At 41.5% G+C, this 288358-nt stretch overlaps 1 protein-coding gene across 1 annotated transcript; it reads left to right on the top strand.

Annotated features, from left to right (window-relative positions):
• The first annotated feature begins 73462 nt into the window (after positions 1-73462).
• pdzrn4 (PDZ domain containing ring finger 4) lies at positions 73463-193854 on the top strand. The gene is made up of 8 exons (XM_060914629.1): positions 73463-73758; positions 131778-132031; positions 135713-135815; positions 160652-160750; positions 178450-178512; positions 185199-185300; positions 186153-186278; positions 192280-193854. The coding sequence occupies exons 1-8, from the start codon at positions 73690-73692 to the stop codon at positions 193687-193689; spliced, it is 2226 nt and encodes a 741-aa protein (XP_060770612.1). The 5' UTR covers positions 73463-73689; the 3' UTR covers positions 193690-193854.
• The last annotated feature ends 94504 nt before the right edge of the window (positions 193855-288358 follow it).

The following is a 288358-nucleotide window of genomic DNA, read 5'->3' on the forward strand; positions in this document are numbered from 1 at the left end:
AAACAAAATATGTTTCATATTTTAGATTCTTCAAAGCAGCCAGTGTTTCCCTTGATGACGCTTTGCACACTATTGGCATTATCTTAACCAGCTTCATGAGATAGTCACCTGGAATGCTTTTCAATTAACAGGTGCCTCATCAAAAGTTAATTAGTGCAATTTCTTACTTTCTTAATGTGTTTGAGATCAAAGAGTAAATAGTAAATAATAAAAATACAGTAAATAGCCCTATTCCACAACTGTAGTAATCCATATGATGTCAAGAACCACTCAAATAAGTAAAGAGAAATGGCATCCATCATTACTTTAAGACATGATGTGTATTTTAAAGGTCCCATGGCATGGTGGTTTGTTGATGCTTTAAATGGGCTCGTGGAGGCTTCCGGATGTTATATCCGCAGCCTTTCTCAAAATGAACCCTCGGCACGTAAATATAGCCTCCTGGGAGAAAGCCCCATTTCAGCGCTTTTCCCAGTGCATCGTTTTGCTAATGAGAAGCAGGAGGCGGGGAAGGGTAGAGGGTGGGGGCGGGCCATGGGGGGAGGGGGAGGGGCTTGACCAAGCTGCGGCCATGCTAGCGGTGTGTGAACAGTAGCAATGGCAGGTCAAGCAACAGTCCAAGCTTTCGCTTTTGACCTGGAGTCCGACCCCTTTTGTCCCTCAGACAGTCAACTGTCCGCAATTTAACGCCCCATCATGTAATGCAGAGCAAGCAGACTCAGGCCCTGTCCACACGGCAACGGATTCAGGTGAATCCGATAAAATTGTTTATCGTTTCGGCCTGGCGTCCACACGGCACTGGCGTTTTGGGTGCCCCAAAACGAAATCTTTTGAGAACGGGTTCCAGAGTGGAAAGCTCTGGCAACGTTGCCGTTGTGAAGTCGTCTGGATGAGTAGAACGGATTTGTTTACGATGACGTCACAACCACATGTGCTTCACGCCGGGTAGAAGTGTAACGAACTCGATGCGAGTTGTCAACAAATCCTATAACTTGGTTCATGAAACGCGCTTACAAAATATTTTCACTGTGAATATTTATTGTGTAATGGTGCAAAGTGAGAGAGAGAGAGAGAGAGAGAGAGAGTTAGGGCAGAGTCAAACCCGCCAGCAAAAATAGGGAAAAAAAAAGGAGCGATCTCACCTCTTCAGATGTTGGTTTAAGTCCTACAATACATTCCTCAAAAAGGGTGTAGAAGAACAAATTAATCCATCAACGTGTAGCATTCAATTTATTCCGGACCATTAAAGACGCCGCCTTCCGCGTAGAATCATACGTCATCCTCGCCGCCATATTGGATGGGTCAAAGCGGAGAATAAAGATGCCTCATTCATGTGCTGCGTTTAACTGTACCAACAGGTTTGCTGTCCAAACGAGATCACATGGGATTACCTTTCACAGGTGAGACTGGAAAAATACTTTTCATTGTATTTGGTCATTATAATGTAATTTTACGAACAGATTTTTCTGACTTTGTGGCTAATATGAAGTCTAGCGCATAATAGTTTATGTGCATGCGTCCTTACTTCTTCTATTGTTCTGGTGTCTCCGAAGGGACCGTCTTACAGCGCCCCTAGAGGTGTGGCATGTGTATTGCATCGTTTTCAGCAAGCGTTGCGTTGCCATATGTACCTGATATTTTACTGATCCGTTGCCCATGTGGACGCGATATTTTTTTTAATAACATCTCATTGCCGTTGTCGTGTGGATGTAGCCTCACTCTTTTGTCCCTCACAAACAGTCAAACGCCCCAATCACACCTATCACATTCAGGCTGAGCTATAGACAATACTGATACTGATCTACATACTGACAGAAAATTATGGACACACAAAAATAAATATGAGAAATACATAACATAAGAAGAAATGACCACTAATCAGGTTCCTTCACAAGTCTAAATAAGGGAGTGGGAAAATGTGTGTACAACACTAGTAGTATAGTATAGTAGTATAGTGTTTGTGTGCACACACATACTCGCTGCTATCAGCGCCTGTAGCCACGCTGCTAAGACAAAACCCCATTCTCCCTCGGACTCCTTTCGTAAACTCAACGTGACACAGAGAACAGAGAGTGAGAGTGTTCGGAGTGGTAGTTTACGAACGTATAATACCCTAGGCTTGAACACGCACTCCATAACCAAAGAGGATAGAAGCAGCAACTACAGAAACATATCGCTTATCCAACAGAAGACATGCATTGTGGAGCAATAGTCAAACATAAGCTCATAAGTTACAGTCAATTTCCAGACTAAACTCAGTTTAACAGAGCATGCTGCATGCTCTTTAGTTTTGTAGCGCAGATTACCTGGCTAACTGCAGGAAGCGGTTAGCTGCACAGCTAATGTAGCTATTGCTAGGCTAATGCACCGATTTTAAAACACGGCAAAACGACCAGTTATACACTTACTTGTTCGGTATTTGTGGCTGATGCGGCAGGGATGCTTGGTACGGACCCAGGCTTCAGTGACAGTTGATGTGCAAAACCTGCCCTGTACTGTCCCAAGTTGTGGAAACATTCCTCAGGAAAATGCTTCCGACAAACATACACTGTCTTAGGTAGACTCGACGGCGTATTATTGAAGTAAATAAAATTAAGCCACTGCATCTTCGGGGCTCTCCCGTCGGCAGTAAAAACAGACTCCTTTCTGTGTTGTCACATCCATGTACAGCGCAATTTCCATGTTTCACTCGCTTAGGTGATGCCATGTTGTTGTGTCCTCTATGGTCTCCTCACTACAACTGGGCGGGGCAATCCATACAGTGGGTGGGAATCCAGAGGGGGGGGCGTGGGGATCATCTCCCTTGCTGACATAGTAAAGGGAAGAGCTTATCAACGCGCCGTTTTGACGCGCCATTCTCAAATGTTGGGCATAGTTTGGTTTACACATTATGAAATTTCTAGCCACTGGGGTGACTTAAGAAGGTCAGAGGAACTCATTTTAACATTAAAAAACCTCAGAAAGTGAAAATTTCATGCCATGGGACCTTTAATGAATAAAAGTAAAGAAAAAAAACTACTGAATTAGAAGGCATGTCCAAACTTTTGACTGGTCCTGGAAATGGTGTCTAAGGGAAGGAAGATCTCTCAGTAATGTATCTGTTGTATTGATTCAGTGGGATCTTTTTGAGCATTACATTTATGTACTAATCTTTTTGCACACACTTTCAGTGGATTTAGCTCAAGCTACAGCAGACCAAATCTATGGCAAATTAGGGCTTTTGAAAAAGTGACCATAGTCTATCAAATAACACAGCGCAATACTCCAGATCATATACTGTATATGAGCCTGATTAGGCAGGCCAAATTAGTATAGAGGGTTCACTATCTAATATTGCAGACTAGATTGGATTTCAGAGATGATTTTAAGCAGTGCAGTTGTCATGTGGTTTTTGTCAGGACAAGGATGTTTGTTGGATTATTGAGGGAAATATAGAATGCTGTGAAAATAAATACTTTAAAACCTCATTTGGCAAGTCAAACAAGTGGGGTCGTGGATGTTAAATCAGATTGTATATTCAACAAAAATTGTGTGGAGCGAATAAACATCTTATCCACTCAATCAGTTTGGTCTCTCTCTCTTTTTTAAAAAAAAAATCATTTTCCTTATTTTATTACTTACACAAATGATAATGCATCTTCATTTACCTGCTTCCACACTGGAAAAAAAAGCACGACAGTAGTGCTTTAATTGTTAATGTATCTTTGGTATCGGTTAATGTAATTTGAAAAACTAATAATTATTGAACATGTTGTAAACGGTGTCTAAGTGAAGGAGGGTCAGGTGATTGTCTCTTTCTGTGGTCTGTCCTGCCAAGTATTGACTTAAATTTTATGATCCTGGGTACACGCCTGTTATACTCGAGGTAATTTAGAGAAATAAATCCTGCTTTTAGAGCTGTTAACAGGCTAATGGTCACAGCCAGGACTCATAGGTTCGCTAGGAAGGGCATTAAATAGCATTTCTATTCAGGGTATAGAAAGTCATACACAGTGTACAATGCTGCGCTCTAATGGAAGCTGTCCATTGGCTATTGACAGAACAATCCATCTTTATAAAGGACAGTGAAAAATTCCAATCTAGTTTCTGAAATCACATTATCAGATGTAATATACAGCTGCATCTAAATATAAACTGAGGATGCAGCAGGATGACTTTGGTATAGAAGCAATATGGGGGTTGTGTATTTCTTTGTGTGGATTTGGGAGGTGGGTCCAGTTGTGCTTTTTAGCAGAGTATTTGAGAAGTTATTCTTGCACAAGGAGCTTTTTCTAATACTGTATAGTTGTATTATAATGTATTATGGGTTTTTCCCCCCTTCACACCCAGGAATTCTTTGAGCCTGCAGAATGTATATAAAAAATAAAATAGTGGTGAGACATTAGGCATGGCAGACATTAGAATTAATTAATAAGTGAATAAAGACAGCAAATAGGTAAATGAATAAAGTCAAGACATTAATTACTCACTTATCAATATGCACTTCATATTCCTGTTGTTTCACTGTAATTATGGAATAATTCATAACAGTTCCTGAATAATATGTTTTAAGATGAATAACTAAAAATGAACTTTGGATTTAAGAGGTGACTTTTCTAAACTGCTGCGAAACCCCAGCTTTTGATTGCTTTTTGCTTGATGGACGTCCCTTGAACAACTCCTACTGAAATAAGATCCATAACGTAATATTGTCTGGCTCCTGAGCAGAAGCTATATTAAGCCACTCAATCCCGAGCATATATAGGGTGAAAGTTAATGATCATTTCATTCTCTACACTACAGCATGATCAGTATCCAGAGGACGTGTGCGCTGGCCTTCATGATCATCTGCTCGTCTATTTATAGGATGGAGTATACACATAGGAGCTGAGATCATCCCAGTAAAGACTGATATGAAGATTGGAGGGTGTGCATATGCTGTATGCTCTTCTTACACAGGCTGGTGTACACAGGCACATTGCTTTTCAGGTTCCTGTTGATGGGCTTGTGCTGTTCATTTAAACATGACAAACTGCTTTATCTCTAAAATAGTTCCTTGGGGCTCTTGGCAGTCAGGCAACACAGCTTGAATAATTTCTCAAGAATTCGGGAAACTGTTGAACAATGGTTTAGAAACCGCAAATACCCTTTAGTTTGTTTGAGTCTAAACTGTCACTTGGCTCATTTCCGCCAATTTTGGTCGACTCTGTGCTTTTTCCCCCTCAATCTCTGCCATATGTAAATAAACTCAGACCCTGAAAAAGGAATTGAGGCAGTAAGAGTACAGTTCGTTTCATGTCCACTTTGTGGTGCTGTGCATTGAGGCATTGTGAATGCAAAATGCACTTCTCAAAGTAATTGCTTTCTTCAACAAAAGTTTTATGATACATTGCTAAAGGGAGCTCAGAAATGTACAACATGGCAGTCTGAGGAGTAGTGTAGTGTAGGAACAGGAGGATACAGTGTCCCTCCAAATGTTGACCTTTGGATTATATAAGGATTATATATCAGGAAACAGTTAGTGACAACAAAAATATTTGAACAGTTAAAAAATGAATAAATGTGAAAGGGTTCAACAATGGCAGAAGAAGGTAAAAGAAATGAGACAAATGTATCTTGCCTTTGTACCTTTCTTTATTATTGTGTAATACTCACATGGCAAGTATGAGTGCAGCCATCCTGTTCTCAAAAAAAAAAAAATGCAGTTACTGTTGGTCTTAGTCCAAAAGGAATGAGTGTGAATGGGAAATGGACTGTGTGGACAAGTGGACAATGTGAATGCAATGAGAAATAAGTTCTCTTTCTTTCTGCCCAGTATTTGGGCCACTTAAGATGAATTTAATTCAAATAATATGTGAAAACCCACTAAAGCTGTTTCAATCAAACCCTTGTGAATCAAACCCTTGGTGCAGTTTGTTTAAGCAGGTGTGAACATAGCAATCCCAATCGGGTGCAGACCCAAACAACTGGTCCAAGACTGTGTGAGCGAGGTGGTCTTGATCTGGTTCAAGTGAGCTTTAGCACATTTTAATTGTAGTACGAAAGTGATTTGACCCTGAAACAACTCAACTGCAGGAAGTGAACCAAACATGCCGTGTATTTTGGGTTGTGGGCAGCATTTTTTGTTCATAGAAGCTGCTAAATTGATTCATAGGGCATAAACTGAGCCAGAGAACTGAGCTACTGTATAGTGATACAGAAAAGCCATGCTGAGATTTGTACCAAGAAAGAAAATGAGAAAAAAATTATTAGGTACACATATTTTAAACCAATTACAGTATTTATATAGCCATATACAACCCCGATTCCAAAAAAGTTGTCATCTCATCTCATCTCATTATCTCTAGCCGCTTTATCCTGTTCTACAGGGTCGCAGGCAAGCTGGAGCCTCTCCCAGCTGACTACGGGCGAAAGGCAGGGTACACCCTGGACAAGTCACCAGGTCATCACAGGGCTGACACATAGACACAGACAACCATTCACGCTCACATTCACACCTACAGTCAATTTAGAGTCACCAGTTAACCTAACCTGCATGTCTTTGGACTGTGGGGGAAACCGGAGCACCCGGAGGAAACCCACGTGGACACGGGGAGAACATGCAAACTCCACACAGAAAGGCCCTCGCCGGCCACGGGGCTCGAACCGGGACCTTCTTGCTGTGAGGCGACAGCGCTAACCACTACACCACCGTGCCGCCCTTAGAACATAGATGACATGTCAAATGTTTAAACTGAGAAAATGTATCATTTAAAGAGAAAAATTAGGTGATTTTAAATTTCATGACAACAACACATCTCAAAAAAGTTGGGACAAGGCCATGTTTCCCACTGTGAGACATCCCCTTTTCTCTTTACAACAGTCTGTAAACATCTGGGGACTGAGGAGACAAGTTGCTCAAGTTTAGGGATAGGAATGTCAACCCATTCTTGTCTAATGTAGGATTCTAGTTGCTCAACTGTCTTAGCTCTTTTTTGTCGTATCTTCCGTTTTATGATGTGCCAAATGTTTTCTATGGGTGAAAGATCTGGACTGCAGGCTGGCCAGTTCAGTACCCAGACCCTTCTTCTACGCAGCCATGATGCTGTGATTGATGCAGTATGTGGTTTGGCATTGTCATGTTGCAAAATGCAAGGTCTTCCCTGAAAGAGACGTCGTCTGGATGGGAGCATACGTTGCTCTAGAACCTGGATATACCTTTCAGCATTGATGGTGTCTTTCCAGATGTGTAAGCTGCCCATGCCACATGCACTAATGCAACCCCATACCATCAGAGATGCAGGCTTCTGAACTGAGCGCTGATAACAACTTGGGTCGTCCTTCTCCTCTTTAATCCGAATGACCCGGCATCCCTGATTTCCATAAAGAACTTCAAATTTTGATTCGTCTGATCACAGAACAGTTTTCCACTTTGCCACAGTCCATTTTAAATGAGCCTTGGCCCAGAGAAGACGTCTGCGCTTCTGGATCATGTTTAGATACGGCTTCTTCTTTGAACTACAGAGTTTTAGCTGGCAATGGCGGATGGCACGGTGAATTGTGTTCACAGATAATGTTCTCTGGAAATATTCCTGAGCCCATTTTGTGATTTCCAATACAGAAGCATGCCTGTATGTGATGCAGTGCCGTCTAAGGGCCTGAAGATCATGGGCACCCAGTATGGTTTTCCGGCCTTGACCCTTACGCACAGAGATTCTTCCAGACTCTCTGAATCTTTTGATGATATTATGCACTGTAGATGATGATATGTTCAAACTCTTTGCAATTTTACACTGTCAAACTCCTTTCTGATATTGCTCCACTATTTGTCGGTGCAGAATTAGGGGGATTGGTGATCCTCTTCCCATCTTTACTTCTGAGAGCCGCTGCCACTCCTAGATGCTCTTTTTATACCCAGTCATGTTAATGACCTATTGCCAATTGACCTAATGAGTTGCAATTTGGTCCTCCAGCTGTTCCTTTTTTGTACCTTTAACTTTTCCAGCCTCTTATTGCCCCTGTCACAACTTTTTTGAGATGTGTTGCTGTCATGAAATTTCAAATGAGCCAATATTTGGCATGACATTTCAAAATGTCTCACTTTCGACATTTGATATGTTGTCTATGTTCTATTGTGAATACAATATCAGTTTTTGAGATTTGTAAATTATTGCATTCTGTTTTTATTTACAATTTGTACTTTGTCCCAACTTTTTTGGAATCGGGGTTGTAATTTAAAACATAATTAGTACTGGGTCCACGTTCTACATATTCGGGTGATTTCTATCATGTGCTTGACAAAGGTTTGTTTTTCTTCCTTTATTTTCTGAACAATTAATAAGTTTCACTGGTAAGTTTCTTACAAGGTTCTCAGCCAACATTATTGTTGTTGTTACCACGTCTGCTAACTTTGTTGGAGGAGGTTATGTTTTCGCCTTCATTTGTATGTTTGTTTACTTATTTGTCTGTTCCCAATATAACTCAAAAAGTAGTGAACGGATATTGAAATTTTGAGGAAACGTGAGCCATGGGCCAAGGAACAACTGATTAGATTTTGATGCAAATCCAAATATGTGGCTTGGCGGTGGTATGCATTCTACTGAATGCCCTTTTAGTTGTTGTTGTTGTTGTTGTGCCATTTTTTTGGTTAAATTATGCACAGTGGAAAACTAACCAAATGTTTGTTTTACATGTAGCAAAATGTATCAAACACGGCAAATGGACTAACAGGTGTAAAAGCGCTCTGGAAGTGATTCACTATAAGATCTTTTTGGAGAAGTCCTATTTTTTCTGTCAGAATATTTGCCTTTTCAAAAGCATATCAAAATTGTATTGGTTCATTTGGGAAAAAATTTGGAAAAATTAGCATGGTTACAATCATCACCTAGCTATACATTAGCTAAATAAAAAGCCTTACTAACTAGCTAAGATAAGACTGCTTATTCAGCTAGCTGTGAATGTTTATCCCATGAACAAAGCTCACTGAAGTTATAGATGTGTATTACTATTCGATGTGATTCCTGTGAATTATTTATTTATGGTTAAGTGCTTGTTGGACAACAGCAGTTCCTCTTTACATTAGCTTATCATATTTTGCTGTGTTCAAACATTAGTGCCCTTTGTGTATTGATATTGTCGCACACAGGTTATCATCCTTTATCTTGAACATGTACAACGTTGTGCATTTCAGACATGGTTCTAAATCACTCAGTCAGTCACTGACTGTAGTCTTTACTAAGGTCACTTAGTGATCCAGCCCAAAGAAAATGTCTTTCTCCTTCACAGAGCACATATTCTTCTTATACTGCTAATATAATTCCACTGTGGTTTTCTTTAATGTGATTGAACTAAGTGCTCCTGACAACAGGGCTGGAAATGACTGATCATCTCCAAGAAGTTGGTTTATGTTAATGCTCTTTTTTTTCCACAGTCAGAGGGATTTGGCAAAGGAAGGTGGTTTCAGAGCAACATCAATGGTCCACATATACACACAGTCATTATTGCTGCAGTGATTGGCAGAGGAAATGGAGCCTGGGATTAGTAGAAAGAAGAGGCCAGCTGTTGGAAGAGTTCTGCTCCATTTGTTAGACAGTGACTGAGAAATGACCAAGGCAACCCTTGTGTGACCCCATAAACACATTTACACCAACAGGGGTTCACCGTTATATGGATGCTCATGACTAGCAGAGTGTGGGTCTTCTATTACCACCCACCTTATCAGTTACCTTCTTTTCCTATTGCATGAGCCCCAAACCTAATGGGATTTCACCAGGGAAAGATACTGTATGGGTGTTAACATGTAAGCACACAGTTCTGTGTATCAGGGTATGAGTTATAGCGAAGTGTTTTCCCACTATAGCACCTCAATATATGCCTCTGAATTGAAATTGAAAGGTGTGTGTGTGTGTGTGTATATATATATATATATATATATATATATATATATATATATATATATGTATGTGTGTGTGTGTGTGTGTGTGTGTGTGTGTGTGTGTGTGTTTTTTCAAGCTTAGGTCATGCAGTTGTCTTGTCATATACAGTCTGAAAGAATATACAGTATTTCTTTTATTTCTAATGTCTAATTCTACTTTATATTATTATCTGATTAAAAGAAGACAACAGAGAGCAGATAATCATCACAAAATACAACCACATTATCTTCTTTGTTCTGATAATCTGAGTTATGCAATTCATAACTGAAAACATAAGGGAGTTCAAGGCAAAAAAATACTGGTAGAAATGACCAGTTTGGTCAGTTGTTCCTATTTTTGGATAAATGCTTCTATAACATGTCCTTTCTTAGAGTGTAATTATAAAAATGTTATATCTAAACAGAAAAATTGTTGTTTCACTGATTTACAGTGGTGCTTGAAAGTTTGCGAACCCTTTAGAATTTTCTGTATTTCTGCATAAATATGACTTAAAACATCATCAGATTTTCACACAAGTCCTAAAAGTAGATAAAGAGAACCCACTTAAACAAATGAGACAAAAATATTCTACTTGGTCATTTATTTATTGAGGAAAATGATCCAATATTACATATCTGTGAGAGGCAAAAGTATGTGAACCTCTAGGATTAGTAGTTAATTTGAAGGTGAAATTAGAGTCAGGTGTTTTCAATCAATGGGATGACAATCAGGTGTGAGTGGACACCCTGTTTTATTTAAAGAACAGGGATCTATCAAAGTCTGAGCTTCACAACACATGTTTGTGGAACTGTATCATGGCACAAACAAAGGAGATTTCTGAGGACCTCAGAAAAATCGTTGTTGATGCTCATCAGGCTGGAAAAGGTTACAAAACCGTCTCTAAAGAGTTTGGACTCCACCAATCCACAGTCAGACAGATTGTGTACAAATGGAGGAAATTCAAGACCACTGTTACCCTGCCCAGGAGTGGTTGACCAACAAAGATCACTCCAAGAGCAAGGCGTGTAATAGTCGGCAAGGCCACAAAGGACCCCAGGGTAACTTCTAAGCAACTGAAGGCCTCTCTCACATTGGCTAATGTTAATGTTCATGAGTCCACCATCAGGAGAACACTGAACAACAATGGTGTGCATGGCAGGGTTGCAAGGAGAAAGCCACTGCTCTCCAAAAAGAACATTGCTGCTCATTTGCAGTTTGCTAAAGATCACATGGACAAGCCAGAAGGCTATTGGAAAAATATTTTTTGGATGGATGAGACCAAAATTGAACTTTTTGGTTTAAATGAGAAGCGTTATTTGGAGAAAGGAAAACACTGCATTCCAGCATAAGAATCTTATCCCATCTTTGAAACATGGTGGTGGTAGTATCATGATTTGGGCCTGTTTTGCTGCATCTGGGCCAGGATGGCTTGCCATCATTGATGGAACAATGAATTCTGAATTATACCAGTGAATTCTAAAGGAAAATGTCAGGACATCTGTCCATGAACTGAATCTCAAGAGAAGGTGGGTCATGCAGCAAGACAACGACCCTAAGCACACAAGTCATTCTACCAAAGAATGGTTAAAAAATAAAGTTAATGTTTTGGAATGGCCAAGTCAAAGTCCTGACCTTAATCCAATTGAAATGTTGTTGAAGGACCTGAAGTGAGCAGCTCATGTGACCACCAGCATCCCAGAGTTGAAGCTGTTCTGTGCAGAGGAATGGGCTAAAATTCCTCCAAGCCAGTGTGCAGGACTGATCAACAGTTACTGGAAACGTTTAGTTGCAGTTATTGCTGCACAAGGGGGTCACACCAGATACTGAAAGCAAAGGTTCACATACTTTTGCCACCCACAGATATGTAATATTGGATCATTTTCCTCAATAAATAAATGACCAAGTATAATATTTTTGTCTCATTTGTTTAACTGGGTTCTCTTTATCTACTTTTAGGACTTGTGTGAAAATCTGATGATGTTTTAGGTCATATTTATGTAGAAATATAGAAAATTCTAAAGGGTTCACAAAATTTCAAGCACCACTGTATCTGCTCATGGCCATTGCATTATCCAATATTCTCACATGCTCTTTCGCTTGTTTCCTGACCTATATATCAATTTATGTGTCATTACATGTAAATTTATTTTATGAACTTTATAAACCACACTACCTAGAATGGAAGCACAGATAACCACATCCTATTTTTGAAACCATTTTGTTTTCTCAAAATCAAAAACCGTCTCTGTTTCTAGAGGACAAGCATTTAGGAAATTTTGTATGTTCATTCCTGTTCGTATTTAGGAGGATATTATAAAGGAATTTTTTTTTTTATTATTGTTGGAATTATATTAGATTCCAACAATACAATGAAGAAATCATATTTTCACAAATTTTCTGAAAATTATTTCATCTTGAGCACGGATTCATGATTATAACATCACAAAAATGATTTTTGTTTTGATGAAGTGTGCAGATGTATGCTTATTTAATTAGAAAGAAAACTCATTTGCATGAATACATTGAAGTTCAAGTGCAAAAAAAAAAAAATCTGCAGTCTTTTAAAAATTAAAAAAAGCCATAAACTGGAAAAGACTGGTTGTGATTTAAAAAACAAACAAACAAACAAACAAACAAACAAACAAACAAACAAACAAACAAAAAAAAACAACAAAAAAAACAATGCTATTCACCTATAGTGTCTTGCCTTAAGAAAACAGGTAACTTATAAAAAATAATTGCTAGACAACACAAGAAATGCTGAAATATATTTCTGAAGCTCTACAAATCTGTGGACCTTAGTTCCCCTACAGATGACTCTAATATTCAGATGCCACTGAATAATACCAAATATGTTTCATTTTATTTACACCTCAAAATATAAGTATAACACTAAAATATAATATAACCAAGAAAAAAAATGATATCAATAAACTAAGTTAAAACCAGAACTATGAATTTTGTAGAAAAAAAAAGTATATGTAAATGTAATTTGGAAAGAGGTGCAGGAAGCCCTAGAATAATTTGAAAGCTAATCTAGCTAGGGCTTCCTAGACCAAACAGATGCATTTGTCAACATTTACAAGAGCATACTTAGGGATAAAACCAGTGATCCTGGAGGAAACCCACACAGACTTGAACCAGGGTTGAAGCAGAGACGCTGCAGCTGTAAGGAGGCTATGCGAGCTGTTGGACCACCATGCCGCCCAGATTAATATAATCTTACACAATATAAATAAGATAAAACTCATATAATTCTAAACAATCCTATTTTGCTTCGTACATATTTAAACAAAATTTTTCGACAATCATTTTAAAAAATCTCCAGATTTCAACTCGTAATTCAGGCCTTCTGTCAGGCCTGAACTGCTGTTTTCAGTTGCTTGTTGTTTTGGGTTTTGTTTAACTTTAGTCTTGTCCTCAGTAAAATTCATGCTCAGTAGGGAGCAGGTGATTGATTTGGTCAGTCATGGTTGAAATCCACTACTGTAGTATTCCATGCTCTGCTAGGTTTTTATATTGTGTTGTTCATCAGTTCATTCTTGCGTTTCAACAAAGTGGCAAACAATTGTTGACAGATAAAATCTAAGATGGATTTATTTTTATTTCTCGCTTTCATGGTTTGCTTTTATAGGAACTGACACATATTTATGATTTTCTGATCTTTATGTTCAGAAAATTCTTCTTGTGCATGAAAGCTAGCAAAGAAAAGTGAGCTGTTAACTGTCCAATTACTTAACATGAGGAGATTATGTGTATGCTTGTGATTCCTATGTGACTATGTGAGTCACCCTTCGCAGTTTAACCTAATGGTCAGTGTTTCATTTCCAATCTGATGTCATGGAATGAAATCCAGAAGATTCAAAGCCCCTTATTTCCATGATTAGCTTCTTATCCCCTTTGGACATAATGTGTACAGTTGTACACATGAAGTTCTATAGCATGAAGTTCCATAGCATTTTTCCTTGTGTCCGAAGGGGTTACTGGATACAGGATTGTATGATTTTAGGATAACTAGGACAGTGAGGACAAGCGGGGGAATTTAACAAATGCATGAAGGGATGCATGAAACAGCCAACAACTATGTTTAATTGACGTATTGATGGATTTTATGTACATTCCATGCTATTTTTATGAAATGTTTTAAGAGGCATGGGAATAAAACGGGACATATACAGTAGAATATTACTTAAGCCTACTTCTGAGAATGCAGACATTTTAACTTAGTGTACTGTGTTCATATCACTTTAGAGATTGATGTCAATGGTTATTTTTTAAATAGTGTGTTAAGTTAGGACTGCGAGAAATAAATTACAAGTTGTTATCTTTTAGTGGTGGTTTTTACTGAATCTGTTCTCACTGGATTTTAGAAAAGACTGGTTATGAATTTGGAAAATATTCAAGATTTTCTATAACCCTGTTATTCTTATTATTGCTGTAAAGATGATGTATACAGTGTTATTCAGGCCAACACTTTAATATGTAGTACTTTTTTTCTTAGCCTACTGTAATTATACAATATTAAATATGGTTTGATGAATTTGGAGGAGATTTTTCTCAAAACCGGGCGGCACGGTGGTGTAGTGGTTAGCGCTGTCGCCTCACAGCAAGAAGGTCCTGGATTCGAGCCCCGTGGCCAGCGAGGGCCTTTCTGTGCTGAGTTTGCATGTTCTCCCCGTGTCCGGGTGCTCCGGTTTCCCCCACAGTCCAAAGACATGCAGGTTAGGTTAACTGGTGACTCTAAATTGACCGTAGGTGTGAATGGTTGTGTCTATGTATCAGTCCTGTGATGACCTGGCAACTTGTCCAGGGTGTACCCCGCCTTTCACCTGTAGTCAGCTGGGATAGGCTCCAGCTTGCTTGCAGCCCTGTAGAACAGGATAAAGCGGCTAGAGATAATGAGATGAGATGAGATTTTTCTCAAAACCTGTTCTTGAAATTTGATTTATTGATTCCATAAATAAGTATGCTACAAATAATGCTTTAAACATGTTATTGAAGATGAGCTTTATGTACTAATTATGGCCTAGCTAATGAAATTTTGTGTCACAGATTACCAAACATGTCACTTAAAATGGTCTTCAGTCTATGTACGTAGATGGATGGATAAGCCATGCTTCTTTAGGATATGATCAAAAACAGTTTTCCTTCACATGTCAGCTAGTCAATACTTTGAGGATTTCAGAAATGTATCATGTTTTGTGTATTTTGTTTTATTAATTTACATTTGTGGCATGTGGCAGACACTATTATACAGATTGATTTACATTTACCTCATTTTATACAACTTGGCAGTTGAGGGTTAAGGGCCTTGTCCAAGGGTCCAGCAGTGGCAGCTTGGCAGTGCTGGGATTTGAACTCATGACCTTTTGATCAGTAGTCTAATATTTTAATGACTGCGCTACCATTGCAAACTTTCTAACAATTTGGAAATTCAGAAACTGTCCCAATATGTTTGACTTCATCTGACATTGTGTTGTTTAAGTGCATTGTTTATATATGTTAATTGTGAGTACCACATTTTTAAAAAAATATTATTTTTGTTTAAATCTTTGATAATGTTCATTACCTGGGCACATTGAAAATCCAACTCTACAGTTCCTGGGAATGTTTGTCTTGATTGCATGATAAAATCAAACACAAAGCAGAGTTTTGTAGTTTTTACAATATAAAGCCTTATGATAGATTGATGACCTGCCCAGGATGCCCATGGTGTACCCTGCTTCTCATCCAAAGTAAGCTGGGATTGGTTCCAGCTTCCTCCATGACTCTAAGGGATCAGGATTTTATTTATTTATTTATTTTTTACATGTGACATGTTGCCAGGGTCTTTAAATTTGGCTTACTGTACAGTCAGACTTCACTGTATATATCCACAGAAACAGTAGCTGCACTGTGGGGAAAAAAAAAAGAATGATGTCAAATTGGTTTCTAAATCTGCAGGGATCTATGGTATTCTCCTTATCTAAGTGCAATACATTTCTCATAAAGATGCAGCTGATACTGTGCAATAAACACGATAAAGTGTGCCTTGGAAACCTGGCTTCTGAATGCACTCTATCCAGGAGGTGACCTTAGTATCTCTCTTGTGCTCTGGATCTGGATGTTGACACATTTTATGAGTGATAAGAATCGCCTTTCCAGGACCTCGTTGTTCCTTGCTCTTGCTCATGACCTCTGGGATATTACTGCTGCAATTAGGTGACAAAATGAACATCAGTAAATCTTGTCCAGAGCAAAGGTTGGCAGGGAAAACTGAAGGACAAAAGAAGGAACTGATGAACTTACTGCAACTTCATGATATTACTGAATGTGCTGAAGGTGGAGGGCAGACCTCCTGGTGTGATATGTGGATATAAAAATGTGTGTGCTTGAGAGGCTTTACATAAATAGTCCAAGCTGTGCTTAAAATGATTCAGAGAATTTTAGGAATGCAGTGATCCCACTTTTTCCATTTTAATACAATACAATACATTTAATGTGGGGGAAGCCAGGGCTTTGGGACCAAAAGGTCGCTGGTTCAATTCCCTGGACCAGCAGGAATGACTGAAGTGCCCTTGAGCAAGGCATCTAACCCCCAACTGCTCCCCAGGCTGCTCTAGGTTTGTTGTACATCACTCTGGATAAGCACGTCTGCTACATAATGTAATGTAATGGATTAGATTGGAAAATATGTCAAATACTATACATAGAGGAATAGAATTCAGGTATGATACAATAAAACAATTGGATCTTCTTCCAGTTGCTCCCATTCGGGGTCGCCATAGCATATTTGATTTAGCATAGGTTTTACACCGGATGCCTTCCTGACGTAACCCTCCCCAATCTATCCGGGCTTGAGACCGGCACTAAGTATGCACTGGCTTGTGCAATCCCAGTGGCTGGGTATTTTACCTAATCTTCATGTCTTTGAATTGTGGGGGAAACTGGAGCACCTGGAGGAAACCCACACAGACACAGGAAAAACATGCAAGCTCCACACAGAAAGACCCCCGTCGGCCGTGAGGCAACAGCGCTAACCACTGCACCACCATTTGGATCTGTACAAACTTAACCATTTTGTTACATCAAGTTATTATCAGATATATTATTAGTGAGGGTGGCACGGTGGTGTAGTGGTTAGCGCTGTCACCTCACAGCAAGAAGGTCCAGGTTCGAGCCCCGTGGCCGGCGAGGGCCTTTCTGTGTGGAGTTTGCATGTTCTCCCCGTGTCCACATGGGTTTCCTCCGGGTGCTCCGGTTTCCCCCACAGTCCAAAGACATGCAGGTTAGGTTAACTGGTGACTCTAAATTGACCGTAGGTGTGAATGTGAGTGTGAATGGTTGTCTGTGTCTATGTGTCAGCCCTGTGATGACCTGGCGACTTGTCCAGGGTGTACCCCGCCTTTCACCCATAGTCAGCTGGGATAGGCTCCAGCTTGTCTGCGACTCTGTAGAACAGGATAAAGCGGCTAGAGATAATGAGATGAGATGAGATATTATTAGTGAGTATGCACAGTGCTACACCACATGCACAGTGCATCAATATATAATAGTGAATGAGATACTTGTTTTCCTTCTAGGCATTTTCCTGACTTCAAAGTTGTCATGACTTACTATTTTGAATAAAATAAGGCTCAACCTTAGCTGTGCCGATGACATTGCTGCTGTAAATAGCGCCAGCAAAAATTTACAAAAGTTCCTTGATTCACTAGCTGCCCATGCTGCCGAAGCCAGGCTATATGTAAACATCTCCAAAATGAAATGCATGTCAACAGCAAAAAACAATCAGCCTCTACACCTCACAATTTATGGCAAAGCTATAGAACAAGTCACCGAGTTTGTTTACCTTGGCCATAATTTATCATGCACTAATGCTGATTCTATTGCTGTTAACCACAGAATAAGTTTAGGCTGGGCTGCCTTTAACGAAAACAAAGATCTCTTAACTTCTTAAAGGATTCCTCTTTATATCAAAAGCAAAATCTACAACACATAAGTTTTGCCAGTCGTTTTTTATGGACTAGTGTGTAAACTGGATGACAAACCTATTCAGAGAAACAGAGACCTTTCAAAACCATATTTTGAGGTTCATGACAAACCACAGGTTAACAGATCACATCAAAATCGAGCATCTTCTTGAAGCTACTAAAATTACTCCCATAATGAATGTAATCAAGAGCAAAACCTTCAAACTCTTTGGCCATGTAAAACGGGCAGAAAGAAGACTTGCTAAGATCTGTGTCGAAGGCATGATGGAAGTCAAACGGAACAGAGGAAGATTGAGAAAGCATTGGTGAGACAATATATACCAATGGTCCGGTCTCAATATCAATAACCTTAACAAAGCTACGCATAACGGAGACAGTGTTAAACGATGAAGGCTCACTGTATGTTATACAACTTCAGTAAGCCTGAAAACAATGCTTGAACTGTTCAATCTCTGATCAGCAAATTTTTTTGCCCTTGTAATGCTTGATCAGCCTTGGTGTTAACAAGCACCAGTTCGGCAACACCAATTTAACTTAAACATCAACAACAGTTCATCCAGTGAGTTCACAAGCACTGAAGTAATCCGATAACTCCAGGTCTACATGTGGTCTAAGTACATGATGTGTACCAACAACAAGATTTGCTTTATAACCAGCCAATAAACTTGGTGAAGGAGAAAAGTTGTGATGAAAAGTGCAACAGTATTTTTTGTCACTACTGTGAAATGTACAGGGTGTTTAAAAAAAAACTGACATCATTTCACAATCTAATAACTTTGTCAATTCTCATTCAATTGACCTCAAATTTTAACAGCGTGTTTGGAAACAGGTCAAAATTTTATGTTTAATGTTTTTTGTTTTTATCTTTTTAGGTATAGAAATGCCATTCACTGGAAAAGAAAAGGCGTTTTGTGTGTTAGAGTACAACAAGACTGTGCAGCATGCAGTTATGAGAGAATTCTCTCAAAATGCACCAACTGCAATGCAGATTTGGCCATGGCACAAAAAGTTCCAAGAGGAGGCTGTCTGTGCAGGGCAAAAGGATCTGGATGACCACCAGCGCTGGAACAGACGGTCGAGCGGGTTCTCCAATATTGAAAATTTGTGTATGGAATCCACATACAGTGGGGCAAAAAAGTATTTAGTCAGTCACCAATTGTGCAAGTTCTCCCACTTAAAAAGATGAGAGAGGCCTGTAATTTTCATCATAGGTATACCTCAACTATGAGAGACAAAATAAGAAAAAAAATCCAGAAAATCACATTGCCTGATTTTTAAAGAATTTATTTGCAAATTATGGTGGAAAATAAGTATTTGGTCAATAACAAAAGTTCATCTCAATACTTTGTTATATACCCTTTGTTGGCAATGACAGGGGTCAAGCGTTTTCTGTAAGTCTTCACAAGGTTTTCACACACTGTTGCTGGTATTTTGGCCCATTCCTCCATGCAGGTCTCCTCTAGAGCAGTGATGTTTTGGGGCTGTTGCTGGGCAACACGGACTTTCAACTTCCTCCAAAGATTTTCTATGGGATTGAGATCTGGAGACTGGCTAGGCCACTCCAGGACCTTGAAATGCTTCTTATGAAGCCACTCCTTTGTTGCCCGGGCGGTGTGTTTGGGATCATTGTCATGCTGAAAGACCCAGCCACGTTTCATCTTCAATGCCCTTGCTGATGGAAGGAGGTTTTCACTCAAAATCTCACGATACATGACCCCATTCATTCTTTCCTTTACACGGATCAGTCGTCCTGGTCCCTTTGCAGAAAAACAGCCCCAAAGCATGATGTTTCCACCCCCATGCTTCACAGTAGGTATGGTGTTCTTTGGATGCAACTCAGCATTCTTTCTCCTCCAAACACGACAAGTTGAGTTTTTACCAAAAAGTTCTATTTTGGTTTCATCTGACCATATGACATTCTCCCAATCCTCTTCTGGATCATCCAAATGCTCTCAAGCAAACTTCAGACGGGCCTGGACATGTACTGGCTTAAGCAGGGGGACACATCTGGCACTGCAGGATTTGAGTCCCTGGCAGCGTAGTGTGTTACTGATGGTAGCCTTTGTTACTTTGGTCCCAGCTCTCTGCAGGTCATTCACTAGGTCCCCCCATGTGGTTCTGGGATTTTTGCTCACTGTTCTTGTGATCATTTTGACCCCATGGGGTGAGATCTTGCATGAGCCCCAGATTGAGGGAGATTATCAGTGGTCTTGTATGTCTTCCATTTTCTAATAATTGCTCCCACAGTTGATTTCTTCACACCAAGCTGCTTACCTATTGCAGATTCAGTCTTCCCAGCCTGGTGCAGGTCTACAATTTTGTTTCTGGTGTCCTTTGACAGCTCTTTGGTCTTGGCCATAGTGGAGTTTGGAGTGTGACTGTTTGAGGTTGTGGACAGGTGTCTTTTATACTGATAACGAGTTCAAACAGGTGCCATTAATACAGGTAATGAGTGGAGGACAGAGGAGCCTCTTAAAGAAGTTACAGGTCTGTGAGAGCCAGAAATCTTGCTTGTTTGTAGGTGACCAAATACTTATTTTACTGAGGAATTTACCAATTAATTCATTAAAAATCCTACAATGTGATTTCCTGGATTCTTTCCCCCCATTCTGTCTCTCATAGTTGAAGTGTGCCTATGATGAAAATTACAGGCCTCTCTCATCTTTTTAAGTGGGAGAACTTGCACAATTGGTGGCTGACTAAATACTTTTTTGCCCCACTGTACCTTTGAATTTCTCATTCAAATGTTGAGGAATAAATCTTATATTGCTCAACATTAAGCCAGTTCAGTTTCATTTGCCTAGACTATGTAGTTTCTGGGATATTTACATCTCAAATAAGATCAAATTTTTTGAAACACCCTGTATTTTTGTACATTTGTGATTTTTAAAGCCAGTTGTTTCTACTCCGTTTTGAGGCAGCCCTTCATTTTCTGGTTATATTTGCAATAAAATTGACATGCTGACTAATCTGATTACTAAAATGACATTCAGGTTTTTTGAATGGAGAAAAAAAAGATGTCCTTGCTTGCTTTTTACGTGACCATTTTCATAACTGCCAAAATCATCCATCCATTATCCATAACCACTTATCCTGTGCAGGGTCATGGGCAAGCTGGAGCTGATCAACTGCCAAAATCAGATCATGATATTTTGTGTTCATGTAAAAAACACTGTGCTTATGTTGCTATAGGACTTGTGAGGGATTGCCAAAGGTCTTGGATTGTAATTTGTGAGTATTTGTCCTTCGACTGTCTTGTTCTGTTGACTGAAAACCATTCCGAGAAGGCCTTTCTTCAAGAACACCAATTTATATACACTGTATTAACTCTATGGAACACAATAGCTAAAGTGAGAAAGACCATAACAGCTAAATGGTGAAGAATACAGAGAATACTGACCTCAGTCCTGAAAATGGGTTGCCTTTGAAAAAATATGTTTTTCAAGGTCTTTCCCCATCTTGGGAGTGATCTCAGGCTGTTGTTCAGGAATGACAGTAATCACAACTCATAACTCTTTTAGTATATCATGTAGGAAAATGCTTCCTAACATTTTTAACAACACAGACTGGACTGCAGCCCACAAAATTTTTAATGATAAAAATAATGGTCCACTTTATATCTAGTTGATTATTTTTGGATTGGTGGAAAGGTGGAATAGGGCTACATTTACAGTGGTGCTTGAAAGTTTGTGGACCCTTTAGAATTTTCTATATTTCTGCATAAATATGACCTAAAACATGATCAGATTTTCAAACAAGTCCTAAAAGTAGATAAAGAGAACCCAGTTAAACAAATGAGGCAAAAATATTATACTTGGTCATTTATTTATTGAGGAAAATGATCCAATATTACATATCTATGAGTGGCAAAAGGATGTGAACCTCTAGGATTAGCAGTTCATTTGAAGGTGAAATTAGAGTCAGGTGTTTTCAATCAATGGGATGACAATCAGGTGTGAGTGGGCACCCTGTTTTATTTAAAGAACAGGGATCTATCAAAGTCTGATCTTCACAACACATGTTTGGGGAAGTGTATCATGGCACGAACAAAGGAGATTTCTCAGGACCTCAGAAAAAGCTTTCTTGATGCTCATCAGGCTGGAAAAGGTTACAAAACCATCTCTAAAGAGTTTGGACTCCACCAATCCACAGTCAGACAGATTGTGTACAAATGGAGGAAATTCAAGACCATTGTTACCCTCCCCAGGAGTGGTCGACCAACAAAGATCACTCCAAGAGCAAGGCGTGTAATAGTCGGCGAGGTCACAAAGGACCCCAGGGTAACTTCTAAGCAACTGAAGGCCTCTCTCACATTGGCTAATGTTAATGTTCATGAGTCCACTATCAGGAGAACACTGAACAACAATGGTGTGCATGGCAGGGTTGCAAAGAGAAAGCCACTGCTCTCCAAAAAGAATATTGCTGCTCATCTGCAGTTTGTTAAAGATCACGTGGACAAGCCAGAAGGATGTTGGAAAAATGTTTTGTGGACAGGTGAGACCAAAATAGAACTTTTTGGTTTAAATGAGAAGCATTATGTTTGGAGAAAGGAAAACACTGCGTTCCAGCATAAGAACCTTATCCCATCTGTGAAACGTGGTGGTGGTAGTATCATGGTTTGGGCCTGTTTTGCTGCATCTGGGCCAGGATGGCTTGCCATTATTGATGGAACAATGAATTCTGAATTATACCAGCAAATTCTAAAGGAAAATGTCAGGACATCTGTCCATGAACTGAATCTCAAGAGAAGGTGGGTCATGCAGCAAGACAATGATCCTAAGCACACAAGTTGTTCTACCAAAGAATGGTTAAAGAAGAATAAAGTTAATGTTTTGGAATGGCCAAGTCAAAGTCCTGACCTTAATCGAATTGAAATGTTGTGGATGGACCTGAAGTAAGCAGTTCATGTGAGGAAACCCATCAACATCCCAAAGTTGAAGCTGCTCTGTACGGAAGAATGGGTTAAAATTCCTCCAAGCCGGTGTGCAGGACTGATCAACAGTTACCGGAAACGTTTAGTTGCAGTTATTGCTGCACAAGGGGGTCACACCAGATACTGAAAGCAAAGGTCCACATACTTTTGCCACTCACAGATATGCAATATTGAATCATTTTCCTCAATAAATAAATGACCAAGTATAATATTTTTATCCCATTGGTTTAACTGGGTTCTCTTTATCTACTTTTAGGACTTGTGTGAAAATCTGATGTTTTAGGTCATATTTATGCAGAAATATAGAAAGTTCTAAAGGGTTCACAAACTTTCAAGCACCACTGTATGTATGTGCCCAACATTGACTTTGCTGCCGCTACATCACTGAGAAGTGATTAACATTTTGGTATCTGCCAGTCTAGGAATAGTTCCAAGTTTTTTTTTCAAGGTTTTATCATTCTAATGCCGTTCCTTTGAAAGAGAGTGAAGAAGTCCATGAGCAAAAGAACAAAAGTTTCAGTATCACTTCTTTCAGTATAGTATTCTTTGTACTCACGTGCGTAAATTGATGAAAATCACTCATAAATGACCAAGAACATTCATCTTTTGGGTTTCAAGTTTATTTTTTGACCAGCAGTACACACTCAGGTCCTTGACCTGTTTTTCAGGTTACTCTGGTGTAACATTTAAAAACATTTAAACATAAGGCAGACAGAAATAAAACCAGCAACATTACAATCCATCCATCCATTATCTGTAGCCGCTTATCCTGTCCTACAGGGTCGCAGGCAAGCTGGAGCCTATCCCAGCTGACTACGGGCGAAAGGCGGGGTACACCCTGGACAAGTCGCCAGGTCATCACAGGGCTGACACATAGACACAGACAACCATTCACACTCACACTCACACCTACGGTCAATTTAGAGTCACCAGTTAACCTAACCTGCATGTCTTTGGGGGAAACCGGAGCACCCGGAGGAAACCCACGTGGACATGGGGAGAGCATGCAAACTACACACAGAAAGGCCCTTGTCGGCCGCTGGGCTCGAACCTTCTTGCTGTGAGGCGACAGCGCTAACCACTACACCACCGTGCCACCCCTGATGATGATGATAGACTAATACTGTAAAATACCATTTTCATCAGTTCAATAGCACTGGAGGCATATATATCACAGCAACAACTAAATCTATACTCAAATATCAAATGCTATGTACTGCTACTTTAAAGACCATTTTTAAATCATGTAAATGGATAATGCAGCTCACACACATTGCAAAATGGTGGCTACCTATTTCTTTTGTCCTAATGAAATAGCTAGCCCCGTTTGTCTCAATTTATGGCTTTCTTTCAGCTTGCCAAGTCAATATAAACAACTGAGTTTCACAAAATGTCCATTACAAATTGCAGTTTAGACTATCATTTTAAAGTTTGGATTAGTACATCTCCTCACACACAGCACTTAAAAAATTCAGCTATTTTTTTTTTCTGAACTAACTGGATTTTTATGAATGGCCAGGCATGCTCTTGCCACACTTAAGTGGGTATCTCTGGAGAAAAGACGGTTCCAGAGAAGATGTGTGTATGTGTATAAGTGTCTAAATGGACTTGCAGAACACAATTTGAATTTGATTAGGCATCAATATCGACATAGCTATAACACAAAAAATAAGGATTAAGGAATAAGGATAAACTCAGAGGAACTGGGGAAAGCAAAGGACTGAATTTCATGCAGTCAAAGATTACAAGACACTTAACCAGGAAATTAGAGAATCAGGGAATGTTCATACTTTTCAGCGTAACTTAACATTGTTTTTATGTACTAGATATTCATAATTATCATAATTATTAGTTTTTTAATGTATTTATAGCTCTAAACACAATTTGTATGTACTAGAAGTTTTAATTTACGAGGTCCTTTTTGAAAATCATGTATCATGAAAAAGTTTCCTCAATAATAATAAAATAATAATTATTATTATTAATGCCACATTTCTTGAGTAAAATGCTCCAGCAAACAATTTCTGAATATGTTTGTTCATATCCAGTTTAATAAAGGCTTAATATGTGTCAAAGTACAAACTTGTTTCTAACTCATAACAGGTTTAATTTATTCAGTAATCCTCTGTAACCGCTTTATCCCAGGGATGGTGTTGCTGTGGTTCAGGAGCCTGTTTCAGGAATAAGTGGGAATATACACTGGATGGGACACCAGTTCACACAGATGTTGGGAGAACATGTGAAACTCTACACAGACAGTAACCCAAGCTGTGAGCTGGTCATGCTCCCTGCTGCACCAATTTTAATTCACTCTCTGACTTCTTAACTTTGCCCCCAAGTCCTGGTACTGGATTATAGTCTGGTGCTAAGATGCCCATGATCTAGAACATCACATTTAAGCAGTTACATAAACATCCATCCATCCATCCATCCAGCCATCCAGCCAGACATATATATCCAGGATACATACATATATACATATTCTGTCTAATGGTGTTTTCCTTAATAAACCATGTAATGAAGCCTACATTCTTTTTTCTTTCTTTTAAAAAGCTTCCCAATTTGTGCATGTTATCATTATTAGAACCGCATATCATAACTGTATTATGTTTTTGTGCAACTGTCTCAATGTTTTATCTAGCACTGCTAAATAATAGAACATCCAATTTCCTGTTCTATTTTTCATAAGGACACACAAAACTGACCCTATTATATCATGCAGCCATGAGCACCATAACTTCCCTCTGAGTTTTTGTTGAAGACAAGTTCTCAATTTCTGTCTAGCTAGCAGATTTTTCTGAAGTGCCATTAACCAGAGGTAGACGAGACACAATTAAGTTTTTCTTTTAATTTTACCTTGCAGATGACAGTCTGAGTAAGTGCCTTCTTTGTCATGCCTTTTGACAAACGGAGCCCAGCAAGCCCATTTGGGAGAAGTACTCGACTCCCACACATCGTCATCTGATGCTCAATAGTTTGGTGTCTCTAATAACTGGGAAATCAATGGCACTCCTTGGGGATGGTGTAGAAGCAGATAGATAGACTGTATGGCCAGAGGACATAAGCACTGGATTTATCTGTTTCTGTGGGGTTTTTTTTGGTGGACAGGGCTTTTTCATACTTTACCTAATATGACTGAAGGATACATATCGTGAGATATCAGAGTTTGCAATTGGCCTTTGTCTGTAGAAGAGTATTTTTATATGTATATGAACACCATGCATTATGGGAAAAATGTAGCATTGAAATAATTTACAGTAAAGGAAAGCACACTGCATTCTGGGACTTTTAGCTGCAAGGATGCCATCTGCTAAATTGGGTTAGTTTGGAAAATGGTTGTGTGTGAAAAATGCAAGTTGGCAGGTGATGTATTTGGACTAGTTTAAAATAGTCTGTGGACAAAGATCTTACTCTTCATCAAATAGTTTAATTGTTATCGAAAGGAGTTGAAATTTAATTGATTCATTTTACATAAACAAAGGGCAAGTGCAGACAGTGTATCTATAATTTAAAGAACCATTCCTTTTGGAAGAAATATTGCAAACATTGGGATAACATTCTGGAACAAGTAAAAGTCGTACCAGGTGATGATAAAAAGGTCTATTACATAGAAATGAGTGTTTTACTGGGAAATGAGCCACTCATATTTTTCATACATCTAGGACATGGAGAACGGCAACCGTGACATATTTAAATAATACTGGCTGGCGTTGAGTGGTCTATCAGATATATTCCATTCATCTAGCATGATACTGAATGAGTCGAAGATGAGTTCAATATCATTCTCTCAGGGTGCAGGTACTAATGGACACAAATGCAGGGGACAGCGAGTGCATCGCAAACTGGTAAACAAATCCAAATCTTGAGATACAAATCAGTCAAGTTCAGGCTAGGGGTCAGTCGATCAACAAACAGGATGTCAGAGGTAAATAACAGTCTCAGGGTCAAGTGAATAATGTAGTGGGGTTCAGAAACACTAACCCTGTGTCCGAAATTACTCTCTACTCACTATATACGGTAGGGCACTATATAGTGGGGACGGCATTTTGTAGTGCTGTCCGAAACCTTAGTGAGGATTATTTACACCCTATATAGTGCACTCAAAGTATCCCACAATGCATCACGAAAAGTAGTGTACAACGATGGTCACTAACCAAAGCAATATATCCCATCATGCATCGCAGTCGTGCTAAAAGAAATCAAATTAAAAGTCTCAAATTTGATTTAATAAAAGGCAGCGGCAAAGAAGAAAGTATTCAGCCTTGATTAAAAAAAATGAAAGATGCAGGTATTTTGTATTTATTAATGTGGGAAATACGCTCAGTATAATACGGATTTATCACAAAAATACATGCATGTATTTATTATTTTGAAAACCCACCAGCCAACTGATCTGGCACATTTTAATTGTGTGACAGTAATGATGTAAATACCAGCGTGATGGACTAGTGTCCAAAAGCGTTTTTTCATTTTACCAATGAGCTCAGTATATAGTCCTCTATATAGTAATTCCCTATATAGGGAGTTGTGAACGGGTGAATGATTTCGGACACAGGGTGAGATTCAGGCCAAAACAACAACAGCTTGGTATGATCAGGTACACAGACACAGAACGATACTTTGCAATGAGCTGGAGTATTTGGCGTGCTTATATAGGGTGTTGGAATAAGGAACAGGTGTAACCCCAGTCAGTACTTGGGAGAGGGAGGGTGCCGTGGCACTTGGGAGTTGTAGTCCGGGGCAGCCATGCTTGAAGGCTGCCATGAACTTGTGCAGTCACTGACACATACTAGCTGAATGAAATATATTTGACATACCACAAAAAAGCCAGCCAATATTATTATCTCATTTCATTATCTCTAGCCGCTTTATCCTGTTCTACAGGGTCACAGGCAAGCTGGAGCCTATCCCAGCTGACTACGGGCGAGAGGCAGGGTACACCCTGGACAAGTTGCCAGGTCATCACAGGGCTGACACATAGACAGTCAACCATTCACACTCACATTCACACCTACGGTCAATTTAGAGTCACCAGTTAACCTAACCTGCATGTCTTTGGACTGTGGGGGAAACCGGAGCACCCAGAGGAAACCCACGCAGACACGGGGAGAACATGCAAACTCCACACAGAAAGGCCCTTGCTGGCCACGGGGCTTGAACCCAGGACCTTCTTGCTGTGAGGCGACAGCGCTAACCACTACACCATCATGCTGCCCTGTGAATGTGTCAATATAATAAAAAGAAAATTACACATTGGCTTGAAGATATTAAGTTTATTTTCTTGTGTTGAAAAACTCGTTTTTCATATGAAATACATCGCAGATCTGAGTGACACATTTCAATAATATTGGCTGGCTTTTTTCGTGGTATATCAGATATATTCCATTCAGTTAGCATGAAACTGAACAAGTCGAAGACGAGTTCAATATCATGCTAGCTGAATGGAATATAGCTTATATACCATGAAAAAGCCATTATTATTATTATTATTATTATACACATTCCTTTCTGGTGTTCAACAGGTCTTTCTCTTTCAAAATTCTCTTAAAATCTTCCATATTTAATGAAGCAAACCTGGTGGCTATGTTTGTTTACAAAGTGTCACAGTCGTTCGCTAGCGTGTTACTTTTACATCTCCAGTGTGTGACGTCATGTTGTCTTGACAACCATGCAATATTGTAAACCATATTCAAGGCTCTTTCTCCACTGGGTAGAGTGACGTAATACACGTAGGATAAGCAATATACTAACAATATTACATGCTATCAAACCAAATGAATGAAACCTGCTTAGAAGGGAATAGAACACATGTTTTTATTCCATCGAAAAAGTGTTCTTTCTGCATAATCATTTCCGATATTTCACTCTGATGACATCACTCCCAGTGTTTTCCCGCTAACATGTGTTGTCAGAATGGCAAACTGGTTCAAAATTAATATTCTTTTGGTTAACTTGCATATTTTTTGTGGATGTGGCCAGATAATATAAAGAACATTACACAGTGGCAGGAAGATATGAAGTTTATCTTCTGTTTTGAAAAATATAATCACTTGTTCACTGCGCTCACTCATGAAATATATTCACCACTCGAAGATAAACTTCATATCTTCGCTTGGCCATGTAATACCCTCTCTATGTATTGCAGATACTGCAAATGATAAATATGTGTTCAAAACACGATTGTTTCTCATACAAAGACTGCAAAAAAGAAGAAAAATGCCTCTCTCTTTTTCAATGTTCAGTGTACTCCAAAGCTTTTGTGGAGCATATTTATGTTCCCAGGGTCCTATGTTTGAACCCTAACCCCATAACCTGTAACCCAAACCTAACCCTAACCCTACCCCCACCATCCCCACAACAGTACATGTCATATTCAGCAAATACAGAGCAGGGGAAAATCTTTTTCAGGTTCCCATTATGTGTTATATAGAGCTGGGGAGCATAGAACATAAGAACGTAGGATGCTGGTAATGAATGGAATGACCCCCTTTTTGTGGGTTTTGAGATGTAGTTGGGCTGGAAATTGGGCATAGAGCTATTTTCAATGGATAGAGCCCTGTCCATTTCATTCATTTCAGTAAGAAACAGTAGATCAATGATGTCAGGACTTTCACTGAAGTCTCATAGTATGTTAGTTGTTGAAACAAATTAGCTAAATATTGGCTAAAATGTCTTCTTTTTAAAGTGCTGATACCGTAAGTTCAGAAGTGAATTTCAGGCTCATTTTGAGAAGTTAACTGGCACATGTCAATGGCTAAGATTGCTAGCCAGTTTCATTTGCTAAGTTATTTCGCCAGTTTCACTGACTATTCAACATTTTTTTTGTGTCATCCAACTATGTTTTACAGTAGCTAATATTTTAGCTATCTAGCTTGCTATTCTACTTTGATTTACTGTTAGCTAGCTAGTCCTATCCTGGTACTGTGCATCTTTTATATTAATGGTGGGTCTCAATACCACTCACTTGCTTGAATAGCGAGTTTCAGGTTCTAGTTCTAAAAAGCCTTGGGTTTAGCTTTAGCCTTCAAGTGTCAGTAAAGCTCATCCAGAAATGGTGATCATGATTTATTCAGATAAAAGGCGATGAACATTTTTTGTTGGGCCACATTTGTTTTTGTTTTTTTATTCTGTGTTGTTAATTTAATTTTAAAAAAATGCTTGAACAAGCTAGTACAAATACAAAGCAATTATTGGACAAGGTTGAACAAAATACCATGATTGGTTAGTGGTGATCAAGCAGCAATTATTTGCCGAAGCTGAAGGCAGAGGCAAATAATTGCTTGCGAGACACAAACAAATCATGATATTTTGTGAAACCTGAGTTCAGTAATTGTTTATCATTTAATTTTTTTTGAAATACTGATTATAAAGTTCATGCTACAAGTCAAATGACAAAGATATCAGATGCAATCACTGTTTTATTTACATCTCATAGAATTCAAAATACAAAAGTGCAAAGTAACTGCTCATGAGCAGACCATTATTTGTAGGCAGCTATTTGCAGTTTGCTCAGCCGCTCAATCAAAATGGCGTAAAAAATAATTTGAATAATAATATCATTTCAAAGCACATGTATAGAAGATTAGAATAATCACTGTAAATTAAATAAAAAAACATCATTTCCAACGTAAAGAAAGATTTAGACTAAATTACAGCTACACTACCGTTCAAAAGTTTGGGGTCACTTTGAAATGTCCTTATTTTTGAAAGAAAAGCACTGTTCTTTTCAATGAAGATCACTTTAAACTAATCAGAAATACACTCTATACATTGCTAATGTGGTAAATGACTATTCTAGCTGCAAATGTCTGGTTTTTGGTGCAATATCTCCATAGGTGTATAGAGGCCCATTTCCAGCAACTCTCACTCCAGTGTTCTAATGGTACAATGTGTTTGCTCATTGCCTCAGAAGGCTAATGGATGATTAGAAAACCCTTGTACAATCATGTTAGCACAGCTGAAAACAGTTGAGCTCTTTAGAGAAGCTATAAAACTGACCTTCCTTTGAGCAGATTGAGTTTCTGGAGCATCACATTTGTGGGGTCGATTTAAATGCTCAAAATGGCCAGAAAAATGTCTTGACTATATTTTCTATTCATTTTACAACTTATGGTGGTAAATAAAAGAATGACTTTTCATGGAAAACACAAGTCTGGGTGACTCCAAACTTTTGAACGGTAGTGTAAGTTTTAGCAGAAACATCTTTATTTACAAGGTTACACTATTTAATAATTACAGAAAATCGGACAGCACTAATAATCTAATCATCAGCAAACATACATAGTTTTTTTTCACCACAAATTTGTCGGTGTTTAAAATATCACTGCATGTTTCCACCAGTTGCAGTGAAGATTACAACATGATGTGCTTACTGCAAGAGTGTTGAACAAAAAAATGAATAATAAATGTTTCTACCTTAACAGGAAAACAGATAAGCCTGCTGGGCTGCTCGTACTACATTAATATTCTGTTCTGAAAAAATATCCACAAAAGAGTGTGGTGGTGTTATTAGGAATGTATCCAACTGTTCGGCTTTCTGATCAGGATTTTGTGCTCATGCTATTAAGCTTAACTTTGTGCTTTGCTTTGTTTGTTATGTCTGGGTGTTTTTCGGCTAAGGAATATTTGTGTGTGAAGTAGCTTTTGTTTTATGATAAAATGAGCTTTTTGTGATAACCAAAATTAAAAGTTGGTGTAGCCTCTTGTTCTTCTGCCTTTAGACTCGCCTTTGTTTGGAAGAGCTAAATGTAAGTGCATCGTTTGAGAAACAAATGTATCTGTCAAACTTTTATGGAATTGCCTCCACGAACATATAACTTTTATTAGTCAGCTGTGCCTGGCTGGCTTGCACATATAACTTTTATAAGTCAGTCCTTGCCTGCTGATTTTAGTCTTGCAGAATTGTTTCACCCTGGAGGTCATGAGAAATGCACTTGGTGGTAAAATTGCAGCACTGTTCAGCTGATGGTCATACTTTCTGCTTTCTGGATTTTTTTTAAATCCTGAAAATAAAACCAGGGATCCCTCTCTGGGCAAAAATTGGTTAGATTGTGGACAAAAATGTATATGCATTTTTATGGCTCAGTCATTAGAGTTGCTTGTTAAATTTATTTAATGACATTGCTGAAGGCGTTCATGATTATATTCACTGCACACAACCCTTTTATAGATATATTTAAAACCATGAACAATTTCATCGTTATCATCTATGAGTTGCCTTCTGTCTGCTGCAGGCTATGCTTTATTTCTTTGCCCTTGTATAAAGGATTTGGTATCAAAATGGCGATTTGGACAGTCAACAGACGATTGATTACATGGTTGCTCCATGGACTAAACTGAAAAAGTAAGCAGTACATAGACGCATAAGCAGCCATTTAAACGGAAATGTGGCTGTGAGTGGGCTTCATGTTATTGGAAAGATTGCAGAGGAATATCTTGCTTCCAGCAGTTTGATTCAATAACACTGAACATTGTGATACATTAAGCGAATGCGTCAGGGTCATTGCTTAAAAAGCATCCTACCCTTCTCACCCTGCACAAATAAATGACATTGGCTAAAAGGCCTTGTCTAGGACAGGGAAGGTTTATGAGTCTATTAGTGTATTGCTACGATCAGCATAACTCTCAATAGAATGCCATATACTGTATGCGTTATCCTTTCAAACCCTCTCTGCAGATTGTCCTATGGATCTGTTATCTCTGCTTAGAAGAGACCCAACACTTTTACTGTATGAGCTTTATTGACTCTATTGACTGGCACTCGAGCTGCACAAGGTTTAAGCACATAAAATCAATGATGTATCTTTTCTACGCAAACATTGTATGTCATTTGGATGTGCTGTGTGCAATTTTTATGTCATTCTGAAGCTCACCTGAACCCTTCTGCAGGGCCCATGTTTCAGCACTGAACTCTAATGATCGCACTGTGCACCAAAGCTCTGTTTCATTTCGAGATGCATTGATATGGGAATTCTGGATGGCAACAGATGTATAATTGGCACTGCCTGCTTATAATCACCTACACCTGCATCTGCTTCATTTGGTTTCTTTGAGATGTTTTGCACAAGTATCACTGCATCACTTGTTTCTCTCATGTAATGTTCTAATTTTTTGCAGTTTTCACCTTATATTATTAAATTACCCCCAATATATTCACCCCTTGATTATAAAAGTCTCCAATGCCCCATCTTTATTGCTTCAAGTCATTGGCTACTCACTTATTCACATCACATCTTTAACTCCTGGGGTGACAGTTGCTTTGGATGCAGTATGTAATCAAAGCTTGGTCTAGACTTACATTCATCACTATCATACAGTAATTAAATAACAACTTTCCGATTTCCTTCACTGATGTTACTGAATAATGAATATTAATTAAAATAGAAACAAAAAATATAAAATAAACATAAGCTGGTACTTTTAAGTGGTAACAGCCTCAACTTAGAGTCTGTAATTTTTGATACAATGGTATCAGGTAGGATTCATAAGAAAATAGACTATATAGTCAAATATACAGTACCTGTCCATGGATATGACCATCAGATATTTGGAGACACCTAATTCAGTAGATTTTCTTTATTTTTATTAAATAAAAAAACACATCATGTCTTAAAGTAATGATGGATGTCGTTTCTCTTTACTTAGTTGAGCGGTTTTTGACATAATATGGATTACTACAGTTGTGGAATAGGGCTATTTACTGTATTTTTATTATTTACTATTTACTGTTTGATCTCACCGCGAGCTGGCCTAGTGGTTAGTGTGTCTGCCTCTCGATCGGGAGATCACAAGTTCTACTTGCGGTCGGGTCAGATCAAACACCATCATAAAAATGGTACCTACTACTATCTGGCAAGGCATGCTGCAATACAGATGTGAGTGGGGAGTCAAACTCTTGCAGTTACGAGAGGGATAGCCCCCCACTGTAACCCGAGCTGTATAGATGAGAGACCAAGGGCTATAGAAGCGGAGATTGGCATCGCCCAATGCTCTTTAAGGGCCTAGTTAGTACTGGGACGGGAGACTGCCTGGGAAGACCAGGTCCTGGCACGGGAAGGATTTTGACTGTTTGATCTCAAATGGATTAATAAGGCAAGAAATTACACTAATTAACTTTTGACGAGGCACACCTCTTAATTGAAAAGCATTCCAGGTGACTCCCTCATGAAGCTGGTGAAAATAATGTGACTAATGTGCAAAGCGTCATCAAGGTAAATGGTGGCTACTTTGAAGAATCTAAAATATGAAACATATTTTGCTTTTTTAACACTTTTGTGCTTACTGCATAATTCTATATCTGTTTCATATGAGGGCAGTATTGTGGTGTAGTGTTTAGCACTGTCACCTGACAGCAAGAAGGTTCTGGGTTTGAGCTCAGTAGCTGATGGGGGCCTTCTGTGTGGAGTTCGCATGTTCTCCCCCATTGTCTGTGTGGGTTTCCTCCGGGTGCTCCGGTTTCTCCCACAGTCCAAAGACATGCAAGTTAGGCTAACTGGTGGCTCTAAATTCTAAATCCATCAGGTTTCAGGCCTCCCCTGCATGTCTTGTACAACCCCGATTCCAAAAAAGTTGGGACAAAGTACAAATTGTAAATAAAAACGGAATGCAATAATTTACAAATCTCAAAAACTGATATTGTATTCACAGTAGAACATAGACAACATATCAAATGTCGAAAGTGAGACATTTTGAAATTTCATGCCAAATATTGGCTCATTTGAAATTTCATGACAGCAACACATCTCAAAAAAGTTGGGACAGGGGCAATAAGAGGCTGGAAAAGTTAAAGGTACAAAAAAGGAACAGCTGGAGGACCAAATTGCAACTCATTAGGTCAATTGGCAATAGGTCATTAACATGACTGGGTATAAAAAGAGCATCTTGAAGTGGCAGTGGCTCTCAGAAGTAAAGATGGGAAGAGGATCACCAATCCCCCTAATTCTGCGCTGACAAATAGTGGAGCAATATCAGAAAGGGGTTCGACAGTGTAAAATTGCAAAGAGTTTGACCATATCATCATCTACAGTGCATAATATCATCAAAAGATTCAGAGAATCTGGAAGAATCTCTGTGCGTAAGGGTCAAGGCCGGAAAACCATACTGGGTGCCCGTGATCTTCGGGCCCTTAGGCCAATTTATGCTGACAACCCAGTCCTCGCAGATAGCGTCGCAGACAGTGTCTGCGTAGCCCCCCCACCTTTGCAGACGCTCTGCACGCACCTCCCAAAAATTGTGACCACCGCAGAAGCCTCGCAGACAGCGTCGCAGACAAGAGGGCTCTGATTGGTCCACTCTACATCCGCTGTACACGCACTTCCACTTCCCTACTTTCCCGGTTTGGTTTGTTTTCACGACCGCCATTTTTAAAAACACGAGCGAAGATGGAGCAGCAGGAAGAGCGGTTGATCGAGGAAGTGAGGAAGTACGGACATCTATACGACTCCAGTTCTAGTCATTATAAGTAACCGGAGGATAAACACTCCACTAACCACACCCACCAACTACTCCTAGCGATTTCGCGACTTCGCGCCCCCTTGCGTTGTGGCAGTGAATAACATCGTGCACGCCTATTCACTCCCCGCTCAACAATAAATTACAACTGTCTGCGAAAAGCTATCTGCGAAAGCCTTGTCGCAAGAGCATGCAGACGCCTTTAGACGGCACTGCATCACATACAGGCATGCTTCTGTATTGGAAATCACAAAATGGGCTCAGGAATATTTCCAGAGAACATTATCTGTGAACACAATTCACCGTGCCATCAGCCATTGCCAGCTAAAACTCTATAGTTTAAAGAAGAAGTCGTATCTAAACATGATCCAGAAGCGCAGACGTCTTCTCTGAGCCAAGGCTCACTTAGAATGGACTGTGGCAAAGTGGAAAACTGTTCTGTGGTCAGACGAATCAAAATTTGAAGCTCTTTATGGAAATCAGGGACGCCGTGTCATTCGGACTAAAGAGGAGAAGGATGACCCAAGTTGTTATCAGCGCTCAGTTCAGAAGCCTGCATCTCTGATGGTATGGGGTTGCATTAGTGTGTGTAGCATGGGCAGCTTACACATCTGGAAAGACACCATTAATGCTGAAAGGTATATCCAGGTTCTAGAGCAACATATGCTCCCATCCAGACAACGTCTCTTTCAGGGAAGACCTTGCATTTTCCAACATGACAATGCCAAACCACATACTGCATCAATTACAGCATCATGGCTGCGTAGAAGAAGGGTCCGGGTACTGAACTGGCCAGCCTGCAGTCCAGATCTTTCACCCACAGAAAACATTTGGCGCATCATAAAACGGAAGATATGACAAAAAAGACCTAAGACAGTTGAGCAACTAGAATCCTACATTAGACAAGAATGGGTTAACATTCCTATCCCTAAACTTGAGCAACTTGTCTCCTCAGTCCCCAGACGTTTACAGACTGTTGTAAAGAGAAAAGGGGATGTCTCACAGTGGTAAACATGGCCTTGTCCCAACTTTTTTGAGATGTGTTGTTGTCATGAAATTTAAAATCACCTAATTTTTCTCTTTAAATGATACATTTTCTCAGTTTAAACATGTGATATGTCATCTATGTTCTATTCTGAATAAAATTGTGATGAGTCATGGAATCCACAGACACATGTCGGCCGAAACGAATCTGAGAAAATCGCAAAAGAAGCATTAATTAAATAATTAATTAATGCTTCTTTTGCGATTTTCTCGGATTCGTTTCGGCCAATATGTGTCCGTGGATTCCATGACTCGTCACAAATATGGAATTTTGAAACTTCCACATCATTGCATTCTGTTTTTATTTACAATTTGTACTTTGTCCCAACTTTTTTGGAATCGAGGTTGTATTTGTTATATTTAGTTAAGCCAATTTTGTTCTTGTATGTGCAATAAACAATAAAACAAATAAATTTAAAAACACGTAAATTGACCATAGTTGTGAATGAGTGTGAATGGTTGTTTGTCTCTGTGTGTCAGCCGTGCAATGACCTGGCTACTTGTCCAGGGTGTACCCTGCCTCTTGCCCATAGTCAGCTGGGATAGGATCCAGCTTGCCTGCAACCCTGTACAGGATAAAGCGGCTACAGATAATGGATGGATGGATGGATGGATGGATGATGTGAATGGTTATGTGTCTCTATGTCTCAGCCTTGCGATGATCTGGCGACTTGTCCAGGGTGTACCCCGCCTCTCGCCCATAGTCAGCTGGGATAGGCTCCAGCTTCCCTGCGAACCTGCACAGGATAAGCGGCTACAGATAATGGATGGAATGGGTGGATGGTACATATGCTATTTCAAAGTTTTGATGTCTTCAGTATTGTTCTACAATCTAGAAAATAGTCATAATACAGAAAAACCTATGAATGAATAGGTGTGTCTAAACTTTTGACTGGTACTGTAGATCTTCTGCATGTTATTACCACAAGGTTGAAAGAATTCCTTTCACTGGAACTAATGGCCCTTTTCCACTACCCTTTTTCAGCTCACTTCAGCCCGACATGGCTCGCGTTTCGACTACCTTAGAGCAGCACGACTCAGCTCGCTTCAGCCCTGCTTAGCACCCAAAACTCGCACGGTTTTGGAGTAGGGCTGAAGCGAGCCAAACCGAGCCGAGTGGTGCTGGGGCGTGAGGAGACACTCCCCTGTGCACTGATTAGTGAGGAGGAGTGTCCTCACATGCTCACACACGCCCCGCGAGCACGCTGGGATCTGTAAACACCGTAAACCCGGAAGAAGAATAATTATGAATTACGAGAATTTCTGAAGCCTTATGCGCCTCGCCTCATCTATACGCTCTTGCCAGTATCTGTTGGCGTTGTCGGTGACAACAAGCCACAGCACCAAGACCAGCAACACTAACGACTCCATGTTTATTGTTTACTATCCGGGTCGTGAGACTACCGCTTAAAAGATCACTGATGTCACTGTTTCCGCCGCCTAACAACATCACGTGACATCCACCCACTTTCGCTAACTCCACCCAATGTGTCCACCCACTTCCAGCCAGCACGGTTCAGCGCGGTTGTAGTCGAAATGCAACTCCAACAGCCCTGCTCAGCTCGACTCAGCACGGCACGGCTCAGCCCAACTCAGACGCATTGGTAGTGGAAAAGCGGCATAAGAGGCCCAAACCTGTTTCAGCATGACAAGGCCCCTGTGCACAAAGTGAGATCCATGACCACATGATTTGCCAAGGTTGGAGTGGAAGATCTCAAGTGTCCTGCACAGAGCCCTTACCTCAAACTCCACTGAACACCTTTGGGATGAGCTGGAATGACTATTGCACACCAGACCTCCTCACCAAACATCACTAATGCTCTCATCCAATATCACTAGTGCCTGACCTCACTAATGCTCTTGTGGTTGAATGAACAAAGCCCCACAGACATGCTCCAATATCTAGTGGAAAGCATTCCCAGAAAAGTGGATGTTATTATAATAGCATAGAAGGGATGGTTGCCCATGGTTTTGGAATGGGATATTCAAAAAGCAGATATGGGTGTGATGATCAACCACATCAGGTCGATAATGATAGTTTTCCTTCATTTTAAATTAAAAACTATCATAAAACATGTAAACTTAAATAAGGAATAAATCACAACAGTTGTTGAAGTTGATTCTTTAACAATAACAGAAGGTCCAGAAGTGTTTTATTCCCCTTATACCACAGCAATTTGCCAGTGCAAACAATTTGTGCAGTTAAACACTGACAGGTCATATACTTTTCACAACATAGACACTGCTATGCTAGAATGTCCACAAAACAAGTTAGTTCCTGTTATCACTTACATTTTTATAGTTATAGAACACTTGTCCCTGCACCAGCCTATCTTTGTTTTCTCTCATAAAGTTAGTAAGACAAAAAATACAGCATGTTGTATAAAAGAAAGAAAGAAAGAAAGAAAGAAAGAAAGAAAGAAAGAAAGAAAGAAAGAAAGAAAGAAAATCAGTAAAGCACAAAGCCTTTGTCCTGAAGGCTGATGTCAGGAAAGCATTGACACTGGAGGTTCATTCCAAAAATGCTAATCTAGTCATAGAAAAATACAACAAATCAGCAATGACATACAATTCCCTATCGGGACGATAATGTATCAGAAACAGAATATCAATATAAATCTGAACTTAAATTCAGTAGCAATGTGGTATAAAACAGAGATAAATATTGCTTAAATGGTCTGCTCTTTCAGGATCCAGTAAATGTGTCATCCGATGTAAGTTTGAATTATCATTTAAATTCTCTGCATAAGTCATACACCAATTGTTTTATATATTTGTCTATACTGATAAGATTTTGAGTTCATAATCAATTTCTAATTCAATCGATGTAAAACTATTTTGATTAGGAAGACCAATGTGTTTCTGAACATGCTCATGCCAGCGTTTAAAGGTGCATTAAATAACTATTAGTGTGTGGTTTTGCCATGGCAGTATGACAGGATTCCACTACAAAGAATGCATTGAGGTGTCTTTTGCTGCACCACTCCACATTTCTGACATTTGTCTTGTCTATTGAAGCCAGTGTGGGTACTCATGCTCAGATGTCAGCATAATAGAAGGTGACACAAATCCCACTCTGATGAGCTGAGTTCAGCTCAGGAACTCTGGGATTTCGAGTGTGACACGTGAGAGGACGTCTATAAAGATTTATGAAACATAAAATCACTTTTAGCGTAGTTTTAATTAACAAAACAGATTTAACATGAAGGTGTTGCTGATTAACATGTCAACCTCGTGTCTCACCTGTGGTACAGTCTTCTAGCGTTGTAGTGTTATCCCTTGCCATTTATCCCTCAAGTGCCATGCGATCACATTTCTCTGAGGTACACAATTGTCCGTAATTGTAGTGAACTTTCAAACATAATGCAACCATTCAGTACTGTGCGGTCACCGCCTGCTTATGATCACCTACACCGGTATGCGCTTTACTGTGTGATTTATTCCTGTATGTGCGTTCTTTAGTTGTTTTGAGATGTTTTGCACATGCGTAAACAGCATCACTTTTTTTTTTTAAACTCAGGTTTATTGCCTGCCCTGGTTTCTTGTTTCTCTGGTGTAACGTTCTTATATATTGCAGTTTTGGCCCTATCTTCTTAAATCAGACCTAGTATGTGTACTCTCATATATATATATATATATATATATATATATATATATATATATATATATATATATATAAACTCTCAGCTGCCTCAGCTTTATTGCTTCGATTCATTGGCTATTCACATAGTCACATCACATGTTTAACCCCTGAGGCAGTGGCACACCAGTGACTTTAGATGTAATCAAAGGGGAGTCCTGAGTTGCCTTCTTTACTCTCATACACACTGTATTTAGAGAATATATCATAATAGTAAATTTCAAACTGAAATAAATAAGCTGGGCCTATAAGATAGAGGTGGCTTTTTTTTATGACAGATATGAAGCTTAGGACAAAGCCTTTCATTAACAAGAGAATGTAATGTACTGTATATTGTGCTTATATTAAGCTATGTAAATTGAATACTTTTTCATTCATTCATATTCAGTAACTGATTTATTCTCATCAGAGTCGCAGTTTTTGAAATGAATGTTTTATTTTGATGTCGAACCAACAAAGTTTGTCAAAAAGTATTGTATGCAGGTGCAAATGATACTGTAACTGTGGGAACAGGTGGGGTTGGTCAAAATTCCTTTGGAAATAGAAAGAAATGGGATTAAAACAGGATTTTTTTCTTTTTTGTATCCATGGCATACATAGGAATGTTCACAAACTGCCCAGGTCTTAGGACCAGCAACTGTTTTGAAGCATGATCTTTCTTACTACTTGTGGAAATAGTGTTTCCATTATTTTGTCAGTTGACGATAAGTGCAAACCCAAGCTGTTACATTGTGTCATTGTCCTGTAAAGCAAATGTCCTGTAAAGCAAACATTAGCATGAGTGATGCACCAAAATTAAAATTCCTGTCTAAAACAGAAAAAAGTTATTGTTTTTGAGTCGTAAAACTGAGGGCTGAAATGTCACGAATGTGAACTACAAAGAAAATGTACAAAAATAGTACCATATCTCGCTGTAGCTGACAATGTGTAAAGAGGATCAATATACTATATTAGCCTGTGAATTATTAAGGACAACAAGGATTGGTCATCCAAGGTGATGAGTCCCATTATATTTTAGTTATAGATTAGATTAGATTAGATTAGATTAGATTAGATTAGATTAGATTAGATTAGATTAGATTAGATAGAACTTTATTGATCCCTTTGGGAGGGTTCCCTCAGGGAAATTAAAAAATTATATATTATATTATTAGATAGTAATTAATATATATTATAATTTGCACTTATATATAAGTGCAAATTATGCTTTGCACTTTGGCACTGCTGTTTGTGAAATTTTAACAATCTTTTTGAAATCTATGAATAGCTATCGATGTGTGTTGGCAACTTGTGATCTTTCCTTTTGTTATTCTGCTTTATGGATGGGTCACATGACAAAAAGTTCATACCATAATACAATACACACCTAGGTTTGTCAGCAAAATAGCAATGCATAAAAAAACAAACAAAACTTGAGATTGATAATTTTATTTTAATGTCTACAAAAATAAATTACAGAAGTATTACTGGTTTACCATGTTTGGAAAGTGCTGTTTTTGACCCATTTTGGCTGAAAAATTATGGTTGCTAGAAAAACTTTGTGGTACTTCCTGCTTTAGCATTAGCCACTTTACATCTCTAATATCACATCCATCCATTATCTGTAGCTGCTTATCCTGTTCTACAGGGTCGCAGGCAAGCTGGAGCCTATCCCAGCTGATTATGGGCGAGAGGCGGGGTACACCCTGGACAAGTTGCCAGGTTATCGCAGGGCTGACACATACAGACAAACAACCATTCACACTCACATTCACACCTACAGTCTATTTAGAGTCACCAATTAGCCTAACCTGCATGTCTTTGGACTGTGGGGGAAACCGGAGCACCCAGAGGAAACCCATGCAGACACAGGGAGAACATGCAAACTCCACACAGAAAGACCCTTGTTAGCCGCTGGGCTCGGACCCAGGACCTTCCTGCCGTGAGGCGACAGTGCTAACCACTACACCACCATGCCACCCTCTAATATTACATTATTTTACAAATAGTAATTAATGATGTGCTTTGAGCTGTGAACCCACACTGCAACTTCTGTTGAATGTTTGGCAGACTTTAGAGGAATCCCACTTTTTTCAGAGATGTCCACTGGGCTTTCGATGTTGTCTGTTTGTTTGTTCATGGTCAGCAGTAGTGGATGTCCAAAAGATGAATGATGAGAGGAACTAGCCAGGAAATGTCATCTGAGGTTGAATGCAGAATAGCTGGAGTGCTGAAGAACAAGGACAAATTGCACTTCTTGAGAAGCTTGTTCCATACTTGCATGCTTTGTCTCATCATTTATATAGCATGGGGAATGCTCTTTTTTTTTTACTTCCATTACTCATTTCATTTTCCCATATAGTACTGCACTTATAGTTCTGCTTCACAAATAGAACTAGTGGTGCACTTATAATAACTTATAACAGTCACTAGCCTCTGGCATTTGTTTTTCTGTTCAAGAACTAGTCAAGTTCAACTATACACATAGTAAATGTAACAACTGTTCAGCACAGAACATCTTTACAATCAGTTTAGCTGTGTATTTGAACTACGGGAATGAATAAACTGGCATACACAGCCCCAGTATATGATTTTAGTTAAAGCTTAATGGTAGAAAGAAGTAGAAATACACTGTACTTGTCTCTAAGTAAATAGAGTATGACTTCATTATGTCAACTTGTATAACCTGAATTCCAAAAAAGTTGAGATGCAGTGTAAAACAAATAAAAACAGAATGCAGTGATTTACAAATAATTTTTAACCTATATTCAATTGAATACAATACAAAGACAAGATATGTAATGTACAACCTGATAAACGGGCGGCACGGTGGTGTAGTGGTTAGCGCTGTTGCCTCACAGCAAGAAGGTCCGGGTTTGAGCCCCGTGGCCGGCAAGGGCCTTTCTGTGTGGAGTTTGCATGTTCTCCCCATGTCCGCGTGGGTTTCCTCCGGGTGCTCTGGTTTCCCCCACAGTCCAAAGACATGCAGGTTAGGTTAACTGGTGACTCTAAGGCCCTGTCCACACGGCAACGGATTCAGGTGACTCCGATACAATTGCTTATCGTTTAGGCCTGGCGTCCGCATGGCACCGGCATTTTGGGTGCCCAAAACGCAATCTTTTTGAGAACGGGTTCCAGAGTGGAAAGATCTGGCAATGTTGCTGTTGTGAAGTCGTCTGGATGAGTAGAACGGATTTGTTTACGATGACGTCACAACCACATGTGCTTCACGCCGGGTAGAAGTGTAACGAACTCGATGTGAGTTGTCAACAAATCCTATAACTTGGTTCATGAAACGCGCTTACAAAATATTTTCACTGTGAATATTTATTGTGTAATGGTGCAAAGTGAGAGAGAGAGAGAGAGACTCTGCCCTTAGGGCAGAGTCAATCCCGCCAGCAAAAATAGGGAAAAAAAGGAGCGATCTCCTCCTCACCTCCTCAGATGTTGGTTTAAGTCCGACAATACATTCCTCAAAAAGGGCATAGAGGAGCAAATTAATCCATCAACGTGTAGCATTCAATTTATTCCGGACCATTAAAGACGCCGCCTTCCACGTAGAATCATACGTCATCCTCGCCGCCATATTGGATAGGTCAAAGCGGAGAATAAAGATTCATGTGCTGCGTTTAACTGTACCAACAGGTTTACCGTCCAAACGAGATCACATGGGATTACCTTTCACAGGTGAGACTGGAAAAATACTTTTCATTGTATTTGGTCATTATAATGTAATTTTACAAACAGATTTTCCTGACTTTGTGGCTAATATGAAGTCTCGCGCATAATAGTTTATGCGCATGCGTCCTTACTTCTTCTATTGTTCTGGTGTCTCCGAAGGGACCATCTTACAGCGCCCCTAGAGGTGTGGCATGTGTATTGCATCATTTTCAGCAAGCGTTGCGTTGCCATATGGACCTGATATTTTACTGATCGTTGCCCATTTGGATGCGATATATTTTTAAATAACATCTCGTTGCCGTTGTCGTGTGGCTGTAGCCTAAATTGACCATAGGTGTGAATGTGAGTGTGAATGGTTGTCTGTGTCTATGTGTCAGCCCTGTGATGACCTGGCGACTTGTCCAGGGTGTACCCCGCCTTTCGCCCATAGTCAGCTGGGATAGGCTCCAGCTTGCCTGTGACCCTGTAGAACAGGATAAAGCGGCTACAGATAATGAGATGAGATGAGACAAACTGATAAACTTTACTGCCCATCCATTATCTGTAACAGCTTATTCTGTGCAGGGTCGCGGGCAAGCTGGAGCCTATCCCAGCTGACTATGGGCGAGAGGCGGGGAACACCTTGGACAAGTCGCCAGATCATCGCAGAGCTGATACAGACACACAACCATTCACACCTATGGTCAATTTAGAGCCACCAGTTAGCCTAACCTGCATGCCTTTGGACTGTGGGGGATACCGGAGCACCCGGAGGAAACCCATACAGACACGGGGAGAACATGCAAACTCCACACAGAAAGGCCTCCATCGGCCATTGGGCTTAAACCCAGAACCTTCTTGCTCTGAGGCGACAGTGCTAACCACTACACCACCCTGCTGCCTATTAAACTTTATTATTATTATTATTATTAGTATTAGTATTAGTATTAGTCGTAGTAGTAGTAAATATACACTCATTCTGAATTTGATGCTGGCAACACATTCCAAAAAAGTTGAGACATGAAAAGTAGAGACTGACACGATTGTATAAAGGACATTACTATACTGACTTGGGAACACTTTGGAAAACCATTATTGGTAAACACAGTGAGTCACAGCATCAACCATGCAAAGTGAAAGCCATGTATCAACAATATACAGAAACGCTGCTGAATTCTCTGGACCTGAGCTCATCTGAGATGGACTGATGCAAAGTGGAAAAGTGTGCTGTGGTTTGACAAGTCCACATTTGTGAAGGCACCACTGATGCTGAAAGGTACATATAGGTTTTGGAACAACATGTGCTACCATCCAGCCAATGCCTTTTTCAAGAACATTCCTGCTTATTCCAGCAAGACAATGCCAAGCTACATTTTACACATGTTACAGCAGCATGGCTTTGTAGTAAAAGACTGCAAGTGCTAAACTGGCCTGCCTCCCATTGAAAATGTGTGCATTATGAAGTGATAGGACAACAGAGATCCTGGACTGTGTGAGCAACTGAACTCATATATCAAGCAAGAATTGAAATGAATTTCACTATCAAAACTTCAACAATTTGTGCCCTCAGTTCCCAAATACTTACTGAGTGTTAGATTAGATTAGATAAAACTTTATTGATCCCTTTGGGAGGGTTCCCTCAGGGAAATTAAGATCCCAGCAGCATCATTACAGATAAACAGAGAAAAGAAATAGAGAAAACTTCTAGATAAATTAAAATAAATTAAGTATTTACATATACAAATATAAAAGAATAAGATATGAGGAAGGGGGAGGGGGAAAGGGGGGGAGAAGTGGGGTTAGGGTAAGTGTGTGTGTGGGGGGGGGGGGCAGGAAAGATATTGCACTTTATACTGCACATTATATTGCACATTGTCCGGTATTGCTTATTGTTAGGCTAGGCTACTGCTCCTTCCCATCCTCTGTCCTCCTGTTACCTCTCCTCCCCCCCAGAGAGGAGTTGTACAGTCTGATGGCGTGAGGGACAAAGGAGTTTTTGAGTCTGTTCGTCTTGCACTTGGGAAGGAGCATTCTGTCACTGAACAGACTCCTCTGGTTGCTGATGACGGTGTGCAGAGGGTGACTGGCATCGTCCATGATGTTCAATAGATTGTCCATAGACCTCTTCTCTGCCACCGTCACCAGAGAGTCCAGCTTCATGCTGACCACAGAGCCGGCCCGCCTGATCAGTTTGTCCAGCCTGGATGTGTCCTTCTTGGATGTGCTGCCCCCCCCAGCACACCACGGTGTAAAACAGGACACTGGCGACCACAGACTGATAGAACATCCACAGGAGTTTCCTGCAGATGTTAAAGGACCGCAGCTTCCTAAGGAAATATAGCCTGCTCTGTCCCTTCCTGTATAAGTGTTTGGTGTTGCAAGTCCAGTCCAGCTTGCTGTCCAGCCACAGCCCAAGGTACTTGTAGGAATCCACAGCCTCCACCTCGACTCCCTCGATCAGAACTGGTCATGACCTTGGTCTGGACCTCCCAAAGTCAATGACCAGCTCCTTGGTCTTTGAGGTGTTGAGCTGCAGATGGTTCCTGTTGCACCACATAGCAAAGTCCCTCACCAGGCTCCTATACTCCTCCTCTCTGTCGTCACTGATACACCCAACGATGGCTGGGTCATCGGCAAACTTCTGAATGTGACACAGCTCCGAGTTGTAGCAGAAGTCCGCGGTGTACAGGGTGAAGAGAAGAGGGGCCAGCACCGTGCCCTGGGGTGCTCCAGTGCTGCTAATAACAGTGTCAGCCGTGATGTCTTTCAGCCTGACGTACTGCGGCCTGTCAGTGAGGTAGCTGGAGATCCAGGTGACCAGGCAGGGGTCCACTCACATCCTGTTATTAAAAGAAAAGAGTATTTCACCCAGTAGTAAACATGCTTCTGTCCCAACTTTTTTGGAATGTGTTGCAGGCATCAAATCGTGAATGAGTGTATATTTAAAAAACAACAACAACAATAAAGTTTATCAGTTTGAACACTAAATAGCTTGTCTTTGTATTGTATTCAACTGAATATAGATCGACTCATTGTACGTCACTCTGGATAAGAGCTTCTGCTAAATGCCATGTAATGTAATGTAATGAAAAGGATTTGCAAATCATTGCATTTTGTTATCGGTTACATTTTATAGTGTCCCAAATGTTTTAGAATCAGGGTTGTATAAAAACACTATAATTAAAGCAATAGACGACTTTAAACAGCCTATATTTTGAATACAGTCATACAGTATGTCTTGTTTTTTTTTTGTTCTTATGGTGAGACAGTTTCATCAAATGGTTATTTACTGTTGGCTTTTTAAACAATACAGATTAAAAGTGCATTTCTATGTATTACCATCAACCGATTATCTCATCTCATCTCATTATCTCTAGCCGCTTTATCCTTCTACAGGGTCGCAGGCAAGCTGGAGCCTATCCCAGCTGACTACGGGCGAAAGGCGGGGTACACCCTGGACAAGTCGCCAGGTCATCACAGGGTTGACACATAGACACAGACAACCATTCACACCTACGGTCAATTTAGAGTCACCAGTTAACCTAACCTGCATGTCTTTGGACTGTGGGGGAAACCGGAGCACCCGGAGGAAACCCACGCGGACAACATGCAAACTCCACACAGAAAGGCCCTCGCCGGCCCCGGGGCTCGAACCCAGAACCTTCTTGCTGTAAGGCGCCAGTGCTAACCACTACACCACCGTGCCGCCCCTATATATATATATATATATATATTGCAATGTTTTCTTAAAATGTTTCCCCCTCCAGCTTGTGTATTTTTCAAATTGTCAATTAATATTATGAAAGCATGAAAGTGTGATATTTTCACTCTGGGGTGTCATACTGTGAAAATAAATCAAGTTGGTGCTTTCTATTTGCTGATGTGAAGTCAATACTTGGTGCAAAAACAAATGTTTCCTCATTTTCTCTCCTTTCTTTTATACACTGTTCAAAACCAGTCTTTATCACCATCATGTGTTAATGGTTATCGATCCATAAAAGCAAACACGTATACTGTAAAGAACTACCCACACACAGCATGATTGTCACTTTCTTACTAAAAAACAAAAAAACAAAAAATGAAACTGTCTAATTAGTCTGAGGAATAACATGAACTCAAAATGACAAGTTAAAAAAGCGATTCCTGCTCCAAAGTGGTAAATACAAATCCCTTCATTTGTTCTCCAAACACAAAACTCCATAATCAGTGAGGAATGTTTGTTTCTGCTATTCCTCCACTTGTGATACTCTGCTTTCTCAGCTACTACTTTGCTAAAACAGGTGTGTGTGTCAAAATGTAATTTGAAGAATATTCTGAAATTAATAAGCGTTCCCTGGAACCCTTTGAATATATTGAAGTAGTATGCAAACTGAATTATTCACTTAATTGAAAAGTACTGCTTTTGTAGTTTGATCACTGTTATGGATTTAAATTCATTCTTCACCTAAAAAAAGTAATTAACTCACAATTAAACTTACATGTTGATTGTCCAAATAAGAAATATGGGCATACAGATGACACTGATTATTATGCACCAGAAGTGGAGTCATTTGTCCTAATGATTTGGTGTGATCAAAAATAAACCCACTAGACCGCCTCAGTGGTGGTGAGCAGTGCTGTGCTTATTGTGAGCTTATTAGCCTTTGAATATTTGATCTATTCCTTGGTGCACAATAAATGGGCACACAAAAACATCTGTAATACCATCACAGTTTCTCATATGTCCACATTTATTATACTGTTGTCTGGCCCAATGCCTAAAATATGACAGTGGTGACTTAAAGCAGCTTGCCTTAGATATGATCCAGGAATTGTACAGGAGTAATAGATTAATAGATTAGATGATTAGATATCAAGGGCTATGGAGGCAATTGAGGTGGCAGGGTTCATTTCAAGGGTGACAGCTGTCACCCAGAGCCACCTATGCCACTAATGACATGTTAATAGAGACCACACAGTAATCCAGGAGAGAAATAATGATCCTAATTGGTCATGTACAGGAGAAACCTGCAGAAAATATTCCCTGACAGTGCAAGTTCCTTGATACAGTACTGCTGTGCAATGTACACAGCTACATCATCTTTTCAACAGGAAATTGGGATTTCTTGCATTAAAAGTTTTTATGCCACTGGAAACATGACTTGTTATGACTCGTACCTATACACAACTCTAAAAACTCCAATCTAGAATTGGCATAGAAAAGTTTCACCAATTACTGTGCACGCATAACTAGAAAAGTAAGAAAGAAAGTAATTAAGCGAGATTTATTTATAATTTGCATTTTAAAACAATTTCCCTTGACCAGGACATATAATATATGAGAAGTAATAAAGACACTTTACTCTCGGAGCTTAATTTTGGCCCACTGCAGTCTGCCAGGGAGTTCAGAATAGAGATTTAGAAGTGGTTCCTTCGTCAGAGATCCTGGATTTCCTATCCATGCCTATTTACTACTATCAGTCATTCAAAGCCCAAAGCTGAAGCTAGGATTATGAGATAATGAAAGAAATGAAAGAGCAGGACACTGCACTTCCTGACCAGGGGGAATGGTTGCTCCTTGTTATAGATTTATTTTATTTGAAACACCTGTACACGGGGCGGCGCGGTGGTGTAGTGGTTAGCGCTGTCGCCTCACAGCAAGAAGGTCCTGGGTTCGAGCCCCGGGGCCGGCGAGGGCCTTTCTGTGTGGAGTTTGCATGTTCTCCCCGTGTCCGCGTGGGTTTCCTCCGGGTGCTCCGGTTTCCCCCACAGTCCAAAGACATGCAGGTTAGGTTAACTGGTGACTCTAAAATTGACCGTAGGTGTGAATGTGAGTGTGAATGGTTGTCTGTGTCTATGTGTCAGCCCTGTGATGACCTGGCGACTTGTCCAGGGTGTACCCCGCCTTTCGCCCATAGTCAGCTGGGATAGGCTCCAGCTTGCCTGCGACCCTGTAGAAGGATAAAGCGGCTAGAGATAATGAGATGAGATGAGATGAGACACCTGTACACCTGCACAGTCATGCAGTTATCCAGTCAGCTAATCAGGTAAAACAATGCATAAAATCATGCAGATACAGCTCAAGAGCTTCAGTTAATATTTACATCAAATATTTTGTGACATATTAGCATACAACAGTATTTGGTGCGGAAAACAAAACAAGCAAACAACAAAAACCCCATCCAACTCGATGTGGTTCTGCAGGCAGAAGCACTTTGTTGATGAAAGATGCCAAAAGAGAAGGGCCAGAATTTTTTGAGCTAACAGGAAGGCTGCAGTAAAACATTGTTTATCCATTTTTCAACTGTCCAGTTTCAGTGAGTCTGTGCCCACTGTCGCTTCAGACACCTGTCAGGAGTGGAATATAATGTGATCTTCTACTGTTGTTGTTGTCTGTTCTCATCAAGGTTCTACAGTGGTGCTTGAAAGTTTGTGAACTCTTTAGAATTTTCTATATTTCTGCATAAATATGACCTAAAACATCATCAGATTTTCACACAAGTCCTAAAAGTAGATAAAGAGAACCCAGTTACACAAATGAGACAAAAATATTATACTCGGTCATTTATTTATTGAGGAAAATGATCCAATATTACTTATCTGTGAGTGGCAGAAGTATGTGAAGCTCTAGGATTAGCAGTTAGTTTGAAGGTGAAATTAGAGTCAGGTGTTTTCAATCAATGGGATAACAATCAGGTGTGAGTGGGCACCCTGTCTTATTTAAAGAACAGGGATCTATCAAAGTCTGATCTTCACAACACATGTTTGTGGAAGTGTATCATAGCACGAACAAAGGAGATTTCTGAGGACCTCAGAAAGTGTTGTTGATGCTCATCAGGCTGGAAAAGGTTTAAAAAACATCTCTAAAGAGTTTGGACTCCACCAATCCATAGTCAGACAGATTGTGTACAAATGGAGGAAATTCAAGACCATTGTTACCCTCCCCAGGAGTGGTTGACCAACAAAGATCACTCCAAGAGCAGGGTGTGTAATAGTCAGCGAGGTCACAAAGGACCCCAGGGTAACTTCTAAGCAACTGAAGGCCTCTCTCACATTGGCTAATGTTAATGTTCATGAGTCCACCATCAGGAGAACACTGAACAACAATGGTGTGCATGGCAGGGTTGCAAGGAGAAAGCCACTGCTTTCCAAAAAGAACATTGCTGCTCATTTGCAGTTTGCTAAAGATCACGTGGACAAGCCAGAAGGCTATTGGAAATATGTTTTGTGGACGGATGAGACCAAAATAGAACTTTTTGTTTAAATGAGAAGCGTTATGGGGCGGCATGGTGGTGTAGTGGTTAGCGCTGTCGCCTCACAGCAAGAAGGTCCAGGTTCGAGCACCGTGGCCGGCGAGGGCCTTTCTGTGTGGAGTTTGCATGTTCTCCCCGTGTACGCGTGGGTTTCCTCCGGGTGCTCCGGTTTCCCCCACAGTCCAAAGACATGCAGGTTAGGTTAACTGGTGACTCTAAATTGACCGTAGGTGTGAATGTGAGTGTGAATGGTTGTCTGTGTCTATGTGTCAGCCCTGTGATGACCTGGCGACTTGTCCAGGGTGTACCCCGCCTTTCACCCGTAGTCAGCTGGGATAGGCTCCAGCTTGCCTGCGACCCTGTAGAAGGATAAAGCGGCTAGAGATAATGAAATGAGATGAGACTTTGACTTGTATTTCATTGCAGACATCATGAACCCAAGATATTTCATGTTTTGTCTGGTCAACTTCATTTCATTTGTTAATATACATCCATTCCTGCATTTCAGGCCTGCAACACATTCCAAAAAAAGTTGGGACGGGACAAGTTAGGGCTAGTAATGAAGTTAAACAATTCAATCATGAAATGATTTGAAACAGATGATTGTAATCATGATTTGGTACACAATCATTATCCAAGAAAGGCCTAGTCTTTGAGGAGCAAAGATGGGCCAAGGATCTCCAATTTGTCAACAAATGCATGAGAAAATCATTGAAATATTTAAAAACAGTGTTCCTCAAAGAAAAATAGGAAGGGATTTGGATATTTCACCCTCTAAGGTGTATAATATCTGTAAACGATTCCAGGAATCTGGAGGAATTTCAGCGTGTAAAGGCCAAGGGCACAAGCCTAAACTGAACACCTGTGCTTTCCAATCCCTCAGACGGCACTGCATCAAGAACCGTCATTCATCTATAGCTGATATAACCACATGGGCTTGGGATTACTTTGGGAAACCTTTGTCAAGCACTGCAAGACAGAGTTACATCCACAAATGTGAGTTAAAACTTTACTGTGCAAAATGGAAGCCTAACAGTGTCTTACAGAAGTATTCATCCCCCTTGGTGCTTGTCCTGTTTTGTCACATTACAAGCTGAAATTAAAATGGATTTTTGGGGGGTTTGCACCATTTGATTTACACAACATGCCTACCACTTTAAAGGTGCAATTTTTTTTTTGTATTGTGACAATTTTTAGGATTGAATTGTCAATTAGTTGTTGCTGTCACTTCAATAGAATACACCCACAGAATGCACATTTTCCTCAACTTAGAGGAAAGTTGAGGAGAAAAGGTTGTTTTCTGGTATTCACATGAAGGTTAAAGGTTGTGGAAAAGCCTACAAGTATGCATGCGTATTTTAGTATTTGTACTCTATTTTGGAAGCATACAGTGCTTGGAGATCTTGGAATGGAAATGTCTTAGTTATTGATGTAGTTCACAAATGTTGAGATGCTGTGGTCCTGTGTGGGAGGCCCACAATCGAAGCAAGTAGCAAGTCAGTGAGTGTGGAGAAAATAAACAACCTCACACTTTTTAGCAAAAATGTTTACAGCTGCAATCTGTTGTTGGTTTCAGCACAAAGGAATTTGGAGCTTAGGTTTTCATGAGCATCAGAAATGACGTGACCTGATTTGGTGTCATACACAACCTACTTTGAGTTACTTCAAGGAGCTGTATGAACAGAAATAACTGGGTTACTGATGCATCTTTTCTGTGCAGCTGTGAATATGCTAATTTTATTGCATGTGACCTTAGAGAGACAGAATCTTTTTCACACACTTTTGCCCACTTTACCAACATAATATGCTGCTTTGATAATATTTGCAGTGTTTCCAAGCATTACAAGTCTGAATGATTTTCTAATAAAAAGCCATTTACTGAAGCATTTCAAAATCTGTGCTTTTATTTTTCTTTCTTCTCATATGAGAGATTGGTCTCGCGAGGCAATGATGGCGCGATTATTGTTTGAGCCGCTACACTAAGATGACACCATTTTATAAGAATGAATCAACCAGAACATTTCACACCTCCAGTAAATTCAGTTGATCATTTCCTCCTTATCATTTTGTAGCACATCTTCACAATGCTATGCTGAGAACTCATTCCTCTTTGCCAACTGTGGGTGTTGCTAACAAGTGAAATGTCAAGATTTTTCTGTTGTCCTAACATTTATCCCTTGGGTGGGTCATATCGCTGGGTCAGTGGTCAATCTTTGATACATTGTGTTTGGGTTTCACATGGAACGACTGTCTGCCCTGAGGCACATGTGAACTCTGGCTTTCACAAAAGACATAGTGGAGGAAATGAAGTAATAGGACCCTTGGTGTGAGGATGGATGGCTTCTCCACGCCTGCTCTGTGGGAAGTCTGTGAAAGGAGAACAGGGTAGCCTCTTTACTACTGGATGAAGGAGAGGAAACAAAAGTGGAGAGGAGAACAGGAAAAAAAAACAATATCAGTGTTGCAGTAATATGCTGATAGCAAAAAAAAAGTGAGAACAGCTTGAGTCTACATGTGCACAATCATTTAATATGAATATAAAGCAGATGGTCTGTTATTATTTTATGTGTATTTTTCCAATATCTTCAATTGTACCTCATATGTTATGTAGCATTTTGAAACAATATGGTAACAAAGAAATAATTATGGTATAAAGGCAGAAGGAATTGTAGATCGGTTAATATGACTCCAAGCTGACACATGAGCTTGATTCTGACTGGATTTCCATTCTGACTGTCAAAGTCAGTGTTTTTCTCCCTGAAAATATTCCAGCCTAATTTTTTGACAAGCTCAGCTTACAATTTTATTCCCATTGCTATAGGCATCTCTGATTATGCAGACAGATGTCACCTTGTAGGTAGTGCCTGCAGATTAGGAGTAAACACTTCCAGCAATTATGAAATGACGGTTGTTTTGGGAGAGTGTCTTAAACATGCATCATATCACTTTGAGTATGTATTATATTCTCAATAGAATGGAGTTCATTAGAAGGAGAAGGAAAATAAAAGCAATCAAAAGAAAGAGCACAATAATGCAGGCTGATTAAATTGGCCATTACCATGACAGCTACAGCATTTTATATGTGCATATACCGGTACTCTGATATCATGACTGTAATGCTCTGTAAATATGTTCATGGTCCTAAAATGTGAACATATCATTGTGTGTGATGAAAACATCCAAGTTTATGGGAAAAGATGCTGAAAACTCATTCATTAGTGGCAAATTGTATACAGAGGATATAAGCAGATATTTTAATACAGATAACCACCTGATAAAATCTGAATGGGGCTAATACTCACAATCTGACCCTATCTCATGATGTATCTTATATATCTACTTTTGATTATGATCTGCCTACCATGAGGGGTATAGATAAACGTGCCAGTGTGTGTTCCAGCATTCCAAACCTTCTGTTGTCGCTCTTAAAGCCTGAAATTGAATCCCAATTCATGCTGTATGCAGCCCTTGAAATGCAATATCATACCCCCTTCTTTCTGTACTCTCTTCTCTCACAACAAGACCCTTTGATGTAAAATTGACACTTTAGTGGATAGCACTTCAGGGATCTGGTATTGCCTGGCAACTGCAAAAAAAAAAATCTACAATTCTTCGAGGCAAAGAATCTGTATGGGCTTGTATTAGCTTGCATGTGTCATCAATATCATGTACTAGGGCCTCCACTTTTATCGGTACCCTTTGATTAGACATAGTATTCAATTCAATTTTATTTGTATAGTGCTTTTAACGATGGACATCGTCACAAAACAGCTTTACAGAGATATATAAATTCTGGATATAAATTTTACATATATAAATTTATAATTTATCCCTAGGCGGCACGGTGGTGTAGTGGTTAGCTCTGTCGCCTCACAGCAAGAAGATCCGGGTTCAAGCCCCGTGGCCGACGAGGGCCTTTCTGTGCGGAGTTTGCATGTTCTCCCCATGTCCGCGTGGGTTTCCTCCGGGTGCTCCGGTTTCCCCCACAGTCCAAAGACATGCAGGTTAGGTTAACTGGTGACTCTAAATTGACCGTAGGTGTGAATGGTTGTCTGTGTCTATGTGTCAACCCTGTGATGACCTGGCGACTTGTCCAGGGTGTACCCCGCCTTTCGCCCGTAGTCAGCTGGGATAGGCTCCAGCTTGCCTGCGACCCTGTAGAACAGGATAAAGCGGCTACAAATAATGAGATGAGATGAATTTATCCCTAATGAGCAAGTCAGAGGTGATGGTGACAAGGAAAATCTCCCTGAGACAACAAGAGGAATAAAGATTCAAAAGAGAACCCACCCTCATTTGGGTGACATTGGATGATTTATAAATAACTTGCTTCTATAATTGTGTGCTATATCGTCAAAAAGTGCAATCATGCAACCAGGAAATTCATTAGTTTTAATTATTTTGAAGTCTGTTTTGATGAAGTTATTGACTGTTCACTGATGGAGACTTGAGTGTAAGATTGTGTTTATGGCAATTGTAGTCCTAAGCCATCGCAGCAATTAGTGTTCATTGTGTGCTGAGTCCAAGCAGAGACTTTGGCAAGGCTATCAATAACAGAATAACTAAAAGGGAGAGCCAAAAGGTAACAAAACATGAGGACACCCTGGGACATAGAGTGGCCAGCCACTCCAGCTTTAACAAACCTAAGAGGGTGTGGGAGAGTGGATGGATGACAGTATTCAAACATCCCAGTTTATCAAAATACTCTATGCCCATGAACCCTCCAGATTTGCTCCTTTACATAATAAAAAGCTATTTTTAAACATTTTATCTATTTATATCTAATTTTTATCTAATTTATTATGTATTTTTATCGATTTATGATTAAAAAGCTTGGCTAAGCAAATATGTTTTTAGCCTAGACTTTGTCTGAGTCCCAAACAATAATTGGAAGGCTGGTCCATAAATGTGGGATTTTGTAATAGAAAGCTCTACCCCCTGCTGTAGCCTTCTCTATTTGAGTTACCAAAAATTAGCCTAAACCTTTTGATCTGATCTTATCTTAGTAACATTTCTGAGATGAAAAAGGCTGTCCTGGCTGTCACCATTTACATCAACAAACTGTTATCCTACTGTTACATCAACAAACTGTTATCCTACTGATAACGATCAGTCAAATAAGACGTGGGCCTGGAGATGGCCATTCCCTTCACTCCAACAACATTTTCTAGTCTATTAAGGAGAATAGTATGATCAGTAGTGTCAAAATCTGCACTAAGGTCAAACAACACAAGCAAGGAGACACAACCCTGATCAGAGGCCAGTAGTAGGTCATTTACTACTTTAACCAGCGCTGTCTCTGTGCTGTGATGAGGCCTAAATCCTGACTGATACATTTCATGAATGTTATTCCTATGTAGATATAAGCATACCTGCTGGATACAGTATTTTCAAGGATCTTGGAGATAAAGGGGAGGTTTGATATTGGCCTATAGTTGGACAGCTGATAATGATTGAGGTCAGGTTTTTTTAATCATGGGTATGATAACTACGAGTTTAAAGGCTTAAGGTACAGTGGCATGCAAAAGTTTGGGCACCCTTACTGAAAATGTCTGTTACTGTGAATAGTTAAGTGAGTAGAAGATGAACTGATCACCAAAAGGCATAAAGGTAAAGATGATACATTTCTTTTCAGCGTTTTCTGCAAGATTTGTGTATTATTTTTGTTTTGTACAACTGGAGAGTGAAAAAAGAAAAGGAACACCATGTGAAAGTTTGGGCACCCCAATACATTTGAGTTCTTAGGTAACTTTTACCAAGGTTCCAGACCTTAATTAGCTTATTGGGCTGTGGCTTGTTCAAATTCTTCATTAGGAAAGGTCAGATGATGCAGATTTCAAAGCTGTATAAATTCTCTGACTCCTCAAACTTGTCCCTAAAATCAACAGTCATGGGCTCCTCTAAGCAACTCCCTCGCATTCTGAATAATAAAATAACTGATGCTCACAAAACAGGAGAAGGCTACAAGAAGTAGCAAAGTGTTTTCAGGTAGCCGTTTCCTCAGATTGTAATGTTATTAAGAAATGGCAGTTAACAGAAACAGTGGAGATCAAGGTGAGGTCTGGAAGATGAAGAAAACTTTCTGAAAGAACTGCTCATTGGATTGCTAGAAAGGCAAATAAAAACCCGTTTGACTGCAAAAGACCTTCAGAAAGATTTAGCAGACCCTAGAGTGGTGGTGCACTGTTCTACTATGCAGTGACACCTGAACAAATATGACCTTCATGGGAGAGTCATCAGAAGAAAACCTTTCCTGCGTCCTAGCCACAAAATTCAGCGTCTGAAGTTTGCAAATGAACATCTAAATAAGCCTGATGCATTTTGGAAACAAGTCCTGTGGACTGATGAAATCAAAATAGAACTTTTTGGCCACAATGTGCAAAGGTATGTTTGGAGAAAAAAGGGTGCCAAATTCTAGGAAAAGAACACCTCTCCAACTCTGAAGCATGGGTGTGGATTGATCATGGTTTGGGGTTGTGTTGCAGCCAGTGGCACAGGACACATTTCATAGGTTGAGGAAAGCATGGATTCAAATAAATACCAGCAAATTCTGGAAGCAAACATCACACCATCTGTAAAAAAGTTGAAGTTAAAAAGAGGATGGGTCCTACAATAAGACGATGATCCAAAACACACCTCAAAATCTACAATGGAATACCTCAAGAGGCACAAGCTGAAGGTTTTGCCCTGGCCCTCACAGTCCCCTGACCTAAACATCATTGAAAATCTGTGGATAGATCTCAAAAGAGCAGTGCATGCAAGACAGCCCAATTATTGATCTAATATAGTTATATTATCATTTACAGTTATCAAATTATCCAGCTTATCAAATATATAGTCTGATTTTTTTTGCCTAATATTTTCAATTTGCGGGTGGCACGGTGGTGTAGTGGTTAGCGCTGTCGCCTCACAGCAAGAAGGTCCGGGTTTGATCCCCATGGCCAGTGAGGGCCTTTCTCTGCGGAGTTTGCATGTTCTCCCCGTGTCCGCGTGGGTTTCCTCCGGGTGCTCCGGTTTCCCCCACAGTCCAAAGACATGCAGGTTAGGTTAACTGGTGACTCTAAATTGACCGTAGGTGTGAATGGTTGTCTGTGTCTATGTGTCAGCCCTGTGATGACCTGGCGACTTGTCCAGGGTGTACCCCGCCTTTCGCCCGTAGTCAGCTGGGATAGGCTCTAGCTTGTCTGCGACCCTGTAGAACAGGATAAAGCGGCTAGAGATAATGAGATGAGATTTTCAATTTGCTTGTTTTTAATAACTCAGTACTACTACATACTGATGGTGTGCATGCTTCTGTGATGGTCTTATTCTTAGTTAATTTTGCTACAATATTAAATAAAAATCTAGGATTATTTTTGTGGTCTTTTATTAGGGTGGAGAGATGCATTGATCTAGCAGCACTAAGAGCTTTTCTAGAGTTCTATAGTTGGAATACTAGCAATTTTATTTGACACCATTTACATTCTAATTTTTTAAGGTGCGTGTTCATTATACCAGGATGCTAGTTTTTTTCTCTCTATTTTTTTAAGTGGAGCTATATTATCTATAGCAGTGTTTCTCAACCACTGGGCCTCGGACCATTAGTGGGCCGCAAAGTGCCATCTAATGGGCTGCAATTTTTTTCCAAGTTGAAGTAAATTTTTACTCATAGTCAGATACAATTGCTGGGTGGCATCCGATGTCACATCTGCCCCATTAAGCTGCGGTCACACTACAGCTCGTGATGCTTTGCGATGGGTTATCGATGAAAATGAGGCATTTTGGTGGCAATATACATGCGAGATAAAAGTTGTGGTCACACAGTCGATGAACACTTGACTGTCACACCTTTGCACGCTTGAGCCTGGTGCAGCTTGAGCGGCCACGTGCACTCACGGAGCGCATTGTGTGCGCGCTTGAGACCCAGTCATCATGGGAAACACTTAATCCTGATTTGAACACAATCCGCACGCACAGATATAGAAGCTGTTTGCAGAGAGGCTTTGCAAAGTATAATTATTATCACTGTCACGTTTGTTTCTAGCCATGTTTATAACACTGTTTAAATATTCTGCTATCTGTTTTGCTTTTGTAAATATCACGCCTGCTTATAAACACTCTTCCTGCACTTAGAGCTGTCTACTGCCGTCTATCTTGTAGTGTCCTGATCAACAGATCTTTAACCTGGCCACATGTAAAAAGTTGTATGCCTCAATGCTCTCCCAGGTTTTCATCTGTTTGTCCATGTAGAATGATGTCTGTAGCACCAGGTAGTTTGAGATGTCGTGGAACTCAAGAGATGGATCATTTTCCCCAACTCCTAGGAAAAATCCTTCTTTGTTAGTGTGTAAGGATCTATCCCATTGAGTGGTTTCTATATCCACTTCTTTTGAGTGTACTTCTTGGTTTTAATAACTTGCTTGTTTGCTGCACACAAACATGACAATAAGTTCTTGCGTTAATGGACCAGACTCCACTTTTGGATCATTAATCCCTTTTGACTGAGAATGCCCTGCATGCATGGTTTTATGTTGGTGTAGCAAGACCCTGATGTGGGTGGAGCACAGAAGCACGGCAGGTGGTTATTTGCGTCCTCAATTCTTTTGTTTATTGCTGCTTTTCAGCACACAGCTCAAACTCTCTCACTCACACACGCGTGCACACACACACAGGCTATTATTGAGCCCTCGGTGCTGACCTCCCCTTCTCACTCTCCTTTTATAGGGCGCGGTCACTAGAGGAGACACACAAACACACGTTAATTGACAATAGGTGTAGTGACACGACCACTCACCTTCCCTGACTCCGCCCTCCATTCACAGACTGACACTCGGCCATGCCCCTGCTGCCACATACCCCCACTGCCTGACTCAGGCCAGGGAGCCATCCGGCCTGAAGCTGACTCCCCCCCCCCCCCCTTGATGGGACAGGAAGTCCGCCACCACCATCTGCACCCCCGGCCTGTAGACCACCTCGAATTTAAATGGCTGGAGGGCAAGATACCAATGGGTGATTCATGCGTTGGCATCCTTCATGCGGTGGAGCCACTGGAGGGGCGCGTGGTCCGAACAGAGGATGAAAGGGCATCCCAGTAGGTAGTACTGGAGGGCGAGGACCGCCCACTTGATGGCCAGGCACGCTTTCTCTATCGTGCTGTACCTGCCTTCTCACATTGACAGCTTCCGGCTAAGGTACAACACAGGACGCTCCTCCCCCTCTACCTTCTGGGACAGAACGGCCCCCAGCCCTCTGTTCAATGCGTCTGTCTGTAAAATGAAGGGGAGAGAAAAGTCAGGGGAGTGTAACAGTGGCCCCCCACACAGTGCAGCCTTTACCCTAGAGAAAGCCTGTTGGCATTGCTCCGTCCACTGGACTGGATCTGGCACTCCCTTTTTAGTGAGATCAGTCAGCGGGCTGGTGACATGTGAATAATTAGATATGAACTTACGATAGTAGCCAGCCAGCCCCAGGAACTGTCTCACCCCCTTTTTGGTCTTGGGCCTCAGGCAGGCTGCAATTGCTGCTGTTTTATTAATTTGGGGATGCACCTGTCCATGGCCTAAGTGGAAACCCAGATACCGTACTTCCACCTGCCCAACTGCACACTTCTTTGGGTTAACTGTGAGACCCGCCTGCCTCAGCGACTTTAGGATGGCCCTAAGGTGTTCGAGGTGCTGTGGCCAGTCATTGCTGTATATGATAATATCGTCGAGGTACATGGCTGCATAGGTGGTGTGGGGGTGGATGACCCTGTCCATAAGCTGCTGGAACATAGCAGGCGCCCCAAACAACCTGAAAGGAAGTATGACAAACTGGTGTAAGCCAAACGGTGTGGAAAAGGCTGTTTTCTCTCGGGACAGAGGAGTCAAGGGGATCTGCCAATATCCCTTCGTTAAATCCAGTGTTGAATAAAAACAAGCAGTGCCTAATCAATTGAGCAGCTCATCAATGCAAGACATTGGGTACACGTCAAATTTAGACACCAGGTTGACTTTCCTATAGTCCACACAGAACTGGACCGACCCATCAGTCTTGGGGACCAGGACCACTGGGATGCTCCAGTCACTGTGGGACTCCTCGATTATGCCCATTTCGAGCATGGCTCGTCAGAGGTCCGTGTAGCTGTCGATGGGGAGCTGCAGCATGGCCAGCTTCACCTTGCCTGTCAGCAAGGGGAGGAGGCGCCCCACGCACTGGTCGACCAGCCAACCCCACGCCTCCGCTGCTTGCTCGAGGAGCACGAGGAAGGCTTCCAGATCATCATGCGGACCCATCTTCCTTAGGGTGAGGTGGGGAGGGTCCACTCCGGTGGCGGTCATGGGCCCCGCTGATGCAAGCAGGTGCTGGAACACCTGGCGGTCTTCCTGTTGGGCCAGCACCAAGGTTTCGAACCGTTGTTCTTGCTCCTTTCAGAGGGCGACCAGCGCTTGCTGCTGGTTCTGCTGGGCTGTGGCGAGGGCATGGATCAGGTCCTTGAATGGCAAGGACTCCATGGGGCTGTTCCCTTCTGCACTTGTCCCGGGTTTCAGCACCACTGTAACGAGACCCTGATGTGGGTGGAGCATAGAAGCACGGCAGGTGGTTATTTGCATTCTCAATTCTTTTCTTTATTGCTGCTTTTCAGCACACAGCTCAAACTCTCTCACTCATACACGCGCACACACACACAGGCTATTATCGAGCCCTTGGCGCCGACCTCCCCTTCTCACTCTCCTTTTATAGGGCACGGTCACTGGAGGAGACACACAAACACACGTTAATTGACAACAGGTGTAGTCACACGACCACTCACCTTCCCTGACTCCGCCCTCCATTCACAGACTGATGCTCGATCATGCCCCCACTGCCACAGTTGGCTTCTGGCACATCTGTACAGTTTTAAATACAATACCTACAATTAAAAAACAGTTGTTTTTTTATTTCATTTATTTAATTCCTGGGCTCCCATCTGTAACAGGGAGTGATGTTTCATTCCATTAATACACTTTACAGTAGGTTATTAGATTCTAATAGAATAGATACAGTGGGGCAAAAAAGTATTTAGTCAGTCACCAATCGTGCAAGTTCTCCCACTTAAAAAGATGAGAGAGGCCTGTAATTTTCATCATAGGTATATCTCAACTATGAGAGACAAAATAAGAAAAAAAATCCAGAAAATTACATTGTCTGTCTGATTTTTAAAGAATTTATTTGCAAATTATGGTGGAAAATAAGTATTTGGTCAATAACAAAAGTTCATCTCAATACTTTGTTATATACCCTTTGTTGGTAATGACGGAGGTCAAACGTTTTCTGTAAGTCTTCACAAGGTTTTCACACACTGTTGCTGGTATTTTGGCCCATTCCTCCATGCAGATCTCCTCAAGAGCAGTGATGTTTTGGGGCTGTCGCTGGGCAACATGGACTTTCAACTCCCTCCAAAGATTTTCTATGGGGTTGAGATCTGGAGACTGGCTAGGCCACTCCAGGACCTTGAAATGCTTCTTACGAAGCCACTCCTTCGTTGCCCGGGCAGTGTGTTTGGGATCATTGTCATGCTGAAAGACCCAGCCACGTTTCATCTTCAATGCCCTTGCTGATGGAAGGAGGTTTTCACTCAAAATCTCACGATACATGGCCCCATTCATTCTTTCCTTTACACGGATCAGTCGTCCTGGTCCTTTTGCAGAAAAACAGCCCCAAAGCATGATGTTTCCATCCCCATGCTTCACAGTAGGTATGGTGTTCTTTGGATGCAACTCAGCATTCTTTCTCCTCCAAACACGACAAGTTGAGTTTTTACCAAAAAGTTCTATTTTGGTTTCATCTGACCATATGACATTCTCCCAATCCTCTTCTGGATCATCCAAATGCTCTCTAGCAAACTTCAGACTGGCCTGGACATGTACTGGCTTAAGCAGGGGGACACGTCTGGCACTGCAGGATTTGAGTCCCTGGCAGCGTAGTGTGTTACTGATGGTAGCCTTTGTTACTTTGGTCCCAGCTCTCTGCAGGTCATTCACTAGGTCCCCCCATGTGGTTCTGGGATTTTTGCTCACCGTTCTTGTGATCATTTTGACCCCACGGGGTGAGATCTTGCATGGAGCCCCAGATCAAGAGAGATTATCAGTGGTCTTGTATGTCTTCCATTTTCTAATAATTGCTCCCACAGTTGATTTTTTTCACACCAAGCTGCTTACCTATTGCAGATTCAGTCTTCCCAGCCTGGTGCAGGTCTACAATTTTGTTTCTGGTGTCCTTTTGACAGCTCTTTGGTCTTGGCCATAGTGGAGTTTGGAGTGTGATTGTTTGAGGTTGTGGACAGGTGTCTTTTATACTGATAACGAGTTCAAACAGGTGCCATTAATACAGGTAACGAGTGGAGGACAGAGGAGCCTCTTAAAGAACAAGTTACAAGTCTGTGAGAGCCAGAAATTTTGCTTGTTTGTGGGTGACCAAATGCTTATTTGACCAAGGAATTTACCAATTAATTCATTAAAAATCCTACAATGTGATTTCCTGGATTCTTTCCCCCATTCTGTCTCTCATAGTTGAAGTGTACCTATGATGAAAATTACAGGCCTCTCTCATCTTTTTAAGTGGGAGAACTTGCACAATTGGTGGCTGACTAAATACTTTTTTGCCCCACTGTAAGCCAAAATAAAAAAATGGGGATCTTTTTAATAGGCCCTGACTCATTACAAGTATGAATAGGTGGGCCTTGAACCAGAAAAGAATGAGAACTCCTGATCTAAAGTAGAGTGGAACATTGACTCCAAGTATTCAGTTGCCTGATTAAGTTCTGTGGGGCCTGATGGTGATCCAGTCAAAGTTGATAACTCTGAAAGATTATTGATAAAACTCTGTTCAGTAGCTGATGTGTAAGTATGTTTGATGCGATAGTATTGCAAGGTTCATATATTATTATTAAGATACATTTTAAATGAGATGAAGCAATGATCTGAGATAGCTTCAGATTATGAAAATGTGACTGTATTATCTATATTTAATCCAAATGTTAGTATTAGATCAAGAGTGTGACCACCATTATCAGTTGGTCCTATGATGTTCTGATTAACCCTGACTGAAACCAGAATAGACATGAACATTGTTCTCAGAGGTCTTCCATGTTATAAAAATTAATATTAAAATCTCCAACAATTAATGCTTTATTGAAAGAAACATCCATGTTTGAGCTGAAATCCACAAATTCATGAATGAATTCTGAGTATGGCCCTGGGGTAATTAATAATAATAAATAATAATTAGTGGAATTTACTGTGTAAACTTATTTTTTTATGGCTACATATGTTATGTTAGTATAAAGAACTTCAAACACATTTAATTTATGCCCAGGTTTTTGTGTGATGCCTAGATTATTATTACAGTATAAATAACTGCAACATCTCCTCCTCTGCCTGTTAGACAAGGCTGGTGTATATAATCATATCCAGGAGGACTAGCTTCATTTAATGCTGCATACTCATTTGGTCTGATCCATGTTTCTGTTAAACATGGTATGTTAAACATGGTGGTGTAAGTGGTTAGCACAGTCGCCTCACAGCAAGAAGGTTCTGGGTTCAAGCCCAGCGGCTGGTGGAGGCCTTTCTGTGTGGCGTTTGCATGTTGTCTGCATGGGTTTCCTCCGGGTGCTCCGGTTTCCCCCACAGTCCAAAGACATGCGGTTAGGTTAATATGAGATGGCCTTGGGCTGAGGTGCCCTTGAACGAGGCACCTAACTCCCAACTGCTCCCTGGACGCTGTTAGCATGGCTGCCCACTGCTCTGGGTATGTGTGTGTGCTCATTACTCACGTGTGTGTTCACTGCTTCAGATGGGTTAAATGCAGAGAGGAATTTCACAAGTGTGTGATAAATAAAGTTGTGCTTTCTTTCTTTAGATTAAAATCAGTATGATCAAATATGTTAATTTGTCAGGGACCAGACAGGAGAGGAGATCAAATGCACTCAAACCACAGTTTATTAATAACAGGGGAAAAGGGAGTTGGGAGAATGTGTATAGTTCAGTGGCAGGAGGACTGAGAGGCAGGGATGGCTGGTGGGAGCATGGTGGTGATGTCTGAGGTCTCCCATCCAAGTACTGACCAGACCCAACCCTGCTTAGCTTCTGAGATTAGACAGGATCAGGCATTGTCAGAGAGGTGTGGCTGTAGGCTGACAGCACTTGGGTTTCAGGCAGTATCCCAGCAGTAGTCCCTCAGCAGGCTTGAGTTAGGGAGCAGGCTGGAACACAGAGTCACAGATCAGATAGCAAGATAGGGGACAGAAATGCAGGGTCAGGTTACCGGGGCTGGAGAGTAGGGCTCCAGGCAGGGCTGCTCACACCGGGCTGATGGAGAGGCAGGCGAGCAGCAGGGCTGGGCAGGCTGGAGATCAGGCAAAGGTACAGGAGAGGCAGGCAAGAGGCAGAGTCGACAGGACAGAAGGCAGATCAGGTTACCGGGGCTGGAGAGCAGACAGAGTCAGACGGAACAGAATATCGTCAGGAGTCAGAGTAGTAGGAACACAGAGCAGGTTATCACGCTGGAAGTTGCAGATGATCTGACACAGAAGCTTGGGAGGACTGCAGCTTAAATACACACAGGGGCAAGGGCGCAGATAGCACGGGGGACGGGGGGGACATGTCCCCCCCAGATTTATAGTGACCCCCATCTGTCCCCCCCACCCACTGTCCCTACGTAAGGCGCCACACATAGGTAGAAAAAGTGAGGATTAATGTTTCGTTAGTTAGGCTAACTTACACTGCAGCACAAAGTTGAAATGGCAGCAGCAGCAGCCTTGTCAGTGATCAATCCGCATTTCCCCCTTCTTGAATCGGTGTAGGCTGGAGCAGATCCTTGCAGAGTTGGGAAAGCAAGGTGTTCATTTTCCACGTAATTCTTGGTTAATAACACTGCACAGCTCATCCATTTGATAGCAGCGGTGTTTCTGCTGCGGTGCGTTCAGTTGTACTCGTAAGTTGGAAGTTTGAAGTCGGAAAAGCATTGAAATCCAGCATCTCCCAGCATAAATGTTGGGGTTTTCGTTTCATTTCATTAACTGGCCATTTTTTTCGAATTCCATGATGTCCCAGTTTTTAAACTGGGACGCGCTCAGTTCTGAGGTCATGTTGCTTGGAGCTCCAAGTTTCAACTTCCAATGTAAATGTAACGCACCATTTCGACCCCGGGGCCCTAAGGGGAGCTGGGGACTTTGCCTGTCGCGGTAACCATAGTGATCATAAACAACTGTCTAATGACCGAGCTGGTGATCTTTCTGCCACATTAAGCCAGAGAAGAGGGGGAAAAAAATCACAGCGTTTGTTTCAAGAACCAAAAGATGTAAATATCCTCTGCCTGTTGCCTTTCCCAGATGTGACAAATACTTGTTTTGTAATGTTGAGTAGCTAGTCTGATAATAATAAGAAGGAATTTGGACTTACATGAAGTAGGCTAAATGTAAAATAACAGCATTCTAGGCTGTAGGTGAATATCTTTTAATGTTGTTATTTTTATGTATAATGTTATTTTAGTAAGCAACAACTGTTAACTGAAATTATGAGATTCAAGATGTTAACATTGTCCTCCTGGCCTGCAGGGCAGGCAATCCCTGGTGGGGTCAACAATGAAAAAACAAAAAACAATTAGCTACAGCATTTTTTCAAAAACCAAGCAATGTTGACCAGGTAGGCCTTTGTTAGAAAACTCACAATTCGAATGTAAATTGAAGCTTCAGTACACACACACACACACACACACACACACATATATATACATATATATGCATTTACACAAAATGGAATCATTTGCTGACAGCTCAGTCCCCCCCAGTTCAAAAATCCTATCTGCGCCCCTGCACAGGGGGAAGCAGGTGATCGGCAACAGCCAATGACAGCCACTGGAAGTTAATAAGAGGAAGTGATTGCGGGCGTGGCCGGTAATGCTGAGTGGAGATGTTACCTGAAGAGAGAAGCCCACAGGTAGGACCATGACATAATTAGGTAAAAAAAACCTTTGAGTATTTCTCCAATTTTATATAGTTTGGGGAACAGACAGTCACAATACAGTGGCACATGAGTGATGACTGTACAACCAGCAGACAGTTGGTTTAGTCTGGTTGTCTGCTCCCTGGTACCTTGGCTCTGGATTGTCATGAATTAACTAGGCCTGTTCTGAGACTATGAGCTATACTGCAAGAAATGATGGCAGCACCTTCCTAAGTGGGATGGATACTACCATGCACTAAAAGGCCAATCTTGCCCTCAAAACTACTCAAATTATCTGTAAAGTCTACACTGATCTCAGAACACCACCTGGACTCCTCCACTTTAGGTAGCAACTCCCCCCGACCCGGAGTAGGCACTCCATCTGTTTCTGGCTGAGCACCATGGCCACAGACTTGGAGTTGCTGATCCTCATCCCAGCCGTTTCGCACTCAGCTGCAAACCGTCCCAGCGCATGCTGTAAGTGACAGATTGATGAAGCCAAAAGGACCACATCATCAGCAAAAAGCAGAGACATGATCCTGCTGCCACCAAACCAGACACCCTCCACCCCTTGGCTGCACCTAGAAGTTCTGTCCATAAAAGTTATGAACAGAACCGGTGACAAAGGGCAGCCCTGGCGGAGTCCTACATACATGGGGAACGAGTCCGACTTACTGCCGGCAATGCGAACCAAACTCCTGCTCTGGTCATACAGGGTCCGAATGGCCTGCAGTAGTGGGCCCTGAACTCCAGACTCCCGAAGCACCCCCCACAGGGCACCACCAGGGACACAGTCGCAAGCCTTCTCCAGGTCAACAAAACACATGTAGACCAGTTGGGCAAACTCCCATGCACCCTCCAGTACCCTTGAAAGGGTAAAGAGCTGGTCCAGTGTTACACGACCAGGATGAAAACCGCATTGTTCCTCCTGAATCCGAGGTTTGACCAGACTCTCCTCTCCAGCACCCCAGCATAGGCTTTCCCAGGGAGGCTGAGAAGTGTGATCCCCCTATAGATAGTTTTCACATGACGTCACAGAGTCAGGGATTCCCTAGTGGCAGCCATCTTGGGGGTCCAGCTTACCGTACGGGTGACTGAGCACACATTGTAACGCGCGAGTACAAAGTCTTCAAAAGAACCCAAGCAGGCTATTTAAAGCTAGCAATGGTGCACACCTGTTGTATTCACGGCTGTCGTAATAGGTCAGATGATGAAGTCAAGTGGAGCTTTTATGGAATTCCCACTGTACGGGAGCACGAAGGTGAGCAAACAAACTCAGCATACAAAGGAGAAATCTATGGCTTGCGAGAATCAACTGCAAGGATTATCAGCCTTCCAAACACAGCAAAGTCTGCTCCGATCATTTTATAAGTGGTAAGTTGTTTAAATAAACAATCAATTGTGTTTAAGTTTGTTTTTGGAAACCAAAACATCATGTGAACAATCTCTGGAGAATGCCTAACTGGAACTGCTGAGTGTATGTTTACATTGTAATGTACACTTAATATTGCTCATTTGCCATGTTTCTATTTGAAACTTGTCACTTCACTCACGCAAGGGTCATTTTTGAAAAACATTTTAGGTCTATTCTGTATGATTTGATTTGTGTTTGGGATGCAAACAGCGCGCCTTTTGGCGGATGCCGCCTGAATCGCGCAGATCCGATTTTTTTTTAGGGGGGGCGTTGGAGTGTCTGATTATAATTTCAAAGTAAATTCTGTATTAAAATGACTAAATAAGCAAATCCGTTACAGTCCATGAAACAGGAAGTATAAGGATGAGAAAAAAACAGTTTAAATCGGAAAGCTGCGCACATTTGCGCAGCCCGAGTGGTGTGCAGGACTGCGCATATGTGCGCAGCTTTCCGATTTAAACTGTTTTTTTCTCATCCTTATACTTCCTGTTTCATGGACTGTAACGGATTTGCTTATTTAGTAATTTTAATACAGAATTTACTTTGAAATTATAATCAGACACTCCAACGCCACCCCTAAAAAAAAAAAATCAGATCTGCGCAATTCAGGCGGCATCCGCCAAAAGGCACGCTGTGAATATATAAAGTTGTATATATCAGACAGCCTTTAAAGTTTGATGAAGTCAGTTTCAGGCTTTGGAGCAGGCTTTGGCAGTTTCGGGCTTTGGCAGCTCTGCACAGTCACTTGAAAATGCATCTTTGTCCACTTCGTAGGGGTCAATTCCCCCAATCAAGGCCAGTTTGGCTGCATACCGTTATCGTGAGATGTCGTCTAATGTATCTATATACTTCTGTTTGCTTGATTTTGCCGACATTGATCTTTATTTTAGAAAACTGACTATATAACTTCATAAATTCGTCCGAGATAACGTAGCCGGTAGTGGTGATGGTCCGTTTTGTTTGCCCCCCAAGATGACGGCTGGGGGGCGTTCCCTGGAATGCCGTGACGTCAGTGAAAACTATCTATAGATGGAACACACTCTCCAGTCCCCCTTTTTAAAAAGGGGGGCCACCAACCCAGTCTGCCAATCCAGAGGCACAGTCCCTGACTTCCACGCAATGTTGAAGAGGTGTGTCAGCCAAGACAGCCCAACAACATCCAGTGCCTTCAGGAACTCAGGACAAATCTCATCCACCCCCGGAGCCTGGCCACCAAGGAGCTTTTTAACCACCTCGGCAACCTCAGCCCCTGTGATGGGTGAGTCCTCCAAAGCATCCTCAGACTCTGCATTCTCCTCGGACAACATGAAGGTGGGATTAGGGAGATCCTCAAAGTATTCCTTCCACTGTCGGACGATGCCCCCAGTTGAGGTCAACAGCACTCCATCTTCACTATAAACAGTAGAGACAGAGCACTGCTTCCCCTTCCTGAGCCACCGGACAGTTTACCAGAATCTCTTCGAGGCCGACCAAAAGTCACTTTTCATGGTTTCACCGAACTCCTCCCACACCTGAGTTTTTGCTTCAGTGACCGCCAAAGCCGCATTCCTCTTGGCCCGTCGGTATCTGTCAGCTGCCTCTGGAGGCTAACCAAGCCTGATAGGACTCCTTCTTCAGCTTGACGGCTCCCCTCACCGCAGGTGTCCACCACCGGGTTCAGGGATTACCACCACGACAGGCACCAACAACCTTGCAGCCGCAGCTCTACATGGCCGCCTCAGCAATGGAGGTGTGGAACATGGTCCACTCGGACTCAATGTCCCCATCCTCCCCCAGTATGCAGTTGAAGCTCCACCGGCTGTGGCAGTTGAAGGTCCGATGGACGGGAGCCTCCACCAGACGTTCCCAGCATACCCTCACTACACATTTGGGCCTGCCAAGTCTGTCCAGTCTCCTCCCTGCCACCTGATCCAACTCACCACCAGGTAGTGATCAATTGACAGCTCTGCTCCTCTCTTCACCCGAGTGCCCAAGACATACAGTCGTAGATCAGATGAAACGACTACAAAGTCAATCATCGATCTACGGCCTAGGGTGTCCTCGTGCCATGTGCACTTATGGACACTCTTATGCTCGAACATGGTGTTCATTATGGCCAAACCGTGCATGGCACAGAAGTCCAACAACTGAACACCACTCGGGTTCAGATCGGGCAGGCCGTTCCTCCCAATCACACCCCTCCAGGTTTCACCGTCATTGCCCACATGAGCATTTGTTCAAACACAAAGTTTTCAAAATTATCTGCAGTTAATAATTTGTGATGCTGGCAATGAAGGGAATAAGAGCATTAAATCTCTTCCTGTAATGTCTAAAAAGGTTGGAGACACCACAAGTTTTCAGTAGGGTTCATATCCAGAGACTGGCATAGACACTGCAAAACATAGATTTTGTGTTTCTTTCACTATTTCTGACTTGATTTGGACATATTTTAACCCCTCATTCATATTGAAATCAAGATCTGACACTGGCCAAGTCTGACCTCCTGGCAGAGGTAAACAGGCTTTATGTATTTAAGCAGATCCTGACAATATCCCCTGCACCACCAGCCACCAAACAATCCCAAAGCCACAGTGATCTCCTACCATATTTTCCAGTGTGTACTAGGTGCTTTTTCTTCTAGGCAGTCCCCTTTTGTCACCAAACATGCTGATAGTGTTGATTTTAGTCTCATTTGACCCCAGTACATAATGCCAATTTTAATTCTAATGATGCTTGATGAAGTGCTTCTTTCTTGAAGCTAAGAGTCCATACGGATATCAATTTGCATTTACATTATTTAGAAACTATAACCATTTTTAACTATGAAAAAAATCATTACCAAAATGTTTTATGAATGTTTCCAATAATTCTAGAGGCCACTGCCTGATCCATCCTGATACCCTACATCTGCCTGGAGTCTCATCACATTGCTCCTGTGGAAGACAGCCCCATATGGAAAGTCACACTTGGAAGATGGCTCTGGACACTTACAGTTTTGCTTTGATGGCTGAGGACCACAGTTGCAATGATAACTTTAGGACTACAGTTGTCATGAACAGTTTTGTACTCAAGTCTCCATCAAAAAAAACATTGACAACTTCAACAAAATAGACTTCATGCTAAAACTATAATGAATTTCCTGGTTACACAGTTGTACTTTGTGACTATATAGGACACAGTTATAGAAGCACGTTATTTATAATCACGTTGTCTGTTATCACCCAAATGAGGATGGGTTCCCTTCTGAGTCTGGTTCCTCTCAAGGTTTCTTCCTCATCGTCTGAGGGAGTTTTTCCTTGCCACCATTGCCACAGGCTTGCTCATCAGGGATAAATAAATTAATTAGGGATAAAATTAGCTCATATGTTCTAAAGTCTTTAATTTTCTATAAAGCTGCTTTGTGACAATGTCTGTTGTTAAAAGTGCTATACAAATAAAACTTGACTGCATGTCTTTTTGTAGACACACCACTAAATTCTGTTTCTGCTGTTTATCATATGTATTACACATAAACAAAGAACAATTCTGAAACTATCACAGAATTAGAGATCCAGAATTAGATGTTCTTGTATTAGCACTGCTGTAGACAGTTGGTAGGGTCTCTCCCAGTCTGGCCTCAGGCTGTAGAGGGAAATTAAAGCCCACTAAATCAGATTATTTTCTCCCAGAGGGAAGAGTCTGATAGCCAACTGGTGGGAGATCATCTATCCATAACAGTAGTCATGCGTATACATATATGGGTGTGTGTGTGTGATTGTGTGTGAGTGGTTCCTGACTCCAGGGCCAATTTGTTAACAATTACAGCTCGTTATGATTCCCTCCTGTCTCTGATGGGACTCCTGGATTTGTACCCCACTGCTGGTCTATTGTGTTGTAATTATCGCAGTCAGGGAGACGCATCTGCTATTATCAGCCCACTATGAACCCCTTCAGCTTTGATTGCTGACTTCTTTCTAGAGATTCTATTATAATATGACCGCAATCACTGCAGTATGTGTGTGTGTGTGGTGTTATGAAATTGTGCTGCTTTGGATTGTTTTATTCATCCACCATAGCCATACTTCATTAAGGAGCTGTGACTGAAATATTTTTCTTCGTGATATATTTGAGCAATGATTTGTCAACTTGAATATGAAGAGTGCATTACTGGTTCCTGAGTTTCAATAACAGTATGTCACCCCCTCCTCCCTCTTTTCTTGGCTCATATTTTGTTTGCCTCAGCACGTTTCATATCCAGCAAGTTGGGGCTGATATATTGAGAGAAAGTGCATATAAACAGCATATCAACCAACCAGTTTTCATGATCATAATTATGAATATGGGGCTTAAGGCAGGCTGTAACTGCTGGTGTTCATCATGGGTGCCAAAATCTATGGTTTAGCCAAATGTTTTTTGTTCCTGGAAATACCTAAAAGGTAAAAATAAAAGCTAAAACAGCGGTGAAACCAAATACAAATAAATTTCACTGGGTGAAAAAGCCAAATCACTGAATTGGAGAAGATGTTGGATGTGAAAGACGCTCTTTTGTTCCTGGTAGTGGTTACTTTATCTACTGTAGGTGACCTTTGACCTGTGAATTGTGAGCCAACAGAAACCAAGTGCGCAGATCTGTGGTCTCTTAGGATTTAAAAATAAAAAAAAATAGAGGTGCTGCTTATTGTGGTCAACCAGCAGTCTTGCCTTGTTGTTGTCTTACTGTTGCTTGGCACACATCTTGGAAATATAATTAGCTGTTTCATCCACAGACATATGCTCGAGTTTCTGTGGTAAAATTGTTTTCCTCCCTCTCTGCCAGTTAGGATTTTCTTGTTATCCATGATGGCTCATGTAGGTTGACCTAATGGTCCAATCAATTTTCCAATTCTTCATTTTCTAACAATCTCAGAAGCATCTTTCCTTTAAGGGTTATTCTAAATGAGTGCTCCAGAGTGTACATAATAAATTTTATTGCAAATAAAATGAACACTGGCTTTATTAGAGACCTCTTGATTCGTATTCTCTCTAATGGATGTTAATACAGCATGTTCAGTCCCTCTGATACTAACACAAAGGAGACTCATTGTCTTTACAGTGGCAGAGCCTTAATGAGTGTGAGGAGCTCCACACGGGCTGCTGAATCCTCCCACTCTCCAGACCACACCTCCCCTGATACATATGCGTCAGGTCCTTCATCATTATTCATGAACCAGACATGTGCAGAGGCTGTGAGAGAGAAGGGGGAGTGTCTGTGTATGTGACCAGGAGCCACAGCGTGGATCTGTGTGTGTGTGGGAGGGGGGGGTTAGTGAAGGAGAGGGGGGAGAGAAGTAGGAGACTGACATCGCTTCGGCTGCTGCTGCTGCTACTACTGCTGCTGTGATCGCATCTCACACACACACACACACACACACACCACGCTGGTGTGCTTGTGCCATGCACTGCTGACCGGCGCTCTCTGTGCATAGTGTGTGTGTGTGTGTGTGTGTGGTAGAAGTGCTCAGGGCAGACTGATGAGAGACGGTGTGTGTTCCTGGAGGGTGACCCCCCGACTGATTCTGGGGAGAGAGAGAGCTCCTGTGAACGCGTGACGGCGAGGATGGGCTGCAATCTGTGCTCGCTGCAGAAGAGAGAGGAGCATTACAAACTGCTTTATGAAATTTCACAGGTAGGATGGAGGAGAGAGCACTGCTACACCAAAATGTGTGTGTGAGTGAGAGAGAGAGAGAGAGACTTTGAGAGAAAGAGAGAAATTTGCAGCCAGAATGCTGTCATTTACACTGGCATGAAAAAGCAAACCCAAAGAAAAAGGGTTATATTTGGTACAACTATGGTCAATGTGAGGAAGGAAATAATAACAGAACGACAAGAGGAAAATATGATGGAGAAGTGTGAGAGAGTGTGCGTGTGTGCCTCCTCTGTTAGAGAGGAAGTGTGATCATTTGTTCTTGCCAAGGAAAAGGTCCCTGGTGAGATAGCAGAGATCCTATCCAAACACCTGTGCTGAACCAACGCATGAATGGAAGAGACCCAATTCTTCTGACAGTTTGGGGTTAGTGCATACATATGAGCAATTCAAGTATGATTCTCAAGGATTTTAGTCTGACCTCAGAACATGTGCCATGGTTTTGCTAAGGACCACAGAATTTGTTTTATTAAATATACTGAATATGCATATTACAAAGTAATTTTTCCCTCATCCTGAATTTCTGGAGTATATACAGTATAAACTTATAAGATGTAAAATATACTGCAGTGAGTATGAGAAAAAGTACAAGACTGATTTTAAGTGTTTTGTTCCTTTTTTAAAAAAAAAAAAGTATGCATCCTCATTTTATGCCTGAGAGGAATCACTACTGAGGTGATTCTAAGTGCCACCTACAGTGTTAATACTGCAGAGTTAATGTGTGTGAACTGTTCTTAAGCCATTCCTATCTATCTCCATCAATCCATCAATCCTGCATTCAGAATGGTATAATTACTGACTCATTAGCACTTCTTTCAAATCCGGAGCTTGAATTAGATGTGCAATGTCTCACTTTGTACACAAAGACATATCAGCTTGGTTAATTGCTACCATACTCCGATGGATTTGGGTTTCAATGAAGGGCTGAGCATTGTTTCAGAGCCGGAAAACACTGATCCCTTAGAGAAGATCATGTGTCATCTCGTAGCTCAGATTTCAGCCATGGAAAGTTTCACAGATGTCATGTGGCCAGAGCTGGATACTAAAAGTGACTGAAACACACATTTGCCCCATTTAACAAATTTTCTTCTTTAAACAGTGAAACACTGGATTAGAAAGTACTGCCTATAATGTTTCTCTGGCTTCTCATTGATTGCTGTTTGTTAGTTTGAGTTATGGAAAGCAGAAAAGGTGTTGGATTGTGTTCTCAACAATTTCAGCCTCAGACAACAAAGCTTCTTCTATGTGAGCTGAATTTGGTGAATGCCAGAGGCACAGTGGTGTGTCCTGGTGCATGAGGTGTGAGTTGACCCAGTAGTGCTAGATAAGGACATGTCTGACTCTCCATACACTACCAAAACCTTGTGCTCTACAGGGGACTGCTGCCACATCAGCACCTGGCATCTTCTCACCGAGAGAGAGAGAGAGAGAAAGAGAGAAAGAGAGTGTGTGTCAGTGAGCAGTGAGGTGTTAATGAAGAATATTAACAGCTAAAAGGAAATGCAGCAAATTAAACCACTCTATTGTTTCCAGTGTTCGATTAAACAAAAATTACAAGTAATGTTCATAAAATTTTATATTGACTGGAACATTTTTCCATGTGAAATAAAACCTTTTGGTGCTTTTCCCTTAAAATAATATGTGTTTTAATTTCTGATTTGTTTTAGTTCTTGGATTATTGTGTGTGTGTGTGTGTGTGTGTGTGTGTGTGTAGCTGACCGTATGACCAGCAGCCAGTAATAGCCATCAGTAATATGATAACCAAGCAGATCATGCAATGTTTTTCAAGGACTGGAGGAGCTCCATGCTAAAACTGTGGTACTGTGATTATAAAGAATTTCCATCTCTCTCTTCTACTGTGTTTTCTTCTCTCAGAAACCAAGCTTCCATTGTATTTCCAACAAATAAGATGTGTGTAATGCTGGTTCAAGATCAGCTACCTGGCCATCATTCAATTGACCAGATTCTCTGTCTCTCTCTCTCTCTCTCTCTGTGAAACATACTGTACAACTATATCCACTCTGTATCTATAATAATTAGTAGATAACATTGCTAATATGTATATATTTTGGAAGCTTCTTAATTGTTGTTCATCATTTTCCACCCTCAACACTATCACCAGAATGGTTGTTAAAAGCAGGATTTTTTTTTTATTCTGTATCCCTCTCTTCCCGTTGCGCTTGTCATGCATTTACATCTGGCAGCACACTTCACATGAGAGTGTCGCTCAGCATCTGGGAGGAGTTAAACTCACTGGTGTGTGTCTTTTTTGGCCTAATTAGAGAGACTAGAGATGAGAAGCTGACACACACTGCTGAGCATAATATGATAGGCTTCTGAATTATTTTTTGTCTGTTTATCACATTCATTTACTATTCCTGTGTGTGTGTGTTTCGTGCTTGGGTGGTTTTTGGACTTGTGAGTTACTGCTGAGTTACAGCATCCACATGGTGTAGGAAGAGTTTTAAAGGGAGAGTTTTGTGCAAGCATTCGTGTGTGAGATGTCAGAAAAGTCTGTTGGTTAGTGCCCCCTATAGGATCACTGGCTACAGTGGCACAGTCTGTAATAATAAGCTCAGATGGCAAAGGAAAGAGGAAGAGATGTGCATTCTTGTGGATATGCCTTTCCTACCATGTGGAAAAGGACAGGTGTGAACGCATGTTTGACAAATGGATTTCATCACTACTGGGGAATTTTCTGCATGGGTCACCCCATTGTGTGTGTGTGTGTGGTGCTCTGAAAGATCATGTGTGTGTGAAGAATGGCCTGAGGCCTCTGCACCCTTCTCAGCTCTGGTCACCCCTCCTGGCATCCTGGTGCTATCTCCTGCCTCTATGCTACAAATGTTCCCATCCATCTTCTTGTCCCATTACATTATTTTCTGAATGATGGTCCTCAGCCATTAAAATTGATAGGAGAGAACAAAGGAGAGGGAAAAAAGAAGAATGCCTGACTTGATTGATCTCTTGTCTCCAGCCATGAGATTACAGTGAACTAGTTGTATCATATATAATGTAGAGGTACAAAGCGAGGGAGAGAGACACACTTGCACTTGAGCGTTGAAAACATTTTTTTTTCCTCTCAGTGATCCTACTCAGGAACTTGTTCTATTTCTTTCTTTGAATAAAATGTTGGGTGGGTTTGCATATATCCTCTTGATTTGCCATTGATGCTTCTTTCAGTTGAAGAAGAAGCAAATGAGTAGAGGCAGAAATATTTGCGTAAACCCACCCCTCTCTCCCTTCACCTCATACAGCTCATCTGTTGCAGTGGCTTATATAATCAAGATTTCTCTTTTAATATCACCAGTGTGATGTTCAGTCTGGCTTCCAGAGGAGTCTATTTGCAGTAGTCTATATGATTCATCAAATCTTCAGAGTGGGCGGCACGATGGTGTAGTGGTTAGCACTGTTGCCTCACAGCAAGAAGGTTCGGGTTCGAGCCCCGTGGCCGGCGAGAGCCTTTCTGTGCGGAGTTTGCATGTTCTCCCCGTGTCCGCGTGGGTTTCCTCCGGGTGCTCCGGTTTCCCCCACAGTCCAAAGACATGCAGGTTAGGTTAACTGGTGACTCTAAATTGACCGTAGGTGTGAATGTGAGTGAGAATGGTTGTCTGTGTCTATGCGTCAGCCCTGTGATGACTTGGCGACTTGTCCAGGGTGTACCCCGCCTTTCGCCCGTAGTCAGCTGGGTCAGCTTGCCTGCGACCCTGTAGAACAGGATAAAGCGGCTACAGATAATGAGATGAGATGAGATGAAATCTTCAGAGCACTGGCTCTCAGTCTTGCTTCTTAACACATTTTTTAGCTGATGTAGTTTAACTTATTAACTAAATGCCAGGTTTTTTCATGAGATATGAGCAAATTCACAGTTGTAAAATGGAAACTATGCAGTGCATCCACACTCTTTATTAACCATCAACTGTCCTTAAAGATTTTATATACAATCAGTGAGTTTCTTAGAAAAGCTGTTATCCAAACAAAGAACTCTTGAAGAACCATTTATATTAACACCAACACATTTCTCACATTTATCTTGTTTGGTGTCAACCATCATCAATCTTTATTTTGGGTAATTTTGAAAGATGTGGACACTCTACTTGAACTTGGGTGCGAACCAAACAACTGGATCTGCCTTTAACACGATTCACAGTTATCATCCAAGAACCAGAGTTCTGCTGATTACTGGCAATAAAACATTTCCACATCTGGATGACATACGATAGACTGAGTGCTTGTGTAAATGTAGTTTCTTGTTCAAAAGTTGTATTTTCAGCTCTAATGCCATTTGAATGAACTCTGCTATCCAATAAAGGCTCACAGATTTGCAACAGTATGAACACAGAGAATGATTAACACTCAAATGTTCTGCACATTTCTCTGGGAAATGAAGCATGAAAAAATAAAGACTACTTCTCTCCACAGAACATAATGCATTTTTTTTCTGCTGCACACAGATCAATGCACATTAAATCTGGTCTTGGTTAAATGGATTAAATGAATTTAAGGGATATTTTATTATCCATGAACAATGAACATAGAAATGTGTTAAAAAAAATCTTCACAAATGCAGGTACAAGCATTAGAAATCGTTTGATTGACTTGTACATGTTATTAACTAGTAATTAATAACCATCCATCCATCTATGCAATATATATGCCACTTATCCAGCAGGGTCACGGGGAAAGCTGGAGCCAATCCCAGCTGACTTCATGCGAGAGGTGTGGTACACCCTGGCCAGGTCACCAATCTATCACAGGGCTAACAGAGACAAACAACCATTCACACTCACATTCACACCTATGGCCAATTTAGAGCAGCCAGTTGACCAAATCTGCATGTCTTTGGACTGTGGGAGGAAACCAGAGCACCCAGAGAAAACCCACACACTTGGAGGCACTGGGAGAACCTGAAAACTCCATACAGAAAGGCCCCAGTGGGCCAGAAGGTTCAGACTCAGAACCTTCTTACTGTGAGACCACAGTGCTAACCACTGCACTGCCTTAACTATACTATTAACTTCTTTAATATACAGTAGATGCACTTGCGTGACCTGTAAAGGTAAAACAAACTTTATGAAAACTAATAAGAAGTGTCCAAAACTAAAATGCCAAATTAATGTCTAATCAGGGAACATTTAGACATAGACACAATTTGGTACGAATGAATGAATTAATGAATGAATGAATTTGGTGATTTGAATTTGTATAACAGCAATGGCTATGCACAATAAAATCTCATCTCATCTCATTATCTGTAGCCGCTTTATCCTGTTCTACAGGGTTGCAGGCAAGCTGGAGCCTATCCCAGCTGACTACGGGCGAAAGGCGGGGTACACCCTGGACAAGTTGCCAGGTCATCACAGGGCTCCTGTACACTTACACATTCATGCAATTATCTATTCAGCCAATCATGTGACAGCACCACAGTGCATAAAATCATGCAGCTACAGGTCAAGAGCTTCAGTTAATGTTCACACCAAACATCAGAATGTGGAAAATTGTGATCTCAGTGAATTTCATCGTGGCATGGCTGTTGGTGCCAGATGGACTGGTTTGCGTATATCAGAAACTGCTGATCTCCTGGCATAAATCACTATAGGGTTTACACAAAGTGGTGTGAGGAAAAAAAAACAGCCAGTGAGTGGCAGTAATGAGGGTGGAAACACCTTGTTAATGAGAGAGTTCAGACATCAATGATTGGTTTGAGCTGCCAGGAAGGCTCTAGTAATTCAAGTAACTACTCTATACAACTGTGATGAGCAGAAAAAGCATCTCAGAGCACACGACATGTCGAACCTTGAGACAGATGGGCTACAACAGCAGGAGATTACATCGGGTTACGCTTTCAACAGCCAAGAAGGGGAATCTGAGGCTACAGTGGACACTGAAACTGAGCAGTTAAAGATTGGGGAAAAATATAGGTACCCTATGGGTACATGTGGCTACTGCTTATAAATAAAATTGTTTTCTGATACCATGTGCATACAGTAAATAATTTATATATACTTACTATCTATCTATCTATCTATCTATCTATCTATCTATCTATCTATCTATCTATCTATCTATCTATCTATCTAAAACTTTTTTACAAAATAGTTTATGAAAGGTATATTTGGTCTGGTCAGCAATACCATGTTCTTCTGTACATTTCATAGCTATTGTGTATGAAAAAGTTATAAATATGCTAGGAAGGGGTGCAGAGGGAGCAGTGTAACACATTTACAACAGTATCGGATTACAGTTCCTGGTCTCCTACATGGAGAAACAGATTGCTGTAATATGATGTATTCCGGGCGGCACGGTGGTGTAGTGGTTAGCGCTGTCGCCTCACAGCAAGAAGGTCCTGGGTTCGAGCCCCGGGGCCGGCAAGGGCCTTTCTGCGTGGAGTTTGCATGTTCTCCCCGTGTCCGCGTGGGTTTCCTCCGGGTACTCCGGTTTCCCCCACAGTCCAAAGACATGCAGGTTAGGTTAACTGGTGACTCTAAATTGACCGTAGGTGTGAATGGTTGTCTGTGTCTATGTGTCGGCCCTGTGATGACCTGGCGACTTGTCCAGGGTGTACCCCGCCTTTCGCCTGTAGTCAGCTGGGATAGGCTCCAGCTTGCCTGCGACCCTGTAGAAGGATAAAGCGGCTAGAGATAATGAGATGAGATGAGATGATGTATTCCAGTGGGAGGGGCTTACAAAGTATTTGGGGTGTCACAATCAGAAACAATAAGGAACTTGAGTTTATAATAATAATAATAATAATAATAAGGCATTGTGGTGTAGTGGTTCGCACTGTCGCCTCACAGCAAGAAGGTTCTGGGTTTGAGCTCAACGGCCGGCGAGGGCCTTATATAAATATACACACTCTATAAGGCAGTGGCCACAAAAATGAAGCGTAATCCAAAAATGAGCAATTTAAAAATCACAGAAGTAAAATATACCAAGTGTCTGTACTTTATATTATTCTACTCTGACCTCTTACAGTTTTCGAAAATGAAACCTCCAAACCGAGGCTGACATACACATGTTGTCACCATGACCAAAACTCTTATTTCCCGGAAATGGCCCGGCACTAGAGCTCAGTGGTCTTAATACTCTTTTCGACAACTCGGAGGTGCATCACATCTACATCACATATGGGACCAATGGCCAAAGAAGGCGAGGAAAGGGGGACAACCTGGAGTATATTTTAAAATACGAATGCACTTTCCCTCTGTAATAAGCATAAACATGTCTGAAAGCTATTTCTTTAGTCTATTCCATTTATTTTGAATGGTGAACCGAATTGTATACACTCGCCAGCCATTTTAGGAATACGTGTATGCACATGGGGCGGCACGGTGGTGTAGTGGTTAGCACTGTCGCCTCACAGCAAGAAGGTCCTGGGTTCGAGCCCAGTGGCCGGCGAGGGCCTTTCTGTGTGGAGGTTGCATGTTCTCCCCGTGTCTGCATGGGTTTCCTCCGGGTGCTCCGGTTTCCCCCACAGTCCAAAGACATGCAGGTTAGGTTAAGTGGTGACTCTAAATTGACCGTAAGTGTGAATGTGAGTGTGAATGGTTGGTTGTCTCTCTGTCAGCCCTGCGATAACCTGGCGACTTGTCCAGGGTGTACCCCGCTTCTTGCCCATAGTCAGCTGGGATAGGCTCCAGCTTGCCTGCGACCCTGTAGAACAGGATTAGCAGCTACAGATAATGGATGGATGCGTATGCGCAGTGTGCAATTGTTACACTCTTTAGATTAGATAAAACTTTATTGATCCCTTTGGGAGGGTTCCCTCAGGGAAATTAAGATTCCAGCAGCATCATTACAGATAAACAGAGAAAATAAATAGAGAAAATTTCTAGATAAATTAAAATAAATTATTTACATATACAAATATAAAAAGAATAAGATATGGGGAAGGAGGGGGGGAGGAGAAAAGGGGGGGCGGCGGCAGGAGAGATATTGCACTTTATATTGCACATTGTCCGGTATTGCTTATTGTTAGGCTAGGCTACTGCTCCTTCCCATCCTCTGTCCTCCTGTTACCCCTCCTACCCCCCAGAGAGGAGTTGTACAGTCTGATAGCATGAGGGACAAAGGAGTTTTTGAGTCTGTTCATCCTGCACTTGGGAAGGAGCATTCTGTCACTGAACAGGCTTCTCTGGTTGCTGATGATGGTGTGCAGAGGGTGACTGGCATCGTCCATGATGTCCATAGACCTCTTCTTTGCCACCGTCACCAGAGAGTCCAGCTTCATGCTGACCACAGAGCCGGCCCGCCTGATCAGTTTGTCCAGCCTGGATGTGTCCTTCTTGGATGTGCTGCCCCCCCAGCACACCACGGTGTAAAACAGGACACTGGCAACCACAGACTGATAGAACATCCACAGGAGTTTCCTGCAGATGTTAAAGGACCGCAGCCTCCTAAGGAAGTATAGCCTGCTCTGTCCCTTCCTGTATAAGTGTTTGGTGTTACAAGTCCAGTCCAGCTTGCTGTCCAGCCACAGCCCGAGGTACTTGTAGGAATCCACAGCCTCCACCTCGACTCCCTCGATCAGAACTGGTCATGACCTTGGTCTGGACCTCCCAAAGTCAATGACCAGCTCCTTGGTCTTCGAGGTGTTGAACTGCAGATGGTTCCTGTTGCACCACACAGCAGAGTCCCTCACCAGGCTCCTATACACCTCCTCTCTGTCGTCACTGATACACCCAACGATGGCTGGGTCATCGGCAAACTTCTGAATGTGACACAGCTCCGAGTTGTAGCAGAAGTCCGCGGTGTACAGGGTGAAGAGAAGAGGGGCCAGCACCGTGCCCTGGGGTGCTCCGGTGCTGCTAATCACAGCATCAGACGTGATGTCCTTCAGCCTGACGTACTGTAGCCTGTCAGTGAGGTAGCTGGAGATCCAGGTGACCAGGCAGGGGTCCACTTGCATCCTGTTCAGTTTGTCCTGAAGCAGTAGGGGCTGGATGGTGTTGAAGGCACTCAAGAAGTCCAAGAAGAGGATCCTCACTGTGCCATTTCCCTTATCCAGATGCGAGTGGGCTCGGTGTAGCATGTAGAGGACGGCGTCTTCCACACTGACACCTTACATTCTTACAGGGATGAAACACAAAAAGACAGCACAGTGAACCAAATGAAAGAGATAGACACTCAAAAAATGTAACACTGAAACAAACTTTACCAAATAAGCAAGGTATGAAACTCACCTAAGAGTGCACTGGAGGTGTGGGAACATCTGTGTGTGGGTGTTAGGAAGTGAAAGAACATAGTATTAGCCTTAATTACCTGTTACTCCAAGAAAGGTTTGATCGACTGACTTGTAAGAAGATTAACTTAGTTCCTTTTCTCTAAACTCCCCTTTTTAAGCAGTTGGTGTTGTATTTCAACAAAGACTCACCTGTCTAATGCAGCAAGCACTGTAACAGCGAGCAGTATATTTCATATGTGAATATTCTGTACATTGCACATGCATATTCTTTGCAGTTTTAACACTCTGATTGCTGGGTATTCCTTTGATGAATGCTTTTTCAAATACACTTTACATTATATAGTTCAATGCACTTGATTTTCAATATTATTTAGCTCCTATTCATCTTTTATAGGACAGTTTGCATGTGTAATTCCCGAGATACAATCAGCAGTCAATGCCCATTCTATGGCTGGTTATGAACTCAGGAAGCTTTATCAGTCAGTTTTTGAAAATCTCATTCAGGAAGCAGGATGAGATAAGGATTTAAAAGAGAGCTGATGAATTGCTCTTTAGCGTTAGCACCTCTTACGTATCCCTGTAAGAGCAGCCCTGACCTTTCCAGGCGTGTACCAAATCCATGAGATATTGTTCTGAACATCTGTGGAAGAGCATCCCATCAGAATGTTTGCAGCTTTACAGTTTGATTGTTGCATTATTAAAAAATAATCGTACATACAGCTACACATACTACACCTTGTATTGTTATAATAAAAAAATATAAATGCAGCAGTTGAAATTCATTTTGAAATCTTGGGTGAAATCAACAGTGTAAGTCATGTTCGTGACTGCTGAATGTCAGTATTGGCAGTTTTGTCAGCATTTCTCAAACTATTGATCCAATATTGCAAAACAGCTGCTAAGTGACAGTGGTATTGCTGTTGTATTTTTTACTGACAGTCAGACATTATGGTCAAAGGGCACGTCAGCCTCCGTGGCTTTACAATGTTGCCGTATTGTTCGCCTTCTCTTCAGAGGGCCATAAATGAAACATTGTGCCATATTTTCTGTTTTTCACTGACAGAGACACATTATTAAATTCAGTAGCGGGAAGCTGTAGCAACCCCTTCCCATAAATGACACTTTATGCATTTCAAAGCAGCAATCTCCCTCCTTTATGGCTAGGAGGAAATCATACTGAAGGGATTGTTTGGGGTATAATGAAGTGTCTGGTTCGCTGTGCTTGTGTTGGGTTGACAACATCTTCAGCAGCTTTGGCTCCAGGCTTTAAGCAGTGAATAAAACTGAAATCATACACCGTAGTCCAATGAAATCACATATGGGGCTAGCTGGTCATCTGGCAACGGACAAGAGCTGCCGTCTGTCCGATTATCCTCGTTTAGGCTGTGCAGGAGAGAGATATTATGCCCATGAGGTGAGGGGAGAGACTATTAGGAGTCTACAATGGCTCAGCGATGAATTATCTAGATATTTGATGGGTTGAACTGGGGGTAAAGGTTAGGATTTTATTTATGTAATTGGCTGTATGTATGCCTTTATGAAGCCTTTCAATGTTTGTTTCCCCATCACATTTTGGGAGTTGAGTTGGAGTGGTGCAGGGTAGTTTGCTTTTTTATTGTTTGGCCACACATAGCCTTGATGTGCATGATCTAAACTGGCTGTCAGTTGTTGATTTGGAGTAGAAGTGAGCCAGTAAATAGAAACCTAGCTTTTTCATGTTGTTGATTGTACCATCTTCCCTGCTTTGCTTCTTAAAACTGAGTTGTTTTGTTTCCTGTACATGATGTAGATTATCTGAAGCTTGATTGTCACTAGTATTATGTTATCTGATTAGAAAAAGGTTCTCAGAATATAAATGTTAATTTAACACTATCTGAGCCAATATCAAAGGCAAACAGCAATGTACTGAGCTGAAAATATCCAGATTTGGTATGATTGTGTTTCTAGAACAAGGCTTACGTTTGGGGAAGAAAAGCAAGGATTTTTACTGAAGTGACATGACCTCGTCGAAGTTCAAATGCAAGATCATTCTCTATAATAAATTCTCTTACCAAAACACACAGGCAACATGGCTATGTAAACGATTGCCATTCTGCATAAGAAATGCAGTGTTACTACCTTGAGTAGTGAATAGTGAATATACGTTAGACATCTTTTGTGCTAGTATCCCCTCTTATCACCTCTATTTGTCAATAGCTGTACATTTGTGTGTGTGTGTGTGGGGGGGGGGGTTTTCTGACATATCTCCACTCCAATATCTGTTCTGACATTTCAAGAAATGTGATAGATGTCAAGTCTGAGCTGCACATTTGTCTGAGATAAGGAGAACTGGCTGCATAAGTCACCCAGCTCTTCTGCGATGAGGATAAAGAGCAATCATGGGAATTACTTTGCTTTGGTAAGGCCGAGCTTTGGGACAGAGATTCCCTGATGAGAAGCTCATTGTGCATGTCAGCCTCCAGGTCTGTGAACACTCTCTGCAGCCCACCTGATAAGGTGCAGAGGGGTTGATGGGAAAACAGAGGCTTGTACATCGCTGAGGTTTTGCATCTTACTTGGACCAGTTTGGACAGTAGATGATAAGGAATGGGACAAAAGCACAGTGTCATTCATCTGCATTTATAGCTTGAAGAGCCCTGTTACACAAAAGAGTTGATACACAAGGGCTATTGAGGTATTTCACCTGACGTCACAGGGTCACGTGACGCCCCGGTGTCCGCCATTTTGAACGTCAAGCTACATACTAACGCTGCAGACAGAGAGGGAGAACCAGCTTGAAAAAAAAACGTGTTACAGACACCTAGAATAGATTAATTTGTCAGTAAGCACTCTATAAATAACCATGGTGTTTGCTTGTTGTGCTGTGGGCTGCCACAACAGACAGGGACAGCGTGCAGGACGCTCCTTTTACCGGTTTCTAGTGATGGGAATTTCGGCTCTTTTTCGGGAGCCGGCTCTTTTGGCTCTTTTTACTATAAGGAGCCGGCTCTTTCGGCTCCCAAACGGCTCCTGAGATTTTATTTTTGATTTAATTGCTGCAATTAACTAGTTAATTAATTACATTATTATTTATATTTTGTCAATAGGATGTTTTCCATTTTATTTTTGTTTTTGTAGCCATTGTAAAGCTTTGTAAAGTATAGCAGTGTAACAATGTTCTAGCTATAGAAATAAAACTTACTTACCAATTAATAAATTATTTTCTCACAAACATAATGCAAAACTGTTATATTACCAATATAAAATACACAGCTGATTTTCCCCTCCTCAGGTGCCTCACAGACTCCTCTCCCCTGCGCTCCACAGCTTTAAGCATTACACCAATTTTCGTATTTTCGCAGCTGTGAATGACATCAACCCCCCCAACCAAAAAAAGTAGGCGTACACCATGCTACTTTTTTTCCTTTGAATGGTAATAGACAACACAAAGACGCAATCGGACAGCAACTTTTTTTGTGAAAGTCTCTCTCTCTCTGAGGCACCTAAGGACAAAAAAATAATTCGGCTCCCCAACTCGGCTCCCACCAAAGAGCCGGCTCCCGTCGTTCACTTCAAAGAGCCGGCTCTTTGAACCGGATCATTCGCGACCGACACATCACTACCGGTTTCCTACTGACCCAGACAAGAGGGCCAAATGGATTGCAGCTGTGAAGAGACAGGATTGGGAGCCAACAGAGTACTCCAGACTTTGCAGTGATCATTTCATTTCAGGTTAGTTTATCAGTTAACGCAATTTTGATAAAATATATAGCAAAAAGTAAATGGGTCAGTGTTTGTTAACCCATCTGAGCAGTGAAACAAGGCAGTGTTAATTTGTCTAGGGTTGCATGTAGCAGACATCAGACATAAAACGCAATAACAGAGGCTAGAAAGAAACGGGACACAGAAATAAATAAACAGGGCTCCATACCAAGGCTGGGTACAGTGTTTGTGATAAAAGACAGATCCAATTTAACACGAATCACAGCTTACTTTCTTGTTAAAATGTGCAAAGGTCTCCACCATCTCATACCGCCTTGCACTGAAGGACTTAAGCATGCCGTCCAAAATGGCTGCGTCACGTGACTTGGTCACGTGGGTGAAATACCTCAATTGTTAGTGAAGCACTTTCTTTTGTGTGTGTGGTGCATGCAAACATCACTAGTTGTAACTGATTAGGAAATGTGTTTAAAATGACAAGTTTGAGGAAGTTTTATGTTTATTGTACACTTCTGTTGTTTATTTGTGTTTGTTATAGCTGTATCTCTTCAATTCGTGTGTTTAATTTGTTATTGTTAGCCGTAATGATTTCAGTCCCGGCAAATCACTCACAATTGATCTTTCTTTCATTTTTAATGAGCTAGCTGTATTGTTATTTATGTTAGTTTAGTTTTGACACATCTGTTACCTTTGGAGATGTGTGTGCATGTGCGTGTGTGCGCGTGTGCATGTGCTAGACGAAGTGCATTCTGGCATTAAGATGCCACTCAGTGAAGAGGAACATAATGAGAAGTCATCACTCAAACCTGTGAGGATGTGATAGTGTGCCTGGAGCATACACGGAGATGCCTCCATCCACCCATAAAACCGAATAAGTAGTTGGTAAATATGATAACAATTTAAGATGCAATCGTGATACATTATAAGCTGTCTTATAAATTTCCATAGTACCTGCTTTATGATGTACCACTGACTATAAATATTTGCATGAGCTGGTGTTCATAGTGTTAAAGAAGTTTGCAAAGAGGTTTACAAACGGAATAAAAAAAAATGCAGCATGAACATGATATCAAATGCACAACATGAGGTTCCCCAGCTAACTGATTTAAAAATTCTCTTTTAAAAAAGGGAAATCAGTGTTTAAGAGCACTGATAGTAGGGTCATTCCATGCCAAATCAACAAATATCTGACAAATTTATGCTCGACCATCTCAGAGTTCAATGAAATTTGGAGGGCTCAGAGATACTATTAAAAGAAGTTAATCCCCAAAATTTGAGCTTCCTATCTCCAACGGTTTCAGAGATACAGGCATTTGAATTTTTTTTTATTTTTTTTCATTTTGCTCAAAACATACATATTTCAAAGTGTAATATAATCTTTATTATGCAAGATAGAAACCTAAAATTTTGCACAGAGAAACTCAATGTCTTGTACTACAAGCTTTAACTTAGAATTTCAATGGTCATTGTATATTAGATGGTGATTTTAACAAGGAAATTAAAAAGACAAATTTGCATTTTTTGCATTTTAATTCATTCTGGAAGCTTGCCTGTGGCAGTAATGCTTAAACTAAGAAAGTTATTCAAATCTACACATAAATATCTACCAATTTCAGTTTTACCAAGTCTCCACTATTCCTAGTTTGTCTGTAATAGGGTTTTGAAATTCGCTGATTTCTAAAACATGCCATTTTCAGTAGCAAGAAATCCAATGTGGGATAGCAGTTAGGAACTTGTAAATTTTTTTCAGTAATCCCCAAGACCCATATTTCTCATCTCATTATCTCTAGCCGCTTTATCCTTCTACAGGGTCGCAGGCAAGCTGGAGCCTATCCCAGCTGACTATGGGCGAAAGGCGGGGTACACCCTGGACAAGTCGCCAGGTCATCACAGGGCTGACACATAGACACAGACAACCATTCACACTCACATTCACACCTACGGTCAATTTAGAGTCACCAGTTAACCTAACCTGCATGTCTTTGGACTGTGGGGGAAACCGGAGCACCCGGAGGAAACCCACGCGGACACGGGGAGAACATGCAAACTCCACACAGAAAGGCCCTCGTCGGCCCTGGGGTTCGAACCCGGACCTTCTTGCTGTGAGGCGACAGCGCTAACCACTACACCACCGTGCCGCCCTGACCCATATTTTATATTTCCAAATTTTTGTTCTGTGTCTCTCAAGTATTTTTAAGCTACAGGGGTTTAAAAAAAATCCATTTTCACCAAATTCGAATTTTTTATATATTTTCATATAACTGATATTTGAGGGTTAATAAATGCTTCAATAAGGCTCAAGTAGGTTAGGAGACATGTTTCTTCCTCAATTTTAAATAAAATTTCAATTAATGCTCAGTATTAATTATTTGTAAATTGATTTTAATCTAAGACTGTGTAACATTAGCAATCAATGACCAGCTATTGTGTACCAGTCAACAGCCAGCCTTATCAATATCAACACAGCACAATAGGTGACCTTTGATACCAGAACAGGTGGCTCATATCTTATAGTTTTAGAGTCTGTAAACTGCATACTTGTTCAGATAACATTATATTGCTTGGATTATATTAAATGCATTGTAATACAGAGCACTGAGAAAATTTACCAATGTTATTAACTTTCTGTTAATAATTTACCAATGTTAAAAATTTACCAATGTTATTAACTTTCTGTGTTTCTTTGCAAGGATTGGTAATTTTGAATAGTTGACTAGGGAATTTAATTGTAGTTGCTTTCAATTTGAGATCAGTATAAATGAGTTTGTTCTTAGACATCTAGAAATGGCTGAACTTCCTCCCTGTTCTATAGGAATTGGACTAAAGAAAGATTCTGACTGCCATAAACTAACATACAACAGAAATTGTAAGTTAAATACACTCTCTCAGTATAGTTTGGAGCAAATTTCATTAATTAATAAAATTTCATTTTAGAACGTAAAGTTTCTTCTACTCATTGCAGCTTTGCTTTGCCATATGCAGCTTTCTGTTTGTGGCTATACTTGGCAATTTTCAGTGGAGAGCAACCAATTGACACAAGGCTTTTGTCAAGTGATTCAGCTACCTTACCAGTGTATGTTGGATCCACATCTACACACATGCTCTCTTGTTCTGATTCTGTAGAACCTGCTGAATTTGCTTGGCTTAAATGTTCTTTCACTCTCTGTGAACATTTAGAACACAATTTTTGTCCAGGTTTAATATTTTTATTTATCAGTTTTGAAAATGAATCTGCTGTTTCAGGAAGAATTGAACGTAATTCTCTTTTAACTTTTTTCTTGTGCCTTTCATATGGATCACAACAACTTTTCTGTAGCTCTTCATATTTCATCAGAAACAGTTTCTCATGATGCAGACATACTGTGTCTGTGCTTGAAATGTTCTCAAGTTCAGTTCTCTGTTTAATTAATGAAATTTGCTCCAAACTATACTGAGAGAGTGTATTTAACTTACAATTTCTGTTGTATGTTAGTTTATGGCAGTCAGAATCTTTCTTTAGTCCAATTCCTATAGAACAGGGAGGAAGTTCAGCCATTTCTAGATGTCTAAGAACAAACTCATTTATACTGATCTCAAATTGAAAGCAACTACAATTAAATTCCCTAGTCAACTATTCAAAATATCCAATCCTTGCAAAGAAACACAGAAAGTTAATAACATTGGTAAATTTTTAACATTGGTAAATTTTCTCAGTGCTCTGTATTACAATGTATTTAATATAATCCAAGCAATATAATGTTATCTGAACAAGTATGCAGTTTACAGACTCTAAAACTATAAGATATGAGCCACCTGTTCTGGTATCAAAGGTCACCTATTATGCTGTGTTGATATTGATAAGGCTGGCTGTTGACTGGTACACAATAGCTGGTCATTGATTGCTAATGTTACACAGTCTTAGATTAAAATCAATTTACAAATAATTAATACTGAGCATTAATTGAAATTTTATTTAAAATTGAGGAAGAAACATGTCTCCTAACCTACTTGAGCCTTATTGAAGCATTTATTAACCCTCAAATATCAGTTATATGAAAATATATAAAAAATTCGAATTTGGTGAAAATGGATTTTTTAAACCCCTGTAGTTTAAAAATACTTGAGAGACACAGAACAAAAATTTGGAAATATAAAATATGGGTCTTGGGGATTACTGAAAAAAATTTACAAGTTCCTAACTGCTATCCCACATTGGATTTCTTGCTACTGAAAATGGCATGTTTTAGAAATCGGCGAATTTCAAAACCCTATTACAGACAAACTAGGAATAGTGGAGACTTGGTAAAACTGAAATTGGTAGATATTTATGTGTAGATTTGAATAACTTTCTTAGTTTAAGCATTACTGCCACAGGCAAGCTTCCAGAATGAGTTAAAAATGCAAAAAATGCAAATTTGTCTTTTTAATTTCCTTGTTAAAATCACCATCTAATATACAATGACCATTGAAATTCTAAGTTGAAGCTTGTAGTACAAGACATTGAGTCTCTCTGTGCAAAATTTAAGGTTTCTATCTTGCATAATAAAGATTATTTTGCACTTTGAAATATGTATGTTTTGAGCAAAAAACAAAAAAATAAAAAAATTCAAATGCCTGTATCTCTGAAACTATTGGTGATAGGAAGCTCAAGTTTTGGGGATTAACTTCTTTTAATAGTATCTCTGAGCCCTCCAAATTTCATTGAAATCTGAGATGGTCGAGCATAACCTCTTGTTGATTTGGCATGGAATGACCCAGTAACCCTTTCCTGCTAGTAGTGTATCTGACATTGGTAATTCCAAAATTGAAAACTTATTAATTCACTATAGTCATAGATGTGATTTTTCTTTCTTTTTTTTGTATCACCATACTTTAAATTGCGCTACAAGCTGCAAAGCCTGTAAAAGCTCCTGGCTCTCACAGAAAACAACAACAACAACAACAAAACCCCAACTGTGTCTCCTTAAAGCTAGTCTTATACATGCATAGTGCCTTTGACCATATTGTCTGATGTGTGCACTGCAGGGATAGGAGAGAAAAATCCCACCTAAGGGCACTGGAACTGCTGATTTGGAAACAGTGCTTTCCTTAAAGGCTGCTTTGGGACAGCTAAAGGGGATACATGGCAATAATAAGTGAGAGCAGGAGAGAGATGGAGATGGAGATCAGAGTTTTTACCCCGCCTGTCTTCACTCACTGGAGCAGATTTTTATCGGCTCTGGCAATGAGCCAGAAACGTGAAAGTGGGGTAACCCACAGCTGCAGGACTACAGGTCATTAGCCTACACTGGAAATCTCCCTATAGGTCTCTTCATCCTGGTTAGGGGTCAGAAAAGCCCTTGAAGCGATGAAACATCCTATAGGAGCTGGTGCATAGAACTCAGGCTACCTAGTTGCCTGTTTATCTCATACAGCCTCAAAGGAAAAATCTTCCAGGTCTGATATATTTGGAGAAACAGGCAGGGGAAATACCCCCTCCCCACATCTGTAAAATCTAAAAATATAAACGAGGGCTCTACCTGTGAAGTTTTGACTGATGGCAGACCATGCATGAAATGAAATGAAAGTATCCACTCCCTAGCTTCTGGCCATATACAGGAAATGGATTGAATGGCTTTACATTAACGTTGGTGCAGGGAAAGGGAATCTTATTTCCTGCTGTTGGTTACTCAGTGAGTCTGAAGTCTTAAAACCACGAGCTACATTAACCTCAGAGTTTATCAATGCAAATGTAACCTACAACTACATACATAATAGTTTAAGCAAACTGAGCACCATTTCGATTAGTAAAGATCCAAATTTATTTTCCAGAGTCGTACAATATATTCTACATTCAGCATCTCCTACTCAACATGACAGAGCTTGGCATTTAGTTTTGAACTGATATTGTCAAACCATGTGGTTTGCATCCCAGACTCTCTTAGCATGTTGTTCAGAGTTAAACTCAGCTCGTCTCCATCTGTCTTTGGATTGCATCCTTCAAATTGTGCATCAAATGTGTTCGTTTTTAAACACAGCTTTCTTATCCAATGCAATATGGTTATAATATTTGTAGAAGGTTCTCTAATGGTCTCACCACTTGTGTCAAGCCAAGCTCTGTCCAGTGCAATTGTTGTTTGAAAGATCACACTTCAACAGACGCTTTACTCCCGAACCAATTGGGCTCGCCTCATTATGAAACACAAGACGAATTTGGAACAGATGTACCTTTTCTCCACCCCCCCTCCGATATTCCCACCTCCCTCTGCTTTCCAATTGCGGAAGCCATTTGGTCTCATCCTGGTGTTGCTGTGGCTTCACGTGGAGCTGCCATTCTCGCCAAGTGGCACTCTGGTCTAACCACATATAATCACTCCTACTTCCTCGAAGAAACAAAGGAATTAGACTTCATTTTCATTTACCAGGATGTGCTGATGGCTTTCTGATACTGAGATAGAGAGTCTCAGAGCTGGCAAGAACGAGACATTTTGCCTGATGCTGGGTTCAGTATTCAGCATTAATGACAGGGCTTTCCCCATACGCTTGGCAGAGTCATCTACCAATTAAGCACCTGCTAGTGGTGCCGAGAGCCGGGGCAAGGTCAGCAGACGGATGTCCGCAGTGCAGCCTCTAACACTGTCTGCTTGCCCACAGAGGGAAATAAAAAAGAAGACTTGGTTCATACTTAATAGCTCAGTAGGTATAAAATGCAAATCCTAAAAAAAAAACCCCAAAAACAAAAAGCATTTATTATGAAAGTAAGGATGGCAATCTGGCATGCATGCAGAAATGATCAGTGTATTGCAGCATGAGTTGTAACAGAACAATGGCTATTAATGCATTGTCAGTAGAGACATCGATACAAGCTTCGTGGACCAGATGGTTTGGTTGTAAATGGGCTTCCTTATCCAAAATTCAGACTTCTACTTTTATCATTTCCACTCATTCTCTGCATTTTACTTAACAGTATTCACTGCCTCAGGCTGTTATTTAATGAGTTTGGTATATACATGCCTGACCCCATGCTCGACCTCTCATTTAGTGTCTCAACAGGAGCCATTCATAATCCTGCTGCTGTGCTAGATTTGCTGATTGTTAAATTGCTGCTTAAAGATAAATTTGATCATAACAATTCTGCACGAGCTGTGTGCGAGTACATGGTAGTGAGAGTTGCATTCATTAGTCAATCAGACATGTGAATGTGAGGAGGAAATTAAAGTGGGAGTGTTAGCTTATTGCAACCCGCTGTCTCAAAAACGTGAATAAAGCAGTGAACCCTCTGAAACGATCCTTTATTAGAGCTATCAGTGTTCAAACTGCCAGCAGAATGGGCTGGGATCCCTCATGAGTATACACACACACGCACACGTATACTGACCAGCCAGCTTGGATGCTCTATTCATTCAGTCGATGTATTCATTCATGCTGCCAAATGTAGCCATGGCTGGTTTCACTGAGGTTGTGATTTAATCTCATTATAATGGTGCATTTATAACTATAAACACCAGACACCAGCTGTAGATTTGCCAAAAAACCTGGAAGGTGTAATCACTATCATTTATGACTTAAATCATAGCAAGTGTGTTTCCTGCGGAATCTGTATGCAGGTGTTGTGTTTGCAGGAAATGATTGTTCATTTCCTTAATAAACAGAACACAGGCTGTGTTCTAAGATGAATTTCATTTAGAATGGTAAACTCACAAGCACACACAGTGACTTCCTTTTTTTTCCTGATGACTCAAGTAAGTTATTTAATTATCTACCAGGGATTTGTAGCATAAAAGAGCTGTGAAATGTGTGCATGTGACAAATCTTTGAGGTACTGAGCTGCATTATGCAAAAATGCAGATAGGCCTTGAGGGTCATCTTTTCTGCTGACAACTCCTTCAGCTGTAAAAGCGTCTGCTTCGATACTCAACTCATGGTTAACTTAAAACCTTGTTAAGGTTTGAGCAACACAATATGGAATGAACAGTAGTATGAAGAATGCTGGGTTTTTGTTTCAGGACTTGTGTAGTCAGTCATTCTTTTGAGGTTTGCATTTACATTTATTAGTTTGACATATTCAAACATCAGTGAATATTGTGTTACAGGCAGAATCCAATCTAGTCCTGTGTCTGAGGAGTTGTAATGGTTCTGCACAAAGTCCAACAGTGATACAATCCTCAGAGTGGAACTCAACCTTCCAATCACAAGCAGAGAGCCTTATCTACTAAACTACTCTTGCCCACTGCTCAAGTGCAATACATCAGTAAGATATACGGTAGTCATAGTCTGTTTCTCTTTGTGTCTTACCTTTGTACTGGCTCACAGGCTCTCCGAATTAAAACAGTCGGAATAATGTAACAGGCACAACACTTAAGGTCGCAAAAGCAAATTATTGTTGAGGTGGCACCAAAATTGATTTTTGTAAAGGATTGCAAGTGGTCCATAGTGGAGCAATTCACCATAATAACAAACAAACAAACAAACAAACAAACAAACAAACAAACAATTTAAAACAACAACAACAACAACAACCTGGTATTCACATCTCACCACATCGCTCCTGTGGAGGACGGCCCCATATGGACAGTTGAAAGTCACACTTGGAGGACGCTCTGGACTCTTACAGTAATGCTTTTATGGCTGAGGACTACAGTTGACTTGCTAACTTTAGGACTGCAGTTGTCATGAACAGTTTTGCACTTGTTTTCATCAATGAAGAGTTATAACATCAACGAAATTGACTTCATGTTAAAACTGTTAATGTTATAGTCATGTTGTCTGTTGTTGCCCAAATGAGGATGGGTTCCCTTTTGAGTCTGGTTCCTCTCGAGGTTTCTTCCTCATGTCGTCTGAGGGAGTTTTTCCTTGCCACCGTCGCCACAGGCTTGCTCATTGGGGATAGATTAGGGATAAAATTAGCTCATGTTTTAAGACATTCAAATTCTGTAAAGCTGCTTTGCGACAATGTTTATTGTTAAAAGTGTGATACAAATAAACTTGACTTGGTATGAACACTTTTTATTCTAATTTATTCACTTGAGACAATGGATTTACATACTGTGAACAGCTTGTCGACCAGGTCTAGGGAAATATGAGATTCTTCTTTTACACACATAAGAGATTTACAACTCTTTCTCGTTCCTGATGGACTGGCTGATATTTTTAGCTCTGAATTTTTGTGTAAATTCCATGTGATATGGGTGTGGAATTGTTGTTGTTGTTGTTGTTGCCCTTCTTCTTCTCTTTTAAATGTGTGTAACAAGGCTATTAGTTGTTAGTAATTTTTTGTTTGTTTGTTTTCAATTCAGGTTATATGTAGAGGACATTACACGGTTTGCATGAAGATATGAAGTTTATGTTCGAGTAGTGAACAAATTCATGAGTGAACAAAATGAACGAGTGAGAATATTTTCAACATGGGAAGATAAACTTCATATCTTTGCACCACCATGTAATGTTATTTATATTATATGGAAACATCCACAAAATAAGCAAGTTAATCAAAAGAATTTTAATTTTGAACTGGTTAGCCATTTTGACAACGTGTGGCGAGTCAGCAGGAAAACACTGGGAGTGTTGTCATTGGAGTGAAGTATTGGGAAATATTCTATTCACATTCACTGGATATGAGCAATTGCATGCTCTGATTGGCTACTCTACGATTAGGCTATCAGCTCATATACCATGAGTCGAGAAAAACAAAATGGCAGCGCGTTTTGCTGAACCAACTGAGGACAAAATAAAAATTCTACTCATAAACAACCCCCCCAAAAAATACAAAAAAGCAACAAAATATGGAATAAAGGTATCTTTTTTTATTTTTCAAGAATTATTATTAGAGCACTTTTCATAAATTGCTACTGTCGGTTTGCTGGTTTGTTTACATTCTTCATCTTTAAGCATCTTTAAGTTGAATTTTTTTAGACTGGTTCAAAAGCTCAAAATAAAAATAAAATGTGACTATTTTACTATGCATGTACAGTGGTACTTGAAAGTTTGTGAACCCTTTAGAATTTTCTATATTTCTGCATAAATATGACCTAAAACATCATCAGATTTTCTCACAAATCTTAAAAGTAGATAAAGAGAACCCAGTTAAACAAATGAGACAAAAATATTGTACTTGGTCATTTATTTATTGAGGAAAATGATCCAATATTACATATCTGTGAGTGGCAAAAGTATGTGAACCTCTAGAATTAGCAGTTAATTTGAAGGTGAAATTAAAGTCAGGTGTTTTCAATCAATGGGATGACAATCAGGTGTGAGTGGGCACCCTGTTTTATTTCAAGAACAGGGATCTATCAAAGTCTGATCTTCACAACAAGTTTGTGGAAGTGTATCATGGCACAAACAAAGGAGATTTCTGAGGACCTCAGAAAAAGCGTTGTTGATGCTCATCAGGCTGGAAAAGCTTACAAAACCATCTCTAAAGAGTTTGGACTCCAACAATCCACAGTCAGACAGATTGTGTACAAATGGAGGAAATTCAAGACCATTGTTACCCTCCCCAGGAGTGGTCGACCAACAAAGATCACTCCAAGAGCAAGGCATGTAATAGTCAGTGAGGTCACAAAGGACCCCAGGGTAACTTCTAAGCCACTGAAGGCCTCTCTCACATTGTCTCTCACAATATTAATGTTCATGAGTCCACCATCATGAGAACACTGAACAACAATGGTGTGCATGGCAGGGTTGCAAGGAGAAAGCCACTGCTCTCCAAAAAGAACATTGCTGCTCTTCTGCAGTTTGCTAAAGATCATGTGGACAAGCCAGAAGGCTATTGGAAAAATGTTTTGTGGACGGATGAGACCAAAATAGAAGTTTTTGGTTTAAATGAGAAGCATTATGTTTGGAGAAAGAAAACACTTCATTCCAGCATAAGAACCTTATCCCATCTGTGAAGCATGGTGATGGTAGTATCATGGTTTGGGCCTGTTTTGCTGCATCTGGGCCAGGAAGGCTTGCCATCATTGATGGAACAATGAATTCTGAATTATACCAGCAAATTCTAAAGGAAAATGTCAGGACATCTGTCCATGAACTGAATCTCAAGAGAAGGTGGGTCATGCAGCAAGACAACGACCCTAAGCACACAAGTCTTTCTACCAAAGAATGGTTAAAGAAGAATAAAGTTAATGTTTTGGAATGGCCAAGTCAAAGTTCTGACCTTAATCCAATCGAAATGTTGTGGAAGGACCTGAAGCAAGCAGTTCATGTGAGGAAACCCACCAACATCCCAGAGTTGAAGCTGTTCTGTACAGAGGAATGGGCTAAAATTCCTCCAAGCCGGTGTGCAGGACTGATCAACAGTTACCGGAAACGTTTAGTTGCAGTTATTGCTGCACAAGGGGGTCACACCAGATATTGAAACAAAGATTCACGTACTTTTGCCACTCACAGATATGGAATATTGGATCATTTTCCTCAATAAATAAATGACCAAGTATAATATTTTTGTCTCATTTGTTTAACTGGGTTCTCTTTATCTACTTTTAGGACTTGTGTGAAAATCTTATGATGTTTTAGGTCATATTTATGCAGAAATATAGAAAATTCTTAAAGGGTTCACAAACTTTCAAGCACCACTGTATGCAATTTGTCATGTCGAAATGATTTTGTCAGACGTTTTGTATAAAGTTTTATTTCTCGAATTTACAAAAAAAAATGCTCTGTTTCTCAAAATCCAGTGAATGTGGATAGAATAAAACAGTTATTCCACTCAATCTCATCATACATGAGCCACCAGCTCATGTACGACTCGATTTCGTGGAATAAGTGTTAAATATGTCACTCAGATCTGCGACGTATTTCATATGAAAAATGTGAGTTTTTCAACACGAGAAGATAAACTTCATATCTTTAAGCCAATGTTTGATGTTCTTTTTATTATATCGGCACATGCACAAACAAAAAGTACCCAAATTTATCAAAACAATTCATCGATTTCTTCACGAGTGACACATAGAGATTTATGTCACAGTTTTGGGTCTCCATGTCCCGGATGTAGTTCGTATGAAAAATATGAGTGGTATATTTCCCAGGAAAACACTGTTATTGTAAATCTATCTATCGAGACCAGCCTTTCTCAACCAGGGTGCCGCAACACCCTGGGGTGCCATCTGGTTTCGTTAGGGGTGCCATCAAAAATTATATATTCTAACATTGAAATAAATAAAATGAATTAAAATTCCAAAAAACGATAGTTAAACTAATGCAGATCATCGCCGCCTCACGCATCATCAAAATTTGTCTCGTAGCCCCCTTTCCCATGTCACAACGTCACTGCCGGGGTCAGCGTATGGTCAGTGTGACTGCGTATATTTTACATGGGGGTGCCTTGAGAATTTGCATACTTCTGAAGGGTGCCATGACTGAAAATAGGTTGAGAAACACTGATCTAGATAGTAGACTTAGTAAGTTTTACCATGCCGAAACTTGAACCACTGTCTATCTTATTTTATATTTTATATGCCTTAAAAACTTAAGTATAACTGAGGGGAAAAAAAAAACCCAAGGAACTTATTTACACGGAATTTATCCAATCAGCCACGACACAAAGTATTCACCTCTCTGAGAATGTAATTTAATGACCTTTATATTCCAGCAAAGTCACATTCGATCAAGCCTTTGCCTGTGATACAATAAGGTAGGGTTAATTTGCTGTGTCACTGTGGCATGTCTGTAAGTGCTACTCCACAGCGGATGTGAGATGAACGTCTGGAGGGAGCTCAGAAAGTGTAGTTATGTACATGAAGTTGTCCTGAAGCAGTCTTGCACAACCCAGGCAGAGATAACTGCTTTCATTGAAGATGATGTATTGATTTATTGTAGTGTGAACTGATATCCTCAGGAAAATCAAGTATCAGGTTAAAAGTAGCCATGGATATTTTTCTTGTCTTTTTTTTCTGATGGATATGATTGAAGACTTTGGAGTTAAAATTCCCCAAATCTAAAACAATGCTATTGCCAGCTACTCACATAACATTTTGAAATGTGTATGATGTTACATTCTAATCCCATGTGAATTAATCTTACAGCTGCATGTGACAAATCGATGCATATCGTGGCTGTGTCTCAAACTGCATCCCACATACCTAAGGTGGGGTTTACATTAGACCATATCAGCGGATCATCAGATTAACGTTTTTAAAACGATTAGTGTGCACACAGCAACACCAATACACGATTTGCGTGCACACAGCAACACCAATACACAGATACGCTCGGCTCCGCAGGCATCCTGCGCTCCAAATCACTCCGCCCTGAACAGCGAGTTCCCTCTGGAGGGTGCGCACTCCGGCCCTGCGCAGCTCACACAGCGCGCGAGTGAAGTGCACAAGCAGTGATTCGGGACTGAGCCGCTGTGTGTGTGATCCCAGCGCATATCACTTACCACTTGCAAGTGGAAGGATGGCAAGCCTAAAGACAATCATAAGTATACAATGGGCAGTATTTGCATCAGTATTTGCAGTATTTTCATACTTTTATACTCTTTAATGAAAGGTGATACAAGGCGGAAGTCCGCACCGTTTTTCAGCAGTCGCGTCACATGACCAACGCCAGCGAATCAGGAAGGTGGATGTCACAGTGACGTTGTCCAATGACGACGCCAGCTAGAGCTCAGCACAGCATATCCGCATATTCTCAATGTTTACACAGCACCGGACCAGACACGATCTAGATTGAATATGTGGACCCTGGCAGATTCCCGTTTCCCGGCGTTTCCAGGCGTTTTAATGTAAACAGACAGTGCATCCGCGAAGAAAACGAGACAGATATGGTCTAATGTAAACTTGGTCTTATACTAATGACATTATCTGTACCAGTTCAACTTGTGTATTCCATGTTTGTCTTTTAGCTAACCAAGCAAAGTTACCGTAACTGCAGGGGCAGTTAACTCTGATCAATGGGCTAGCAGGGCTAAGACCCCCTGTCTTTTAAAGGTAAAATAAAAAACAATATATGGTTTCGTATCCGGGTGGCACGGTGGTGAAGTGGTTAGCACTGTTGCCTTACAGCAAGAAGGTTCTGGGTTTGAGCCCAGTGGCTGATGCGGGGCTTTCTATGTGGAGTTTGCATGTTCTCCCTGTGTCTGTGTGGGTTTCTTCCGGGTGCTCCAGTTTCCCCCAAAGACATGCAGGTTAGGCTAATTGGTGGCTCTAAACTGACCATAAGGGTGTGAATGTGTGTGTGAATGGTTGTTTGTCTTTATGTGTCAGCACTGCGATGATCTGGCAACTTGTCCAGGGTGTACCCCGCCTCTCACCCCTAGTCAGCTGGGATAGGCTCCAGCTTGCCCACGACCCTGTACAGGATAAGCAGCTACAGAAAATGTATGGATGGTCTCACATCTTATTGGCGGTTAATAAACATTTTAAAGAGGATTATTTGTGATTTTTTTTAAACTGAGTGTAACAATGCCATGAGAGGCCGTATTCAAAAAAAAAAAGGCACACACAGAATGGTGTGAAGCGAGGCTGTGGGCTAAATGAAACGAGCCTAGTGCTGTAGGTTCATGTAGCCAGTCAGCGACACTCGTTTCATGTGACTACACAGAGTGACACCCCCTCTAGTGTTGAGCTCCAATGGGCTAATATAGTCTCGCCCATTTTGGTAACATTTCCATAATACGTCACCATTAGGTGTGTTACAGGCTCAGTCACAGGTATAATGAACGTAAGCATATTTTTTTCCCCTAAAATATATTTAGAGGAGAAACTGACCATTGATAGACTGAGCTCACGTTGTCTAATCTCATCTCATCTCATTATCTCTAGCTCAGTGGCGGCTGGTAGTCTTTCAAACAGGGGAGGCTGGTTGGTTACGATATTTCCATATTTTAAAAGAAAAAAGAAAAAACACATCAATTTTGCCCATACTCTTGCCTCTGATCTGGCTGATTGTTGGCAGGGCCACAAACTGTGAAATAACAGGTTCTTTTGGCCCATTAGCCTACTGTCCAATATACATGATGGTGGTGTTGGGGGGTATATTTTAACATTTTATATTTTAAAATTGTGGCATGTTGTTTAAAAATTAATCATTATTGAAAGCGGGGCGGCACGGTGGTGTAGTGGTTAGCGCTGTCGCCTCACAGCAAGAAGGTCCTGGGTTCGAGCCCCGGGGCCGGCGAGGGCCTTTCTGTGTGGAGTTTGCATGTTCTCCCTGTGTCCGCGTGGGTTTCCTCCGGGTGCTCCGGTTTCCCCCACAGTCCAAAGACATGCAGGTTAGGTTAACTGGTGACTCTAAATTGACCGTAGGTGTGAATGTGAGTGTGAATGGTTGTCTGTGTCTATGTGTCAGCCCTGTGATGACCTGGCGACTTGTCCAGGGTGTACCCCGCCTTTCGCCCGTAGTCAGCTGGGATAGGCTCCAGCTTGCCTGCGACCCTGCAGAAGGATAAAGCGGCTAGAGATAATGAGATGAGATTATTGAAAGCAGCTCTTTGTCAGGAACCTCAGCAGTAACAGCAGAGTGTTCTGGAATAGGCACAAGCACTGACCTTGGGGAGCCAAACATAGAGCTGGGTGCCACACATTTCATTCAATGACACTTTCCCTATATTTTACTTATTTTGACTGAGAAATGTTTTATTGACAATTTTGATAACCCTTCACTTTTAATCCAGGTCTGTAGTGTGAAATGTTCTCGGCTGTGTTTTTGTTTAAAAATGTTTTCCAAATTGTAGCTGTGTTTAATTCATATCCAGAAAAATATATATTCCAATATAATATACTCAGCATAAACATTTTAAATAGATTCTATATTTTTGGTCCATCCATGACATATTACTAAAGTAGCCTATTTACTGTTGTTGATGTGGGTCACTTGCTGTTGGCCAATTCACTTTCTCGTACCAGGAGAGCTGAAAGGAACGAGTATTATTCCCGACCTTTTTCACCAAGTCAATTTGAGGTGTTGGTCTACCCTGCTCTTCAATTTAAATTTTTTCCTCGAAAGGAAGACTGGCAAATGGCTTCGCCAAAATTAAATCAACAATGCTTGGCATCCGTGCGCAGCTTTCTTGCTAGCTGACTAGCCCCCTCAAGTTCAAGTTCAGTCACTCAAATAAACAACATTTCTGGAACTAAGATAGCAAACTTGACAACACTTTATTTACAATGGAGGTATATACAAACTAAAAAAGCTGGTAGAAACCGTATGTAATGAATGAAATCGAAATGTAAGCTGATCTCTTACAATACACCACAGCACTTGTGAATCCGCATGGGACTGAACTGAAATTCACCGCTGCCTGTCTATATTTGAAACGAGCTGTCAATCAAAGAAAATATCCGGCCGCTTTCACCAATCACCAGTCTCCTCGCGGAAAGCTTTGCCATGTCCCTCCCACTGTGAGGCTGGGAGTCCATGGGGTGGGCGTTTTCACAGTATTTGTCCAATAACCGTCTTGCATTTTGAGATGGAAAAGCGCATAGCTCCCAAATGCCATTGAAGTCCACTGAGGCTGGGCTGCATCGTGCTGTCACGAGGGGGAGAAACTCACGCACACATTAGGCGAACTGGGGAAAGTTATAACGGAATGATTTCGCACTGTAGTTGGGTTGAGCACATATATATTTCTATGATTCTGGATCTGAAATAACAATGTTATAAGGTCGGCTATAACATAAGCCTAGCGCAATTCATCCTACACGATGTTCGTCATTTTTAGAGGAGGCTGAGCCTCCCTCGTTGTCTTAGAGCAATCGCCCGTGCTCTAGCTGCTTTATCCTTCTACAGGGTCACAGGCAAGCTGGAGCCTATCCCAGCTGACTATGGGCGAAAGGCGGGGTACACCCTGGACAAGTCGCCAGGTCATCACAGGGCTGACACATAGACACAGACAACCATTCACACTCACATTCAAAATACAAATTACACAAAAGGATGGATGACAAAACAGCAAGTTTAGTGTTTTTTGGTTTGAACAAAAGGGTTGCAACTTTTCTGTGTATAGTGTTTCTTATTCAGATGAAATGCATTTCAGGTTCATATGCCAAAAGTTATCTATGAACTTTTAAATGCTATATTATTGATACTGTACATTATTGACTAAAAAAATACCACCAGCCACCTCTAGTTAACTGGTTGCTTTGCTAGTGTCAGGTCTGTGTGAAACTGGACCTCTTTCTAAAGTTGGATTTTTACGTTGTGTAGCATATCAATGATGACCCATGTCTCCAAAATATCTTGCCAAATCAAACCAACAGCTCTTACTGAAAAAGGTACAGGGTTGCCAATGCAATTCCCAGCAGCCTGTTGGAGTATTTGTTCTCCTCTGGCTCCAATTATTATGTTCTTTTTTTTTATCTTATGCACTGCAGTTTAAAGAACTCAGTATTGAATTATTTGAACTTGAGATGTCTTCAAAGGCCAGCATATATTCCACCACCAAACAGAGCTAATTCGTTGTTCAAAATGTTCTTTTTAGCCCTTGTTGAAAGAAAGGTTCTGTATTCTCCTCATGATCTGAGTACACAGCTTTCTGATTTGAGCTGCAGGAGACTTACCCAATACACTACACTACAAATGGATTCAGTCATAAAGAGTACATATAACTCTATTCTTTATCTGATGATCATTTTAACACCAGAGTACAATTTAGAGTATAACTCACCTAAAATGTGACAGCAGTATATTTATGAATGTCTGAGATGTTTAAACTACGGATGCACCTAACAACTTTTTTGATTAATCAATTAATTGTTTTTTTTTTTAAATATACTCCATACCAGGAATCCAATTAAATCAGTGAATAATACAATAGAAATTAATTTAAAAACAACAACAACAGGTCACATCTGTCATGGCATGAGAATATTATTAAGTGTATGTCAAACACTTTTTTCAAATCAAACTAATATAAGGTATTTCCAGACATTTTGTACTGGTTCTGCACACATTTTTGCATTTACATGTGACTAATCGAGGATCTGAGCTGCATTTGAAGTCTTGATTTGTTCAATTCCTACCAGCCAAATTCAAAATGCATGCCAGTATCCACTGGCTGTCTCACTAACTCAAACACTTGGATGTTAAATGAATTTTCCTTATTGTGTTTGCACGATGCAATTTATTTTTGGTGTATGGAAGCAACTCCAAATATTTGGGGTTGGCTCTTAGTTTTCAGTGCCTGGAATCATTGACTCGAGACTCTCTCAGATCGACTCACAACGTCAGCACTGTAAAAAATGATTTGTTGTTTTAAATTAAAAATGTTAGTACCCAGGCTGGCTTAAAATTTTGAGTTCACTGAAATTAATATAGTAAGTTAACACAATAAGGTGAACAATTTAACTTACTATATGAATTTCAATGAACTCAAAATTTGAAGGCAGCCCGGGTACTAACTTTAAGTTAAAACAACAAATAATTTTTTACAGTGAACTGAAAGTGGAGGGCGACTTAAAGACTCGACACACAACATATTGACAATGTACAGTATATCGTATACACTGAGAAAATTAAACAATGGCATGTTTATCAGTATTAATAGGTAGAAAAATTGTTCCTACTTCAAGCTAATTGATTCAAATTGATTCTGTGGTGGTGTAATGGTTAGCACTGTTGCCTCACAGCAAGAAGGTTCTGGGTCCGAGCCCAGTGGCCGACGGGGGCCTTTCTGCGTGGAGTTTGCACATTCTCCCCATGTCTGCGTGGGTTTCCTCTGGGTGCTCTGGTTTCCCCCACAGTCGAAAGACATGTGGTTAGGTTAATGTGGGGTGGCTTTGGGCTGAAGCGCCCTTGAGCAAGGCACCTCGCCTCCAATTGCAAATGGATGCTGTAGCATAGCTGCCCACTGCTCTGGGTATGTGTGTCTGTGCTCATTGCTCACTTGTGTGTGTGTGTGTGTGTGTGTGTGTGTGTGTGTGTGTACACGCGCGCATGCATGTCTTCACTGCTTCAGATGGGTTAAATGCAGAGGACGAATTTCACCGTGCTTGAGTGCATGTGACAAATAAAGTCTTCATCTTCTTCTTAAAAATATAGTAGCTTTCATAATTGTAGTCATGCTACTGTCCACCACTGCATAATAAATATCCTGACCTTCATAAATGCATTAATAACACAGGATATTAAAGCTATACAGCCTTTTAATTTCATAAAATCAGTGAAATTTAGCTCTTTCTGAAATTGTCATTGTGATATATGTTTATTTCTGCAATATCTAAAAAATATCAGACCATTCTGTGGCTGGGAAGTTATTTAATTTGAGGGGATTCCTGAGCAAATAATTTGCGTGAAATGGCTCGCTTCGCCCAGTCAAGCAGACAGAGGAAGTCCAACAAGCTGGCATCCCGTGTTGCATTACTGCCATCTACAGGCTTACCTTTGACCGTGCACTGACAGTTACATCATTCTTTCGCTAAACGAACAGCTGATCACACTGAGGTGCTCGCTGACCGCCGATATTTTTTAATTTGGTCCTGCGTTTCCTTTCCTTCACAACATAATGTCTTTTCTCCTCACTTTCCGTTACTGTATTCGGTCTTTCACGCTTCATTCGCATCCTCCATTTTCCTCTCCTGTTTCAAATTTGTATCCCACAATGCCTTGAGTGAACGGGGAAAGCCCACCATGTGATGCATGACATAGTATCTTGAATTGGGTCATGGTGAAGCAAAAACAAAAACAAAAAAGCTGAGAATTTAGGGCCACATGGCCCTAAATTCATTAACTGTTCTATTAAAAAAAAAAACTGAATAAAATTTGAAGTCTGTGATTCGAATTCAGTTGCTTTCGGTCCACTAAACAGAAATAATTGGGTGTCAGGGAAAATTCTTTTTATGACCTACACTTGAAAAATCTGAAAGGCAGTACAGCTTTACTTATGAATAAATTATTCCAAAGACAGATAAAAGAAACACAGTGTAAATGAGTTTAGATTCATGGTATGAGTGAGTAAATGTTTGTCTCACAGACTAATCATTCATTTGAGACCATATTTTCATTTCCAATCCATTAATTTGTCATTAAAACTATGACTTTTTTTTGTATCAAAGTAGCACAAGAACATCCTTTTTGATATGGTAGGAAAGATACATTTATGTCCATAAATTTATGATCGGGGCAGCACGGTGGTGTCGTGGTTAGCGCTGTCGCCTCACAGCAAGAAGGTCCGGGTTCGAGCCCTGTGGCCGACGAGGGCCTTTCTGTGCGGAGTTTGCATGTTCTCCCCGTGTCCGCGTGGGTTTCTTCTGGGTGCTCTGGTTTCCCCCACAATCCAAAGACATGCAGGTTAGGTTAACTGGTGACTCTAAATTGAGCGTAGGTGTGAATGTGAGTGTGAATGGTTGTCTGTGTCTATGTGTCAGCCCTGTGATGACCTGGCGACTTGTCCAGGGTGTACCCCGCCTTTCGCCCGTAGTCAGCTGGGATAGGCTCCAGCTTGCCTGCGACCTTGTAGAACAGGATAAAGCGGCTACAGATAATGAGATGAGATGAAATTAATGATACAATTAGACAACCCAGTTATTAATAAACAAAATTCCAGGGCATGTCTCATGCTGGCCAAAACAGAATGTTTCTGAGTCAAATCCTTTTGCGCACCAAAGCACCAGTTATACCTTAAGGCTGTGGACTAATGTAAAGAGTTCCCATACTTTAAAGGACTTTGGACATCATTTTTTCTGTTGCAATATTCTCCACCATTTTCCATCAATTACGTTTTTAGTTTAGGTGAAGTGATGTAGTGTGTGCTTCATAACTGAGGACAACTAAACAATAATGAAATTCTTTGGCCACCTTATTATCAAAACATATTTGTTGTTGAAGTAACTAATAAGCCATTTCATCCACAAGAGAGAAAATAAATAACTTCTGACTGGCCTCATGGACCTCATACTGTATTTTTCCACACGTTGTGACAAAAGGAGTTGGAGACAATATGCATTGTGTTAGTGGCACATTCAGCAAGACTCCCTGGCACAACGCTTTGTTAACCTCAAAGCCTATAACCTCTAATTTACCCAAGTGATGAGAGACAGAGATGAAGAATAAACTATTTTCCTGTCAGACTTGTGTCTGACTGCTGCCACATGCCAGCTGTCTCCAACCCCAGAATTAAGATTTTAGAGTGAGTTTAAAATTGTGTGAGCGAGACAGACAGAGACAAAGACTGAAGAATAATGAATAATGAATGCACAAACCTCACTTTGCCTTCAGAGCACTCCTGGTTTATAGCAGCATATAGAGAGACTGTTTACCTACGCAGTGTGCATGTTTGATCTCCACAAATTTATCCTGCTGTACATCTGTTACAACACTGAATTTGTTAAAACAGTGTAAATAGTGTTCAGTTAGGATTCTGCTTGATTTGGGTGGGAAACTGGGTATTATTTTTGCAATATGGTTTTGTAAATAACTGGATGAGATGTTTAAGATTCATGAAACTCAACAGGATGGTTCAGTAATCACTTGTTTTGAAGCTTGGGTCACATTTGATTTACTGAAGTTTTTCCATAATTTTAACAATGATGACGGAGTCCAAAAACAGAAGGCAGCTGCCTTGATGTCTTGGCTGTCTCATAAATCAGTGTCTTACAAGGAAGCACTTCAATATCTATGAAGATATATACAGTACCTGTAAGAAAACGGTTTGAGATGGTTCTCAGTTTGAAGACATCATCACAATGTTGCCAGGTTACTAACAAAAAGTTAAGTCGATGAAATAAAGTATTTGGGGGGAAATTATTTCTTGCTAGAAATAAAAGCTTAAAGGAACAGTCCACCGTACTTCCATAATGAAATATGCTCTTATCTGAATTGAGACGAGCTGCTCCGTACCTCTCCGAGCTTTGCGCGACCTCCCAGTCAGTCAGACGCAGTCAGACGCGCTGTCACTCCTGTTAGCAATGTAGCTAGGCTCAGCATGGCCAACGGTATTTTTTGGGGCTGTAGTTAGATGCGACCAAACTCTTCCACGTTTTTCCTGTTTACATAGGTTTATATGGCCAGTGATATGAAACAAGTTCAGTTACACAAATTGAAACGTGGCGATTTTCTATGCTATGGGAAGTCTGCACTATAATGACAGGCGTACTAACGCCTTCTGCGCGCTTCAGCAGCGCATTGATACGGAGCTCAGATATCAATGCGCTGCCGAAGCGCGCAGAAGGTGTTAGTACGCCTGTCATTATAGTGCGGACTTTCCATAGCATAGAAAATCGCTACGTTTCAATTTGTGTAACTGAACTTGTTTCATATCACTGGTCATATAAACCTATGTAAACAGGAAAAACGTGGAAGAGTTTGGTCGCATCTAACTACAGCCCCAAAAAATACCATTGACCATACTGAGCCTAGCTACATTGCTAACAGGAGTGACAGCGCGTCTGACTGCGTCTGACTGACTGGGAGGTCGTGCAAAGCTCGGAGAGGTACGGAGCAGCTCGTCTCAATTCAGATAAGAGCATATTTCATTATGGAAGTACGGTGGACTGTTCCTTTAAATTTGAAAATAATTACAAATGTCAAATTTGTCCATTATTGCTCTCTCTCTCTCTCGCTCTCTTTCCACTGTGTTTTCAACCATTATTTTACCTGCAGCCTGACACACAAGATTATTATAGGCTTTTTAGGACAGCAAAAGAAACCTTCTAAGATGCATCTCAGTATGAAGTATTCTGTACAAACATTCAATTCAGACATTCAGTGCCTTCCTGCCTCAGAATACAGCCTTAACAGGCAGCAGGTTTGATGTGTCATCTACATCAAATATCTGATGAATAAATAGTCTCTTTTTCATACCATTTTAACTATCAATTTGTCTCGACTCCTTTTTTTCTCCCCCATTTTGCTCAAAGGATTCTCTCAGTGTCCACCACCATACACATTACAGAACTCCCAATTATTTGCAAGTAAGCATCAAGGACTACTAGCAGGGGTTCAGACTGACCCTTGGTGCTTTGTGTGCTCATTACAGCACCGTGCTCTGATGGCCACCCCGTGACCCAGGCTCGTGCTGTAACGAGAAGAGAACTAGCCGGGCGAGTGACAGCCAGTCACATGAATCATCTTTGTTGTGAGCGAGAATGTGTCTGACACTATGTAAATATCGCTCACATGATGCTAATTGCCTCCTGTGCGGTGCACTTTGTGGTCACGGATGTGCAAATGAATGTGAAGAGAATCATTGAGGCTTTTAAATCATCTCTTGCACACACTCACACACTCTCTCAACAGAGGTTGCACATTATATGCTGTAGGGCACTGCAGTTTGAATTTGTTTTCCCCAAACAATAATTTGTTGAAATGTATTGAGATTGAGCCACTTCTGGAAAAAAAAAAAAAAAGGAGAAGCTTTGCAGTTTTTGTTTTTGAATATGAGATCCTCCTGAGGGCTTTGTTTACAGCCTTAGAATTTTATGTAATTTATGAAATGAGCCCAGTTCTTCAAATATTTGAAGAAGAAACACATGTATGTTTATATGAAATGAGAATATATTCATACCATGGACACAAGTCTGTTTTGAATAAATCCTGTGCTAAATTGGATAATTTGAAGGTCTAATCAAAGGTAGTCTCATGCATCTCAATAAAGGCATTCACTTTGTGACCATCAATGGGCTTTAAATTGCAACTTATTTCTTTTAAATTGTAGTTATCATCAGTTAAACCCCAGTGTAAAGATTTAAAGAAAATGAAACACTAATTTAATGCCTTACAATTGCTTTTTAGTTATTCGTATCATTCAATTAGGAGGGGATGGTATCACAAAGAAGGTAGCATTTCTAGGTCACAGCTTCAGGGTCCCTGGTTCAATTAGTTTACTGTCAGTGTGTTTCACATGTCCTTCCTGTGTCCACATGGGTTTCCTGTGGGTTCTCGGTTTTCTTCCCACCTCCCAAAAACATGCAAGCAGGTGGATCTGCAACAAAATTGCCCTTAGGGGTGTGTGTGTGTGTGTGTGTGTGTGTGTATATATATATATATGTGTGTGTGGGTGGATAGTGCTCTCTGATGGACTAGTGTCCCATCGAGGGTGTACTTGTAGTCCTGCCTCATGCACAATGTCCCCAGGATAAAGATGAATGAAGATAAATGAAAGAATTCAAATAGCATTATGAATTTTTTAGTAACTACAGTGAAGCTAATAGGAAGCATAGTTACCTCCGCCAAGGAGGTTATGTATTCGGTAGCGTTGGTTTGTTTGTTGGTTTGTCTGTTAGCAACATTACGGAAAAAGTAATGAACGGATTGCTCTGAAATTTTTTCCAGAGGTGTGACTGGGCACAAGTAACAATCCATTAAATTTTGACGGTGATCCGGATCACCTTCTGGATCCCGGATTTTTTTTAAAGGATTCTTGACGGAGGTCTGTGCTCTCCGAGTGCTTTTCTAGTTATGACAAGATCTAGGAGTCTATAGCTGCACTCACACTCTATGCTGGTCATTAGTGTGCTGCATTGGTCTTACTGGTAGCATCAGATGACTAAATCAGAGGTCTTTCCACTAAAAATAGAAATTCTTAAAAGGCAACAAGAAGTAGAGCAACTATTAGTGACTTGAAGTATAATGTCATGCAAATTAGTTGCAAGTGGTATAACCGTATAGTTGTTTTTTTTCAAACTGCGAAGAAAAACTTAGTGCTGCTTGAAAGTATGTGAACCCTTTAGAATTTTCTATATTTCTGCATAAATATGACTTGAAACATCATCAGATTTTCACACAAGTCCTAAAAGTAGATGAAGAGAATCCAGTTAAACAAATGAGACAAAAATATTATACTCATAAAAATGTGCTATAAATCATAAAAATGTGCTATAAGTTCCGTGAATGTTTTATATCTTAAGCAGTTAATACAGAATCCACAACAAAAATGCAAAGGAAGATATGTTTAAGATTTAAAAAAATGAGACATTTTAGTCTCATTTAGAATTAACCAAAGAGAGAAGCTTTGGCAGGGCGGCACGGTGGTGTAGTGGTTAGCACTGTCACCTCACAGCAAGAAGGTCCGAGTTCGAGCCCCATGGCCGACAAGGGCCTTTCTGTGCTGAGTCTGCATGTTCTCCCCATGTCCGCGTGGGTTTCCTCCGGGTGCTCCGGTTTCCCCCACAGTCCAAAGACATGCAGGTTAGGTTAACTGGTGACTCTAAATTGACCGTAGGTGTGAGTGTGAGTGTGAATGGTTGTCTGTGTCTATGTGTTAGCCCTGTGATGACCTGGCGACTTGTCCAGGGTGTACCCCGCCTTTCGCCCGTAGTCAGCTGGGATAGGCTCCAGCTTGCTTGCGACCCTGTAGAAGGATAAAGCGGCTAGAGATAATGAGATGAGAAGCTTTGGCAGGGCGACATGGTGGTGTAGTGGTTAGTGCTGTCACCTCACAGCAAGAGAGTCTGAGTTCGAGCCCCGTGGCCGACGAGGGCCTTTCTGTGCGGAGTTTGCATGTTCTCCCAGTGTCCGCGTGGGTTTCCTCTGGGTGCTCTGGTTTCCCCCACAGTCCAAAGACATGCAGGTTAGGTTAACTGGTGACTCTAAATTGACCGTAGGTGTGAATGTGAGTGTGAATGGTTGTCTGTGTCTATGTGTCAGCCCTGTGATGACCTGGTGACTTGTCTAGGGTGTACCCCGCCTTTCGCCCGTAGTCAGCTGGGAGAGGCTCCAGCTTGCCTGCGACCCTGTAGAACAGGATAAAGCGGCTAAAGATAATGAGATGAGATGAGAAGCTTTGGCATGAGAAAACGGTGAGAGAAGCACTGACTGAATAAAATCAAACACAAACAGGAATATAGTCAACATTTCGAACTACATTCTCTCTCTTTTAGGTCTCTTTTCACACAAGTCTCTTTTAGGACGTGAAAATCTGATGACATTTTAGGTCATATTTATTTATTGAGGAAAATGATCCAATATTACATATCTGTGAGTGGCAAACAACCAGACACAAGAATAGTTTCTTCCCTCAGGCTGTCTCTGTGATGAACAGCTAAAATCCAGATTCATATATCGGTAATATCACTTGCAAAATATCTGCACACTCATACTGTCATTCTGTGCTCACTGTTACTTATATTATATTTATACTTATTTATATTTACTATTTCATCTTTGCACTATGCACTGTATTGCACCAAAAGGGAAAATCCTTTCTGTGATGAACAGCTAAAATCCAGATTCATATATCAGCAATATCACTTGTTAAATATCTGCACACTCATATCGTCATTCTGTGCACACTGTATACTTTTATATTTATTTATCTATTTCACACTTGACTTACCTGGATTACTTTGCACTATGCACCTATTGCATCATTTTTTGTTTGTTTGTTTTGTGTATACACTTTTTATCTGTTTTGTACTATGAGAGCTAAGTCAAATTCCTCGTGTGTGTCCACATACCTGGCAATAAAAGTGATTCTGATTCTGAAAAGTATGTGAACCTCTAGGATTAGCAGTTAATTTGAAGGTGAAATTAGAGTCAGGTGTTTTCAATCAGTGGGGTGACAATCAGGTGTGAGTGGGCACCCTGTTTTATTTAAAGAACAGGGATCTATCAAAGTCTGAGCTTCACAGCACATGTTTGTGGAAGTGTATCATGGCACGAACAAAGGAGATTTCTGAGGACCTCAGAAAAAGCGTTGTTGATGCTCATCAGGCTGGAAAAGGTTACAAAACCATCTCTAAAGAGTTTGGACTCCACCAATCCACAGTCAGACAGATTGTGTACAAATGGAGGAAATTCAAGACCACTGTTACCCTCCCCAGGAGTGGTCGACCAACAAAGATCACTCCAAGAGCAAGGCATGTAATAGTCAGTGAGGTCACAAAGGACCCCAGGGTAACTTCTAAGCAACTGAAGGCCTCTCTCACATTGGCGAATATTAATGTTCATGAGTCCACCATCATGAGAACACTGAACAACAATGGTGTGCATGGCAGGGTTGCAAGGAGAAAGCCACTGCTCTCCAAAAGGAACATTGCTGCTCGTCTGCAGTTTGCTAAAGATCACGTGGACAAGCCAGAAGGCTATTGGAAAAATGTTTTATGGACGGATGAGACCAAAATAGAACTTTTGGGTTTAAATGAGAAGCGTTATGTTTGGAGAAGGGCGGCACGGTGGTGTAGTGGTTAGCGCTGTCGCCTCACAGCAAGAAGGTCCTGGGTTCGAGCCCCGTGGCCGGCGAGGGCCTTTCTGTGTGGAGTTTGCATGTTCTCCCCGTGTCCGCGTGGGTTTCCTCCGGGTGCTCCGGTTTCCCCCACAGTCCAAAGACATGCAGGTTAGGTTAACTGGTGACTCTAAATTGACCGTAGGTGTGAATGGTTGTCTGTGTCTATGTGTCAGCCCTGTGATGACCTGGCGACTTGTCCAGGGTGTACCCCGCCTTTCGCCCGTAGTCAGCTGGGATAGGCTCCAGCTTGCCTGCGACCCTGTAGAAGGATAAAGCGGCTAGAGATGATGAGATGAAATGAGATGTTTGGAGAAAGGAAAACACTGCATTCCAGCATAAGAACCTTGTCCCATCTGTGAAACATGGTGGTGGTAGTATCATGGTTTGGGCCTGTTTTGCTGCATCTGGGCCAGGACGGCTTGCCCTCATTGATGGAACAATGAATTCTGAATTATACCAGTGAATTCTAAAGGAAAATGTCAGGACTTCTGTCCATGAACTGAATCTCAAGAGAAGGTGAGTCATGCAGCAAGACAACGACCCTAAGCACACAAGTCATTCTACAGTACCAAAGAATGGTTAAAGAAGAATAAAGTTAATGTTTTGGAATGGTCAAGTCAAAATCCTGACCTTAGTCCAAATGAAATGTTGTAGAAGGACCTGAAGCGAGCAGTTCATGTGAGGAAACCCATCAACATCCCAGAGTTGAAGTTGTCCTGTACGGAGGAATGGGCTAAAATTCCTCCAAGCCAGTGTGCAGGACTGATCAACAGTTACCGGAAATGTTTAGTTGCAGTTATTGCTGCCCAAGTGGGTTACACCAGATACTGAAAGCAAAGGTTCACATACTTTTGCCACTCACAGGTATGTAATATTGGCTCATTTTCTTCAATAAATAAATGACCAAGTATAATATTTTTGTCTCATTTGTTTAACTGGGTTCTCTTTATCTACTTTTAGAACTTGTGTGAAAATTTAATGATGTTTTAGGTCATATTTATGCAAAAATATAGAAAATTCTAAAGGGTTCACAAACTTTCAAGCACCACTGTATTTATTCCTACTCACAGCTCCTGAGTCAGTTGGTGAGACTCAAATGTATAAAATGCACCTGTGCAGTGCGTGACTATCTACTAGTGTCAGAATGAGCCGGGAACACTGTTTTCACTCTTCATAGTTTCTTCCACCAACTTGATGGACTTGAGTGTTTTATGTACCTAAACATGATGTTGAAAACATCATTACTATTCAAACATTTTAAGCCTCTTACAGCAGAGGAAGTCTCACCAACTGGTTCAGGAGCAGCAAGAATGTGGGAGCAAAAAAGGGATAATATTTCACAATGGAAGGAAAAAGAAAAAAAAACCAAAGCCACTGTGTGCCAATCCCAGTCACTACCAATCTGCATGAAGTTCAACTCTGCTCAATTTTTTTTTTAAATTGCTCTCTCCGTGCATTTGGTATTGTTTAACAGTTGCTTTGGCATTTCTCCCCATTATCATTTTCTAACAAAACTTCTAATGCAGCACATCATGGTTCTCCATGTCACCAAGTCAGCAGCAAGTGTTTCAGCTATAAGCCGATAAGTTCTCTTCCCGCATTACATGTAAAATATTCAAATCTGGTTAATGCCTTTATTTTCTCTTGATAACTTCAACTGACTGTTACATTTTGCACCAGAGTTATACAACAGCTTTGTGGTGAAATTTATGCTTGGTTTTTATCAGTGTCTTCATAGAGCTGCATGTCTCTGATTCTAATAAGATCCTTTGTCATCTGTAGATGATTATTCATGCACCAGTATGATTGCAGTAGATGGTGGGATTCAGAATGAGCAGTGTGCACTATTCTCACATCATCCAGGTGTGTCACACCACCATGAAGTGCATTAGGGTTAACATAGCCTGCATATCATATAAAATCTTTTTCTGAAGTCGGTAAGGAGTAAGTCCCCCCCCCCAATCTTTTTCTGAAGTCAGTAAGGAGTAAGTCCCCCCCCCCCAATTTAAAATTGTTAAATCTACTTGTCCAACAGGCAACTATCTGCTTGTCCTGGGTGACCTTGGCTACTGATTTGTCCACACGTACTCTATATCGCCAGTTCACTTTAGAAATTAATGACTTTTGGGCATTTGTCATGTGTATACAAGTCACGCATTTTGGCAGAAATTAGCTCAAGTTGGCTGTGTTGAAACTCTAAATTATCAACCCTAAAATGCTTCCTTTAAAGTCGAAACCCAAAACATACAGTAGAGATCAAAATTAGTGAACAATTTATAAATACTTGATTTATTCTGAAATATTGTTAATATTGTTTTGGTATCCTGTTCTCCCTGCTGCTGCGCTACACCTTCAGTCAATCTGAAGAGGGCATGTACATTCACACCAGAAGCGACGTCAGCCTGTTCAATCTCACGCGCCTTCGCGCAAAAACAAAGGTACGAAGAGTTCTCATTCGTGAGATGCTGTTCGCTGACGATGCCGCCCTGACAGCACACACCGAGGCTGGCCTCCAAGATCTCATCAACTGTTTTGCCGATGCCTGCAGAGAATTTGGACTTACAATAAGTATAAAGATGTCACCTCGGCACCCTGCATCTCCATCGGCGACTGCACTCTAGACGTGGTGGAGGATTTCACCTACCTTGGCTCCACCATTTCCAGCAGTCTCAACCTAGACACAGAGCTGAACACTAGAATCGGGAAGGCTTCAGCAGCAATGGCCCGCCTGTCAAAGAGAGTGTGGGAAAACTCCATGCTCACCATTAATACAAAGATCAAAGTGTATCAAGCCTGTGTGCTGAGCACTCTGCTGTACGGTAGCAAGAGCTGGACCCTATACTCCTGCCAGGAATGCAGGCTCAGCACCTTTCATCTCTGCTGCCTCAGAAGGATCCTTGGTATCTCTTGGTAGGACCACATTCCCAACAAGGATGTCTTGGCACGGGCGGGAACTCTCAGCATGTTTGCCCTGCTCACAAAGAGATGCTTGCGTTGGCTCGGCCATGTCACCCACATGCAAGATGGCAGAATTCCCAAAGACATCTTGTACGGTGAGCTTACTACTGGCTCCAGACCTACAGGAAGACCCACACTCCGCTACAAAGATGTGTGCAAGCAAGACCTCAAGGCAGGTGGCATTGAACCAGCAGGCTTTGAAGCAGTGGCAATAAACCGTAATGCTTGGAAACTTGCTGTCAGGTCTGCTGTTGAGACGTCAGAGCGGAGGAAAGAAGAGCAGTGGGAGGAGAAAAGAGCACGAAGACGTGAGAGAGCAGAGTCGGCGCATTCGGATGACACCGTCTTTACCTGTGGTACTTGCAAGCCGATCCAGGATAGGGCTCTACAGCCACAGCTGGCGCTGCAATTCCATCATAGACTAACTTTAAGGCACAAAACTCCATTGTTTCTCGAGACAGAAGGATGCCAATTGTTAATCTTCATTGCTCAGAATTTGAAGGAATATCAGCTGTGGTTATACCACTGTTGTACTAGCATGTTTTTTTTTAATAATTACCAAAGCGGCAGCATGGTGGTGTAGTGGCACTGTCGCCTCACAGCAAGAAGGTCCTGGGTTCAAGGCCAGCGGCCAGCAAGGGCCTTTCTGTGCAGAGTTTGCATGTTCTCCCCGTGTCTGCGTGGAATTCCTCCGGGTGCTCCGGTTTCCCCCACAGTCCAAAGACATGGAGGTTAGGCTAATTGGTGGCTCTAAATTGACCGTAGGTGTCAATGAGTGTGAATGGTTGTTTGTCTCTGTGTCAGCCCTGTGATAACCTGGCGACTTGTCCAGGGTGTATCTTGCTGGGATAGGCTCAGCTGGGATAGGCTCCAGCTTGCCTGCCACCCTGTAGAACAGAATAAGCGGCTACAGATAATGGATGGATGGAATAACCAAGGCACATCAACAAAAACCTTTATTTTGTGTGAAACAGTGATCAAAATTAGAGAACAGTAACCAGTGTAGCAGAAGAGAAGAGTAAAACTAAAAAAATTTTAAGAGCTACAGGATTAAAAACTTAGGAAGTGTAGAGGCCCTTGCTTTGATTGACTTCAGCACATCTGAGCCCACAGGACATCACTAGTTTCTCACACTGCTCTGGTTTGATCTCAGTCCATTCTTTTTGCAGTCTCTTCCACAGTTTGGTAACTGTAGTGGGTTTCTCAGCCATTACTTTGTCGCCAAGGATTTTCCAGAGATTCTCTAGAGGGTTTAGATCTAGACTCTGGACTGGCCATTTCATTGTTTCAATGTTCTTAGCATCAAAGAACTGCTTTACTCCTTTTGCAGTGTGACGGGGGCATTGTCTTGCATGAAAATTGTGGGCTGATTGGGAGACGCTTGCAGTGAAGGAATCACATGTTGCCGAAGGAGGTTCTGATAAACATTTGCATTCACCCTGCCATGGAGCTGTACAAGAGGCCCAACTCCTGCTGCAGAAAACACCCCCCAAACCATGACACTTCCTCCTCCAAATTTAACTGACTTCTTTACACACTTTGGGTCCAGTCTTTCCCCAGTTTGACGCCAAACATAATGTTTCCCATCAGACCCAAATAAATTGAACTTGCTCTCATCACTGAAGTGAACTTTGGACCAGTTCTCCTTTGTCCACACAACATGCTCCTCAGCAAAGGTTAGTCTAGTCTTTTTATACTTTCTACTTATGAGAGGTTTGGTCACTGCAGAGTGGGCTTTCAGTCCGAATTGTCTGAAATGGCGAGACAGTACGTTTACATGCACATCCAAATCGAGCTGCTGTCGGTAATCGAGCTGAAGGTCCCAGCAGGGTGCCAGAGAAATCCAATCCTACATGCACACAATGAAATCGGGCTATTGTGTGAGGTGCATTGTGCACCCGAGCCACAGGTGGCGCAACATGCCCCATCGTGTTGGTACACTTCCGGTTGTCGTCATGAAGAAGAGCTATTCAAGAGTGTAAACAAAATTATCAGTTCCGTGTTCTCCATTGCGCGTTTTTCTCCCGTCCATGAATTTTAATATATTCAACTCCTTAAGCTGAATGAGCATGAACTCTGTCTCCTCATTGCTCCAGAAGTGCACGTTTCTGCTTGCCTGTGGCAGTGGGGGCATGGTCAAGCGCCGGTCTGTGACAGGAGGGCGGAGCCAGGGAAGGTGAGTGGCAGAATCACTTCACCTGACGGTAATTAACCTGTGTTTGTGTGTCTTCCCAGTAACCGCGCCCTATTTAAGGAGGCAGAGGGGAGAGCTCATCCCGGGACTAGAACACAGCGCACGCGTGTGTGTGCGCGCGCGCGCTTCTTTCAAGAATAAAAGTAGGCTGTTAAACTGAAAAGTCTGACAATAAAAAGCCTATTAGTATCAGAAGCTTTGTCCTGCCGTCCTCTGTGCTCCACCCACACTTCAGAGAGCTCTACATCGCCATTTTCTCTTCTTCGTTTGTTCCTCCTGACCTCTTCTGCTGCTCGCTGCTACTGTTGTCATGCCGACCGAGGCTGTTGTGTTTCCCGCTTGTGGTCTCGTCACTCGTCACTTCCGGAAGTAGCTCGACAACTAGCTCGATAGGGTATACATGCACAAAGTAGCTCGGCAGAAATCGCATAAACTAGGTCGTGTAGCTCGATTCCGAGAAATCAAGTTCGGTTCAATTTCAGCCGAATTAAGGTGTATACATGGCATTTTGAACTTCGATTTCAGTCGAGCAACGGCAGAAATTCGATTCTCTCTATGTGCATGTAAACGTAGTGAATGAAATCGGGCTATTGTGTGAGGTGCATTGTGCACCCGAGCCAAAGGTGGCGCAACACGCCCCATCGTGTTGGTACACTTCCGGTTGTCGTCATGAAGAAGAGCTATTCAAGAGTGTAAACAAAGTTATCAGTTCCGTGTTCTCCATTGCGCGTTTTTCTCCCGTCCATGAATTTTAATATATTCAACTCCTTAAGCTGAATGAGCATGAACTCTGTCTCCTCATTGCTCCAGAAGTACACGTTTCTGCTTGCCTGTGGCAGTGGGGGCGTGGTCAAGCGCCGGTCTGTGACAGGAGGGCGGAGCCAGGGAAGGTGAGTGGCAGAATCACTTCACCTGACGGTAATTAACCTGTGTTTGTGTGTCTTCCCAGTAACCGCGCCCTATTTAAGGAGGCAGAGGGAGAGCAGAGGGGAAAGCTCATCCCGGGACTAGAACACAGAGCGCGCGTGTGTGTTTTTCTCTCAAGAATAAAAGTAGGCTGTTAAACTGAAAAGTCTGACAATAAAAAGCCTATTAGTACCAGAAGCTTTGTCCTGCCGTCCTCTGTGCTCCACCCACACTTCAGAGAGCTCTACATCCACATTTTCTCTTCTTCGTTTGTTCCTCCTATCCTCTTCTGCTGCTCGCTACTACTGTTGTCATGCCGACCGAGGCTGTTGTGTTTCCCGCTTGTGGTCTCGTCACTCGTCACTTCCGGAAGTAGCTCGACAACTAGCTCGATAGGGTATACATGCACAAAGTAGCTCGGCAGAAATCGCATAAACTAGGTCGTGTAGCTCGATTCCGAGAAATCAAGTTCGGTTCAATTTCAGCCGAATTAAGGTGTATACATGGCATTTTGAACTTCGATTTCAGTCGAGCAACGGCAGAAATTCGATTCTCTCTATGTGCATGTAAATGTAGTGAGTGTCTGCTGAGACAACTCCTCGCTTTGTTCAGCACTGAGCTGGTGAGCAATTCCAGCTGCAGTGTTGAACTGATTCACCATTGAGAGTCTCCGCATGATCCTGTCCTCTCATGTGGATGACCAGCCTTTTTGGGGGACTTGAATGAATTAGTGTCATTGTAAATCTTCAATAAATATTCTAGAAAATCACAGACTTGGAACGTGCAACTTCTCTTGCAGTGGCTGAAAGGGTCATCCCTTTGGCCTTCATCTGGACAACCTGCTGTCACAGGGTTTCAGTCACCTTAGAGCGGCTTTCCATCTTGCAAAGTAACTAGGAGGGCTGCCAGATAAATAGGGCTTGTCAAATAATTCAGGAAATTGTCACCAGCTGCCAGATTAACACCAGTAACTGTGAGGTATCTGAAAGTGTTCTCTAATTTTGATCAGATTTGTTCTTCAAATTTCTCATTTAAGTTTATTAACTTGTGCTCCAGAATCTCCTTAAATTATGAAATGTGTTCAAAAACCTACCCATCTATTCTGGTTAGGATAACTTCAAATATGTAGAAGCAGTGACTTTAAAATTTAGCAAATTATAGGTTGTTCTCTAATTTTGATCTCCACTGTATGCACATATGCACAAGTGAAGGAAAATTTTAATAAATTTGACAGGTAGGATATCCACATAATTTTTTCACTCAGCTGCCACAGTGACCTGAGGCTTGTTTGGGTTTTTTCCCCCTCAGTAGATACATATTTTATTGCTTCACCTCAAATTGCAAAATCTGTTTCCTTTCCCTTGATCAGCTCATGAAGACATGCAGACATTACTGATTCACTGTGCGTCTGCAACTAACCAAACTCAAAAATACTGTCCTAAAAGAGCACAAATACAGGCTGCTCAGAGGGAGAGGTACCTAAGTAAGAAAATTGCTCAAATTCTTTTAATGTGTCTGGGCGTGGAATTGCATTGGCTTTATTAATGTATAAAATGGCTTGCGGCTGTGCTGTGCTTGCGTTTTATGCTGCTGTGGGGTGAAAGGCGAGATGTTCAGCTGTTTGATGTTGTGATGCAGGGGACCACTCAGATTTCCCTTGCGGTCTTCTCACAGTTTTTATTTCACAGTTCTGTGTCACTGGAGCAGCATGGCGTGTGCTGGGACTCGCTGAAGCTGCCGCTCTGTCTCCCCCCCGCGTGATTTATATACTCATAACATCTTTACTGTACCACACCACTCATCATATTTGAGTCTGACACTTATTATTGAAATGAGACATTTAGCCCACTTGAATAGATGCCCAGTAGTGGGTAGTTGGAACTATGGCTCTCCTTATATATATATACACACACACACACAATTATTGAATACTGGTCCTTGGTTTAAGCAGCCCTGTGCCTCTCACATCAACATTGGATTTTATTTTTGAAAATGTAAATTGATTCCTGCGATACAAAGGAGTGAGTCAGTGGAGCATTGTTAGTCACTTGAGAGGTATTCATTCAATCAAAAGCAAATGGGACTGTCTGTGAAAACGAGTGAGGGTGACTTAAGCGAAGGGCCCAGAGTGGGCTTCTAGCCATGTCCTTCCCCCTCACATCCAACATCTATTGTTCCTTTGTTCACAGTTCATCAGAAATCTACTGAAAAGGATGACATGCCATATTGAATACTTGCACTGTTTTTATTCACCTAATTCCACTTGTCTGTGTAGATTTGTGTGTTCAGTCCTTGGCTGTATCAATGTGGTTTCTGTGCTTCTCTGACTGAACCAGCGTGAGTGCACTTCAATCTGAAGACACAGCGTGGTTGTATTACGCAGCCTTTCCCCTGTAGCTTTGGTTGAGGCATTATATTCAGAGATATGTAGTAAACAGAAGTATAATTGATCTGAAATCACTTACATTCTGTGCACTCTTGCTGGTAGTTGCCATCTAGTACACACTTTTTGTTCACTTCAGACCTTGAATATTGATTTGTGTTCAGAATGAATCATCTAATTCAGTATCATTTCTTTTAAATTCAGTTTTATTTGTAACAAAAACATTGTCACAAAGTAGCTTTACAGAAATTCAGATCCAGATCCTTAATTAGCAAGCTAGAATTGAAAGTGGATTGAGGTGACATAAAGGAGAAATATTGATAGCCAGCAGAGCAACAATGGATAGTGTGATTTTGGTAATTATAATAAACATTCATACAGTGAATGGGTATTGGCAAGAAGTACAAATTGCAATGAAAATATATAGTATGTCGGTTATAAGCACATTATCCTTGAAAGAACTCATATCCGGATTATTGGATTTGTTCAAGATGAAAATTTGGGACCATTTTTCTACATTACTGTATGAGCTGCTTAGGCTGACAAATGGCATCAAATTCATGAAAAAAAAGAAGCTCTTGACAAAATGTACATTTCAACCCAGAGTTTAAGGTAGAAAATATTCCTACTAGGATAATATTGAAAAATCTTCTGAGTCTGCATTCCACATCTACAGGGCACAAATGCTTCACTATAAAAGCCCCACAGAAAGTCATTGTAAAATGTTTTCTATTCAGCATGTCTTTTGTACAGAAATAGAGTGGGGATTCAGGAAAGCCACGGAGATACTTTTGAAAGAGATGAGATTTTGTGAGATATTTTTGATTGTGTAAACATGTCAAGAGACCTGTGCTTACTCCTGTATTGACACTAGCTTGTCTTGAGCGACTTTCTGAATGTGAAAAGGAGGTGCTATTCCATTAGGCATGAAAACAGTTCTCTCCCAACCACAGCTGCTGTTTGTCTGTATGCAAACATTACCACATGCAACAGTGTTCCGCCCAAGGCTTTTCCATTACATTGTCCACTGTTCTGCACAAAAGCACCAAATATATTAAGTCTGTTTCATTTAACTTTAGAGATTGAAGGCATTCAACATGCGTGTGATGTTAATTGTGTCAAGTTTAAGGATTATGCGAAGGAGTTTCTCAAGGGCAGCATTGAGAACCCATGAGCATCTGTGGAAGAGCCATAATCAGCCTCCTGCTGGAAACACTGATGAAAAAGGAACTTGGCTGGAGGATGAAAATATGGTTGAAATTTTATCAAAATTATTCTTGGAAGAGTTGGTCAGATGGCATGTTTTGATCCTTAGGCTAGCCCCACATTAGAGGATAATTGGACCAATTTTAGGAGCAATTCACCCCTTCTGATAATTGCAAGGGTGTTCCTGATTAGAAGCCAGTCAGAACTGATTATCCTCCCAGTTATATGGTCACCGACTGGATCAGAGCCTCTCTCATTTCGTATTGTAAATTTCAAACGTTTGATAACTATGACTCAAAATTCTGTAGTGTGACAGGAACAGCAATAGAATATTGAGCAGAAACCTGCAATAGCCAATGACAGCTGACCGAGCTGACTGGGAAGTGTCACCAACCGGATATTACGTATTTGTAGAGAACGAAATCTACATGGCAGTGGAAGATTGGAGAATGTATAAAAATGACTAAATTTCTAATGATAACAGGTTTCACTCTCCCTTCCACCTCTGAACAGATAACAGCAATGTCCCCTTGTAGCAGTATTTTGCATTTGCTCACCTGCAGCTTGAACTGCAAAATGTCTAAGCCATGGTGATTCTGTCTTCTCAGACATGACTTCATCCATGTTTTTTCAAATATATATTTTTTGGTGCAAAACATAGCGTACATACACAAGTATAAACAGCTGACAACGCTGGTCCGCCTCCATCCCTGTGTCCGAGATCGCTCACTTGTTCACTACTCCCTAGTCCCTATATAGGGAATTACTATATAGAGGACTATATAGTGAGCTCATTGGTAAAATGAAAAACGCTTTCGGACACTAGTCCATCGCACTGGTATTTACATCATTACTGTCGCACAATTAAAACATGCCAGATCAGCCAGCTGGTGGGTTTTCAAAATAATAAATACATGCATGTATTTTTGTGATATATTATACTGAGCGTATTTCCCACATTAATAAATACAAAGTACCTGCATCTTTCATTTTTTTTTTAAATCAAGGCTGAATACTTTCTTCTTTGCCGCTGCCTTTTATTAAATCAAATTTGAGACTTTTAATTTGATTTCTTTAAGCGCGACCGCAATACATGATGGTACGGTATATATTGCTTGGTTAGTGACCATCGGTTGTACACTACTTTTTGTGATGCATTGTGGGATACTTTGAGTGCACTATATAGGGTGTAATAATCTTCACTATCGTTTCGGACAGCACTACAAAATGGGGTCCTCACTATATACTGCCCTATATAGTGAGTAGGGAGCAATTTCGGACACAGGGCATGTTTGTTTTGCTCCAGAGTCACATTTGATCACGTAACTTATTGTGAGACCTCAAGTCCCTGGAATCACCACTCTAAAATCGTTAGCATAATTACCAAGTGCATGGTCCTGCTTCTTGACTGAATCATTTGGTGTGTATGTTCTTATGATTAAATTCTCACAAAATGGATAAATCTGTCATTATGTCTGTGGTCGCCCATGTTTTTACAATTGGTTAAAATTTTAAAATCCTCTACTGTTCATCAAGCAAGCACAGGGACATGGCAGATTTCCTGTATATCCTAAATGGATATAAAATGACAATAGGTCATAATAGGGTCAAAAGGGTTCCAGGAAATCACTGATCATATATAGGCTTTAACACAGTGCTCATTATAAATAAATAATAACTTCCATAATTAAGAAGAAAACTCCTGGGTTATTAATAAGTTATTCCTCTTCAAGCATATTATTCACTAACTACTAAGAATTATTCAGTACACTGAAAGTAATAGGAAAGCTGTGTAGTTACAAAAGTGAGGAACTTCTTAGGAATTTAAAGGTTTAAAATGAGACCAAAATGCGATCCATATAATTTTAGGTGATTGTCCACAAATTGACCCAACAGCCAGTTTGCCTTTCATGCCTTACTTGTCTATTGTTTTCTTCTAAATTCATGTCCCATCTGGTTAAGCTGTTAATTTCTTTAAAGGTCTTTAATCCAATTCGATTCAATTCAGCTTTGTTTTTGTACAGCATATTTAACAATCAACACTGTCACAAAGTAGCACTACAGAAGTTAGTAAAGACGATGTAGATTTAGTTTCATAATGAACAAGCCAGAGGAAATTGTGGAAAGGAAAAACTTACTGAAATGACATCAGGAACCAGACGTAAAAGGGAATCCATCCTCTTCTGGGTGACACTTAATAGAGGGATCATTAATCTTCTACACCTGTGTACTATAAAGCCACGTAGTACTAAGTGTATTCAAAGGATGTTCAATATGAGCAGCAGGTTTTTTATGATTACAGAGATAGTTCTTATGTACAGGTTGACAGTACTTTGGTGAGATTACCAGTGACAGCAAATTTTATGGATTTACATGTGACACCATCCAGAGCAGCAAAACGTGAGTAACAGGTGCAGAAGATCCAAGTAGATGATGCATCAGTTCTCTCATACCTATGTAGTTATAAATTACTGTATGTATAACTCCTTTTCAGTCTTCATCTGTCCAGTTTTGGCCCAGTTTTCTCAGAATGCAGTGTGGCCTTCTGCTGTTGGAGCCCATCTGCCTCAAGGGTTGATGTGTTGTACTTTTTGAGATGCTTTTCTAATCACCACAGGTGTAAAGAATGATTATTTGAGTTACTGCAGCTTTCCTGTCAACTCACACTAGTCTACCCTTATCAAAAAGAAGGATACTTCAACTTAACTTTATTAAGTATACTTAAGTAAAGTTGAAGTACATTTCCTTAAGTATACTTTTGTGTACCAAGTATACTGATATCAAGGTACTTACAGGATACTTGTAAGTAAACTAATCTAATACTTCTTGGGACTAAATTGGCCCACTTTTAGTTTCTAAAAAGTATACTTTAAAGTCTAAGAGAAGTAAACTTTGAGTATACAACTAGTATTTTTTATTTTGTACTGCAAGTATACCACAAGTAAACTTGTATACTAATAGTTTACTAGTTCTATACTTGTAGTCCACTCTTTAGTTTACAAAAGCATACTTCATAGTATACTGGAAATATACTATGAGTTTACTTGTTTTATACTTCTAGTCCACTTTTTAGTTTACTAAAGTATACTTTGTAGTATACTGAAAATATACTATTGGTTTACTCGTTACACACTTCTAGTCCACTTTTTAGTTTATAAAAGTATACTTTATAGCATATTGGAAATATAATATTAGTTACTGGTTATATACATCTAGTCCACTTTTTAGTTTTGAAGTTTACTGTAATTACCCTTCTAGGTATACTATTAGTTTTCTAGCCCTAACCCTTACCTCATGCACACTACCAGTAGACAACATAAGTGCTTTGCACCCTAAGTTACAATGAAGTTATAAAGGTAAGAATTCACAAAATAACAACAGATACTCAGGCTTAAGAACATATTCTTTTTTTTTTAAATAACAATTTAAAGCAACATTGTATTAAATGCCAAAGTATAAAAACATGTCAACGACAACTAAAATTTACATCCAAACTCTAAAGAAAAATAAATACAAAAATAATAATTAATTATCCCACTCAGGAGAAATTAAAAAAAAAGCTTAGCTATGTCTGTGGTTGCGCGGCACGGTGGTGTAGTGGTTAGCGCTGTCGGCTCACAGCAAGAAGGTCTGGGTTCGAGCCCTGTGGCCGGCGAGGGCCTTTCTGTGCGGAGTTTGCATGTTCTCCCCGTGTCCGCGTGGGTTTCCTCCGGGTGCTCCGGTTTCCCCCACAGTCCAAAGACATGCAGGTTAGGTTAACTGGTGACTCTAAATTGACCGTAGGTGGAATGTGAGTGTGAATGGTTGTCTATGTGTCAGCCCTGTGATGACCTGGCGACTTGTCCAGGGTGTACCCCGCCTTTCACCCGTAGTCAGCTGGGATAGGCTCCAGCTTGCCTGCGACCCTGTAGAACAGGATAAAGCAGCTAGAGATGATGAGATGAGATGTCTGTGGTTCCATATAAGAGTCAACAATGCTGAAGCACAACTACAGGGCAAGCACACTTAAACATAAGGCACAAATATTTTAATACTTTATTACACTTTTGTTAAGTATATCTTGATCAAAAGTTTAAGTATAAGCTTAATATACTTAGACTTTTCTATATACTTTTCAGTATAAGCCAAGTATACTTATGTATCACTTTAAGTTTATCTCTGATAAGTAAATAAAAAGTAAACTGAAAGCATACTTTCTTATTTTTAGTTTAAAAGAAGTATACTAGAAGCACACTTGAATAAACTTCTTTTTTGTAAGGGTAGCCGTTCTCCCCTGTGTCAGGCAGCAGAGACAGCAACAGTTACAGGTGAATGCTTTATTTAGAAAATGGCAGGCAAACAGATCCAGAATGATACACAAGAACATGATACACAAGAAAGTAGGCAAAGGGAACAAACAAGATCAAAAAACAGATTGTCATGCACAGAAGCAACAAAGCTTGGTAAGTTAGCAGTGAAACACGGCACAATACTTCATGCTGTGGGTCTGGTCGTGGCCAGGTATTATAGTGTGTGTATGTGAGTCCGTGAGCATGTGTGATTAACTCCAGGTGCAATAATCAGGTGACATGCATGTTTGGAGGTGTAGTCTATGACAGACATTTTTGTATGCCACAAGGCATTGTGGGATTAGGAGTTCAATGTTGATTCTGGCACTGACGCGACACCCTGATCTCTGTTATGACTGTCAAGATGCATTTTACATTGAAGTCAATCCGTGTGTATAAGATGTACTTCTATAATCCGTCTAAAGCAATGAATGCATATTTATTTACATTGTAGCTATATGTATAGTTTATGTGCAACTAGACAGCTATTAAAAGTACTTACAATAAGCTGAGACCACTTTAGATGATATATTCTGCCCATATTTGCGTTCCACTCTCTGCATGCATTTTCCTTGAAGATCTGTGTGGCATTAGAACAACATTGTTAGTGCTAATTCACTGAAAGGTTGCATAATGCTAACAGCATGGCCTGGTACATGCCCATAATGCCTAGAATTATTCATATTCCATCGCTCAATTGGGGATTCATCAGTCTATCTGGAGCAGATATAAACAATCAGCAAGAAACTTGTTTTTCCTTTTAAAATGGTGTCTTTTCCTTTAGCAAGGCCACATCTGCTACCAAGCTAGGAGCTGGGAAAAGCACTGCTAGCACTTACAATTTGTTCATTTTCCTCCCAGCGTGCCATAAGCTGTAGGCATGCTCATTTATCTAGTGCGGCTTCTTTGTCTGGAATCTCGCTGCTTCAGGAATCGTGTGCCGTGCCGTAACAGAGGCACTTCATACGAAACCACAACAATAGGCTTTGAATGCTGACTAACACAAAAAAACACATTTAGAAGCAGGTTCAAAGAGCAAAACAGTGTGGAAATGGAAGAGGAAAGTAGTGAGCCGTCTGACATGACTGCTTCCATGTCTCGGATTTTGTTGATTCCTTTTTCCCCCCTCTCACTTCATGTTTGTCATGGAGATGTTCCTCTGGAGATTTGACCTACTTTATCGCCTAGCTGATTAATGCAGCATTGCTTTACACAAAGGTCACTCGACTGAGAAGAGAAGCATCTTTAGACAGTGTTATTGGGAATGTTTCTCAGTGTCAGAGATGTGAGAAATTACTCCTGTGGGGTCTCAGGGGATGTCGGTCATCTCACAGAGTCAGCTGTTGTGGCTGGTGAGATCACATACTGTATAACAGAAAGTATATTTTCCATTATTTGAATATGGAAATATAGTGACTATTATGAATGTGCTTTTAAAAAGATCAGTAGATGTCGTATTTCTATAGACATTTACACTTGTTTTATGTATTTGTCCTAATTTTGTCTCTCTCTTTCTGTGTCTGTTTGTATGCCTCTCTCAAACTGTCTTTTCTTTGTGAAAATCCTAATGGGAAAAAATGCTGGGGGGAAACAGTGTAAAGCAAAGAGGGGGAAATTGTGCTGGGTTGACCATATTCGAGGTACAGATCCTTATCTTGTGTTTCAAAGCCTATTCACTGAAGTATTGTTCTCTCTCCAGCTCCCAATTACTGAGCTAAATGAACCACAGCCTTTCTCCATATATATGCCATGTGCAGAGCAAAGATATTCAACTAAGTGAGTAAATAAAGGCACCAACTGCACAGCTTCTCACTGAGACTGACCACTGAAGATCATGCTGCAGATTTTTTAAATGATGTAGAGATCCTGTTTATGTTCTTCTCTGTCTTGGAAACACACATACTTCATTTGTTTTTTGATTTATTTGTCATTTATAGCATCCTAGGAAGCATGTAATTGCTTTATTATTCATTTAGCTGTAGGCATGGATGTTTCTGAAGCTAATCAGTATCAAACTTGAATTATGCACAACATTAAAAAAAAAAACACTCGTGGTGAAAGTGTTGGGACTGCAGGCAAGAAGTAATCCGTTCTACTACATGTAAAAGCCCTTTGTTATTTTGATGCTTCATACACAGAACATTAATTGGTTGAAGTCATTCTTCCACTTGGATATTTGATGTACTTTTCTTGAGTTTCGACATGTCAAATTTGATCCATTTGATTGCACTGCTAAAAGTTGAAATATAGCGGATCTTTAATATAAATTATGAAGGAGTCTTTCTTTCATTAGGTCACACTTGTTTTGTAACTGTGCATGACTCAGAGAAAGATTGATGTTTTTCATTACTTACAATCATCTTCTGTAGTGAAAGCAGAATTCACTAAACCCCCCCATTTTACCCAAAGCCAGACTGGCCCCCCGGGGACAGAATATAAAGCAGCCTGCTATTCGAATACAGAACCACTATCCTTCAGCTAACATCACGCTGCGTTCACTTCAGGCATAAATAGTCATCTTTCTTTGTCCATTTAGAAACTATACCAGACAAAATTGAGAGGTTTGCTGATAATACTTTATATTAAGTGTAATTTATTAAGTTGGTTAGATATTAAAGCCTAAATATGGGTAGAAAGGCCTACATAGCTAAACCAATATGCTGTCTAGTGTAATAAGTTCTAGATAGATTGTGCATGTCTTCCATTTGCACAGAATGTTGAAAAGTTTGTAGGCTAGCTTCTTTTGTATATGGGCTTTCAGCGGCTTTGGCTAAACATGTAATAATCTATCCATCCATCCATTATCTGTAGCCTCTTATTCTATACAGGGTCGTGGGCAAGCTGGAGCCTATCCCAGCTGACTATGGGTGAGAGGCAGGGTACACCCTGGACAAGTCGCCAGATCGTCGCAGGGCTGACACAGATACCCCTTTTCCACCAAATCAGTTCCAGGGCTGGTTCGGGGCCAGTGCTGGTGCTGGTTCACAACTCGTTCAACTTGCGAGCCAGCTGAGAACTTTCCATAGCTCGGGGTGCTAAGGGGAGCCATGTCATTACGTCGCTGTATACGTCAGTTACATCTCTGTATACGACAGTTACGTCGCTGCGTTTGCATAAACCTTGGCGCGAACATCGAAGCAACAACAACACGGAGAAGAAGAAGCAGCAACAAAAACAACAATAATGGATGACTTTGCGTTTGTACAGCTGCTGCTTCTCGTCGCTTAAAAATGGCGACCTTTCGCGGTCTTGCTATTGTTGTTGGTCTTAACAACTCCGCCCCCCCCGCTGACGTAAGTGGTTCTTTCCTCTGGCCCAGCAAAGAGTTGGTGCTAGCCTGGAACTGGTTTTTCTGGCCCCAGAGCCAGTTCTTTGTCAGTGGAAACAGAAAACCCGGTTCCAAACTAAGCACTGGCCCCGAACCAGCCCTGGAACTGCTTTGGTGGAAAAGGGGCAGAGACAAACAACCATTCACACTCACATTCACACCTACGGTCAATTTAAAGCCACCAATTAGCCTAACCTGCATGTCTTTGGACTGTGGGGGAAACCGGAGCACCCGGAGGAAACCCACGCGGACACAGGGAGAACATGCAAACTCCACACAGAAAGGCCTCTGTCGGCCACTGGGCTTGAACCCAGAACCTTCTTGCTGTGAGGCGACAGTGCTGCCCTGTAATAATCTAGATTTTAGTCAACTTGAGTGTAGTAATCTTGATTACCATTTTGTGGATAATTCTTGTAGGGAAAAGGACTTTTATCAGATACTGTAAAAAAGTGAAGCTCTATCTGGGACTAAAAGTTCCAATCAAGTCAAAATTGAACTGTAAAGGATATGAAAATGTCTGCAGTGATATTTAAAGTTATTTCCAGCTTCCATGAATCTGATATTCAACAGTAGCTGTTAGACACTTAATACAGTCACAGTTTGGACAGCAACTTCTGGAGTGTGCATAATAGTTATTTAGCACATGATCTGTCTCACAAAAATGGCTTTATTCTATTAAGAATAATGTACAGACTTGAGTGTATGAGCTCTTGATTGTGATGTATGTTGTATGATGTGATTTCTCTGCCAGGTGAATGGAAAGGACTTATCGAGAGCCAGCCATGAGGAGGCAGTGGAGGCCTTTCGCACTGCCAAAGACCCCATTGTGGTCCAGGTGCTCCGACGGCAACCATTGCCTCTGGGTCAAGGGTCATCTCAGGATGTCCAGCTGGTGGATGTGTGCACGCAGACAGACATCACCTTTGAGCACATCATGGCTCTTGCCAAACTCCGGCCTAGCAGCCCACCTGTGCCAGACATTTGCCCTTTCTTGCTCTCAGACAGGTAAGAACTGCTGACTGCGGGCTAAGATGGAGTACTCATTACCCTCCGCAAGTACCAGGGATTTACAAGCTGTTTATCAAGCCTGGACAAGCTTCTTAATTTCTATACCCTCGAAGTTTGTTATGAAATCTCTTCACTGCACCTGCTTCTAAATTAAAGACCCTGAAATGCTAATAAATTTTAAAAGCATCCTGGGTTGTTCTAGAAAACAGCAAAGGAAGTTAGAGCACTTGTTTCTTTTTAATTTATTTTGGCTTGTTTTCAAGTTCCTCTCTGAGGAATTGTGAAATGTGAACAAGATGTAGTTTAGCATAAAGAATATCTGGGTTTCCTCCCCTGAGACAGCCATGGTGAGCCATGCCTGGTGGAGGCGTTTGTTTCCACAGTGCTGTGAAGTTATCTGAGACTAGCTCTCTCTCTCACAAACACATACAAAGACTGTGTGTAAAGGAGGAAATTATTACCACACAATGGCCCTTGAAAAATGAATTGTCTAATGGTTGTCACTCATAAGCGTCATGTTTCATTTTGAAATCTCATTTGTGTTGGGTACTTTGATTTGGACTTCTCAAATTAATTTTTTCTCTCATTAGACAATGACAGCAGAATCAGATGACAAGCTTTATTAATATTTGTATGACATCCAAACAAACTCCAAGGACTTCACACACATCTAGCAGTTATACAACCACAAGTAAAACACTTTTACAATAAGTTATTTTTTTTTAAATCTGTCAATTTCAAAACTATTTTATAATGATGACAAAGTCTTTAATCTTTTGATATTTTTATAATTAGTTTGTAATATTCTTTCTTAGAATAACAGCAATTATTCTATTGACATTCACTGGATATGAGCAATCGTACGCTCTGATTGGCTACTGTACTACTAGGCTATCAGCTCATATACCATGAGTAGAGAAAAACAAATGGCGGCACGTGTTGCTCAACCAACCGAGGACGAAATAAAAACTCAACTCGAAAACAAAACCCCAAAAAATACAAAAAAAGCAACAACATATGGAATAAAAGTATTTGATAGTAAGAATATATTTTTTATTTTATTTTTCAAGAATTATTATTATAGCATTTTTCACAAATTGCTACTGTCATTTTGCCGGTTTGTTTACATTCTAAGTGGAAATGATTTTGTCAGATGTTTTGTATAAAGATTTTATTTATCAAATTTGCAAAAAAAAAAAAAAAAATTCTCTTTCTCAAAATGCAGTGAATGTGGATATAATAAAACAGTTATTCCATTCAATCTCTTCATACATGGCTTATAGCCAACTCAGCGCTCATCGGCTATCAGCTCATGTACAACTCGATTTCGTGGAATAACTGTTAATTATTAGTATATTCCTATTGAGTAGCAAAAAGTGTACACAGTAATGAAAAGCAAATGGGTCTATAAAATAAGAAACCATAGTTTCCAAAATTAAGTCCAAATCTTTTCCTATAGCCTGCAGCAGAGTCCCAGTGTAATCAAGCTGTTCCATAAAACTAACACTCCTGTTGGCTTCTCATCTGCCATCAAGTGCCTCAGACAGAGTAGCAATTTTATATGTCCAACAATTGCATTTGGTCCCCACTGGATCACACAATCATAAAAATGTATAATTGTTCTGTATTCACATATTGCAGCATGGCACTTGGCATATTAAAAAAAAAACTGTGACAATTACAATATATCACATGGAGTTATACTATGATATGTTGAGCTCATATATGTAGGTTTACGTATTAGGGCTCAAATAGTCCAGTACATAAAAGAATATGAAAGAAAGATAGATTTTCCTCCAGATGTCTGGAATAAATCTTGCATATTATAGAAGAGAGGTGGTCAGCATGGTCTTCCCAAGGACATGGAAGCTAGAAAATGATGGTATCATTATGAACTGAAGGGTCTATAATGATGAATTAGAGAGAATATCTCACACTTCCTTAACCCCCACTCATGGCATCATCACTGATAATATATGACAAATATTAATTTGTAATTTCTGTCATGGAGGGGAGGAAAAAGACTGCATATGAAAGAGTGAGTCAGTGACTGAGGTAGTGAGATAATCAGTGAGTGAGTGAATGACTCAGGCTACATCCACACGACAATGGCAACGAGATTTTTTTTTTTTAAATATCGCGTCCACATGGGCAACAGATCAGTAAAATATCAGGTACATATGGCAACGCAACGCTTGCTGAAAACGATGCAATACACATGCCACACCTCTACGTACGCTGTAAGATGGTCCCATCGGAGACACCAGAACAATAGAAGAAGTAGGACGCATGAGCATAAACCCCTTCTTCTGTAGCATCAGCCACATAAAGTTTTGATTATTAATCAGTAGCATAAAATGAAAGACGCGGAAAGAGGAATGAACGGGGGTAGATGGAAGCCGGTACGCCAACATTCTGATATCCTCCAGAATTCTTTAATGGTCCGGAATAAATTGAATGCTACACGTTGATGGATTACTTTGTTCTTCTACGCCATTTTTGAGGAATGTATTGTCAGACTTAAACCAACATCTGAAGAGGTGAGATCGCTCCATTTTTTTTCCCTATTTTTGCTGGTGGGATTGTTTTTGGAAGGTGCACAGGCGGTGCGCGGTTTGGTACTGCTTCCGCAGTGTTTGGACTAAAGACTCTGCCCTAAGGGCTATTCTCTCTCTCTCTCTCTCACTGCACCATTACACAATAAATATTCACAGTGAAAATATTTTGTAAGCGCGTTTCATGAACCAAGTTATAGGATTTGTTGACAACTTGCATCAAGTTCGTTACACTTCTACCCGGCGTGAAGCACTGACAGTCATGTGGTTGTGACGTCATCGTAAACAAATCCGTTCTACTCATCCAGACGACTTCGCAACGGCGCCGTTGCCAGATTTTTCCACTCTGGAACCCGTTCTCAAAAGATTTCGTTTTGGGGCACCCAAAACGCCGGTGCCGTGTGGACGCCAGGCCGAAACGATAAACAATTTTATCAGATTCACCTGAATCCGTTGCCGTGTGGACAGGGCCTCAGTGAGTGAGTTAATGACTGTTAGTGAGTGAATGAGTCAGTAATTGAATCAATGAGTGGGTCAGTGAGTCAAAGAAGGACTGAGGGAACAAATCAGTGAGTCAGCCAGTAAGTGAGTCAGTAAATAATTGAGTGAGTGAGTCAATGAGTGAATGAGTAAGTCAGTGAGTATGAAAATGAGTTAGTCAGTTAGCGAATCACTGAGCGAGTGAGTGACTGAATCAGTGAATCAAAGAGTCAGTGAGTGAGTGAATCAGTGAGTCAAGGAGTAGTGAGGGTGTGATAAGGGAGTGCATCAGTGAGTCAATGAGTAAATTACTGAGTATGTAAATAAGTAAATCAGTGAATGAGTGAATCATTGAGTGAGTCAACAACTGATTGAATCAACAAATGAGTCAGTAACAATGTACATACAACATACAATTAGCCTCACCGCTCTCCATCTTGGCTTCTTTGTTTCAGCACATCTCCCCTTCTCCCACTATCACTATCTTTCTGCTTACTGTTGCTCAAAGAGCTTTATGACTCCTCTCACTTCCTCTCTTCTGCAGTGTCATTTTCCCAACACCTATTTTCTTCCTCACTTATTTATTGTCTGTTCACACTGTTACCTTTTCTCACTGCTTTACACTCTATTCTTTTCCCCCTAGCTGTCACTCCCTCCACACCATGGGCCAGGAGTACTACGAGGGGAGTGAGTATCTCTCTAACATGCCAGCTGAGGCTGAGAGGACTGATGAGTTAGAGTATGAGGTAGGACATCACCCTGTTTCCTCCTGTCACTTTTATTATTCACACTTGATATCCACCCAGCGTGACTGCCTATAATAGACCTTTCTTAGGCATAAGAGCAGACCTGCTGGTAATAGACTCCCCATGGTTGTCCCCATGGGTCTCTCCTGACAGATGATGGGTCACAGTCATGACCTATGACCCAAGATCACAGCATGGTATATAAACGGTGGGGGTTAAAGCATGTTGTTGCCCTTGGATGCTGACACCACTGTTGGCTTTTTTTTTAATCTGGCTTTTTATCTTTAACTAGTTAGTCTTCCTGTACCAACCAGTCTTGTTTTATAGGCATAATGATAGCTTGGATTCTTTCATATATACACACACACATTTTACTGGGAAATATGCCACTCGTATTTTTCATACAAGCCACATCCAGGACATGCATATTGAAAACCATGACATAAATCTCCATATGTCACTCGTGAGGAATTTGGGTATTTTGTCTGTGAATGTGACCATATAATAAAAAGAACATCACACATTGGCTTGAAGATATGAAGTTTATTTTCTTGTGTTGAAAAACTCGCATTTTTCATATGAAATACATTGCAGGTCCGAGTGACATATTTAAATAATATTGGCTGGTCTTGAGTGGTCTATAAGATATATTCCATTCAGCTAGCATGATATTGAATGAGTCAAAGAAGAGTTCAGTGTCATGGTTGCTGAATGGAATATAGCTCATATACCACGACAAAAGGCAGCCAATATTATTATTATTATTATTATTATACATATTCTCTCTTCATATCCGCATTCTCAAAGGCCAACACTAGCTTACCCGCGACTGGGTGCTGTTAGTGTGGCAGTCCAGTTATCTTTCAGCCGGCGTAGCAGTAGCATTAGTGAAGGTCAACACTAGCTGACCTGCGACTCAGTGCTGCTAGCACGGCAATTCAGTTACCTTCCAGCCAGTGTAGTGTTATTATTATTTTCCTTGTGTAATTTACTTAGTTACTTTTAAAATCAACATAGACAACTACACACAACAGAGCGACCTGGCATCCAAAATTCTCTCAAAATCTTCTGCTTTTAACGAAGCAGACCTCGCGGCCATGTTTGTTTACAAATTATCACAGTCACTCGCACAAAGTTTTACATCTCCAACGTGTCTCTTTTCCAGTTTTTTGATGTCAGTTGGTATGTCTTTCTCTTGTAAATATGCGTGAAGAATATATAATGAAGTATTGGTAGCCTTTCGGGTGTTCAGTGCATCTTCAGTTTCAGTTTATTTATTTGGTGTTTAATCCTATCACTGGATTAGCCTCGTCTTCTCTCTTTCCCGGCAGACAAAGAAATGATTGTGCCCATGTGCAGCAGAAAAGTTTTGTCATTGGATATTTGCATGAACTCTGATGTGTGACATCATGTTGTCTTGACAATGTGCAATATTGTAACAATATTGCACGCTCATTCTCCATTGGGGAGAGTGGCGTAATACATGGAGGATAAGCAATATGATAACAATATTGCATGCTATCAATAAACCTGCAAGAAGGGAAGACAATACATGCATTTATTCCATGAAAAAAAGAGGCCCGCATGTATAATAATTCCAAATATTTCACTCCGATGATGAAATCCCAATGTTTTCCCACTGACGCTTTGTCAGAATGGTGAACCAGTTCAAAGCTAAAATTCTTTTGATTAACTTGCATATATTTTTTTTTTGTGGATGTGTCCATATAATAGAAAGAACATTACACAGTAGCACAAAGACATGAAGTTTATCTTCTTTGTGTTGAAAATATTTTCACTCGTTTGCTTCGCTCACTTGTGAATATATTCACCACTTGAAGATAAACTTCTTCATATCTTTGCACAATCATGCAATATCCTCTCTTTCTCTCTCATATTATATGTATACACAGTGGTGCTTGAAAGTTTGTGAAGCCTTTAGAATTTTCTATATTTCTGCATAAATATGACCTAAAACGGCATCAGATTTTCACACAAGTCCTAAAAGTAGATAAAGAGAACCCAGTTAAACAAATGAGACAAAAATATTATACTTGGTCATTTATTTATTGAGGAAAATGATCCAATATTACATATCTGTGAGTGGCAAAAGTATATGAACCTTTGCTTTCAGTATCTGGTGTGACCCCCTTGTGCAGCAATAACTGCAACTAAACATTACCAGTAACTGTTGATCAGTCCTGTACACCGGCTTGGAGGAATTTTAGCCCATTCCTCCGTACAGAACAGCTTCAACTCTGGGATGTTGGTGGGTTTCCTCACATGAACTGCTCGCTTCAGGTCCTTCCACAACATTTCGATTGGATTAAGGTCAGGACTTTGACTTGACCATTCCAAAACATTAACTTTATTCTTCTTTAACCATTCTTTGGCAGAACGACTTGTGTGCTTAGGGTTATTGTCTTACTGCATGACCCACCTTCTCTTGAGATTCAGGCCCTGTCCACACGGCAACGGATTCAGGTGAATCTGATAAAATTGTTTATCGTTTCGGCCTGGTGTCCACACGGCACCAGCGTTTTGGGTGCCCCAAAATGAAATCTTTTGAGAACGGGTTCCAGAGTGGAAAAATCTGGCAACGGCGCCATTGCGAAGTTGTCTGGATGAGTAGAACGGATTTGTTTACGATGACGTCACAACCACATGACTGTCAGTGCTTCACGCCGGGTAGAAGTGTAACAAACTCGATACGAGTTGTCAACAAATCCTATAACTTGGTTCATGAAACGCGCTTACAAAATATTTTCACTGTGAATATTTATTGTGTAATGGTGCAAAGTGAGAGACAGAGTGAGAGAATAGCCCTTAGGGCAGAGTCTTTAGTCCAAACAATGCGGAAGAAGTACCAAACCGCGCACCGCCCGTGCGCTTTCCAAAAACAAAAACAATCCCGCCAGCAAAAATAGGAAAAAAAAAGGAGCAATCTCACCTCTTCAGATGTTGGTTTAAGTCCGACAATACATTCCTCAAAAAGGGCGTAGAAGAACAAAGTAATCCATCAACGTGTAGCATTCAATTTATTCCGGACCATTAAAGAATTCTGGAGGATATCAGAATGTTGGCGTACCGGCTTCCATCTACCCCCATTCATTCCTCTTTCCACGTCTTTCGTTTTATGCTACTGATTAATAATCAAAACTTTATGTGGCTGATGCTACAGAAGAAGGGGTTTATGCGCATGCGTCTACTTCTTCTATTGTTCTGGTGTCTCCGATGGGACCATCTTACAGCACACGTAGAGGTGTGGCATGTGTATTGCATCGTTTTCAACAAGCGTTGCGTTGCCATATGTACCTGATATTTTACTGATCCGTTGCCCATGTGGACGCGATATTTAAAAAAAATCTTGTTGCCGTTGTCGTGTGGATGTAGCCTCAGTTAATGGACAGATGTCCTGACATTTTCCTTTAGAATTCACTGGTATAATTCAGAATTCATTGTTCCATCAGTGATGGCAAGCCGTCCTGGCCCAGATGCAGCAAAACAGGCCCAAACCATGATACTACCACCACCATGTTTCACAGATGGGATAAGGTTCTTTTGCTGGAATGCAGTGTTTCCTTTCTCCAAACATAATGCTTCTCATTTAAACCAAAAATTTCTATTTTGGTCTCATCTGTCCACAAAACATTATTTCCAAAAGCCTTCTGGCTTGTCCACATGATCTTTAGCAAACTGCAGAAGAGCAGCAATATTCTTTATGGAGAGCAGTGGCTTTCTCCTTGCAACCCTGCCATGCACACTATTGTTCAGAGGCCTTCGGTTGCTTAGAAGTTACCTTGGGATCCTTTGTGATCTCGCCGATTATTACACGCCGACTATTACTCTTGGAGTGATTTTTGTTGGTCAACCACTCCTGGGCAGGGGAACAATGGTCTTGAATTTCTTCCATTTGTACACAATCTGTCTGACTGTGAATTGGTGGAGTCCAAACTCTTTAGAGATGGTTTTGTAACCTTTTCCAGCCTGATGAGCATCAACAACGCTTTTTCTGAGGTCCTCAGAAATCTCCTTTGTTCGTGCCATGATACACTTCCACAAATATGTGTTGTGAAGATCAGACTTTGATAGATCCCTGTTCTTTAAATAAAACAGGGTGCCCACTCACACCTGATTGTCATCCCATTGATTGAAAATACGTGACTCTAATTTCACCTTCAAATTAACTGTTAATCCTAGAGGTTCACATACTTTTGCCACTCACAGATATGTAATATTGGATCATTTTCCTCAATAAATAAATGACCAAGTATAATATTTTTGTCTCATTTGTGTAACTGGGTTCTCTTTATCTACTTTTAGGACATGTGTGAAAATCTGATGATGTTTTAGGTCGTATTTATGTAGAAATATAGAAAATTCTAAGGGGTTCACAAACTTTCAAGCACCACTGTGTGTTATATATATATATATATATATATATATATATATATATATATATATATATATATATATATATATTCAGAGAGAGAGAGAGAGAGAGAGAGAGAGAGAGAGACACACAGTGGATATAAAAAGTGTCCACACCCCAGTACAATGATTTTTCTGATGTAAAAAAATGAGACCATGATAAATAATTTAAAAACTTTTCTCACCTTTAATGTGACCTATAACCTGTACAATTCAATTGAAAAGCAAACAAATCTGTTTGGGGGGAAAACATAAAAAATAAAAAATAAAATATACAGTAAGCTGGTTGCGTAAGTGTACACACCCTTAAACTAATACTTTGTTGAAGCACCTTTTGATTTAATTACAGCATTCAGTCTTTTTGGGTTCACACCTGCCATCAATGAGAATGACTGACTGATTAACCCCAAATAAAGTTCAGACATTTCTCAGTTGCATCTTCCAGCAAAAGCCAGGGTTCACAGAGAGCTTACAAAGCATCAAAGGGATCTCATTGTTGAAAGGTATCAGTCAGGAGAAGGGTACAAAAACACTTCCACGGCATTAGATATACCCGTACCATGGAGCACAGTGAAGACAGTCATCAAGAAGTGGAGAAAATATGGGACAACAGTGACATTACCGAGAACTGGACGTCCCTCCAAAATTGATGAAAAGACAAGATGAAAACTGGTCAAGGAGGCTGCAGAGGGACCTACAGCAACACTGAAGGAGCTACAAGACTTTCTGGCAAGTACTGGTTGTGTACTACATGTGACAACAATCTCCCGTATTCTCCATATATCTGGACTATGAGGTAGGGTCAAAGAAAAACATCCTAGGCCCGGCTAAATTTTGCAGAAAAATGCATCAACTCTCCCAAAAACATGTGGGAAAATGTGTTCTGGTCTGATGAAACCAAGGTTGAACTTTTTGGCCACAATTCCAAAAGGTATGTTTGGCCTAAAATCACTACTGCGCATCACCAAAAGAGCACCATACCCACGGTGAAGCATGGTGGTGGCAGCATCATGTTTTGGGGTTGTTTTTTCTTCAGCTGGAACAGGGCCTTTAGTCAAGGTGGAGGGAATTATGAACAGTTCTAAATACCAGTTGATTTTGGCCCAAAACCTTCAGGTATCTGCTAGAAAGCTAAAGATGAATTTCATCTTTCAGCACGACAATGACCCCAAGCATACATCAAAATCAACAAAAGAATTGCTTCATCAGAAGAAAATTAAAGTTTTGGAATGGCCCAGCCAGAGCCCAGACCTAAATCCAGTTGAGAATCTGTGGGGTGACCTGAAGATGTTAGGACTTGGACTGTTTTGGCCTCTAGAGGCCGCTGTTATTTCCTTTTCGTGTCTTGTTTATTTTGGCCTCTAGAGGCCGCCACTGTTCCTGTGTTTTGTGTTTTTGTTAATTGCCTGTTAGTCCTAATTATCTTCACCTGTGTCCTTAATTAGTTTGTGTATTTATACCCCTGAGTTCAGTCCTCTTGTCACGGAGTCTTTGTGCTGTTATGTTTATCTCCAGTTTCCTTTGTACTGTGTTTTGTGGATCTTCTGAGCTTTTGCATTTTTGCCTTTTTCTTTTTGAATTATACTCTTTGTTTTTGTTTTTTTTTGTTTTGCCCTGGATTGTATATAGTGTACATAGTATAAATAAACCTTTTGTTACTTTTTCTACTTCCGCCTCACGCCTCTGCATTTGAGTCATTCCCCTGGTGGCCTAGTGGGGGTTTGCTGGATCATCACACCAACGAACCAGGTTCGAATCCCAGCAAAACCCTAACAGAAAGACTCCGTCATGACCGACTCAGCAGAGGCTGCTTCAACTGTCTACCCGGCCAACCTTCAGGGAATTATGGCAGCTTTGACACGCTTCGGAGCGACCATGGACGCTCATGGACGTACACTCACCAGCCAACGTGAGGCCCTCGCTCGCCACGAGGAACTGCTTCAGCAAATTGGGAAAACCCTGGCACAGCTGACATCTCTGCCTGCATCTCCTGCTCCTGATCCAGTTCCTGCTCCTGATCCAGCTCCCACTCCTGCTCCAGTGCCTCCTGCCATGCTGCCTTCTTCACCTCGCGAACCCAGCCTTCCTGCACCACAGAGGTATGACGGCAAGCACAGTGAGTGCCGAGAGTTCCTTACCCAGTGTCAACTCACCTTTGAGCTTCAGCCTACCACCTACACTACGGATCGCCGCAAGATTGCCTTTGTGATCACCTTATTAGCTGGTAAGGCGCGAGCCTGGGCTACTGCTATCTGGCAAAGACAGGGACCTGAGTGCTTTGATTTCCAGCTGTTTTCTGAAGAGATGCTTCGGGTCTTCGATCAGGCAGACATCAGTACTGACGCAGCCCGAAAGCTCATGTCCATCCGGCAAGGAGGAAGCGTCGCAGATTACGCCATCTCGTTCCGAACACTCGCAGCAGTAAGTGGATGGAACGAGACTGCCCTGGTGTCAGCCTTCCACCATGGTCTGTCTGACCCCATCAAGGATGGTCTGGCCTCTATTGGATGCCCAAGTGACCTCGAAACCCTCATCTCACATGCTATTCGTCTGGACAACAGGATGAGAGAATGCCACCAAGCCTTGAGCCCCCCCAGCCTCCCTACCTCTAACTGGAGACCGTCTACCTCCTTCAGTGACTGTCCAGAACCCATGCAAGTGGGTCGTACTCGCCTCTCCGCATCTGAGAGGGAGCGCAGAAGGAGGGACAAGTGCTGCATCTACTGTGGCAAGCCTGGTCACTTCCGAGCATCATGTCCCGAACTCTTGGGAAAAGGACCGCCCCGTCCAGCCGAGGGAGGGTTGTGACGGGGCCTACCCTCTCTCCCGGACTCCCTGGTCAAGGAATCTACATCCCGGTCTCCATCTCCTGGGGTGAGTCTGTCCACTCTTGTCAAGCTTTGATAGACTCAGGGGCGGCTGGGAACTTTATGGATATTCACTTCGCCCAAAGCATCAATATACCTACTGCACCTCTTGAAGTCCCTCTGTCTGTGTCTGCCCTCGATGGCCAAGCGTTAGGTGATGGAAGAGTCACCCAAGTTACTTCTCCAGTCTTCCTCCAGTCTCAAGGTCACAAGGAAGAAATATCCCTGCACCTGATTCCTTCACCTGAGTTCCCAGTTATTCTAGGCCTTCCTTGGCTTATTCGCCACAACCCTCGCATAGACTGGGTAACAAGCCAGGTTGTGGAATGGGGCCCTGCATGCCATGCCTCTTGTCTGCTCTCTAGCTCTCCTGTGTCTCCTGCCGAGCCCCCTGATCTCACCGAGTTATCTCAAGTTCCCACAGAGTACTGGGATCTCAAGGAAGTATTCAGCAAGAGCAGGGCCGCCGTTCTTCCTCCGCACCGGGCCTACGACTGTGCCATCGACTTGCTCCCTGGGACTACCCCTCCTCGTGGCAGACTGTTTTCCCTCTCTCAGCCAGAACGCAAGGCTATGGAGGAATACCTCAAAGACGCCCTGGTCTCTGGGTTCATTCGACCCTCCACCTCACCTGCTGGTGCCGGCTTCTTCTTTGTCGGCAAGAAGGATGGGGGGCTTCGACCATGTATTGACTACAGGGGCCTGAACAAGATCACTGTGCGCAACCGATATCCCCTTCCGCTGATGTCCACTGCTTTCGACCTGCTCCAAGGCGCCACCGTCTTCACCAAGTTGGACCTACGGAACGCATACCACCTCATCCGTATCCGACAGGGAGACGAGTGGAAGACTGCCTTTAACACCCCGTCTGGGCACTACGAATACCAGGTGATGCCCTTCGGACTCACCAACGCACCAGCTGTTTTTCAGGCCCTAATCAACGACGTCTTAAGGGACATGATTAACCTGTACGTCTTTGTCTACCTCGATGACATCCTTATCTTTTCCAAGACCATGCAGGAGCACCGCCACCATGTCCGCCAGGTTCTCCAGAGGCTGCTACAGAACAATCTGTTCGCCAAGGCCCAGAAATGCGAATTTCATGTTCCCGAGGTCTCCTTTCTGGGATTTATTGTACGGACAGGCCAACTCCAAATGGACCCTGCCAAGACCCTGGCCGTCCGGGACTGGCCTACTCCCAAGTCCGTTAAGGAGGTTCAGCGGTTCTTAGGATTCGCTAACTTCTACCGCAAGTTCATCAGGAACTTCAGTTCTGTGGCAGCACCCATGTCAGACCTCACCAAAGGGACAGGTGGATCTTATGGCTGGTCTCCTCAGGCAGAAAAGGCGTTCAAAGACCTCAAGGCCCGCTTCTGCACGGCACCCATTCTGGTCCTCCCGGACACCTCCCAACCATTCATCGTGGAGGTGGACGCCTCGGACAGTGGTGTCGGCGCGGTACTCTCTCAACGTTCGGAAGGAAAGCTGCACCCCTGCGCTTACTTCTCCCACCGCCTGAGTCCTGCGGAGTCCCGGTACGATGTGGGGGATCGAGAACTGTTAGCGGTCAAACTGGCCCTTGAGGAGTGGAGGCACTGGCTGGAGGGAGCGCAACATCCATTCCTGGTTTGGACTGACCACAAGAACCTGGAGTACCTCCAGCAAGCCAAGAGACTGAACCCTCGACAGGCTAGGTGGGCCCTGTTTTTCAGTCGGTTTGACTTCACCCTCTCGTACCGTCCCGGCTCCAAGAACACCAAACCTGACGCACTGTCCAGGCTGTTCTCTGCCACTAACAGGGAGAATGAAGTCGGGCCTATTATCCCGGTGTCCCGGATTGTGGCCCCTGTCCGCTGGGGTATTGAGGAGGCTGTTCGACGAGCCCAACGCCAGGACCCCGGTCCTGGGACGGGGCCACCGGGCCTCTTGTACGTCCCACATCAAGCCCGGGCCAAGGTTCTCCAGTGGGGTCACTCTTCCCCTCTCACCGCCCACCCGGGAGCTCGGAGGACCCTGGACTTCCTGAAAAGACGCTTCTGGTGGCCTAACATGGAGCAGGAAGTAAGGTCATTTGTCCTGTCCTGTGAGGTTTGCACCAGAACCAAGAACCCACGACAGCGTCCCCAGGGTCTCCTGCATCCTCTGACCATTCCCCGGCGTCCCTGGTCCCACGTGGCAGTCGACTTCATCACGGGTCTCCCTGAGTCACAAGGTAACATGGTCATTTTGGTCATTGTTGACAGATTCTCCAAGGCCTGCCGCTTCATACCTCTGTGCAAACTCCCCTCTGCTCTTGAAACAGCGAAACTTATATTTAATCATGTCTTCCGAGTCTTTGGTCTTCCACAGGACATCGTCTCAGACCGAGGGCCCCAGTTCTCCTCCCGAGTGTGGCACGGGTTCTGCAAGGTCATCGGAGCCACTGCCAGCCTCTCCTCTGGGTTTCACCCACAGTCCAATGGTCAGACGGAGAGGCTCAACCAGGACCTGGAAACCACCCTGCGAGGCCTGGCTATGGATAACCCGACATCATGGAGCACCTGGCTGCCATGGGCAGAGTACGCCCACAACACCCTGCAGTCATCGGCCACCAAGCTGTCGCCATTCCAGTGCCAATTCGGGTTCCAGCCACCTCTGTTCCCGGACCAGGAGGAGGACGCAGGGGTGCCCTCGGTCAACCAATATGTGAGACGGTGTCGCAAGACCTGGAGCAAGGTCAGGAAGACCCTCATACAGACCTCCAGAACCAACCAGACTCAGGCCAACCGCCACAGAAGACCTGCACACACTTTCCGCCCTGGGCAGCGGGTTTGGCTGTCCACTAAGGACCTTCCGCTGCGGGTGGAGAACCGCAAGCTTGCTCCTCGCTACATTGGCCCCTTCAAGGTGGTGCGCAGGGTGAACCCTGTCTCCTACCGGCTCCAGTTGCCCCGGACTCTGAGGATCAACCCCACTTTCCATGTTTCCCTGTTGCGGCCTGTACTGACGTCTACGTATGCCCCTGCCCCTAGGAACCCCCCACCCCCCCGCATCTTCCAGGGGCAGACTGTGTTCACTGTGCATCGCCTGCTTGACTCCCGCCGGGTCCGCGGCGGGTTGCAATATCTGGTGGACTGGGAGGGCTATGGTCCTGAGGAGCGCTGCTGGGTTCCTGCTCGGGATGTCCTAGATAAAGAACTGTGTCGGGACTTCCATTCGGCCCATCCGGATCGCCCTGGGAACGTCAGGAGACGCTCCTAGAGGGGGGGGTCCTGTTAGGACTTGGACTGTTTTGGCCTCTAGAGGCCGCTGTTATTTCCTTTTCGTGTCTTGTTTATTTTGGCCTCTAGAGGCCGCCACTGTTCCTGTGTTTTGTGTTTTTGTTAATTGCCTGTTAGTCCTAATTATCTTCACCTGTGTCCTTAATTAGTTTGTGTATTTATACCCCTGAGTTCAGTCCTCTTGTCACGGAGTCTTTGTGCTGTTATGTTTATCTCCAGTTTCCTTTGTACTGTGTTTTGTGGATCTTCTGAGCTTTTGCATTTTTGCCTTTTTCTTTTTGAATTATACTCTTTGTTTTTGTTTTTTTTTTTGTTTTGCCCTGGATTGTATATAGTGTACATAGTATAAATAAACCTTTTGTTACTTTTTCTACTTCTGCCTCACGCCTCTGCATTTGAGTCATTCCCCTGGTGGCCTAGTGGGGGTTTGCTGGATCATCACACCAACGAACCAGGTTCGAATCCCAGCAAAACCCTAACAGAAGAGGGCTGTGCACAAGAGATGTCCTCGCCATCTGACAGATTTGGAGCACTTTTGCAAAGAAGAGTGGGCAAATATTGCCAAGTCTAGATGTGGCAGGCTGATAGACTCTGACCCAAAAAGACTGAATGCTGTAATTAAATCAAAAGGTGCTTCAACAAAAGTATTAGTTAAAGGTGTGCACACTTATGCAACCAGCTTATTGTATGTTTATTTTTTATGTTTTCCCCCCTAACAGATTTGTTTGTTTTCCAATTGAATTGTACAGGTTATAGGTCACATTAAAGGTGGGAAAAGTTTTGAAATTATTTATCATGGTCTCATTTTTTTTTACATCAGAAAAACCTATCATTTTAACGGGGTGTGTACACTTTTTATATCCACTGTACAATACTGTGCAAAGGTCTTTGCAATGAAATGCTGTAGAACAAAGATGCCTTCAAAAATAATTAAATTCAATGTTTCTACACTAAAATAAAATACCATAAAAATCAGAATCAGGAAGCAGTAATGCATGAAAAAGACTTTTGCACAGCACACACATTTTATATATATATATATATATATATATATATATATAGGCCTCAGCGACCTAAGGACGGCCCTCAGGTGCTGTAAGTGCCGCTGCCAGTCATTACTATAAATAATGATATCGTCGAGGTGGCGTGGGGGCGGAGGACCCTGTCCATCAGCCGCTGAAACGTAGCGGGCACCCCAAACAGCCCAAACGGAAGTGTGACAAACTGGTGTAAGCCGAATGTTGTGGAAAAGGCCGTTTTTTCTCAGGATAATGGAGTCAAGGGGATCTGCCAATAACCCTTTGTCAAATCCAGCGTCGAGTAAAAGCGAGCCGTGCCTAGCCGATCGAACAACTCATCAATACGAGGCATTGGGTACGCGTCGAATTTAGACACTTCGTTGACTTTTCTGTAGTCCACACAGAACCGGACCGACCCGTCGGCCTTGGGAACCAAGACCACTGGGCTGCTCCAGTCACTGTGGGACTCCTCGACGATGCCCATCTCGAGCATGGCCTCGAGTTCTTCCCGAACCACTTTTTTCTTGTGTTCGGGTAGCCTGTAAGGGCGGCTACGCACTACCACCCCTGGGGGCATCTTAATGTGGTGCTCTATGAGGGTGGTGCGGCTGGGCAGGGGCGAGAACACGTCCGAAAACTCGGTCTGCAACAGGGCAACCTCCGCAAGTTGGGTCGGGGAGAGGTGGTCTCCACAGGGGACCGGAGAGGTACATGATGCCAATGTTCCCTTTTGAACCTCTGGCCCCAGCTCCGCCTTCTCCGGAACCACCGACACCAACGCCACGGGGACCTCCTCGTTCCAGAGTTTGAGCAGGTTGAGGTGGTAAATCTGTAGCACCCCACCCCTATCCGCTCGCCTCACCTCATAGTCAATGTCCCTGACTTGCCGTGTGACCTCAAAGGGTCCTTGCCACTTGGCGACCAATTTGGAGCTCAATGTGGGCAACAGTACGAGTACTTTATCTCCCGGTGCGAACTCCCTAAGGCGCGTACCCTTGTCGTACAGGTGGGTCTGTCGTTCTTGGGCCTGCCGCAAATTCTCCTGAGTTAGGTGCGTGAGTGTGTGGAGTTTTGCGCGCAGGTCAATAACATATTGGATTTTGTTTTTACTTGGTGAAGGTCCCTCCTCCCAATTTTCATGCAGCACATCTAGAATGCCGCGCGGCTTACGCCCGTATAACAATTAAAACGGGGAGAACCCCGTGGAGGCTTGGGGGACCTCTCGCACTGCAAAGAGCAAGGGTTCGAGCCATTTATCCCAATTACATGCATCCTCACTTACGAATTTTTTAATTATGTTCTTGAGGGTGCGGTTGAACCGTTCAACTAAACCGTCCGTTTGTGGGTGATACATGCTGGTGCGGATCGGCTTAATACCCAACAACCTATACAGTTCGTTCAGTGTACGTGACATAAACGAGGTGCCTTGGTCAGTCAGAATCTCTTTGGGGATTCCAACTCGGGAGATAACGCGGAAGAGTGCCTCCACAATACTGTGTGCTGAGATATTGCGAAGAGGCACTGCTGCCGGGTATCGCGTTGCATGGTCCACTAGAACTAATATAAAGCGGTACCCTCGTGCTGACCGATCTACTGGCCCGATGAGATCCATCCCAATTCTTTCGAACGGGGTCTCGATTAACGGTAGAGGGCGCAAAGGCACTTTTGGAATGGCCGCTAGATTTACTAACTGGCATTCGCGGCACGCCGTACACCACCTACGGACATCGCCGCGAATCCCCGGCCAATAGAATCGGGCCATTATTCGGGCTAGTGTCTTATCCTGCCCTAAGTGTCCAGCCATGGGATTAAAGTGAGCCGCCTGGAATACCAATTCCCGGCGGCTCTTCGGAATCAAAAGCTGCGTGACTCGCTCTTTAGTTTGAGTGTCCTGCGTCACTTGGTATGTTTATCCTTCATAATCGCGAAGTAGGGGAAGGACGGGGTGGCGTTCGGCTGGAGCGTTTGACCATCGATTACTCTCACTTGGTCAAACGCATGCCACAGAGTCTCGTCTTGCGATTGCTCTAATGGGAAATCCGCGAGGGATTCCCCAACAGAGAGAGGAGGAGCCGGCGGCTCCTCACTGTGACACGGAGATGACGTAGACGGCTCTGTGACAGCTGCTCCCGCCAAAGCAACACCGGGACCTCCCCCTGTTAAATGGCAGGACCCACTCTTCACTAAGTGTGTCATTAAATCCCGAAATCCTGGCCAATCAGTCCCCAAAATTATAGAGTGGGTAAGGTGAGGATTAACCTCCGCCTTCACTATAAATTTTTCCCCTTGGAAAAGAATGTGGACCGACACTAAAGGGTAGTTGTGAACATCCCCGTGCACACACAACACCTTCACCAGTTGTGCTCCCCCCAATGCCTCGTCTTGCACCAGGCTTTGGTGAATTGAGGTCTGATTACAACCAGAATCCACCAACGCCTGATATGTATCCCCTTGGATACTCACCGGTATGCGATATGCTCCGGCCCGATCGAGGGAAGCTCCTGGCGCGTCAGGGATCCGAACCACCGTGCCCACTTCCATTGCCGAACACTGCTGTTGGAGGTGGCCTGGCTCCCCGCAGCACCAGCAAACCGGCCCGGGCTTCCTCTCTGCACCGGCGCCCTGGGGCTCACTCACCTGAGGGGGGGAAGAGACAGACACAGAAGGGAAAAACGGGAGGGCACCGCGGGTGCGACGGGCCGGCTGGGGTGGGGCTGGCCCCCGTCTCCGCGGTGGGGGAACGGGGCGAGGACGAGACACAGGGGGAGAGAGAGAGGAGAGGAGAGAAGAGGATGTCTGCTGTCCTGCCGTTGGAACAGCCGCCAAATGGTCCTCCGCCAACTCGATGGCCTGATCCAGTGACGCTGGGCGGTGGCACTGGACCCACTCTGTGGTTCCCTCTGGCAGGCGGCCGATGAACTGTTCCAGCACCACCTGATCGAGGATTCCCTTGGCGTCGCGGTTGTTGGCCCTCAACCACCGCCAGCAGGCGTCCTGGAGTTGCTGGCCAAACGCGAATGGCCGGCCGACTTCCTCCAGCCGCAGAGCGCGGAAGCGCTGTCGCTGTTGTTCGGGGGTGCGCCCCGCCCTCTGGAGGACGGCCTGGCGAAGGTCCGCATAGGCCAGCCAGCGGTCGGCGGGGAGCTGTAGCGCGGCCAGCTGCGCCTCGCCCGTTAGCAAGGGGAGGAGGCGCGCCGCTCGCTGTTCCACCAGCCAGCCCGAGGCCTCTGCTGTCTGCTCGAAGAGCGTGAGGAAGGCCTTGGGGTCGTCCTGCGGGCCCATCTTGGCTAGGGTGAGGGAAGAAGGGCCCGCGGCGGTGGAGATGGTGGACCCCGCCGACGCGAGGAGGTGCCGGAACGCCCGTTGATCTTCCTGCTGTGCCAGCACCAGGGCCTCGAACCGGCGCTCTTGTTCCTTCCGGAGGGTGACTAGCGCCTGGTCCTGGCTCTGCTGGGCCGTGGCGAGGGCATGGACCAGGTCTGCAAAGGGGGAGGACTCCATGGGGCTGTTCTATTCCTGTGCTCCTTCCCGGGTTTTGGCACCACTGTAGAAGTTCGTAGGAGGGGGAGGAGCACAGAAAGACGGCAGGCCAGAATAAAGTTCCATAACTTTTTATTTGGCTCTTTTCAGATCCAAAAACACTCTCTTCCATACATATATATCCACACACACACACACCCAAGTATCTGGTTCAGGAGAGAGCTCTCTTCCTCTGCTCTCTCTCTCTTTATATAGGGCGCGGTCACTGGGAAGACACACAAACACAGGTTAAGTGACATCAGGTGTAGTGATTCTGCCACTTACGTACCTTCCCTGACTCCGCCCTCCTGTCACAGACCGGCGCTTGACTACGCCCCCGCTGCCACATATATATATATATATATATATATATATATATATATATATATATATATATAAAAGAGAGAGAGAGAGAGAGAGAGAGAGAGAGAGACACAATTGGTTTATTGCAGTAGAAGTGCTCCTACTTCCACGATATGATGCTCAGATGGTTGCAGCCAGACTGAATGAACATGCCAAGGAGGCTGTGGCTCAACAGGATGGCTGCAGGCTACACAGCAAAATGCTCTGTGTTGATTAAGACCCTGTTGTGTTTATAAAAGTCCAGCTGGATACAAATGAGCCCTGTAAGAACTAATTCAAGAGTCTGTGTGTTTCTTCAGCCCTGGAATTTTTACTTTGGACTAGGTAAGCAAACAAATGGCTTACGGACCATGTACTGTGTTACACATTAAATTTGCTGCAATATCTGCCCAAAAACAACATAAAAAGCCATAACAAGCGTCATGTCATTTCAGAATCATAACATTCCTCATTTTCTGATACATTATAGAATCAGTCATATCGCTGATTATATTATGATTTGACAAATGATATCAGCAGTCTATGTTTCACCCAGCATATATTATAAACATATTTTTTAAATGGCCCATCAAAAAAGGCACTAGCTTCAAGATCTCTTCATTTCCATAGACTATTTGAGGGGAGACGGTCTGTTTCCGAGCATTGAGTGATATATGATCAGAGCCTTGATGATGTTATTTCATTTGAATTTGTTTGAATGGTTTTCCCCTCCAAGCGTGAGCTCCTGCTTCTTCTCAAAGATTTATGCATCCAGTTGTGTCTCCTGCTGCTTTCATAAAGGCAGGGTAAATATATTACGTTCTGATCTACACAGCTCATTTCTATTAACTAATCTTATTGCATTGTGCATTCTCCTTTTACTGTATTGCATGCTATACAAACATATCTCTATTTGCCATGTCAATAAGAATATTTGTGCAGACATAGAAAAGTCTACTTAAGGTAGAGTACTTCAAGAAAATCTGTATGGAGGTTAAAACGTGTGTGTGTGTGTGTGTGTGTGTGTCAAGACGGGGGGGGGGGGGGGGATTTGAGTCTTACAACCTAGTTTTTGAGGTTTTAGTCTGTGCCATCATTGTCATGAGGACAAAAGAAAGTTTTAACATAGTTAAAAGTGGCTTGAAGGATAGGTCATTATTTATTGATTGATTGATTTATTTATTTATTTTGAGTGGGCCATAGGCTTTTGAAATAAAGTGTGCAATTGTCTATTTCCAAGCCCTTCAGTTTCTTGATAAAGAAGAGGAAGCATTCTTCTTTTCCTCTTACTTTCCCCATCCATAACCTTTTCTTTACATTACCACTCTGCAAATACACACTTGTTTTGATAGCATCCTGAGCAATTTGACAATGGGCAGTCACCTCCTCCAATCTCTCCAACACATATTCGTTTACTGTCAGTCCTCACCTCCTCTCATCCTCTCTGTCTCTTTGCTTCCATGAGCCTTGGAATCAGCTAGAAAATTAAATCATAGGGAGCAGAACACAGCAGGAGTAAGAACGTTCTTCAAAGAGACTTTTTTTAAAGGAGATCAGATCCTGCTTTCAGACTTGAGCCAGTGAGGGAATCATACAATACACATATTACACTGCGACCCCAGGAGAAGCAAACACATTGTATGAGGAATTTCCTTTTAAGGGCTGAACTGCAGGTGTTTACAGCTGATAGTGTGGCTGCCAATGTTGTTTACGCCTTGTGTTTTCTCTCAGTACCTGAAATACACTGGCTTTTATTTGAATGGAAAGATTGATGACTTATCTGTCATTCAAATTAATAGAGAATCATTGTCTTATTCAACAATATCACTAATTATTTTTGTGTATAATTGTTTGGTTTTTATCTCGTAAAACTCTTGCGGTTACCAAAGGACTAGCCCCCTACTGTAACCCTAGCTGTATAGGTGAGAGGCCGAGGGCTATGGAAACGGAGATCAGCGCTGCACCCGTATGGCTTAAAGAGTCGGTTAGTACTGGGACAGGAGACTGGCTGGGAAGACTAGATTCTGGCGTGAGAGGAACTTTGACTTTTTTTTTTTTTAATCTCATGCCAGTGTTGTTGCATTTATTATACTAAACACAGTGTTATGACAAAAATAGAAAAGCCTCCTTGTGTGTGTGTGTGTGTTTGTTTGTGTGTGTGTGTGTGTGTGTGTGTGTGTGTGTGTATATACATACATACACACACACACACACACACACACACACTAGTGCATCTCAAAAAATTAGAATATTGTGAAAAAGTTCAATATTTTCCATCAGTTATTTAAGAAAGTGAAAATGTTATATATTATAGACTCATTACACATAAACTAATATGTTTCAGGCATTTTTCTATTTTAATTTTAATCAGTATGGCATACAGTACAAAAATATAAAAAAAACATCTCAAAATATTAGAATATTTCATTTCGAGTTTGTGTAAAACAGTATGAACACAGTGTATCTCTCGGTCTAGTTCAGTACACACAACCACAATCATGGGGAAGACTGCTGACTTGACTGTTGTCCAGAAGATGATCACTGATGCCCTCCACAAGGAGGGTAAACCACAAAATGTCATTGCTGAAAAGGGTGGCTGGAAAAGGTGCACAAGCAACAGGGATGGCCGCAGTCTTGAGAGGATTGTCAAGAAAAGTTGATTCAAGAACTTGGGAGAGCTTCACAAGGAGTGGACTGAGGCTGGTGTCAGTGTATCAAGACCCATCACGAACAGACATCTTCAAGAAAGGGGATACAACTTTCGCATTCCTAATATCAAGCTACTCCTGAGCCAGAGACAATGTCAGAAGTGTCTTATCTGGGCTAAGGAGAGAAAGAAACGGACTGTTGCTCAGTGGTCCAAAGTCCTCTTTTCAGATGAAAGTACATTTTGCATTTAATTTGGAAATCACGGTTCTAGAGTCTGGAGGAAGAGTGGAGAGGCACAGAATCCAAGGCGTTTGAAGCCCAGTGTGAAGTTTCCACAGTCTGTGATGATTTGGGGTGCCATGTCATCTGCTGGTGTTGGTCCACTGTATTTTATCAAGTCCAAAGTCAACACAGCCATCTACCGGGAGATTTTAGAGCACTTCATGCTTCCATCTGCTGATGAGCTTTTTGGAGATCCTGATTTCCTTTTCCAGCAGGACTTAGCACCTACCCACAGTGCCAAAACTACTACCAAATGGTTTGCTGACCACGATATTACTGTGTTTGATTGGCTAGCCAACTTGCCTGACCTGAACCCCATAAAGAATCTATGGGGTATTGTCAAGAGGAAGATGAGAAACACCCGACCCAAAAATACAGATATGCTGAAGGCCACTATCAAAGCAACCTGGGCTTCAATAACACCTCAGCAGTGCCACAGACTGATCACCTCCATGCCACACCGCATTGATACAGTAATTCATGGTAAAGGAGCCCCAACCAAGTATTGAGTGTATAAATGAATATACTTTTCAGAAGTTGGACATTTCTGTATTGTAAATCCTTTTTTGATTGATCTTAGGGAATATTCTAATAATTTGAGATACTGGATTTATGATTTTCATGAGCTATAAGCCATAATCATCAAAATTAAAACAAAAAAAGGCTTTAAATATTTCACTTTACATGTAATGAATATAGAATATATGAAAGTTTACCTTTTTGAATTAAATTATGAAAAAAGGAACTTTTTCATTGGTATTCTAATTTTTTGAGATGCACTAGTATATAATTTTTTTCTTTTAATCAGTGCATAGCATCTCTCATTGGTTTTGATAGACTTATTTGCCTTACTCCCTTCAGTAGCCTGGCACTTGGAGAAGCATTCAATTAAAGATCTAAGAGCATGTCTGCTGGAGTGCATCAGAAGAGAGAGAGAGAGAGAGAGAGAGAGAGAGAGAGAAAGCCTGACAATATAGTTGCCTTCCTTTATAGTCTACTGCTGTGGGGGGTAATTAGCTGTGCAGACCCCTGGACTGGTGGGCTTGTGATGGACTACCACTGTTTGATGAATACAGGGAGAGAACGAGGAGAAATTGTAAGTGATCCCTGGCAGTACATGCAGCAGAGGGCTCACTCTGCTAGCATTACTTGGTTCTTTGCTTTGCTTGGAATGCAGTAGGGAGCCTGTACCAAATAGTTACTGCACGGTGAAATTCTTACTTCACCTGCGGTCCCCCAGTCGACAGTCCATATGGCACAGCAACTTGCTTGCAAATTGAAAATTTGCACAAGCCAAATTTTAGGAAAAATTGCACAACCAGGTCTTCATCTGTCTTCTGCTTGTTTGAAATCCATTAATCCTTCTCACTAGTTTATGTAAATTTGAATGCCTGCATTTTTTTTTTTTACACATGATCGAGTTGACATTAAAACAGAGTGAAGACATCCAAGATCATACTGACCGCATCGGAGTAGTACTGTATATAGTAGTATGAAGAATGCAGTAATAATACTTTAATAATAATGGAAACAGACATGTAATCTGTAGCTGGTTGGTTATGTCGGTTGAATCAGACAGCTCATGTCGAATATCTATAGCAGCGCGAGAAGTATGCATCTGGACATTTTCCCCTGAAAAAAAAATAGTTTACTTCTATTACATCACCCTGTGATATTACACCTCTTGGAATACTGAACTACTTCAACAAGTCCCTGTTTACACAGTATATGAAGCAATCTGAGTTGAACAGTTATTGCAAAGTCTTGCCAACCCTTGAGTGTGTGTATGTTCTGAGCCTTATATCAAGTGAATGCTCCATACGACCTTGACTTCTGAATTGAGCATTGCATTTAAAGCTCCAGCACATACATCAAACCGCTCCCATGTCCTGTGTATTACAATTTCATAGATATTGAAATCAATGCTTTTTGACATTGCTATAATTTCTTCTTTTAAGATGCATTACATTTTGCAAAGAACATTCATTCCAATACATCAGTAAATATTACAAGGTCAAGCTGTAAATATTCTGAAACTGATTACAGTTCCACATGCCTGTCACTCAAATTTGAAATGTTCCCAGGTGAAGTTGCCAGTTATTGTTAACGATGCATGGATTTTAACCAAGGTCACTCTTACTATCTCCACCGTGGAGCAGACAATGAATTTTTCATCTGCACAGCAAACATTAACCAAATAAATAAATACTTATTAGTATGACTATCAGAGGTGGACAAAGTACCCAACTTCTTTATTTAAGTCCAAGTACGGATCCCAGTGGTCAAACATTACTCCGATACAAGTGAAAGTTGTCCAGTCAAATTTTTACTTAAGTTAAAAGTACTGAAGTACTTGCTTTTAAAAATACTTAAGTATTAAAAGTACATTTTCTGTCAATGCATCGTTGTATTATTGCCACAACGCTTACAATACCTAATGCCGTTACCAAAGACAGAAATGTGAATTCACAAAATGAACACATGCTGTGCTATCATGGTGGTTTAATGTTAAGCTAGTTAGTGAGTGAAACTCCACCTGACATGCTAGCAAACTTTCTTCAAACTCGAAATCATATTGGGTAGCTAACTGACTAGAAAAGAAAGATTTCTACATTCTGTTTATTTGGCAAGATTATGCTAAAACATATTTCTGAAAGGACTTCAGATAAGTTAATGTTATTCATGTTAGCATAACTACATTTTTACATGCTAACTAACAGTGTCCAAGTTAAGGGCAATTCCATGTAAATGTCAACCTCACCATGCAAAAATAAAGCAACATGTAATACATCAAAACCACTCCCAGAGATATCACCTAGGCCTGTATTTTACAGATGTGAATAAGTTGAACCAATTTGTAACCAACCTAATATGTCACTGTCAGTCTTTCTTTCTTATAATGTAAAACCCAAGCTAAAATCAACTTTGATCATGTACAATTCTATATTATTCCCACAAGCCACAGAAATGTATGCTAAAATCCACAAAACAGCAAAACAATAGCCATCCTAAATATTATTTAAGAACTTTGATAGTTTTAGCTGATATTTAGAGAGTTTTTCAAAGGGTTATGGTGGTTAAATTGCTGATTTTCTAAACATATGCCATGTCTATTTCAGACGCGTCACATCCATAATGGAATTTCATCACATCCATAACGCTGACTTTTCCTTCCGAAACTCTGCATGAAATACAAAATATTTTAAACAAAGATTTTTTTAATATTCACCTTGGACCCCTCTATCAAATGGATATCTCCATTTTGACATTAGGTTTACAATTTCACAGAGTTTGATAAAAATGTACAGTCACCCAAGAAAAGTGATACTTTTTCTGTCACATCCATAACGCATCTTTTATTGGCATTTCCTGGCATGCCCTAGATGTACTATGGGAATTGTTCTTGTTCTATCACTTCTCCAGTATGGTACAGCCTTAAAATATGCAACACCTGTTTAAATACTGGGAGACAATAAAACATGCACTGGGTCATTTGTTGCCATTTTGAGTTCAAGTGTCACGTCCATAACGCTGGAATTGCTCTTAACTAGCTATGTGTTAATGTTAGCCGTGGACAAGGCGATGGCAACTTGGTGGGCAAATCCATAGAAAGTCATTTGACTAACCAGACTGCATAGTTATTGCAATGTTATTGCTAGCTCTAAAAGCACAGACAACTTCACTGCAAGCTTTCTCTTTGAATAAAACATTTATATACGTCAATATGCTTCCGCAGGTTGGATGGTGAGTTTTTGTAGGCCGTGGTGTGGTTCATTTTTGGCAAACAAAGCAAACATTTAAATTGAAACAAATCTTTATTCCTTTCAGAAAACTCAAGCATGGGTTCTAGGTATGGCCATGGGTGTGCGCATTCCCCAGAAGAACCGCCTCCTTCCATTCTGCCATCAACTGATCATGATCAAATAATGCTGCTGAGAAATCATTGAACTTGATTTTATACAGTCTATGGACATGATGTTACCCTAGTGATTACTGATAGGCTCTCAGTGTCACCTACGAAAAAACCAATCACGTTTTAGAAAAGAAAAGAAAAAAAAACATCCACTTTCAAAGCTGATTCATAGTAACGAGGACCTTGATAGAAATGTAGTGGAGTCTTTCAAATGTAGTGAAAGTCATAAGTTTCCCAAAAAAATTATAGATAGTTTTCACTGACGTCACAGCATTCCGGGGAACGCCCCCCAGCTGCTTGGGGGGCAAACAAAACGGACCATCGCCACTACCGGCTACGTTATCTCGGACGAATTTATGAAGTTATATAGTCAGTTTTCTAAAATAAAGATCAATGTCGGCAAAATCAAGCAAACAGAAGTATATAGATACATTAGACGACATCTCACGACAACGGTATGCAGCCAAACTGGCCTTGATTGGGGGAATTGACCCCTACGAAGTGGACAAAGATGCATTTTTAAGTGACTATGCAGGGCTGCCAAAGCCTGAAACTGCCAAAGCGTGCTCCAAAGCCTGAAACTGACTTCATCAAACTTTAAAGGCTGTCTGATATATACAACTTTATATATTCACAGCGCGCCTTTTGGCGGATGCCGCCTGAATCGCGCAGATCCGGGGGTTTTTTTTAGGGGGGGCGTTGGGAGTGTCTGATTGTAATTTCAAAGTAATTTCTGTATTAAAATTACTAAATAAGCAAATATGTTACAGTCCATGAAACACGAAGTATAAGAATGAGAAAAAAAGTTTAAATCGGGAAGCTGCGCACATTTGCGCAGTCCTGCACACCGCTCGGGCTGCGCAAATGTGCGCAGCTTTCCGATTTAAACTGTTTTTTTTCTCATCCTTATACTTCCTGTTTCATGGACTGTAACGGATTTGTTTATTTAGTAATTTTAATACAGAATTTACTTTGAAATTATAATCAGACACTTCAGCGCCCCCCCTAAAAAAAAAACCCCGGATCTGCGCGATTCAGGCGGCATCCGCCAAAAGGCGCGCTGTTTGCATCCCAAACACAAATCAAATCATACAGAATAGACCTAAAATGTTTTTCAAAAATGACCCTTGTGTGAGTGAAGTGACAAGTCATCTCATTATCTGTAGCCGCTTTATCCTTCTACAGGGTCACAGGCAAGCTGGAGCCTATCCCAGCTGACTACGGGCGAAAGGCAGGGTACACCCTGGACAAGTCGCCAGGTCATCACAGGGCTGACACATAGACACAGACAACCATTCACACTCACATTCACACCTACGGTCAATTTGAGTCACCAGTTAACCTAACCTGCATGTCTTTGGACTGTGGGGGAAACCGGAGCACCCGGAGGAAACCCACGCGGACACGGGGAGAACATGCAAACTCCGCACGGAAAGGCCCTCGCCAGCCACGGGGCTCAAACCCGGACCTTCTTGCTGTGAGGCGACAGCGCTAACCACTACACCACTGTGCCGCCCCTGAAGTGACAAGTTTCAAATAGAAACGTGACAAATGAGCGATATTAAGTGTACATTACAATGTAAACGTACACTCAGCAGTTCCAGTTAGGCATTCTCCAGAGATTGTTTACATGATGTTTTGGTTTCCAAAAACAAACTTAAACACAATTGATTGTTTATTTAAACAACTTACCACTTATAAAAGGATCGGAGCAGACTTTGCTGTGTTTGGAAGGCTGATAATCCTTGCGGTTGATTCTCGCAAGCCATAGATTTCTCCTTTGTATGCTTAGTTTCTTTGTCTGCTCGCCTTTGTGCTCCCGTACAGTGGGAATTCCATAAAAGCTCTGCTTGACGTCATCATCTGACCTATTACGACAGCCGTGAATACAACAGGTGTGCACCATTGCTAGCTTTAAATAGTAATAATGTAACTATAAATGTAAATAATATATAAATAAATGTAACTCGCACGTTACAATGTGTGCTTAGTGACCCATACGGTAAGCTTGCCCTACAAGATGGCCGCCACCAGGGAATCCCCGACTCTGTGACGTCATGTGAAAACTATCTATACTCAAGTAAAGTACAGATACTCAAAAAGTGTACTTAAGTACAGTACTCAAGTAAATGTACTTCGTTACTGTCCACTTCTGATGACTATAGTTCATTTACAAAGTAATCATTAATATTGGAAGCCAAACTGGGGGTGGGTTTCCCAAAAGCCTCTTAATGCTAAAAGTATCTTAACTAGGAGAGAGTGAGTGTTCGCTGTGATGCTTGCTTTACCATTTAACGATGATCTTTGTGCTATGAGGCTTTTGGGAAACCCACCCCTGTATAGTAAGTTCACTAATGTGCTTAGAAGTCCAGAAAACACTATTATCCACTATCACTGAAGGGAAAAAAATAATGTAATTATGGTTTACACATAAATATTTAATTTTACTGTAGTAGGTTGTATTACTGTGTTATTGTTTATAATAGTTATTGATGTATTTAAGTAAGTGTTATGGCACTCAGGACAAAGTCCAATGATTGTTTTCACCATATAGGAGGTGGAGCTGTGTCGCCTGAACAGTCAGGAGAAGCTCGGTCTCACTCTCTGCTACAGGACAGATGATGAGGATGACGTTGCCATCTATGTGTCAGAGGTGAGATTCTTCTTCTTCTTCTTTAAATGTCAGTGGACCAAATTCAGTCATTTAGCATTTTGCTTATGCCTAAGACACAATGCAACTCTAACTCTAAGCATAAACATTGAATGCATATAATGAACAAGCTCTGCCCCTCTTTGCTAAAAGTAGATGATGTGATTCGGGATTAACTCCTCAAGGATCTCATCTTGTTATTAAGTTTATCATCTTAAAAGCATATTTTTCAGGTCATATGAATTATTCAAGAACTATACTGAAATTAATATGAAAATTATGTATTGAAGAATGTACTCCCGTCAGGTCCTGAGAGTTTAAGGGAAAAATGGTAGTTTCGGGGCTTAACATAGACATATTATATATAACATATGGGTGTGCAGTTAGCAACGCCATATTTCTGCAGCTTTCTACTCTGACTGATTGCACATCTTCACACAAAACAAAGCAGATACACAAACACAGTTCTGCTATTTTTTAAATCCTGGTAATAATGCTGTACATTAAATATTTATGAAATCTGATGCATATCACAGCAAGGGAACATGTTTTTTTTCAGACTGAGGATTTCTGTGATGTTGACAGGAAAATATGCCTCTAATTATTATTCTTCTGGTATTCATTTAGGCAGCATGTAGATCAGAGAAAGCACCCATTACAATATCTTAATCAAAAGTCATATCTGAGTCTGATGCTCCTCTAAGGGCTTAGGCCAAGTTTACATTAGACCGTATCTGTCTTGTTTTCTTCGCGGATGCACTGTCCGTTTACATTAAAACGCCGGGAAACGGGAATCCGCCAGCGTCCACGTATTCAATCCAGATCGTGTCTGGTCCGGTGCTGTGTAAACATTGAGAATACGCGGATACGCAGATACGCTGTGCTGAGCTCTAGCTGGCGTCGTCATTGGACAACGTCACTGTGACATCCACCTTCCTGATTCGCTGGCGTTGGTCATGTGACGCGACTGCTGAAAAACGGCGCGGACTTCCGCCTTGTATCACCTTTCATTAAAGAGTATAAAAGTATGAAAATACTGCAAATACTGATGCAAATACTGCCCATTGTGTAGTTATGATTGTCTTTAGGCTTGCCATCCTTCCACTTGCAAGTGGTAAGTGATATGCGCTGGGATCACACACACAGCGGCTCAGTCCCGAATCACTGCTTGTGCGCTATACTCGCGCGCTCTGTGAGCTGCGCAGGGCCGGAGTGCGCACCCTCCAGAGGGCACTCGCTGTTCAGGGCGGAGTGATTTGGAGCGCAGGATGCCTGCGGAGCCGAGCGTATCCGTGTATTGGTGTTGCTGTGTGCACGCGAATCGTGTATTGGCGTTGCTGTGTGCACACTAATCGTTTTAAAAACGTTAATCTGATGATCCGCTGATACGGTCTAATGTAAACCCCACCTTAGACTGATAGATATGAATGGATGGTGCTTTATTTATTCTAAATGTGTATCAGATTTCATATTATATTATATTATATTATATTATATTATATTATATTATATTATATTATATTATATTATATTATATTATATTATATAACTATGATACACTGTTTAAAAAAAAAAAGGACTCGAATTTTACTGACAAGAAGAAGCAGCTAAGCCAAGAAGCACATACACTCAAGCACAGACTTAAGCACACAGTGAAATTTAACCTCTGCATATAACCTATTTGAACTAGTGAAAACACACACAAACACGTACCCAGAGCAGCTGGGGGTTAGGCACCCTTGCTCAAGGGTACTTCAGCCCAACCTCAGGCCATGGCTGCCCCGTGCTAACCTAACTGCATGTCTTTGAACTGTGTGGGAAACCGGAGCACCCAGAAGAAACCCACGAAGACACAGGGAGAACATGCAAACTCCACACAGAAAGGCCCCCGTCGGCCACTGGGCTCGAACCCAGAATCTTCTTGCTGTAAGGCAACAGTGCTAACCACTACACCACCATGCCACCCAACAATAACAAATAAGCATATTTACAGTAAAGTTCTGTAATATCTTATGTAACATAATGCGGTACATTTGCTCATTTGGACATCCATCCATCCATTATCTGTAGCCGCTTATCCTGTTCTACAGGGTCGCAGGCAAGCTGGAGCCTATCCCAGCTGACTATGGGCGAGAGGCAGGGTACACCCTGGACAAGTCGCCAGGTCATCACAGGGCTGACACACAGACACAGACAACCATTCACACTCACATTCACACCTACGGTCAATAGAGCCACCAATTAGCCTAACCTGCATGTATTTAGACTGTGGGGGAAACCAGAGCACCCAGAGGAAACCCATGCAGACACTGGGAGAACATGCAAACTCTACACAGAAAGGCCCCCGTTGGCCGCTGGGCTCGAACCCAGAACCTTCTTGCTGTGAGGTGACAGTGCTACCAATACACCACCATGCCACCCAACAATAACAAATAAGCATATTTACAGTAAAGTTCTGTAATATCTTAAGTAATATAAAGTAACATAATGCAGTACGGCGGCACGGTGGTGTAATCTCATCTCATCTCATTATCTCTAGCCGCTTTATCCTTCTACAGGGTCGCAGGCAAGCTGGAGCCTATCCCAGCTGACTACGGGCGAAAGGCGGGGTACACCCTGGACAAGTCGCCAGGTCATCACAGGGCTGACACATAGACACAGACAACCATTCACACTCACATTCACACCTACGGTCAATTTAGAGTCACCAGTTAACCTAACCTGCATGTCTTTGGACTGTGGGGGAAACCGGCGCACCCGGAGGAAACCCACGCGGACACGGGGAGAACATGCAAACTCCGCACAGAAAGGCCCTCGCCGGCCACGGGGCTCGAACCCGGACCTTCTTGCTGTGAGGCGACAGCGCTAACCACTACACCACCGTGCCGCCCGGTGGTGTAATAATAATAATAGGTTCAATTTATATAGCGCCTTTCTAAAACCAAAGGACGCTTTACAATTATAGACAGGAAAAAAAAATGTCCACCAAATAGGGGTCAGGATGTAATTCCAGTGGTGTAGCAGCCACAGTCCCACCAAAAGGCGCACGAAAACAAGTCCCACATCTCCAGCACAGCCACCGTGATGCAGCCAGCAACATCGCTCGAACACCAAACCCATGGATCCACAAAGCAAGCACAGAAGCACCGCCATGCAGAGCGCTGGTATATCCCAAACCGCCTGCACAGTTGCCGTGACGCCACCGAGCAACATCGCTCGGAACATCACACCAAGCATTAAAGCACAGAGCGCTGGACAACCACGATGTTAAAATGAGCAACGAGCTCACTGCAGTCCATAGCTGGGAGCACAGGCATCACCCATGGTGAACCAAGGCCTGGAGGGGACGGACGCCCAACTGGGTCCGGAGCTACACCACAACCGGCGGACAAAACACTCAAGTAAACATCAAACTACACAAACACACAGAGAAAAGAAAAAAAAGTAAAAATAAAAAAAGGAGAGAAAATAAAATAAAAAATAAAAAAGCTCCGGTGAGAAGCGGCAGCCAGAATGCGCACGACGTACTCTCAACCAGAAACGGAAATGGAAAAAAAAAGTGTAGTGGTTAGCACTGTCGCCTCACAGCAAGAAGGTCCGGGTTCGAGCCCCATGGCCAACGAGGGCCTTTCTGTGCAGAGTTTGCATGTTCTCCCCGTGTCCACGTGGGTTTCCTCCGGGTGCTCCGGTTTCCCCCACAGTCCAAAGACATGCAGGTTAGGTTAACTGGTGACTCTAAATTGAGCGTAGGTGTGAATGTGAGTGTGAATGGTTGTCTGTGTCTATGTGTCAGCCCTGTGATGACCTGATGACTTGCCCAGGGTGTACCCCGCCTTTCGCCCGTAGTCAGCTGGGATAGGCTCCAGCTTGCCTGCGACCCTGTAGAACAGAATAAAGTGGCTAGAGATAATGAGATAAGATAATGCAGTACATTTGCTCATTTGGACAATGCTTTTTAAAAAAAGCAACTTACAATTGAGCTGAATGTTCAGGGTCTGGCTTAAGGGCACAACCATAGCAAGTTGGCGGTGCTGGGTTTTGAACACATGACTTTCTTATCTATAACTCAATGCCTTAACCCTCTTGCCAGTAAACTACTGCAGAGTTTACAGTCAGTTCTTGACAGTGTATGTCATGAAAGTTATGTTATTCAACTTGTTGAAATGTTGTACTTATTACCTCCAGCAGTTTAAATGGAGGAGGTTATGTTTTTGCCTCCATTTGTTTGCCTGTTCCCAATGTAACTCAAAAAGTTGTGAACAAATTTTGAGGAAAGGTGGGCCATGGGCCAAGGAACAATTGATTAGATTTTGATGCAAATCTGGATATGTATGAAAATTCAGGATTTATTTATCTCTTCCCAGTGTAACTCAACAAGTAGTGAATGGATTTTGATGACATTTGGTGTACAGCTCCTAGGTTCAAGTGATTTTCAATCTTGATCCAGATCAATTTTTTGCTATCAAGATAACCAAAAAGTAGTGGATGGATTTTGATGAAATTTTGTATGTAGCTTTGTCCCATGAATCATCAAACCCCTGTATAATCAGCATACGTACAACTGTTTATTCTGTCCACATTCACTGGATATGAGCAATCGTGCACTCTGATTGGCTACTCTACTAGGATATCAGCTCATATACCATGAGTAGAGAAAAACAAAATGGTGGAGCGTGTTGCTGAACCATCCGAGGAAGAAATAAAAACTCTACTTGAAAACAAAACCCCAAAAAATGCAAAAAGCAACAAAATATGGAATAAAAGGATTTGATGGTAAGAACATATCATTTTTATTTTTCAATAATTATTTTTATCGCATTTTCACAAATTGCTACTGTCAGTTTGCTGGTTTGTTTACATTCTAAAAAGAAATTATTTTGTTGGATGTTTTGTAGAAAGTTTTTATTTATCGAACTTGCAAAAAAAAATAAGAAGAAAAATGCTCTGTTTCTCAAAATCCAGTGAATGTGGATATAATAAAACAGTTATTCCATTCAATCTCATCATACATGGCTTACAGTGCCTTGCAAAAGTATTCATCCCCCTTGGTGTTTGTCCTGTTTTGTTGCATTACAAGCTGGAATTAAAATGGGCTTTTGGGGGGTTAGCACCATTTGATTTACACAACATGCCTACCACTTTAAAGGTGCACTTTCTTTTTATTGTGACACAAACAATAATTAAGATGAAAAAACAGAAATCTGGAGTGAGCATAAGTATCCTCCCCCCCCCAAAAAAAAGTCAATACTTTATAGAGCCACCTTTTGCTACAATTACAGCTGCAAGTCTCTTGGAGTATGTCTCTATTAGCTTAGCACATCTAGCCACTGGGATTTTTGCCCATTCTTCAAGGCAAAACTGCTCCAACTCCTTCAAGTTAGATGGGTTGTGTTGGTGTACAGCAATCTTCAAGTTATGCCACAGATTCTCAATTGGATTGAGGTCTGAGCTTTGACTAGGCCATTCCAAGACATTTAAATGTTTCCCTTTAAACCACTGCAGTGTAGCTTTAGCAGTATATTTAAGGTCATTGTCCTGCTGGAATGTGAACCTTCGTCCCAGTCTCAAACCTCTGGCTGACTCAAACAGGTTTTCCTCCAGAATTGCCCTATATTTAGTGCCATCCATCTTTCCTTCAGTCCTGACCGGCTTTCCTGTCCCTGCAGATGAAAAACATCCCCATAGCACGATGCTGCCACCACCATCCTTCATTCTAGGGATGGTGTTCTCAGGGTGTTAGGTTTGCGCCACACATGGTATTTCCCATGATGGCCAGAAAGTTCAATTTTAGTCTCATTTGACCAGAGAATCTTCTTCCATGTGTTTGGGGAGTCTGCCACATGCTGTTGGGCAAACTCCAAACATATTTTCTTAAGCATTGGCTTTTTTCTGGCCACTCTTCCATAAAGCCCAGTTCTGTGGAGTGTATGGCTTAAAGTGGTCCTATGGACAGATACTCCCATCTCCACTGTGGATCTTTGCAGCTCCTTCAGTGTTATCGTTGGTGTCTTTGTTGCATTTCTGATTAACACCCTCATTGCCTGGTCTGTGAGTTTTGGTGGGCGGCCTTCTCTTGTCAGGTTTGTAGTGGTGCCATATTCTTTCCATTTTGCTATAATGGATTTAATGGTAATATTCAAATTTTGGGATATTCAAAGTTTGGGATATTTTTTATAATCGAACCCTGATCTGTACTTCTCCACAACTTTGTCTCTGACCTGTTTGGAGGCTCCTTGGTTTTCATGTTACTTGCTTAGTAGTGTAGCAGAGTCAGGGTCCTTCCAGAACAGATTGATTTATACAAACGACATCATGTGATAGATCATGTGACACTTCAATTGCAGACAGGTGGCTCTTAATCAACTAATTATGTGACTTATGAAGTGAACAGGTTGGACCAGCTCTTATTTAGGGGTTTCATACGAAAGGGGGTGAATACTTATGTACACTCCAGATTTCTGTTTTTTCATCTTAATTATTGTTTGTGTCACAATAAATAAACGATGTGCACCTTTTAAAGTTGTAGGCATTTTGTATAAATCAAATGGTGTTAACCCCCCAAAAATCCATTTTAATTCCAGATTGTAATGCGACAAAAAACAGGACAAATGCCAAGGGGGATGAATACTTTTGCAAGGCACTGTATAGCCAACTCTGTGCTATGCACCTCGTCAGCTATCAGCTCATGTATGACTCAATTTCGTGGAATAACTGTTAAATGTTCAGTAGGCATGTACATATATAGGTCCACATCCCAGATTAGCAAACATCTGGATATTCTAATATGTGGCTTGGCAGAGGTATGCACTCTACTGCTATTCAAACTGCTATTCTAGTTTGTGTAATTTTGTCATGATCATGGTAGAAATACTTAGTAACTACTGTCATGGTTTAAACTGGAACCAATGAGTTTATACAAAATCATGCAAACCATTTGAGGTACTATTTGTTGTGTTGAGCAGTTGTTTCAAGCATTGGTTGTACAGAATAGTAGCCTTCCAAAAATGCTTTCAATCACCCGTATCAAGAAAACAGTCTAGGATGTGGGCAGATATGTGTAGAGAGTCTTGTAAAAAAGGAGCATGACCTCAGAAGGGCTGTATTCAAAGTTCAAAAGATATGGCAGTAAATCTGCAAGAAAAGTTTTCCATATTTAGACTAAAAACATGCTAAACTTGATTTTCTGGGTTGGCTCATTTAGATTATTGAAATTTGAAATTTGAACTGAAATGACTTGCGTGCAGGTTATGACTTGCCAGGATTTTCTGTGTAGAGCTGTGTGAGCTGTCTCACATGGGAGCTGATGTGCAAATCCTTAACCACACATTGAGCAAATACTGATTGAGCAGGAAAGTATACCCAGTATAGCTGGGACTGGGACCAAACCCAAACATTATTCGACCCAAACCATAAAATGCAATATGAGACACATTTCAGTGTAAATGATCATCATTCTCATTGTAAACAACTATATTTGTCTTTATAACATCCAGTGCTTTGCTTCTTCTCTGTATTTTCTGTACTACAGAAAGAAAAAAAAAGAAGTTTATAGTGAATACCCATATGCACAAACTTCAGCATTAACTCATCACTACATGCACTTAACTTTTAACACAGCCCGAGATGAAAACCCTTAATAAAACTCACTGACCAGGTTGCAGTCTAGGAAATATTATGGAGTTTTATGAACAGATGAAACAATTAAATTGTCCCAGAATGAAGAAAATGAGGAAAACACAAGCTGTTTTTATTCATGATTAATTCAACCAGTTCATTTTCCCCTGAACGTGGGCAAACAAATATCATAATGAAGACCTAAACAAAGCTGCCAGCATCTACGTGTTTGCTGTACCATTTATGATGACTGTAGGATTGTGACCTGTGAAACTTGTGAGCTTCATATAGGTTGACTGTGCATAAAAAGGTAAGTATTCTGCATTTCTGTATCAACAGACAAGTATGATTTATGTTGTTAGCATGGAGTCATTCAATCTACACACACACACACACACACACACACACACACACACACACACACACACACACACCAGGGCTTTTGTGGTAAATTTCTTTTTTTTTTCTTCTTACTGCCTGCAAGAATTTTCTTGTTGCCAATATTGGCATCTCTTTATAAATATCCAGCATCCTTCACAATAAGATCATTTCCATGCCACTTGTGCTGGAGAGCAAATACTTATTTACCACACTACTTCTGCAGATTTTAGGCATTTAATAATTGATTTGTCCACAAGAATCAGTTTTAACAAAGGAACCGACCTATACAGAGCTTTACTAGTGTAGCAAAAGTCTCTCCCCAGTAATCTTGGGATATGTGTGTGTAAGATTTGGTCAAGGAGTGTTTTCCTCATACTTGTTAGCACCAAAGCCACTACTCTCTCTTCGGCCAAACTTACTCCCTGATTCATTTGAAGTTGCATCAGAGCTGCAATGTGCTCTAAGAGAGACTTGTGTTGAATATAGATGTGTCAGAGCCAGTCAGCGGTTACAGGCTTAGTAAAATCTTCACTCCATAAAATTGAAGACTGCAGATCCGTGGCCTGCGCCATGTGCCATATTATAGCTGCTCTTGATGTACAGCCTTTGCTCACAAGGTTGTAAAACTTGAAAGCAGAATCCTAGTAACTGCATTTTAATGCATTTTAAGAGAAAATGATATTCATATCGAAGGTGGAAAATTTACAAATGATTCATTTGTTAGATTAATACAAGAATAAAAGCTGCAATAGTCACAATATAGAAATAAGTTTGATCTGCCGCACAAATAAGTCACTATAATTCTGTGCTGTGATAAATCTTTTGGTCAGAGCCCTTGAATGAGATAGTATTATTTATAGTCTTTCTAGAGGACTATCAACAAGACATAATACTTTACCGGAGAGGCTGCTTTAACAGATCAGCGGGACATATCAGTGGTATCTCTTAAAGGCAGGATGACTGTGTCAGTCCAAGCACACACAGTGCAGCAGGCCATCTTTCTAAAGAACTGCAACTCTGAGAAGGCCTGAAGTGTTATGAAGATGGAACGCTCCAATTGCCTGTCATCTCCGGAGATGCGCCCTGATTGGACAGAGTGAAACAAATGAGGCAAGACAAGAATTGATTAGCCACTGAAGGATGGGCCTGCCCCCTTGCTTAGTATCATTAGTGACAGAGGATCTATGGAATGGCTAAACTGGAGAACCAGTCAAGCCTTTATAGCCAGTGAAACTTAATAGAATAGAATAGAATAGAATAGAATCTTTATTGTCATTGCACATCAGCTATACAATGAAATTGCAGTGCTTCTCCGGCCGGTGCATAATAAATATTAAAAAAAAAATTAAAATAAAAAAAAAAACAGTAAAATATTAAAAGAAAACAGTAAAATAAGGGGGCGGCACGGTGGTGTAGTGGTTAGCGCTGTTGCCTCACAGCAAGAAGGTCCGGGTTCAAGCCCCGTGGCCGGCGAGGGCCTTTCTGTGCGGAGTTTGCATGTTCTCCCCGTGTCCGCGTGGGTTTCCTCTGGGTGCTCCGGTTTCCCCCACAGTCCAAAGACATGCAGGTTAGGTTAACTGGTGACTCTAAATTGACCGTAGGTGTGAGTGTGAATGGTTGTCTGTGTCTACGTATGTGTCAGCCCTGTGATGACCTGGCGACTTGTCCAGGGTGTACCCTGCCTTTCACCCGTAGTCAGCTGGGATAGGCTCCAGCTTGCCTGCGACCCTGTAGAAGGATAAAGCGGCTAGAGATAATGAGATGAGATGAGTAAAATAAGGATAAGAAAGGACTAAAGTAGAAATAAGAAAGGAATGCATATTTACATCATTTACTGTACACATTACACTAGCATACACTCTCTTATGAGTTGAGGGACCTGATGGCCCAGGGAAAGAAACTGTTTTTAAGTCTGTTTGTCCTGCTTTTGAGGCACCTGTATCTCCTGCCAGAGGGCACGAGGGTAAACAGGTGCTGTCCCGGGTGTGAAGGGTCAGCAGTGATTTGCCCTCGCTCTCCTGAGACACCATGTGCTAGTGATATCTTCTAGCGAGGGTAGGGGACTGCCAGTGATGTGTTGTGCAGTTTTAGTGACCCTCTGCAGGTTCTTTCTTTCTGCCACAGAGCAGTTGGCGTACCAAGCTGTAATGCAGTACATCAGGACGCTCTCGATGGTGCTGCGGTAAAAGGCCACTAATAGTTTCTCCTCCAGGTGGTTCCTTCTGAGTATCCTTAGGAAATGGAGTCGCTGTCAGGCCTTTTTTACCACCGCGGATGTGTTGGCAGTCCAGGAGAGGTCCTCGGCTATATGTGTCCCAAGGAACCTGACGGAGGACACTCGCTGGACACAGTCCCCGTTGACACTCAGTGGGGCTGGATCCCCCCTGTGTTTCCTGAAGTCAATCACCATCTCCTTAGTTTTGCTGGTGTTGAGCAGCAGGTTGTGTGCAGAAGACCAACCTGCCAGCATGTTGACCTCATCCCTGTACGCAGTCTCATCCCCTCCGCTGATAAGGCCGATGACCGTGGTGTCATCTGCAAATTTAATGATGGTATTGGAGGGGTGGATGGGTGTGCAGTCATGCGTATACAGGGAATACAGGAGAGGGCTCAGCACACAGCCCTGAGGAGAGCCTGTGCTGAGGGTCAGGGTGGAGGAGCAGGTGGTGCCTACCTTAACTGTTTGAGGGTGGTCAGTCAGGAAGTCCTTGATCCAGGCACAGGTGGAGGGGGAGAGAGTGATGTTAGTCAGCTTTTCCACCAAGATGTCAGGAATAATGGTGTTAAATGCCGAGGTGAAGTCTATGAACAGCATCCAAACATAGTTTCCTGGCTGCTCAAGGTGGCTGAGTGCTGTGTGCAGAGCTATAGCGATGGCGTCCTCCGTCGATCTGTTAGCTCTGTAGGCGAACTGAACATCTTAAATGAGTATTAATGTTCCCTAAAGCCTGAAGTCTACAACCCATAGACTGGGGTAACTTTACTGATCAGGCTTTCAAGCTTGTAATACAACTGTGTTCAGATCTTTCTTGTTTTGGATGATTTGTTCCTTCAGAAAGTGATTGTCATATTTATTTAGTCGTATACATACAGTGGGGCAAAAAAGTATTTAGTCAGTCACCAATTGTGCAAGTTCTCCCACTTAAAAAGATGAGAGAGGCCTGTAATTTTCATCATAGGTACACTTCAACTATGAGAGACAAAAATGAGAAAAAAAAATCCAGAAAATCACATTGTCTGATTTTTAAAGAATTTATTTGCAAATTATGGTGGAAAATAAGTATTTGGTCAATAACAAAAGTTAATCTCAGTACTTTGTTATATACCCTTTGTTGGCAATGACAGAGGTCAAACATTTTCTGTAAGTCTTCACAAGGTTTTCACACACTGTTGCTGGTATTTTGGCCCATTCCTTCATGCAGATCTCCTCTAGAGCAGTGATGTTTTGGGGCTGTCGCTGGGCAACATGGACTTTCAACTCCCTCCAAAGATTTTCTATGGGGTTGAGATCTGGAGACTGGCTAGGGCACTCCAGGACCTTGAAATGCTTCTTACGAAGCCACTCCTTCGTTGCCCGGGCAGTATGTTTGGGATCATTGTCATGCTGAAAGACCCAGCCACGTTTCATCTTCAATGCCCTTGGTGATGGAAGGAGGTTTTCACTCAAAATCTCACGATACATGGCCCCATTCATTCTTTCCTTTCCACGGATCAGTCGTCCTGGTCCCTTTGCAGAAAAACAGCCCCAAAGCATGATGTTTCCACCCCCATGCTTCACAGTAGGTATGGTGTTCTTTGGATGCAACTCAGCATTTTTTCTCCTCCAAACACGACAAGTTGAGTTTTTACCAAAACGTTCTATTTTGGTTTCATCTGACCATATGACATTCTCCCAGTCCTCTTCTGGATCATCCAAATGCTCTCTAGCAAACTTCAGATGGGCCTGGACATGTACTGGCTTAAGCAGGGGGACACGGCTGGCACTGCAGGATTTGAGTCCCTGGCGGCGTAGTGCGTTACTGATGGTAGCCTTTGTTACTTTGGTCCCAGCTCTCTGCAGGTCATTCACTAGGTCCCCCCGTGTGGTTCTGGGATTTTTGCTCACCGTTCTTGTGATCATTTTGACCCCACGGGGTGAGATCTTGCGTGGAGCCCCAGATCGAGGGAGATTATCAGTGGTCTTGTATGTCTTCCATTTTCTAATAATTGCTCCCACAGTTGATTTCTTCACACCAAGCTGCTTACCTATTGCAGATTCAGTTTTCCCAGCCTGGTGCAGGTCTACAATTTTGTTTCTGGTGTCCTTTGACAGCTCTTTGGTCTTGGCCATAGTGGAGTTTGGAGTGTGACTGTTTGAGGTTGTGGACAGGTGTCTTTTATACTGATAACGAGTTCAAACAGGTGCCATTAATACAGGTAACGAGTGGAGGACAGAGGAGCCTCTTAAAGAAGAAGTTACAGCTCTGTGAGAGCCAGAAATCTTGCTTGTTTGTAGGTGATCAAATACTTATTTTACTGAGGAATTTACCAATTAATACATTAAAAATCCTACAATGTGATTTCCTGGATTGTTTCCCCCCATTCTGTCTCTCATAGTTGAAGTGTACCTGTGATGAAAATTACAGGCCTCTCTCATCTTTTTAAGTGGGAGAACTTGCACAATTGGTGGCTGACTAAATACTTTTTTGCCCCACTGATGGCCTTTCGTATGACCCAACTCACGGTTGGGTCATACCAAAGACCATCATAAAAATGGTGCCTACTGCCATCTGGCAAGGCACACTGCAATACAAATATGAGTGGAGAGTCAAACTCTCATGGTTACCAGAGGACTAGCCCCCCACTGTAACCCTAGCTATGTAATATAGGCGAGAGGCCGAGGGCTACGAAACAGAGATCGGTGCCACCAAATGCGCCACGAATGGTGCGTGAAGGACTTTGACTGACATACAGTGCCAGTCAAAAGTTTGGACACACCTACTCATTCATAGGGTTTTCGGTATTTTGACGAATTTCTACATTGTAGAACAATACTGAAGACATCAAAACTATGAAATTACATATGGAACATATATGGAATTATTTGGTAAACAAAATTATGTTTCATATTTTAGATTTTTCAAAGTAGCCAGCGTTTACCTTGAAGACGCTTTGTACACTATTGGCATTATCTTAACCAGCTTCATGAGGGAGTCACTTGGAATGCTTTTCAATTAACAGGTCTGTCTCGTCAAAAGTTAATGAGTGCAATTTCTTGCCTTCTTAATGTGTTTGAGACCAAACAGTAAATAGTAAATAATAAAGGTACAGTAAATCTCCCTATTCCACAACTGTAGTAATCCATATTATGTCAAGAACCGCTCAACTAAGTAAAGAGAAACGACATCCATCATTACTTTAAGACATGAAGTGTCTTAATTAATACAAGTAAAGAAAAACCACTGAATTAGAAGGTGTGTCCAAACTATTGACTGGTACTCTATGTGTGGTAATCTGGGGAAAAACAATTGATGTCACTGTTACTGAATTCTTGTCCAAAAAAATAGAAATTTTGCCTATAACTTAAGTTTTTGAACAACTCCAATTTAAGAATTTACTTTATTTACTTTCTAATATGATATTTGTAGGAAGATTAAGTAAAGAAGCCAGTTTAATATAAATATGGGGGTTAAAACAGCAATGATATCTAAAACCTGTGTACTTTCCTTATATAGTGAAGATCATGCTTTGATTTGGTTGTTGGCTAGTTGTGTGCCTACATTAGCAAAGATACATCCATCCATTATCTATACCACTAATCCATTAGGGTCACGGGGAAGCTGGAGCTAATCCCAACTGACTTCAGGTGAGAGACAGGGTACACCCTGGGTGTGTCACCAGTCTATCGCAGGGCTAACACCAAAACAAACAAATGTTCACATTTACATTCATACATATGGGCAATTTAGAGTAGGGTCATTCCATGCCAAATCAACAAGAGGTTATGCTTGACCATCTCAGATTTCAATGAAATTTGGAGGGCTCAGAGATACTATTAAAAGAAGTTAATCTGCAAAACTTGAGCTTCCTATCACCAATAGTTTCAGAGATACAGGCATTTGAATTTTTCGACTTTTTAGTTTTTTGCTCAAAAGATACATATTTCAAAGTGCAATATAATCTTTATTATGCAAGATAGAAACCTAAAATTTTGCACAGAGAGACTCAATGTCTTGTACTACAAGCTTCAACTAAGAATTTCAATGGTCATTGTATATTAGATGGTGATTTTAACAAGGAAATTAAAAAGACAAATTTGCATTTTTTGCATTTTTAACTCATTCTGGAAGCTTGCCTCTGGCAGTAATGCTTAAACTAAGAATGTTATTCAAATCTACACAGAAATATCTTCCAATTTCAGTTTTACCAAGTCTCCACTATTCCTAGTTTGTCTGTAATAGGGTTTTGAAATTCGCCGATTTCTAAAACATGCCATTTTCAGTAGCAAGAAATCCAATGTGGGATAGCAGTTAGGAACTTGTAAATTTTTTTCAGTAATCCCCAAGACCCATATTTTATATTTCCAAATTTTTTGTTCTGTGTCTCTCAAGTATTTTTAAACTACAGGGGTTTAAAAAATCCATTTTCACCAAATTCGATTTTTTGATATATTTTCATATAACTGATATTTGAGGGTTAATAAATGCTTCAAGAAGACTCAAGTAGGTTAGGAGACATGTTTCTTCCTCAATTTTAAATAAAATTTCAATTAATGCTCAGTATTAATTATTTGTAAATTGATTTTAATCTAAGACTGTGTAACATTAGCAATCAATGACCAGCTATTGTGTACCAGTCAACAGCCAGCCTTATCAATATCAACACAGCACAATAGGTGACCTTTGATACCAGAACAGGTGGCTCATATCTTATAGTTTTAGAGTCTGTAAACTGCATACTTGTTCAGATAACATTATATTGCTTGGATTATATTAAATACATTGTAATACAGAGCACTGAGAAAATTTACCAATGTTATTAACTTTCTGTGTTTCTTTGCAAGGATTGGATATTTTGAATAGTTGACTAGGGAATTTAATTGTAGTTGCTTTCAATTTGAGATCAGTATAAATGAGTTTGTTCTTAGACATCTAGAAATGGCTGAACTTCCTCCCTGTTCTATAGGAATTGGACTAAAGAAAGATTCTGACTGCCATAAACTAACATCTCATCTCATCTCATTATCTCTAGCCGCTTTATCCTGTTCTACAGGGTCGCAGGCAAGCTGGATCCTATCCCAGCTGACTACGGGCAAAAGGCGGGGTACACCCTGGACAAGTCACCAGGTCATCACAGGGCTGACACATAGACACAGACAACCATTCACACTCACATTCACACCTACAGTCAATTTAGGCCCTGTCCACACGGCAACGGATTCAGGTGACTCCGATACAATTGCTTATCATTTAGGCCTGGCGTCCACATGGCACCGGCGTTTTGGGTGCCCAAAACGCAATCTTTTTGAGAACGGGTTCCAGAGTGGAAAGATCTGGCAACGTTGCCGTTGTGAAGTCGTCTGGATGAGTAGAACGGATTTGTTTACGATGACGTCACAACCACATGACTGTGAGTGCTTCACGCCGGGTAGAAGTGTAACAAACTCGATGCGAGTTGTCAACAAATCCTATAACTTGGTTCATGAAACACGCTTACAAAATATTTTCACTGTGAATATTTATTGTGTAATGGTGCAAAGTGAGAGAGAGAGAGAGAGAGACTCTGCCCTTAGGGCAGAGTCAATCCCGCCAGCAAAAATAGGGGGAAAAAAAAGGAGCGATCTCACCTCTTCAGATGTGGGTTTAAGTCCTACAATACATTCCTCAAAAAGGGCGTAGAAGAAATTAATCCATCAACGTGTATCATTCAATTTATTCCGGACCATTAAAGACGCCGCCTTCCGCGTAGAATCATACGTCATCCTCGTCGCCATATTGGATAGGTCAAAGCGGAGAATAAAGATTCATGTGCTGCGCTTAACTGTACCAACAGGTTTACCATCCAAACGAGATCATATGGGATTACCTTTCACAGGTGAGAAACAACAAATTAATCCATCAACGTGTATCATTCAATTTATTCCGGACCATTAAAGACGCCGCCTTCCGCGTAGAATCATGTCATCCTCGCCGCCATTTTGGAGAGGTCAAAGCGGAGAATAAAGATTAGCTTCGTTTAACTGTACCAACAGGTTTGCCGTCCAAACGAGATCACATGGGATTACCTTTCACAGGTGAGACTGGAAAAATACTTTTCATTGTATTTGGTCATTATAATGTAATTTTACAAACAGATTTTCCTGACTTTGTGGCTAATATGAAGTCTCGCGCATAATAGTTTATGCGCATGCGTCCTTACTTCTTCTATTGTTCTGGTGTCTCCGAAGGGACCGTCTTACAGCGCCCCTAGAGGTGTGGCATGTGTATTGCATCATTTTCAGCAAGCGTTGCATTGCCATATGGACCTGATATTTTACTGATTGTTGCCCATTTGGACACGATATATTTTTAAATAACATCTCGCTGCCGTTGTCGTGTGGATGTAGCCTTAGAGTCACCAGTTAACCTAACCTGCATGTCTTTGGACTGTGGGGGAAACCGGAGCACCCGGAGGAAACCCACGCGGACACGGGGAGAACATGCATACTCCGCACAGAAAGGCCCTCGCCGGCCACGGGGCTCGAACCCGGACCTTCTTGCTGTGAGGCGACAGCGCTAACCACTACACCACCGTGCTGCCCATAAACTAACATACAACAGAAATTGTAAGTTAAATACACTCTCTCAGTATGGTCGAGCATAAATTTGTCAGATATTTGTTGATTTGGCATGGAATGACCCAGTAGCCAGTTGATATAATCTGCATGTCTTTGGACTGTGGGAGGAAACTGGAGCACCCAAAGAAAACCCACATGGGCACGAGGAGAACATGCAAACTCCACACAGAAAGACCCCAGTTAGCTGCGAGGTTCAAACACAGAACCTTCTTGCTATGAGTAACCTGTAGTTTTCAGAACTACTGCATATAAAGTATATAGTAGAAAATGTCAAATTTTCACCATGTGAAACAGACATTTTTAGTGATTGCTACAAAGTAGTGTTTTCTGGAACTTATGTTCACTTCAGTCAATAGACACATCACCAGCAAAGAAGCACATTGCAACCTATTGAAAAATATTTTACTGTTAATGTTGTACTTTTTATTTCTGTTTTTCAGCATATTCAAATGCAGATTCACTTTGCTTTTGATTGATAGATGGATAATTTGAGTTCCCATTTTATTTCAAAGCACAAGCGACAGTATTTGAATAACTGTTTCCTTGCATCTCAATCTTGAATGTATTTCCCGTTAGTGCTGCATTGAGTTTCTGTTTGGATGGTGGTGGTGAAATATAGTCAAGTTTTGATCTCAGATTACATTACATATTACTAATTGTGATGTACTTTAATTGTCCGTGGTGCAACCAGAATTCTACACTGTGCTAGTTTTAAATTCCTCTCAACAGAAGGTTTAAAATCACACTTTGTTCTTCACCTTGAGAGACACCAACAGTAGACTGCAAAAAGACCAACACTGGAGTAAAGGCCAAGGCAAAAAAAAAGTGTCTATTTACTTATGCAATGCATGTCTATTGATTCTCAATGATGCATTCTTCCACTCTTTCTTAGATTGGACCTAATAGCATCGCAGCTCGAGATGGTCGTATCCGAGAAGGGGATCGTATCTTGCAGGTAACATTACTTCTCAATCCTCATTATACACTCATGAGGAGCTCTTTCTGCCAGCAGGGAAGCCATCATCCTGCAGTTAGAGGGCTCTTTCATTTTTAATGGCTGCACATTAAGCCTGCATGCAACACATTTTGGTGTAGGAGTCAGCAAAGTCAACCTACAGGGGGAGCAAACACTTTTGAGTCATACTTTCACGAGGCTTAGAAGAAGTCCTTAAGGCAGAGAGAGGAAGAGAAACGAAATATATATATATATATATATATATATATATATATATATATATATATATATATATATATATATATATATTAGACTGATAAACTTCTAAAGTTTTCCAAACGGTCTTTACAAGCAGATCATGACTTGGGATCTGTGTGTGTGTGTGTGTGTGTGTGTGTGTGTGTGTGTGTGTGTGTGTGTGTGTGTGCACGCGCACCCTGGGCAGGGATGAGATCTCCCTGGCATCATTAGCCAGGAGCACTGTTGCTGTGCTGGTCACATGAAGTGCTAAATGTCTCCCTGTGGAGCATTTTCGAGTGCGTTATTACAGGCTCTCTGGAGGTTCTGTACTTCACGAGTAGATATTTTTGGATATGACCACAGTTTCAGTAAAGCAATTCTTAATCCATTTTCTGCTGATCCAGAGGAAAGTATGAGGTTATTGGCTATTTAGGATGTTCTAGTGACCTTAACTGTTAATCTTCTTTTGGCTCACTGGAAAAAACAAACCAAAAAAAAAAAACTGTCACCACTTGCTTTTAGAATTTATATATTTAGTGTGGAAAATGAACATCTAAATAAAATATATAAATAGTACTACTGTAAAAAAACTAATTTGTTGGTCAAATATTTTTCTCATATGAACATTTTGACCTGAACCTACTTGAGACACAAAAGAAACAGCAAAAGCTGTCCTGCTTGTCCTGATGTGACCAAGCCTGTTTGGCATTCATAGAAATTCATAGAACTGCCTTGAGGCTGGCATATGAGTCTGTCAGGCTCATGTGTGTGGGTGGATGCACATGCGTATAAATGTGTATTTCTTTGTAAATGAATACCTGTGTGTGTGTGTGTGTGTGTGTGTGTGTGTGTGTGTGTGTGTGTGTGTGTGAGAGAGAGATTGGTGCAGGTTTGCAGTGTAGAAACTGTTATCCCAACCATGACTGCACTATTACTCATCTTGTAAAAAGATGGACGCGGGCTGTCACAGGGCACTTAATTGTGTGGCTGGGTGGATGCAGGCAGGAAGCACTCACGAACACAAATGCCCTGTCTCTTGAGCTCTTTCCTTTATATGCCATAAGGAAACATCACCTCCTGAATATCAGTAACTGCTAGCACTTACTGTACAGCAAGAAAAAAAGGCTTTTGAAAGAGTGTGGTAACATTTAATAATAACTCTCTGCGTCAGTGCTTTCAGACCAGTCCCTTCTCAGTGGTTTCTTAAAAGACATTAAAGGACCATTAGGCAAGATTTATTAAAATTAAGTTGAGGGAAGTTTAGATTTATTAAAATTTGTAAGTCTCTAACAGTTAAAGGTTGACTGCCTTTCAGATTTTTCAAGTTTAGGTCATAAAAAGAATTTTCCCTGACACCCAATTATTTTTGTTGAGTGGACTGAAAGCTACTGAATTTGAATCACAGACTTCCAACTTTATTAGGTTTTTTTTTAAAATATAACAATTAATGAATTTAGGGCCATGTGGCCCTAAATTCTACGCTATTTTTTCCTGCTTCACCATGACCCAATTCAAGATATTACATCATGCATCACATGGTGGGCTTTCCCCATTCACACAAGGCATTGTGGGATACAAATTTGAAACAGGAGAGAAAAATGGAGGACGCAAATGAAAATGTGAAAGACCAGAGACAGTAACGGAAAGTGAGAAGAAAAGATGTTATGTTGCAAAGGAAAGGAAACGCAGGACCAAACTAATAAATATCGGCGGTCAGCAAGCACCTCGATGTGATCAGCTGTTTGTTTAGCGACAGAATGATGTAACGGTCAGCGCACGGTCAAGGTAAACCTTAAAAATGGCAGTAATGCAACACCGGATGTCAGCTGCCGTAAAACCCAAAAGAAGAAGAAGGTGGTAAACCTGCACATGCACACACAGACTTTCTCTGTCTGCTTGACTGCGCAAAGCGAGTGATTTCATGCACATTATTTGCTCAGAAATCCCCTCAAATTAAAAAACTTTCCAGCCACAGAATGGCCTGATATTTTTTAGATATTACAGAAATAAAAATATCACAATGACCAAATTTGAGGGAAATAAATTTCACTGATTTTTGAAATCAAAAGGCCATCTAGTTGCAGCTGAATAACAGTTGAATTATTATTATTATTATTATTATTATTATTATTATTATTATCTCATTATCTCTAGCTGCTTTATCCTGTTCTACAGGGTCGCAGGCAAGCTGGAGCCTATCCCAGCTGACTACGGGCGAAAGGCGGGGTACACCCTGGACAAGTCACCAGGTCATCACAGGGCTGACACATAGACACAGACAACCATTCACACTCACATTCACACCTACGGTCAATTTAGAGTCACCAGTTAACCTAACCTGCATGTCTTTGGGCTGTGGGGGAAACCGGAGCACCCAGAGGAAACCCACGTGGACACGGGGAGAACATGCAAACTCCGCACAGAAAGGCCCTCGCCGGCCACGGGGCTCGAACCCGGACCTTCTTGCTGTGAGGCGACAGCGCTAACCACTACACCACTGTGCCGCCCTATTATTATTATTATCATCATTACTATTTATTAATTCATTTATTTATTTATTTTTTAAATACTCCTTGAGAACTGCTCCTTATTCCTGTCCATACACACAAAGCTCTGCACCCAGAACCTACTGTGGTTCAACTAGCTTTAGCATGAGCCAGGAATGTCATGACATCACTTTTAAGTGCACACTGTTTTTTCAACTTCTTGAAAGCCAAGTTATACACTGGAAATATGTGGAATTTGCCTTATGGTGATTTATGAGAATGGTCAAGAGTGCCTTTGCTAACTTGACTGAGCACCCGGAGGAAACCCACGTAGGCATGGGGAGAACATGCAAATTCCACACAGAAAGGTCCCAGTCAACAGACCGGTTTGAACTCAAAAACTTCTTTTTTATTTATTTAATTCAAAAAGGTAAACTTTCATATATTCTATATCCATTTTGCTTAAAGTGAAATACAACCCCAATTCCCAAAAAGTTGGGACTCTGTGTAAAACATAAAAAACCAGACTGTGAGGATTTGCAAATCATGGAAACCCTACATTTCATTGAAAAGTAGTACAAAGACAAGATATCAAATGTTGAAACTGAGAAATTTTTATTGTTTTTTGAAAAATATATGCTCATTTTGAATTTGATGTCAGCAACACGTTTCAGAAAAGTTGGGACAGGGGCAACAAAAGACTGAAAAAGTTGTGTAATGCTAAAAAAAAAATAATTAGGTTAATTGGCAACAGATCAATAACATGACTGGGCATAAAAGAGCATCCCAGAGAGGCTGAGTCTCTCAGAAGTAAAGATGGGGAGGAGTTCAACGCTCTGTGAAAGACTGCATGGGCAAACAGTGCAACAATTTAAGAATAACGTTCCTCAATGTAAAATTGCAAAGAATTTGGGGATCACATCATCTATGGTACATAATATCATGAAAAGATTCAGAGAATCTGGAGAAATCTCTGTCTGCAAGAGACAAGGCTGAAAACTGGCATTGGATGCCTGTGATCTTCAGGCCCTCAGGTGACACTGCATTAAAAGCAGACACGTGTCTGTAGTGGAAATCACTTTCTGGGCTCAGGAACACTTCAGAAAACCATCATTTGTGAAAACAGTTCATTACTGCATCCACAAATGCAAGTTAATACCAGATATAAAGCCACCTTCTCTGGGCCCGAGCTCTTTTATGATGGACTGAGGGGAAGTGGAAAATTGTCCCGACATCTGACAAACCAAAATTAGAAATTCTTTTTAGAAATCATGGACACCATGTCCTCCGGGCTAAAGAGGAGAGGGACCATCCGGCTTGTCATCAGTGCACAGTTCAAAAGCCAGCATCTGTGATGGTATAAAGGTGCATTAGTGCACATGACATGGGTAGGTTGTACATCTGGGAAGGCATCATTAATGCTGAATGATGTATCTACATTTCAGAGCAATATGCTGCCATCCAGACAAAATCTTTTTCAGGGAAAGCCTTCCTTCTTTCAGCAAGACAATGCCAAACCGCTTTCTGCACATATTAAAACTGCATGGCTCTGTAGTAAAAGAGTCCAAGTGCTAAACTGGCCTGCCTGCAGTCCAGACCTGTCTCCCATTTAACACATTTGGCACATTATGAAGTGCAAAATACGACAAAGGAGACCCCAAATTGCTGAGCAACTGAAATTGTATATATTGGGAGAACATTTCTCTTTCAAAATTACAGCAGTTGGTCTCCTCAGTTCCCAAACGTTTACAGAGTGCTGTTAAAATATATTAGGTCCCCTCCTATTCATTATGTATATAAATGATGTGGGTCAAAATGTGTCTGATGCAAATATGCATTTCTATGCCGATGACACAATCATTTACTGCTGTGGGTCATCCCCTACTAATGCTGTTGAATCCCTGCAGAAGGCCTTTGATGTGATCCAGCATGCATTTCTGCAGCTAAAATTAGTACTTAACGCGGACAAGACTAAACAAATGTTGTTTTCAAAGCCAAGGAAGGGACTGTTAAACATCCCCACAGTATTCATTCTTGAGGGAAATGAAATAGAGGTGGTCCACTCATATAAATATCTTGGTATCCTGCTTGATGACACCCTGACATTCAAAGCCCACATTAAAAATCTTGTTAAGAAACTTAAACTGAAGCTGGGTTTTTATTTAGAAATAAATTTTGCTTTTCTTTTGATGTTAAGAAGCGCCTTGTCGTTGCAACCTGTTTATCTATTTTAGACTGAGACTTGTTGTACATGAACGCTTCAGCTCAATGTCTAAGTAAGATTGACTCTGTGTATCATACTGCCCTGAGGTTCATCACTAATTGTAGGGCCTTGACCCATCACTGCGAACTATATTCCTGAGTCGGATGGCTGTCACTGTCTACCAGGAGGCTGACTCACTGGTATACCTTTATATACAAGGCAATACTTGGACTACTGCCACCCTACATCAGTAACCTAATCACACTGAGGAACCTTGACTCTTATGGCCTGCACTCCAATGATCATTTGCTGCTTTCTGTCCCATCCGTCCCCACAGAGCAGGGAAAAAGAGCTTTTGTTTTCTCTGCCCCCACCACCTGGAACAAGCTGCAAAAGGACCTAAAAATAAAAGAACTTATTCCATTGAGCGATTTTAACTCCAGACTGAGAGCACTTGAGACGGTGTCTCTGATTTGTAACTGTTTTAAATGATTTTTTTTCTTTTTTTTTCTTTTAATCAGACTCCTGTAAATTGTAATTTTAATTTTGCAACCTGTGCTGCCTCTTGGCCAGGACACCCTTGTAAAAGAGATTATTAATCTCAATGGGTCTTCTCTCCTGGTAAAATAAAGGTTAAATAAAAAAAAAAGTAGAGGTGATGCAACACAGTGGTAAACATACCCCGGTCCCAACTTTTTGAAACGTCTTGCTGACATTAAATTCAAAATGAGAATATATATTTTTTTAAAAACCAATAAAATTTCTCAGTTTCAACATTTGATATGTTGTCTTTGTACTATTTTCAATGAAATATGGGGTTTCCATGATTTGAAAATTATTGCATTCTGTTTTTACTTACAGTTTACACAGCATCCCAAATTTTTTGGAATTGGGGTTGTATTTCAAGTCTTTTTTTGTTCGTTTGTTTGTTTTAATTTAAATGATTATGGCTTATAGCTCATGAAAATCAGAAATCCATTATCTCAAATTATTAGAATATTTTCTAAGATCAATCAAGTTGTCTGGCCAGTCAAGCACAGTAATATCATGGTCAGCAAACCATTTGGTAGTAGTTTTGGCACTATGGGCAGGTGCTAAGTCCTGCTGGAAAAGGAAATCAGCATCTCCATAAAGCTCGTAAGTAGATGGAGGCATAAAGTGCTCTAAAATCTCCTGGTAGACGGCTATGTTGACTTTGGACTTGATAAAACACAGTGAACCAACACTAGCAGATGACACGGCATCCCAAATCATCACAGACTGCGGAAACTTCACACTGGATTTCAAACACCTTAGATTGTGTGCCTCTCCATTCTTCCTCAAGCCTCTAGGACCTTAATTTCCAAATGAAATGCAAAATTTACTTTCATCTGAAAAGAGGACTTTGGACCACTGAACACCATGTAATATTCTTATTATTTAGACTCACCCCCACACACAAAAACACACATTAATATATACAGTATCATCTGATGTTACCTAGTAAATACACAATGTGAAATTCTTTTCATGATTTCTGAATTTATTACAGAATTTAGAAGGGTCTGATTTGGAGTTTTGACTTAGCTTTATTGACTATTGGCTTGTTTGTGGGCTATTTGTGACACACAGAATACATTGTTCATAATCTTCCCTCTTTTGTCCATTATGTTTCTTTCCTTATATATAGGGAAGAAGGCCTCATGTGATTATAGTGATTATAGTGTCTTCAGGTCAGACTGAGATTAATCTTGGCCATCACCATGTTTCCTCCACAGATAAATGGTCAGGATGTGCAGAACAGAGAGGAAGCAGTGGCTCTGCTCTCTTGTGAGGACACTAGAAACATTGTACTGCTTGTAGCCAGACCAGAGATGCAGGTGGGCACACGTGTGCGGGCACACACACACACATACACACATCCCTCAACACAGACAGTGAAATAATAGCAGCAAAAGCAAGAATTACACACAATTAGATGCCATAATAGCCCCGTTTGATGTACCCTCAGACTCTTAAAGGTGTTTCCCTTCAGCACTCAACAGAGCATAAAAAGACTTGGCATTTAATTTTATTTCTGCCAGTAAACATGCCTAGGACAGACGATATGTCCTGCCCTCTCCTCATGCTGATGACCAACACATTCACCCGGTCATGTTTTATTTTCTTGCTTTGACGGTGTAATTGACTTCCAGCAGTCACCCATAAAAAACTAATAGCATACTCATACTATATGAATTCAAACCTTTCACCAAGTTGAATAGCCCTGACAGACCAGAGCAGCGCAGCTTATCCCACCATTAATGGACTCTCTTCTCTATCTCTCTGTAATTAAATACATCTCTGATAATAAATTTAAATCCATAAATATGGATCATGCTTTATGGGTGCGCACGAGGCAGAGAGCTGATGTAAGAAATTAAAGGAGAGGGTCAGAAGGCCACAGTGCTGTATATTGACCATCTGATATGAGAGCCTGCTTCATTAAATGCCACATGCAAAGTTTATTATCCTGGAGAAATCTAATGAGCATTGCAAAATTTGATAACATAACATGTGCAGGCTTGTTTTACAGTACAAGACCACAATCTGTCCATCACAATCTAATGATCTATGAAAAGCAATTCCCATTTTTCATAAAACTTCAAACAATGTTTTGTTTGTCTTTGTTATAGTACTTAGTTGTAACCATGTTTATGTAATAGAGTAAATCTTTTTCCTGATTTTTGCAGTTGGAGGAGGCCTGGTTGGATGATGAGCACACTGAGTTTTTAGAAGAGCTCAAAATGGAAATGTTGGAAGAACAAAGAAGAGAGGAGGAAGAAATGGAGAGAGCAGCCAGAGAAGAGGATGAGCAGGTTGATTGTGGAATATTACTGATTATTATACATGGGTGGTGGTGGTTGGACATGCTTTTCATGGGTCTTCTTTTTTATATATGACATTTGACTGAATACACAAGTCATCATTGGAAAAAAAATCCATATTTGGATTGCAAACAGGCAGGCTGAGTTTGAAATTCGGTCTATTAAACAGGCAAGCAACAGAAAACAGGTACTAGAACTAGGAACTGAGGAACACGGTCTAGAATTGCGATCACCCCGTAAGACAGACAGGCATCATTTTTTCCAATGATGACACAAAGGGTAAATGTCGCATAATAAAGCTAATAAACCAGAACATGTATAAGGAAACAAAAGGAAAACCAGAGCCAAACATGAAAGTTCTATGACAACCACTCTTTAATACATGGCTCAGGAGGGGAAACAGCAGGGTGCACAGATCACAGGGCAGTACAGGTGGTGGTACTGCAAATTTGGAAACACCATACAACACTGGCTTGTCAATGGGTGAAGGGACTGAGTACTTTGGACTAGTATATGGAGTGAGGTCTGGGGTGGAAATTAGGTCAAGACAAAGACAGAACTGGGGACAGATGGATGGAACTGGATATGATACTGGAGCTGCATCAAGGGCTGAAACTAAAGATCAGTCGAGGGATGAAATGTGACATGAGCCAGGGGTGAAGACTGGCAAGAAGACACACAGACTGAGATGGCAACACCGACAATGATGACAGTGTCTGGGACTGAGTTTGGGGAAAGAGAGAGGTCTGAGACTGAATGAGAAGCAGTGGCAGAAACTGAAACACTGAAACATGCATAAAATCAAGGCCAAAGACAGGGATCTGATAGGTGACAGAAGGTAAGACAGATATTATAGCAGAGGCTGTGACCAAGATTGAAGCCAAGGCATGATCTGTGATTGAAACTGCTGGTAAAAGGCTGTCTAAAGCAGTATAAAGTAAACTTTTACAGCATTTTCATGCTTGGCCTGAATACTTACAGTCAAAGTAAAAAGTATGGGAACCCTTTGGAATTATCTAGTTTTCTGCATGAATTGGTAATAAAAAGTGATCTGATCCTCATCCAAGTCACCGGTACTGATATACACAATGAGCTTAAGCCAATAACACAAAAAAATTCTATTTTTTCATGACTTTATCATACAAATGCATTCAACATTCACAGTAGTGGTGGAAAAAGTAAGTGAACCTTTGGATTTAATAACTGGTTGACCCTCCTTTGGCAGCAATGACCTCAACCAGGCGCTTCCTGTAACTGCAGATCAGACCTGCACATTGTGCAGGGGGAATTTTAGCCCATTTTTCCCTGCAGAACTGTCTTAACTCTTCCATATTCTTGGGTTGTCTTCTGTGTATGGCTGTCTTCAAGTCATTCCACAGCATCTCAATAGTATTGAGATCTGGGCTCTGACTAGGCCACTCCAAAAGGTGGATTTTCTTCTTCTGAAACCATTGTGCTGTGGATTTGCTGCGATGTTTGGGGTCATTGTCCTGTTGCATCACCCAGCCTCTTCTGAGCTTCAGTTGATGGACAGACACCTTCACTTTATCCTGGAGAATTTGTTGATAAATTTGGGAATTCATTTTCCCCTCAATGATGGCAAGCTGTCCAGGCCCTGACGCAGCAAAGCAGGCCCAAATCATGATGTTCCCTCCACCATACATTACTGTAGGGATGATGTTTTAATGTTGATATGCAGTGCCCTTTTTATGCCAAATGGAGTTCTGCTTGTTCCTCCCAAATAGTTCAATTTTGGTTTCATCACTCCCCAAAACATTTTCCCAGTACCATTGTGGAGTGTCCAAGTGCTCTTTTGCAAAATTCAGGCATGCAGCAATGTTCTTTTTTGACAGCAGTGGCTTCCTTCTTGGTGTCCTGCCGTGGACTCCTTTCTTGTTCAATGCTTTGCATATTGTTGAATCATGAACAGAGATGTTAGCCAATTCTAATGACATCTTCAAGTCTTTCATGGCCACTCTAGGGTTCTTCTTTACCTCATTAATGATTTTGTGTTGTGCTCTTGGGGTCATCTTGGCGGGGTGCCCACTTCTAGGCAGAGTAGCCACAGTACCTAATCATCTCCATTTATAGACAACTTGCCTGATAGTAGACTGATGAATACCTAAAATTTTTGAGAACTTTGTAACCCTTTCCAGCCTTATGTAAGTTAACAATTCTTGATCTTAGGTCTTCAGATAGCTCTTTTGTGTGAGGTATGATTCCCATCTGGATATGCTTCTTGTCAAAAGTTCAAACTCAAACTTTTCAGTGGTTTTTAATCATCCATCCATTATCTGTAGCCACTTATCCTATTCTACAGGGTCACAGGCAAGCTGGACCCTATCCCAGCTGACTATGGGTGAAAGGCAGGGTACACCCTGGACAAGTCACCAGGTTATCGCAGGGCTGATACAGAGACAAACAACCATTTGGTTTTTATCAATCAAAGTAATTCTAGGCCACACCTCTGAACTTGTTTCATTAAACGGAACCCAGGTGTGCTAAATTCTAACTGCAATGAGCTTTTTAAAAAGTCATTAGCTTACTTTTTCCAACCTTCCAGCTTACACTTACTTTTTCCAACCTTCAGTTTCACAGTTTGAATGATTTATTCAATATGGTCAAACATTCTTTGAAAATCTGTGTATCTTTAGTTATAGGAGACTGTCTTTGTTCATTATTGTGACTTACATGAAGATATGACCATGTTTTATATGGAAATTAGACAAATATAGAACAGTCCAAGGGGTTCACAAACTTTTTACTAAGTTCAAACCTAGTTTTAATTCTTGACATTTTGGGTAGAGGGCATCATTATTGCAGTATTTGTGGAGCCAAATTTCTTCTGCACTGCAAATCAGTTGGACAGTTTTTACGTTTTCTGTCAGTACAATCTGGAAAATGAAACATAGCATGAACTTATGACTTTGCATTCCTTTTTTATTTGTAGACTGCAACATACATTTCTGCACCTTTGCAAACCTAAAACAGAAAGTATCACGACAAGATTAACATTACTTTTTTGGCCCCAGGAGTGGATCATGGTGCAGACAGAACCAGAGCTCACTGGAAACAAAACCCTGTCCACTGTTTTCAGGAGGACCAGAGATCAGCTCCCCTAACCTTGGTTTGAAACCTCCAGGTGCAAAAGGACTAGGGTTTGGGGAAAAATGCCTTTAGCATCTTTTCTCCCTTGTTGATGTGTTTATCTGGGTGTGAAGAACCATTTTTACAGTCTGGATCCCAGCCTGCAAGTTCACAAGCTCTCCCAGTGAGCCATAAAATCATCATTGGGTACTTCTTTGGTTCAGAAGTGGTGTTTCACCAAAATACATCAAGGAAACACTGAAAGAGAGGCCCAGTAGAATCTCTAAAATCATGTCATTATTACTGGCAAATGAACAATGAATTGTCTTCTGAAACAAAAGGAAACTTTGGAAGACTTGAAAGATATCTTACAAGACACTAAGATTTGAAGTCACTGCAGCTGAATGGAGCTGTTCACAAAAGTCGATCAGCACAAAAAAAAAAAGTCACATTGTTGCCATTTCTGGCTCTCAGCCAAGAGCTCTGTATGCAGCCTAAACTGACTTGCAACATCCATGTGACTTTTGACGGCAGCCTATCAGTCCGTCGCAATGTAAAATTCACTTTACTGTAGTCAGTGACACTGGTGTTCCAGCAGCTTCCAGTTCATGGCAGGCCTGCACTTTGATGGTTACTGGCCTGTTCCTGACAATCTGAACCAATTTCCTCTCAGCTGAAAGTGACCAGTTGGGTCTTCTTCCAGATCTTGGTGAAGTGGCTACATCTCCCAATAACTGTTATAGAGTCTTGCAAAAGTATTCATCCCCCTTTGTTTGTCCGTCCTGTTTTGTCACATTACAAGCTGGAATTAAAATGGACTTTTGGGAGTTATCACCATTTGAGTTACACAACATGCCTTCAACTTTATAGGTGAAAATTGTTGTTTTATTGTGACACAAACAATAAGATTAAAAAAAACAGAAATCTGGAGTGTGCGTAGGTATTCACCCCCTTTCATATGAAACCCCTAAATAAGAGCTGGTCCAACCTGTTCACTTCATAAGTCACATAATTAGTTGATTAAAATCCACCTGTGTGCAATCAAAGTGTCACATGATCTGTCACATGATGTCTGTATAAATCAACCTGTTCTGGAAGGACCCTGACTCTGCAACACTAGTAAGCAAGCAACATGAAAACCAAGGAGCCTCCAAACATGTCAGAGACAAAGTTGTGGAGAAGTATAGATTAGGGTTGGGTTATAAAAAATATCCCAAACTTCGAATATCCCAGAGAACACCGTTAAATCCATTATAGCAAAATTAAAAGAATATATCACCACTACAAACCTGACAAGAGAAGGCCACCCATCAAAACTCACAGACCGGGCAAGGAGGGTATTAATCAGAGATGCAACAAAGACAACACTGAAGGAACTGCAAAGATCCACAGTGGAGATGGGAGTATCTGTCCATAGGACCACTTTAAGCCGTACACTCCACAGAGTGGGGTTTTATGGAAGAGTAGCCAGAAAAAAGTCATTGCTTAAGAAAACATGTTTGGAGTTTGCCCAACAGCATGTAGCAGACTCCCCAAACGCATGGAAGAATCAATTGATTCTTCCATGTCAGATGAGACTAAAATTGATCTTTTTGGCCATCATGGGAAATGCCAGGTGTGGCACAAACCCTGAGAACACCATTCCTACAGTGAAGCATGGTGGTGGCAGCATCATGCTGTGGGGATATTTTTCATCTGCAGGGACAGGAAAGCTGGTCAGGACTGAAGGAAAGATGGATGACACTAAATATAGGGCAATTCTGGAAGAAACCCTGAGTTGGCCAGAGGTTTAAGACTGGGACGAAGGCTCACGTGCCAGCAGGACAATGACCCTAAACATACTGCTAAAGCTACACTGGCGTGGTTTAAAGGTAAACATTTAAATGTCTTGGAATGGCCTAATCAAAGCTCAGACCTCAATCCAATTGCGAATCTGTGGGATAACTTGAAGATTGCTGTACACCAACACAACCCATCTAACTTGAAGGAGTTGGAGCAGTTTTGCCTTGAAGAATGGGCAAAAATCCCAGTGGCTAGATGTGCTAAGCTAATAGAGACATACCCCAAGAGATTTACAGCTGTAATTGTAGCAAAAGGTGACTACAAAGTATTGATTTTGGGAGGTGAATACCTATGCACACTCCAGATTTCTGTGTTTTCATCATAATCATTGTTGTTTTATTGTGACACAAGCAATTTTCACCTTTAAAGTTGTAGGCATGTTGTGTAAATCAAATGGTGCTACACCTCCCCAAAAAAATCCTTTTTAAATCCAGTTTTTAATGTGACAAAACAGGACAAACACAAAGGAAGATGAATACTTTTGGAAAACACTGTACTTGTCAAACAAACCCTTTTTATGTTTTCACAGGGAAGCTACCAGCTATAGTCAGTCATGATCACAAACAGGAAGTTAGAAGGCCTTGGCAAGTTAAGACATTTTGAAATCTTCAGCACCACTGAATTAATAAATGTCAGTGGGCATATGTATAATTTTGACTTTGTGTGTATAATTTTGACCCTGGGCTAATTTCAGAAAACCCAAAATACATTAAAACATATGCACCAAATTCTTGGGGTTTTTTCCTATTAAACATGCATGTTGTTCAATCATTCTGCCCCAGAAAAGGAACAGTTAAAAAAAAAATCACTGAAAGCCCAAAAATTTCCATGACATTCATGTACATGATGTAAGTGTATGTACATTTCTGACCACAAGTGGAGCTATTAATAAATACATTTTGTGGGTCTTGCAATAAATGCTGGGACAATCAAAAAACAATTAACTTTTGGGAAAAGTTGCAGGTAGGAATGACTGCAATACTACCCCAAAAAGACATTTTTAATATAATAATTTAATTAAATGATATGATCCCACATTCAAAGTTTCATACTCTCTTTTCAGGTCAGGAAAGCAGAGCAGGAGGATGTGATGGGCAGCAGTGCTTGTTGCTCTTCCAGCCAGGAGAAGAATTGTGCTGCCGTATCCATGCACCATGGAACTGACAGCTCTGAGCAGAGTGTTCTGGCCCAGCTCCAGAAGAGACTGTCCCGGTGTCTGAGGCAGCAACGGGAGAGCCAAGACTCACCAAGGGAAGAGGATGGACGTTCTGAAGGCGAGTGCTATCAGCAGCTGCTGCAGCTAAAGTGCCAAATCCGTAACAGCGGCGAGTACGACTTATTCTATAGCCGCAGCAGCACCATCGAGTGCAGCCTGACTGAACAGGGTGGGAGCAATGGCATGGAGCGCGAGCTGCGTCTCCTCAATGAGGAACTACGTAGCATTGAGCTGGAGTGCCAGAGCATCATGCAGGCACAGCAGCGCCGAAAAAGGGAACTGCAGCAAGCTGGGTCTGCCAAAGAGCAAGGGAAGCAGAGTCCTCACCAAGGCAAGCTGGCCCACATCAGTGAACGTCCGGAGAAGTCAGACAAGGACAGCTCGAGTGCTTATAACACAGCAGAGAGCTCTCGCAGCACACCACTACTCATGGACCGTTCACCAGAACATTCTGTGCAGAGATTAGTCACCCTGACCAATCAGAAAAACTTGAGAAGTACTATGCTTGTGGGACGCAGCTCCACCCCCTGTCATCCTGTAAGAAGGGCTCCGAGTGGTAGCCCTGACCACAGCAACCCCTCTGAATCAGAGCAGACACCCCCAGCAGAGGAAGAGAGTTTACCAAGGAAAGTCAGAACGTTAGGATCACGCATCCCCTACCTCTCTCCCCGGCACCAGCAAATAGACATCCCTGCCCATGCCACACACTACCAGAGCTATATGCAGCTGATTCAGCAGAGTTCAGCTGTAGAATACACACAAGGTCAGCTCAGTCTTCCTGCACAACCCTCTGAGCCAAAACTCGAGTGGAAGGTAAAGGTGCGCAGTGATGGCACACGCTACATAACCAAGCGACCAGTGCGGGACCGGCTGCTGCGTGAGCGAGCACTTAAGATCAAAGAGGAACGCAGTGGTGGTATGACCACTGATGATGACACCATGAGTGAGATGAAGATGGGCCGCTACTGGAGCAAGGAAGAGCGCAAGCAGCAGCTGCTGAGGGCCAAGGAACAGCGGCGACGGCGTGAGTTCATGCAGCGCTGCCGGCTCGAGAGTCTGAAAGAGTGCCCGCAGAGCAGCAACGAGGGCCGCAAAGAGCTCAGCATCATTGAACTCAGCCAACGCAAGATGATGAAAAAGCGCAACAAGAAGATCTTGGACAACTGGATGACCATTCAGGAGCTGATGACACATGGAGCAAAAGCACCTGAAGGGGCCAAAGTTCACAATGCCTTCCTTTCAGTTACAACTGTATAGAGAGCCACTCGGACTCAAACTCTACCCCATGTGGTATGATCTACTTTTGCCTCGTTCAATGTGGCGATTTTTATGAGAGGAACAAAAAAAGTATTTTTTTCACTTTGTTATGAATGAACATTTTGTAAACAGTCTATTGACGTTCATCACATTTATAATGGGATTTCTTTCACAGATTTTTGAGGGTTTTCAAGACATCTGCAGTGAGAAACTCTTTGGTGCAAAAATTCCAAAGTGCTAATTTGTGTTAAAAGCTGCTCTCTTTTTTTAAGTATTTGTTGCATCCTCACCTCTGCTATGTACTCATATTCAGATTTCTGTTAATTGGAAAATAAACTGCCATGTAATTACAGTATCAGCTTTTCATTTTTGTTTCTTTGCTGGTTTCATTGTTTCAGCTGCAACTTGAATGGAAATCTCAGTGTAATATCTCACACCTAGACACAAATGCAGGATTTCTTTGGAGAATTTTACTCAGTCTCATACTGTAAGAGTCTGACCAAACCAGCCACCAGCAACAGGCTAATACCAGCAGACACATGGTAGCTACTCTGGACAAACATTGTTTCAGACATCATTGATTGACTTTCCAGTCCAGTGGGTAGCCTGAACTGTTTCCTCAAGGGCTTAATTATTAATTGATCAGGTGAATCCTAGGTGTTACAAACAAAAACACTGTGCAAAGGCCCAAGAAATAAGAATGTGAACCAGGAAATGAATGAGTATAAAGTTTATAATATTTACCTTAATTTAATTATTCAAGGTAAATTATGATGTCCATGAACTTAGTTTATGATGGTATATCTTGACACAGATTTTATTTGTAAGAGAAATTGACAGTTCTCCATTTATAAGGTGTCAAAATACCATACAATAACCAAACCAAACCAAGAGGAAGGTTGGTGTGATATAAAGGATCTGTACAAGTGAGTAGGAATGTTTGGCAAAATGCTGTGATTCTATTACTTCCAACGCAGTGGCCTTTATGTGTGAGGAAACACAGAGCAGGTTCAGTAATGTAGCATAGTTTCTCGGAAACTTCACTACAGGCATTCAAAAACTATGGATTCTTGGCTTTACTACAAATCCATCATTAAAATGCCTTTTTTTTTAAGAAACTACAGTATGTAAATGTAGAAATGTACATTTCTGTAATTGTATTGACTAAATGTTAATTGTCCTATTTCAAGTAATATGTAGTAGGCTCTCTTGGCCAGGTGAATGTGTGGTCATTGTGATACTTTGAAATAAATTGTTGGGTTTTTTTTCTAATAAAAATTCTCTGTGCCCCCTCTGTTGTTTCCATGTTGAAATCTAATGATGCTAAGTATTATTTTGTTACTTGCTCATCAGCATGTTAAATTAGCCTTAATTGAATAATAGGCAATTTTACAATTTTACACTCCATGTAAAACACATTTATGCTTCTTTCTTAGGAGAGAAGGCAACTGTCTTTTTGGACAATCAATTTTGAATAGTCTAATATATAATTTAAAGCGGGCCATATTGGTTGCTAGGCTACATTTTATTTTTCCGCCATGGTCCCTTAATGTTTTAGCAGAAACGACAGAAGAGTGGAAATTCCGTTCACTTTATGGAGAGGTTAACGAATCCCATTCTGTTTTGTCTAAATGCCCTCTCTAGCTCTAGTTTTTACTCAACAGAGTCACAATTATAATCATCTTCCCCAACTCAGTGGTTCACTGCATAATTCACATCGAAGCAGACACCATTAAAATGCCGTCTTAGCACCCCATTGCTACATGGGTTACTTCAGATTTGAGAGTAGCAGCGTGTACATGAGCTAATTAAGTTCATCCAGGGATGGCTGCAAGACTCAGTCAGGTATAATTAAACCAGATCCAGTGACAGCTCTGGCATTTGTCAGAGCCATCTAACGAATCAAATAGCAGGACTGACAGAAATGTCAAACTGATAACAGCACTCAACACACAACCCCCCACCTTCACCATTCTGTCCTGCATGGCCACTGTTCCTGTTTCTGAAGCTTTGTTGATAACCTTTAGAATTCCCTGGACAGAACAGACTACAAATTCCCTCCCATTACGCTACGGAATGGTAGCTCACCTTGAAGCCATGCTTAAAGGAGGCTTTAATGCACAAAGAGGCTGTCACTTTCACAGCAGCATGAAAGCTCCTCTCTGGAGCTTGTGTAAGAGTAACAAAGACACGAGGAAGAGTAACAAAGACACTGATGCTTGGGATAATGTAGCCATTGTCATTTTTGTATATTTATGGTGCTTGTGATCTTTGATATGGTAATTGAAGGGCCACACTAATGGGCTTCCCAAAAGCAGAGAGATTGTAGGTATGTGCTGAGATGGAGGTAATTTTATTTTGTCAGCCCACTCAGATATGTCTTCATCTGAGAGGCTGAGAGGTAGAATGTGGGGTTTTTTTTCTGAAAGAGACATTGCCTTAAAAAACGAACGCACAACGTTACTAAGAGCCCATTTTTGCACTTCTGCTATGCTTGAAGCAGAGATTCAAAACTATTCAGAATATAAATACTGGTTTATATCCAGGCTCACACCTTTTACACTTAGTAGCAAGATGCTTTAATGCCCAATCTTTCAACTATAAAGCTGTGGCATCAAGCGGGGGAAAAACAAAAACACAATACTGGCTCTTTGGGATATGAAGAGGGTCATACATTTTTATCACCTTTAAACTTCTACAGTGAACACATTTCAGCTTCGCTGACAGATTTTCTGAAATGCTTTGTCTCACTAGGAATTTGAAAGTAAAATGCATTAGTTTAATTTGTCTGGTTTATTTGTCATTAGTTGTTTCCATAACACCAAAGCAGATTATGAAAAATTTAAATTAGCCCCAAAATCTGTGAATATTTCACCACATGATTAAAATGATAATTAAACCACATTATTCACCAAACCTCCATTTGGAGTGCAAACTTGTCTCTTCAAATGTATTATTTAATAGAATTCATGGAAGCAGTAATTAGCTAGTTAATTGCACTGTGCTTTTTTTTGTTGTAGAATGATAAATTTCTTTCTTGTACATCGTCACTTGAATTTCAGAAATATAACAGTTTCCATTTCTTTTCTTCCTGATTTTCTGAATATTTTAGCTGGACTTACAAATGAATGGTCATTTTAATCTTAATTTGTGATCAATTAATAATTAGGATTATTAGGCATGCTTTATTTCTCCTTACGTGTTTGGTGTTAGTAACGTCTACCTGTATTTATTTCTTGATTTGTCTTAAACAAAAATCACTTTAAAAATCATGAAGGAAATCATAAAGGTCTTGTTAAGTATTAATTAAAGGCTTTTATGTAGCTCCCTTTCTTCTCATACCAAATACAGAACTGTGATCCTTCTCTGCAGAAGGTTAAGCCTCTGTCTGCTGATGCTGACCTTGTCATTTTGTGATAGTTATTCATCCAAAGGTCATGCATGGCTGACTAAATATTCATAGCGCTTGATTTTCCAGATCACTCCTAGTCATTTCAGTTGAGACTGAAGAAAACGTGGCTCAGAACAGACTTTCTTTTATGCAGAAATCAACTCAAGGCCCTTAATTCACGCTGAACATTTATACCTCAGAATGAAGGGAGGCAGATGCAATAATGAAGTGATTTATTCAGAGTCTCATAAATCTCATTGAATAAATATATTTATGTGTCAATTATGTAAGAAAACATAAGCTATGTTTTTAAGATGCCCAGATGTCTGCACATCCCATCACCTGCTCATGAGCAGCTCCAGCCATTTCTGTTTCACAAAGATAAAGCATTTATTTCATATTGTTTTTTTTTTTTTAATGGAGTCATCTGATGATGTGCAAATGATGACACTAAACATTAAACTCATTAAAATGACTAAGGTTCAAAGAAAAGAATAAGGAAACTACATACACCTATTTCTGTTTGGTTTTAAAACTGTTACACTACAATAGCTAATTACAGTACCTATGCAGACCTAGAAGTTTCCATGCCATGAGCACGCTGCATTCCCCCATACACCTAAAGATAAAGCTGGAAACTACAAAAGGGGAGCTGCTACAGGAAGTCTTTTGAAATTCTGTTATTGAAGAAGGAAAAGAACAAAAAAAAGCCTTTGCAGCAATGTCATTTTGTCATTTCTTTTAAGCAGGCATGTGGCCCAAAGAGGACCCTGAATAGGATTAAAGTAATTTAGCTAAGTGGAAGAATGATCTAATACAGCATTTTATTATAATACTGAAAATCTAATAAAGGAAGCCAACCCTTAAACACAACCTTTAAAATGCATGATTCAGTAATGTGTGAGCTTAGGGAAACTGGATTAAGTATGGCCATGAACCTTCTCTTACTATATATTACCACAACTTATTTTTAAAATAACATTTTAACATGTTTAAAAAAACATAATGACTTATGTACAATAAATAGAACATTCATTTTGGTAACAAAATTGTAGTTACTCTCACTCTAGGAGTTTTGGGACCCTTCAAGAGAGGATAAAATTGTTGGATAAAATAAGTATTTTTCATAGTCTCATCTCATCTCATTATCTCTAGCCGCTTTATCCTTCTACAGGGTCGCAGGCAAGCTGGAGCCTATCCCAGCTGACTACGGGCGAAAGGCGGGGTACACCCTGGACAAGTCGCCAGGGTATTTTTCATAGTGATTCATATTATCTATTAAAAAAAGAGGGAATTTTTTTTTTACTTTTTTAGACAAAGTGGAAAAATAAAATTTTACTTTGCTAGGAGATGTGAGCATAAGCATGAAGGAGGGTGATTTTTTCCCCCTTCAAATGCCACTTTCAAATCAATAAAATAACTATTTGAAAAAGCTGCAGGAAAGAAGCCCTTCCTGAGCGCATTTCCCAAAATGCAGCATCACCAAATGTCATTAGAACGACATCTGAAAACCATGTGCTGTGGCCAGATGAAAACATGTTTGGTTTAAAAACCTGCATTCAAGGAAAAACCCGACACCCACTGTAAGATGGTGGACAATTCATGCTTTGGGGCTGTTTTGTGGCTGATGGTTCAGGAGAAGATAGTAAAGGCTGATGTCATTATAGAGTTTGGTAAGTACTCAGATATTTTAGCTAAAAACCTAGTTGCCAGGAGGTTAAGACTTGGCCATAGATTCATCTTTTTCAAACAAGATAATGAGTCCAAACTTGCATCCAAACTGATTTACAAAATCAGTGTTTCTCAATGGTCATGCCAGTCTTCAGACTTAAACCCTATTGTCAAACCTGGTGTGAATTGAAGAGGGCAGTTGACATGCACAAATCTAAGAATATAAAAGAGAGAATGTATTGTTCTGTATGTAGTTCATGATCTCCAAGAAGTGGCAGCAAAAAATGGACAACTTAAGAATTGTTTTACTTATGTATGGGAAGAACATTGTATGAACAAAAACAAACAAACAAAAAAACTATACAGAATGGCCACATGTCCATGTGCAAGAATATCACTCATTGCACAAAGGTATTCATGTAATATACTTAGAATGCCAACACGTCTGACTGTACAAATAGCTTATGTACATGCTTTTGTCAAGTACGAGACAGGAGAACCAAGTGCATGTCACGAACACAAGTTGATTTATTGATAAAGGGGAAAGGGGATGGGGAGAGTGAGAGTCTGAGTGGTGGCTGTGGCTGAGCGTGCAGTGGCAGTCATGGTTCCCTGGGAGTGGGGGTCCGGGTGAGGCAGTGGCAGGAGGGTCCTTTGGAGTGAGTGGCTGCAGGAGCTGGGACAACACCGGGCACAGACTGGAGCAGGGGGCAGGCAGGTACTGGCAGGTTGTTCAGGGCAGGAGAGCAGTCGTGTCGGGTCAGGAAAATCTTCAGTCACGGAGATCAGTTGTGTAGAGAGCCAGCGAACAGGAACGTGTTGCATCGCAGACGAACTGACACTGAATGTCTGGAGACCTGTGCCTTAAACACGCGCACACAAAGGAGCAGGTAACAAGAAGCAGGTAGCAGTGATTAAGGGCACAGAGCAGGTGAGCTTCCTGATTGGTTAGAGCGAGAGTGTGAGGGGGTGTGGCAGCCAGGCAGGGTGTGGTGGAATATTACCCAATTAGTTGAGCAGGGAGCAGACTCATGACAGCTTTGAAATATTTTAGGCAACAAAATATTTTTTGTTACGATGGTTATATTGGTATTTTTATTGCTTTTTAGCGCAAGACAAGATTACATTTTCAGAGGTCCTGTGGAAAAAATAGAAATTAAATCTAAGGCTTTGATAAGGATTAATTGGCAATTTTAATGAGATATAAGCTGCTGGTAATGTTATACATTCACTTTTACTGTATTTCCTCAGGACATTTGAGGCTAATGGAGCACCAATTTATGGAGCAATCATGATGCATGCTGTCACATTTGCACTGGAGTCAGTGGCAGACTCCATTTCCCATGAGCGCACACAGCAAACAAACACAGCCGACACATTCTCCAGTTCACAGCAATCATCAAAAACACTCACACTCTCGCTCACCCTCATACTAATCACACACACACACACACACACACACACACGTCTTATCTCACACCCCTCCAGAGACTATAAAGGGACTCACCACACACGTGACGAAGCAACGCTAGTCTAGCCTGCTCCTGTCAAGCACTGTTTATTATACTACATTTGATATTCTGGATTTGACCCCTATTGTGGTTTCTTGGTTTCTGATTGCCTTGTCTGAGCTGACCTGTTTGCTAATCGCTCAACCCTGTGTCCGTTTCCAACTATGTACATTGATTGCCGATTTAGAATTTCCTTGAACAGAAAATTAATCTGGAGTGACACTACAGTGGCTCACTGATATCTTAGCAAGTAAAGACATCAAATAATGGAAGTTATCATCTTGTGTTTCTTCACCACTAATAGTTACCACTGTAAAAGCACTTAGTGTGTTAAACATAGAATCGCCAAGGAGCAGTTAAAACCTTAAAACGTCATATGGTAGGAAATTCGAGTGGGTCTGTTTTATTTTAAGCTTAGCTGAAGGTATGCTTTAGCCAATGAGAGGCCTGCATTGGGCACCCAATCAGAAGTCTGTGTTCAAAAAAAGAAAAGTCATTTTACAATTATTTTAATAGGAGCTGTCATTTTGTTTTGGAGCAGTTCAAGGATGGGTCCCTTGAAGTGTGACGGAGTTTAAAAGTACTGGTAGAAGTTTAAATTTTCAGTGAGTATCCTGGATATTGCTCAGTGCTTGGATTGTATTATACAATAAAAGTGCTTCAAGGTGACATTTCATGTAAATGTATTTTTAGCTACTTTTGAGGTTCAAACTTGCATGATACTACTCCCAACCTGGAGAGGGCATTCCACCCTTTTCCAGCTGAAAATCATGGCGTCTGATTTGGAAGTGCTGAGTCTCATCCCAGCAGCTTCACACTTGGCTGCAAACCATCCCAGGGCATGCTGGAGGGCACAGCTTGATGAAACCAAAAGGACCACATCATTTGCAAAAAACAATGATGCAATCCTAATGCCCAATACTGGACACCTTTCAACCCCTAACTGCACCTAGAAATCCTGTCCATAAAAATTATGAACATAATCAGAAACAAAGGGCAGCCTTGGCAGAGTCCAATGCCCACTGAGAACGAGTCTGATTTACTGCCAGCAATGCGAACCAAGCTCTCACTCTGTTCATACAGGGACTTAATGGCCTGTATGAGCAGGCCCGGTACCCCATACTTCGGGAGCACCTCCCACAAGAGTCTCTGAGGGACATGGTTGTATGCATTTTCTAAGTCCACAAAGCATATGTGGACTGGTTGGGCAAACTCCCATGAACCCTCCAATATCCTTGAGAAGGTAAAGAGCTGGTCTAGTGTTCCCTAGCCAGGAAGAAAATCACATTGTTCCTCTTGAATCTGAGATTTGACCAATAAACAAATCCTCCTTTCCAGTACCCTGTCATAGACCTTCCCAGGGAGGCTGAGAAGTGTGATCCCCCTAAAGTTGGAGCAAATCTTCTGGTCCCCCTTCTTAAAGATAAGAACCACCACCCCAGTCTGCCAGTCCAGAGGCACTGTCTGTAACCACCACGCAATGTTGAAGAGGCATGTCAACCAAGACAGCCCAACAACATCCAAAGCCTTCAGGAATGCAGGATGAATCTCATCCACTCCTGGAGCTCTGCCATTGAGGAGTTTTTTAACTACCTCAACAACCTCAGCTCTAGTTATGCGCGAGTCCTCCAACTCTGCCTCCTCTATGGCAGGTGTGTCAGACAGCTTCAGGAGATCCACAAAGAATTCCTTTCATGACCCAATTATATCCCCAGTTGAGGTCAACAGCACTCCATCCCTACTGTAGACAGCATGGGTAAAGCGCTGCTTTCCCTTCCTGAGTTACCTGACAGTTTGCCAGAATCTCTTCAAGATTGACTGAAAGTCTTTTTCCATGGCCTCACCAAACTCCTCCCACACCTAAATTTTTGCTTCCACAACTGCTGCAGTTATGCTCTGCTTGGATCATTGGTACCTGTCAGCTGCTTCAGGAGTTCCACAAGCCAACCAGGTTTGGAAGGCCACCTTCTTTAGTTTGATAACTCCCTTAACTGCTGGAATCTACCACCAGGTTCAGGGTTGTTGCCATGACTGGTACCAACAACCTTGCGATCACAACTCTATACAGCCATTTCAGCAATGGAAGCATGGAACACAGTCCATTCAGACTCAATGTCCCCAGCCCCTCTCAGAATGCAGGAGAAGCTGTGCTGGAAGTGTGAGTTGAAGATCTCTCTGACAGGGGGCTCTGCTAAACATTCCCAGCACACCTGCACTATATGTTTGGGTTTGCCAAGTCTGTCTGGTGTCTTCCACTGCCATCTGATCCGACTCACTACCAGGTGGTGATCAGTTGACAGCTCAGCTCCTCTCTTCACCCAAGTGTCTAAGACATACAACTGCAGGTCTGATGATAGGACTACAAAATTGATCATCGACCTAAGACCTAGAGTGCTCTGGTACCAAATGTACTTATAAATACCCTTATGCTCGAACATGGTGTTTGTTATGGACAGACTATGCCTAGCATAGAAGTCCAATAACAGAGCACCACTCAGGATCAGATTAGATGGGTTGTTCCTCCCAACTACATCCTTCCAGATTTCACAGACATTGCCTACGTAAACATTGAAGTCCCCTAGCAGAATGATAGTGTCACCCAAAGGGGTGCCTTCCAGCACCCCACCTGAGGCGTCCAAGAAGGCTGAATACTCCAAACTGATGTCGGGTGCATAAGCACAGACAACAGTCATAGCATGTGCCCCAACTTGAAGCCTCAGAGAGAAAACTCTCTCATCCACTGGGGTGAACTCCAGTGTACTGGTACCAAACTTGGGGGCTATGAGAAAACCCACACCTGCTTGCTTCCTCTCACTGAGGGCAACTCCAGAATAGAATCCAGCCTCTCTTCAGGAATTTGGTTCCAGAGCCTGTACTGTGCATTGAGGTGAGCCCAACTATATCTAGCCGGTACCTCTCTACCTCCCACACCAGCTTAAGCTCCTTAAAGTTTACATTCCATGTTCCAAGAGCCAGTTTTGTCAGCAGAGGATCAGACCACCAAGGCACCCACCTCATACTACAACCCAATTTACATTGCACCGGACCTTTACGGTTCCCCCTGCCGGTGGTGAGCTCACAGGAGGGCGGACCCATAATGCTCTTTTGGGCTGTGCCTGGCCAGGTCCTATGGGTAAAGTCCCAGCCACCAGGTACTCACAGATGAGCCCCTCCCCCAGACCTGGCTCCAGAGTGGGGCCCCGGTATCCCTATTTTGGGCGAAGTATCAGTGTCCTTGTTTTTCTATTTCCTCATGAGGGTCTTATGAATTGCTCTTTGTTTGGTTTCTAACCTAGAACCAGTTTGCCTTGGGAGACCATACCAGGGGCAATTGCCCCTGAAAACTTAGCCTCCAGGATTACTGAGACATACAAACCCCTCACCAAGATAAAGTGACAATTCAGGGAGGGGTTTCTTAATGAGGGATTTGTTTTTCTCTGAATAAATTTATTTCAACAAAATGTTGGATTTTTTTTTCAGTACAAGATGAAGCTACTTCACCAAACCAAAACCATTTTTACTAATCTTTACAAGGCATGCCAATAATCATGGAGGGCATGATTATTGGTGTGCCAATAATCATGCCGTGTGTGTGTGTAATATTTTTAAATCTGAATGTTAACTTCAGACACATGATGGTGGGGTGCAGGGCCGGAGTGGGCCCTGTTTTCAGTCCGGGAGTTTAATTCACATTCAGGCCACTTTGAAATGGAGGAGGAATTTAAATAGCAAAGCAGCGAGTATGGCTGATTGTTTCGCGTTATTTAAGACGAATTACACAACACATTTTTAGTCACATAGTCTTAAAATAACGAAAGCACCCATCTCGCGTGCATTTGAACCAATGCTTGTGCATTACATGCCGCTTACGCCTCGAAAATAATGGCAAATCAACAATGCTGGGTACTCAGCAACCGGCAGATAAAGCGTGAGGGCGCATTAGGCAACTCAAAAATGGTTAAATGAAATGTAGGCTAAAGCAAGTGTTCAATTCTGCTTAGAATATTGGCATACACATACACCTCTTCTAAGTTATATATTTAACAACAATTATTTAACATCAAATATGACTTCTAGGCCTATGTGTTCATAACCACAATGTGCGCATGCCTGTGGAAATGCACGGTGTGACAGTGAGATGAAATAGGCTGGATGAGGAAATAACGTGCAACAGCACATTTGGGACCTGTTCATCTAAAATTGTTAATAACTGGGATGTAAAGCAATGTCCGGTTCTTCTTAGAATTAAGACATACACCACATCTATACCGTGTAAATTGCAAGATTTCACATGACATCAAAAAGCTGAATTGACATCGCAAACTATCGACACATTATAGGCCTAGCATAGACTGATAAAATCGACAAACAGGGTTATCATACTCCATATCTTTCGTAACCTACCAGCTGGTCTTGAGAACATATCTGTCAATTTGGCACATTTTGCTGCCACCTCCTTCCTTTTTTTAAGCTTCGCCCTTTCGGTTCCACCTGGCCTCTTTCTGCCCTCCATCACTGATGCGCGCTGTTTCGCGCCAATGTTGTTTAAGTTCCCCGCAATACAGAGGAGGAGTCTTGGACCAAACCAACTGCAATAGAGGGGAGGGGAGAATTTCCTTATTTGGTAGCGCCTATTTAATCTGCTGCAATGCTGTCGGCGTCTGGGCTGCCATGTGAAAATGCAGAGTGCAGTTGAATTGATGATTAATGCAAGAATAAGATCAGTGACCAAAATTAGTGAAAATTATTTTCCCCATGCTCCAAGCAGGCCGCCATTGATGGTTTGGGCCGGGGATGGTCCCGGCTAAATATAGGGCCACCCCGGCATTGGTGGGGTGTCCTGTGTTCATGTGCAAAATCTGTGTTGTGCAAAATCTGTGTTGTGTCAGTTTGTTTCATTGAGGAAAATCTTAATTCTACACAATACAAAAGATATACAATTCTGTGCTTCTAACCTTGTGGTAACAGTCTGGGGAAGACTCATATACAGTGCTCTCCACAATTATTGGCACCCCGGTCAAGATTAGCAAAAACAGTTAGGAAAACCACCAACTTTTGGTGATGTAGCATCATCTTATACTGAAAAAATGAAAAAAAAAAATTTAATTGACACCAATTTATTCAGAGAAAAACAAATTCCTTATCAAGAAATAATTATTTTCAACAAAAAACACATCCACATCGTTATAGGCCATATAGCATATTTCCACTTACTGAGATTTTTTTTAGTTTTGTTTAAAGAATCTGGCAAAAAATATACATACATATCTATAGATCAAGTATAAAAATAATGATCCTGTGTGTGTGTGTGTGTGTGTGTGTGTGTGTGTGTGTGTGTGTGTAAATTATACTGCGTAATAGTGGAGAATCTGTCAAATTTTTTTATAGTAATATGATTCTAATCCAGCCCTGTGATGACCTGGCAACTTGTCCAGGGTGTACCCCGCCTTTCGCCCATAGTCAGCTGGGATAGGCTCTAGCTTGCCTGTGACCCTGTAGAACAGGATAAAGTGGCTAGAGATAATGAGATGAGATGAGATTCTAACCCAGATATTTGACTTTCAATAATGGCCTCAGATAGTATACAATCACTGTCTACCAAACATTATTCCTGATTTTGTCAGAGGAAGTCATGATAATGAGTACACTTCTTATCAGTATTTGTGTACATTCAGTGAAATCTGTATGTACATGTTTCAATCTGTATGTATATGTTTCTGTATATACCTTTGTATATGTGTATGTCATATCTTTCTGTATGTGATTAAAAATGTGGAGGAAAAGAGTAACGATCTTTCAAACGTTTTTGAAAGAGCAGGAAAGAATAGTGGTGATATTGTGTATGCTTATGGAACCCTTCTGTAAAGACCAAGGTTAATATTCATCCAGGCAGATGTCACTCTTTCCCTTTTAAAGGTGACATATTATACCCCTTTTTGACAAGTTGACACAGTTCCCGGAGGTCTTAATGAAATATCTGTGACATGCTTTGGTCAAAATACCACAAGGATAACGCACCACAGCTCCCTTCTCACCCTGTCAAAACAGCTCTTGTATATTCATTCACAAAGGCAGTTCTCAAGCCATAAGTGGAGATACTCAGATGAAAGGGGAGGCATAATTCTAACGAAAGGGGAGCTAAATCTGAATGATTTGTTGAAGCACATGTTTTCTGAAATAGGCAGCCTGAAAGAAACTAACTGGGTTGTTTATTTCAGAGTTTGTGGGTTGGTGGGCAATCTAGATACCTAAATGTATGTGCACAAGCACCGAAAAAGTGAGTTTTTCATTCATGTTCCTTTTAAGGTTCTGTTTTTTAAAGTATTTGTACACTGCAAAAAAGTGAAAACTGAATTTGAGGAGAAAACTACTTAATAGGCGGCACAGTGGTGTAGTGGTTAGCGCTGTCGCTTCACAGCAAGAAGGTCTGGGTTCGAGCCCCGTGGCCGGCGAGGGCCTTTCTGTGTGGAGTTTGCATGTTCTCCCCGTGTCCGCGTGGGTTTCCTCCGGATGCTCCGGTTTCCCCCAAAGTCCAAAGACATGCAGGTTAGGTTAACTGGTGACTCTAAATTGAGCGTAGGTGTGAATGTGAGTGTGAATGGTTGTCTGTGTCTATGTGTCAGCCCTGTGATGACCTGGCGACTTGTCCAGGGTGTACCCCGCTTTTCGCCCGTAGTCAGCTGGGATAGGCTCCAGCTTGCCTGCGACCCTGTAGAAGGATAAAGCGGCTAGAGATAATGAGATGAGATGAGAACTACTTAATACCAGTGAAATTATCTTGCTGCATGGACAGATATTTTTACTTGATAAAACATATTAGAATAACTTGGTTGCAATCTAGAACTAGGTTTAATAATCTCAGAATTGGTGTCTTGTGTTCTTCTATTAGGAAATGCTAGATTGTTTGAATTATTTTCAAGATATTTTCACTTGCTAAGATATCATTTTTTGCAGTCTATCACAACCAAATGTTCAAGTTTAATCTTTCCAAAGCCACAAATCCAGTGCAGCAATAATATTTTGAATGCTAAAAGATTTTTGTGTGATACAGCACAGCCAGGATTATTACTGCACACCTTATAACCCAACTAGACATTGTTGAGATCTTTCATTTCCGTCAGTAGGATTTCCATATTCTTTGAGAATTAGATGGCTGATCTGGATATTTTAATAAAACTCCCCTACCCTTTCCCCATCAGTCCTCTACTGCTTCTCTCTTCTTTTATAAACTCATACACCCACTGGGAGTCTTGGCTATTAAACAAATATGCTGAATAGCAGGTTAGTATTTTCTTGTTAATGAAAAACATGGCCTCATTTGCTGATTGTTATACTCCTAAAAAGCATTGTATGCTGCAATAACAAAGGATACTGTATATTGTAGTAGTTTTCCAAAACATTTTAACTTTCACGACTTGGGACATTTTTAAACAGGTTCCTTGAGGATTTCTCATAGCGATATTTCGTGAATGAGTTGACTCTTTGAGTTGACTGTGTTACATGAAGGTTGGGACGCATTTCTGAAGAGCTGGAATAGATTGTGACAGTTTTGCAAAAAATTCATCAGTATTTTGCATTCATGATTCTGTAATGGGGTTAATGATATTTATGCAATTGTGACTGAAAAGCATTCAGTGAATTTTTTCAAAATCTAAGTTGTTTGCTACAATTAAAGGGATCCGCCAGCAGATTTACTCTTAAACTTATGTTAAGTAAAAGTATTCGTAGATTTCAACAGTCAAACATTCATTTTCAGAGATCAAATAGTGTTCTAGACAAATTTATTTTGATTAAAATACGAGATGGGCCTCTCGCAGAAGTGACATGCGTAATGATGTAACTTAGTGGAAGCTTGGAGCAACTCAGCTGTTTATATCCTCTGCTTACGTCGTGGTTTCGCTAGTAGAGTTCAAATGAATCATCTAATGAGACGCTTTCATCTCCCAACAAAGAACACTGGATAACCTTGTGTTCGAAGACCATTGTCTCTGTCTGGATTTCAACACTAACTGGTTCGTTTGCACAGCAATATCCCTCTCCGAGCACATAAATGAAAATGAAACTACCATGAAATAAAACTTTGGAAATTTCAAATGAGTGAGTTTCATGCAAAATGTTCTGAGTAATTCTCTTATCTGGAATATAGTCGACCGTACCTGAAGCTCAATCGAATGCTCCATCTCTTGATCCATCGGTGATTGTTCTTTAATGTCGTGTTTTCTTCATTACCCGTATTTTCTTCCAGTATACGCTAAAGAGCCTACAACGCATCAGAATGCTTATTACAATTCACCAGGTAAGACACCGATAACATACCAGGGACGGATCCAGACGGATGCATGTGCCGAAATATTTGTGCACCACTTGGCATCGGTCATGGAGCGTTTGTTTACTTTACCACTAGCCAGCTACGTGGGCTATAGCCACGCTCAACCAACAGACCGGGCCGAGCTGCGGTCATTTGCGGGCCATGGCTGCCCTCTTCGGAAAGGGCTAGGCATGCTCTATGTCCCTGTGAAAGTCCATAGTGATCTGGTAAAATTTGTGACAATTAGTCTCTTAAAATCTGTTAAAATTAGTGCACCTGTGAAATTCTTGCACTGGATCTGTCCCTGTTATACCACAAAGAACCATGGTAGAACAAAGTCGAACCCAACCTCCCGGTGTTATTTTTTCTATTGCTGCTCAACGCTGGATTGGCAGACATTTGGAGCTGAACAATGGGCAAATATTGTTGGCACAGCATCGTCTTTTCTTTCTTTTTTTCTGGAAGCCACATTAATCTTACTTTTAATTCTACTGATTCATCAAAACAGGATTATTCAAAATGTTCAGAATATAAGTAGGGCATTGCAGGCAAATTGTTTTGAGGTCTTCTGATGGCATGAATCCATTTCTTGTGAATAGTCAGACAATTCTGGCCAGGTAAACGGTGAAAAGATATCTTCTCATCCTTTTTTTGCATCATTTTGGCATTTATATGCTGTGCAGTGAGGCATACTTTACTGATTTAAAAACCTATAAATTCTGTAAAAATACTTGTAAAACTAGCAAAACCAAGATGTAAGCAGAGGATATAAACAGCTGAGTTGCTCCAAACTTCCACTAAGCCATGTCATCGCATACATCACTTCCGCGGGAGGCTTGTCTGGTATTTTAATAAAAATTAATTTTTCTAGAACACTATTTGGTCTCTGAAAATGAATGAATGACTGTTGAAATCTATGAATACTTTTACTTAACATACGTTTAAGAGCAAATCTGCTGGAGGATCCCTTTAAACAAAGCAGATCCCGTTCTAGTGAGAATTTGAGGATGTGTTTGGCTGTGATCTTTGTGTGACTGAGGCAGCATGAGGATCCAGCTATATTGCTGCTGGTTATAATGTGTGCAGTGAAGTATACAGGGAGGTGAATATCGGGATAATTAATTTAATTTTTTTTTTTAAGATTCTCTAATTTTATGAAAGTTAAGCACAGACACAGCAGCACAATGATATTATTACTGAAATGCTTACTTGTATTCATCTCAAGATTGCTTCAGGGAGTTTTTCCTTGGCATTTTACGACTCATTAACAGTCTGAATATACAGCTGCTTTATGGCAATGTCTATTGTTAAACGTGCTGTATAACTGAAATTGAACTGAATTTTAAAATATATATCATCTAGCTGGTTTCACAGTTTATATGGTACAACAAATATGCATCCATCCCTCCATTATCTATATCACTTATCCATCAGGGTCGTGGGGGAAGCTGGAGTCAATCCCAGCTGACGTCATCTCTTATTGGTGAGCCAAGCCGATTGCTCCGAATCACTGATGAGAGCCGTAATTCCCATAACTAGTTTCTCATAATAATCCATGAAATTCTATGAAAGACTCAAAATGACGTACCAAGAACCGAGCACAAAAAAGTTTGATCTGTAACTAATGGAGGTGATGGAAGTGAATGGCCACAGTGGCTTTGGAAAGCAGGTCAATGATTCCTTTGTGATCAAGTTTCTGATAATCTCATCTTATTCGTTATAATCAATCAAAACGATTCAGGCTCTTCAGTGGAACCCTTTAAGGTTTTATATAAATAACCTGATGGAAATGGATTCCTAGTAAACACCCCCCCCCAGGAATTTCAGAGCCCTTAAACCTTCTAAAGAACCATTAAAAAACTTTTTTTGTAACAGTGTATGCATTCTGCAGACATTCATGATTGCCAGGTTTTGTTGTAAGGTCAACGGAGTGCTGAAAGTCCTGAACTTCTGGTAGAAAAATAATGCCTACAACCTTTATGTTAGGAAAAAAAATTTTGTACACACACACACACACACACACACACACTATATATATATATATATATATATATAAAACTAGATCTTAATCCGATTGTGTTTGATGTGAGAGTGCACAGCCACTCAACTATTCGACCTCTTTTGAACCTAAATTATCATTTTGCAGCATTGCCATGGCAACAATGCTCCAGTTCAAGCTGAGCTCTATAGCTAGAGAAGTTATTTTCCTAATATATAATAATAATTATTATTATTATTTTCATATGGATATTTAATTAAGATGCAGACCAAGTTATACATAAGGTGTTTATATGATATTACAATAAACCTGCTTATTGGATGTTCATGCTTGGTGTAAAATTTCAAAGCATCCACAATAGCATAACTGTCATGCTGTGACACAGTACCGCTTTACTAAACAAATCACTCAGACTGCTCTGTATAGTGATATGAGCAGGGGAGAAAAACAGACATCACTCATGACTTTCTACAAAGCAGTCATGATGGTTGATACCTCCATGCATAATGTTTAGATCAGTAGGCATCAACATGCAGAAGCCAGCATGGGTGCTGGAAGATTAGTTGTGAGAGATTTACATCTCAAAAAAAAAGTTGTCACAGAGAAAGGCTGTGTGTGTGTGTGTGTGTGTGTGTGTGTACTGTATCAGATGGCACCATGGGAGTGCACAAACAAGCTTGTTAATATACTAGTTACTGACAGCTTCAGGAATTTTCTTTCACTGGGTGGTTGAGAGATTTAGCTTTGTTTAAAGTCAAGTGCCTCAGGCCGAGATAGAGAGATATCTTTACCTGATAGTTTTGGGTGCAGAGCACAGAAATATGTTTTGAACTTCAGTGCCAAATAAAATAAAATTCAATGTAATGCTCATATTGTCCACATTTGTTTTTAGTTTTAAAAAAAGCACCTCCAAACCACTTAAACAGTCATTAACAAGATCCAATTATTCAGATTTCAAAATTCTAGTGAACAAAATTTGAAATATGGCAAGCTTTTTACTGAATTTTTTTCACCTCAAAAATCAACTGCACCATGCATCAGTTCCAAACTGAATAAGTTTTCAATGTCAAGAATACTGTTCAAAAAGTACATACAAAGAGGACCATGCACAAGAGAGGGCCGAGTAGCCTGTTAGTAGTGGTGAGACCCCAGTGCAGGATTTGAATCAGTGTCACAGGCTTAGACCTTTTACTAGTTAAACCACAGGAACAGTTCAGACCCAACTGTAGAGACTCACAGAAGGCACAGAGAAAATCCTTTTTCACTGAAAGTAAACATAGAGTCCACAAAGGCAGAAAAATAGTCCAGATAGAGAAAATATAAAAAAAGCCAAAGTTCAAGAAAAGAGAAGGAGCAAAAATTCCAAAAGATAAATAACCCCCATCCCTTCCAACTCAAAACTTCCAGGAACAAACTCAAACTACCAGGGCACTCGGGCCTGCACACACCAGGAGAAAACTTGATAACTGAGCAAAGAGATCAGTTCAAGCAGGGCTTATTTTATCTCTTTGTATATATATTAGCTTATTTTGTTAATATTGCTATTTAATTGTGATTATGTATTTACCCTATTTTGCTCAACCTCAAGCATAAATTTGTTGTTGAAATTTGAAAAGTGCCTTACTGGTTTACAATTTTGTACATTTGCTAGTTAACTTAAAAAAAAAAAAAAGTAGGGCTTATATACAGGGCCTGACAAGGAACAGGTTCAATGACCACAGTAATCACAGGATATGGAGAATAGGGACAGGAAGTAAGGAGTAACATAGAAGTCCTAGGGGAATAATGGCTCCACCTAGGGCTCAGGAGGAGAAAAAGTCTCAGATTCTGACAGACCCTAGATGATCTGTAGAGATTCTGTTTACTAGTGCATCTCAAAAAATAGAATATCATGAAAAAGTTCAATATTTTCCAGCAGTTATTTAAGAAAGTGAAACTTTAATATATTCTAGACTCATTACACATATGTTTCAACCATTACACAAACAATGTTTCAACCATTTTTCTATTTTAATTTTGATCATTATGGCCTACAACACAAAAAAAAACATATCTCAAAATATTAGAGTATTTCATTTCGAGTTTGAGTAAAACAGTATAAAAAACAGTGTATCTCTCGATCTAGTTCAGTACACACAATCACAGTCATGGGAAGACTGATGACTTGACAGTTGTCCAGAAGATGATCATCGACGCCCTCCACAAGGAGGGTACGCCACAGAAGGTCATTGCTGAAAAAAGTTTAAAGTCCTTCCTATGCCATACAATTAGGCGGCACCAATCTCCTTTTCCATAACCCTCAGCCTCTCACCTATACAGCTAGGGTTACAGTGGGGGGCTAGTCCTCTGGTAACCCTAAGAGTTTGACTTCCCCACTCACATCTGTATTGCAGCATGCCTTGCTAGTAGGTACCATTTTTATGATGGTCTTTGGTATGACCTGACTGTGAGTAGAATTTGCGATCTCCCAATTGAGAGGCAGACATGCTAACCACTAGGCCAACTCGTGGTATTGCTGAAAAGGCTGGCTGGAAAAGGTGCCCAAGCAACAGGGATGACTACAGCCTTGAGAAAATTGTCAAGAAAAGTTGATTCAAGAACTTGGGAGAGCATCACAAGGAGTGGACCGAGTGGACTGTCAGTGCATCAAGAGCCACCACGCACAGGTGTCTTCAGGAAAAGGGCTACAACTGTCACATTCCTAAGATCAAGCCAGTCCTGAACCAGAGACAATGACAGAAGCATCTTACCTGGGCTAAGGAGAGAAAGAACTGGAATGTTACTCAGTGGTCCAAAGTTCTCTTTTCAGATGAAAGTAAATTTTGCATTTCATTTGGAAATCAAGGTCCTAGAGTCTGGAGGAAGAGTGGAGAGGCACAGAATCCAAGATTTTTGAAGTCCAGTGTGAAGTTTCTGCAGTCTGTGATGATTTGGGTGTCATGTCATCTGCTGGTGTTGGTCCACTGTGTTTCATCAAGTCTAAAGTCAACACAGCCATCTACCAGGAGATTTTAGAGCACTTCATGCTTCCATGTGCTGACAAGCTTTATGTAGATGCTGATTTCCTTTTCCAGCAGGACTTAGCACCTGCCCACAGTGCCAAAACTACTACCAAATGGGTTGCTAACCATGATATTACTGTGCTTGATTGGCCAGTCAACTTGCCTGACCTGAACCCCATAGATAATCTATGGGGTATTGTCAAGAGGAAGAGGAGAAACCCCCAACCTAAAAATACAGATGAGCTGAAGGCTGCTATCAAAGCAACCTGGGCTTCAATAACACCTTAACAGTGCCACAGGCTGATCACTTCCATGCCACTGATTGATGTATTGATGCATTAATTCATGATAAAGAAGCTCCAACCAAGTATTGAGTGTATAAATGAACATACTTTTCAGAACTTGGACATTTCTGTATTGTAAATCCTTTTTGATTGATCATAGGAAATAGTCTAATAATTTGAGATACTGGAGAGAGAGTTAAAGTGAGAGAGAGAGAGAAGATATTATACAGTGGCGCAAAGATATAAAGTTTATCTTTGAGTGGTGAATATATTTCACGGGTGAGCAAAGCAAATGAGTGAAATATTTTTCAATAGGAGAAGATAAATTTCATATCTTCACACCACCATGCAAGGTTCTTCATATTATATGGACACATCCACAAAAAAAATACATGAGTTAATTAAAAGAATTTTAATTTTGAATCAGTTCGCCATTTTAACATGTGTCAAGTCAGTGGGAAAACATTGGGAGTGACATCATTGGAGTGTAATATTGGAAAATATGCCACTCAGATCTGCGATGTATTTTGTATAAAAAATGCGAGTTTTTCAACATGAGAAGATAAATTTAATATCTTCAAGCCAATGTGTGATTTTCTTTTTATTATATAGACACATTCACAAACAAAAAGTACCCAAATTTATCAAAACATTTCATTTCCTCATGAGTAACATATAGAGAATTATGTTACGGTTTTTTGAATCTCCATATATATGATATATGTAATATAACATTGTTCAAATTAAATGTTTTATAACAGTGTAGCTGTGATGTTTATTTCACCTTGTTTATTAAAATGAACATCACTGGGTCAGCAGCACACAGTCATTGACACTGAGTCGACTATAAAATCTGCAAATCTCATATGCATGATGGTGGGGCATCCTGTGTTCATATGCAAAATCTGTGTTGTGTCAACAGCATATGATCTGATTTGAGCAGTCAACTAAATAGTGAGCCAGCATCTCAGGCTAGCAACAAGCCAGTTCTACTTAGTATTGCATTAGTACATCCCTAACCTATTAATAACCACTATTGCACTCTTGATGCAATCAAGATCACCACATGATATCATATCCAGGAACTTTTGAGGAATACCGAGCTTTGTCTTGAAGATTTTTGGCCAATTTAATAAGCAGGCCATTAAAGCAAGTGCTTTCACAGACCTGGGACAGACATCTGGGATAAAACAAAGAATAAAGAAATAATTTGTTACAAACCCTCTAGGCAACACATCCCATATGTGCCAGACACCAGGTCAAAGGTGGAAGAATTCACAGGTAATCTACATCATTGAGTGATGTATTAATAGTTATGCACATTGCTCGAGCTCTCCATGTGAGGATACCATAACAAAGCTCATTAAAATCTGGTTATAGATTGTGACACATGCTTCTTCTGTAGTCTATGTACAACCAGGCCATGTGACTTGAGACACCTCACTGTGTACTTTGATTGAGGCCTATCAAATATTAATGCCCACCCAAGTGTCTGGGGCATCAGCATTATTTGACATGTCACTGTCATCGTTGCTCTTTTAATTATCTTCCTGTGTTTTGTGTTGCTTGTGTGTTGCCCTACGAGGTGCTAGTAATCTCCTTCATTATTAATCTGGCAGAACGGAAATGTCACAGCAGCAGATTTCTGGGCACCAAAGCATCACTTGACTCGTGTTTTCCCACTTAACTCAATCCCAGCAAAGGGAATAAGCTGCACCACTGATTCCTCCATAGACTTTTTTGTCATGTTTTTTTTTCCTTCATGCAGTCAAGTATTAGAATACACAAGATTTGAAAGTCCCTTTACTCCTCATCAGTCAAACCCAGCATCAAAACAGCTGTTGTTATTCAGACTTTTGCTGCACGTCATTGCAATTTAGTGCAGTGAGATTCCTCTATTTCAAAGACTAGCTAATGTCAATCCACTCTGATAGTGTTCCCTAGGATATGGCAGAATGAAGCCAAGTAACACAATATACAGTACACTACACATGAAACACAATGACACTACCTGGATCTGTTTACTGCTCCAAATACCCGTATCTGTATTCCGATATAAACCAGAATGGGCTTGGCCAGGAAGCAGGGTTTTTTTTATTTTTTTTCCCCACTCAGAAACATGACAGCACTGTGAGCTTGCTGTGTGAACTCTGGCTCTAACAGTTCCTCAACCTCTACTGCATCTCTTGAGTTTATAACTGATCTCAACTAAAGATCCACAATCTATATCGCTTACCCTACAGCCGCCAGGTTTGAACCCAAAACCTGCTTGCTGTGAGATGACAGTGTTAACCACTGCACCACCATGCTGCACAGGGTACAGTGGTGCTTGAAAGTTTGTGAACGCTTTAGAATTTTCTATATTTCTGCATAAATATTACCTAAAACATCATCAGATTTTCACACAAGTCCTAAAAGTAGATAAAGAGAACCCAGTTAAACAAATGAGACAAAAATATTCTACTTGGTCATTTATTTATTGAGGAAAATGATCCAATATTACTTATCGGTGAGTGGCAAAAGTATGTGAACCTCTAGGATTAGCAGTTAATTTGAAGGTGAAATTAGAGTCAGGTGTTTTCAATCAATGGGATGACAATCAGGTGTGAGTGGGCACCCTGTTTTATTTAAAGAACAGGGATCTATCAAAGTCTGATCTTCACAACACATGTTTGTGGAAGTGTATCATAGCACGAACAATGGAGATTTCTGAGGACCTCAGAAAGTGTTGTTGATGCTCATCAGGCTGGAAAAGGTTAAAAAACCATCTCTAAAGAGTTTGGACTCCACCAATCCACAATCAGACAGATTGTGTACAAATGGAGGAAATTCAAGACCATTGTTACCATCCCAGGAGTGGTTGACCAATAAAGATCACTCCAAGAGCAGGGCGTGTAATAGTCAGCGAGGTCACAAAGGACCCCAGGGTAACTTCTAAGCAACTGAAGGCCTCTCTCACATTGGCTAATGTTAATGTTCATGAGTCCACCATCAGGAGAACACTGAACAACAATGGTGTGCATGGCAGGGTTGCAAGGAGAAAGCCACTGCTCTCCAAAAAGAACATTGCTGCTCATCTGCAGTTTGCTAAAGATCACATGGATAAGCCAGAAGGCTATTGGAAATATGTTTTGTGGATGGATGAGACCAAAATAGAACTTTTTGTTTAAATGAGAAGTGTTATGTTTAGAGAAAGGAAAAACACTGCATTCCAGCATAAGAACCTTATCCCATCTGTGAAACATGGTGGTGGTAGTATCATGGTTTGGGCCTGTTTTGCTGCATCTGGGCCAGGATGGCTTGCCATCATTGATGGAACAATGAATTCTGAATCATACCAGTGAATTCTAAAGGAAAATGTCAGGACATCTGTCCATTAACTGAATCTCAAGAGAAGGTGGGTCATGCAGCAAGACAACGACCCTAAGCACACAAGTCGTTCTACAACTTGAAGAATAAAGTTAATGTTTTGGAATGGCCAAGTCAAAGTTCTGACCTTAATCCAATCTAAATGTTGTGGAAGGACCTGAAGCGAGCAGTTCATGTGAGGAAACCCACCAACATCCCAGAGTTGAAGCTGTTCTGTACGGAGGAATGGGCTAAAATTCCTCCAAGCTGGTGTGCAGGACTGATCAACAGTTATTGGAAATGTTTAGTTGCAGTTATTGCTGCACAAGGGGGTCACACCAGATACTGAAAGCAAAGGTTCACATACTTTTGCCACTCACAGATATGTAATATTGGATCATTTTCCTCAATAAATAAATGACCAAGTATAATATTTGTGTCTCATTTGTTTAACTGGGTTCTCTTTATCTACTTTTAGGACTTGTGTGAAAATCTGATGATGTTTTAGGTCATATTTATGCAGAAATATAGAAAATTCTCAAGGGTTCACAAACTTTCAAGCACCACTGTATATAATATAACATCTAAAATCCACTGCTGAAGTGAGGCCTCTTTATCTGGTAGATGGATTGGCCCATTATTTCTGACTGAATATGTCTCCTTATGGACTGAATATGGGCTGCTAAAAACATGACAAGTCAGCATTCCAAAAATATAGTGTCCTTCATAATATGTAGGGTGTTGTTATTTATACTGTATAGTGTGTGTTATTCAAATAAATTGCTATGGGTCAAAAATCCATCAATAAAATGTAATATGAGTTGCAGATCTGTTTTTCTGAGTTGTCTGCAGAAATGTTACGCTACCAACATCAATCGGACATAGAAAGCATATCCCATTATTCCATTACCTGTCCTTGCTGAACTGGCTATATCTCATCTCATCTCATTATCTCTAGCCGCTTTATCCTTCTACAGGGTCGCAGGCAAGCTGGAGCCTATCCCAGCTGACTACGGGCGAAACGCGGGGTACACCCTGGACAAGTCGCCAGGTCATCACAGGGCTGACACATAGACACAGACAACCATTCACACTCACATTCACACCTACGGTCAATTTAGAGTCACCAGTTAACCTAACCTGCATGTCTTTGGACTGTGGGGGAAACCGGAGCACCCGGAGGAAACCCACGCGGACACGGGGAGAACATGCAAACTCCACACAGAAAGGCCCTCGCCGGCCCCGGGGCTCGAACCCAGGACCTTGCTGTGAGGCGACAGCGCTAACCACTACACCACCGTGCCGCCCAACTGGCTATATACCTACTGAAAATGAAATAGAAATATTCAAAAGCTCTGTAAACGGGTCTGCCTATACTCTCACTGCCTGTCATCCATCTCTACATTAATTCCAAATGAAGCATAAGCAGGAACTATTGTGAGCATGTGATAATGAACCTACTGAGATTCAACAAGGAGAGCTATCATCAGAGAGAGAGAGAGAGAGAGAGATACACTTTTCTGTACCACAGCTGGTTTTACTCTAAAATGAAAAGAAAAAAGGCTTTCATTAGTGTTGGTAATAAAGCCTTACCGTCATAGTCATTTCTGCAAAATGTCTTCATTGAAAACAGTGTTGCTTTTTTGCAGATCTACCTCCAGTGATTCAATGAGTTTTGTGCACCTTAATATTATAGTCACAGCTCACCAGAATTCGCTTATGGGTTCCAGTGATAGGTTTGTGGACATAAATCAATAGAAAATGAAAGAGCAGGTGGTATATGATCATATAGCAACATTAGCTACAACAACATTTAGCGATCCTTACACCAGGATCCTTACAGCAGCCTCCTGTTATTAAGATTTGCATGGGTAAAAATGTACAAACTTATTAACACCTGCTTAAAAAGTCATGTCTGATTTACTGACAGAATGGAGAAATTATTTTTTTTTCTTCAGAAAATTAGTTCATGAAGGTGGATTGAGCGTGTAACTTGAAACAATATAAGGTATAAATTATGTGGAAGCCATTAAAAAAAACAATAAAACCACTTAAACATATGAATGTTTTAAAATTATTACTCAGTACCTCAAAATAATAAAGATGTTTTGTAAATTATGATTGTTTTATTACCCTAATATTAATCTGCATCTAGATACGAGTGAATATGTGTGTGTTTGCATGATGCCTTGCGATGGGCTGGCTTCCCATCAATGATGTATTCTTGCCTCGTACCCAGTGTTCCCAGGATAGACTTTGGTACTGCCATGACCCAGACCAAGATCAAGAGGTTACTGAAGATGGATGACTGAACGAATTAACACAATATACTTGGCTTGTATTTGGAATTCGCCACATGTCCACACCTCTTGTAGCAACAGCATTCATTTAGTGAAAGCCTGCGAAAAACTTCAAGAACAGAACACACACTCATGTTTACACCCTTGCATGTCTCTAAACGGAATTATTAAGACCATGCATGCAAACCATTTAAATTAACCATTTTATTTCCATGTGACATCATTGACACATATTCTTTTCAATTTGTTAGCTTGCGCTCACCAACAACTAGTATTTCTTTGAGATTGTAGTAAATCAAGTCCGACAAATAAAATGTGTATTTATTGTTTTTGTGATAGGAAATCATTTTAATCCTCCTCAAAATCATATGAGTAATGCTATAGCTCATACTCTGTTTTTTTTTTCCCCCAGCAGTACTGCTAACTGCTTCTTGTATTGGTCCTACTCAAAGCCCAGCCTACTTGGGATTTCACATTACCTCCATGTCATGTGGAAGCTCTGAGTAGCTGAGACTTTTCATCAAGCCCAAAGCAGTGGAACTGGGAATATTGCCTAGGCACACAGATGGCCCGATCCTCACAAATCTCTTTGATGCTGTGAAAAAACTGCCTGAGGTAAATGAGAATGAATGTCCAGGTCCTCTTATCTTGATTGATCTCCAGACTTTCATCAATACCACAAATATAAGAGGCAAGCCTTGATTAATTTAGAGTAGCTTTGCAGTCTGTTGTAGTGTGAAACATGTCCGATTCAGTGATCACTACTAGACAGGAGTCCATTTACATTCAGCGTGGTAGTGGCAATCAGTCACTCCACTAATTTAGTTTAATGAAACAACAGTTCCAGCATATTGGTACAGCTTCTCAATTAAAAGAAGAATAGGAATTTTGTGGTTTTCACAAGCAAGTGTATTATACTGATCCCAACCCAGGTGGGGCTTGTCTCCATATCAGTAATTTAAAATACTGCGATGATTGATTTTTTCCTTTGTTGTTATTATTGCAGTTAATGGGATTTGTCACACTCTTGCTGACTTGAAGTGGAATCAATGTAGTACCTCTAGCTCCAATTAACATTTGAATTGTTTAAAATGGGTTCGTGCATCACAGTTACAATTACACAAAAAGGCCAGGAACCTTGCTGAGATCAAGTGCCATAAACCAGGTTTATTTATCAAAGAGGCATTTATACCTATTGCCATTCTTGCAGCCTTCATCTTCGAAAAAGTGCATTTCTATCATTTGGAATATTATAAATTTACCTCCGCTAATGAGTTAAGATGAACTGTCATAGACAAAACAACCCTCCCATCACTGTAATCAATATGCATGTAGCAGATGCTACAAAACAAATGAGGATCATCAGTCATGATAGGGATGCTCTCATAGACACCAGTGTTTACCAAATGAACAAAACACAAATTAGTCATTTCTTTGCAGTGCATTGCATACAAGAGGTGAACTTGTGGGATTGTTTGGTAAGTGATACTCACAGTATATTTATAGAAAATAATGAGGAGAAACAGACCTTTAGATTTTAAACAGATCTGTTTATACTGACTGTGTGAATTATTAGGATTTGCATTGAAACATCACCCTGCTTATTTTCCATGGTCGTGTGGTGTGCCAATTCAAGGCCATCTATAATCCTGTTTTTATTGACTTCATCATGGGAAAACCCAAATTAATACTTTTTGGATTCTCGTATATGAATGGTTGTCTGAAACTTGAATGTCACCAGACTTCACATTCCCTTATGAGTTTTCATAAAAGCCCTGGCAGAAGACGAGTATATCTATTAATATCTTGATAGGAGTGGACACAGGAATGTTACAAAGCACAGATTCCATAGTGAACATATAATCTAAATGCAAATGGAGCATTCGGCTCATCTCTCCCCATTGCTGTGTCCTTAGGCGGCAACACGCTAGCATAATAACCTGCATGTTGTTATTAGACTATTGGAATTGGATAATGATGAGCCATGATCAAATATTTTAAACTGCATTACAACAGAGCCGCATGCCAAACGGAAGGGCACTGAGATGCAGCAAGCTGGGTATCATTATTTTGGTGGGTTGCCCAAACACTGAAAGAATGTATTCATGTATTTGTTTAACTATTTGTTGTTTCATTGGATTCTGCTAGAGCTGAATATAACCTTGACTTTGGATGCGATCTTATTTATTTATTGCATGTGTATACAGTGGCTTGCAAAAGTATTCATCCCCCTTGATGTTTGTTCTGTTTTGTTGCATTACAAGCTGGAATTAAACTGGATTTTTTTTTTTTTTTTTTGGGGGGGGGGTGGGGGGGGGGGGGTTAGCACCATTTGATTTACACAACAACATGCCTACCACTTTAAATGTGCAAATTGTTGTTTTATTGTGACACAAACAATAATTAAGATGAAAAAATAGAAATCTAGAGTGTGCATAGGTATTCACCCCCAAAGTCAATACTTTGTAGAGTCACCTTCTGCTGCAATTACAGCTGCAAGTCTCTTGGGGTATGTCTCTATTAGCTTAGCACATCTAGCCACGGGGATTTTTACCCATTCTTCAAAGCAAAATTGCTCCAACTCCTTCAAGTTAGATGGGTTGCGTTGGTCTAGAGCAATCTTCAAGTTATCACACAGATTCTCAATTGGATTGAGGTCTGGGCTTTGATTGGGCCATTCCAAGACATTTAAATGTTTCCCTTTAAACCACCCGAGTGCAGCTTTAGCAGTATGTTTAGGGTTATTGTCCAGATGGAACATGAAACTTCATCCCAGTCTCAAACCTCTGGCTGACTCAAACAGGTTTTCCTCCAGAATTGCCCTGTATTTCATGCCATCCATCTTTCCTTCAGTCCTGACCAGCTTTTCTGTCCCTGCAGATGAAAATTATCCTCACAGCATGATGCTGCCACCACCATGCTTCACTGTAGGAATGATGTTCTCAGGGTGATGGGAAGTGTTGAGTTAACGCCACACATGGCATTACCCATGATGGCCAAAAAGTTCAATTTTAGTCTCATCTGATCAAAGAATCTTCTTCCATGTGTTTAGGGAGTCTGCCATATGCTGTTGGGCAAACTCCAAACGTGTTTTATTTTTTTTTTCTTTAAGCAATGGCTTTTTTCTGGCCACTCTTCCATAAAGCCCTGCTCTGTGGAGTGTACAGCTTAAAGTGGTCCTATGGACAGATACTCCCATCTCCACTGTGGATCTTTGCAGCTCCTTCAGTGTTGTCTTTGTTCCACCTCTGATTAATGCCCTCCTTGCCCAGTCTGTGAGTTTTGGTGGGCGGCCTTCTCTTGTCAGGTTTGTAGTGGTGCCATATTCTTTCCATTTTGCTATAATGGATTTAATGGTGCTCCCTGGGATATTCAAAGTTTGGGATATTTTTTATAACCCAACCCTAATCTATACTTCTTCACAACTTTGTCTCTGACCTGTTTGGAGGCTCCTTGGTTCTCATGTTGCTTGCTTGCTAGTGTTACAGAGTCAGGGTCCTTCCAGAACAGGTTGATTTATATAGACATGATGTAACAGATCACGTGGCACTTTGACTGCACACAGATGGCTCTTAATCAACTAATTATGTAACTTATGAAGTGAATTGGTTGGACCAAGTCTTATTTAGGGGTTTCATACAAAAGGGGGTAAATACCTATGCACACTCCAGATTTCTGTTTTTTTTTCATCTTAATTATTGTTTATGTCACAATAAAAAAGACAAATTTCACCTTTAAAGTGGTAGGCATGTTGTGTAAATCAAATGGTGCTAACCCCCCCAAAATCCATTTTAATTCCAGCTTGTAATGCGACAAAACAGGACAAACACCAAGGGGGATGAATACTTTTGCCAGACACTGTATGTGGGCTGTATCATGGCACAGTGGGTACAGTTGCTTCCTTTCATCTTAAGGGTCACCAGTTTGATTCAGAGCTCAGGTTACTGTCTCTGAAGAGTTTTTCGTGTTCTCTCTGTGCCCAAATTGGTTTCCTCCAGGTTCTCAGATTTCTTCCTACCTCCCAAAAATTTGAGGTGGACTGGCGAGGCTAAATTGTCCCTAGGTGTGTGTGTGTGTGTGTGTGTGTGTGTGTGTGTGTGTGTGTGTGTGTGTGTGTGTGTGTGTGTTCATCATGCCCTGCAATGAACTGGTGTCCCATCACTTGACTTTTCTTAGCGGTTTTACTGGAAGCGAAATAGCTGGTGGTCTAAATGGCCGCTGTAGTGCAAACAACTAGCGATAACTTACCAGAGTGTGCTTGTAATCTAGAAGCCACTGCTCACTTTAGATATATTCATTGCTATGTGCAATGGAATAGACCCCTACAGACTGGGAAAGAAGGATTTGTCATACGATCTTGAAAACTACCCTTCAGTCGAGTTCCCCAACATCTTGAACTATCTGGTGTTGCAGACATCCTTCTACACCGCAAAGCAGATGAAAGCATGGAAGAGTATGGAGGCTTACAACTTTTTTGTATGTGGCTGGGTAAAGGACCTCAATATCAAGTCACTGCTGAATGAATCCTGTATTGTTTTTACCCATGTAAGTTTTTTTTAAGCTTTTCGTTTGCGTCTTTACAACAAAGCGCTGCAAGTTGAAGTGTAAACTAACAACAGTTGATTCTCACTTGTGTTGGCTCTTATCTCAGGTAAATCATTCACAAAGATCATCAGAAACCCCTTTAAAGACCTGGATCTTAGTTAAACAAGATGGAGAAGTGATCACGGTGCATTGTAACTGTATGGTTGGGTAAGAATTTTGTTGCAATCTTCATGCATATGGACTTTGTGAGGAGTGAGGAGTAAACAAAGAAACAGCTGGGGACTTTAGCGCTTCGTGACTAAAAAAAGTACCGTAAAATAACAACACATAGCAAGAAAAGTACCTGGAAGACAATAAGGACATAGCTGAGAGGGAGATACAAACCTTTCATGAAGTGATCACTGCAAACTCAAGCATGCATCAATTCGGCTCCCTTCAATTTCAGTGAGAGGTTCAAAAGCCACTTTTCCCAATGTCTTTTTGTGAAATCCTGTGTTTGTTCACCCTTTTTTTACAACCTCGATTCCAAAAAAGTTGGGACAAAGTACAAATTGTAAATAATAATGGAATGCAATAATTTAGAAATCTCAAAAACTGATATTGTATTCACAATAGAACATAGACAACATATCAAATGTCGAAAGCAGGGGCGATTTCTCAGAGACAACAAGGGAAGCCAAGCTTCCCCTAAAATTCTCTCCCCAAACTGCAGCATCTACGACGTTGAATTCTCATTAAAACAATAACTTGCATAACATAATATATGCCCAAGATTGTATTTACATTCATAACTATCCTGTAACTTATTTGAGTGATGTCTGACAAACTTGCAGTTCGCTACGAGAATCACCTTTGCTGCCAGGCTGTAACCAGCGTTGCCAGATACTGCTGACGTTTTCCAGCCAAAATATGTTCAAAACCCACCAAAATGTATTTAAAACTGCCCAATCTGGCAACACTGGCTGTAACCTTTCTTATTTCAATGGGCTCTATGGCTGGCAGCCGGGTATCCGTTGCAGTCTATGAGACGGCTCTGAACAGCCAATTTATTTATTATTTTATATAAATATATTTATAGGACATTTATTGATGTTTTACACAGCGCCCCAACATTTTTGGAATTGGGGTTACAAACCTTTCACACAGTGATCATTGCAAACTCAAGTGTTCTTTGACTCAACTCCCTTCCATCACAGCAAAAGGTTCAAGAGCCACCTTTCTCATCATCTTTTGGTAAAATCCTTTGCTCTTTCACCATTTATCACTTCACGGGGAACCCAGAAGAAACTTTTATCAGTTTCATGGTTTGTTTGATTCGAACAGAGCAAAACAACACAAGCGTAGAGCATTTTAATGACTAGCAAGGCACCCCAGCTACAGTAACATTTTGTGAACAGTGAGCTTAGCTGACCACCACTTCACATCTTGCATATCTAATGAGGCGGGTGTGACGTCGGATATAACCCACCTATTCCTGTCTTTGGTTGACAGGAGAGGAACCTCATGTGGTCTTCTGCTGCTGTACCCTGCCTGTCTTAGGATTCATCATGGAGCACAGTGTTTCTCAACCACTTGGCTGCAGCCCATTAATGGGCTGCAAAGTCCAATCTAGTGGGCCGCGAAATTTTTTCAAGTTTGAAGCCAAATACTAAATAGTTCAGGATGTTGTAGTGTCCGAAATCTGGTAGCTGGCTTGACGTATACTTTTCAAGTGGAATAAATACATTTGTGGGTAAATTAAGAAGAACAATTCTTTATTATTGTCATGTTCCTCCTTTGTATTTAACCCCCGTGTGCGTGCACGCACGCGCACACACACACACAGAGCACGTGTGTGCATGCGCGCACACACACACACACACACACACACAGTGCACATGCAGTAGGCAGAATAAATAAATACTTTTGTGGGTAAATTATATGGATCTGTGATGCCTGCTAGAAGAGAAGAGCAGGGATGACTGAGAATCAAACAGCTGTGGTTTGTTTACACCCCATACTAAAACTTCTAGCGTCCTAGCAACCACCACAAAGATGCATACAAAGCCCAGAAATTCCTACTTACCCGGGCGAAAACAATACAGGATTTATCTTGGAGTGTCCTGATCCCCAGATCTTTAACCCAGCCACATATAAAAAGTTGTACTCCTCCATGCTCTTCCAGGTTTTCATCTGTGTGTCTGTGTAGAATGATGTCTGCAGCACCAGGAAGTCTGAGATGTCGGGGAACTCAATGAATGAATGAATGAATAAATAACTTTATTTAAACATGATAAGTTGATCAGCAGAGATATACACAATCTTAAAAAAAAACTTAAATCTGTTGATTATCTGTTAATTATCTTCACATTAAGTTAATTAATAGTATACATAACTATTGTCTTTGTATTTAGTTCCGGCTACAATAGGATCAAAATTTATTCTACTAATATCAAATTTAAGGCCCGGTCCCACTGCACTTACGGATGCAAAGAGGATGTAAAACGTAAAAAAATCTTTGCCATCCGTTGGAAAACGCTATGCATCCGTTGTGTACTCATTGCATACGTGCTTCATACGCTCTATCCATCGAGCATCCGTCCACTGTGATTTCATCCGCGCAAAAAGTTTTGAGCTGCACAAAACTTTTAGAACGGATGAACTTTCCGCCGTGTACGATGTAAATCCGCGACATATACGAGCAGCAAACGTTCTATGTCCGTTATCATCCGTTAAACGTCTGCTGTATCCTCTCTGCATCCTCTGGGCATCCTCGCAACTCGCATCCGCTGCAGCTGAAAACGGAAAGAGGGAGGAAAGATAAGGTACATGAAACGTCTATTCATCGTTAGTAGCACGGAAATAGAAAGGATGTAAGCGTATGCATCTCGTATATAAAGTATTCAAAACGGACAAAGCGTTTATATCTGGGATGTATCTCGTATATTTAGGATGTCTGGAGTATGTCTAGAGTATGTAGAAGGACACCTAGCGCAGTGAACGGTCTGCATCCGATATACATCCGCGCAGCATCCCCTTTGTTTCCGTTAGGAGTACGTGATGCAGCCCCTTCATCCGCTATGCATCCGCTCTTTCTGCTATGCGTCCGCTTCTCAGTTATCACCGGTAACCCCTTCGGAGCTGTCATCCACTTCCATCCGCTTTCATCCGCTAGGCTTCCTATGAACATGCGTTTAACATCCCCGCTATATACTACCCACGTCCGTTCTTTTCCGTTCTGTTTTCGCAAATTTTGTCCATTTCTGGAGCGGATGAAAACGGATAGAGCCACCCCCGAAATTTTGCTCGTCCGCTGTGTCCTTTTTGCATACGTTTTGTGTCCATCGGCCAGTGGGACCGGGCCTTTAGCTTGTAAATTTTTCTTTCCTAGGAAAAATCCTTCTTTGTTAACATATAAGGATCTATCCCATTGAGTGGTTTCTATATCCACTTCTTTTGAGTGTACTAATTGGTTTTAATAACTTGCATGTTTGCTGCACACAAACATGGCAGTAAGTTCTTGTGTTAATGGACCAGACTCCACTTTTGGATCATTAATCCCTTTTGACTGAGAATGCCCTGGATGCATGGTTTTATGTTGGCTTCTGGCACATCTATACAGTTTTAAATACAATACCTACAATTAAGAGTTTGTTTTTATTGCATTTATTTAATTCCTGGACTCCCATCTGTAACAGGGAGTGATGTTGCATCCCAATACACTTTACAATAGATGATTAGATCCTAATAGAATAGATGAGTCAAAATAATTGGGGATCTTTTTTTTAATGGATCCCGATTCATTACAAGTATGAATAGGTGGGCCTCAAAAGCAGAAAAGGTTTAGAACCCCCAATGTAGCACATTCTGAGATACCTTTCTGTGGTTGTCAAAACAAGTTATTTGAATTAGCATAATGCTCTGTCTTCTCTCATTAACAAGGTGTTTCCATCAGCAGTACTGCTCTGTGTATATTTCTTTTGTTTCTGTATAAACTCTAGAGACTGTTGTGCTTGAAAATCCCAGGAGACTCAAATCACAAGTCACGGACAGCACATTTTTCCCATTTGGATTTTTGATGTGAACATACTGAAGCTCATATACCAATCATGTGGCAGCAGCACAAAGCATAAAATCATGCAGATACAAGTCTTTTTTAATGATTTTTGGTGCCCAGTTCTAGTAACTTAAAACTGAATGCAGTGTCCTGCTGTTTTTCTTTTTCAGCTTTGTTAGTCATTCTATAAACTCCCAGTATTTAAGAGCAACTCAAGATTAAAAGCACACATCAGACACTACAGAAGGCAAACACCTCCTAGGTGGGATTACACTAAATAGACACTATCAGATAATAAACAAGACTCAAATAACAGGACAATTACTAGTGTGTCTTGCTGAGGGAAGGAGCCTCAAAGTCAACCACAACCACATTGTCTGTGCACATCACATTTTCTCCAACTTTTAAAAGAAAACAAAAAAACGAAGGAAAAGAACATGTGAGGACCATGTGAGGAGAAATGAAAGTTCCCTGATTCCTGTAAAAAATGAAAATATTTTCTGTGAGAAGATCCATGGGAGAGAAGACCTTGAGAGATCAGACTATGAAAGTGTTCCAATTACAGAGCTGTGGAACACTTTGAAAAGATGTTCAACTTTGAAATCCTATACAGAAATGTGTAGTCTGGGGAGCAAGACTGGCAGAGGCACTACTTCTGTCTGTTTTGCATGTCTTTAAAGAAGGAATCACATTATAAACAATATGCATATAACTTGTAGTCAGTTCATTTTAGTCGAACAAATGCTCAGCTCACTCATTTTTTAAGGTAGCTTCTATCTTCACCCAAAACTATACCGTATAAATGAAAGGAAGAAGCATGTCAGATAAAATATCATACCTCATAAAATTCAAATACAGGTGTAATACTGTTTTTCTGTATTGTATTTTCTCTGTACGCAATGAATTAAACTAATGCCTTTGGTGACAACTGATGAAGACATCAATGAAAACCAGTGCCATCTCTCCACCAAACCATTAAAACAGTACTTAACAATGGCAGTTTCTCAGCAGTGGTGAATAGCCTGTAGAATGCTTTAGTGGTGCTTTTATTTATAATGATTTGTTTGCCTGCTTTAAAATGCTGCTCATTAGTGTAGCTTTTGCAGCTTGGCAGCAATTACTTTCCTAATCAATATGAGCATTTGACCTGTGTCTGCACATAGCAGTGATTTTCTCCTCTATTCTTATGTGAGGTCAACATAGGCTTATACCACATAATAGTTAACGAGCTTCTTCATAGGAAGAGTTCAACAGCATTACCACTCCACTGTAACTGCAGTTGAAATTACGATGAATTAGTCTGAACTCAAACTCAATAGCCATAAGAAATGCGATGAATGCCAGTCCTTGTATTGTCTTTCACCGTCAATTTCAATTCTTCTTATAAATACAGTGGTGCTTGAAAGTTTGTGAACCCTTTAGAATTTTCTATATTTCTGCATAAATATGACCTAAAACATCATCAGATTTACACACAAGTCCTAAAAGTAGATAAAGAGAACCCAGTTAAACAAATGAGACAAAAACGTTCTACTTACTCATTTATTTATTGAGGAAAATGATCCAATATTACATATCTGTGAGTGGAAAAAGTATGTGAACCTCTAGGATTAGCAGTTAATTTGAAGGTGAAATTAGAGTCAGGTGTTTTCAATGAATGGGATGACAATCAGGTGTGAGTGGGCACCCTGTTTTATTTAAAGAACAGGGATCTATCAAAGTCTGATCTTCACAACACATGTTTGTGGAAGTGCATCATGGCACGAACAAAGGAGATTTCTGAGGACCTCAGAAAAAGCATTGTTGATGCTCATCAGGCTGGAAAAGCTTACAAAACCATCTCTAAAGAGTTTGGACTCCACCAATCTACAGTCAGACAGATTGTGTACAAATGGAGGAAATTCAAGACCATTGTTACCCTCCCCAGGAGTGGTCAAGCAACAAAGATCACTCCAAGAGCAAGGCATGTAATAGTCAGCAAGGTCACAAAGGACCCCAGGGTAACTTCTAAGCAACTGAAGGCCTCTCTCACATTGGCTAATGTTAATGTTCATGAGTCCACCATCAGGAGAACACTGAACAACAATGGTGTGCATGGCAGGGTTGCAAGGAGAAAGGCACTGCTCTCCAAAAAGAACATTGCTGCTCATCTGCAGTTTGCTAAAGATCATGTGGACAAGCCAGAAGGCTATTGAAAAAATGTTTTGTGGACAGATGAGACCAGAAAGGAACTTTTTGATTTAAATGAGAAACGTTATGTTTGGAGAAAGGAAAACACTGCATTCCAGCATAAGAACCTTATCCCATCTGTGAAACATGGTGGTGGTAGTATCATGGTTTGGGCCTGTTTTGCTGCATCTGGGCCAGGATGGCTTGCCATCACTGATGGAACAATGAATTCTGAATAATACCAGCAAATTCTAATGGAAAATGTAAGGACATCTGTCCATGAACTGAATCTCAAGAGAAGGTGGATCATGCAGCAAGACAACGACCCTAAGCACACAAGCCATTCTACCAAAGAATGCTTAAAGAAGAATAAAGTGAATGTATTGGAATGGCCAAGTCAAAGTCCTGACCTTATTCCAATCGAAATGTTGTGGAAGGACCCGAAGCGAGCAGTTCATGTGAGGAAACCCACCAACATCCCAGAGTTGAAGCTGTTCTGCATAGAGGAATGGGCTAAAATTCCTCCAAGCCGGTGTGCAGGACTGATCAACAGTTACCGGAAATGTTTAGTTGCAGTTATTGCTGCACAAGGGGGTCACACCAGATACTGAAAGCAAGGTTCACATACTTTTGCCACTCACAGATATGTAATATTGAATCATTTTCCTTAATAAATAAATGACTGTGTATAATATTTTTGTCTCTTTTTTTTAACTAGGTTCGCTTTATCTACTTTTAGGAATTGTGTGAAAATCTGATGATGTTTTAGGTCATATTTATGCAGAAATATAGAAAATTCTAAAGGGTTCACAAACTTTCAAGCACCACTGTACTTGCGCACTTGTTTTTGTCTTCATATATACACACTACTTTAGACACAGAATTTTCAAATTTGGAACTTCTTTTATTTTATACAACTCCATACAACATACAACCCCGATTCCAAAAAAGTTGGGACAAAGTACAAATTGTAAATAAAAATGGAATGCAATAATTTACAAATCTCAAAAACTGATATTGTATTCACAATAGAACATAGACAACATATCAAATGTCGAAAGTGAGACATTTTGAAATTTCATGCCAAATATTGGCTCATTTGAAATTTCATGACAGCAACACATCTCAAAAAAGTTGGGACAGGGGCAATAAGAGGCTGGAAAAGTTATAGGTACAAAAAAGGAACAGCTGAAGGACCAAATTGCAACTCATTAGGTCAATTGGCAATACGTCATTAACATGACTGGGTATAAAAAGAGCATCTTGGGGTGGCAGCGGCTCTCAGAAGTAAAGATGGGAAGAGGATCACCAATCCTCCTAATTCTGTGCCAACAAATAGTGGAGCAATATCAGAAAGGAGTTTGACAGTGTAAAATTGCAAAGAGTTTGAACATATCATCATATACAGTGCATAATATTATCAAAAGATTCAGAGAATCTGGAAGAATCTCTGTGCGTAAGGGTCAAGGCCGGAAAACCATACTGGGTGCCCATGATCTTTGGGCCCTTAGATGGCACTGCATCACATACAGGCATGCTTCTGTGTTGGAAATCACAAAAGGGGCTCAGGAATATTTCCAGAGAACAGTATCTGTGAACACAATTCACCGTGCCATCCGCCGTTGCCAGCTAAAACTCTATAGTTCAAAGAAGAAGCCGTATCTAAACATGATCCAGAAGCGCAGACGTCTTCTCTGGGCCAAGGCTCATTTAAAATGGACTGTGGCAAAGTGGAAAACTGTTCTGTGGTCAGACAAATCAAAATTTGAAGTTCTTTATGGAAATCAGGGATGCCGTGTCATTCGGACTAAAGAGGAGAAGGACGACCCAAGTTGTTATCAGCGTTCAGTTCAGAAGCCTGCATCTCTGATGGTATGGGGTTGCATTAGTGCGTGTGGCATGGGCAGCTTACACATCTGGAAAGACACCATCAATGCTGAAAGGTATATCCAGGTTCTAGAGCAACATATGCTCCCATCCAGACGACGTCTCTTTCAGGGAAGACCTTGCATTTTCCAACATGACAATGCCAAACCACATACTGCATCAATTACAGCATCATGGCTGCATAGAAGAAGGGTCCGGGTACTGAACTGGCCAGCCTGCAGTCCAGATCTTTCACCCATAGAAAACATTTGGCGCATCATAAAACGGAAGCTATGACAAAAAAGACCTAAGACAGTTGAGCAACTAGAATCCTACATTAGACAAGAATGGGTTAACATTCCTATCCCTAAACTTGAGCAACTTGTCTCCTCAGTCCCCAGACGTTTACAGACTGTTGTAAAGAGAAAAGGGGATGTCTCACAGTGGTAAACATGGCCTTATCCCAACTTTTTTGAGATGTGTTGTTGTCATGAAATTTAAAATCACCTAATTTTTCTCTTTAAATGATACATTTTCTCAGTTTAAACATTTGATATGTCATCTATGTTCTATTCTGAATAAAATATGGAATTTTGAAACTTCCACATCATTGCATTCCGTTTTTATTTTCAATTTGTACTTTGTCCCAACTTTTTTGGAATCGGGGTTGTAATTTGAAAGAAGTACACTGTAACCCCGCTATAATGAACTCCTTGGGGGGGGGGCATCCAAATAGTACATAATATTGAAATGGACCCACTTGTCACACCAAACTATCTATTTGCCATGACACTACAGTGACATAGCTGCTCTGACTTCCATCAGAGTTTCAAGGGACAGTTACAGTAGTGGTGTCCTGTTGCCTTCTATTGGATTATTATTACCTCCGCCAAGGAGGTTATGTTTTCGGTAGCGTTGGTTTGTCTGTTTGTTGGTTTGTCTGTTAGCAACATTACGGAAAAAGTTATGAACGGATTGCTCTGAAATTTTTTCCAGAGGTGTGACTGGGCACAAGTAACAACCCATTAAATTTTGGCGGTGATCTGGATCACCTTCTGGATCCTGGATTTTTTTAAAGGATTCTTTATCATTGCGAGATAGGCCCATTTTTGGAATTTGTGCATATAACTCCATAACAAACAAACAAACAAACAAATGACCAGAGTGTTTGGTGAAAAAATACACAAAAGGATTTCCATGAGCTCTATCAAGTATCAAAGTTTGATCCGGACAAAATTCTGGATACTATGATCCAGAACACACAAAAATGAGGGGGGCGTTAGAATTTTTCATGCTGTAAGGTAACAAATGAAGATACAGACATGCAACCAACACCAAATTGTAGCCAAGACTCTGCTGAATCAGTAGTATGTCAACGGATTTGATGTATCTTCAATAGCTATGGAGCTAAATCCAGAAGAAAACCGCCATTATGGAAATATTTTCTTGCAAATAACTTTTGAAGTAATAGTGATACAAGTACGCTGATGTAACAATGAAACTCATTACAATGAAAAATTTGATACCTATTTTTATTATCCTAAATATACTGCTGAATATAGATGGTGATATCAGTGCTGATATCAGCATCTCACAACAAGTTGAAACTTGTTGAACAAGTTGAAACTTGTTCAGTGGTCTATTCAGCCATGCCTCGCTCCAAGTCTAGATCAGCAGAGCAAAGGAGAAAACAGAGTGCTGAGCATATGAGACAGATGCGCGCTGAAGCTGAACCAGAGACTGCTGCAGCTCGCCGTGCTTCAGACAGAAACAGCCATAAAAAACAGAGGGCATCAGAGACACCAGAAGTTGCAGAGACACACAACAAGAACATTTGGGCAGAAAGACTTCATCAGCGATTTACAGCCATCTTCATTCACAGCTTATCGCCATTACCAGAGGAAAACATTGCGACAGGAAGCCTTGAGTAGAAAACTTGTTCGGTGGTCTATTCAGCCATGCCTCGCTCCAAGTCTAGATCAGCAGAGCAAAGGAGAAAACAGAGTGCTGAGCGTATGAGATAGATGCGCACTGAAGCTGAACCAGAGACTGCTGCAGTTCGACGTGCTTCAGACAGAGACAGCCATAAAAAACAGAGGGCATCAGAGATGCCAGAAGTTGCAGAGACACGCCACGCCTCTGTCAGGGCAGGAATGCAGAGACATAGAGCAGAAGAGACACCAGAAGCTGTAGAGACATGTCGTGCATCTGCTAGGGCAGAAATGCAGAGACACAGAGCAGAAGAGACACCAGAAGCTGCAAAGACACGTCATGCATCAGTCAGGGCAGGAATGCAGAAACACAGAGCAGAAGAGACACCAGAGGCAGCAGACACATGCCGTGCATCTGTCAGGGCTGGAATGCAGAGACACAGAGCAGAAGAGGCAGTGGACACACGCCGTGCATCTGTCAGGGCTGGAATGCAGAGACACAGAGCAGAAGCTACACCAGAAACTATTGAAAAATGCCGAAACCTGGAGAGAGCGAGGGGGCAAAGTCGCAGGACAACAGAAAAAGAAAGAGCAGTTGATGACAGCGCTGCCATTTTCATGTCCAAGATACAAGAAGGACCAATTTACCCCTGCTGTTCCTGTCATCGGCTTCATTATCGATCTGCAGTCCAAGAAATGAAGGTTGACAAATACCCAGACAACAAAGCCATAGAGAATATACTCAAGTCCAGTGGTGATGCACAAACCCATTTTAAATCTTGGGTATGCAAAACCTGTCACTGAAGTTCGGACGAGTCCCTACCAAGTCATGGGCCAATGGCCTCGAACTTGATGTCATACCACCTGAGCTTGCGGAACTGAGACCTCTGGAATTGAGACTGATAAGCCAGAGAATACCTTTCTAAAAGCTTGTTGCATTGCCAAGAGGGGGACAGAAAGCTACTGTATACATGGAAGTGCAGTGAATGTGCCATCAAAACTACAGCCAGTTATAACCCTGTTGCCCCGGCTTCCAAGTACAGCTGAAGTAGTGCCGTTGAAGCTCAAAAGAAAACTCAGCTACAAGGGTCATTACATGCATGAATACATTCGGCCCAAGAAGGCTCTCCAATGGCTTCAACAAAACAACCCACTGTACAAGGACATCACTATTTGCCTTGATTGGGAACCTCAGTGGGAAGATGATGATCCTGACCTGTGGGAGGCCATAGCAAAGGCATGTCATGAGGAAATGGAAGTCAGCCATGAAGGTGAAACAGTTACAGTAGCTGACAACAATTTGTCTGTATCCTCAGCCCCACAGTCGCCTCTGCCCACTGGGGATGATTATACAATCTTGAGACACCTGGCAAAGAGACAGAAATTGAAGCTGAAAGATGTGCCCGGTGATGGAAACTGTTTTTTCCATGCTGTATCTGTCTCCCTTCCGGCAGAGGGAGTGCAAGCACTGACTGGTCCAGAGATAAGGGCACGGCTACTTGACTACCTGGAGTCCACAGAGCTCAAGCCATACTACTTGGGTTTTCTACAACACACTGACAGTCCTTGCCTTTCACTTACATGGAACACACTGAATCAACAGCAGCAACGACAGTTCTAGCTTTATGTTGATGCTCTCAGAGGTGGTGAATGGGCAGACAATCTGGCTGTTCAAGCTGTTTCTGACATGCTTGATATCAACATTGAAGTCATCAATACCATAACACCTCACTGGCCGCATGACATTCATTCTCAACAGGGAAGAAGCACCAACACAATCACGATAGGACTCTTGGGTGAACTACACTATGTGGCATTTCAGAATGCTGAGATTGATATCAGGCAAGAAGCAGATATGAAAAGAAAACAGGAGTTAGAAGATGAAGAAGACAGGATAGCATTCGAGCATAACAGCAAGCTCAGGGGCATTCCTTCTGACACCTTGTTACAGGAAGAACAGCTGGTTGAATCTGAGAGTACATATTCTGTAGCTCCTGCTGAACACCAGAAACCGTGTGCTTTTCTGACAGATGAAAAGTTTGAAGAGCTGTCCAATCCTTCCAAGTACCCCTTTGGTCGTGGAGGTTTGTCTGAAAAAAAGAGTGAAGAAAATAACCCCAAGGAAGTACTTCAACCAGCACCTATTGTACATGGATGGAAGGTTTGCAAAGGACATTGATTACTTGTTTGCTGCTCAGTATGCAGTAGAGGCCAAGCAAGTAAACGACGACATCCAGATCTCTTTAAGGCAGACACAAGGTCAGACCTTCCAGAATAGAAGGATTAATATGGGTCTCATGAAAAACAATGACTATGTCCAAGCAATGCTGCGGACTGATGCCGCATTCAAGTTCATGAAGAACCTCCGGGGATCACCAGCATAATGGAACACTGTTCTGTTGGACTTGCTGGCCATGGTCCGACAGCTGGGAATCCCTACATGGTTCCTAACCCTGTCAGCAGCGGACATACAGTGGCCAGAAATCATCCAGAGCATCGCGCACCAATATGGGAAACATCTAACAGCAGATGCCGTGAAGAACATGCCATGGGAAGAAAAATGCAACTGGCTTCGCACCAACCCTGTGACAGCAGCCTGACAATTCAAGCACCGGCTGGATCTCTTTTTCAAGGAGGTCATAGGAGGGAAAGCCAATCCTATTGGTGAGCTTCATGATTACATGATCCAAATAGAATTCCAAGCCAGGGGATCTCCTCATGTGCATATCATTCTCTGGATCAAGGACGCTCCAAAACTGGATGTCAACAGTGATGAAGAAGTGGCCAGTTTCATTGACAAGTATCAAACATGTGCCATTCCAGAGGAAGAAGACAGTGACCTAAGAAAACTAGTTCTGTCAGTGCAGAAACATGTGTGCACTGCCACTTGCCGAAGAGGAGGTTCTTGCCACTTCAGGTTCCCTCATCCACCAAGTAGTGAGACAGTGATCGCCAGGCCAGCAGATGACCCTGACCTTGCTGAGAGGGACATGAAAGTGAAGCCAGAACTGTTTAAGAGAGTAGACAAAAGTCATGGCAGATATGGAGATTCCTGAAGACATCAGTTATGAAGCTTTCATGATGAAGGCAGACGTGAACCCTTTGTTGTACCAACAGATGCTGAAGCTGATGAAGTCTGGCACAAGCATTGTACTCAGCCGTCAGCCGTCTGAAAGATGGGTCAACCAATACAACCTAGACATCCTGCGAACATGGCAAGCCAACATGGACCTTCAGTTCATCACAGATCCCTACTCATGCATCATGTATATCACCAGCTACATGATGAAGAGTGAAAGAGCCATGAGTGAGCTGCTGAAGAAGGTTGCAGAAGAAAACCGAGATGACGACCTGAAATCCAAGTTGAAAAAAGTGGGTTCAGCATTCCTCAACAACAGAGAAGTCAGTGCACAGGAGGCTGCATACAGACTGCTCTCTCTCTCCCTGCCTTTAAAAAGAGCCAGCAGAAAAGTTGTTTTTGTGAATACAGCACCAAAGGACAAATGAGTCTCAATGTTAAAGCCACAAAAGCAGCTTCAGGAACTGGACAATGAAGATGAAAACATCTTCTGCACCTCGCCACTGGACAGGTATGCGGCCTGACTAGACGAGCTGGAGGACATGTCCCTGGCAGAGTTTGCAGCCACTTACACTGCTGGTGGAGGAGATATGCCTGGCGAGTCACCTGATCACATCCCAGATGTGCTGCAGGACAGTGATGATGATGGGGATGATAATGATGAGGATGATGACAACAGCAACAGAAATCCAACTGTCATCAGATTGAAAAATGGCCTTGGTCACATGAGGAAGCAAAGGTGTCACTGGATCATCAGGTTTCACAAAGTAAAGAAAGAGGGGGAAGACAAATACAGAAACCTCCTCATGCTGTACTTCCCATGGCGTGATGAAGAGCATGACCTGAGAGGTGACTTTCCCTCATTCAAGGCCCATTATGACCAGACCAAGGATCACGTAAAAGAGAATGAAGCCTTGTTCAGCATCAATGCTGATGAAATTGACAGGGCATATGAAGACTTACAGCGCATGGGTCCACCAGAGGATGGCTGGGATGGTATTGCTCCCAATGTAGAGTTCCAGCAAGCTGAGCAAGAGGCTGAGGGAGTCATCAGGGAGAGAGAGCTGCCTGAAGAGGATCATGAAAATCCTGACTTAGCACCAGCCTCTGGACCTACCAATCACTCTGAACTCCATGCACGGTTCTCAGCCAAGGTGAACAAAGCACTGATGAGCCCTCAGGAGTACAGAACAATGATGTGCTCCTTAAATACCAAGCAAAAGGAGGTTGTTATGTTCCATTGAAAGTGGTGCAAAGAGGCCATACTCTGTCTCAAGCATGACCAGCCCATGCCACAGTATAAAGTGTTCTTGAGTGGACCTGGAGGAGTGGGAAAGAGCCACATCATCAAGCTGGTGCATTATGAAATGATGAAACTGCTCAAGCCTCTCTCTGGACACTTCGAACCTGATGAACTGCCAGTTTTGCTTACTGCCTTTACTGGAACAGCTGCATTTGGTATCGAAGGGATGACCCTGCATTCATCTCTTGGCTTCAGCTGTGGTCTTAAGAGCAAAAAAGAATACCAGCCAGCAGTGAAAAGCTTAACACTCTCCACTCTCGCTTGGGAAAACTCAAACCTCAAACTCCTTATGAGGTGTCAATGGTCAGAGCAGATCATCTTTACCACATCCATCGCAGACTGCAGGACATCTGTGGCAACTCTGACCCTGATTCCCGTTTTGGAGGAGTGAGCATCTTGGCTGTTGGTGACCTGTTTCAACTGCAGCCTGTTGGCCAAAACCATGTGTTTGCTACTCCTTCTGACAGCTATGCCAGACTGCATGGCTCTCTGTGTGAAGAAAACATCCAGATGTTAGAACTAACAGAGAGCATGCATCAGAAGGATGACAGACAGTTTGCACAGCTGTTGATGCGAGTAAGGACAGCCAGCTGCACTGCAGAGGACATCGCTTTGTTGAAGTCAAGAGTTGTTTTGAAGACAGATGCAAACTATCCAACCCAAGCCTTGCATGTCTTCAAAACCAATAAGGAAGTTGATGACCACAATAGTGAGCACCTTAGGCAATTACCAACACAAGTGTTTGACATCAAAGCCATTGATCAGAAAAAAAGATGTCCAGACAGGAATCACAGATTGTTAGGGTTTTGCTGGGATTCGAACCTGGTTCGTTGGTGTGATGATCCAGCAAACCCCCACTAGGCCACCAGGGGAATGACTCAAATGCAGAGGCGTGAGGCAGAAGTAGAAAAAGTAACAAAAGGTTTATTTATACTATGTACACTATATACAATCCAGGGCAAAACAAAAAAAAACAAAAACAAAGAGTATAATTCAAAAAGAAAAAGGCAAAAATGCAAAAGCTCAGAAGATCCACAAAACACAGTACAAAGGAAACTGGAGATAAACATAACAGCACAAAGACTCCGTGACAAGAGGACTGAACTCAGGGGTATAAATACACAAACTAATTAAGGACACAGGTGAAGATAATTAGGACTAACAGGCAATTAACAAAAAAAAACACAAAACACAGGAACAGTGGCGGCCTCTAGAGGCCAAAATAAATATGACACGAAAAGGAAATAACAGCGGCCTCTAGAGGCCAAAACAGTCCAAGTCCTAACAGGACCCCCCCCTCTAGGAGCGTCTCCTGACGTTCCCAGGGCGATCCGGATGGGCCGAATGGAAGTCCCGACACAGTTCTTTATCCAGGACATCCCGAGCAGGAACCCAGCAGCGCTCCTCAGGACCATAGCCCTCCCAGTCCACCAGATATTGCAACCCGCCGCGGACCCGGCGGGAGTCAAGCAGGCGATGCACAGTGAACACAGTCTGCCCCTGGAAGATGCGGGGGGGTGGGGGGTTCCTAGGGGCAGGGGCATACGTAGACGTCAGTACAGGCTGCAACAGGGAAACATGGAAAGTGGGGTTGATCCTCAGAGTCCGGGGCAACTGGAGCCGGTAGGAGACAGGGTTCACCCTGCGCACCACCTTGAAGGGGCCAATGTAGCGAGGAGCAAGCTTGCGGTTCTCCACCCGCAGCGGAAGGTCCTTAGTGGACAGCCAAACCCGCTGCCCAGGGCGGAAAGTGTGTGCAGGTCTTCTATGGCGGTTGGCCTGAGTCTGGTTGGTTCTGGAGGTCTGTATGAGGGTCTTCCTGACCTTGCTCCAGGTCTTGCGACACCGTCTCACATATTGGTTGACCAAGGGCACCCCCGCGTCCTCCTCCTGGTCCGGGAACAGAGGTGGCTGGAACCCGAATTGGCACTGGAATGGCGACAGCTTGGTGGCCGATGACTGCAGGGTGTTGTGGGCGTACTCTGCCCATGGCAGCCAGGTGCTCCACGATGTCGGGTTATCCATAAGCCAGGCCTCGCAGGGTGGTTTCCAGGTCCTGGTTGAGCCTCTCCGTCTGACCATTGGACTGTGGGTGAAACCCAGAGGAGAGGCTGGCAGTGGCTCCGATGACCTTGCAGAACCCATGCCACACTCGGGAGGAGAACTGGGGCCCTCGGTCTGAGACGATGTCCTGTGGAAGACCAAAGACTCGGAAGACATGATTAAATATAAGTTTCGCTGTTTCAAGAGCAGAGGGGAGTTTGCACAGAGGTATGAAGCGGCAGGCCTTGGAGAATCTGTCAACAATTACCAAAATGACCATGTTACCTTGTGACTCAGGGAGACCCGTGATGAAGTCGACTGCCACGTGGGACCAGGGACGCCGGGGAATGGTCAGAGGATGCAGGAGACCCTGGGGACGCTGTCGTGGGTTCTTGGTTCTGGTGCAAACCTCACAGGACAGGACAAATGACCTTACTTCCTGCTCCATGTTAGGCCACCAGAAGCGTCTTTTCAGGAAGTCCAGGGTCCTCCGAGCTCCCGGGTGGGCGGTGAGAGGGGAAGAGTGACCCCACTGGAGAACCTTGGCCCGGGCTTGATGTGGGATGTACAAGAGGCCCGGTGGCCCCGTCCCAGGACCGGGGTCCTGGCGTTGGGCTCGTCGAACAGCCTCCTCAATACCCCAGCGGACAGGGGCCACAATCCGGGACACCGGGATAATAGGCCCGACTTCATTCTCACTGTTAGTGGCAGAGAACAGCCTGGACAGTGTGTCAGGTTTGGTGTTCTTGGAGCCGGGACGGTACGAGAGGGTGAAGTCAAACCGACTGAAAAACAGGGCCCACCTAGCCTGTCGAGGGTTCAGTCTCTTGGCTTGCTGGAGGTACTCCAGGTTCTTGTGGTCAGTCCAAACCAGGAATGGATGTTGCACTCCCTCCAGCCAGTGCCTTCACTCCTCAAGGGCCAGTTTGACCGCTAGCAGTTCTCGATCCCCCACATCGTACCGGGACTCCGCAGGACTCAGGCGGTGGGAGAAGTAAGCGCAGGGGTGCAGCTTTCCTTCCGAACGTTGAGAGAGTACCGCGCCGACACCACTGTCCGAGGCGTCCACCTCCACGATGAATGGTTGGGAGGTGTCCGGGAGGACCAGAATGGGTGCCGTGCAGAAGCGGGCCTTGAGGTCTTTGAACGCCTTTTCTGCCTGAGGAGACCAGCCATAAGATCCACCTGTCCCTTTGGTGAGGTCTGACATGGGTGCTGCCACAGAACTGAAGTTCCTGATGAACTTGCGGTAGAAGTTAGCGAATCCTAAGAACCGCTGAACCTCCTTAACGGACTTGGGAGTAGGCCAGGGTCTTGGCAGGGTCCATTTGGAGTTGGCCTGTCCGTACAATAAATCCCAGAAAGGAGACCTCGGGAACATGAAATTCGCATTTCTGGGCCTTGGCGAACAGATTGTTCTGTAGCAGCCTCTGGAGAACCTGGCGGACATAGTGGCGGTGCTCCTGCACGGTCTTGGAAAAGATAAGGATGTCATCGAGGTAGACAAAGACGTACAGATTAATCATGTCCCTTAAGACGTCGTTGATTAGGGCCTGAAAAACAGCTGGTGCGTTGGTGAGTCCGAAGGGCATCACCTGGTATTCGTAGTGCCCAGACGGGGTGTTAAAGGCAGTCTTCCACTCGTCTCCCTGTCGGATACGGATGAGGTGGTATGCGTTCCGTAGGTCCAACTTGGTGAAGACGGTGGCGCCTTGGAGCAGGTCGAAAGCAGTGGACATCAGCGGAAGGGGATATCGGTTGTGCACAGTGATCTTGTTCAGGCCCCTGTAGTCAATACATGGTCGAAGCCCCCCATCCTTCTTGCCGACAAAGAAGAAGCCGGCACCAGCAGGTGAGGTGGAGGGTCGAATGAACCCAGAGACCAGGGCGTCTTTGAGGTATTCCTCCATAGCCTTGCGTTCTGGCTGAGAGAGGGAAAACAGTCTGCCACGAGGAGGGGTAGTCCCAGGGAGCAAGTCGATGGCACAGTCGTAGGCCCGGTGCGGAGGAAGAACGGCGGCCCTGCTCTTGCTGAATACCTCCTTGAGATCCCAGTACTCTGTGGGAACTTGAGATAACTCGGTGAGATCAGGGGGCTCGGCAGGAGACACAGGAGAGCTAGAGAGCAGACAAGAGGCATGGCATGCAGGGCCCCATTCCACAACCTGGCTTGTTACCCAGTCTATGCGAGGGTTGTGGCGAGTAAGCCAAGGAAGGCCTAGAATAACTGGGAACTCAGGTGAAGGAATCAGGTGCGGGATATTTCTTCCTTGTGACCTTGAGACTGGAGGAAGACTGGAGAAGTAACTTGAGTGACTCTTCCATCACCTAACGCTTGGCCATCGAGGGCAGACACAGACAGAGGGACTTCAAGAGGTGCAGTAGGTATATTGATGCTTTGGGCGAAGTGAATATCCATAAAGTTCCCAGCCGCCCCTGAGTCTATCAAAGCTTGACAAGAGTGGACAGACTCACCCCAGGAGATGGAGACCGGGATGTAGATTCCTTGGCCAGGGAGTCCGGGAGAGAGGGTAGGCCCCGTCACAACCCTCCCTCGGCTGGACGGGGCGGTCCTTTTCCCAAGAGTTCGGGACATGATGCTCGGAAGTGACCAGGCTTGCCACAGTAGATGCAGCACTTGTCCCTCCTTCTGCGCTCCCTCTCAGATGTGGAGAGGCGAGTACGACCCACTTGCATGGGTTCTGGACAGTCACTGAAGGAGGTAGACGGTCTCCAGGTAGAGGTAGGGAGGCTGGGGGGGCTCAAGGCTTGGTGGCGTTCTCTCATCCTGTTGTCCAGACGAATAGCATGTGAGATGAGGGTTTCGAGGTCACTTGGGCATCCAATAGAGGCCAGACCGTCCTTGATGGGGTCAGACAGACCATGGTGGAAGGCTGACACCAGGGCAGTCTCGTTCCATCCACTTACTGCTGCGAGTGTTCGGAACGAGATGGCGTAATCTGCGACGCTTCCTCCTTGCCGGATAGACATGAGCTTTCGGGCTGCGTCGGTACTGATGTCTGCCTGATCGAAGACCCGAAGCATCTCTTCAGAAAACAGCTGGAAATCAAAGCACTCAGGTCCCTGTCTTTGCCAGATAGCAGTAGCCCAGGCTCGCACCTTACCAGCTAATGAGGTGATCACAAAGGCAATCTTGCGGCGATCCGTAGTGTAGGTGGTAGGCTGAAGCTCAAAGGTGAGTTGACACTGGGTAAGGAACTCTCGGCACTCACTGTGCTTGCCTTCATACCTCTGTGGTGCAGGAAGGCTGGGTTCGCGAGGTGAAGAAGGCAGCATGGCAGGAGGCACTGGAGCAGGAGTGGGATCAGGAGCAGGATCAGGAGCAGGAGATGCAGGCAGAGATGTCAGCTGTGCCAGGGTTTTCCCAATTTGCTGAAGTAGTTCCTCGTGGCGAGCAAGGGCCTCACGTTGGCTGGTGAGCGTACGTCCATGAGCGTCCATGGTCGCTCCGAAGCGTGTCAAAGCTGCCATAATTCCCTGAAGGTTGGCCGGGTAGACAGTTGAAGCAGCCTCTGCTGAGTCGGTCATGACGGAGTCTTTCTGTTAAGGGTTTTGCTGGGATTCGAACCTGGTTCGTTGGTGTGATGATCCAGCAAACCCCCACTAGGCCACCAGGGGAATGACTCAAATGCAGAGGCGTGAGGCGGAAGTAGAAAAAGTAACAAAAGGTTTATTTATACTATGTACACTATATACAATCCAGGGCAAAACAAAAAAAAACAAAAACAAAGAGTATAATTCAAAAAGAAAAAGGCAAAAATGCAAAAGCTCAGAAGATCCACAAAACACAGTACAAAGGAAACTGGAGATAAACATAACAGCACAAAGACTCCGTGACAAGAGGACTGAACTCAGGGGTATAAATACACAAACTAATTAAGGACACAGGTGAAGATAATTAGGACTAACAGGCAATTAACAAAAAAAACCCACAAAACACAGGAACAGTGGCGGCCTCTAGAGGCCAAAATAAATATGACACGAAAAGGAAATAACAGCGGCCTCTAGAGGCCAAAACAGTCCAAGTCCTAACACAGATGTCAACATTTCTGCCAAACCGTCTGACACTGGAGGTTTGAGAGAGGTAGTGTCAGTAGCTGTCGGCGCCAGAGTGATGGTCACAGTCAATATCGACGTGTCTGTTGGGCTGGCCAATGGTGTGTGTGTGGCACTGTTGTTGGGATTGACCACACAGGAACTGATGTGCATATCATACTGGTAGAGTTTGACAGTGAAAGAGTTGGTAGAAAGGCCATTGCTGGAAGCCAGTACCAACGGTCATATCCTGCGGTAGTGCCCATCACAAGACAGGATGTGCAGTTCTTTGTTGGACGAGGAAGACGGTCGGTAGAAGCTAAAAGGACACAGTTTCCTCTGTCATTGGCTTGGGGCTGTACTATCCATGAAGTCCAAGAAAAAACACTGGACAAAGTGGTCATGTCAATGGAAGGCAGGGGCAACTTCATGCCAGGTCAGGCCTATGTTGCCCTCAGTCGTGTCAAGAACTGGCCTTTTTCTTCTTGGATTTGATGCAGCTGCCATTCGTGTCAACCCTGCTGTAGTGAAGGAAATGACCCGCCTCAAACAGGAAGTGCTGCCCTGTACTACAGATTCTATTGATACACTTCACTGCTTGAACATTCGCCTACTTAACGTACATTCTTACCTGGAACATTTAGAAGATCTCAAGGTGGATGACACTGTGCAAAATTTTGATGTCTTCTGCTATGTTGAAACCTTCCTGAAACAACAGCAAGATATTGACTTGATTATCCCAGGCTCAGAAAGTTTCAGAGCAGACAGAACTGCTGCAGTTGGCCGAGGGGGTGGCGTGATGACAGTTGCCAAACAGGAATTTTTGCCCAAGAACCTTCACTTGGCCGTCACTGGACTGGAACACACAGCAGTTTCTGTGACAAAATCTGGCACACAAGTTAACATAGTAACCCTGTACAGACCACCTTCTGCTGCCCCTGCTGTCTTTACCAAGAAGTTACAAGCCCTGATCAGGTCTCTCCCTGAGGACATAGCCACTGTGATCCTGGGAGATTTCAACTTCGACCTGCTGGAAACACCACAGCACAACATCATCTCAATCATGGAAAGGCTGGGTTTCAGTCAGCCAGTGCTGGTACCAACTACTGACTATGGAACCCTTCTTGACCATGTGTACATAAGAGGTTCTATGGATGCAGAAGTCAAAGTTTGTGACACTTATTTTTCTGACCACGATACAGTGTGTGTTTCTTTGAAGATTCAATAATTTTGATGTTATCTTTCATGTAATCAAGATTTTTTTTTGTTTTTCATTGGATTGAATTTAGTATTTATTGTTCTGTGATATGTATACATTGATGTATGCTTATGTAATGTTGTAACCTATTAGTATATAACTTTTGAATATGGTGAATAAATTATAATTTTTTTATTTTTCTATGACTTTTTATCTCACATGTATGACACAAAATCTCATATGTGAGAATTAGTATCTCATTTTAGGTGTAAGTCTCAATATGTGGTGAAATAAGCTGCTTGGCGGAGGTCTGCGCTCTCCGAGTGCTTTTCTAGTTATAGAGGTTTTCTCCTCTCAATCATTCACACCTATGGGCAATTTAGAGTAGCCAGTTAATCTAACTGCATGTCTTTGGACTGTGGGGGAAACCGGAGCACACAGAGAAAACCCACAAGGACACAGGGAGAACATGCAAACTCCACACAGAAAGGCCCCCATCGGCCGCTGGGCTCGAACCCAGAACCTTCTTGCTGTAAGGCAACAGTGCTAACCAATACACCACCATGCCACACCAAACACTCACATATATGCAAAGTTTTAGGCACATTCTCCTGATCATGAATTTCTCCTTCCGAGTCACTATCGCAGTTCACTGACTGAGTTAAATGATCATGAATGGAGGCAATGATTTCTTCGTCTGTTATGGAAATGGTGGCGGTTATTGGCGTATCATTGTCAATGTCCACCCACTGACTCACATGTTTTCTAAAATCTTCACCATTCACTTAATTAATGTGTTGCAAATAATGTCATTCATGTTGCACCACAGGACTGGGAGGGGGGTATAAAAATGGCACTGGTACATTTTAACTAGATGTTAAGTTTAGTGTTATCAGCAGTCATCTCGTCCTTTTATCAATCCTTTGATCACCATATTTGATAAGTGTTAGTGATTGACACCTAAGCTAGGCTAGTTAAGCCTTTGCTTTATGTTCTAAAGACATGCGGTTAGGTTAACATGGGGTGGCCTTGGGCTGAAGTGCCCTTGAGCAAGGCATCTAACCCCCAACTGCTCCCTGGGCATTGTAGCATAGCTGCCCACTGCTCTGGGTATGCGTGCGTGTGCTCATTGCTCATGTGTGTGTGCATATGTGTTTTCACTGCTTCAGATGGGTTAAATGCAGAGAGGAATTCCACTGTGCTTAAGTGTACATGTGATAAATAAAGTTGTTGTTGTTCTTCTTCTTTATGATAAACACATATTGTTAACTTGACTGCAGACTTGATAACTTATTGTTTGTCTCTAGTGGGAAGAGGAACACATGGCTCAGTGTGTCATGTAAGCAGGTGAATGACGGATATAATTGCAGGAAGAGTGTTTATTTACAAACAGGCAGGCAAACAGTTCAAAAACGTAAGACAAAGGTTGGGTCGTGAAACAGGCAATGGTCACGCAAGGCACAAATAGAATGGTGGAGGCAAAGACGAAAGGCAGAGTCCACATACACAAAACAAAGTCAAAATCAGAAAGGCGATACACAGATATGAGGCTTGGCAACATGAGACACTAGGTACAGTGTGTGTTTAGAGAGTCTTTATAAGCACGCGCTGTGATTGCACTTTAATCTGGAACAGGTGCATAGTATTGTAATTAATCCTAATGGCACCATGCATGCATTGTAATCTGTGGGGCACACTGCGCGCTTCAAGTGCTAATGCGCTTGGATGTGACACAGTGATTTTTTTTTTTTTTGAAGACTTCGACTCATTATCACTAAAGGCGGGGGACATGAACTTAGTTCATTATATGCAAAAGTTTGTTGTAAAAAGTTAATTATAGTGGGGTTGCAGTGTAATGTAGTTGTTCTTATAGCTGTATTTACTTGTATGTTTTATGCTAGCATCATGTATGGATTTTCAACAATATACATAGATTTTATATTGTTGAGCCCATTGATTCCCACCTTTTAAGCTATAATGCCAAGCATTTTACATATTTGTGATCCTCTTCTATGCACTACAAATATATGTACACAAGCTCATTCAACATGGCATAGTATGGGCAGGTAGTTTGATGATGCTTGTCGTTTGTTATGATATTTCAAGACTAGGCTTGGCCTACCTTCAGACATATACATAGAATGAGGTGCCACCCAAACCATATTTGGGTATGTATTTGGACATAATAGATGTAACCCTTCAGAAGTGATTAGATGGATTGATATTTGGAGCTTGTGCACACCTGAATATCATACCCATATGTGCTTGTTGAACACCCCATTCCAAATTTAGTCCTCCTTAACTATTATAATAAGCTTCACTCTTCTGGGAAGGCTTTTCACTAGATTTTGGAACATGGCTGTGGGGATTTGTTCCCATTCAGTCTCGAGTATTAGTGAGATCAGGCGTTGGTCAGTCAAGAAGGTCTGGTGTGCAGTCGGCATTCCAGTTCATCCCAAAGCTGTTCAGTGGGGTTGAGGTGAGGGCTCTCTGCAGGATTTCTTCCACTCCAACCTTGGCAAACCATGTCTTTATGGATCTCACTTAGAGCACAGGTGCATTGTCAAGCTGGAACGGGTTTAGGCCTCTTAGTTCCAATGAAGAGAATGCTGCAGCATACAACACATTCTGTCCAATTCTGTGCTTCCAGCTTTGTGGCAACAGTTTGGGGAAGATCCACAATTGGGTATGATGGTCCCTTGAGGGAAATAAAATTTTTCCAATGGAGCATGGCTTACAGATGTAAAGAGCAAGACATTACTTAAAACCAATAATAAACATTGAGTAAAAACATACAGAAATAAAACACAATTAAAAAGACATGAATAAAGTCAAGACAAAACCATATGACAACATAACCTTATTTTCAGCATTCAAATGGAATCTGTTTGAAGGTTTATGTGCAAGACTTCAAGTTCACCATTTCCAGTTATTTTAGCTGGCTAGCTTGTATTCATTACAGTGTCTATCAACACTGGCAATTAATATCATAGTTAATGTTTATAGTTATGAATTCCCAGAAAAATTGTATTGTTTGTACAGTTAGGGGTTGCCATAATAACTGGCACGAACAATTTTTTTCTTAGAGTAGGTGTGTTTTGACTATAAACTGCATACCAGAGCTGAATATAGATGTGATTCACCATAACATCTCCAGCTGCCTCCTAAAAATGACGAAGCTCTTCATCTTTGCTTAAAGGGGACCCGCAGCAAAAAAATAAACATAAGCTAGAAATATTATATCTTTTGCATGAATACATTTTGACTCCCCTGTACTGTTACACTGTGTCGCATAAAGCAGTGCTTTAAAATTCTTTTGTATTCCTGCTCATTCAAGGGCGCAGCCATGTTGCCATTTTGTGGGCAGTTTCAAAGGTCAGCACAATGTAGAATCGTTGATAAGTTTCCTGTATCTTGATTGGCTTGCTGCTCCTACCACCACGATGTAGACAGACATAAAAAAACATTGTTGAAAAACAACAGAGTGTAAAGCCTATGGTTGCAAAAATAATAAACGTGATAACAAGGGAAAGCATTTTTTGTGTTCCACTGCCGACAACTGAGCAACGTAAGCAAATTGCTAAACAATGGCTTGGGAACAAATTGGGAATAGGTCAGACTTTAGAAATACTCTCCTTTGGTAGAAATTCTGTTATTTGCAAGGACCATTTGAACCATTTTGAAAAGAATCTACAGGCCGAGTTCTTGAGCTACACAGGACACATCAGACTCAAACCTGATGCTGTGCCAACAATATTCCAACACCATCCATAGAAAAGGTCATGCAAGTCGATTAGTTAGAATAGTATAGACATTCAAAGCTAATATATATATATATATATATATATATATATATATATATATATATATATATATATATATATATTTCAGCACTGCCTAAAAGCAGAGCTCCCAAGGAGTGTAAAACGTGTTAGTAAATAATTCCACATTATTTTTTAAAAAGCAAATTAAAAATAAGCACTGGATAAAAAACCATCTATCTTATGTAAATAAAGATACAAATTTAATTTTCCAGTTGCCCACACTACGCTTCACTCCGCTCCGCTATAAACTCACACTCGGCTTTAAGCTGTCACTTGTGGCACATTGCATGTATATACCTGTATTCACATATGTAATAAATAAATAGGCTTTATAGCTAGTATGGACACACATTTACATAAACATGCGCATGCACTGAGTTTCTATATATAATCGGCTGCTTACCGATTTGTGAGTTCCCCATCTGGTGCTGGCCATCTCACATCAGGTTACCATGCTACATGCTACACACAAGCTATTGTCCCATATGCAAATGTAACATATGTACATATGTTGAATTTACATACAACCCCAATTCCAAAGAAGTTGGGATGCTGTGTAAACTGTAAATAAAAACAGAATGGGATAATTTGCAAATCATGGAAACCCTATATTTAATTGAAAATAGTACAAAGACAACATATCAAATGTTGAAACTGAGAAATTTTATTGTTTTTTAAAAAAATATATGCTCATTTTGAATTTGATGGCAGCAACATGTTTCAGAAAAGTTGGGACGGGGCAACAAAAGACTGAAAAACTTGTGTAATGCAAAAAAATATTTGGTTAATTGGCAACAGGTCAGTAACTTGACTGGGCTAAAAAAAAAAGAGCATTGCCGAGAGGTTGAGTCTCTCAGAAGTAAAGATGGGGAGGGGTTCACCGCTCTGTGAAAGACTGCATGGGCAAACAGTGCAACAATTTAAGAATAACGTTCCTCAATGTAAAATTGCAAAGAATTTGGGGATCACATCATCTATGGTACATAATATGAAAAGATTCAGAGAGTCTGGAGAAATCTCTGTCTGCAAGAGACAAGGCTGAAAACTGACATTGGATGCCTGATCTTCAGGCCCTCAGGTGGCACTGCATTAAAAGCAGACACGTGTGTGTAGTGGAAATCCATGTATGGGCTCAGGAACACTTCAGAAAACCATCATCTGTGAAAACAGTTCATTACTGCATCCACAAATGCAAGTTAAAACCAGATATAAACAATATTCAGAAACACCGCCACCTTCTCTGGGCCCGAGCTCTTTTACGATGGTCTGAGGCGAAGTGAAAAATTGTCCCGAGGTCTGATGAATCAAAAGTAGAAATTATTTTTAGAAATCATGGACACCACGTCCTCCAGACCATCCGGCTTGTTATCAGTGCACAGTTCAAAAGCCAGCATCTGTGATGGTATGAGGGGGCATTAGTGCACATGACATGGGTAGCTTGGACATCTGGGAAGGCATCATTAATGCTGAATGATATATACACGTTTCAGAGCAATATGCTGCCATCCAGACAAAATCTTTTTCAGGGAAAGCCTTCCTTCTTTCAGCAAGACAATGCCAAACTGCTTTCTGCAAATATTAAAACTGCATGGTTCCATAGTAAAAGAGTCTGGGTGCTAAATTGGCCTGCCTGCAGTCCAGACCTGTCTGCTATTGAAAACATTTATCGCATAATGAAGCACAAAATATGACAAAGGAGAGCCTGAACTGTTGAGCAACTGAAAGTGTATATCAGGCAAGAATGGGATGACATTTCTCTTTCAAAACTACAGCAATTGGTCTCCTCAGTTCCCAAACTTTTACAGAGTGTTATGAAAAATAGAGGTGATGCAACACCGTGGTAAACATGCCCCGTCCCAACTTTTTTGAAATGTGTTGCTGGCATCAAATTCAAAATGAGCATATATTTTTCGTAAAACAATAACATTTCTTAGTTTCAACATTTGACATGCTGCCTTTGTACTATTTTCAATGAAATACAGGGTTTCCATGATTTGCAAATCATTGCATTCTCTTTTTATTTATGTTTTATACAGTGTCCCAACTTTTCTGGAACTGGGGTTGTATATGAAATATATGTACATAAGAAGTAAACACACACACACACTATGTATATATTAGTGTGTGTGTGTGTAACCTATTCGAAATTGGAATGTAAGACCTGTGCTAACAACTACTGGATGAGTCTGTGCACTAAGATTAGGTCAGGCCAAGTTTACATTAGACCGTATCTGTCTCGTTTTCTTCGCGGATGCACTGTCCGTTTACATTAAACCGCCTGGAAACGCCGGGAAACGGGAATCCGCCAGCGTCCACGTATTCAATCCAGATCGTGTCAGCTCCGGTGCTGTGTAAACATTGAGAATACGCGGATACGCTGTGCTGAGCTCTAGCTGGCGTCGTCATTGGACAACGTCACTGTGACATCCACCTTCCTGATTCGCTGGCGTTGGTCATGTGACGCGACTGCTGAAAAACGGCGCGGACTTCCGCCTTGTATCACCTTTCATTAAGTATGAAAATACTGCAAATACTGATGCAAATACTGCCCATTGTGTAGTTATGATTGTCTTTAGGCTTGCCATCCTTCCACTTGCAAGTGGTAAGTGATATGCGCTGGGATCACACACACAGCGGCTCAGTCCCGAATCACAGCTTGTGCACTTCACTCGCGCGCTGTGTGACCTGCGCAGGGCCGGAGTGCGCACCCTCCAGAGGGCACTCGCTGTTCAGGGCGGAGTGATTTGGAGCGCAGGATGCCTGCGGAGCCGAGCGTATCTGTGTATTGGTGTTGCTGTGTGCAGGCGAATCGTGTATTGGTGTTGCTGTGTGCACACTAATCGTTTTAAAAACAATCTGATGATCCGCTGATATGGTCTAATGTAAACATGGGCTCAGTTGCAGATACCGGGAACATCAGGGTTATGTTCGAGGGCATCAGGAAGGCCATAGGGCCTACACAGACAAAGCACGCCTCTTTAAAGTCATCCACTGAGGCGATCATCAGCCACAAATCCAAGCAGATGGAAAGTTAGGCGGAGTACTTCTCCGAGCTCTACGGCCACAAGAACCTCATTTCAGCTTCTGCTTTAGACCAGATCGATAGGCTCCCTATGCTGCTCGAGTTGGATGACGCCCCCACCAAAGAAGGGCTCTCCAAGGCCATCAGGGACATATCATCTGGCAAGGCTTTGGGACAAGGCAGCATTCCGGCCGAGGTATTCAAATGCAGCGGGAGCAGGCTGCTTGATGCTCTTCATCACTTTCTCTGCAGGTGCTGGGACGCGGAAGCAGTCCCCCAAGAGTTAAAAGATTCCATCATCACAACCCTGTACAAGAACAAGAGCGACCACAGCAACCGTGATAACTACCACGGTATCTTATTACTTTGCATTGCTGGAAAGTTGTTCACTCAGGTTGCTTTTTATCACCTCAGAAAGCTTGCAGAGAGGGTGTATCCTGAATTTCAACGCGGCTTCCGTTCCATGCACTCTACAGTGAATATGATCTTCTCACTGAGACAACTCCAGGAGAAGTGCTGGGAACAACAACAGCCACTCTTTATCGCATTCATTGATCTGACTAAGGCATTTGACTTATGTACAGTACATATGCAAATTTTACTTTGGGTATTTCATATATGTTATAAAATTATATCTTCATATATCTAGAGGATGTATGTCTCATCTCATCTCATCTCATCTCATTATCTGTAGCCGCTTTATCCTGTTCTACAGGGTCGCAGGCAAGCTGGAGCCTATCCCAGCTGACTACGGGCGAAAGGCAGGGTACACCCTGGACAAGTCGCCAGGTCATCACAGGGCTGACACATAGACACAGACAACCATTCACATTCACACCTATGGTCAATTTAGAGTCACCAGTTAACCTAACCTGCATGTCTTTGGACTGTGGGGGAAACCGGAGCACCCGGAGGAAACCCACGCGGACACGGGGAGAACATGCAAACTCCGCACAGAAAGGCCCTCGCCGGCCACGGGGCTCAAACCCGGACCTTCTTGCTGTGAGGCGACAGCGCTAACCACTACACCACCGTGCCGCCCCAGAGGATGTATGTATGTGATAATAATATATCACCCTATAGGTAACATATTTGGCAATATCATTCTTGATATAGGGCCATATATATTATTTACCAACTGGGAGGTCCGTATCATGAAATACCATGACCGAGGTCTTAAAAGTACTGACCGAGGCCCTCTGGGCCGAGGTCAGTATTCAAGGCTGAGGTCATGGTATTTCACCATACGGACCGACCTTAAGCTGGTAAATAATATATTTATTTTTTTCTTTACCAAATTCTAACAGAAAACGAGAGCGCCCGAAAGGGAAAACCGAGCCGAGGTGAGCCGCCATTTTGAATCCTCATTCACGGCTGTAATGCAAATTGCTTCCTCCTCGGTATACAAGTGCACTTCCATGGCAGGAAAAAAACTACATTTTGCCGCCTATGGAGTCCCCTATTTATACAAAATTGAGGTCATTCAGGATTCAGCCATGTTTTTGCTCGGCGTTAGCAACAGTTAGAGGTTTTTAGCTTTCTCCTGAAATGTTTTCTTTTATTTCTTCTTCCTCAGGGTAGTAAAACTCGCTTTCGCTGTGAACACTGTCGTTATCACTATCCATGATGTAAAATTAATGCTATTGTCCTGAGAAATGCTGACATAAATTTATAAGATTTTTGATAATCTTATAAATAAATCTTATTAAAAAAAAGATAAATGTTGACAAAAAATTCTACTATGTTTGTTGTTGTTTGAATGAGCGAGTCGCCAGAGGTCCGTAACCAGGGTCCGTAACTGGGGTCCGTATCGTAGTATACGGACCCGCTCACCAGCCAATCAGAGTGCAGGATTTGATGGAAACCGCACCGCAAAAAAATATATATTATTTACCAACTGGGAGGTCCGTATCATGAAATACCATGACCGAGGTCTTAAAAGTACTGACCGAGGCCATCTGGGCTGAGGTCAGTATTCAAGGCCGAGGTCATGCTATTTCACCATATGGACCGACCTTAAGCTGGTAAATAATATTTATTTTTTTCTTTACCAAACTCTAACAGAAAACGAGAGCGCCCGAAAGGGAAAACCGAGCCGAGCCGAGGCAAGCCGCCATTTTGAATCCTCATTCACGGCTGTAATGCAAATTGCTTCCTCCTCAGTATACAAGTGCACTTCCATGGCAGGAAAAAAACTACATTTTGCCGCCTATGGAGTCCCCTATTTATACAAAATTGAGTCATTCAGGATTCAGCCATGTTTTTGCTCGGCATTAGCAACAGTTAGAGGTTTTTAGCTTTCTCCTGAAATGTTTTATTTCTTCTTCCTCAGGGTAGTAAAACTCGCTTTCGCTGTGAACACTGTCATTATCGCTATCCATGATGTAAAATTATTATGCTGAGAAATGCTGGCAAAACTTTATAAGATTTTTGATAAAAGTCATATAAATAAATCTTGTAAAAGAGATAAATGTTGACAAAAATTGCTACTATGTTTGTTGTTGTTGTGAATGAGCGAGTTGCCAGAGGTCCGTAACCGGGGTCCATAACTGGGGTCCGTACCGTAGGATACGGACGTGTTCGCCAGCCAATCAGAGAGCAAGATTTGATGGAAACCAGACTGGGAAAAAAATAAATGTCATATATTACATTTCTGTATGGGGTGGTCTGTATATGGTCCATTTCTAACGCATGCTTGTGTGTGGCATGTGTTTCCAAACTGGATTTATCCATGAAACAATTCAGTGACTGTGCCTGTATTATGTCACATAAAAGTTTGTGTTCTTTACAACAACTTATTCAATGTCAATTTTCCGCTTGGCACACTTTCCACATTGGTACCAGATATCTGCTAAACCCTTTTTCCTGCCTTCCTGACTTTGTGCTTGCAATTTCATCATTAGAATCATCTGATGATTCTCTGCTGAAATCATTTACCAGATGTGGATAGTCCTTTTGCCAAGGTTCATACAGATATCTGGTTTCTCAGCTGTCCATACTGACTTGAAGATAACTGTTTTTTATTTTTTTCGCAGTCCGGTTTCCATCAAATCCTGTGCTCTGATTGGCTGGCGAGCGGGTCCGTATCCTAGGGTACGGACTCCAGTTACGGACCCCGGTTACGGACCTCTGGCGACTCGCTTGTTCACAACAACAACAAACATAGTAGCAATTTTTGTCAACATTTATCTTTTTTTATAAGATTTATTGATAAGATTTTTATCAAAAATCTTATAAATTTTTGCCAGCATTTCTCAGCATAAAAGCATTAATTTTACATCATGGATAGCGATAACGACAGTGTTCACAGAGAAAGCAAGTTTTACTACCCTGAGGAAGAAGAAATAAAAGAAAACATTTCAGGAGAAAGCTAAAAACCTCTAACTGTTGCTAACGCCGAGCAAAAACATGGCTGAATCCTGAATGACTCAATTTTGTATAAATAGGGGACTACATAGGCGGCAAAATGTAGCTTTTTTCCTGCCATGGAAGTGCACTTGTATACCGAGGAGGAAGCCATTTGCATTACAGCTGTGAATGAGGATTCAAAATAGCCTTAATTTTACAGCATGAATAGCAATAACAACAGTGTTCACAGCGAAAGCGAGTTTTACTACCCTGAGGAAGACAAAATAAAAGAAAACATTTCAGGAGAAAGCTAAAAACCTGTAACTTGGTAACGCCGAGCAAAAACATGGCTGAATCCTGAATGACTCAATTTTGTATAAATAGGGGACTACATAGGCAGCAAAATGTAGTTTTTTTTCCTGCCATGGAAGTGTACTTGTATACCGAGGAGGAAGCCATTTGCATTACAGCCGTGAATGAGGATTCAAAATAGCGGCTTGCCTCGGATTTCCCTTTTGGGCGCTCTCGTTTTCTGTTAGAATTTGGTGAAGAAAAAATAAATATATTATTTACCAGCTTAAGGTCGGTCCCTATGGTGAAATACCGTGACCTCGGTCAGTACTTTCAAGACCTCGGTCACGGTATTTTTTTTTTTAAAGATATATTTTTTTTTCACCTTTATTGGATAGGACAGTGCAGAGACAGGACAGGAAATGAGTGGGAGAGAGAGACGGGGAGGTATCGGGACACGACCCCGGGTCCCCGGATCCATGGCACGGCGCCCCAGCCACCTGAGCCACGACGCCCCCATCGGTCATGGTATTTCACGATACGGACCTCCCAGCTGGTAAATAACATATATATCTGACTAAATCCAGGCTAACAACTATGTTTTCATTGGCTACACTTAACTTCCAGTACCTGGCTATCAATGACTTGACGTCACATCCTGGGCACCATATTGGTTGCCCATGTGCAATAAAACTTGACAGGCTTTTGGACCTTTAAACACTTAAAGCTACTTATGATAGCTAATCAGATGTCTGCACTTGTATGCATTATTATAATTATGGATTTTACTGTTGATATCAATCATGTTTAAATGCTGTACCGGTACCCTTTAAAAACTTTGAATCTAGAGAAACCACCAAAGCAACCATGTATTTGCTCTTTTCACTTTCTAGAGAGAAGATCTACAGAGAAGCATATGCATACAGAGAAGTGTTTGAACTCCAATGCTCCATTCAAAATCTCCATTAATAAAAATAAATATTAAAGGCTCTTACAGATTCCATAGGTGACCAAAAAAGTAAGGATGTTTTGAAGCCAAAATTATTATGAACTTAAGAGATTATGGCACATATTTTGTTTCCACTTTCTGTCAAATAAGCAGAGGTGGAAAGAGTACTAAAATATTATACTCAAGTACAAGTACTGTTACTCTGATGAAATTTTACTTAAGTACAAGTAAAGTTACCAGACAAAAAATCTACTCAAGTAAAAGTAAAAAGTAGATCATTTAAAATGTACTTTGAGTAAAAGTAAAATGTTACTTTTAACAATGGGTGTTTTCTGCCTCCATTGTGTTGTGCAAAAATGAAAAAGAAGAGGAAACAAGGATATATGTACATCTCACCCCAGATGTTTTATTTAAAGGAAGTGTATCAAATTGAATGCTTAGGATAATGCTGCATTAAAACTGAGACAAACAAAAAAGGTCAATACACACAGTCATGTCGTTTACATCGCCCTGACCACACACAAAGCATTGTACACGAAATATGAAAGTGAAATGTTGCACCAAAATCTCGTAGCTTGCCTGTGTGCACTGTGTGTTATTGAACAATTCAATTCAAACATTATTTGTTTTGCTTAGTATTCCTTTGGATGTAGAATGGTAGGAGGACTGATCACGTCAGGTTGGCGAGCTAACTTGCTTGCATGATTAGCCAACCGAATAACAGACTAGTTACCGTTATGTTACAGTACCAACAGGTTGCTACTTCAACATTAGCAATGCCATCCACTATTTTTGGAATATAACCAGCCTATTGTCGGTTTTACTATGGAAAGGAAACATTATGATCAGGGGCGCAGATACGTTTTTTGAACTGGGGGGGACAAAAAACTGGGGGGGACAAAGCTGCCAGCAAACCAACCCCAACCCCGATATGCCTGTCAAACTTGTTGTGGGTAACCATAGCAACCAAGCTCGAGCTCGCAACCTGTGCAGTCTGCGCAGCTCAACCAACTGAATATCAGTCTTTGTTTTGTTTTATGTGAGTTGTTGCAACTATGTATGTACTGCTGTGCACCTCAATAAACCGAATGGTAATTAGTCTTTTGATTTTTCCGTGAGGTTTGCCTTATGCAAAGAAAGACAGCATAGACGTTTTTTCCTCCCTATAAGTGGGGGGGACCGAACGAGGTGAATTTAAATCTGGGTGGGACGAATCCCACCCGTCCCACCCTCTATCTGCGCCCGTGATTATGATGCCAATGTCAATACTTACCTCAACATGCTTGCGCAGATTAGACTTCTAATTTTTGTATGCCGCAATGGTTGTCTTCTTGGGCACACATAATCTGCATTGCATAATGAAACTGTCACCCCTTTTCTCTACAAAGCTGAAGTGATCACGTATGTAGGGCCAGGGGTGCACTTCATTACTGGAAGAAATTGCGTTTTCTGCAGGGTCGTCCACCACAGGTTCCTCGGTCTCCTCCATGTCCGCAGGGGCACTTTATCAACACCCGTGGCCCAGGGGCTAGGCCCCTCATAGGCTACCTGTCAACCCTACCCTTACCGTTGGCCAGGAAAACACTCTTATTTTATTTGCAATACGTGTCAAGCATTTACAGTGTAAGCGCGTAATTAGCCTAGAAGCCTACGATAGGTTACGTTTGGCTCAGCGTAGCTGCGCAAGGCCCACGTTCACATCGCTCAACACATCCGACCACAGAGGGAGAGAAGAATGCGTGCATTATCATTACAGAGCCAGTTCTGATTATTACCACGGACAGGACAGTGATACTGCGTAACTTTCACGCAGGGGCATGGCCAGAGATAACCACACAAGCGCGCGTGTGCTAATGTAGACCTATGTGTTGTAAACATAAAACACACACACCTACAGACAAGTCCTTTTAAAAAATAAAATACATAAAAATAGCTCGGCGGCATGAAAACAAACATTCACTGCAAGACAAGGTGCCCTAGAATCGCCATCAGTTTTTAATATCTACTGTATATGGACTTTGTTGTCAGGATTGCACAGCATGAGATATCAAAACTGTACCCAGATACAGGCTTCAAGTTCAGATATTGCATTCCAAATGAGGTATCCACAAGAGAAATGCGTACGAAAGCACGAGCATCAGGAGAGGGTTGCATAACAGAGATTCTATACGCAGATGATCAGGCCATACTCGCTGGATCCATCGAGGAGCTTCAGAATATTCTTCAGTTGTATGATAAGACCTACACCCGCTTTGGTTTACAAATATCATATGTCAAAACAGAAACAATGGCTTTTAACGTCAATGAGGATATCAAATGTAAACCAAGTATCATTTCCCTTGGCGGCACTAATATTAAAAACGTCCGCACCTTTAAATATCTTGGTTATAATGTCAGCAACTGTGATGAATCCTCACACTTCCTGCATGCTAGGATAAGTGCTGCATTCATGAAATGGAATGAACTGAAACACATTCTAACCGACCACCGAATACTACTAAAAACCCATATAAAGTTCCTAGTGGCATGCATTCGATCTCGTCTCCTGTACAGCACACAGGCATGGCAACTATCATCCAGTGAAATTCACAAAATTGAGGCAGTGTGGCATGGCTTCCTAAGGAAAATGATTAAAGGTGGATATAAACGAAAGAATGCCCCTGACCAAAAGAACACTACAAATGAAGATATAGACTGGAGCTACAAGATGTCCAATGCTGACCTCCGGAAACCGACAGGAACCCAGGATATAAAACTATCCTGCTACGTACAACAACTAAAATATATTGCTCACATTTGCCGGATGGGCAATAACCAAGTGCAAAAGCAGCTCCTGTTTGACAAAAATGGTTACAAATGGACGAAATGGGAAAATCTGCTGGGCATAGACACCCAACAGATAAGACGTATGATGATGGACAAATCAAACTTTGAGCAACTGCTGCAACTGCTACAGCAGAAGCACCCCTAGAGAGTTTAACTTTTGACAGGGGAACATAATGATGATGATGAAGGTACTTGGCTCGGCGGCCACATGAAACGTAAACACCATGGACAGCAGCCAAACTCATAACTCTACAAACCGAAATACACGAAACCAAGTCCTACTAGGGTCTATTTTACCGATCTATGTTCAAGCATCATGCAAGTCTTCCTTCTCCTTGAATAAGACCGTGCATTCAACTGCCTTTTTGACATGACTGCATCGAAATACCACTTGCAACTATATTTCACGCACTCCATCAAGAAAAAAGTTAAACACGATGAACACGGGCATACTGTTTTGAGCATACGATTTTTTAAAAAGAAACTAGCTACATCAAAGTCCTTCAATAAACCCATCCTTTAACGCAAATGAGCTTAACCTAGTTCAAAGCATGACGCTAGCAGTAGCTGCATAAGGCAAAATCATGTGGGCCTTTCGTCAACAACAAGCCACGGCGGGCAAACATTAATAATCAAGTGTCCTTACCTTAAAATATTGTCTTGACCACAGAACTTCTCAAGTATTTCACTTAAATCCACACGGGTTAACAACACACCCAACACAGCTAGCAAGAAATGTGGATCTGCGCTAGCTTTGTATTGCTATTCCCCTCAGTATGCTTACTCTGTCTGCTGCCCGAACTGTGAAAATTATAGGCTACAATCTTTTCATCAATTTCTTCAGTAGATGCCGTTTTAGACATTTTATTATCCCCATAGAAATATGCTATTATACTAACAGGATTATAACTCAAATCACACGACACGTATTCAAATCACAACTGATTTATTTTACTGTTGGACAGATCATAGCATATCTAGCCTAGCTGCACATAGCCTAGCTGCTGGTAGGCTGATAACTGATAAGTAGCTGATATTCTGCACAGATTGGTGATCCTTACCTTAAAAAAGTCTGTGACTTTAGGCAACGATTCTATCATTACCTGCATCTCTCTCTTTTTTTCCTTTTATGCGCCCCGCTAACATGTGAACGCTTCATCTTTCAAAGCCTCTAAATTTGTGTCTCTGCAGTCTGCAGTCTTTGGCGCGCTTTCGTGCGTGACGTTACATTTTGTTACATTTTATTCTGGTACAGTTGTGGGTGTTTGTTTCGTGAACCACATCCACCATGTCTCTTACAGCAGGCTACTGTGCGCTCATTTATTTCTAACCTTATTTCTATCTGTACATTAATGTAGGCCCACGATTCCGACAGTTTATTATTTTATTAATATTACAAGGCCCCTGATTGGCTGTGGCCCAGGGGCTTGAGCCCCCCGAAGCCCCCCCCCCCTTAAAGCGCCGGTGCATGTCCGCCATCGTCTGTGTGAGACTCGCGCACGCGACAACTGTCCTTCCCGTGATTCATTTCCAGAACGCATTTCCCCTTCTCCATTTTAGCCTTTTTTAATTTTTTATTTTTTTATTTTTTTATTTTTTTACTCAGTAACGGTAGTGATGTAAAATGTACCGAAGTACACTACTTTAAAAGAAAACATACTTAAGTAAAAGTAAAAGTACACTCTTTAAAAATTACTTAAAAAAGTATAAGTACACAAAAAAGCTACTCAAGTACAGTAACGTGAGTAATGTAATTCGTTACTTTCCACCTCTGCAAATAAGCCAAAAAAAATCTGTTCCAGTGTTGTAGTTGAGTCACTAAACCTTGAGTCTGAGCCCAGTCTCGAGTCCCCAGTGTTCAAGTCTGAGTCAAGTCCAAGTCATTAAAGAAAACTTTGAGTCGAGTCTGAGTTGAGTCCACTATTGAGCCGAGTCGAGTCCAAGAACAAAACTCCAACTGTACCATTTGACGGTGGCTGTTGCTGCCTTTATGTGAAACCGTTTCTGTTACTGTGTTGGACTACCATTACTGCTTGACTGCCCCATTTTAGTTAATAGGCTACAGATAAAAAGCTTGTTCATTGCTCAGCAAGCCCCGCCCACTATCAACAGGGCAAATAACATGAGAGAGGGTTAACACTTGCTAGTTTATCGGTCAGGGTCAGCAAGCCCCGCTATCAACAGAGCAATGAACATAGCGTGTCACTCACTTCTCTGGGTGGAGTCTTGCCAAATGACAATTGAAGTTCGAGGTTGTCCCCATCGTCTCCTCGATAGTTCTTCTACATATGGAATACATAGCGGTGCATTTTTTCCCACTGCACGAGAAGTCTGTATAAGCAAAGTGGACAATCCTAGGGGCTTCTCTCCAGGCATTTTAGTGCCATTAACGTGAGTTTGTTCCTGAACATGACATATGAACAGGTGAATGTGCATTCTCTTGCATGAAATTCGTACAAAAATTAATGTAGATATAAATATCTTCTGCCAAATTATTCTGCCATGTTACAAAAAATAAAGAAAAAATCACAGTCCTTGTCTCCAATTTATGAGTCCGAATGCAGTTAATGCATGAGTTCGAGTCCAAGTCATCAGTGCTCATGTCCAAGTCAAGTTACGAGTCCTTAAAATTAGGGCATGAGTTGGACTCGCGTACTATAAGCCTGATCTGTTCAAAAATCTTAATCAAACCCTAATGGAGGGCTGATTGATATTTTTTGACATGAGATTCCTGTAATACGCATTACATAAAACCAGTTCACAAAATCCACTTTGTATGATTTTTGTTGCTTAATGTACTGATGCATGAATTGACTTGATATGAATATGATTCTATTTTTACTGTGGTTTGCCTTTATTTGCTTTTGCAAAAGTGTAGGATATTGTTTTACTTAAAAATGTGTACATTCATGTGTACAGTACAGTGGTGTCAAATTCAGGGTGTATTCCTGCTTTTGGCCCAGTGTTCCTGAGGTAGACTTCAGATCCTCCATGACCTTGACCAGGATAAAGCTTACTAAAGAGAGATGAATGAATGAATGAATGAATGAATGAATGAATCCATAAAATGTTGTAATTTAGAGCATCCTGTTATCATAATGAGCTGCACTGCAATGTGGTGAGAATAAAAATTTGAACAATCATGGCCTTAGATTTCAGATAGGGTAATATACATTTACACATACTTATTTAGCAGACATGTTTTAACCCAAGGGATTTAAGGGTTAAGGGTCTCATCTCATCATAGATGGGTGGTTATATTATGCAAAAGGAAAGAGACTGACTTGATGACTATCTTTGCTCCAATAGCTTGGTTGTAAAATACAGTAAAATATAAAAGTGCTAGCTGCTAATAAACAGCAGACTGGTTCACAAAGTTTAAGTTAATAAAAGTTTCATATGTCCTTGGATAATAATCTGCTCTTCCATGCACATTCTCTGCCTTAATTACTAAAGCACGCTGCAGTTACTCACTTTTTTAAAAGTATCTCAAAATAATATTGTTTTCCAATATTATTGGCTTGATTCATTTAGTCATATAGCAAGCTGACATATCTATTATTGATTTGCTTTCTTCCTAGTGCTTTAGATACAAACTCTAACTACACAGGTCATATAACACTAATTGTGTATAGCCACAGAGACAAGTGATCAATTTTCTGCTGGAGTGTGTACTGTTTACACAGCAGTCAGGGTTTAATTAGCCTCCAGGCTTTGACGTAGCACATGATTCCAATTTTATTATAAGCACAAAAACAGATATATTTCAAATGGTAGCTCATTATCAACATTTGTGTAATTAAATGCAAAATGTTTGACTAAAAAAGACAGAAGAAGAATAATGAGATTAAAATTAATTTCAATATTTTTAAAAGACATAAATATTTATTAAATGTACTTAGTAAACAAGAGAGGTGTTGTTTCATTTTCCATAACTTTGATAGTGGTACCAGCTGCAAGGCAGATCACAGGTTTATATGAATGTGTGTGTGTTCTAACATGTTATCATTTCTACAGTAACAACTCATTCACAGGGACTTGCATGGTGGACACGCCACATAATCCAAGGCTACTAATGAAAATATTTTTAAAATGTACAGTTGTTTAACAAAGAAAAATGTTTGCTCACTGACGTAGTGAAGTTTTCAGTAAAGAGATGGTTGTATAACCAGTAGAAAGTTTCTCTGTGTTTTTGTGTCTTACAAACTTTGAGAGAGAGAGAGAGAGAGAGAGAGAGAGAGAGAGAGTGAGGTTCATGAGGGAACAACAGTTTCTAGCTGCTATAACATAAATGATAACATTATCAGACTTGTTCTGTGGATGTTTAAATAATATTGGCTGGCATTGAGTGGTATATCAGATATATTCCATTCAGCTAGCATGATACTGAACGAGTCAAAGACTAATTCAATATCATGCTAGCTGAATGGAATATATCTGATATACCATGAAAACAAGCTAGCCAATATTATTATTATTATTATTATTATTATTATACATACAGAAAAGCTTCCATATTTAATGAAGCAAACCTATGTTTGTTTACAAATTGTCACAGTTGCTCGCTAGCACGGAAGTTTTATGTGTAATACGTATCTTATGGCATTTTCGGTTCACTGCAACAGTTTACTGCGGGTGCCGCCAGCAAACAAAGAAATGCTTTGGTGCATGTGCAGCAGAAAACTTTCTCATTGAATATTCGCATCAGCTCCGATGTGTGACGTCATGTTGTCTTGACAAGCATGCAATATCGTAAACCATATTGAATGCTCATTCTCCATTGGGTAGAGTGACGTAATACATGTCAGATAAGTGGCATGCTAACAATATTGCATGCTATCAAACCAAATGAATGAAACCTGCTAGAAGGGAATAGAATACATGGTTTTATTCCATCAAAAAAGTGTCCTGTATGCATAATAGCCCACAATATTAAGTATGAATAGAGTAACCGAGTTAAGGAGTACATGCCATTAATTAAAAAAAAATACACTCAGCATCAATGAAAACTGAATACTTGTATTTTTTTTCTGGAGCAAAAATAAAATGATTTTTCTTTGCATTGATTCTGCTATATTTTATTGTAAGTATGTTGACACAAAATGCAACTCAACAAACCCATATATTTTTTCACAATTTTTATCATTACAATGTATTGATTGGGAGGTCAAAAATTCAAATTCACAAAAGTCAATATCGGGTATGACCACCGTTTGCCTGGACACAAGCTTGGCAACGCCTACGCATGGAGCGAACCAAAAGTCGGAGGTTGTCCTGGGGGATGTTCTGCCACTCTTCTTGAAGCGCTGCTACCAGCTCCTGGTGATTTGTGGGATTTGGTGCTCGTCTGGATACGCGACGTCCCAACTGATCCCAAAGGTGCTCGATTGGTTCACTGACCAGAGACGTGGCAGACAACCCAAAGTCCAAAACTGAGTAACATATTGCTCAACATTCAGTTGCTCACAAAATACACAAAAAATACAAGTGTTCAGTTTTCATTGATGCTGAGTATATTAATACCTGCAATCACTGGCAAATGGACAGAGCTCCATCACACCACCTTGTTGCTGATTATTTTCCAATAGCAGCATGAAGTCTTTTATTCCTTTCTTATTCTGCTTTGTCCTTGTAACACCAGGTTATGGTATTCCATAAAATAGTACTTATTTATGACTGAAATTAGAAGTTCCCCAAAGCCTTCTAGCATTCATTAAGAAGCTCTGAACTAAAAGAAAAGAAAAGAAAAAGAAAAAAACTATCATAGCCAACAAATTTAACATTCATGAAACAGAATTATTCAGATCTCTGCATAGGCATTTTATACATGGCTTTCATGCAATTATATGCATGGCTTTCTTACTGTTTCATCAATATTAAAATTTCTTACTGTCCTATTTAAGCCTGAACTGAGACTTTATGGTAGGTATTATTTCATTTCCAAATGCTTAAAAGTGTTTAAAAATCTTCACTGATATCCCCCAGTGCTCCTAACATGACTTCCAATGCATAGAGATACACTGTTTTGTCTCTTCACAATGGTTTCACCTCCATCCATTAAAGTGAATTCTGCATTTATTATGCTGATATGATGCACTAAGGCTTTTTTTTGAACGTCTAGACATCAAATAAATCTCTGCTTTCCATGAATATATGCTGAATGGTGGTTCATTCATTTCCTGTCCATTGCCTTCCTCTTCTGGATGAAATGAGTAGGTGTGGAATATATTACTGATTTCCCTTGATAAAAGGGAGGAAAGAATAACAGATGGCTATTACTAATGCAAAGGTAAGTGTAGAATTGTACGCCCAGTCACAGAAACACCATCTCAGGCTCTCAGTGGACTACTATAGCCATTAACTCCAGCAAGATACTTCACATTGCCTTGTGAAAGTCTCAGTGGATGGTGTTTCAGTCATGGCTTTGATTCTACCTATAGCAGATCCCTGAAGGGAACAGCAAAACAGATTCCAGACAGTGTTTTTAAATAGCCAAACATTCCAACAATGCCGGATGTTTTTAACCCATAGATACGATGTCTGAGGGGACTTTAGGAATTTAAGGAATAGACATGTATTCATGATTTCTCACGGGGCATGGAATGAGGAAATGTAGGTTTGAAGCTGAACCAAACTTAATATCATGTGATATTAGATTCACTTGGATCAATCGAATGAAATGTCACCAAGAAAAAACACTGTGTATGAAGTGGGTAATAAGGAGAAACAGTGGGTTATTTCTCACTTTCTTTCCAAATGCACCAGAGGGTTCAGATCAGAATTGATGAAAACCTTCTGAGATAATATTGTGGGGTGGCTTTTAAGAGATAATCTTTAAAGTGTACAGACTGGTGACAAGTTAAAGGAAAAACTAGTGGTTCAATTATGCTGTAAGGGGTATTTTACTGGAATGGTTCTGGGTCCATTTATCCCCTTAAAGGGAAGTGTTACTGCAAATCAATACAATGTTCCTCTGAATGATCACCTTTATCCTATGCAGGGGTGGAAATATACTTCAAAATTATATCAAAGTGAAAATATACAGGACTGTGCAATGGTTAGCACTGTTGCCTCACAGCAAGAAGGTTCTGGGTTCCGGCACAAGTGTATGCGAGTGATTTGTAAATCCAATTCAGTAAACATCTACAGATAAACTTGTAGAAGTTACATCTAAAAGAACAATGGCAGAGAGCTGTAGTGCTTTTGGATATAATAACAGACATGGAGATAAGCCTGGTTTAACTTTTCACCACTTCCCAGCAAACCCAGAAAGATGAGAAAAATGGTGGGCTGCAGTTAAACAGGAAGACTGGATGCCAACAAAGCATTCCTGTGTGTGGAGAACATTTTATATAAGGTTAGTGTGAAAGCTCTGTGCACCGGTTATTTCTCCTAACACTTTTTCTAGCGGCAGCACAGTGGTGTAGTGGTTAGCACTGTCACCTCACAGCAAGAAGGTCCTGGGTTCGAGCCCAGTGGCCAACGGGGGCCTTTCTGTGTGGAGTTTGCATGTTCTTCCCATGTCTATGTGGGTTTCCTCTGGGTGCTCCAGTTTCCCCCACAGTCCAAAGACATACAGGTTAGGCTAATTGGTGGCTCTAAATTGACCGTAGGTGTGAATGTGAGTGTGAATGGTGGTTTGTCTCTATGCCCATGTTTACATTAGACCGTATCAGTGGATCATCAGATTAACGTTTTTAAAATGATTAGTGTGCACACAGCAACACCAATACACGATTTGCGTGCACACAACAATACCAATACACGGCTCCGCTCGGCTCCGCAGGCATCCTGCACTCCAAATCACTCCGCCCTGAACAGCGAGTGCCCTCTGGAGGGTGCGCACTCCGGCCCTGCGCAGCTCACAGAGCGCGCGAGTGAAGCACACTAGCAGTGTTTTCGGGACTGAGCCGCTGTGTGTGTGATCCCAGTGCACATCACTTACCACTTGCAAGTGGAAGGATGGCAAGCCTAAAGACAATCATAACTACACAATGGGCAGTATTTGCATCAGTATTTGCAGTATTTTCATACTTTTATACTCTTTAATGAAAGGTGATACAAGGCGGAAGTCCGCGCCGTTTTTCAGCAGTCGCGTCACATGACCAACGCCAGCGAATCAGGAAGGTGGATGTCACAGTGACGTTGTCCAATGAGACGCCAGCTAGAGCTCAGCACAGCGTATCCGCATATTCTGAATGTTTACACAGCACCGGAGCTGACACGATCTGGATTGAATACGTGGACGCTGGCGGATTCCCGTTTCCCGGCGTTTCCAGGCGGTTTAATGTAAACGGACAGTGCATCCGCGAAGAAAACGAGACAGATACGGTCTAATGTAAACGTAGCCTATGTGTCAGCCCTGCGATGATCTGGCGACTTGTTCAGGGTGTACCCCGCATCTTACCCATATTCAACTGGGATAGGCTTGCCCGTGACCCTGCACATAAGTGGTTATGGATAATGGATGGATGGATGGATGGAACGTTTTCTAGCTCAATGCCATTCAGTTATAAAAATCCCATAGATGTAGATCTAGCTTTGGCGTACACAAGTTAACATTCAACAAGTCTGTAAGTTGACGTAACATGGACAGAACTTTGGTCTAGATAGTAAATCTTTTAACAGGCTGCATGGTCTGGCACTAAGTACAGTCTACTGGTACATACACAAGCATGTCATACTGAGCAGCTCGACTGCACTACAGGAAAAAAAAACACCAACTGATAAATGTATGAATGTTAAAATGTATATCTGGATGTGAGCTTTGGGCATGATATATTTTATTAGACTTAATGTTTGGTGAGACTAGCAGCATATTTGTTATGTACTGAAAATGTAAACTAGGCTAAACACCATTAAAATATGCTAGATCTAGGCCCTGGCTTGTTTATTACTATTAGAAGTCCACATTTGAGCTTACTTTTGACATAATAAGGTATTTTTCTTTATCAGGAATTTCCCATAACATTCTGGCATGCATGAAACTTGCCTCAAAATATCGGTAGGCATCGGTACTTTTGTATGCTTTTAGCATCTCCAGTGTATTTAGAAATCTCATCTCATCTCATTATCTCTAGCTGCTTTATCCTGTTCTACAGGGTCGCAGGCAAGCTGGAGCCTATCCCAGCTGACTACGGGCGAAAGGCGGGGTACACCCTGGACAAGTCGCCAGGTCATCACAGGGCTGACACATAGACACAGACAACCATTCACACTCACATTCACACCTACGGTCAATTTAGAGTCACCAGTTAACCTAACCTGCATGTCTTTGGACTGTGGGGGAAACCGGAGCACCCGGAGGAAACCCACGCGGACACGGGGAGAACATGCAAACTCCGCACAGAAAGGCCCTCGCCGGCCACGGGGCTCGAACCCGGACCTTCTTGCTGTGAGGCGACAGCACTAACCAATACACCACCGTGCCGCCCGTATTTAGAAATCCCAAATACTAAATAGTTCAGGATGTCATAGTGTCCCAAATCTGGTAGCTGGTTTGCCAAATACTTTTTCAGTGGAATAAATACATTTGTGGGTAAATTAAGAAGAATTTACCTACAAGAATTTAATAAAGGGTAAGAATTTACCCTTTATTTTTGTCACATGTACACTCAAACAGAGCAAAATTCCTCCTCTGCATTGAACCCATCTGAAGCAGTGAACACACGCATACACACACAAGTGAGCAATGAGCACAAATACACACATACACATACCCAGAACAGTGTGCAGAATAAATAAATAAATAAATTTGTGGGTAAATTACAGTATATGGATCTGTGATGCTACATGTTTCAGCTTTTGGATGTAACACAATCTGCTGGTAGAAAATAAATGTTTAATTGTTTCAGAGAGATTCTACTAACTGCAGTCATCTCAATTTTCATTAATAACTGTCGCAGCTATGTTTCTTTGTTTGCCCGGCAATATGGCGAATGCCCCATGATAAACAAAAATCTGTGACGTCAGCGAAAGGCCCCTATAGACAATCCATAAACAGTTTTGAAATAAATGAATAAAAGCATACATGATATGTTAAAATATTTTTAAAAGTGGAAGAATCCAGTCAGAAATATAATTAATTAAAAGTAAAAAAAATTTTGCTACTTATACTCAAGTATTTAAAAGTAAACTGGTACTGATTAATGAAATGAAGTTAGTTTAATATTTTAATGTGAAAGGCAACTCTTATTCCATCCCTAAAACTGGTAATTTTTTCTTGTTCAAAAGCATCTATGATGAAGAGATCATGTATATGATCAAACTTAGATATTAAATCTCTGTAAGTTTGATCATATACATGACGAATTCCATAGTTTGCTAATGAATTAATCAGAAATAATATACAATGTAGATAATCAATATTTACCACGAGCTACAGTCTGATTCACTGCCAGTTTGTGTTAACTACTGGAATCAATGCTAGCCTAACCTGGCATTAACAAAGGAAATAGGTTTTAGCTTAGGTAATACGTAATCAGCAGTCAGTAAATAGAGCCAGCTGTTGTTAACAAATTATCAAAACTTACCGCAACAATCTTTTTTAAGTTAAGGAGGTAAAGACACCACATTTAATATGAGTATTAGCTTATTCCACCAGACTGAAACATATTAATGAGGCAGGGCTGAGGCACTCATCCTCAAGTTCCGCACCACAGTCTCGTGTCTTATCTATCTTCAAACATGCACAGATGGCTCTAGCATTAACGAGACTACAGTATGTGTCACAAGACAGTCACTGCACATGATGAATTGGCATGATTCTTAATAGTTTGTTCTACCTTGATGAAACTGATTGGATGTTAAGCTGAAATGATTTAGATGCTATACTGAGGTCATTCTATTTATGTATAGCCTGCAGCCGAGACCTTCATGATTCATAATGAGTATTTTAAAGGTTTAAATAAAAGTATCAAGGAGTAAAGGAAATAAGGTTTTTCTTGGAAATTGACTGAGGTATACAGTGGTGCTTGAAAGTTTGTGAACCCTTTAGAATTGTCTATATTTCTGCATAAATATGACCTAAAACATCATCAGATTTTCACACAAGTCCGAAAAGTAGATAAAGAAAACCCAGTTAAACAAATGAGACAAAAATATTATACTTGGTCATTTATTTATTGAGGAAAATGATCCAATATTACATATCTGTGAGTGGCAAAAGGATGTGAACCTCTAGGATTAGCAATTAATTTGAAGGTGAAATTAGAGTCAAGTGTTTTCAATCAATGGGATGACAATCAGGTGTGAGTGGGCACCCTGTTTTATTAAAGAACAGGGATCTATCAAAGTCTGATCTTCACAAGACATGTTTGTGGAAGTGTATCATGGCACAAACAAAGGAGATTTCTGAGGACCTCAGAAAAAGCGTTGTTGATGCTCATCAGGCTGGAAAAGGTTACAAAACCATCTCTAAAGAGTTTGGACTCCACCAATCCACAGTCAGACAGATTGTGTACAAATGGAGGAAATTCAAGACCATTGTTACCCTCCCCAGGAGTGGTCGACCAACAAAGATCACTCCAAGAGCAAGGTGTGTAATAGTCGGCGAGGTCACAAAGGACCCCAGGGTAACTTCTAAGCAACTGAAGGCGTCTCTCACATTGGCTAATGTTAATGTTCATGAGTCCACCATCAGGAGAACACTGAAGAACAGTGGTGTGCATGGCAGGGTTGCAAGGAGAAAGCCACTGCTCTCCAAAAAGAACATTGCTGCTCGTCTGCAGTTTGCTAAAGATCACGTGGACAAGCCAGAAGGCTATTGGAAAAATGTTTTGTGGATGGATGAGACCAAAATAAAACTTTTTGTTTTAAATGTGAAGCGTTATGTTTGGAGAAAGGAAAACACTGCATTCCAGCATAAGAACCTTATCTCATCTGTGAAACATGGTGGTGGTAGTATCATGGTTTGGGCCTGTTTTGCTGCATCTGGGCCAGGACGGCTTGCCATCATTGATGGAACAATGAATTCTGAATTATACCAGCGAGTTCTAAAGGAAAATATCAGAACATCTGTCCATGAACTGAATCTCAAGAGAAGGTGGGTCATGCAGCAAGACAACAACCCTAAGCACACAAGTCGTTCTACCAAAGGAGGTTTAAAGAAGAATAAAATTCATGTTTTGGAATGGCCAAGTCAAAGTCCTGACCTTAATCCAATTGAAATATTGTGGAAGGACCTGAAGCGAGCAGTTCATGTGAGGAAACCCACCAACATCCCAGAGTTGAAGCTGTTCTGTACAGAGGAATGGGCTAAAATTCCTCCAAGCCGGTGTGCAGGACTGATCAACAGTTACCGGAAATGTTTAGTTGCAGTTATTGCTGCACAAGGGGGTCACACTAGATACTGAAAGCAAAGGTTCACATACTTTTGCCACTCACAGATTTGTAATATTGGATCATTTTCCTCAATAACTAAATTACCAGACCTGACGACTTGTCCAGGGTGTACCCCGCCTTTCGCCCGTAGTCAGCTGGGATAGGCTCCAGCTTGCCTGCGACCCTGTAGAACAGGATAAAGCGGCTAGAGATAATGAGATGAGATGAATAAATTACCAAGTATAATATTTTTTGTCTCATTTGTTTAACTGGGTTCTCTTTATTTACTTTTCGGACTTGTGTGAAACGCTGATGATGTTTTAGGTCATATTTATCCAGAAATATAGAAAATTCTAAAGGGTTCACAAACTTTCAAGCACCACTGTACAAATATTAAATTTCAATAATATTCAAGTAAACTTGAAATATGCTAAATTAATATTTTATTAATGAAAGATTGGTCTCTTCCAGGCTGATCTCACCCCCATCCACAGGGAGCAGGGGTTCAGCGGAAGGTTTGATGCATATGAAAATTATATAAATCATACTACCTATGGGAGACATGTTTGACATTGCTCTACAATACATCATCAAAACACCAACTAAAGGAATTTCTTTTTGGAAGAATAGCATTCATTCCACCAGTAGTGTTGTAGTCAAGGCCACTTAAGCCAAGACCAAGTCATGACCAAGACCAAAGTGTATCACGACCATGACAATAGCATGACTTTGAGGCATTGAGATCAAGTTAAGACCAAGGCAAGGCGAGACTGAGTTAAGACCAGGACCAGACCAGTGTGTGTGTGTGTGTGTGTGTGTGTGTGTGTGTATGTGTGTGTGTAAGGGGGCAGGGAGCGGTGACAGCTGCTAACAGAAAGAAAAATCTCAAATTAGCAAAGAGTCACATTATTGGTCACATCTGAAGCAGGAAAATTTACATCCAATCACAGTAATGATGTTAACACATAAATCAGAGAACGCACAGGCAATTTAGTGATATCCCTGCAGATGTGGTCTTGAAATTAAATCCTGAGTCCTCTATGTCTGAGACTGAGACAAGACCAAATAAAAATGCGGTTGATTTCGAGACGAGACCGAGACCTTCAAAAAGTGGTCTTGAGACTGGTCTCAAGTACTACAACACTACCCACCAGTACAGTTCAAGTGAAAATTGATTAACAGCATAAACATGATGAGGTTCATCTATGGATGTATCACGGAGGAAGTTATCACTTATAAAGCCAGTGTCATTGTATGAGGAATTTGGTGTCAGAAACTTTTGATTGGGAGACCTGAATGTGCACTTTCAAGTCCTAAACATTCAGACTTTGATGCAAAATATGTTGTATTGTGGAGTTTTTGACATGCAACATGCTCCTAAAACTTGTAGAATCCACTGTGACTTTGATCAGTTACCAAAGTTAACTGCTTTATCCTGGTCATAAAAAAGAATGTTTATCTGTGCCATTGTTAAGAATATTTAAAGAAGCAAGATGAAAAATGGAAGGATCGAAAACAAGGAAAATATGAGGAAAAATAAGAGAGAATAATTCACTTGTTTACATTTTCAGTTGGTACCTGATTTAGAGCAACTGCCTTATGCATTAGACCTACTTATAAATCTGTCATGAGGTAAAGACTTTCATATGCTCGCTGATTAACATCATAAAAGGTTTTAGCTGCCTTTTATATCCCTATTTTATATTAAATGTTACACAAAATACCATTATCATCACTGAACACTGGAGGATTTTACTTAATAACTTTGAATTATATTCAGCGGTTAATTTTTGAAAAGTTAATTTTGGGATAATGTTCTTTCCTTTCCTTTTTTTTTTCAAAAATAGGTTCTTGTATAATAAGCCTAAATTATTATTGCCATAAAATAATCTATAATAACGTAGATTATGGCTCGGAAATGGTTTTTATTATAGACTGAGTGCAATTGCAATGTATTTCACCCTTTTATTCATCAAAGCTCTTTTCTGCTACAACACCAGTGCATTAACAGAAAAAGCTTTGTCTTTTAAAGGAGAGACCCAAACACTAGAATAATCAGAGATTAAAGTTCATACATGGAAGACAAAACAAACAGCACTGATTTTTTTTCCAAACTTTAATACATTATGTGAAAAGGTACTTTATAAAAACAAGATTCTACTTATTCATTATTGATATCCATATAATATTCAGTATATTGTGGTTTTCACCTCTGATATACAATGATATTTCCTCCCTAAAGTAATTGCATCATGTTTATTTAAACCTTCTGTCAAAGCCTTATTGAATATGCATGAGAAGTGTAAGTGAGCCCATTTACCATACTGCAAATAGTCCAGACCTCTCTCGTTACTGCTTTCTCTGACGAGCTCCATTATTGTGCGCTATTCATAACAGTGAGGCGGATGGCTTGGCCTTCTGAACTTATCTGTTGTAAAAGAGGGCACAGTTCCCATTGTCCAACTGTAATTAGAATAAAACCAAGACAGCAGAGCAACAATAGATAGTGCTTACACTCCCACACAAGCGCACACAAGTCCACACATAAACACACACACACACACAGAGAAATACTTATTTTTATTTACTATTTTGGTGACAGACAGATAAGCAGTGGGCTCCTTTTATTAGCTAGTATATTGACCTATGAATGGTAAATGATATATAGCAGTATAAAATTGTTATTGAAACCTAACATGATGAATGGTTTCATTTCACTTCCCTTTTCATAATCATATATATTTACAGGAATTATTGCTTCAAGGTCTTAATTCTTCGCAAGTTTCTCTTCAAATTGAAGAGGCTGTAACTGAAAATGTACTCAAATAATTTGTGTTTTATGTACTCTGTATGAATTGTTCATCTACAGTGGTGCTTGAAAGTTTGTGAACCCTTTAGAATTTTCTATATTTCTGCATAAATATGACCTAAAACATCATCAGATTTTCACACAAGTCCTAAAAGTAGATAATGAGAACCCAGTTAAACAAATGAGACAAAAATATTCTACTTGGTCATTTATTTATTGAGGAAAATGATCCAATATTACATATCTGTGAGTGGCAAAAGGATGTGAACCTCTAGGATTAGCAGTTAATTTGAAGGTGAAATTCGAGTCAGGTGTTTTCAATCAATGGGATGACAATCAGGTGTGAGTGGGCACCCTGTTTTATTTAAAGAACAGGGATCTATCTATCTAAAGTCTGATCTTCACAAGACATGTTTGTGGAAGTGTATCATGGCACAAAGGAGATTTCTGAGGACCTCAGAAAAAGCGTTGTTGATGCTCATCAGGCTGGAAAAGGTTACAAAACCATCTCTAAAGAGTTTGGACTCCACCAATCCACAGTCAGACAGATTGGGTACAAATGGAGGAAATTCAAGACCATTGTTACCCTCCCCAGGAGCAGTCGACCAACAAAGATCAGTCCAAGAGCAAGGTGTGTAATAGTCAGCGAGGTCACAAAGGACCCCAGGGTCCCCAACTTCTAAGCAACTGAACGCCTCTCTCACATTGGCTAATGTTAATGTTCATGAGTCTACCACCAGGAGAACACTGAACAACAGTGGTGTGCATGGCAGGGTTGCAAGGAGAAAGGCACTGCTCTCCAAAAAGAACATTGCTGCTTGTCTGCAGTTTGCTAAAGATCACGTGGACAAGCCAGAAGGCTACTGGAAAAATGTTTTGTGGATGGATGAGACCAAAATATAACTTTTTGGTTTAAATGAGAAGCATTATGTTTGGAGAAAGGAAAACACTGCATTCCAGTAACCTGGGCCCACCCATCCTAAGTGTGATGCAACATGGGGGGCTGTTGCGAACTTAGTCTGGCAAGGCAAGCTATCTCCAGCTCTTCCAAGCTCCCGAAAAATCGTGAGCCAATCAACTTTGAGCATCTCCAACGGCCCTGGGTAGAGACGTGTTCAAGGCAGTGACGTAGTAGAACTGCAACCGGAAGCCATAGATTGTTTACAGAATCTATGCCGGAAGCACTTCATTCACTAGGAACATTACAAACATGGAGCAGCAGCAAGCCTTTGACACAGTGGTAGATGCTGTATTGAAAGCATTCAACGGGAAGTTCTCATTGAAAACGGAGCAAAGAGCAGCCCTGGAGGTATTTATTCTTCCTTCTTCTTCCTGTTACTCAAGCAGTTTCTGTTGCGTCACATACGTCAGAGGAAAGAGTGATGTGATTGGTTTAAGCTTCGTCACAGCCTTTTCTGGCTTCGACCAGTAGCAAACTGAGGCATTTCAGGGAGGCGGGTCAACCACGCACTTTGGGAAATGGTTGGGCTTAATATCTATGCCAGACCAATGCTCGCAGAGCTTTGAAGTTGCGTTAGCCAGACTAGCATTCCAGCAAAAGAACCTTATCCCATCTGTGAAACATGGTGGTGGTAGTATCATGGTTTGGGCCTGTTTTGCTGCATCTGGGCCAGGACGGCTTGCCATCATTGATGGAACAATGAATTCTGAATTATACCAGCAAGGAAAATTATACTAAAGGAAAATATCAGGACATCTGTCCATGAACTGAATCTCAAGAGAAGGTGGGTCATGCAGCAAGACAACGACCCTAAGCACACTTGTCATTCTACCAAAGAATGGTTAAAGAAGAACAAATTTAATGTCTTCGAATGGCCAAGTCAAAGTCCGGACCTTAATCCAATCGAAATGTTGTGGAAGGACCTGAAGCGAGCAGTTCATGTGAGGCAATCTACCAACATCCCAGAGTTGAAGCTGTTCTGTACGGAGGAATGGGCTAAATTTCCTCCAAGCTGGTGTGCAGGACTGATCAACAGTTAACGGAAACATTTAGTTGCAGTTATTGCTGCACAAGGGGGTCACATCAGATACTGAAAGCAAAGGTTCACATACTTTTGCCACTCACAGATTTGTAATATTGGATCATTTTCCTCAATAAATAAATGACTAAGTAGAATATTTTTGTCTCATTTGTTTAACTGGGTTCTCTTTATCTACTTTTAGGACTTGTGTGAAAATCTGATGATGTTTTAGGTCATATTTATGCAGAAATATAGAAAATTCTAAAGGGTTCACAAACTTTCAAGCACCACTGTATAAAAATGTATGAATTACTAATACACATACTATACATAATGAGCTGTGCCATACATACATACGTGTGTGTGTGTGTGTGTGTGTGTGTGCGCGTGTGTGTATATATAAAACACGTCTACACACCCCTGTTAAAATTGCAGGGTTTTGTGATGTAAATAGATTGGTATTTGGAGTTATACATCATTGTCTCCATCTTGACCAGAACCCCTTTCCCAACTGAAGAGAAGCCCTATAGCATGATGCTGCCACCACTATGTTTCACCATGCGTATGGTGTTCTTTGTTTGATAAGCCAAACATATCTTTTAGAATTAGGCCCAAAAGATTCTATCTTGTCTCATCAGACCTTAACCCCATGGTTTGATCTGATTAGGTGGGCTTGGATGTTTGTTTGTTTCATGTGAAATGGCTTCCATTTAGCCACTTTACTCCATAGTCCAGACATGTGAAGAATACAAGAGGTTGTTTACACAAACAGAAAGTGACCAATAATTACCAGATATTTCTGCACCTCCTTTAATGTTCTTGTAGGTCTCTTGGCAGCCTCCCTGAAAGTTTTATTCTTGTCCTTGAATGTCCTGTTCTTGGTAATGTCACTATGGTGCCCCATTTTCCCCCATTGTTAATCATGGCCTTCACGGTATTCCAGGGTGCATCTAATGTTTTGAAAATTCTTTTGTACCCCTCTACTGATCAACACCATTCAACACTGAGATTCTGTCCATATTTTGTAAGCACTTCATGGGCCATGGCTTTAACAGGTGGATTAAATGAAGATGTCATGAAAACCTTACAGCTGGTCATTATTTAGGGTTAATCAGAATCAGTTAATTGATGACAGGTATATTATAAATATTCTTGAACGTGAATTTGAAGGAAGGTCATTGTAAAGTTTTATCTTTTTTTGTTTTTTCCCCTCCTAAAATATTTCTATTTGTTTTTAGATGGAAAAAGATTTGATATGATCTATCTTGGTTTCATTTTTTACATCACAAAAACCTGTAATTTTAATCGGGCTGTGTAGACTTTTTTTTAAATCGACTGTACATTGTATATACTGTATATTACTGTCTACTACCCCTGTATCCAAAGAGCTTCTTATCCACATGTGAGTAATATTAAACAGTCAGCTGTATCAATGCCACTATTCTCCTGTGACTTACAAATGACTTCCTCAGTAAACTAACAGGTTAATTATGTACAATTCACTTACAAATTCAACTCAATATTTACTGCCCCTACACCAAACGCAACTTGTGACACCTGTTCCAGCAGCATTGATCTCTCTCTGTGGTGGCTGGAGCTTTAAATTCTGTCAATCACAGCTGATGAGATTTCAATTAAAGCAGGAGATCTTTATTATCAGGGGAACCTCTGTATTCAGTTACTTTTGCGCCGTCGTGCCTCTACTTATTTACCCAGTCTCTTGGTGCATGAATAGATTTCCCTTTTCATGGTCTGACTTCATTCAGAGCTTCAATTAGGTGGAGAGAGGAAAGCTGAGAAATCAATAGTGCTCTGTAAATTGGATCCCAGTGTCAAGTGGCACACATTGGGTTTATTCTTTCAAGAGGCTACTGTAGGGGCACTTAAGTCTCCTTAAATTCATTTTCAAATTAAATTACTTTCGTTATGTGACAATGGCCTTTCTGTGTGGAGTTTGCATTTCTCCCTAAGCCTATGTGAGTTTCCTCCGGGTACTCCAGTTTCCTCCCACATTCCAAAGACGTGGATTAGGTTAAGTGGCTACTCTAAATTGGCCATAGATGTGAATGTGTGTGTGTGAATGGTTGTTCATCTCTGTGTTAGCCCTGTGATAGATTGGAGCTCTGCCCAGGGTGTACCCCACCTCTCACACAAAGTCAGCTGGGATTGGCTGCTGCTCCCCAACCCTGACGGATAAGCGACATAGATATTGGATGGATGGATGGATGGATGGATGGATGGATGGATGTGACAAAATGTCTTCATTGTTCATGAATTATGTGTCATATTTAATCCACTGAATCCCGACCTACAGACATACTAAAACAAATGATTAAACCACCAATTAAACTTTCATTGTCTTCTGATTCAGAGAATCAACAGATGAAAAAACAAACAAGCAAACAAAAAACGATCATAACCAAATACTACCATGATGGTGTGTTCAATAACATTAGTGACTACTGTGAGCAACTGACAGGGACTTTTATTTTTGGTTACAGACTTTTTTCTCACTAGAAATTATAAGCATTATGCTGAAAAGTGCAGCACGTGCTCATTTTTTTCACTGTCTCGCTATATCTTGCAACCAAATGAGGCCATGTCCTAGAGCATGCATAAATAATGCTAATGATGCCAACGAGCTAAAGGGAGACGAGGTGGTGGAGGGTTGAGCAGCAAAATTAGTTATGGAGTGTCTCTGAAATGAAAAGGACGAATGATAAATGACGTTCCTGAGGTGGTTTAGTGTGCTCTCAATCTCTGCTACAAGGCATCTCATCAGCTGTTACATGGTCTTGCTGCTTAATTTGCATAACTGTTATCAAAAGTAGCTATAGACATGTAACCTCATCTCTAAATTCCTGTTGTGGCTAGCTGATACACACCATGAATGTCATGTACATGTTGATTAATCAGTGTATTGTAGGTTCATTAAAAAAGGTAATTAGTTTGTTAAACATTTAATAAGCTGATGCTGGTGTGGTTCATTTCTCCATGGCCATTTTATAAACTGAATAAATCTTCAAAGCTGCATGTTAAGCCAACACCAAGATAAATTTACTTACTATTTTGTCAGTACAGCATTTTAATGCCATTCAGACAAATGCATGAGAAATGTTAATCGATTTCTATATTACATTTAGAGCTGTGCCTGAGGTTTATTCTCAACTTCTACCTTCACATAGAACTACAGTTGCATTCATTTACAATTTGATTTGCCTTGATGATGGAAATTGAAAGACATGCAGACCTCCAGGTGCTGTCTGGATGTCCTTCACACAAAGTAAATTAACATTCATCCTCATTCATCATGTTGTGGATGCCTGTCATGTTTAGCAGAAAACAATTAAAACCCTTAAATGTAATTGGAGGAGTCAATGGAGCAAGATTATGAACTTGTTTTAATAGTCAAAATTAAAACCATTAAAGGATCTTTGGTTGTCCTTTTGGGGCAACCCTTAAAATTTCTTCACTATATGGCCAAAAGTTTGTGGACACCTGGCCATCACACCCATATGTGGGACTTCACCAAGCTGTTGCCATAAAATTGGAAGCACACAATTGTATCAGATATCTTTTGATGCTGTAGATTTACAATTTCTCTTCACTAGACCAAAGAGTCCCAAGCCTGTTCCAGCATGACAAGGCCCCTGGGAGCTTCATGAAGATATGTTCATCAAGGTTGGAGTGGAAGAACTTGAGTGCCCTGCACAGAGCCCTGACCACAACCCCTCTGAACTCTTTGAGGATGACTAGAACACCAATTGCACCCCAGGCCTCCTTGTTCAACATCACTAATGCTCTTGTGGCTGAATGGGAAAATCCTGACCACCATGCTCCAAAGAGCACCACTGCTTTCATCAGGGCTGGGGAGAAGTCAACATCAGCTGCCAGGACCACCTATTCTGGCCTGTTAGCAACGGCACAAGACTGGGAGCTGAAAGTTGACCTGGCGAAGCAACTTAAGTTTCCAGAAACTGTCACCATAACAATGCTGAGGCCAGACATGGTGCTTATCTCGGAAGCCTCCAAGCAGGTTGTTCTCTTGGAACTCACCGTCCCCTGGGAGGACCGAATCGAGGAGGCCAATGAGAGGAAGAGGGCAAACTACACCGAGCTAGTGGAGGAATGCTGGAGCAATGGGTGGGGAGCACGGTGCGAGCCCATTGCGGTGGGATGCAGAGGGTTCGCAGGCCAGTCCCTCTGCAGGGCCTATAACATGCTGGGCATCACAGGAGTCAGGAGGCAAAGGGCCATCAAGGAGGCCACTGAAGCAGCAGAAGTTGCCTCAAGGTGGCTGTGGATAAGGAGAGGAGATCCGTGGGTAGGGTAGCGCTACCTGGACACAGGCTGAGGCTTGATCCATCCCGGCTGGGTTGCCTGGGTGAGAATGTATGATGTTGAAAGACCCGAAACACTCGAGGACCCCAGGTTACATCACTGATGATGTGTCCAGGTTGCATCACAAGTTGATGTATGTCACAAGTAGGAACAATGTCCTGCAAATTTTTAAGGAATTCAGCCTGTTAAAGGTTTTTTTTTTTTCAGACATCTTGACAAACCCACCATATCTTTGACTTTCACATTTGCTTCTGTTTCTGCATGTAATTCCCAACAACCTCCATTTTGTTTTTATTTTCTACTTTCTTCTAGGGCATATAAACAATTAGTTCACATTTTTTTTTAAATTAATAGAAACATTTCTAAAAATTCTAACACAGTAACAAAGCAGAAGATAAAATAAACTTATACAAAAAAAAATTATATCTCAAAATAGTGTGCCTTTTCCACAGTATGATAGGTTTATCAGCACAGCACCATAAAGCACTGGATCATTCATTTATTTTAATTATCTGGTTTCTTAACTTGGCCTCATGATCTATCGTGCTGTGACATGCTGCATATTTAAAAACATTGCTCAGAAGCTGATAAGGAATCCATTTTTATTTACTCAAATCTAACTGATTAATTTGGAGCTTAATCATTAATTAAATGATTAAATGCATCATAAGCTTCTATGATGATTTTTGACCTGAGCTTGTTCAATATGTAGCTGCAATTGAACCCTTATTAAACCATTACTGTAAATTCTAGTTCTCCACTAATAATACCAAAGCTCAAAATCCAAATGACTCATAATGGCATTACAACAAAATCGATTCTACTCTGACCGAATTAAATCAGTAATCCAAGTGTTGTAAGGAAAAACTCAAATTATAATGAGTTCAATTAGTAAGGTTAATCCTTTAAACCTTTAATAAAATTACTCCTAAAACAGTTTACACTGTACAAGGAGGAAATATTAAAAAGATATATTAGACACAGGTGTGGTCAGAAATTTACATACATTGACATGAATGTCATCTTGGATATTAATGTCATGGCAATATTTGGGCTTTCAGTAATTTATTTGAACTGTTCTTTTTCTGTAGCAGAATGATTGTACAGCATACATCTTTAATTAAAAAAAACACTTGAATTTGGTGCACAAGTTTTAATTTTCTTTGGGTTTTCTGAAATCAACAAAGGGTCAAAATTATACATACAGTGTAAAAAATTTACATATGCTCATTTAGATTATTAATTCAGAGGTGCTGAAACTTCCAAAATGTCTCTTATCTTGCCAAAGCCGAGGTCTCTTAACTTCCTGTTAGTGATCATGATTGACTACAGCTGGTAGCTTCTCTGGACCTTCCATAAAAAGGGTTTGTTTACAGCACTCATTGGATTGACCAACACACAGTAAAATGGGAAAGTCCAAGGAGCTCAGTACAGATCTGAGAAAGAGGACTGCAGATATACACAACTTTGGAATGTCTCTTGGAGCCATTTCTAAACAACTGCAAATTCCAAAATCAGTTCAAACTATTGTATCCAAGTTATTGTGAGGTGTAGTCACTTTGCCAAGCCACTTTGCTTCAAGAAAACCCAAACTGTCACCCTCAGCTGAAAGGAAATCGGTTTGGATGGTCAGGAACAACCTGGGAACCACCATGGCACAGCCTTGCCATGAACTGGAAGCTGATGGATCACTGTCTACAGTTCAGTTCACCATGGACTAAGAGGCTGCTATTCAAGAAATAACCCCCTGCTCCAAAATTGACACCTTCAAGCTTAACTAAAGTTTGAAGCTGACCACACAGACAAAGAAAAAGCCTTCTGGAGGACAGCTGTATGGTCAGATGAGACAAAGATTGAGTTGTTTGGCCACAATGACCACCATGTACAGAGGGACACTATATCAGCTGGTGGTGGTGGTAGGATCATCATGCTCTGGGGCTGTTTTGCTGCCAGTGGAACTGGTTCATTGCACAAAGTGGATGGAATAATGAAGAAGGAGGACTACCTCAGAATTCTTCAGCATAAACCATCAGAAACTTGAACACGACTTGGGATTTGGGAGTTGCAACAGGACAATGAACCCAAACATGCATCAGAGCTGGTTGCAGAGGATAAAGCAGGCTATCATTAAGCTTAAAACACGTCCTGACTTCAACCACATTGAAAATATATGGACCATGCTTATAAGTTGAGTCCATGCCAAGAAAAAAACCCAAATTTAATTGAAATCTACCAATTCAACCATGAAGAGTCGTGAAATATCCAACCAAAATTCTGCCAGAAACTTGTTCATGGTAAGCAAAAATGTTTCACCCAAATATTAGGTGTGCCGTATATATAATTTTGACCTGTGTTGATTTCAGAAAACCCAAAGAAAATTAAAACTTGTGCACCAAATTCTAGTGTTTTTTTAATTCAAGACATATACTGTACATTCTGCCACAGAAAAAGAACAGTTGAAAGAAATTACTGAAAGCCCAAATATTGCCATGACATTCATATCCAAGATTACATTCATGTCACTGTATGTAAACTTCTGACTACAACTGTATATATTGTGGCAGCGGGGGCGTGGTCAAGCGCCGGTCTGTGACAGGAGGGCGGAGTCAGGGAAGGTAAGTGGCAGAATCACTACACCTGATGTCAATTAACCTGTGTTTGTGTGTCTTCCCAGTGACCACGCCCTATATAAAGAGAGAGAGAGCAGAGGAAGGGGGCTCTCTCCTGAACCAGATACTTGGGTGTGGGTGTGTGTATATGTATGGAAAAGAGTGTTTTTGGATCTGAAAAGAGCCAAAATAAGAGTTATGGAACTTTATTCTGGCCTGCCGTTTTTCTGTGCTCCTCCCCCTCCTACAAGTGTCTACAGTGGTGCCGAAACCCAGGAGGGAGCACAGGAACAGAACAGCCCCATGGAGTCCTCCCCCTTTGCAGACCTGGTCCACGCCCTCGCCAAGGCCCAGCAGAGCCAGCACCAGGCACTAGTCACCCTCCGGAAGGAACAAGAGCGCCGGTTCGAGGCCCTGGTGCTGGCGCAGCAGGAAGATCGACGGGCGTTCCGGCACCTCCTCGCGTCGGCGGGGTCCACCATCTCCACTGCTGTGGGCCCTTCTTCCCTCATCCTAGCCAAGATGGGCCTGCAGGACGACCCCGAGGCCTTCCTCACGCTCTTCGAGCAGACAGCAGAGGCCTCGGGCTGGCCGGTGGAACAGCGAGCGGCGCGCCTCCTCCTCCTGCTAATGGGTGAGGCACAGCTGGCTGTGCTACAGCTCCCCGCCGACTGCCGGCTGGCCTACGCGGACCTTCACCGGGCCGTCCTCCAGAGGGTGGGGCACACCCCCGAACAACAGAGACAGCGCTTCCGCGCTCTGCGGCTGGAGGAAGTCGGCCGGCCGTTTGCGTTTGGCCAGCAACTCCGGGACGCCTGCTGGTGGTGGTTGAGGGCCAACAACCGTGACGCCGAGGGAATCCTCGATCAGGTGGTGCTGGAGCAGTTCATCGGCCGCCTGCCAGAGGGAACCGCGGAGTGGGTCCAGTGCCACCGCCCGGCGTCGCTGGATCAGGCCATCGAGTTGGTGGAGGACCATTTGGCGGCTGTTCCGACGGCAGGACAGCAGACATCCTCTTCTCTCCTCTCTCTCTCCCCCCCTCTCTCCTCCTGTGTCTCGTCCTCGCCCCGTTCCCCCACCGCGGAGGCGGGGGCCGGCCCCACCCCAGCCGGCCCGTCGCACCCGCGGTGCCCTCCCGTTTTTCCCTTCTGTGTCTGTCTCTCCCCCCCTCAGGTGAGTGAGCCCCAGGGCGCCGGTGCAGAGAGGAAGCCCGGGCCGGTTTGCTGGTGCTGTGGGAAGCCGGGCCACCTCCAACAGCAGTGTTCGGCAATGGAAGTGGGCGCGGTGGTTCAGATCACCGACGCGCCAGGAGCTGCCCTTGATCGGGCCGGAGCATATCGCATACCGGTGAGTATTCAAGGGGATACATATCAGGCGTTGGTGGATTCTGGTTGTAATCAGACCTCAATTCACCAAAGCCTGGTGCAAGATGAGGCATTGGGGGGAGCACAATTGGTGAAGGTGTTGTGTGTGCATGGGGATGTTCACAACTACCCTTTAGTGTCGGTCCACATTCTTTTCCGAGGGGAAAAATTGATAGTGAAGGCGGCGGTTAATCCTCGCCTTACCCACTCTATAACTTTGCGGACTGATTGGCCAGGATTTCGGGATTTAATGACACACTTTAGTGAAGAGTGGGTCCTGCCATTTAACAGGGGGAGGTCCCGGTGTCACTCTGGCGGGAGCAGCTGTCACAGAGCCATCTATGTCATCTCTGCGTCAGAGTGAGGAGCCGCCGGCTCCTCCTCTCTCTGTTGGGGAATCCCTCGCGGATTTCCCATTAGAGCAATCGCGAGCCGAGACTCTGTGGCATGCGTTTGACCAAGTGAGAGTAATCGATGGTCAAACGCTCCAGCCAAACACCACCCTGTCCTTCCCCTACTTCGCGATTATGAAGGATAGATTATACCGAGTGACGCAGGACACTCAAACTAAAGAGCGAGTCACGCAGCTTTTGATTCCGAAGAGCCACTGGGAATTGGTATTCCAGGTGGCTCACTTTAATCCCATGGCTGGACACTTAGGGCAGGATAAGACACTAGCCCGAATAATGGCCCGATTCTATTGGCCGGGGATTCGCGGCGATGTCCGTAGGTGGTGTACGGCGTGTCGTGAATGCCAGTTAGTAAATCCAGCGGCCATTCCAAAAGTGCCTTTGCGCCTTCTACCGTTAATCGAGACCCCATTCGAAAGAATTGGGATGGCTCTCGTCGGGCCATTAGATCGGTCAACACGAGGGTACCGCTTTATATTAGTTCTAGTGGACTATGCAACGCGATACCCGGAAGCAGTGCCTCTTCACAATATCTCAGCACGCAGTATTGTGGAGGCACTCTTCCGCGTTATCTCCCGAGTTAGAATCCCCAAAGAGATTCTGACTGACCAAGGCACCTCGTTTATGTCATGTACACTGAATGAACTGTATAGGTTGTTGGGTATTAAGCCGATCTGCACCAGCGTGTATCACCCACAAACGGACGGTTTAGTTGAACGGTTCAACCGCACCCTCAAGAACATAATTAAAAAATTCGTAAGTGAGGACGCACGTACAGTGGTGCTTGAAAGTTTGTGAACCCTTTAGAATTTTCTATATTTCTGCATAAATATGATCTAAAACATCATCAGATTTTCACACAAGTCTGAAAAGTAGATAAAGAGAACCCAGTTAAACAAATGAGACAAAAATATTATACTTGGTCATTTATTTATTGAGGAAAATTACCCAATATTACATATCTGTGAGTGGCAAAAGTATTTGAACCTTTGCTTTCAGTATCTGGTGTGACCCCCTTGTGCAGCAATAACTGCAACTAAACGTTTCCGGTAACTGTTGATCAGTCCTGCACACCAGCTTGGAGGAATTTTAGCCCATTCCTCCGTACAAAACAGCTTCAACTCTGGGATGTTGGTGGGTTTCCTCACATGAACTGCTCGCTTCAGGTCCTTCTACAACATTTGGATTGGATTTAGGTCAGGACTTTGACTTGGCCATTCCAAAACATTAACTTTATTCTTCTTTAACCATTCTTTGGTAGAACGACTTGTGTGCTTAGGATCATTGTCTTGCTGCATGACCCACCTTCTCTTGAGATTCAGTTCATGGACAGATGTCCTGACATTTTCCTTTAGAATTCACTGGTATAATTCAGAATTCATTGTTCCATCAATGATGGCAAGCCGTCCTGGCCCAGATGCAGCAAAACAGGCCCAAACCATGATACTACCACCACCATGTTTCACAGCTGGGATAAGGTTCTTATGCTGTAATGCAGTGGTTTCCTTTCTGCAAACATAATGCTTCTCATTTAAACCAAAATTCTATTTTGGTCTCATCCATCCACAGAACATTTTTCCAGTAGCTTTCTGGCTTGTCCACATGATCTTTAGCGAACTGCAGACAAGCAGCAATGTTCTTTTTGGAGAGCAGTGGCTTTCTCCTTGCAACTCTGCCATTCAGACCACTGTTGTTCAGTGTTCTCCTGATGGTGGACTCATGAACATTAACATTAGCCAATGTGAGCGAGGCCTTCAGTTGCTTAGAAGTTACCCTGGGGTCCTTTGTGACCTCGCCAACTATTACACGCCTTACTCTTGGAGTGATCTTTGTTGGTCGACCACTCCTGGGGAGGGTAACAATGGTCTTGAATTTCCTCCATTTGTACACAATCTGTCTGACTGTGGATTGGTGGAGTCTAAACTCTTTAGAGATGGTTTTGTAACCTTATCCAGCCTGATGAGCATCAACAACGCTTTTTCTGAGGTCCACAGAAACCTCCTTTGTTCGTGCCATGATACATTTCCACAAACATGTGTTGTGAAGATCAGACTTTGATCAATCCCTGTTCTTTAAATAAAACAGGGTGCCCACTCACACCTGATTGTCATCCCAATTGATTGAAAACACCTGACTCTAATTTCACCTTCAAATTAACTGCTAATCCCAGAGGTTCACATACTTTTGCCACTCACAGATATGTAATTTGGATAATTTTCCTCAATAAATAAATGACCAAGTACAATATTTTTGTCTCATTTGTTTAACTGGGTTCTCTTTATCTACTTTTAGGACTTGTGTGAAAGTCTGATGATGTTTTAGGTCATATTTATGCAGAAATATAGAAAATTCTAAAGGGTTCACAAACTTTCAAGCACCACTGTAATTGGGATAAATGGATCAAACCCTTGCTCTTTGCAGTGCGAAAGGTCCCCCAAGCCTCCACGGGGTTCTCCCCGTTTGAATTGTTATACGGGCGTAAGCCGCGCGGCATTCTAGACGCGCATGAAAATTGGGAGGAGGGACCTTCACC

The sequence above is a fragment of the Neoarius graeffei genome, chromosome 2, assembly GCF_027579695.1.
Source record: "Neoarius graeffei isolate fNeoGra1 chromosome 2, fNeoGra1.pri, whole genome shotgun sequence".
Lineage (NCBI taxonomy): Eukaryota > Metazoa > Chordata > Actinopteri > Siluriformes > Ariidae > Neoarius > Neoarius graeffei.

What these genes read in the sequence shown, in the direction of transcription:
- pdzrn4 (XM_060914629.1), top strand. Translation starts at nt 73,690, where the DNA reads ATGGGCTGCAATCTGTGCTCGCTGCAGAAGAGAGAGGAGCATTACAAA. An exon ending in TTGCCATCTATGTGTCAGAG is followed by an intron (nt 160,751 to 178,449) that starts GTGAGATTCTTC and finishes ACTCTTTCTTAG; the next exon opens with ATTGGACCTAATAGCATCGC. An exon ending in CCAGAGAAGAGGATGAGCAG is followed by an intron (nt 186,279 to 192,279) that starts GTTGATTGTGGA and finishes CTCTCTTTTCAG; the next exon opens with GTCAGGAAAGCAGAGCAGGA.